This window comes from Pelophylax lessonae (genome assembly GCF_965119305.1).
Source record: "Pelophylax lessonae genome assembly, chromosome: 1".
Lineage (NCBI taxonomy): Eukaryota > Metazoa > Chordata > Amphibia > Anura > Ranidae > Pelophylax > Pelophylax lessonae.
In genome coordinates, this window is record NC_138768.1 from 222,373,111 (window position 1) to 222,661,468 (window position 288,358).

Below are 288,358 nucleotides of genomic sequence, written 5' to 3' on the forward strand. Positions count from 1 at the left end.
ACATATATACTTATGTAACTTGATCTCTCACTGGGTCTGTATATATTCTCTGTATATATTCACTGGATGGAAGCAGAGGAGAGTCGCCTGGCAACCTAGTAGTGTACGCCCTATAGGGGTGGGCCAAGGGCCGACTACTCCCCTGCCTCTTGCTGGTGTGATGGTATAAGTTGAAGAGCAAAATACAGTTTAGTTGTCTCTCAAGAAGAGGCAGGACCTCGAAATGCGTCAGATGGTTTCTGTGGACTTTTTTTATCCATGATGTGATACTGTGGGCACTACAGCCATTCCAATGTGATATGCCTTTATCAAGCACTTGTTTGTGAGTACCTTTCCTATACAATAAAGGCTTTTTTTATACTAAGGATAATGCATTAGGCTGGTACGCCCTCTGTTAATTTCTCAATTTCAGTTACCCAGACATCCCTAGTCTTGTGAGGGCAGCAAGGCAGCATTTATCTGATTTAGCCTGCACAGAGATCCTAGAGTAGAACCAGTTGGAGGCCAACCTTCAAGCACAGGATAATTGTGTGGTGTCTTTTCTGGGAAGTGAATGGTCCCAGAAGCTGCAGTGGGGTCCCTGAACTGCAATGGTTAAATTTAGTCTAGGGGTACAGGGATTAATACAGTTGTACTTACCTTATTCCTGGCTCCGGCAGGCTCCAGTGCTGTTCCTAAGCTCTGGACTGTGGACATCCCCTCTGTGTCAACACACAGTGCAGAGCTATTAACCCTGCATGGTGCATGAGAATGCAAGCCTACAACTGTGACCTGGAGCTGCTTAGAAAGGGGGTGCCATTCCCATGCATTGAGGGACCCTGCTATAGCCAAGAATGAGTTATGCAACACTCCTTATGCCTGCACCCTAAGAGCCCTACTGCAAAGGTAGATTTTGTCTCATTGCTGGAGTTGAGATTTAAGTACCAAAAAAAGGAAGTTACAATCCAGCTTTATATTTCATATCACAGAAACGAAGAAGAAAATACTTTGAGCTATTTAATATAAAATACAATACAAGCAACATATGGACAAAGAACATGAACCAACGTTCATGACTCTCAGTACATTTGATGACTTGACAAATGTTCTTCAAATTTGATGGTTTTTCACATTCAATTTTGCCATGAATGTCATTTGCTGAACAAAAACCATGTACGCTGTTAGAAATTTATTCATCTAGGGAAAATGTTCCATCCTTCCTTCCAAACGTTTCTAAAACAAAAATATTTGAATGAAGTGAATGAGCACCTTATGTCTTCAAACTCATGCATATTCACTATTTGATGAAACTATCATGTTAAACATCTTCTGGATCATTTTAAATATTTATAAACATAGCTAAGAATAGGAAGACTCCATAGCCTGATAGGTGGAGGGTCACAGGGCTACTGAGTATATCATAAATCTTTCAGCATGTTAGCAGGGTTCCATGCTTAGATAACTCTGTATATTGAAGAGTATAAGATATGTTGTGTTCATATTAGGTTGGTCACCGCAAGCAAAGGCCTTTCGACCTGTTTCTGCTTAAATATTCGACAAGTGCTGCCGGCTATGGTCCTCTGCACTAATACTACTTAAATATTAAGTCAACAGGCATTTTGTAAGCCAACAGCTGGCAGGGGAAAGACATTTTCTTTCTGCTGTCTACAGCAGTTTAGACGTAGTTTAATATTTTAGCTTTAGCATAAGCAGAAAGTAATTATTTGTCACTACTATAGAATAAGAACTCTTGCGTGACTTTGAGTATTCTGAAATAAGCTCCAGTCTTTGAGAAGGTTGTAAGTTGGAGATACTCAGACAAGACAGTTTGACATAATAACCACTCCCTGAACTGCAGCTGATGAAAATAACATAATTGCCAATACAGTGGGGAAAATAATTTATTGATCACCTGCAGATTTTGTAGGTTTGCCCACTTGCAAAGAAATGAAGGTCTATGATTTTTATCATAGGTGTATTTTAAATGATAGAGACAGAACATCAACCAAAAATCCAGAAAAAACACATGATACAAATGTTATAAATTAGGTTGCAGTTCAGTGAGTAAAATATTTGATCCCCAAGAAAAACACGACTTAGTACTTGGTGGAGAAACCCTTGTTGGCAAGCACAGAGGTAAGACGTTTCTTGTAGTTGGTTACCAGCTTTGCACACATCTCAGGAAGGATTTTGGTCCACTCTTCTTTACAGATCTTCTCTAAATCCTTAGGGTTTCTTGGCTGTCTATTGGCAACTCAAATTTTCATCTCTCTCCATACATTTTCTATAGAATTAAGGCCTTCACAATCTCCTGACCTCAACATAATTGAAAATCTATGGATAGACCTTAAAACAGCAGTGCGTGACAGACAGCCCAGAAATCTCAAAGAACTGGAAGACTTTTGTAAGGAAGAATGGGCAAAGATACCTCAAACAAGAATTGAAAGACTCTTAGCTTGCTACAAATAGCGTTTACAAGCTGTGATACTTGCCAAAGGGGGCAGCACAAGATATTAACTCTGCAGGGTGCCCAAACTTTTGCAGATGCCATTTTTTTTGTTTTCTGTAATTTTGAAAGTGTCAGTGATGGAAATAAAATCTAACTTTTGTTGACATATTATAAGAATGTCTAATCTGTAATTTGATGCATTTTGGAGATTTTTCCATCTTTCCTTGGCTTCTTTATGCACATTAATACAAATTTTTACCTGGGGTGCCCAAACTTTCGATCCCCACTGTAGGGACAAAGGGGGTGCCAGGAAGGGCCCTGAAGTTGTTCAGCAGTACAGTCTACCTCACAGTGTAACTTTCCTCAGGATACAGTTTACCTCAAGAAGCTCTATTACTTCATTTACAGCCAAGGGCAAAGTGAAAGCAGCAACCTAGCCGTGACTAGCTCTATTCAGCGTTACACAGCGTTAATCAGCGCTATTCAGCTTTATTCAAGTTGTCCCAGCCTATTGTGCATAGTTCTTTAAGTTGGAGTATCCCACTCATTCTCTTCTCCTATCCAAGTTCCAAATAAAACCTAAAAAACAAAGATATTGGACTGCTTCTTGTCTGAAGTAAAACACTTGGAAAACTGCCAGACTGTTCTGTTGTTGCTAATGGTAACCCAGGGGAACCCACACACAGCAGCTCCCATGGGAGTAGTGCTCCATATATAGCCCTTTTTTTTCCGGTACACTCCTTTTCTGGCTGCAGCTGCTGACAGACAAAAGTTTTCATCTAACGATCGACTTATGACAAACAGGGACAGCCATATGGATTGAAATTCCGCCAGTCCCTGCTGGACAAATGCAGTAAAGCACTATGAATCTTGCCTGAATAAGCTCAACTTTTTATGTCTTTAGTTGTGTTGCCTATATAAATTAGTAGGAAGTGGGATATAATAGTGATCTTGATGTGTAGTATAGTGTTGCTTTAAGTTTTTATGTTACACTAAAACACAATAAAATACAACAAAACTTGAATTGGCAACCTACGGGCGCAGCCATGAGTCGGCACTCTCTGTCCATCATGAATGATCCTTGAGAGCTGAGGGGAGGGGGCCGCAGTGGGGGGGAAGAATGGACAGAGGAAGATGCCAGGTGTCTGGGGCAGTGGCTGAACTACCAGGCCCTGGCTTTCCCCCACTGTTGGGGGGGGGGCAGGAAGAGAGCCCACAGGAGTGCTGCCTGCATGATGATCCTCTTCGGCTGGAGCTGAGGGGTGTTAACCCTGGGCAGGAAGTGACTCTCTGCACTGAGCTGGTGGGCAGCCGTTCATTTCCCTGGGTCAGTATTAAGCAGGGAGCAGAGGAGAGCTGAACCTGACCTCAAGCTTGGCACTGGAGGGCGGCACCTTTGCTGGAGCAGAAATGACGAGGCACCGGAATGGTCTGAGGAGGTTGGGGATTAGGGACGTGCGAAGCTATCTGACTGCTGCTTCTACCTTCACCAGGAGCCGGTTGGAGCTGTGGTGAGCACTGTGGTCCTGGAGAGGAGCATCCTAGGAGAAGGAATCAGCAGGATCACGGTGAAGGAGGGCAGAGTGTGGGCCACTCTCTTCATACCGCCCAGTGAGTGTCCCCAGAACAGGGGATCAGGGTCCCTGGGTGTGACATGGAGGTTCCCTGGTGTGAAATGGAATCAGGGTCACCAGGTGTGCTATGGGGGATTGAGGTCCCCAGGTGTGCTATGGGGGATTGAGGTCCCCAGGTGTGACATGGAGGAACATCAGGGTCCCCAGGTGTGACATGGAAAAACATCAGGGTCTCTGGGTATGACATGGAGGAAAATCAGGTGCCCCTGGTGTGACATGGAGGATCATCGGGGTCCCTTGGTGTGGCATAGAGGGACATTAAGGTCCCAAGGTGTGACATGGAGGAGTATGGGGGTCACTGGGTATGACAGCATAACATAGAGGAACCATCAGATCAGGGTCACTGGGTATGACATAGAGGAGTTTTTAACCCCTTCCCTTTTTTTTTTTTTTTTTGGGGGGGCGGGGGGGCGCGAGTAGCTGGTCTTGCCTTGGGCGTAAAATAGTCTAGCACCGGCCCTGTTGACATGCAATGCAAACTGCATTGAAATGTGTGTTGAATGGGTGTAAATTCAGTATAAAAGAGCTTCCACAACACTCGCACCTTCTCGGTTTTTCTTTTTATTATCTGTTAATTTAAATTTAAATTTGATTGGAATTAAATTTCCAGGTTCTGGCAAAGTTTCAGTGAAGGGGAAGCAGTCAGTTTCAGTCATCCCTACTTAGTGCCAACCAAATATAACTTGAATGCCACAGCATAGCATTCCTATCATACTTTTATAGGTACTTGATAAGTGTACCTTATAAACAGGTATCTTCTTTTTCTGATAAATGCAATTGGCAGTTTTTCCAACTGCTCTGACAAATATCATAATACATAAACTAGTATTGGGTAGGTTGGATGTATGGATAGCACGAAAAAGGTCAGGCAGATTTCAGATAGGTGTCAATATGCTAAGGAGAATTTACAAAACTGCTTCCAGCATCAGTGCATTTGATCATAAAGGCTAACCCCACCTTTTGGACCATGGACCATGTTACAGTCTGGTGCAAATGAGACCATGTTACAATCTGGTGCAAATGAGACCATGTTACAATCTGGTGCAAATGCCCCCCCCCCCCCTCCACACACACACACACACACACACACGCATGCACGCACTGCACATGTAATTCTTCTCCTGTGCAGCATCTGACAATTTTGAAACTTGGATGAATAAACTACAAGTCCAATCTTCCACCATAGGAGACAGACTTTCAGTTCTTCAACCCTTACATTTTCACCGTGAAGTGACTGGCCATCAGGTGATACACAGAGATAAACAAATTCTCCTACATAAGTTGTACCTGTCTATCTGCAGTCTTCTCTTCTCTACATCTGTCCAAAGTGCTGAATTATAAAGCTTTAGAGTTCAGAAAAAGGGGGTGGGGATCTGAAGTTACCAGGGCCGGCCTTTGGGATGTGCGAGCTGTGCGGCCGCACAGGGCGCCATGAGCAACAGGAGCGCCGTCAGGACCGGCACTACATATAGGCAAGATAGGCGCTCTAGTGGCGCTCGCCCTCCCTCTCTGCATCCCTCTCTCCCCTCCAGCATCCATCACTTGTGGAGTAGCATACCTTGAGTTCCAACAGTCCCAAGCCAGCGGGATGTACAGCCACAATGAGAGCATGTGTGAGTCCATGAGTGGAGCTGTCAAATTGAAACTCTGATGTCGGGAAAGGTGGGGCTGATATGCGGGGCTCCGCCTCTTTGTTCCGTGCATAGAGAAAACAGCCAGCGTTTACACATTGGTGAGCAGGGAAGAAGGTGGCGGGGGCTGGACCTACAGAGCAGCTAATCCTCCTAGGTACCACCCCCCTACTCTGGCTCCAGCTTCCTGTCTCCATGCGACTTCTACACTCCAAGGTAGGAAGGACCCTTGATTGTCAGCAGAGTCTGAAACTGTCAGTGTCAGGAGGAGAGACACAGTCTGCCGCTGGTGCTGAGGAGAGGAACACAGAGCCAGTCCCCCCTAGGCACCACCCCCCCCCCTCTCCCAGCATTATATGTATGTCTTATTATACAGGAACTACAAGCCCCAGCATTCTAGTGTATCTGTCTTGTATACATAAAAGTACAGGGCTCAGCATTCTATGTAATACCTTCTATACACGGAAAGTCCCAGCATTCTATGCAAATCTAGGAATGCAGCCTCTGCATCTCTTGCACCATGCCCGTAGCCCCTGCATCTCCTGTACCATGCCCGCAGCCCCTGCATCTCTCTCTCTCTTATTTATTACAAATATTTTTTTTCTCTTTGTGTTTGTTTAGGTGACCAGGGGGTGAGGATGGTGGGGGGTGCCACAAGATTAGCTTGCACTGGAAGTTACACTCGGCAGAGCCCAGTGAATGTTTTAGCTCAGTGTGTTGTGTACACCATTGTAGTAATGTGTAGTTATTCAGGCACAGGGACGTTGCTAGAATTGTAAAGTACGCTCGTAGTCCATTGACACTTCCTCCAACTCTCTAACTGAAAGTCCATACCTCGATACAGATAGGGAGCTGGAGGAAGAGTCTGCATGACCTTGGCATTGCACCCACAATCTACTAATCACAATTGTAATGTTTTGCAGGCTGATTGCAAAAAATTAAAAATATTTTTTTTCCCTGCAAATGTACTCTATGTACATGTTTCTTTTAAAAGGTGGACTTAACCTTTGATTCATGATGCAGTATTATCTGCTTGATGTTTGTATTTTTTAATCCAATGGTTTATTAAAGAGGAACTCCTGTCTATCTGCTTTTATGCAGTTATATTGTCTAATGTCTATTGAGAATATCTTGATATGCTAATGCAAACAGTCTTGTACAATAGTTGTTTCTTATGCTATACAGCAGTTTTACCATAATGTTTAAGAGGATGAAGCTTGCCAGCAGAGAGAGAGTTAAACACCCTGGAAATTCCTTGGTAATGATATGTTGTGGTGGAATTCTATTGCTCATTTTCATGGCACTAAAGATATTTAAATGCTCCCAGTGGGGAATGACCATGGTGGTCCTGATAATTATAAGCTCAGTGGTGAAAATGACAGCCTCAGGTCTGTAGCTCTGTCTGCCCTCTGTTTTATGCCGCAGTGTGTGCGTGGGTTTGAGGGCGCCCAGGCAGCAGGGGGTTGGCAAATGCCAAGAGCATGAATAAAGAGATCAAAGCACCTGATGATGCGACTGCCCGCAAACGAGTAAAGGGCACAGCGTTTGCTGCTTTGTGTAGGAGGACAGTTGTTTTCTCAGACTGCACTTCTGGCCCTTGTTAGTTTATGGATCAACAAGTTTTCAAACAAGAAGTGGTGATAAAATGTGCTTCAAATGGTTTGAGTCACTTGTTGTGTATGCAACTTTTTTAACTCATGCAGTTCCATTGTAAAGGGCCTGTAAAAGTATTAAATTGCCATTTACTCCTCTATTTACATTTTTGGCTGCATGTTGACATACGTACATATACCTGCCAGTGTGCATTGCACAGCAGCTGAGACTCGCTTAGTGTCCAGCCAGCACAGTCCCCCTATCTTACCTGCCCGCTCACCCACCCACCAGATCGCTCACCCGCTCGCTCTACAGAATGGAAGAGAAGGGAGGCTAGATGCTGGTGATCCTTCCTTCCTGCCTTCCATGTGCCTTAGCGGTCCTTCCTGCCTTTCATGTGCCATAATGATCCTTCCTTCCATGTGTCAGTGATCCTTAGTGCCATCCATCTGCCATAATAGTCCTCCCTTCCTGCCTTCCATGTGACATAATGATCCTTCCTTCCTGCCTTCCATGTGCCATAATTATAGTTCCTGCCTATATGTGCCTTAGTGATCCTTCCTTCCTGCCTTCCATGTGCCAAAATGATCCTTCCTCCCTGCCTTCCATGTGCCGTAGTGATCATTCCTGCCTTCCATGTGCCGTAGTGATCATTCCTGCCTTCCATGTGCCGTAGTAATCCTTCCTTCCCACCTTCCATGTGCCATAATGATCCTTCTTACCTTACATGTGCCACAGTGATCTTTCCTTCCTTTCATGTGCCAAAGTGATCCTTCCTGCCTTCCATGTGCCAAAATGATCCTTCCTCCCTGCCTTCCATGTGCCGTAGTGATCATTCCTGCCTTCCATGTGCCGTAGTAATCCTTCCTTCCTACCTTCCATGTGCCATAAGGATCCTTCTTACCTTACATGTGCCACGGTGATCTTTCCTTCCTTTCATGTGCCAAAGTGATCCTTCCTGCCTTTCATGTGCCTTAGTGATCCTACCGTCCTACCTTCCATGTGCCATAATGATCCTTCTTTCCCTCCATTTGCCATAATGATCCTTCCTGCCTACTATGTGCTATAGTAATCCTTTCTGCCTTCCATGTGTCACAGTGATCTGTCCTGTCTTCCATGTGTCACAGTGATCTGTCCTGTCTTCCATGTGCCATAGTGATCCTTCCTGTCTTCCATATGCCATAGTGATCCTTCCTTCCTGCCTTCCATGAACCATAATGATCCCTCCTTCCTTCCTTCCTCACATATACCATAGTGATCCTTCCCACTCTCCAAACTCTCTCCCTAAAGGTTGTTTTACTCTGGAGACTCCAGCTTGTGGCACAGCAATTAAACCATATTTTATAGGTACAAGTAAGCCCAGGCTTTGTTTAACCATGGTCCTTAAGCCCCTCCTGCTATCATGTTTGGTCTCACCCACTTTTTGCCACAGCGCTCATAGCGTGCCGCAAGTCACTATCTCCCTGAAATGTCCCTCCTTCTCAAGTTCAAAAGTTGGGAGATATGTATATGTAGTGTTTTACATTATATAGTCCTGACAGCTGCACTCTGTAAACTGTGCTGTATATTACTTATTCCTGACAAAATTGTTTATTGTTTTAACACTTGCTGATTACTAAGTAATTTTTAAAAAGTTCATGCTAGGTTTACACTTGTGTGAGTGATTGGTGCTGCGGGTCCACCTGCTGCAACTACCTGCACAGAAAAATGTGCTGCCGCTCAGGAGATGTGGGAGGGTTCCATTATTTCTAATGGCAACCCCACACACTGGAAACCACAGCGCATTTTCCTGCACTGGGAACCACGCTGCACCTGCAGTTTCCATGCAGGCTGCATTTTCAAAAATGGAGCGGGAACTTTTTCCCTGCTTTTTCAGGAGGCACAAATGAATAGGATTGTTGTGCCCACATGAAATGCAGCTCACAGAGCCGCACAAGTGTGAACTTAGCCTAAAAATAAACAACAGCCTTACCTTCAGTCTTTCACAATTTTATAGGCTACTCTCCTGTAATAAGATTACTTACTCTAATTTAATTGCACACTTTGAGCTTCCTAAAGTGTGCATTAGAAAGCTGCAACAAGGCAGATAGAGCCTCTCTCATTTTCTGGATAGGGAATTTCCAGCATCATCTAGCTCCTTTCTCCTCTGCCTGGCTGTCTCTAGAACTTCAATTCTTTCTATTATGGAGAATAAGTATCACATGTAGGCCAGTGGTGTATTTAGGTTTTGTGCTGCCCTAGGCCTAACTAAACTCGTGCACCCCCTAAATTAAATATGATCCACCCCTTCCTTTCAAGGCCACGGCCCTTCCCGTTCAAGACCCACTCTGCCATCTGTAAACCACACCCCTTCATCTTTACGTCCCACCTTTTGTAACATACATAATGACCCATAAGTTGGCCATATTTTTTACAATCTGATTGTATAATCTCCTTTTGAGCTACCATCAAATGTGTAGTACAAGGGCCTACCTGATTGGATACAGAGTTAATGTATGTTTAGCTTTGTCCTTACTGTATATTACATTGTTTTGGTAAATATAAAGGAGAATGTCCAATCTGATTTTTTTTTTTGTGTTCGGTCAGCTTTATGGAGATTGTTGGAGAAAGGGAAGAAGGTATGGATGGATAGAGAGATTAATGGATGGAAGTATAGTAGAGGTGAATGAATGGAAGGATGGACAGATTTATGGATGGAGGAATGAATGGAAGGGTGGATGGGGGGACAGATGTATGGAGGGATGTAATGAGTGTAAGTAGCTGTCACGCACTGACCTGATTTTCTCTGGACCGGATTCTTCCGCCCACTGCAGAAGTGGACTTTAGTGAACACCCCCTGACATATCTTTCGCACAGGGACTGGTTGTCCTTGCTGGGGGCTGCTGTGTCTCTTTGAGGTACATACCCAATCACTATTGGACCCTGTCTCTTCTGTCAGAAGAGAGAGCTGCCTATAGCCGCGGCCATAGTCGGTGTGGGGGAAGGCTGCAGGAGTCCTCCCTATACTCTTCTCCAGGAGGGGAGAGCGATCAGGACTTTCCCATCATTCCCAGTCCTGGAAGATCCCAACAGGTCACCACAGGGAGGAAGACATCCTGGAAGATTCAGGAGAGAGGGGTTGGTCACAGGGTATTATTCCTGGTAGACAGAGGAGAGCCCATGTAAAATGGCAGCACATCCCTGAGCCAGGCATCCTGGATCAACTAGATAGGAACCCCCTGAGATCCATGTCAGTGGTGTCAATGTCAGATGAGGACGACTGATAAAGCAGGTCCACTGTGTACACAGCACAGCCCTCCCTGCCTCTGCCGTCCTCGGATCTCAGCATGACATTAAAGCGTAAGTTCACTGGACACCCTCCCCTTTCCCCCCAGTCCCCTGTTCCAATGTCCTGTGATCCCCCGCTGTCAGGACGCAGCTTCACAAGTCCGAGGATTTAAAAACCCTGGGGCATCACCTACATCTGACACTCTCAGCAGAAGATGCATTCTGATTGGCCAACGCCGTTCTTGAGATGGTGCTGACCAATCAGATTCCATCTAGCCCATCCTGTCCACATGCAGGCAGCCCCGTGACACACACCACAACCAGTGGTTAGGACATGTGGCCCGGCAGACCAGAGGGGTGACACCCAGGTGCGATCCGCACCCCCCACACCCCCATAGTAACACTACTGCTGGCGCAACACTAAACTTTGTTTGTTTCAGTTTTTTTAATTATTAATTTTACTTTTTTTTTTCATTTTAATCATTTTGTTCATTATCTTTTTATTTTTATTTTTTTTTTAGCATTGCAATAAAATAGCTAAAAAACACTGTACTTCATGTCAACTTGGACCATAAAGTCAGCTAGTATAATACTGGGCACCACCATCCTAGAACCATATAGAATATGCTGCCTAGTTTTCCTTTCCTTGGCATTGCCCTGGTACTCGCCTCTAAATCACATGGTAGTATTGTTCTAGTTTATGTTATAATAAAGAAATAATATAATTTAATTTATACTCCTGAGAGGGTGGAATCTCTTTCTGGGAAATATATTGAGTCAAGAGCTAGTTCCACCCTCAGTTTGATGCTTTAATAATTATTGTGGTTATTACAGTGATTGATTGCAACATTTCCACCGACTACAAGATTATTTAGGTTTACATTTTTTAGAGATTGTGAATGGAATTAAACTCTCTTGAATGAGGCATTAAACTATAGTGGTGAATATATGTTTGACATATCTCTTGGATGTTTTATCAGTGGATGTAAACAAAAATTGTTGTTGGAAAGGATACCAAAAGTTTGTTTTTCTATTCTCCTTTTATATTTTTGTACTTCATGTCACATATAAACTTACCGACCACTTTATTAGGGACACCTGTTCAGTTACTTGGTAACACAAATTTCCAATCAGCCAATCACATGGCAGCAACTCAATGCATTTAGGCATCTCGACGTGGTGAAGAGAACTTGCTGAAGTTCAAACCGAGCATCAGAATGGGGAAGAAAATGGAATTCCTTCTGTTCACAGAGGCCCTGTCCTGGGTGGAAGCCCTGCTAACTTTATTTTCACACCCACTCTCGAAATGTAGAATTACCCCCGTAAGGGCTGCAGGATTTTTGGGTCCTCCTTTACGCACACAGCAAGGCAACAGGAATTTTTGCCACTTTCATGTAGACTCAAAAATCGGTCCAGGGAAAGTTTGCTTTGTTTTTGGATTATTTAGGGCATTAAAACTTGGATAGGGAGTGGAAACATGGGACGCCCAAAACTGTAGAACGTGAATGCGAACTTGAGGACTTGCTAACTTTCTGGCTGCTGAAAAGTAAAGTTACAAAGCTGTCCTCCTTTAGGATTGATGGTACAGCAAAAACAAATAGCAACCGTTCCAACTGTTGTATACAGGTGCTACTGCATAGAAAAATGCTAACGCACCTAGCTGCTCTTGAATCCCCAGCTAAAGGTGTAGGATGACTTTCTTGATGGCAAACTGTCTTTAAGCTGTCCCTTTCAGTTATTGACAAGCAAAGTATTGCAACTTGCTGTCCCTCCTCTGTCCAAGCTTTGGTGTGAAGAAGGCTACTCACTCAGTCCCTCTTGAGTTAATACTGAAGTCCAGATGGCTGCTGCACAGGCCCAACCCTTGAATGTCAGGGTGCTTTAGCTAAGCCTGGCTGAGGCTGGAAAAGGATGTAGGAATGTGGGTCTTGAGCTCTCTTTCTCTCTGGTTTCTTCCCTCTGACCAGGGGCAAAGCCCGCACCCCCCCCCCACCCTGCCAGCACAGGGGTCCCCTTCAAGCAACTTAATCCTGGACTCACATGACCAGGCTCCAAAATATTTTTTGCTGGTCTCCTCGCCCTCTGGGCCTTACCTCCCCAGGGATTGGAGGAGACTCCATAAATATTCAGGCTTAGTCCCTGTTCCTCCACCCCCTAAGTTCTAGAACCATCTCCAGAAACCAGGGGAAGGTAACAGAGACTGAGCCCTTGGAGCTCTGCCAGCCTACACTAAACAAATGAACCCCCAGCTCCTTTAACTGCAGAGGAGCCCAACTAAATGTTTCTTCTCTGTACACTAAGGGTGCTACATTTATTTGCTTACAGGTTTAGTGCAATATCCTGTAAGGGCAGAGCCATTTCTTACAACCTCCCAAAAGAGGGCTACATATGTTTTGCCAGATTATTTGGCTTCATGTTAATAGAGCCATAGCCAGTCATTTCTGGGTCTTATTTATAAAATAAAGGCAACATAAGGGGTGTCTGGCTGTGCCCATAGATATTATGTGGCATATCCAAACTCCATTAACTGTTATTAGCTAGCTTTAAAACGAGTCAGACCTCAGTAGCAGTCAAGATTATCTTTCAATATTCTACAATCATTTTATTACTTAATCATCAATGTGTTATGTACTATAGATCATCATTCTTTTTTATTATGTTATTAAACGTGCTTTTTATCATTATTGATTTTCTTGGAAAATACATGTATGCATGTATCTTTGTATGTAGGTAAGCGCAGACCGTAGCAAAGTTCAAAGAATGTGATACTCTGCCACCTGGCTCACACAAAGGCAAACGTAATTAATGATGTGACAAGCATTTCACATATGCTGCTGCTGATGTACTAATGACAGTAATGAGGCATATTTATTTCCTCTCTCTGGCAAAGAGTTCTTCAAATTTCTATTTACCTGTCAAATTGAGAGTGATACTTCATTGGACAAGCATCCATTTAAAGTGGGCATATCATTAAAGTTCACGCATCCCATCAATCAATACAGCAAATGTCTGCATTACCACCACATTATTTTGAGGAAAATTTTCTTGTTTGCATGCCATGAATAAATAAATAAATGCTGCTTCTGAGCACCTCCATGCAAGTTAATACCTCATGGAGGGAGCAGATATTTTGTAATGCCCTATAGACCTAGGAGGCCTTTTTGGCATTTGAAGCTATGAAAGGAATTAGCAGTCACAGAGAAGAAGAAATTATAGTAAAACCTGGGGACATCTTTTTTTTCTTAACTCTGGAGTTCTAGGCAAGGAAAGAGTGGGAGCTGGAGTTGGCTGTCTTGTGATATAAAGACTCCAAAGAAAAATATTCTAGTTAAAATCTAAATAAAGTGGGGTACACACTATAACAAAAAACGGGCGAACAATTATCCGATTTTCCTTGTTGTTTCACAGAAAGTTGGAACATAGGAAGGAAATAATGTACGATAATTCTCGTACGACAAAGGCGTTGTTTATTGTTTCTGATCATGGGCGGTCTTTTGTTTCTGATTTTCCTCATAGGAAAATTGTACAAAAATGGTACACATTAAAGCAAATTGTTAGTTCTGGTCCCGTACAAGAAACATTTTGGAGTTTGCTCCTTCTAAATTTTTCGTTCGGAAGGTTGGAATCGGTTGTCGAAAATTGTGTACACACTATCATTAAATCATATTATTCCTCAGACAAAAATGTTCGACCGATTTTCCTATAGTGTGTACAAGCCTTAAAGCGTAAGTAAATCTATTGAGCCTTATATTTTTATCAATTAATACAAGGCTTCCCCTGATTTGTGAGGTTGAAATCCTGACATCATCTGCCCATCTCTCCACCTTGGCCAATCAGAGGAAGACTTGTATTCATTGATAAAAATGACAAGGCTTCTCCTGAATGGCTGAGAAGCATTCAAACCGTCTCGATTTACTTCCAGCAGATGGAAAGTTGTTTGTACTGCTGTCAGAACACAGCGCCACATACTGTATGCCCCTACACAGCACACAGTGGCCACATCTCGTAGTAATGGGAATAGTTTATTTGGACCAAGCTGAACTATTTAACATGACAGGAAACCTGGAATCCAGTTTTAAATTACAGGATGAGCTAATTTTCCCCAGTTTTCAATATAAAAGAATCGGCAGTAGTGCGCAGGCTGATGTCCGATGTGTAGAGGTGGTGGGGGTGTTGCCTTGTGTTGTTACAATGCAAGGCGCTGTTTACTTTTTTTCTTTTTTTCAACTCTATTGAAATGTCAGTTGACACTTTTCATTTTGACACTATTCATTTTAAACAGTGCCTGTTTAGGAGATATTTTCACTACCTATAGGTAAGCCTTATTATAGGCTTACCTATAGATAAAATCAAAAAAAGGAAGTTTACATCCTCCTTAAAGCGGAACTAATCCCTCCTATCCTTTACAGCTAAGGAAGTTACCATCTTAACCTCTGTTTGACCTGCAGTTGCCATGGTACTGCACATATAATTAGTTAGGACAAAAGCCATTTGATGGCTTAACAGTTTGGTTAAGAGAACAAGTTAAGCTTATGTAGCCAGTGCCTCGCATCTCCCCCGCACCATGCCAAGCTGACCAAGACTCTCACTGGGATAGAGAATACCTGTCAGCTCCTGTGGGTTATTTCTCCCCCCTCCTTCTCCTCACTGACTCTGTTCGTTCTGTTCCCTCCCCTGCATCCTCATTGGCAGAGGGGAGAGAGCCAATCAGCACAACATTCTGGGGCATGTACTCCCCACCAAAAATGGCTCCATACTTAAATGAGGACAGAACTACACACCCCAGGTTTCTCTGGCAAGGGGAGGAGAAGGGGCATCCATTTTATCTGCTAAGCAGTCCAGTTGACCACAAGGCAGGGGAAGAGACTGGATGCAAGAGAGAGGTGCTATCTTTCCAGTCAGCCCACCGTGTTGTTCCAGACATCCAGCCTGAGAGAGGGGGATCCAAGGTGCATATCCAGGTGCACCTACATCGGCTGTGTGAAGCGCTCCAGGGTGAGGTGATCAGTCGGGTTACCTAAAGAGCCTGCCTGTTCCCGGATGTTCGCTTGGGCCTTGACTGCAAGATTGGTGAGAGGGCATCTGCTCAATCGTCCCTAAGCCAGAGCATTGAACTGCTGTTGTTGCTTTGCCTCACTTGATTAGGAGAATCTGTGATGCTGTTACACTCTGTTCGGCAGTGATAGAACCTGCCGGATTTAACTGAAGATTACCCACACCATTCAAGTCCTTTCTATCTACCAAGTCCTCTTTGGATGAACTCTGTTCTCTCCACACAAGAAAATCAGAAAGTGCACCACCATAAAGTCATTTAAAGTCTGAAGGGCCCTGTCTACACTTGGGACTCTTGTCATTATATGATCTTGTTAAAGTTGCGGGTTAATTCAGTGTACTGAATCCGGTACTGTGTTCAAGCTGTTCATCTGGGACTGTAATGCTAGGGTGAAGAAGGGAGAGAACAAGGTCATTCCTCTGCCCTCCTCCTGCCTAGACTCATATAACACAATCCAAGTAGAATTGGCAGTTAATTCACTGAATTGAAATCCACCATATTATGTGTTGCTTTTGTGTGTTTACCTCTCCTCTCGGGGGTTATTTCACTTAAAGGAGTCCCCTGAATGCAGACAGAGTTGATCTTTGAGGTTTCTTTGATAGCCTTTATTCCTTTTGCTTCACCCATACATATCTGTGTACTATTCAATATTCTTGTTACTATTGTTCTTTTCCTCCCTAAGCAAGTTCACAGCAAAGATAACTTTTGTGTTCACCACAACCTGTGTCCAATTTCTTCTGTAATTACACTAACATTTTGCCAGGTGTGCCAGTGGGCTTTGAGTCTGTTCTTGAGGTTGAAAAGGCAGAGTAAGGAACCAATAACATTCAAGCAACTCCTGCGCTACACTGATCTAAAGGTAAATAATAAAATAACTTTGAGCAGGCATCTCTTTATTGCAGAAGAGACATGCAATGCAATACCAAACACTTATCTGCCTGCTCACAGTCTTCTTCTGAATGCACACTGAGATGTGCATGCGCAGCTCAGTGTACATTCTCGGGACATTCCAGAAGAAAACCCAGCACCTGGAAATAGCTGGGCAGAAGATAAAAGCGGCCAGCGAGAAATTTACCGTATTTTCGCGACCATAAGGCGCACCGGATTATAAGGCGCAGTATCAGTTAACGGTAAATTTTCAAACTATTTTCATATATAAGGCGCACTGGATTATAAGGCAAACTTTTTTTTTTTGTAATGTTGATCCGCGTGGGGTTTACTGGCAGGTGTTCAATTTGCAAACATTTTTCACGGATCGGCATAGCCTTTAAATGCAGCCTAAAAAGAATCAAAACACTAAAAAAATACAGAGAAAAATCACTCACTTTTATTAAACTTTTAACCACTTGCCGTCTGAGTACGGTAGTACTACTGCGGCAAAGTGGTTCGTTATCGTCTGACGACGTAGTATTAACGTCGTCAGACACTCCCCCTTCTGGGCGGCGCTTGCGCGCCGCCGGAGGCTCACTCCCGCTGTTTTCATTCACAGCGGGAGTCGGGCCAGGGGAGGAGCAGCGGCGATCGCCGCTGCTCTGCCCCGATCGCCGGGGATCTAGTGTGGAGATCCGCCCGCCTGTGTAAACACAAGCGGGCGGATCTCCATAGTGACAGGGAGTGACAGATCGGACTGTTCAGCATAGCTGGACATCCGATCTGTCCATGACTCACTCAGTCACCTCCCCCCCCTACACGTCAGTAAGCACCAGGCATACATTAACCCCTCCCTCTCCAATAAAATTAACCCCTTCCCTGCCAGTGTCATTTTTACAGTAACAGTGCATATATATAGCACTGATTACTGCAGTAATGTCACTGGTACCCCCAAAAGTGTCAAAAATGTCAGTCAAGGGTCCGATCTGTCCGCCGCAATGTCGCAGTCCCACAAAAAAAATCGCAGATCGCCGCCATTACGCGTTAAAAAAAAAACACCAAAAATGACAGAAATCTTTCCCTTTGTTAGTAAACGCAATAACTTTTGCGCAAACCAATCAAAATACGCTTATTGCGATTTTTTTTTTACCAAACATAGGTAGCAGAAAACAAATTGGCCAAAAATTTTTTAAAAAATTGTTTTTTACATCTTTTTTGGGGGGAATTTCATATAAAAAAATGTTAAAAATATTGTTATTTTTTCAAAATAAACGCTCTTTTTTTGTTTATAGCGCAAAAAGTAAAAATCACACAGGTGATCAAATACCACCAAAAGAAAGCTCTGTTTGTGGGAAAAAAAGGACGTAAATTTCGTTTGGGTACGGTGTCGCACGACCGCGCAATTGTCAGTTGAAGTCGCACAGCGCCGAATCGCAAAAAGTGGCCTGGACGGAAGACAGCAAAATCCTCCGGTGGTAAAGTGGTTAAACAGCTTTATTTTACAGTCGGCTCTATTTATCTTCCATGAAACCTTCAAACTCTTTGTCCTCCGTATCGGAGTTCATCAATTGCCCGGCGTTGCCTCCCGGTCTTCGTGAAGGAGTGCTCTCCTTCCATCATCCAGTTTTGCCACGTGATTCGCACCTTCAATAGTCAAGGTTCATATATAAGGCGCACCGGATTATAAGGCGCACTGCCGGTTTTTGATCAAATTTTAGGATTTTCAGTGCGTCTTATAGTCCGAAAAATACAGTAACTGCCACATTGCTTAAATGAGGAGGTGAGTATTTCTTTCAATTTAGTTATGCTTTTATGATAATTGTGACAGTTATCATTCATGACATGCCTTGAATATAACAGTTTTGGTAAACAGTTAAACCAAAGGGTTTAGTTGTGCTTTTTTGACTGATTATTCTCTTTTATTACATTTTAAAAACATTTTTATGCATTCCTATACATTTATTGTAGTAAAAACTTTATTTTTTCCTGTTCGTGATGGCAGAATTTATGGGCCCTGGTCTCACTAAGGTTGAGAACCACTTGAATAAGGAATGTATAGCACAGTGTACAGAATAAGTCATGTATATACAGAAGGACCGTGTTTCTTATTGGTATCTATCACTTATAATACAAATTGTATTTTACTCTTCGTAACTCAAAATTGCAAAAGCAAGTCCACGGCTCCGTGCTTCATTGGTTACATTAGAAGCTGTCATGGTTTTTATATTGTTTACAGACTGTAGCTCCTCCTATCCATGTTTCATGATATCATTGCCTTTTACATTCTTCCATGTCAATTTTGCGTAATAACCAATGTGTCAGTTCTCTACAATGCTGCCATAGCAACAAAGGATTTCAGGGTCCAGTATCCATGGAGATTTTAAAGTCTTAAAATCCTAGAGATTCAAATAAAGAATTGCTACATAACTATGCAGCTTTCTCATACAACCTCATAAAACCTAATAAAGATTGTTGGCAATGTAAGTAAAGCTACGTATCTTGATTAAATTATTATACGTCTCTTTTATAGAAGAACATGTGACAAGTCTCCACCATTCAACGCAAGGAGTCATTTACAAACTGATCTTTGACATCTTCATTGTTGTCATTTGGGATCTGAGTTTTTCTCTATTCTTCTGTTCATTTGTACAAGTTTGCAAATAATTATTCTTCTGACTATAGCAGCACATTAAGTAAGCAAAGACCGGGGACAGAACAAAGATGGGGACGGATTTAAATGAGGCACATTATCATTTCTAAATACATAATGCATTTGCTATATATTTAAATAAAAGTCTACAGAGCACTTAAGAGAAAAAAAGTATTTGCATGATTTCTGCATCTCAGCTAAAAGTACATACTTTGTTACAGAACACAAAAGTTGAGTTTTCCTTCCTGTGCATTTTCAGAATACTTACAGAGTATGGATTGCAGGAAAGAGAAGGGTCGTTTTGGATAATTACCGTAGGTGGATTGCAAGCAGCCATTGGCAGACATAGGAATCTGATTGTTAGTCACAATAAAGTGTATTCAAATTATAGCACATTAATAAATATCTGAAAACAGTGTAAAAATCATCTATGTATAATAAACGAATTAACGTGAGTCCATCTTTTTTTAAAAATATATATACAATCCATCAATAAATAATTCAATGTCCATGAAAAAAAGGGTTGCAGTCCCACACACCAGAAACTCTTCAGTAATTGCCTCTGATCACCACAGTGCCCTTCACCCACCTATGGGTGTCTTCTCATTTGATTGAATGGCCCTCACTAATTAAAGGAGACCTGTATGCCCTTTGCAGTGTTATAAGTGGCACCGCTCCCATTGGCAGTACACTCCAAATCCATGGCTCTCAGCAACTCTCAGCGTTATGTCAGTCATATAGGAGGCAAGAGGAAAGAAACATTGTGAAAATCACTAACAAAAAGCATTTATTTCCATATAAAAATCCACTCACATTTCAGAAGTAAAAAACAAGCATTTAACAATACAATCCTCTGCATACACAGCTCCACCTAGACCCAGCGTGATTACATCACCGCCCACCTGAGACGTAGCGCCCAATGGACTTTCTCAAAGGTTCAGGCTAGTGGACTGCATCACGCTTCCTGTTTTTATGAAGCCCAGTTCCCATGGTAACTGCCAAACGGGCATCGCCATGATACCAGAGCCGCACAAATCTTAATAAACTTGATAAAAGCTATCCAGGCAGATCATATACTTATACTTATTATCCTACAAGCTGAAAACCTTACTGCTAATATCTAAAATGCAGTGTTTGTATAGATATGTGAGCTATCTGTACACATGGAGCTGCCTCTATCACATGCTATATATGTGTGTGTACCGGCCCCATCTAGTGGTTATATATAATAGCATATAGCCCCATGTACTCCATATATAACTCACATAACTTCTAAATAAAGCATAAAAAATATTATAAAAAGAAATAAAATAAATCTAGATCACCCTTTACTATATGTAACCCCATCATTGGGTCCTTCTACTACTAAACTGTGACTATACAAAATATTATACCAATACTGGCATATTAAAAATATTTAAAAGGAACAAATGCTGGTTACTCCAGACTGGTCTACGAATTGCTAATAAAACAGTTCAAATCAAATTCTATCTTAAGCCCTCCATGATTCTCTCTGGCTAATTTTTCACACAAAATTCCCTCCTCTCCAATGTCTGCTCACTTTTTCTAGGCGCCAATTATGCACCATCTTAAAGTGCTTTGAGACACTATGTTTTTCAAAACCTACTCTGATGTTTTGCACATGTTTACGAATTCTGGTGGTTAGGCTTCTTGATGTGCGTCCTACATATTGTAGTCCACAACTACACTCTATCATGTAGACCACTCCTTCAGACGCACAGCAAATTAAATCCTTGATCTGATTGTTGCTACATGTTGTGTACAGTTTTGACTTTTTTCCGTGGTATGATCTTAGGAGCCATTTAGCCTGTCTGTAGAGTGGTTCTGTGCATTAAGAGAGTTGTGGTGGTGAGTGAAGTACCTGTGGAAACCTGTTTTTAAATATGAAAGTTTTAAGGGGCTTTGCTGCAATGGGCAGCAATACCACATGCACTGTTCCGCCTCATCCCTGTATCTTTGGTAGCCCCATCTGAGATATGCCCCTCTTCATACACACATCTTTTTTTTTATCTGGAAAAATGTTTTGCCTAAAGTGAGAACAGAAAACAGCTTGATAAAGCCCAACTTTCCCTGTGTGAAGAAAAAAATGGCTTAAAGATCTCCACCCTTCAAAAGCATGGGGGCTAACTCTATCAGTCAGAAAAAAATGAAGGATCCCACACTCTTGGGAACTGGCAGGTGCTTAGACCCCATTTATTGGAACTACACTCTTCACGGTCTTCCTATTGCATTGACTGAATCCAAAGGATGACTTGCTGTCATAGACTAAACCAGGGATTCCCAAACTATGGCCCTGCAGCTGTTGCAGAACTACACCCCATGAGGCATTGTAAAACTCTGAAATTCACATACATGACTAGGCATGATGGGAATTGTAGTTCCTGAACAACTGCAGGGCCGTAGTTTAGGAATCCCTGGACTAAACTATACTAACAAAGTATGAGGTTCCCAATGTGCCCTACATTTAAATGTTAGAGTACAGCCAAGGGCAGGTACCCTACATCCTTTTGGAAAGAGTTCTTTCTCTACCACACACACTTATAAACCTTTCATCTGCACAGTGAAACTACATGTTCAGGTGAAGTTAAAGAGTATACAAATCCTTACAATGAACTTCTCTTACTTGCTCACATTTGGTCTGTTAAATATACAATTTAAAGCATTTTGTTGTATCTGTTTGTATCTGTGGGTCCTGCCAGGGCAAAGAGTCCAGCCTGGAAACATCTGAAAATATTTATGTTTAAAAAAAGAAAGGAAGCATAGTGGTGGCAAGGGGGGGTTACTGGGGCCTGAGCTTGAAGCTGGGTGTTAAGTCTGACATTTCTATAGGCAACTAAAAGGTGAATAAAGCAGAGGGTACCACATCACCTATTCTTGCATTTTCCTGACAACTCTGATTTTCACTATACTGAAAATGATAGAATTGGTAGGTGATATGTTGAATGCAACACCAAAATGGATTTTTATACTCACTGCAAAATCCTATTCTTGGAGTCCTGTGAGGGACACGAGAAGTCTTTAACCTTTGGGTTATACAAGCACCTGGAAGAGGATTGGACAAATGCAAACAAAAAGCAATAGGCCAGCTCAAGATAACGTTTCCCACTAAAAACATGCCTCAGTTTCAGCAAAGCAATACTGAGAGCATGATCATAAACAACATTAATTTTACAGTGAGTGCAAAAATCCCATTATTTTTTACATCCATTGAGGGATACAGAAAACCTTTAACCTTGAAGATGTCGTAAAGCAGTCCAACTGAGGGATGGGCAACACAGCAAACAAGTGCTAACAGACTCAAGCATAACAACAAGAAACTAGGGACTGTCTGCAGCTCAAAGAATTGCCTGAAGAACCTTACACCCAAAGCTGGTATTAGATAAGGTCAAAGCATCCACCTGGTAGAACTTCCAGAGCAGACCAGGTGGTAGCCTTACAAATATTGGAAACAGTTATTTAATCCTGAAAAGTCCCAGAAGCACTCATATCTAGTAGAGTGCACCTTGAAAGACAAGGGTGATAAATAGAACCTTAAGACCATAAGCTTGGATGATGATCTGCCGGAGCTACCTATGGATGGTGGAATGAGAAGCCTGTTCACCCTTACTGACTCAATCTGGAATTACAAAAACAGAATCACTATTTAAAAAAGAAGCAGTGGCTGGAAGATATACAGACTCTCGCAGCAATAAACACATCCAGACAATGGAGGGTAAAGAGGAATTTTACTTACCTGTAAATTCCATATCTTGGAGTACAATACAGCAGTGGTCCTCAACCCTGGCCTACAGGTCCCACTAACAGGCCAGGTTTGCAAGATAACTGAAATACATCCCAGGTGATATTGTTTGCTGCTCAGTGATTGCAGTACTCTAGTCTGCACCTCCCCAAGGTAATACCTAAAATCTGGCCTGTTAGTTGGCCCTGAGGACCGGAGTTGAGGACCACTGCAATACAGGACACAGGCTGGATATTTATATACCCTGGTTATATGCTGCTACCTTCAGATGATTGTAGACTGAAAAAAATTCCACTTATTTTAATTGTACAGAACAGGACACAAGCTGGATATTTGTAGACCATGCTACATCCCCAAGCAATGAATAAGAAGGGTGGACAACAACAAGGGAGACAGAACTGTGCCAACAGGCCCAACAACAACAAGAGTCAACAAACCAAATTCAGAGTTCTGCTGCAAAAACCTTGTTGCCAAAAGTTGCATCTGCCGAAGCTTGAATGTCCACCTGGAAGAACTTGAAGAAGATATGAACTGAAGGCAAGGTGGCAACCTTGCAAAGCTGGGCAACAGAGGTTTCCTGTCGGAATGTCCAGGAAACACCCATTGATTTGGTAGAGAGAGCATGTAAGAGTGCCGGAGATATCCATCGCTGTCAAGACTTCAAACACCATGCCTTACCGAGAAGCAGGATGGAAAAAGAGACCCTGTGACGAGACCAGTCTCGCCACATTGCATTGGAGGAGCCTGGTTGCCCGCCTGCTGCCTTTGGACTATGGACCAGACTTTAAAAGACTTTGACTCCCTGGCAATTAAACTGTATTCGTGGGGTCTGAGTGCCATTCACCTAATAATGTGCACTCAGACCTGAGCTATCTGGGGATATGTGACATGTCTATGTTTAGTGTATAAAAAGTAACTTTATATATTTTAAAGCAGAATACTGTATTTGGGTCCCCATGCGTGTAATGGAGTCTCGCTGTGAAAACTAGTTCTAGCTGCAGAGAGAGAGAGGGGGGATTGTTTCCAGCAGCCCCCTCCTGAGGAATGTCTACTGATTAACTGAGACTATTGATAAACATGTTAATGAGCTCACCTGGCTGTCTACTAAGGGAGGAAGCCAGGATGCATTGTGGGGATGTTTTGCTTCTGGGAGTCTGTAATGTGATACATGTCTGTTTGTGTTACAGTCTTCCATCTGGTCCCCTACGGGAGTGTCCACCAGGTGGGAGACCTGTATAAATACGGGGGCAGGTAGCCCTCAATAAATATACCACTGCTTGACCTTCCACACGGAGCTTTGTCTCGTTCTTGGGGGGATTCACTGTATGCTGTTGGAGACCGATTGCTAGGAATGTAAGCTGATGTATGCTTCTCCTGTTCGTCTGCTAGCAGCTATTCGTGAGGTTCCAGGTTGGAGTGCTATATTGTATCCAGTTCGGGAGTGTGATCTCCTGCAAGTAGCTGTGCCTGCTCTCTCAGAAAGGGGCATATCGCCTAAACGGATTTTAACCCCTTGTCTGCTGAAACGGTCCGTTACATTTGGTGGCAAGCGGCGTGATCGTTCCTACAGCCAGAAGGACAGCTACAGGAGACACCATTGCTCTGGATTTTACAATTGAGGGCAACGCATGTCCCAGTACAGCGACCCTGACAGCACCAGCATGGAACCAGCAGTGGAGTTCGATGAGGGTGCCATGGATGACCGAGATGCAGTCCGTAAAGGCATCTGGTACCAGGCACTGGGCATTGTGGAGTACCAGCGGGGTGAGAGACTCCCCAAGGAAGACCAGCGGTTGCAGAAGCGTGTAGCCCTGCGGATGCCCTTCCTGGGGGAGCAGCCCCGGGAGGAATGGGTAAAAGAATTGGAGCTCCGGGTATGGCAGGAGATGTGGCTGGAGGATGCCTACCAGGCGCTGTGGTGGTGTGTTGCACAGTACCTGCCCTGGACAGCCGAGCATGACAAGCCAGAGGGAGAGGAGTTTGATGGTCCTGGCTTGTTATGGGAGTCTTTTTCAGAGCTGGAATTTGGGAGCCCTACACAAGCCCGGTTCAATGATCTCTTGGAGTGGAGGGAGAGCAGGTATGACTGGGACGACGCTCACGAAATTGAGCAAGACCTGGTCCACCTGGTGACCCGGGAGATGGAGCTAGAACAGGGCTACCAGCAGCTGTTCCAATACTATGAGAAGGCTCAGCAGGAGAGCAGCAGGACAGACCCAGAGCCAGACCCATTCAGAGGGGACGAGATGGTAAAGTTTTACTGGGAAGAACCCCAGGTGGCCGGTAGAGATGGGACAGAGGTCTATCCACCGGTCCTGCAGGGAATTGGGAGCCCAGTCTCCATTCCCCAGCGGCAGTGTAAAGTGCAGGGAGAGGAGAGCAGCGTCCTCCCTCCCCAGCGGCTGGCTGAGTTACAGGGGGCAGAGGTAGTTGTTCCTGCCCCCTAGCAGCAGAGTGATATGCCAGGAAGGCAGTGTGAAGTGCAGGGAGAGGAGAGCAGTGTCCTCACTCCCCAGCGGCAGCGTGATTTGTTGGGAATTGGGAGCCCAGTCTCCATCCCACAGCAGCAGAGTGTCCTGCAGGAAACAGAGAGCCTAGTCTCCTTTCCCCAGCAACAGGACACTGTATTGGGAGCAGAGACAGACGGTCTCCCTTCCCAGGGGCTGGAAGTATATTTGGGAGAGGAGCTTGTTACCCCCTCTCCCCATGGACAGCTTGATTTGTTGGGAATTGGGAGCCCAGTCTCCATCCCACAGCAGCAGCTTAACGTACCAGGGGGAGACAGTAAGCCCCCCAACAGTGCAGATGGGACTGTGTTCTCTGCACTCACAGCACAGGGGGTAGGGACAGTTGGTCCTGACCCCCAGCAACAGGGCTGTTTAGCCAAAGGGAAGACAGTCGGTCTTCCCCCACAGCAGCATGGTGGTGTATCTAAAGGGGAGACAGGCGGTCTCCCCCTCCAACAACCCGTCTCCAACCAGGCTACTTCTGTGGTAGCGCTGGCACCAGGGCAGAGTACCGCTGGTCTCTGCCCACTCAGCAACCCACCAAGGTAGTCTACCAGTCCCCCACACAGCCAAGGTGAGGCACCTGGACATGGACAAATTTCTCTTCTACCCAGGTGTAGTAGCCAGTTCTTTTGGGTGGGCTGTACTGCTGTTTCTGTTTTGTGGGTGGACTGCTGGACTAAAGAGGGCACTGACCGGCAGGAGGTCAGGTACCCTGTTAGTCTTTTTGGAAAGGGGGAGAGATGTGACGAGACCAGTCTCGCCACATTGCAATGGAGGAGCCTGGTTGCCCGCCTGCTGCCTTTGGACTATGGACCAGACTTTAAAAGACTTTGACTCCCTGGCAATTAAACTGTATTCGTGGGGTCTGAGTGCCATTCACCTAATAATGTGCACTCAGACCTGAGCTATCTGGGGAAATGTGACATGTCTATGTTTAGTGTATAAAAAGTAACTTTATATATTTTAAAGCAGAATACTGTATTTGGGTCCCCATGCGTGTAATGGAGTCTCGCTGTGAAAACTAGTTCTAGCTGCAGAGAGAGAGAGGGGGGGATTGTTTCCAGCAGCCCCCTCCTGAGGAATGTCTACTGATTAACTGAGACTATTGATAAACATGTTAATGAGCTCACCTGGCTGTCTACTAAGGGAGGAAGCCAGGATGCATTGTGGGGATGTTTTGCTTCTGGGAGTCTGTAATGTGATACATGTCTGTTTGTGTTACAGTCTTCCATCTGGTCCCCTACGGGAGTGTCCACCAGGTGGGAGACCTGTATAAATACGGGGGCAGGTAGCCCTCAATAAATATACCACTGCTTGACCTTCCACACAGGGCTTTGTCTCGTTCTTGGGGGGATTCACTGTATGCTGTTGGAGACCGATTGCTAGGAATGTAAGCTGATGTATGCTTCTCCTGTTCGTCTGCTAGCAGCTATTCGTGAGGTTCCAGGTTGGAGTGCTATATTGTATCCAGTTCGGGAGTGTGATCTCCTGCAAGTAGCTGTGCCTGCTCTCTCAGAAAGGGGCATATCGCCTAAACGGATTTTAACCCCTTGTCTGCTGAAACGGTCCGTTACAGACCCTAAGACAGAAGGTCTGACCTGTGTGGAAGAGGCCATGGATTGTCTACTAGAAGTTTGAAAATGTCTGTCTACAAGATTCTTCAGGGCCAGTTTGGTGCAATGAAAATCACTGTTTGCTTTTATTGCTGTAATTTGATGAGCAGTCAAGTCAGAATTTGCACTGGAAGAATGGCATATATGAACCGGAATGGAGTCCAGGGCATCCTATGCCAGTGCTAAAGGATCCTTGGCTACAAACAGGGATAACCTGTTGTTGAACCTGGAGGCCAGAATGTCCACATCTTGAGTTCCCCACTACTACAATAAGAGATTTAGGATGTTAGGATGAAGAACCCTTGGTTTAGGCAGTGACAGCTGAGGTAATCTGCATTCCAATTGTTCACTCTTGGAATGTGTACAACAGAGAACACTAGACAGTGTTTCTCAGGCCATGAGATGATCTAAGGCTGCTTGACTTCTCATTCTGCCCCCCCAGAGGTTAATATGGGCCACAGCCATGGTGTTGTCTGATTTTGCCCGGATTGGGTGACCTTGAAGGAAGAAGGGCCTTTGATTTAGAGCTAGTTTTTGTGCTATAAGCTCCAGGATGATAATCAGCAGCTTGGCTTCCCTGGGTGGCCATATTGCCTAAAATATTAGGGATTGGAACACTCCTTTCTAGCCTGTGAGGCTGGCATTTTTTGTTTTCAACTTTTATGGGTGCGGTCAAAACAGCTTCCACATTGTCAAGGCTGGATAAAAAAAAACTCACTGAGATAGGGAGATCCTTGCATGGCTGAAGAGCAGCAAAGAAAGATAGAGAGAAGGGGTGTGCTTGTTCCAGGCCAAAAGATGTTGTGTTGGAGGTGCCTTGAATGGAACAGAGCCAAGGGAAAGCCTCGAATGATACTACCATAAGGCCAAGAACTCTCAGAGAATCTGAATGATGGATGTGTCTTCTCTTTGAAAACCACCACACTGTGTGGTTATGAGTAAGCGACTGGGAATGTCGTGAAACGCGTCAACCTTTTTGTCTGATTTTACACTGTCATTTGATTTTATTGGAAGAATAAAGGAAACACTTTTGATTTCAAGAAAAACTTCTACCAGAGTGCGGTCATATTTCCCCCGACCTTTAAGAGAACCCAAGCTGATAACTGTAGGTATAGCTGATGCAGGTAGCTCTAAGTTTTGGCATATGGGGAATGCATCAATAATGACCAATATGGATACTTAAAGTGATAATAAAAGTTTGGATTGAAAAAAAAAAAATAACAAACATGTCATACTTACCTGCTCTGTGCAATGGTTTTTGCACAGAGCAGCCCGATCCTCCTCTTCTTGGGTCCCCTGCCGGCGCTCCTGGCTCCTCCCCCTTGACCAGTGACCCCAAAAGCAAAATGCTTGCTATGGGGCACTGGTGTGTGCTCACTCCCGAGCTCATCTCTATGCATTCATAAGACACACACAGTCGTGGCTCCACCCCACCCCGTCCTATGCCCTCTCCTTTCTATCATTGGCTGTGATTGACAGCAATGGGAACCAATTGCGCTCGCTGCTGTCTCGGCTAATGAAGACACAGCCCGGGACAACTGAGTCTCTCATGCACATCACTGAACCAAGAGGGGGCTCAGGTGAATATTAGGGGGGCTGTGGGGGGAGCAGTACACAGAAGGTCTTTTACCTTCATGCAGAGAATGCATGAAGGTAAACAACCTTCAGCCTTTGCAAACACTTTAGGTTTTAGAGTTATATCTGCTGATAGAAACTCCTCCTGTACCAACTCCTCAAATTCAGATATGGGACAATCCTCTTTATCCTTAGCTGACTGTGCAGGAGCAGCTACAGCCCCAAGGAAATCAGAGATGTACTCCAGAGAAGAGGGTGTGAAAGCACGCTTGCAGCCCCTGTGTTTTGAGTCAGCTAACATGGAGGTAATTTTCCCATAAACTTAAACATAGTAGCAGTTAATCCCTAGATATGGACAGAGGAGGGATTTATCATCTCTGAAACACTCTGAGGAGTGTTGGGAATCAGGCAGGGGACAGGTTGAGCCATCGATGTCAGTAAACTGCCAGACTATCCTTTATTGTTGAAGGATCATTAGCTGGCCCCTAGGACTGCGGACATTGCATGCATGATCCACTATCCTTGGTATACAAATAAGGGATCGCCCACAAGGGGTACTCACAAACTGATGCTCAAGCATCAGGAAGGAGTTAAGGTCTCCACACACATGTGCAGTGAGGGCCCTGGGTGCACCCCCACACAGGAGTAATAGGACCAAAGAATTCACACAGCAACAGTAGAGAGTGGTTTAAGTGCAGGGACATTTGCAGAGAATGTTTTTGGAGGTTCTGCGCTGGTGCTAGGAGTATAGGTGGGGGAGCTAATATGGCACACATGGCACACTGCCTGCCACCCTCTGTGGGTGTGGTCAAAAATGGTTGTGGCACTAAGTGGGTGCATGTTTCTTCACAGTCTACAGCTTGTAGGGTGTCACCTTTTCCTTTTTATAGACAAAACAATTGACCCATCTTCACATCAGAAGACCCCCCCCCCCCAACACATGAGAGGTAACCCCAATCACATTGGGGTGCATTCTTTTGCACACCCTCACATCAAAGGTCTCCTGTCACATCAGAAACCCCCCATCACATCAGAGGTCCCCCATTACATCAATAGACCTCCTTTCACATCAGTGGTCCCCATCATTTTAGAAGTGCCCTATTTCATTAGTGCCCTCCTCCATCTCATTAGAGGTTACCCAATCACTTAAGGGTGCTTTCATTTGCACATGAGACCCAACTTCACATCAGAGGTGACCTGAGACATCAGAAGTGGCCCATAACATCAGAAGCCCCCTCTCACGTCAGAGGTTCCCATTTCGTCAGTGTCCTCCCCATCACTTCAGGGTGGTTTCTTTTGCACACCTTCATGTGAGTGGTCAGCTGCCACATCAGAAGTGCCAATCACAAAGGTCTCCTATCTCATTCGAATTTCCCCCCCATTACATCAGTGTCCTACCACCACATCAGTGTCCCCCTATCACATCAGGGTGATTTATTTTGCCCCACTTTCACATCAGAGATCTCCCATCACATCAGAGATCCCAAATCACATCATAAGTGCCCCATCACATAAGAGGTCTTCTTCTGATTGGCTGAGGCAAAGATTTTTCGATCATATGAATACCTCTCCGCCCCAGCCAATCACAGGAAGCTTTGTATTTATTCTCGAAATACAAAGCACCATATGAATGGCTGAACAGAATTCATAGTGATTCAATTTTGTTCCAGGTGTGAAACACCAAGTTCCCGTCCCACTGCTGGAACACAGCACTGGATACTGTATGTAGCTGGGGCTCTATACAGTGCTCTCTGGGCAAATTTATTACTGAAGTAAATAGTTTGGGTCAGCATGGACCAAATGAATTATTTATAGTTCACTAAAAGATAAGCTTTAAAATAGAAAGTGTTTTTAGGTCTGAATTGCAAGCATATTAGTCCACCCTCTCTTGCAGTAATAGTTCAGTGCTTCCAGTCCTCCTCAGAACTAATCAGCTGTGCAGCATTCAAACACAGCAGACATAGCCACAGAATATCAAAATAACTCAAAATAGCAGCCCTGGAGCCTACTGGTGCCTGTGCCTCCATTAACTATTTACAGATACATAAGGACTGGACAGTGACAGAGCAAAACAATTTTAGGTTTGTCTGTAAACCAGTGAAATAAAATACAAGATTTCTGCTGCGGTGGTGGCTTTAGAATGATCACTGACCTCCATTGCTGAACCAATACTCTGCTGCTTCCACCTTTCTCTTTCCTTTTGCTGACCAAATGCACAGCGCCACTGTTCCTAATATAAGCTGTGCAGTACACTGCTGCAAAACACAGGGGCATATCAATCTGCCAAAGCCAGAGACAAGGCGCATAATCCCCTGTTGGCACTAAACATTATATTATGGAAGGTGTGGCCTGAGCTGCTGTATCCTTCCACACTGCAAAAAATAGTCCCTGCCTGCCATCTACTCCAGATGTTGCAGGTAAATCGAGATTTAAAACAAATTTTCTGCAATGGATACTGATGAACATGAGGGTAAAATGGAGGTGCTGATAAAGTTTTTGGGGGTGCTTGAGCACACCCAAGCACTCCCCTGGTGCCGTCCCTGCTAAAGTGTGAAATTTAATTCAAGCTCTCTTTCCTGCCTCCAGCCATGCGACCAATAGCATCGTATTCGAAGCCCTACAAATGAATCAGAGCAATGCAAGCATCAGGCTCCCTGCATCCAAGCCCAAACCCACCGCAATTGAGGTGCTGAGAGTCCCTGCGGTTCCCTTACATGCACAATGAGGATAGAGAGGCAGGATTTTGGCATCATGCTGTTTCTACTTGTCTTTGCCCATCCAGTGGGTACACTCTGGGGTTTTTAGGGACGGGACTGCACTAGACGTGGTGCATCACAGAAAAAAAAAAAAAAAGAGTTGACTATGGCATATACATCACACCTTTAGTAGCAACCATATTTAGAGATAGCACGTGGCATTTACACAAAGATAATATGCAGAAATGAATCTAAATATTTTATGGATACAAAGGTCACAATAGCAGCACATCACAATCACAAGATTAAATATAAGAGTTATTACCATTCACCACATACCACATTGAAACAAGATAATCAAACAAGATCCTGTTAGGTTTGATACTTAATATGGAGCCCAGTGGAGAGATATTAGAAAAATAATGACAAAACATGGCATGTGCTTACCAGATGTCCTGTTTTAGCTGGAATAGTGGGCCCATACCCCCAGATGGTAGAATGAAGAGTACAAAGTTTGGGGGACATATTGATACAATTGGAAATTCTAAGGAAATCGAGGGGGACATGATTATCTACTTATCCAAAGAGTAGAGGCATGTTTCCTCATGGTCATTGCCTGATATGTCCACTTATGGAATGCACAGAGGTGTTCATAGATGTGGGTAAAAATTGTATCTATCACATTAATAGTTTCAGAAATTGCTCTACAATGAGAGTAATGTATTATTTGTAATGCCCATATGGGAAACTATATTGTGCGTTGGCAAAATCAAGCTGCAAATAAGGATCTGCAATGGTGAACATTAGGGATGATCGAACGGTTCGGGACGACCATCGGTTCAACCCGAACATTGACTGTTCGAGGTTCGGCCGAATTCCGAACTTTTTGCTGAAAAAGTTCGGAATTCGGCAACCAGAACCAACCAAAATGCAATGGTACAGGAAATGGGCTTTAAAAGCCCGTGATTGGACCAGAACCATCAGTAAAAGCCAATTGAGGGGGCAGGAGAATGCAAGGAATGTGATTGGAGTGACTAGGGGGTCCAGAGGCCAATCATTAGTGAATACGCCCCCCAGTATAGAAGATAGCCCCGTCAAATTCCTAGCATTGTAATACAGGGACGTGGAAGAGAGTGGAAGCAGTTCTGTTACTTCTGCTTCAAAGTGTCATTTAGCAATTATTAGTGTGAGGAAAGGGATATCTAGTGTAGTTAGGGTACTATTTTCCACTATAGTTAGATTTAATAATCTAGTTTCTGTAGGGAAAGTGTTAAGTGTAAGGGACTGTAGTGTAGTGTAGGGTTAACTGACTGACTGCTATGGCAGGGTGACAAAACCCTTCCATGTCAGGGTGAACGCTATAGAGAAAAGATCGTTTCTCTTAGAACACTTATAGAACAGGGATATGGCTTCGCCCCTGTCACCCTGCTTTTTGCTGCAGGCGTTTATAGGGCTTTTTTGAGGACATGTTTGGAGTCAGGCATGACATCTGAACTTCTGTGTAGGGGTATATACACACACACACATGTACGTATATATACACATACACATATATAGGTGTGAAAGTAGCAGAAACCTATGCTTGCGCTAATGAAATAATTAACACCCATATGGCTTCTCTGCTATAACACCTATATATGTGTATAAATACATACAAGTGTGTGTGTATATATACCCCTATATAGAAGTTCAGATGTTATGCCTGCCTCCAAAGACGCCCAAAAAAAACCCCAGCTACAAAAACGCCCAGGTGTGTTTTTGCAGCAGGCGTTTCTTTTGGGCATTTTTTTGGGGTCTTTGGAGGCAGGCAAAACATCTAAACTTCTGTATAGGGGTATATATACACACACGCCTATATGTATTTATACACATATACACAAATAGACTTGTACATTATACACAGGGGTCTAGGGGAGCACCTTCAGCGGAGCCCAATGCTCAAGGAAACATTACAAGACAACTTCTTTCTCCCAGTGGGGTCGGGGTATGGCTTGGATGTTAAGGATCAGAAGATCTGGAAAATGTGCCCCCTCTATCTCTGAAACAACTGAAAAACTTGGTAGAAGAAAAAGAATCCTTATGAAAAGAAAACAGTTTTGCTTCTATCAGGAGGAAAAATGTCCTTTTCTTCTAGGACATGAGCAAAACATGGAAGCATGATAGAAGTTGGCTTTAGTAGGCTGTCTTTACAGCTTTGTTTATCAGTGTCCAATCCCCTAAAGGCAGCGGCAGTGTACCTCAATTACTTCATCCTGTGCCCCAGAATCAGAAACTGGATGTGAACTTGTATGTTATTTCACAGGATACAAGAAATGAAAAGTCTCCTGAAAACTACCATAATTTTACAGAATTTATTATTACAGTCTGCTTTGTGCTATGGTGAATCACAGACTCAGAAAGGTCGGTGGATGGGCATGTTGCCTTAAGCTGTCCTTGAAGAGTTTGCTTTAAAATTTAATGCTCTATTTCACCTCATTACTCTACAGAGTATTTAAGAGGTTTTAGCAGAAGGGATACTCTACTTTCAAAGAATATAACACATGCTACGTGAGTAGATACTAAAAACAAAATGTACAAAGGTTCTAACCACAAGGAGAAGTGAAGCTGTTCCTGTAGGTTTAGTAATCATCATTGCAATAGGCACACATGCATTTTAAGGATTTCTTGAATTTCAGAAATGTTTAGGTTTCTTATAGCTGCAAGGAAAATGTTATGGAAAACACAATATTGGCTAAGCTGCTACCAAGCCAAATTGTGATTATACACTATTTTACCAAAAGTATTGGGACACCTGCCTTTACACACACACACATGAAGTTTAATGGCATCCTAGTCTTCGTCCGTAGGGTTCAATATTGAGTTGGCCAACCCTTTGTAGCTATAACAGCTTCAACTCTCCTGGGAAGGATGTCCACAAGGTTTAGGAGTGTGTCTATGGGAATGTTTGAACATTGTTCTAGAAGCGCATTTGTGAGGTTAGGTGCTGATGTTGGATGAGAAGGCCTGGCTCACAGTCTCCGCTCCAGTTCATCCCAAAGGTGTTCTATCAGGTTGAGGTCAGAATTCTATTCTGGGTTAGTACCTCAACCCAAGTTAAATGGGTGGGGACTTTAAAGGCAAGTGATAATAATAGTATCAATACAAAGTAGTAAAATAAGACAGGTATTTAATGTCTTGTATCGAATGGTGTATATACAAAGTACATAATAAATTGTGAAAGGTTATAGACCCGGGTGAAGAGGTGTAGATAGTTTAGAGATTTGTGACAAGTGTATATATTGTGATGGTTTAGGATAGATCTCTGTCTTGTCAGAGAGTTTCTCCTGCGTTTTTTCCAACGCGTTTCGGCTCTCAGTTGAGCCTTTGTCAAGGGTAGTAGTCACCAATTATCTATTTTTTCTCTCCATGTGTGATTATGTTTATCCCTTTAGATGCACCAGATGATCACTTGCATATGTGGCAGATGATGTGCGCCAGATGATCACGGACAGAAGTGGCAAATAATCATGGACATCGGTCCATGATAATGTGCCACATCTGTCCGTGATAATGTGCCACATCTGTCTGTGATAATCTGGCACACATTTGTCACACATCATCTGCCACATCTGCCAGTGATTATCTGGCTCATCTGTCCATGATAATCTGCCATATCTGTCCATGATCTGCCACATCTCAGTGATTAACATCTGCCACAGGGCCTTCAAAAATGTGATAGGTACTCAGGAAATTAAATGTGTAATTTATGGTCCTAGAATGCCTGAAGGTGCTACTTGGATGTTGGGCCTCTGTATGTAGCCAGGCTATGGAAAAGTCTCACACATGCGGTATCGCCATACTCAGGAATAGCAGAATGTATTTTGGGGTGTAATTTTTGCTATGTACATGCTATGTGTTAGAAACATCTTAGAAATTGACAACTTTGTGTAAAAAAAAAAATACGTTTTATTTTCTTTCCACATTTTCCAAAAACTTGTGGGAAAAAAATGACAAGTTCAAAAGACTCATTATGCCCCATAGAATATACAATACATTGGGGTGTTTGCTTTCCAAAATTGGGTCATTTTGTGGGTAATTCCATTGTCCTGGTGCTCCATGGCCTTCAAAATTGTGATAGGTACTGAAATGAAATGTGTAATTTATGCTTTTAGAAAGCCTGACGTTGCTACTTGGATGTTGGGCCTCTGTATGTGGCCAGGCTGTGAAAACGTCTCACACATGTCGTATCGCCATACTCAGGAGTAGCAGAATATATTTTGGGGTGTAATTGTAAGTTTATCTATGCCATGTGTAAGAAATAACTTGCTAATAGGACAATTGTGTGAAAAAAAAAATCTTCATTACCATAACTATTGTGGGCAAAAAATTGCAACTCCAAAAAACTCACTATGCTGCTTACTAAATACCTTGGACTGTTCTCTTTACAAAAAGGGGTCATTTGGGGGGTATTTGTACTGTCCTGACATTTTAGGGCCTCAAGAAATAAGATAGGTAGTTAGTACATCAGGATTGATTCATTTTCAATGATACGTAGCCTAGCTTGTAGGCTCTATAACTTTCTCACAAACCTATTATCATACACTTATCAGGATTTTTTTTTTTACCAAAGACATGTAGCAGAATACATTCTGGCTTGATGAAATTTGATTTTATTGGATTTCTTTTGAAACAGAAAGTAGAAAATATTGTTTAAAAATTGTTGCTCTTTTTTAGCTTGTATCGCAAAAATATATGATAAAATATGATAAAAATGTCATTTGGATACAGTGTAGCATGACTGAGTAATTGTCATTCAAAGTGCGAGAGCACTGAAAACTGAAAATTGGTCTGGGAAGGAAGAGGGTGAAAGTGCCCAGTATTGAGGTGGTTAGAAGCTCTAAAGTCAAAAGTTTATTTTGACCTGAAAAACCTTTTACCTTATTAGCGGAGATCCTTGGCATGCAAGTACTATTCTACTCGTTAAGATTATTGGCGCATACTTATTCGTAAAAGTGGTCCTTTCCACTACTTTAATCTTTTGATCATTCTGCACACACTAAACCTGTATTAATTCAGTGCTGTGCCTGACTGCAAGCCATCTCTCCCCTCTTCCTTCTCTCACAGTCGTTACTGACAGCAGCGGGAACCATAGACTTCTGTTGCTGTCAGTCAAATTCTGTAAGGAGGGAGTGGAGGATGGGGGCAAGCCGCACTGTGTGTGTGTATATGGACGCACACAGCCTGGCTCGAGAGTGCACACACACATATGCCCACATAGTACACGGTTTGCTATAGGGGCACACACAATAGGAGAAGCAGGAAGCGCCAGGGGGGAACCCCAGAAGAGGAGGTAACAGGCTGCTCTGTGCAATACAATTGCACAGAGCAGGTAAATATCAACCTCTGTTATTTTAATTTTTAAAACCTGGATTTTTGTAGGATCTTAGCGTAAAATCCTTTTCTCAGAAGTTCATCGACAGATGCAGCTCCATCTAGTCAGACTATAGGGTTATGCTCCTCCTATCAGGAATAGGAACTTGGCAGGAAAAAAGCCTAACCACACCTATGGGGCTATCCCTGCAGGCATAACCCCACACACCCTGCTATCAACAAACAGTTTAGTTGCACACAGTTTTTATTATAGAAGAAACCCCATTCACTCAGAAGTAGAGGGGCGGCTGCTGCGTCTGTCAATGAACTTCAGAGAAAAATATTTTACGGTAAGTACTTAAAAAAATCCAGTTTTCTCTATTGTTCCTCAACAGATGCATCTGAAGATGCCAACACGTCTACTTAGTAGAATTTTGTAAACGTATGCTCAGACGACCAAGTGGCCGCCTTGCAAACTTGCAGCACCAATGGCTGATGGTGAAAAGCCGAAAAGGCACTCAGCGCTCTCGTAGAATGTGCCTTCACCGGGAAAGGAGGAACCTGACCCTTCTGTGAATAAGCCTGAACTACGTCTGCCTGATCCGTCTGGATATGGTTGCAGTAGACCTAGCCAATCCCTTACAAGATCCTTCGGTAAGGATAAAAAGAGTGTCTGATTCTGAAGACTCAGTGGTCTCCAGATAGACCTGAATCGCCCGAACCACATTCGAAGAGTGCAACACAAATTAATTATGTAGTACTGCCCCTATGAGGGCTGCTGGTTAACGGGTGTTCCTCTGCACTCACCTGACCCTAAGAACCTTCCAACCCACTTGACACTTTAGGTTCTGACATGGCAAATATATTCTCCAAAGACACACTGACACAATAAGAGTACAGTTTTGTTATTTTACTTGTGTAGATAAACAAATATAACTTACTGGTTAAGAAATATAACTTTGTATTAAAATAATATATCAATATCAGTCAGCCAGACCACACCAAACTCAGTGAGGTTCAACAAACTGACACAATATGGATATAAATAATCAGTAAGAAATAGCAAACAGTGTTCATAATGCAACCAAATAGAATATCAGCAATACCTGTCAATACTATTGCAATGTGAAATAAGTATAGTCTAAACGAAAAAGGCCTCTGAGATCAACACCAGCTTTAAATGGTTCTAACTGGTAATGATTCGAATTACTGTAACTGGTCCCCTTTAAGGCAAACAAGTGCTGAATCCCCTCTCCTAGCAAGGCCTTGCTACGTCTTCACCGGTAGTTGGAGCTCTTATTACTGTTCAATGTGATATTTGTAATCCAAGGGTAGTAATGTGTGTAATCCTGTCTGCAGTCAGTGTGTTATTGAAGGAGAATTATACTCGTGATTAGGATTTCACCAGGCACTCTTCCACTTATTGGTGTCCACATGTGACGATCCTGTAACACAGGTGATGCCCCCTCCCACGCTCCTGCATCTGGGAGCAATTACTACTCGGCTGTCCCGATCAGTCAGCTCAGCGTCCATCCGCTCTCTGTTCAGCTCCACTGGATCTGCTACCACTGTGTAGTTACCAGCGTCCGCACCACTGAGGATGGGCTCCGGTCTTGCTAGGCCGCATGTAAAGATAGATTTATAGGCTTTCCCATAATCCTTCACTCTCCCAAGGCTCCCTGGGAGTATAATTCTTTCGGCCACCTAAACAACTGTCTGCATCCAGTCTTGAACTATATCTCCCACAATCCAGTTCTTCTATTTCCCGTGAAAGCCGATCATCTTTTGCAAGCAGTCTTAAAAATGGCGCTCTAACAACATCAACAATAACGGTAAACCTGAACATATGTAAATATTTGCAATTTATATTTGAGTCCTCTTCCACTCCTCCATGATGAAATCACGAAGCTGGTGGATGTTAGAAACCTTACGCTCCTCCACCTTCTGTTTGAGGATGCCCCACAGATGATCAATAGGGATAAGATCTGGAGACATGCTTGGCCCATCCATAACCTTTACCCTCAGCTTCTTTAGCAAGGCAGTGGTCGTCTTGGAGGGGTGTTTGGGGTCTTTATAATATTGGAATACTGCTCTGCGGCACAGTCTCCGAAGGGAGGGGATCATGCTCTGCTTTAGTATGTCACAGTACACGTTGGCATTCATCGTTCCCTCAATAAACTGTAGCTCCCCAGTGCCGGCAGCACTCATGCAGCCCCAGACCATGACACACCCTCCACCATGCTTGACTGTAGGCAAGACACACTTGTCTTTGTACTCCTCACTTGATTGTCGCCACACACACACTTGACACCATCTGATCCAAATAAGTTTATCTTGGTCTCATTTTGCTGTCCCCTCAAAATAACTCAACACACAGCCATTAACGTCTAAAGCGCTGACAACAAAAGGGAGTACACCCCTAAGTGAAAATGACCAGATTGGGCCCAATTAGCAATTTTCCCTTCCCGGTGTCATGTGACTCAGTGTTACAAGGTCTCAGGTGTGAATGGGGAGCAGGTGTGGTAAATTTGGTGTTATCGCTCTCACTCTCTCATCTGTCTAGATCATTGCGGAACAGACCGATGTCCATGGCAAGGAAATCTATTTTCGCAGTAAACGTTTCTATGCTGGCAGTGATGGCAGCTAGGATATCTGCTCCTGACGGAGAGGTTGATGCCTCTATTCCCGGGGAGGTCTGCATGCTACCGACATGTTGTTGTATGGGGATCTCGAGGGCAAAATAGCAGTGGCGGAAGAAGGGTGGGAGGAAAAGGGCCTAGAGCGGGTATTATGCTGCTTGATTTGAGCCATGCCGAGGGGCCACAATGTGGTAGTATGTCCGAGTGTTTAGGAAAGAAGTGGTGTCACTTATTTTGCAGGATATGCCCAATGATAAGATGTAGGATCGGATCTCCAGTATCATACATCTATCTGACCACGCTCACATCCCTGCTACGCCCCATTCAAAACTCACTTTGCCTCTTAAAACTACTTTAGGGTGTTTGGTTTCCAAAATGTAGTCATTTTGCAAAGTTTTTACTGGCCTGTTGCTCCAGAGCCTTCAAAAAGAAAGTGTCAGGAAATTAGATGGCTAATTTATGCCCCTTGAAAGCCTGAAGGTGCTCCTTAGAATCTGGGCCCCTCTATGCACACAGAGAGCAAAATAACCCACGCGTATGGTATCTTTATAGTCGGGGAGGAGAAGAAGAAGGTGTTTTGCGGTGTAATTGTAAGTATGCATATGCCATGTGAAACAACTTGTTAAAATGACAACTTTGTGAAAAAAAAAATATAATAATACATTTTATTTACTTTTCTTAACTTTCCAAAATAAATTCTGGCAAAACTACAACTTCAAACATCTCACCATGCTCCTTTTATTAAATACCTTGAAGTGTCTTTTTTCCAAAAATGGTCATTTTGGGGGGTGATTGTACTGTCCTGGCATTTTAGGGCCTCAAGAAATGATATGAGCAGTGAGAATATCAGGGTTAATAAATTTCAAATACAGCTGGTAAAGTAAGTATTAAAAACTTCACCATTTTTCTAGGTAATCTATTTCTAAAGGTGCTATTGACATGAAATTTACACCACATGTTGGAAACATCCCATGCAATCCATAAAGACAAAGAAACCAAAACAAATTAGTTCAGAATTTAAGTTATGTGTAATAAAATGGAATGACACAGGGAAAAAGTATTGAACCTATTAAGAAAGGGAGGTGCAAAAAAGCATGGAAAGCCAAGACACCACCTGAAATCTATCAGTAATTAAAAAGCAATCCTGCCCCTTGTTAGTGCCTATAAAAAGGTGTCTCATTACTAAGGTGTCACACAAGAAACATCTGATGATGTGTAAAAGCAAAGAGCTCTCTCAAGACTCATTGTTGCAAAATATCCTGATGGCATTGTTTACAGAAGGATTTCTAAACTTCTGAATGTTCCAGTGAGCACTGTTGGGGCCATAATCTGGAAGCGGAAAGAACATAATTTCACCATAAACAGACCAGGACCAGGTGCTCCTCAGAAGATTTGACACAGGAGTGAAAAAAAGTATCAGAAGAGTTGTCAAAGAGCTAAGGATCACTTGGGGAGAGCTTCAAAAAGACCTGGAATTAGCAGGTACAATTGTTTCAAAGAAAACAATAAGTAATGCACTCAACTGTCATGGTCTGTATGCACACAGATCACACAAGACTCCGTTGCTGAAGAAAAAGCATGTTGAAGCTTGTTTAAAAAGTTTGCTGCACAACATTTAGACAAAACTGTAAAATATTGGGAGAATATTAATCTGGTCAAAGAAAGAAAATAAAGTTGCTAGAATGGCCCAGCCAATCCCCTAACTTGAATCCAGTAGAAAAACTGTGGAAAGAACGATTAGAATCCAGAACAAATTAGAAAGATTAGAGCTCATAGAAGAGGCCCATAGAACCTTCAAGATTTGAAGACTGGAAGAATGGGCCAAAATCACACATGAGCAATGCACGTGACTAATTTCTCCATACATTTGAAGCTGTCATTACCAACAAAAGGATTTTGTAGGAAGTATTAAATACATTTCAGTTAGCGTGTTAAATACGTTTTCCCTGTCTCAAACAGAACACAACTTATTTTCTGAGTGTGTTTTTTTTTACCGACATCTGGATAAAATTTCATGTCGAAAGAGCCTTTAGAAATAGAGTTACCTAGAAAAATGGTGATGTGTTCAATACCTATTTTACCTGCTATATATATATATATATATATATATATATATATATATATATATATATATAGAGCACAGTTTGTAGACTCTATACCCTTCACACGGAATATACAATACACACTTTTTTTACACAGCTTTTTTGCTATTTTGGCAGAGGATCCCCCCTTTTTTCAGTTATCTATTTAAGTAGCAGCATACTATTAGGTTCGCTATCTCCTAAAAGCGCTTGGGCTATTCAGAATTCCTCTCTTTTAGAGCAGTTGTGGATATTTGCTTTACACTTTTTTTTGTTTAACCAAAGAAATGTAGCAAAATACATTTTGGCCTAAAATTATGAAAGATGGTATTGACACAATGGATCCAAATTGTTATGGTCCAGAAATATTTAGACAGAATAAAAGGTGAACCAGATGGTATGCACCCACGTATGCTAAAAGAATTGAGCTCTGTCATTCCAAAGCCATTGTTTCTCATTTCAGGGACACTTTAATGACTGGACTAGTAGCACTTGATTGGCGTAAGGCCAATGTGTTGCCTATATTTAAAAAGGGATCAAAGTGTTTACCAAGTAACTGTAGACCTGTTCGTTTAACTTCCATAGTTGGGAAGATACTAGAGAGAGTTTAATAAAAGACCACATGGATGAGTTCATGCAGAAAAAAAATGGATTTTTGACTCACCGTAAAATCCATTTCTCTGATGTTCATTGATGGACACAGCTCCTGATCTTCTTATCCATTGGGTTATACTGCCACCTACAGGAGTAGGACACTAGGCAGAAAAAAAGTCTAGCTATGCCTATGGGCAGTCCCAGGGGGTATACCCCCTCTTTCTGGTATAGGTACTCCATTTTGTTACAGTGTCAGAAGAATTACAACTCCACAGAGGGGTGGGTGCTGTGTCCGTCAATGAACATCAGAGAAATGGATTTTACGGTAAGTCAAAAATACAATTTTCTCTATCGTTCATTGATGGCCACAGCTCCTGATCTTCTTAACCATTGGGACATCCCAAAGCAGTGTTAAACATGAGGGGTGGGAACAGCGAAAAAGAAATTCATAAAGGCCAAACTATAGTCAACCAGGTAAACGGGAGCAAAACCAAAACAACTTGAGCACACCTGAAAAGAACAATACACCCTCAAAGAGGACCAGGTCCTCTAAACAGCAGCTGCCTTGCAAACCTGCGTCACTGACGCCTGATAACGGAAGGCACAGGAGGCACTGAGTGCCCGAGTAGAGTGCGCCTTGACAGGGAAAGGAGGAATCTGACCCTTGATGGAATAGGCCTCGATCACCATCTTTCTAATTCATCTGGAAATGGTCGCAGAGGAAGCGGACAACCATATAGGATGCCCATTCGTGAGCACAAATAGCGAGTCTGACTTCCTAAAAGACTCTGTAGCTGCCAGGTACACCCTAATTGCCCAGACCACATCCAAGGCAATTTCCTTTGGATGTTTAGCCTGGGACACAGGGAAGGCAACACAATGTCTTCATTCAAATGAAAATTAGAGACAACCTTTAGAAAGACGGACAGGGGCGAAGAACCACCTGATATCTGTGAACCACCTATTAAGGTGGACAGGATAACACCGCCATTTCCGACACCCTGAGTGCAGAGGTGATAGCCACCAAAAAGGCCACCTTCTGAAAAAACGTAAGCACGGGAATCTCCTGAAGATTCTCAAAGGGAGGCTTCTGGAGGACTGAGAGCACCAAATTGAGGTCCCAAGGTGGCAACAGGGACCGCACTGGAGGGATCAAGTGCCTAACTCCCTGAGGAAAAGTACGCACCAGGGAGTGTGTGGCCAAGGGCCATTGAAAGAAGACTGCCATGGCCGATACCTGACCCTTAATAGTACCCAAGGTCAGTTTCTGCTCAACCCTCCATTGAAGGAAGGTCAAGATCCGAGCCACCGAAAAAGAGCGAGGATGAACACCAAGGGACTCACATCACGCGATGCACGTCTTCCACGTACGATGGTAGATCTTTCTAAAAGTAGATTTCATAGCTTTCAACAGTGTTGGAATCACCAACCCTGACAAACCTCTATTCATCAGCACCTGGCGTTCAACAGCCAAGCCGTCAAAGCCAGCGACTGTAAAGCAGGATGGAAGATTGGTCCTTGGGACAGCAGATCCTCCCTTAGAGGAAGCTTCCCAGGAACGTCGGCAACCAGCCGCACCAGATCGGCGTACCATGCATGGAGAGGCCAGTCCGGGGCCACTAAGATGACCAGAATCCCTTTGGCCTCAATACTGCGTAGAAGTCTTGGCAGAAGCTTGAGAGGAGGGAAGGCGAAAAATTAGTCTATACTGACACCACGGGGCCAGCGTGTCTGTGGCATCTGCCAGAGGATCCTGTGACTGAGCCACAAACCTCTGCACCTTTCTGTTTTGCCGAGAAGTCAACAGGTCCACCTTTGGGATGCCCCACCAGAGACACAACTGATGAAACACCTGCCGATGAAGGGACCACTCCCCTTGGTCCAACGCCTGCCAGTTTTTCACCCCGGAAAGGTGTACGGTGGAGAGGACTGGAATGAAACGTTCTGCCCACCTTAGAATCCTGGCTACCTCCAGAGCCGCCAGGACACATCACGTGCCCCCTAGTGACTGACATAAGCCACAACTGTGGCATTGTCCAATTGAATACCACCAGAGCAGTAGGAGATTGTCCAAGTAACCCAGTACCGCGATCCCCCGTTGGCGTAACAATGCTAGCTCCCGGGCTAACACTTTTGTAAAGACCCGAGGAGCAGAGGCGAGACCCAAAAGGGAAACGCCACAAGCTGATAATGCTCCTCTCCCACGGCAAAGTGGAGGAAGTACTGGTGACCGACACATATTGGAATGTGAAGGTAGGCATCCTTGATGTCGATAGAGGCAAGAAACAACCCGATGCAGGGATGCCACCACCGTGTGAATGAACTCCATTCTGAACTTCTGCACCCCCACAAAGCAGTTTAGTGCCTTGAGGTCCAGGATTGGATGTGCCTTGCCTTCCTTCCTGGGAACTATAAACAGGCTTGAGTAAAAACCTTGAAAACAGTCCGATGTCGGAACTGGGACAAACACCCCTTGACGTGAGAGGTCTTGCACCGCCCCAAACAGACCCTGTAAGCAGTCTAGGGACAGGCACATGTTGGAAGGAAAGAACCATTCCGGGGGGTAAAAGTGAAACTCGATCTTGTAGCCAGACCGTATGACTATATGGACCCACTTATCTTGTACCAGGGAAGTCCACGGGTCCGGAAACCAGCGAAGATATCCCCCCACCCCCAATACGGGTAAGGGCGCACCTTGATGCTAAAGGAGCCTTTGTTCACAGGTCTGGTGAAGCCCGCTCTCGACTTGCCAGACCAAGTTCACTTGAAACCACCAGAGGAGGCCTCTGGAATGGAATAACTTCTTATGAGTCGAGAAGGATGGCCCACATCTGCGACGAGGGTCCTTGCCCTTTCTAGCCTGTGGAAGAAAGGTATTCTTCCCCCCTGTGAGACCTGTAATGTCATCCAGGGTAGCTCCAAACAGGCGATCTCCTTGGAAAGGAAGATCAGTCAAATGGACCACTGCTGAAACAAAGAGCCTAGTGACTAGGGGAGCCGCATCCAAAGAGGCATCACAGATATACTGCATCCCCTGGACCAAAAGGCAGTGGGGAGCTACTCCCCCCTTCAGGTCACGGAGTAAAAGCTTAGCCCACTCGACCAGCGTTTTCAACACCAGTGCAATACCAGCCACAGTGCCGAACCAGCCAGTGTGCATACTGCGGCCACAGTCTCCACCTTCCTGTCACCTGGGTCCTTAAAAGCTGGGATTCATGGTTGCCTTGTTCAATCTGGAGACCGGAGGGTCCACCACTGGTGGAACAGTGCACTTTTTAAGAGGGGACTCCTCATAAGGGTACCGCATAGCAAATTGCTTAAGGACCCCAAGGGGACGTTTTGGCCGTTCCCACTCTTTAGCAACAATTAAAGCTGCACAACTCTGGATAAAATGAGAATCATAAATTTTTTTGCTTAGAATAAAGATCACGATTCTGTCACAATTCTCGGCATAACATCATCTTTTACATTCTACAAAAAAAATTGGGCTGACTTTACGGTTTTGTTTTTTTTCCCAAAAAAATTGCATCTGAAAGACTTCTGCGCAAATAGTGTGACATAAAAGATTGCAACAATTGCCATTTTATTCTCTAGGGTCTCTGCTTAAAAAAAAAAAAGAATATATATATATATATATATATATATATATATATATATAATGTTTGGGGGTTCTAAGTAATTTTCTAGCAAAAAAATACTGATTTTAACTTGTAAGTAACAAGTGTCAGAAAAAGGCTTAGTCTTTAAGAAGTTTAACTGCCCTCACTTACAGACAGAAGTTCATGCCTTTGATCTAAAAGAATGAAATGATACATTGTAAAACATTATGTTTATAGTTATCTCGCAGCCTTAACAATGTTAATAAACATTTGCCAGAGGCTCTTTTTTTTTTTTTTTTTCACTGAGTGAGCAGAGAACAGCTCTGTATGAATCGAGAACATACCGTTCATGAGGTGGGGGGGGAGGGTTTATCGAGATCACGATTTTTAAAAGATTAATTGTGCAGCTCTAGTGACATTTCTGTCAAAATAGGCGGGGAAAGGAAACACTTTAGCCGCTCTGGATGGCTTTTGAGTGCCAAAGGGAACCAACGCTTCGGTCGCAGATTCAGCTGGTCTCGCGCACAGATACAATCAGTGCATCCACCAGCGCCTTTTCGTGTGTGGCTACAGGAGGGGAGGAATCATCTTCACTATCTCAGAATGCAGGGCGCATGGTCGCAGACCCAGCAGAGTGACCCATGTCCACGGCGGCTGAATCAGGTTCAGGATCTGAGACAGATGAGGCAGGGGGAGGCAGGGGCTTTTTGCTTGCCCGTCGCCCAAAAAACACTTCCACCCAGGACACAAAGGACTCCAGGACCGCCTTCAGTGCATCAATGGATGGTTGGGACCCGCAGCCTCTGAGAGGGGATCAGGTGGGGAAACATGCTCCAAAGATTCCATGAGTCACCAGGGGGACCCTACAAAAAAAAAAGATGTAAAAACACTACTAAAGGGACACCCCCACTGCTCCAGCAGCACCCCTCAGTTGCCAGTAACTAAGCACCTAATTGATTTTCAGCAGAGAGGGAGAGGACCCCACCAGACTCACCACCCAGCAGAAACTGGCACCTGCAGCCATCAGGATAATCTACACTCCACGTGCCTCGATCAGGGAGTGAAAAAGATCCAGGAGTTAGCACCAGGAGATGAGGAGGGGCTCCCACCACCCATAGGGCTCAACTGTCATGGCCACCGCTATATGCAATGGCAAACCACCGCAAAATGGCCGCCGAACTACACAAACATGGCAACCGTGCATTGAGCACACAGGTTACAGCAAAATGGCGGCCCGGCGCAGCCCCACTAGGCTCCCAGGGATCCCTAGGCCTCAGAAAATAGCACAGGCAAAAAGAGGGGCCCCTGGCAGGAGCTCCCACCAGGCACAGCCCACAGCCGATCACCCAGGTGCCAGCGGCGCACCCCCCGCCCCCATCGCCAGCACAGCACCCTTCCCCCACCCCAGGAGGTGGACCAGGCCACCCCACAGCCCCAGTGAAGGGAGGGGGGATGGTGGGGTGAGATGTCCCACAGGGACCACCATGGGGGGGGTGCCTAACGGGAAGGAGGGGAACCCTGGGGTCCGACTGTCCCAAGGAGGGGCCCACATTCACCCCCAAAACCCTCCAGGGGGGACAGTTACCATACCAGGAACCAGGCAGGTGACCACTGGATCTAGATTATCCAGCCCTTCGCCCAGTCTAGCAGTTGATTGTAGATCTCACAGGAAAAAAAAAAATCTATCTAAAAAGAAAAAATTGCTAGGACCAGGGATCCCAGCAAGGAACTAGTCCCTTATTTCCGACTAGGCAGATGAAGGGCGGTGCCTGACAAGAAGTAGGGGAACCCGGGGGGGGGGGCCCAACCATCCCATGGAGGGGCCCAGGTCCACCCCAAAACCCCCCAGGGGGAGAGGGGGGGACAGCTACTCACCATACCAGGAACCAGGCGGGCACCACTCCAGACAGATCCCCTCGTCATTGAAATGGGAGGGGCTGTCAGCCAGGAGGGACGCTGCAAATTGGGCCAAGACCCCCCTCTCGTAGGCCAGCCCCCCTCTGGTGGGGCTATGTCGTGGCCGACCTAGCGCTGAGCTGAGGTCTGTGCGCGCTCGCTGGCCAGACTGGTTTGAACACTGGATCTAGATTATCAAGCTTGTCACCCAGTCCAGCAGTTATTTGTAGATCTCACAGGAAATAACCAGGAGAAAAGAAAATCTATCTCAAGAAAAAATTTGCCAGGACCAGAGATCCTAGCAAGGAACTAAGTCCTTACTCCTGATTAGGCAGAAATAGTACCTATAGCAGAGAGAGGGAGTATACCCCCTGGGACTGCCCATAGGCGTAGCCAGACTTTTTTTCTGCCTAGTGTCCTACTCCTGAAGGGGGCAGTATAACCCAATGGTTAAGAAGATTAGTGTGTCCGTCAATGAACAAAAGAGAAAAAAGATTTTAAACAACAGGCAGCTAGATTAATGAAATACAGAAGTTGTCAAACAGATTTCCTTTTTTGAGGAAGTAAAGCCTTGGACAGAGGGGTGGCTGTGGACGTGGATTTTGCAAAAAGGTTTGACACAGTTCCCCTCACACGTCTAATGTGTAAGGTAAAGTCAACAAGCTTGGAAGGTCAGTTTAAAAATGGATAGAAAACTAGTTAAAAGACAGAATTCAGAGTGTAGTGGTCAATGATTTTTTACTGTGAATGGTCTAAGGTTATCAGTGTACCCAAGGTTCAAAGTTCAGACCCTTCTTAATTTATTTATAAATTATATAGGGTCTGGGAATTAAAGTGCCATTTCAATCTTTGCAAATGACACCAAGCTATGCTGTGGAATAATGTCCTTATAAGATGTCTCCAACTTACAAGCCAATCTCAGTGCACTGTTTAATTGGTCAACTATGTGGCAGATGAGGTTTAAGGTTAAAAAATGCAAAGTTATGCACTTGGGGGCCAAAAATATGAATGCATCATACATATTATGGGGAGTACAACTGTTGGAATCAATGATCTGGGTGTTCTGGTAGATCATAAGCTTAACAGCATGCAATGCCAAGCTGCAGTTTCCAAAGCGAACAAAATCCTTTGTATTAAGAGAGGAATGGACTCCATAGAGAGATATAATTTTGCCCCTGTACAAATTAGTAAGACCTCATCTGGATTATGCAGTTCAGTTTTGGGCACTAGTTCACTAAAAGGATATCAGGGAACTGGAGAAAGTGCAGAGAAGGGCAGCCAAACTGATAAGAAGCATGGAGGAGCTCATCTATGAGGAAAGATTAGAGGAACTAAATGTAGTTACATAGTTTGTGAGGTTGAAAAAAAGACATCAGTCCATCCAGTTCAACCTGTGGGTGTGTGTGTGTTTGCTGTTAACAGTACATTGTATACCCCTCTATGTTGTGGTCTTTAAGGTGCCCATCTAATAGTTTTTTGAAACTATCGATGCTCCCTGCTGATACGACTGCTTGTGGAAGAGAATTCCACATCCTTACTGCTCTGACAGTAAAGAACCCCTTACGTATTTTAAGGTTAAAATGTTTTTCCTCTAGTTTTAGTGAGTGGCCACGTGTCTTATTGTATTCCCTTTCTCTGAAAAAAGTTTGCTCCTTATTCTAGGGTGGCCAGTACAGTATTTGTACATTGATATCATATCCCCTCTCAAGCGTCTCTTCTCCAGAGAAAATAAGTTCAGTGCTTGTAATCTTTCCTCATAGCTGATGTCCTCCATTCCCCTAATTATTTTTGTTGCCCTTCTCTGGACTCTCTCCAGTACCAGCACATCCTTCCTGAGGACCGGTGCCCAGAACTGGACAGCATACTCCAGATGTGGCCGGACCAGAGTCTTGTAGAGTGGGAGAATAATCTATTTCTGGAGTGAATCCCCTTTTTTTATACATGCCAGTATTCTGTTGGCTTTGCTTGCAGCGGCTTGGCATTGCATGCCATTGTCAAGCCTGTTGTCCACTAGTACCCCCAGGTCCTTTTCCATCTTAGATTCACCCAGAGGTTTCCCCCCTAGTGAGTAGCTTGCTTTCGTGTTTCTGACGCCCAAGTGCATTACCTTACATTTTTCAACATTAAACCTCATCTGGCATGTAGTTGCCCACCCCATTATTTTGTTCAGGTCCACTTGTAAGGTTTCCACATCCTGCATAGAAGATATTGGCATGCTTAGTTTAGTATCATCCGCAAATAACGGAATTTTTGTAAAATCTTACCTGTAAAATTCCTTTCTCTGAGTCCTCCGACAGTCGCCGCCTCTTCATATTCGTCACATATGGGGTATTAGACTTTGCTCCGAAGGAGTAGCTAGGCAACAGAATATGTTAACAATAAAGCTTTAACATATCCCACCCTCAAGGGGTGGTCCCCTCAGTCAATACCCTCCTACTTCCTGCAACCATATCTCAGTTTTAGTGGAATAGCAGTAGAGTATACAATCAAACCCCAAAAGAGGGGCGGGGGCGGCGACTGTCGGAGGACTCAGAGAAAGGAATTTTACAGGTAAGATTTTACAAAAATTCCGTTTTCTCTTACGTCCTCCGACAGTCGCCGCCTCTTCATATTCGTCACATATGGGGACGTCCCAAAGCAGTGCAAACATGAGGGGTGGGAAACGCATCCGCGCCGAAAGGCAACGCAGTCTCCACATCAAAGAAAGGAACCTTACCAAAGGAAGGAAACCAGCTGGGCAACAGCAAAAATAAGTGCTCAACAGGAGCAACAACCCAGGAAAAGACAAAAAAACCAGGGGATACAAAAGATATCCCAACAGCCAGGAGTCCCCAACAAGGGACCCTAGGGAACAGCCGCACTAAGAACCTTGCGGCCAAAGGAAGCATCCGCCGATGCCTGAACATCTACTTTGTAGAATTTTGTGAAAGTGTGCACGGTCGACCAAGTCGCCGCCTTACACACCTGGGCCACAGAAGCCCCATGACGACAGGCCCAAGACGTACTCAGAGATCTAGTAGAGTGCGCCTTCACAGGCACAGGGGGAACCTTCCCTTGCAAAGCATAGGCCCGTTCAATGGTCTGCCTGATCCATTTGGCGATGGTAGAGGCCGAAGCCGCCAAGCCCATCCGAGGACCCTCTGGAAGAACAAACAAGGAGTCCGTCTTACGAAAAGACTCAGTCGATTTAAGGTAAACCCTTATCGCCCGAACAACATCCAGAGAGTGCAATCTCACCTCCCTTGAATGTTTAGGCTTCGTGCACAACGAAGGCAAGACAATATCCTCATTAAGATGGAATTCCGAAACTCGTTTCGGCAGAAAAGAAGGATTAGGTCGCAAGACCACCTTATCCAAATGAACAACCAGGTACGGAGACTTGCAGGACAAAGCCGCCAGCTCCGACACTCTGCGAGCCGAAGTGATCGCCACCAAAAAGGCGACCTTTTTGGACAACATAGACAACGAGATCTCCCTGATCTGTTCAAAAGGAGCACGTTGTAACACAGATAGAACGAGATTCAAGTCCCAAGGGGGCAAAGGATCCCTCCTAGGAGGAACCAGATGCCGCACACCCTGAATAAAAGTGCCAACCAAGGAGTTGGAAGCCACGGGACGTTGAAACAGAACGGCCAGCGCAGACACCTGACCCTTTATCGTAGCCAGCGCCAAACGCTGATCGACACCCGTCTGAAGGAAAGACAGCACACGGGAAACCGAGTACGTGCTGGGTGAAAACCCCCTGGACTCACACCAGGCAAAATAGGCCTTCCAAGTACGGTAATAAACCTTCCCCGAGGAAGACTTCCTCGCGTTGATCAAAGTATGAACGACCTCTGGAGAGAGACCCTTCTCCTTCAGGACCTCGGTCTCAACAGCCAGGCCGTCAAAGCCAGCGACTGTAAAGCAGGATGGTAAATCGGTCCTTGAGACAGTAGATCGTCTCGAAGAGGCAGACGCCAAGGGGCGTCGACCGCCAGATTCACGAGGTCTGCGTACCAGGACCGGCGAGGCCAGTCCGGTGCCACAAGAATCACCGTGCTGCGTTCCGAGTGTAACCTGCGAAGGAACCTGGACAGCAACTGAATCGGTGGAAATGCGTACATCAGCCTGTACTGATGCCACGGGGCCACTAACGCGTCCGACGCGTCTGCCCGAGGGTCGCGCGTCCTTGCCACGAACCTCTTCACCTTGTTGTTGAGGCGAGACGCGAACAGGTCCACATCTGGAAGACCCCACCTCGCGCACAACGTCTGGAAGACAGCCGGATGGAGAGACCATTCCCCCTGATCCAGGGTCTGGCGACTCAGATAGTCCGCCTGCCAGTTCTCCACTCCCGGAATGTGAACCGCCGTTATTGCCGGGACATGAGTCTCGGCCCAGGACAGAATGTCGGCCACTTCTCGAGCCGCTCGGGCACTCCTGGTGCCCCCTTGGTGGTTGATGTAGGCCACCGCCGTGGCATTGTCCGTCTGCACCCGAACCGGGCAACCCTGCAGCCGGTCCGTCCAGCGATGAAGACAGAGCCTTATCGCACGCAATTCCAGAATGTTGATCGGAAGGGAAGACTCCCCCTCCGACCAAGTCCCCTGGGCGGACAGAACGCCCAGAACTCCACCCCAGCCCGACAGGCTGGCATCCGTGGTGATTACCGTCCACGAGATCGGACGAAACGACTTGCCCCCGGACACCAACGGGGACTGGAGCCACCACAGAAGGTTTACCCTGGTGCGATGACTCAACGAGATCTGAAGATCCAGAGATTGAGGTCGCCCGTCCCACCTGGACAGGATCTCCGCTTGGAGACCCCGCGTGTGAAACTGTGCGAAAGGAATCGCCTCGAAGGCCGAGACCATCAATCCCAGACATCTCATACACGTCCGCAGAGACGAGTTCGGAACGTCCCTGAGGAACCTGACTTCCTCCTGAAGAGTCCTGAGTTTGTCTTCCGGCAGGAAGACCTTCGCCTGCACCGAGTCCAGTATCATTCCCAGATAGGGGAGACGAACCGACGGACTCAGTGTCGACTTTGGAACATTTATCGTCCAACCAAACTCCTGCAGAGTTTGCATTGTGACAGACAGGTCCTCCTCCAGACCCTGTCTGGTCGCAGACCGAACCAGAATGTCGTCCAGATACCCCAGGACAGAAATGCCCTGGGCCCTCAATAAAGCCAGAACCGGTGCAAGCACCTTGGTGAAGACCCGCGGAGCCGAGGCGAGACCAAAGGGCAACGCCACGAACTGGTAGTGATCCTCCGCAATGGCAAATCGAAGGTACCTCCGATGACCCTCGAATATGGGGATGTGAAGGTACGCATCCTTCAAATCGATGGAGGCCATGAATTCCCCCGGAACCAGGGCAGCCACCACCAACCGCAGGGATTCCATGCGGAACTTGCGAACCCGCACAGAGCGGTTCAGAGCCTTCAAGTCCAGAATCGGACGAACCTTGCCCTCCTTTCTGGGCACGGTGAACAGATTGGAATAAAACCCCCGAAACCTGTCCCGATGAGGCACCGGAACCACCACTCCCTGAGCCCTCAGGTCCCGCACCGCCAGGTGCAGATCCCGCAGGCGCTCTGGAGACAGTTGAAGATTTGAGGGAAAAAATCTGCTCTCTGGCCGAGAGAGAAACTCGATCTTGTAACCAGATCGAACGATTTCCAGAACCCATCTGTCCCGCACACGGGCCAACCAGGGCTGAAGAAAACCGAGCAAGCGTCCCCCCACCCCAAAACTGGGTGAGGGCGCCCCTTCAGGCCGAACTGTTATGGGCTGCAGGTCCGGATTGGCCGGACTTCTGTTTCCCAGACCAGGGCTTCTTCTGAGAGCCATGGCCTTTGAACGGCTTGCCCTTGTAGTGCGGCCGAAAGGCACGAAAGGACCCCTGAGGGGGCCGAAAATTTGCATGCTTCTTCCCAGAAGCCCCCTTAGCCTTGGGGAAATGGGGCAAGAGAGTGCTCTTACCCCCGGTGATCCCCTTAATCAACACATCCAGGGACTCCCCAAAAAGGCGAGACCCATCATAAGGCAGATTGGCCCACCGACCAACATTTTAACCAAACCAGGCGGCGAGACAACACCGCCACGCTGTGCACACGTGCAGCCAAAGGAATCAGGTCCAGGTCCGCATCACACAGATACATGACACCCTGGTGGATCTGATCCACCATATCCAGGGTCGCCGCCGAGGCCGAATCGGCCACTAGGACGCGCCTAAGCATCTGCGTCCAACTTGCGATCGCCTGGGCCGCCATGAGAGAAGCAAACAGAGCCTTAAGCATAGAACCCGTAACAGAATAAGTATGACGGGCAAGAGACTCCAGTCTCCTATCCGTGGCATCACGGAAAACAGGGGAACCCTCTGCAGGAATCGCAGTGGCTTTGTTCAAAACCGCAATTGCATGATCCACTGGCGGAGGCACACACCACCGTTCATTAGTGGCAGGCGAGAAAGGATAACGCAGCTTGAATTTACTTGGTACCGCAAAAGGCTTGCGCAGATCGCGCCATTGATCCTTAACAGCGCGCTGAAAATCAGCATTGCAGGGAAAAACCTGCGGCGTTCTGCGTTTTCTCTGCGTCCCATAAGCCGCCAAGGCAGCGGGGGGACACACTTCGTCCTGCAAACGCAGCGTTTGCTTAATGGAAGCAATCAACTCATCCATGATTGCAAGCTCTTCAGGCGAGCCAGGGGGAGAATTATCGACCCCCTCAACTTCAGCCTCCACCTCAGACCCCACTAGATCAAGAGAGGAGCGGGACCCCGATAAGGAGGTCCCTGCCAGAAGAGCCCCATCACCTTCACCCTCAGAATCAGAGGACAGAGCAACTCTGGGCCGTTTAGTAGATTGAGCAGCCACCAGCATTTGCACCTGGGCAGCAAGGCCAGCCACAATAGTGGCTAAATCCCCCCCTGGGGGGGAAACAGCGGTCCCCTGGCTTTCCACCAATACTGTAGGAAATTTGCCCTCCTGAGAATCCATTGCCCCTGTAATGCCAGACAACCAAGGGTTAACTGCCCCTTTTTAGCAAGCGCGGCAAGCGCAGCCCACCGCACCACGCTCAAGCACAATGAGACCCCCACAGGGAATATGCAAACTGAACACAGGCAATGGATAGCCAGAACAGAAGGATAAAACCTGAGGAGACCCTCGCTGCTGCTGCTGCCTCGATCGGTGTTCCTGGAAAGAGGAAGTGATGCTGCCAGGGCGCTCTATGTAAGCCTATGGAGGCTACAAGAAAATGGCCGCCATGCATGTAAACCATGCGGCCGGAGCGGGCGCCGGCAAAATGGCGTCGTTTGGCGCCGAAAACGCCGCTCCACAGTGCATTAAAACACACACATTACATCCCAATATAAGGATACATGTCAGATCGCCGCAGCGATCGCTGTATATGCCCAAACATGCCAAGAAAAAACATGCCCCACAGCACACAGCTTCTCACACTGCCCAGCCTGACACACACAGTGTCATACAGCTCCCCCCCCCCCTTGCAGCCCACAGCATGCAGCCGAGAGATAGGGAGTAGGGATGATCGAACTTTTGAAAAGTTCGGTTCGGCCAGAACATCCGAACTACCCGAAAGTTCGGCCCGGATTTCAGAACCCCATTGAAATCAATGGACCCGAACTTCGGTAATCAAAAAACACCATTTTAAAGCCCTAAAACCCAATAAATGCCCCTAAAAAGTGCCTAGGGTTCTGGGTCATGCCCCAGGGACTATTAATCACACAAAAAAAGTTCTTAAAAATTGTCATTTTTGATAAAAAAGCCAATTATTGAAAAAAAAAAGAAAAGATTTTTTGATTATGACTTTGGATGTAGTATCTGGGGGGTCTAAAAGGTGTACCTGTAAAGTTTCAGCTCTGTAGCATTTACAGAACCAGAAAAAAAGATAATTTTTCATTAGAGCAGGGAACTTGGGACCCAACTTTTACACCTATATGATCTTTTTTTGGGGGTTCTGGACATGCTACAGAGCTGAAACTTCACAGGTACACCTTTTAGACCCCCCAGACACAAAATCACACAAAAAAGTTCTTAAAAATTGTCATTTTTGATAGAGAGACAATTATTTAAAAATTAATAATGTTCAGATGTTTTTCCTGCCTCAAAAGAACCCAAAAAAATGCCCCAAAAAAAAAGCCTGCTATTAAACCGGCAAGGTGTGAAAAGCGAGAAGCCATATTCCAGATCTATAATTGCACAAATACAAACGATCTTCTTTTTTATGGTTCTGGACATGCTACAGAGCTGAAACTTCACAGGTACACCCTTTAGACCCCTTTTTTATTTATTTTTTTTTTTTTCAATAATTGGCTCTCTATCAAAAATCTATCACAAATGACAATTTTTAAGAACTTTTTTTGTGTGATTCAGTGTCTGGGGGGTCTAAAAGGTGTACCTGTGAAGTTTCAGCTCTGTAGCATGTCCAGAACCCCCCAAAAAAATAATATAAGTGTAAAAGTGGGGTCCCAAGTTCCCTGCTCTAATGAAAAATTATATTTGTTTCTGGTTCTGGACATGCTACAGAGCTGAAACTTCACAGGTACAATATACACAAGTTCAGATGTTTTGCCTGCCTCCAAAAACCCCCAAAAAATGCCTGCAACAACACACCTGGGCGTTTTTTTTTTACGCTAGCGTTTGTTGGGCATTTTTTGGGTTCTTTGGAGGCAGGCAAAACATCTGAACTTGTGTATAGTGGTGTATATACACACATACTTATATGTATATACACACCTAGACATATATAGGTGTGATAGGAGCAGAAATATATTGGTGTTAATTATTTCATTAGCGCAAGTCGTTTTTTTCTGCTACTTTCACACCTATATATGTGCAGGTGTATATATACAGACATGGGTGTGTATATATACCCCCTATACACATGTTCAGATGTCATGTCTGACTCCAAACATGTGCTCAAAAAAGCACTAGCAACGCCTGCAGCCAAAAATGCTGGCGGCGGCGAAGCCATATTACAGAAACGAAAGTCAGCTAAGAGAAAATAGCTTTTCTCTATTGGGGTCACCCTGCCATAGCAGTCACTGTCAGTTCACCCTACACTACATTACGGTCACCCTGGTATGGAAGGGTTCGGTCACCCTGCCATAGCAGTCAGTTAACCCTACACTACATTACGGTCACCCTGACACTTCATACTTTCCCTACAGAAACTAAATTTTTGAAGCTAACTAAAGTGTAAAGGAGCACTCTAACTACACTAGATATCCCTTTCCTCACACTAATAAATGCTAAATGACACTTTTAAAGTAAAATTAACAGAACTGCTTCCACTCTCTTCCATGCCCAGTATAACAATGCTAGGAATTTGGCGGGGGCTATCTTATATACTGGGGGCGTATTCACTAATGATTGGTCTAGGGACCCCCTAGTCACTCCAATCACATTCCTAGCATTCTTCTGCCCCCTCAATTGGCTTTTGCTAATGGTTCTGGTCCAATCACAGGCTTTTAAAGCCCATTTCCTGAACCATTGCATTATGGTCGGTTCTGGTTGCCGAATTCTGAACTTTTTGGGCAAAAAGTTCTAAATTCGGCCGAACCTCGAACACCCAATGTTCGGGCCGAACTGATGGTGGACCCGAACCGTTTGATCATCCCTAATAGGGAGACAAGCAGCGTGAATAGAGGCAGGTTACACAGTCCCAGACTGATACCCCCCCAGACAGACAGGTCCCCACATAAATACACTTACCTCACATGGCGTGGGGAACCCGCACAGGCGAACAAGCCGCTGCACATTAGGCAGGGAGAGTCGCAATTCAAGACGCACACAATGGAGGTTAAGAAACCGCACAGCGTCCGGTGAGGTAGCCACCTCACCAATCATCCCTGCACCGAACAGGGATGGGTCGTTCACTATGCCAGGAGCGTTACCTGGCTGAACGCTCGATGGCAGACTGGGAAGCCACTGACCCACGACCTGCGACCAGGGGGATCAGCCCGAGACCCAGTCCGCATGATCCTCTTCGTCCGAAGAACTAACTAACGCTGACAAAATAACAGCTAATGAAAGGTAGAGAGAAAAACTCAAACAAAATATTAAAAAGAAGAAAGAGTCTGGGACAGAAAGTCCCAGCACAGAGAGAGCCAGCCACTCCTGACAAGCTAGACATTAAAACTGAGATATGGTTGCAGGAAGTAGGAGGGTATTGACTGAGGGGACCACCCCTTGAGGGTGGGATATGTTAAAGCTTTATTGTTAACATATTCTGTTGCCTAGCTACTCCTTCGGAGCAAAGTCTAATACCCCATATGTGACGAATATGAAGAGGCGGCGACTGTCGGAGGACGTAAGAGAAACTGAGATTGTGCTAGATATCCCCTCCTCTAGATCATTTATGAATAAATTAAACAGGATTGGTCCCAGGACAGAACTTTGGGGGACCCCACTTTCCACACCCGCCCAAATGTATTCTCTCTTGAGAAGAGGAGATTAAGGTGGAAATGATCAACACATTAAATACATAAGTGGTCCATATAGTGAACTTGGTGTCGACTTATTCACTTTAAGGTCATCACAGAAGACATGGGGCACTATGTATGGAGGAAAAGAGATTTAATCTCTAAATACGGAAAGGTTTTTTCACAGTAAGAGCTGTGAAAATGTGGCATAGACTCCCTCAAGAGCTTGCTCTGGCTAGCTCAGTAGATTGCTTTAAAAAAGGCCTGGATTTTTTCTGAAATATACATAACTGGATACTAACATTGAGGCCTCATGCACATAGGATGTTTGAAAAAAATGAGCTGCAAAGCCAGGTCTGAAGCCAGGAAAAAGCATCTGTAAAAACGTGCTTTTAGAAGCGTTTTGTATTGGCTTTCAAGCGCGTTTTAGCCACGTTTAGCAGTCTCTCTGCCCTCTTCTATTTAACAACCTCAAATCCAACTACTACAGCTTAAAAACGTCTGACATGGCCTAACGCTGTATGGCGTTTTTACAGCCTAACGCTGCTGCTCCAGAACGCGCTGGCCCTGGGTTTTTTTCTTACAGCTTGAAAACGTCTATGCCACTTACAGCTCCTAAAAGCCTGTGTGTGCATGAGGCCATAGAATAACATAGAGGGGTGTTTTTAAGCTGCAAAAAAAAGTCTGAAGCTCCTAAAAGCAGCTGTAAAAACGCCCTGTGTGCATGAGGCCTTAGAGGTAAAGTTGATCCAGGGAATGTCTGCCTCAGAGGATCAAGAAGGGATTTTTTCCCCTGCTGGAGCAAATTGGGTCATGCTTTGTTTTTTTTGCCTTCATTCATTAGAAAACCTATGACATCATGGATGGGACGGGGCCGGGGTGTGACGGGATGGGGCAAGCTGGGCAGGGCTGTGCTCTGAGCACAGGCACGAACAACGTTACCAAGAAGTGCCTGTGAGCAGCCACATTCGCCTGCACAGGTGAATTGCTGAATGTATACATTAGACTGTTGTTTCCAATCAGACATTGAGATACAATAATGCATAATATAACAGTTTTATATATTCTACATACTAATGAAGTGTAGAGCTACATACTAATGAAGTTTAGATCTACAAACTAATGAAGTGTAGATCTACAAACTAATGAAGTGTAGATTTTCATTTTTGACTGGAATTCTTCTTTACCATGCTGGTTACCAAATGGTTAAGATGATTCCCAAATAAATGACAAAAGACCAGTTATTTCTATACATAAACTATTCTTTAATGTCACATTTTCTGACAATTGTACATGGATTACATAATCTGCAATAGATGTGGTCAAAAAAGGCAATGATAATGTATGCTTCAGTCTTATTTTTTCCTGTTTTAACAGTAAATGTAATAAACACAGAGGCTTTCATTAACATTTACACAATTCACATCAGATTGATGACATCTCAAAGTACTCCTTTTAAAGGATAGCAATCATCAATAAAATATTACATTTCAACTAATACTCTGGTACAATACTTCATATGTCTTTAATAATAATAAAAAAACAAAAAAACAAAAGTAGGTATATGTCATTTAGCTCTCAATCACTGTGACAGAGCAGTTCCTTTTCCCATCTGTGACGGGATAAATAAATGTGGTATTGGTATATGATAATTTTGCAGGACTGAATGTACCAACTGAGTGTGTAATCAGTGTGCAGGATTTCCGTCAACCACTTAAAAAAAAAAAAAGATATATCAATACAAATAAAACAAAATCATTCACTAGAGACATATCCCCACACCAAATGGCAGCTGTATGATTCTGGACTTAAAAGAAAATCTACGGTCAAGTAAATCATGGGCGCTGAATATTCAATGCTTATGCTGCTGCTAGCCTACAGCCTCTATATCAGTTGGCAGAGCAATTAAGATACTGAACAGCCAGAGCAACTTCAGCAATAAACAGAAATTTTCCTCACCAGTTGATGGATTATTGGTCTCAGTTACTAGAGGGTGTCTCTTGTGAGGGTTTCAAGTATACCAAACGTCTGCAGTGATTCCTTCCTTTTAATGTACTTTCTGATTCTTGCCAGACAGTGGGGAAGAGATCAAGCAGAGTTTGGAAAATTGAGCTACTATAGCCAGGAATGCTAAACACTTTAAAATGTGCCCAATAAACAATTGAAAAGGTTGCCCTTTTTTCTCATACCCAGTCAGTAAATTGTGTCTAACTGAAATGTGGTCTCAGAAGCATCTTCTGCATGCCTTTCACAGAGCATTGTATTGTGCTGGGTGACGTCAGCAACTTTGACACACCTGCCTACTACAACACTTGAAAATCAATCATCTGGGGGACTTTAAGGCCTGTTTCACACAGGCTTCCACTTGAATAAGAGCAGTGTGAACAGCAAGCTTTTATGAAACTTTCAGCAAAGCTTCAAACAGCATTCTATAAGCCTCTATAAAGCACCCTTGAGCTCCTTTTTGGAAATGTTATATAAAGATATTAATGGGAATGTCCGATTGTCACGTTAGACAAGCTGCTAGCAAGCTTTCAACAAACTAAGTCGTGTTGAAGCCTGCTAAAAGCTGGTTTAAAGTGGCAATCAGCACTCTCATTAGGGATCTGTGTGAATGGTACTTTAAAAGCTTGATAAAAGCTATGAAAATAATTAGTAAAAGCTTACTGTGTACATTGCTCTTCTGCAAGCAGAAGCCTGTGTGAAACAGGCCTAACATGCTTTGAAGTGGGGCAATAAAGTAAGTACTGTCTTTCATCTACAAAAAGACAGCTTTCATTACCTGACAAATGTTAGTCCCTTTACATTTCCCAATTTGCAAATTGCTAGTCTTGCCTAATGCTCACACATAATACAATTGCTTTTTATTTCAATCACAATTTTATGTTATGGATAAATACATTATTTCCCTGCAAACAATCATCAGATGGAAAAAACTCTACTATTGATTTATCTGTGGGCACCTTAAGAACTTCCCAATATGTTTGCACATGTAGCATGTGTCTAACATGCATTAACAAATGTTTTCACAGGTTAATGCACATTTTCTGTGATTTTGAGGTTGCAATAACATAAAAATAAATAACAAAACAAAGATAAAAAAAAATGATGATAAACGCTAGTTATCATGCACTACAAGCCCCTGAAATGCACTTATATGTAGAAAAAAAAAAAAACTGCTTATGTTTTCACTGCTATGCAGCACATTAATCTAAATACCCTACAAATACATTCATTTTTTACTATCCTGGTGATAACCTATGGTTAAAAAAAAAAAAGAAAAAAACATGCATTTAGAACAAGAAAATGTAGTTTGTGTTCATCCAACCCAATATCAAACCTCTCCAGAAAGGACCATATATATTGTTTTTATCAGATGCAGAAGGTGGGTTTGGTACTTGGCAATACAATTGGCCAAAAGAAAAAGATGCTGTAGGCAACAAACCAGTGTATTATAGGGACTTTTTAATGTGTAATATTGTCTATATGAATTCCAGGCTACTTGTGTGTGAACCGTCTAACTACATATGAAACCCCAAATAGATTAGTCAGTAGTAAAGAAACTGGAATTTATTTAATAATTTGGTAAAACTGTAGAGCTCGGTAACCCATAGCAAAGAAATTACAGCTTTCATTAGTCTCACTACATCAATTGTTAAGTCTACCTCTGAAAACAATTCATTAATACATGTACTGAAAACATTACAAGGTAATGTCTAATCAAACCATGTGACCACATGATCTTCCACTGCAATGAAGCTTGTTTCTTTGCCGGAGCCTGCATACACCTGACAATGTATGCAGCAAACTCCCACTTGGCACTAAATTGAAAATGTCTAACAGAGTAGGAGAAGCATGTGTTATAATGCACTATATGACAAAGGGAAGAAAGATCTCATTGAATAGCTGGATTCTTACAATATTATAATTCTTAGGGTTATAGAAGGGAAAATTATAGGTAGGGGTTTGCATTAAGCATTTAAAAAGCTACTATAGAAACCAGCATACTTTTGCTCTTTGCACAATTATTTTAGAGACCAAAACTTGATTATCTTGTGTGTCGATATTTCTAATACACATGCCTTCCATTTGGCAGGAATTCACAGTTTGGAATGATCATATTTTTATACGGCTTAATTCATCACACAGATACAATTATCAAGACCTTTCTCTGAATGTTCTTGAAATATTGCAAGCTTCTTTGCTTTGATGTAAAAGGCAATTCACATAACAGGAGACAGATAGGAGAGTAACCACATCACATACTGTATATGTATCCCTCCTGAAACATAGATGTGAACTGTGTACCAGTAATTACATCTGTAAGCGGCGCATTCTATTAATGTCACATCAACTGCAATAATCAATTTGAAGAAATCAAAACAATTAGGCATATCCTGAATAAAACAGTTTTCAACTGCTTTCACCATAGAGTGGGTGCTGCCAATAGTCAGATTAATATTTTAGCTTCAGGCTCCTTTCACATGGGGTGGATTCTGTTCCAATCAGCAGGGGATCGGCTCACAGATCTCCTGATGATCAGAGCAGAGTGGGCGGATGACACATCTGTGGACACAGACACACTTGCGGACAAAGACAGAGCCCACTTTGCTTTACGGGTGGGCGGTAGTAAATGAACTTTGCTGTCTGTTTACACTGTTACCCTCTGATCCACTCTGCCTAAACAGAAGAGGACAAATCCCCATCCATTTTTTTTTAGCGGACTGGATCGGACCCAGAGGTAGGCAGGTGCAAACAGACACAAGTCAGTTTACACCCAGCTGTCCATAGCAATGCATGGACCCTTCCAGCAAGGCCCGCATGAAAAACTGACAGATGGACTTGATGAGATCGCCTGTGTGAAAGGGGCCTAAACTGCAGTGTTGTCACTTAGTTGTGACTCAGATGAGTGAGTATTGGTTTGATCTACAAAATAAATACTTTAGCTATGTATAGGATGTCGGGTATATATAATTTTGCGGCACACAAAGAGCTGGGGTAGTTAGAGATAAAGCAATGGTTGTTTTTTTTTTCATGGTTACAGTTTAATGAGTTTGAATTTGTGATATTAAATCTTTCCCTTCTTTTGTTAGTGGTCACATGCAATGATATCCTGTGACACTTAGATGAGGCAAACAAGATACAGAGAGGGAACTGGAGCAAGAAAATGCTACAAGATATGAGAATCATCACTTGATCTCTCCTGCTTTCTTTATACACCATCATCCCTAAAATCCTCTTTAAAGCAGTGTTCCAGCTGGGGGGAAAAAAAAAATGAAAACTCAGCAGCTACAAATACTTTAGCTGCTGACTTTCAATATATAGACACGTACCTGTCCAGGGAGCCAAAAATGTCAGCACCCCAGCCCATTTTTGTATCGGCTGCCAGGTGCCGCCGCCATTCATTCTAAGGTAAAACTGGCAATGAAGCCTTTCAACTTCACAACCGGGACCCTGCAGTGCATGCGCGAAGCACGCTGCACATTTTCATTGGCTTGGCAGTGGGGAAGGAGAAGGGGGGCGGAACTTCCAGGGGAAAGTGCCAAGGCGCTGTCTCCCGAAAGTGGGGACGGGTACCTGTCAAAAACATACGGCATCTTTCAGGGGGGAGGGGGAAGCACATGATATCCACTTTTGGGTGGAATTCCATTTTAAGTGCAAATATAATCCAAACAAACTATATGAAGTAACCAATAATCTGTAAACATTTCCCCTTTAGCCTGGGTTCACACTGGGGTGGTTTCAAAGTCGCCCGATTCTGAAGCCGCCCCGTGCAGTGCGACTTCAGCGGGGCTTGCATACGACTTCTCTAATAGAAGTCAATGCAAGTCGCCCCCAAAGTAGTGCAGGAACCTTTTTCTAAATCGGAGCGACTTGAGTTGCTCCGATTAGAACGGTTCCATTGCACGGAATGGAGCGCGACTTGTCAGGCGGCTAAGTCGTTTGACAAGTTGTCCCAGTGTGAACTAGGGCTTACAGTGCAGTTTCCACACAGATCACTACAGAATACAGCTATCAAAAAACATTTTTATAAGTGCCTCATTTAAAGACCAAGTTATTGCATGCATTTAAAGCCTAACCACAGGCTTCTTGTAATCAAAGTGGAAGTAAACTCCCAAAAGGGAGTTAATTCCGCAATAACATGTGGGAAAAATGGGAATTTTAACTTGCAGTCAAATCCATTTCTCTGAGGTTCCTTGACAGACACAGCTCCTGATCTTCTTAACCATTGTGTTATGCGGCCCCCTACAGGAGTAGGACACTAAGCAAAAGAAAAGTCTGGTTATGCCTATGGGCAGTCCCAGGGGTATATACTCCCTACTCAGTTTTGTTACAAGCAGTGTCAGAAGAATTACAACTCCACAGAGGGGAGGGTGCTGTGTCAATGATCAGAGAAATGGATTTTACGGTAAGTCAAAAATCCCATTTTCTCTTTTGTTCATTGACTGACAAAGTTCCTGATCTTCAACTATTGAGACGTCCCAAAGCAGTGTTAAACAAGAGGGGTGGGAACAGCGAAAAAAAAATTCACGAGTCTAACTATAGCCAACTAGGTAAACAGGAGCTCAACCAAAACAACTGGAGCTCACCTGAAAAATAACAATACACCCTCAAAGAGGACCAGGTTCTCTAAAAAGCAGCCTGAAAAAACCTTGCGGCCAAAGGAAGCATCCGCAGATGCCAACACATTCACTTTTTTATAACTTAGTGAAAGTGTGCACCGACGACCAGGTGGCCGCCTTGCACTGATGCCTGATGACAGAAAACTCAGGAGGCACTGAGCGCCCGAGTAGAATGTGCCTGGACAGGGAAAGGAAAAACATGACCCTTGATGGAATAGACCTGAACCACTGTCTGTCTGATCCATCTGGAAATGGTCACAAAGGAAGCAGACAAACCCTTTCCGAGGCCCATTTTGTGAAGACCCGAGGAGCGGAGGCGAGACCAAAGGGAAACGCCACAAACGGATAATGCTCCTCTCCCACAGCAAAGCAGAGGAAGCGCTGGTGACCGGCATATATTGGAATGTGAAGGTAAGCCTCCTTCATGTCAATGAAGGCAAGAAAGACCCCGATGCAGGGAAGCTTCCACTGTGCAAAAGGACTCCATTGTGAACTTCTGCACCCACACAAAGCAGTTGAGTGCCTTGAGGTCAAGAATTCAATGCACTTTGCCTTCCTTCCTAGGGACTGTAAACAGGTTTGAGTAAACACCCCCGAAAATGTTCCAAAGTCGGAATAGGAAAATCACCCTTTGAAGTAAAAGGTCTTGCCCGCCCCAAAAAGAACCTGTAAGCGGATTAGGGACAGTCACACATTGGAAGGCAGAACCTTACCGGAGGGTAAGAACGAAACTCGATCTTGTAGCCGGACAGTATGACCTCGTGGACCCACTTGTCTTGTACCAGAGAAGTCCACGGGTCCGGGAGACCCCAAAGGGCTTCGATCCCTTGTCAGTTGACCCTGAAGGACAAAAATTCTTATGAACCGAGGAGGGCCCACCTCTACGACAAGGTTCCTTGTCTTTAGTAGTCTGTGGAAAAAAGGTACTCTTCCCCCATGAGACCTTTAATGATGTCACCCAGGGTAGCATCAAACAGGTGATCTATTGAAAGGGAAGATCAGCCAGGTCTTTTTAGAAGGTCTGGTTAGCAGACCAGTATTTGAGCCAAAAGACAAGCTGAAGGACCACTGCCAAAACAGAGAGCCGAGCCAGATAAACTGCAGCCCCTGGACCAGCTGGTCTGCCAGCTCAGCAAAGGTAGGGGGAGCTGCTCCCCCTCCAGGTCATGGCGCAAAAGCTTAGTCCATTCGGTCAGAGTCTGCGACACCAGGGTAATGGTAAATATCGGCCTGAGTGCTGAACCAGCCAGGGTGTACATATTGCGGGCCACAGCCTGTCAGCTGGGTTCTTAAAGGCCAGGGACTCTTTAACCAGAATCATGGTTGCCTTGTTTAATCTGGGAACCAGATGGTTCACCACCACCACCACCCGTGAAACAGTCCACTTCTTAAGAAGGGACTTCTCATAGGGGTATCGTCTAGCAACTCGCTTAGGTACCCCCAGGGGACGCTTTGGTCGTCCCCACTCTTTATTGACAATTCTGTCAAAATAGGAGGGTAAAGGGAACACCTTTGCCTCTGTGGATGCTTGTGAGTGCCAGAGGCAACCTGTGCCACCAACGCAGCCACAGCTGTGTCCTCCAACTTTAAGGTTGCAGAAGTGAAGGAATCCTCCTCACTATCTGAGGATTCAGGATGAGTGGTCGCAGACCGAGCAGAGTGACCCACGTCCGCAGTGACCGAATCAGATTCAGGATCTGATGAGACCGATGAGGCAGGGGAAGGCGGGGGGCGCTTTATGCCAGCCCGTCGCCCAAAAGCCACCTTCACCCGGGACACAAAGGACTCGACGACCGCCGTTAGTGCATTGATGGATGGATGGAACCCGGAGGGTCCCGCAGCCCCAGGGAGGGGACTAGGTGGGGAGATGAGCTCCAGAGACTCCATGACTCACCAGGGGGACCCCACAAAAAAGTGTAAAACACTGCTAAGGGACAACCCCCACCGCTCTGGCAGCACCACTTGGTTGCCAGTCAGAGAACACCATTCAATCCTCAGCAGAGAGGGAGAGGACCCCACAAGACTCACCACCCCTGCACTGCACGAGGGGCTCCCACCACCGGAAATGCCATCCAGTAGGCTCAACAGACATGGCAGCCGCTGTTTTCTATGGCAGACCACTGCAAAATGGCCGGCGGACTACACAAACATGGCCGCTGTGCATTGCAGCACAAGGCAACAACAAAATGACAGCACCACAAGGCTCCCAGGGACATAGGAGGGATCCTAAGGCCTCAAGGACAGGCCTCAAGAGGACAGGAGCCCTGGCATGGGCAATCGTCCATTTTCCAGCTGAGCGGGGGGGGGGGGACAGCTACTCACCATACCAGGAACCAGGCGAACATCGCTCCAGATAGAACACCTCGCTATCGAAATGGGGGGCTGTCAGCCGGGGGACCACTGTGACTCAGGCTGAGATCCGGTCATATGTGACCTCGCGTGGTGTTTAACTCGCAGGCCAGCCCCCGTCTGGTGGTGCTATGTCGCAGCCAACCTAGCGTGGAGCTGAGGTCGCTGGCCAGTCTAGGGTGACCACTGGATCTAGATTATCCAGCTCGTCGCCCAGTCTGGTAGTTAATTGTAGATCTCACAGGGAAAAAAAACAGGAGAAAAAAAAAAAATCTATCTAAAAAGAAAAACATTTTTTTACCAGGACCAGAGATCCCAGCAAGGAACTAGGTCCTTATTCCTGACCAGAACATACCTATAGCAGTGAGCGGGAGTATACCCCCTGGGACTGCCCATAGGCGTAGCCAGACTTTTTTCTGTCTAGCGTCTTACTCCTGTACGGGCAGTATAACCCAATGGTTAAGAAGATCAGGAGCTGTGCCAATCAATGAACAAAGGAGTTTTTTTTTCCCTAATTTTGTGCCCTGCTCCCTGGCTGCAGATCAGTACACAGAGAGGCCAAATAAGGAAGGATGGGAGGGGCAGGGGGGTTCAGCGCATCATCAGAGCTGGCTGCTTACACTTTGAAGAGAACCAATATGGCAGCCTGGGACCCCACGTGTGGCACCCAAACAGAGGATCCCAGGAGGACAACTCTGGATTCCCTGTGCAGACAAGTATGTTTTTTGAAGTGTTCTACAGCACTACAGACAAGCAGGAAAAAATGGGGGAGTGAAGAACCACTTTAAATACTTCTTTTGAACCAAGCTAGTCCAAACAAACTATTTGCTTCACTAACAGATACGCCCGATGGGGGACGCTGTTTAAATTGTATGTAGCATGAATACAGGGCTTCCTCTGATTGACTGTGCGGATGGATGATGTCACAATATCCGCCAATCAAAGAAACCCTTATAATAATTGATGAAATACAATGAACCCTGGGAAACTCAATGTTGTTCCAAGAATAGGAAGTCCCCCATCTCACTTCTGGAACACAGTACTGTAAACTGTATGTAGCTGATGTATTTGGTTTTGTAGTGTTCCCAATAGGCACATCTGTTAGCAAAGCAAATAGATTGTTTGGACCAGCTTGAAGCCACAAAAAAAACTGGAGTTAGGCTTCAAACAGATTCAACGTCCTTTAGATTTGTCAGAACTTTGTAGTACAATGCTACAAAAAGAACGCATTCAATTTATATCCAGTCTGGTACTTCATTATCCAGTCACACTACATGATTGTTCAATCCCTTTAGATTTATCAACAGAGAGCATGACGTGTGGCCACTTCACTTCCATCATAAACTGCTAGAAAATATAACACATGCAAATAATTTAAAGAGATTCCACCTTAGTACAGTTTTGTCCACTACTTGGATGTCTTGTAGTCAGTTTAAAAGGAGAACCTAGGGACTTGCGACCAAGAGCCTTCATTGCAAGGACAAAACCAGTTCAGCCACATGGCAAGACTAATCCACTAACTAGTATTAATCTGAAAAAACTGAAATTTCCTTTGAAATTTAAAGCCTGAGTTTAAGTTGGTCACTGTGTGTAGGGAATGTAAATACACCTGAATATTTATCCCTATGCAGAATGCGGCCTTCTTCTGCGCCAAAAATATTGGAAACTGATTTTGGCATAATTTCAGTTTAAATAAAACTATTACTCTCATGAACATGTGCAGGTGCTGTATGTGCTGTGTAAACAGCATGTAGCTGAGGAATAACCTGAAGCTGTAGCTGTGTCTCGAGTGTGAGAAGACCTTTCTGTCTCACATCCACAAAAAAGTACTGTTGGTCTGAGCAGCGATCAACCATTCATAGGCAGCTTTTTATTCCATCAATTAATTCATTGATAGAATACAAAGTTTTCGATGAATAGTTGAGCGCCACTCAGACCGACGCAATTTTGTTCCAGGTGTGAGACAGGAAGGTCTCCTCTTGCACCTGGAACATAGTGCTGTGTGTTGTATATAGCCTCAGCTACATACAGTTTTATAGAACACATCCAGCAGGTACACGTTAGCCAGGGAAATAGTTTATTCTGGCCAGGCTGACCCAAACAAACTATTTAAACTGAAACTAAAGCTGGAGATCCTATTTAAATAATGAATACTGGAACTTATTGCAGTCCCTGTACAGAATGAAGGGAGAATCAGCACAAGATATCATTTAGGCATGTTGCAATTCAAGTAGTATGCGGACAGGAATAGAGAGCAGAGTAAAAGTGATGAGCTTAGGAGTGTGCTGCTCCTCCTTTCACTGTCCAATCACAGAGAAGGAGTAAAGGAAAGTACAGTAAAGAAGGATTAGGGTGCCTTCCCTGCCAAATAAGGCTGTTCTGTGTGGCAGAGCTGTGTAAATTGCAGGACTGGATGGTGAGAAATGCAAATTCTTTGGCAGATAAATTAGCTCTCAGATATGTAATTCATCTGTGTATTTAGCCATTTGACTGGAGTTCAGCTCTAAGCACCATATCATGCAAAATAAGTCAAGGCCTTCTTTGATTAAATTTAAGGAGTTTGCCTTAATATTAATAAAAAAACGTTTAACAGACATCCTTTTGGCTGGGCATAAATCATGTTTGTGTAATCAACAAGGCATTTTAAACAAAAGGGAAAGACAGAAAATTATCTGCCACGTTGCTACATAAAAATGAAGCTCAATTCCAGCTAAATTTAATTAAAAAAAAATATAAATAATAATAATAATTGGATCAATTGGATAGAACCCTATCATGCCTTTTATTGTGTTCACTGGATAAATTTGCTTTCACTTTCTGAGCAGACAAGGAGTGATGGGAATCCTCTCCATCAGGGACGGGAATCCTCTCCCCACAGGGACACACACTGTTTAAAAACTTTTTTCCAGTAACATGGGGAAGGGTTAGAAACTCTGGGGGTTTTATGGGCACTACTCTCCTCATTACTTTTCCTGTTGTCGCAGGGACAGAATTCCCTAATAGGGTCACAGACCGCATAAAAAGAAAAAAAGTATTTACTCTTCCAAAGTCTATCCAAAACTAAAATAAAAAGTTTTGACTGGAGTCATGCTTTAAAAATTATGTGCCTCATTTCATAAAGTATACCCTTTGAATCTAGCAACAAAATAATGGTGGCATGTCACATTCTGACTACTAAATGGTTTATTGTACATAAACACCCATTATCTGGAATTCCAGTATTAGCTTGGTAAGCAATGTCTAATGGTCGGGTAAATTGGCATGAGCCAACAGAATTGACCACAAAGTTCCATTGTTCGGGAGTAAGAGGGGCTCGAGGTCAAAGTTATGAAAGACATTACACAGGCTTTGTCCAATGCAAAAATAAGAACAAATAGATTCCAATCTACATTGTAAAAGGTTAAAAAGTTAAAGTCTTTGAGGGTCTACTACTCTCCAAATTTCAAGGCGTTACCATATTCCTCTGGAAGGGCTCGATTTACTTGACCTTGGGGTTAAGCCCTATGCAATGAGGGTACCCTTATTAGCCACAAAGTTCTGGTCAATAATAAAGAGAGGTGGCCTTAAATTTGGAGGAATAGAGTCCTCAGTAAATAAGCGAAGCTGGGATTATAAGTATGCACAGAAGAGACTTTGACTAAGGAACACACTCATTGTGGTATCCAGAGAGGGCGTTAAATGGCTGACAGATTCACATTACTTTGATCACGTTTATTGGCAGGGGTGCGTTTGTGTGTTTATACCAAGTCATTATTGAGCTTTATAGAAGATGCCTTTGCTGGAAACTGCATATAAAACGCTGCACAAAAGCGTGCACATCACACACTAAGGGCCCGTTCACATATGTGCATTACTGTAACGTGTTATAAAATACCAAGTTTACTGTATCACATCCTGGGGTTCATTTACTACATCATGGGGTTTATTTATTAAAGCTGGAGAATGCAAAAATAAGATTTTTGCAAGATCTTACCGTAAAATCTTTCTCTGATCCATCGACAGACACCAACACATATATGGGGATTTATTTATTAAAGCTGATCACTCACTTCTGCATAGAAACCAAAGCTTAATTGAACAAGCTAAGGTTAGAAGCTGATTGGTTTCCCTGCAGAAGTAAAACTGATTTCTCTATCGTCCATCGACAGACGCAGCCTCATCTCCATGAGCGGAGTGGGACGTCCCAAAGCAGTATAGGCATGAGGGCTGGTAAAACGCAACCAGACAGTAACGTCAACTCCAAAAGGCTAAAACGTAGCCAACCGGGCAACATGGAGCTCAACCAAACAGGAGCTCACCCAGATAAAAGATCCCAAAACATTCTCTTATGAAGCAGCAGCCTGCAAAACCTTGCGGCCAAAAGAGGCATCCGAAGAAGCAAACAAATCCACCTTGTAGCTTGAAAAATTTGGTAAAGGTGTGCACAGATGACCAAGTCGCTGCCTTACAAACTTGTACAACAGAGGCTTGATGGCAAAAAACCCAAGCGACGCTCAGCGCTCTAGTCGAATGCGACTTCACCAGGAAAGGAGGAACCTGATCCTTGATGGAATAAGCCTGAACAACCGTCTGCCTGATCCATCTCGAAATGGTCGCAGCTGATGCAGCCAAACCTTTGCGAGGACCGTTCAGAAGGACAAAGAGAGAGAGCCTGACTTCCTGAAGGACTCCGTAACCGTCAAATAAACCCTGATCTCCCGAACCACATCCAGAGAGTGCAAAGCAACTTCCTTGTGATGTTTAGGCTTAGGACATAAGGCAACACAATGTCTTCATTCAGTTGAAAATCTGACACCACCTTAGGAAGAAAGGACGAATTAGGTCGGAGGACCACTTTATCCCTGTGGACCACCAAATAATACGAATGACAGGACAATGCCGCCAACTCTGCGGGCAGAAGTGATAGCCACTAGGAAGGCAACCTTCTGCAATAAAGAAAGCAGAGAAATCTCCCTAATGTTCTCAAAAGGAGGGTTTTGAAGAACAGACAAAACCAGATTAAGATCCCGGGGATCTCCTCGGAGGGGCCAGATGATGCACCCCCTGAACGAAGGTGCGAATCAAACTATGAGCAGCCAATGGACATTGGAAGTAAATAGCCAAGGCGGAAACCTGACCCTTGATAGTACCCAATGCCAAGCGCTGCTCAACCCCATTTTGTAAAAAGGCCAAAACCCTAGCAAAAGAAAACAAGCGAGGGTGCAGCTGCAGCGATTCACACCAAGAAATGTATGATTTCCACGTATGATGATAGATCTTCCTAGAGGTCGACTTCCTGGCCTTCAAAAGGGTAGGAATCACTGAATCAGAAAGACCTCTATCCCTCAACACCTTGCTTTCAACAGCCAAGCTGTTAAAGCCAGGGATCGTAAAGCGGGATCAAAGATTGGCTCTTGAGATAGTAGATCTTCCTGCAAAGGAAGACGCCATGGAGGATCCACGACCATTTTTACCAGCTCTACGTACCAAGACAGCCGAGGCCAGTCTGGTGCCACCAGAACGCCTTCCATCGCCACCCTGCGAAGAAACCTTGGCAGGAGAACGAGCGGAGAGAAGGCATAGATTAGACAATACTGACTCCAAGGAGCCACACCAGAGCGTCTGTGGCATCGGCCAGAGGATCCGGAGACCTGGCCACAGAGCTCTGAACTTTCCTGCTGAGGTGAGACGCAAACAGATCCACCTCCAGGGTCCCCCACCGGACACACAGGAGATGAAAACTCCGGATGCAGGGACCACTCCCCCTGATCCAAAACCTGACGACTCAGGTAATCAGCCTGCCAATTCTCCACACCCGGGATATGGACTGCGGAAAGAGCCGGAACATTGTGTTCCGCTCATACCAGAATCTCGACCACCTCTTTGGCCGCCAGGGAACTCCTGGTGCCCCCTTGATGATTGATGTAAGCCACGGCCGTGGCATTTCCTGACTGGACCCAAACTGAAGAGCCATGTAGCCGACTCGTCCAGTGAAGCAGGCAGAGCTTGATCGCTTTCAGTTCCAGAATATTGATCGGCAAGGGAGACTCTTCCGACGCCCAAGTCCCCTGAGCACAGAGCTTCCGCAGCACTCCACCTCAGCCTGACAGGCTGGCATCCGTGGTGACCACCATCCAAAACAACGGCAGGAAGAACTTGCCATGGCACAGGACAGGTGACTGGATCCACCAAGAGAGCAGACTTTGTGAGATGGCTCAACCGAATCTTCTGGTCCAATGACCGAGGATCTCTGTTCCATTTTGACAGAATCTCTTTCTGCAGCTGTCTCGTGTGAGACTGAGCAAATGGGACCATCAGACCCAGGGCCCTCATGCAAGCTTGCAAGGAGGACTGATCGGCCTCCATCAGCGATTGGATCGCCCTTTGCAACTTCTGAAGCTTGTCCAAAGGAAGAAAGACTCTTGCCCGAGCAGAGTCAAGGATCAGCCCCATATAGGTGACCCGCACAGAGAGTCAGGGCAGATTTGGTGACATTGATCGTCCACCCGAAGTCCTGAAGGGTATGAATGGTGATGGAGATGTTATCCAGCAGACCGAATGGGAGACTGCTTGCAACAGGAGATCGTCCAGATACCCCACGATGGAGATACCTCATCGACACAACAAGGCACAGGGGCTAGGACCTTAGTAAAAACTCTGGGAGCCCAGGCGAGACCAAAGGGTAATGCCACAAATGGAAAGAGCTCCTCTGCCACCGCAAAGCAGAGGAATCGCTGATGTCCCTCGAATATTGGGACGTGAAGATACACATCTTTGAGATCAATGGAAGCCAGAAAATCCCCCTGATTCAAAGATGCCACCACCGACCGAATGTACTCCATTTGGAATTTCTGCTAGCGAGTAAAGAGAAATAAAAGAAAATATTCTGAAAAGAATAAAAAAACTGAGACCGGAGTCCCAGCAGGAAACCTAGGTCTACTCCTGCTCTAGGAAGAAAACGAACGGATGTGCTGGGTTGTGCAGTGGGGGTTTATGCCTGGAGGGACAGCCCCCTGAGCGTGTGTATTCAAATTTTCCTGCCTAGACTACTCCTGATGGGAGGAGCATAAACCAACTCAGCTCATGGAGATGGGGCTGCGTCTGTCGATGGACGATAGAGAAATCAGTTTTACTTCTGCAGGGAAACGAATTGGCTTCTAACTTTAGCTTGTTCAATTAAGCTTTGGTTTCTATTCAGAAGTGAGCGATCAGCTTTAATAAATAAATCCCCATATATGTGTTGGTACACTGCAGTGTCATTTATTCATTAAAGCATCCCAACACACATCTACTGGTGCAGAAGTACACTGCAGCACACCTCACCTGCAAAAAAATGCAGCCTTCGAGCTGTGAGGAGCACTCCTAAAATGATGTGAACTTGTGACTTTAGGTGTTTTCTCAGCATCTTTTAATTTCTTTCACCCGCTTTAAAAAACAAAGAAACAAACTGTGTTAGTTACAACTATGGAATTTTTTCAAAAGAGGTTAAAAAAACTTTTTGGCAGCTTTTCACTGCCCCGGGGCATTTTTCCTAAAGGTGCAGCTAACCCGCACAAAAAACACTTTCCTATAGACTTCTTTGATGTCCTGTGGTTTTTGTGCGGTTTCAGAAAGCACACACAAGATGCAGCATACAAGAGTTTTGGTGCACCTTCTGAAACCGTACCAAAACTGCAGCTCCTCATAGAAGTCTATGGGAAAGCGCAGCGAACCCTAGCAAAAACACACCACTCAGCTGAGCTTTAGCAGAAGTGCAGTGGGGCACTGAAGTCGCTCTTAGAGAAAACAAGCTAATGTAACCATTTAGGGGTTGTTTGCCCCAGAATCCATGGGTTAATGTGTACTGTGTTAACATACATTGCTTTGCACAGCATTTCTGATAGAATCCTTTTGGAGTGGTATGAGTGGCAAACTTCAGGTCAACACATAAAATGCAGCGCACAGGCACCCTTTACAACGCAACACATTAGTGGGGACAGACTCTATACAAAACAAGGGACTGCCTGATGTCTATGCATTCTGCCCACAATGGAGAAAGCAACAAATTGTGTGACAACACATCTGGAAGGAGCTTATAGACAAAGAAAATAGGCCTATAATGTTTGAAAACAATAAATGATGCAGTACAAGCTGACAAAAAGGTTCCACCTATAAAAGTTCAAGTTTTACTTCACATATAAAAGAAGCACTTTAAACATTAAAAACGTACCTGGATCATAAAGTGGATAGTTGTGGCACCATGATAAGGTAGAGACTTTTAAAAGGAAACATATTCCAACAGAAATTGGGGAGCGGTTCCAAATATCCATCAGAAAATGGTAGGTAGAGGTCTGTTATGCTAATCCTTTTGACTTAAATAATAAGAAAGTATGTAGCAAGAAAAAAAATCAATGTCCGGTCAGGACTCCTTATCTATTTACCTCAAAACCCCAAACAATTATGCAATTCTTAGATCAGCATGACAGTCAGGGAAACTAGGTTTCCGAAGAACAAGTCGGTAATGGTAGCCCCTCTCTTTCTCTAGGCATAGGTTTCCTTTACAATGGTTACAAAAAAGACTAGGTGGTTTAAAGCTGAACTCTGGGTAAATTGTTTTTTCCTCATGCAGTGGGGCTGTGCCTGCACTTCACAGGTTAACAGCTACTTTTTGTCTAGGATATTGGAGAGTAGAAATATACTTACCTAATCCCCTGATCCTCCCAGCACAAGATCGGTCCCTACAGTTCCTGCCCACCCCTGTCGTATAGCGGTTTTGTGGGGTGGAGTGTTCCTGACATCATCATGCCCACCACTGGATCGTTGGGGAAGGGCCGTTTACCACTGGAGTGGTGGATCGGTTGTGTATACAGCTTTATGGTTGCCCCTTGACAAAACGAGCACCTATCCCATGCAGTGTGGGGGAAAATAATTGCCCAGAGTTCAGCTTTAAGGATGAAGTCCAACGATACATAAAAACTCCAATTAATGTACTTCTGTCAATGGAAACATAATGAAATAGTTTTTCATGCTACTGATTTAAGTACCTGAATTAGACTTGGTATCAGACTGTACAGTAAAAGCCAGACTGGGAGGGGAGCAGGGTAGCACTGGGCGCTAATCAGGTATGCTATAGGCAACTATGCACACTAGAATTATGCTGACAGGAAGAAAGAGAACAGTAAGTAAAAGTCTCTTGCTTTTTCTTCATTGTCCAATCACAGGCTGGGGGCAGGAAGTCACAAAGTTAAAGAATAGCTTAACTGCAGTAGTAAATATCCAGATATCCTACCTGGCTGTGCTTTGTTGCTAAGCTGCGTAGATCTGATGACTGGATGGACAAGCGTACAAATCCTTTGGCAGGCAAGATGGTTCCCATATACGTATTTCAACTGTGTATTTAGCAGTTTCCCAGGAGTTCAGCTTTCAGCTTAGTGAGCAAAACCATGTGGTGCTATACTAAACTTTATATGTCAGATAATAAATACATTCACTGAAGTTGCAGTAAGACTATTCACATTCATGTTTTAATTCTTTGCTTTTCCAAACAATGCTTTTCAGCGGGCAAGGTGACAGAAAATTGTGCTCAATTTACAACTAATCTAACATTCATTGTACTTTGCAAAAGATTACTTGTCATAAATGTTCATCAGTTTTTCAAAGGGCTATCTTGGGTAAAGGTAATAACTGAAGCAAAGTAAAAAAAAACTGCTACTGCAACCAATCTAATTTCTGCTCTATTTAACAATATAGGTCAGCAAATTTAATACACTGCTTGACTAGTTACTACAACCCATATGACATAATTTGCAAGTCCAACAACAATCTTGTGTATCATTATAGGCACAGCTTCCAACTTTCTTTATACATTTTTGCAGTGCTAACCACATCCCAATGGTTAAAGAGACTTAAACTGTGCAATGCCTTCAAGCCAAGCTACAGAAAAAAAGAGCAAAACTATTTTAAGCATGGTTGTACCCTTGTTTAAAAGTAAGAAAGCTTACATAAAACGGTTTCAAAATAAGCTTGTGTCACAGTTTTCCTTTCAGTTTAGAAAATTCTTTTAGTATCTTTACAATGGGGATTTCTTGGCTTTGGTCAATAATAATAGAAAAGCAGTACCTCTTAAAAGCTGCTGTACAAACAAAACAAAATACAGCATAACAAATGTTTAAACCTTGCACAGCATCCCTAATATAACTATCCAATATTCATAATCGCCACTTTTGTATCTCAACATTATTCATCAATTCAAATTCATTATACTGATGGTATCTAGAAATTAGTGCACAGGGCACAATACTAGCAAAATGAGAGCATGATCACTTTGATGCAATCATAGTAGTTAAAAAATAATATTAATAATAATAATAATAATATGGCTACATAGCTTCAGATCCACTAAATGTCATTAAAAACTAAAATTAGTAAGAACTATGGCAAAGCATGTTGGATAACCATAGGCTACCCACTCAATAATATAATTAAAAAAAAAAAAAAAAAGCATGATGCAATTGTTAGCTCATTTTTTTTTTCAAATACCTATTCAAAGTTTAAAAACGGACAGAGTAAATCAGAGCACATAGTTTTGTTTTTGACAAATCATTCCACTGCACTTGCAGCAAAGGAAATCATTTCTGGCAATATCGAACAGAAAAACTGAGATCTCTTCTTAAAACATGACAGTTCTAAGAACCAATTAACTAATTATTTTGCAAAGTTGTTAATATTAAAGTGTGATGCTAAAATAAAGCAATTCTCAAAGTGCTACCAACTGTCCAATCAAAATATTTTTGCATTTTGGGGTGAAGATGTTGATTTGGACTTATTGGAAAAACAAAAACTTCAAATCAGATGATTTGATATCCGATATGGGTGAAAAAGCCTAATAAGCTTAACTCTTCATATAATAAAATGACAAAGGCTTGTTATGTGCAAATGTACAGTGGAGCTGATATCCATGAACAATGGCAGTGCTATGCTGGCATGGGCTCAAAGGACCCTTTGTGTTATTATAAGAAGCGATCTTAAATCTTTAAATGGCAGAACTGTGTTACCAGGAGTATTCTTTTATATGGCTGAGGAATTGCCATCACTGTTTTTTTTATCCATGCCTCAGATCCTCATTGGTTTCCAGTTATCTGCTTAGCTAAATATTATTTCTACTCACAGAACAGCTCTCTCTACTATGAGTAATTAACAGATACACCAAGGCCACCTGTAGAATAGAGAGGACAGTAAAAAGTGCTGACATACCCTTGGGGTGAGCCCATTGGAAAGCGCTCAAAATACCTGCAAGCACAGTTAAGCTTACAAATACTGTGAAAAGGAGAGGTCGGAGTGGGGAGCAGGAAGTGGTATTTGCTTGTCAGCAGGAGGTGACTGACCAATGCCTTCTGACCAGACCAGGTGACTGTTGACTCACATCTAAGGGTAGCTTAAAATCCAGCTCAAGTGGTTATGGCTTGCATAGCACATATTACAACCTACACTGCTACATAATAATGAAAATGCTCAAGCCTATACATCAGAATATTTCAGTCAAGTTTGCACATATAAGAAATGAACCGCTAGCACAGTTATCACTGGGAGGTTTGTAGAAGAACTCCAGCGCAACTGAAAATCTTAATACGGTTTTAATACGAGTAGCTGTTGATTTGACACTTTTGCCTGTGTTGCAATGGGTGAGAAGATAATATGCGGTTCAGGATCTAACAGTGTAAACATATCACCTCCATGACAGGAGTAACAAATTAAATCCTTGCATCTATGCAAATTTACAGGCATGGAGGACACCATAAAGGCTATCAAGTGTTCACAGAAAGGATTATAGCTTTCTTTTCGGAAAAAAAAAAAAATGGGGTTAGGTTATGTTGCCATATTTCATTCAAATAGTGCTATGTAGAGTTCTCCTTTAAACAATCGGCAATGAATACTAGAATTAGCAGATTAATTTATTCAAAGTGTCGGGATAATGGAAAAACAACTGTGGAAAAGTGAGTTTAAAGTCCTTATTACTGTGGGCTTATATTCATGGAAACTACAAGCATCAGTCATCTGAAGAGCATAAAGGCAATATGGTAAAAAAAAAAAAAAAGCAGCAATGACTGGAAAGAGTCAGCATTCTGTAAGTTAGTCTCAGGAATTTGTCCTTGCAGGTAGGTGTGTTTTGCCAAAACCAACCCACAAACCACAAATTTTTGATCTAGAAATTGGTTAAGCCAGTCTGGTAGTGTCCTGTATTTGGTGCACACAGCCTGAACAAAAACATGTGCTACAGGCACCCTTTGGCAAAACACACCTAAAAGAAACAAAGAACACAATGAAGCACCTGTAGAAGAATGTAACTGGAAAAAAAATAAAATAAAGAGTGCAATATTTACCATGTGGGGCCCACAGCACAGAGGGCAAAAAGTAGGCCTCACAGTAATAATGTACTTTCTGGCTGAAGGTAGGCTGTGACTATAAAGGCACTTTAAGGAAATGCTTAACTAAGGTCCTGCTATAGTAAAGGTGCACAACTTGAGCCTTTTGAGCAGCAGCCCCCTCCCACTGAGAACACTAAATTTATCCAGTGTTAAAAGGGGGCCACATTTTGCAGAGTTAAGCAACAGGTGACATAAGGCCTTACTCAGCAAGGGTCAGTTTAATGCAAGATAAATGGACCCAACAGCCTTGCCATTCCCAAGAAGCAGAACAAGTTAAACATTAACCATTTGTAAAGTGCATCTCTAAATTTTCACTGTGTATCACTGCATTTTTGTGACTGGCAAAACATTCCATGATCAATAGATAACCCCTAAAATCGGCACCAGTTGCATCTTCATGACTCGTTTCAATTGGCACTAGGCATTAAACATTTTGTCCATTCAATACTCATTTCTGGCTTCCTGCTCTCTAAAGAAAGTCTTATGACAAGAAAGAAAAAGAAAGCACCATTATATTATGTGAGAAAGCTAAGAGTGTAGATATTCAGATTTTAAAAATATCCACATTAGCATGAAAAAGTTAAATGAATACAGAGGTTTTTAATATGGTCTAGTTAAAAACTATTATCACTGTCACAGTCTGCACTGTGAAGAAAGAAATTGTTCCCGTTGTAAGCAATCACCTTATTACTTTGTGTTGCCAGTGAACTAAGGTGCACTCAGTGGACTCATAATACCTTAAACAGGGGGCACTATAAAGAGAAGAATAGGCCAGCGTATTTGTAGTCTGTGTTGTGATCTCTACACAGTCAAACTGTAGAGTTAAAGTTGTGTCATCGTGAAGAATGCGCTGATCCAACATTTGGGAGATTCGGAGAGGACTTGAAGGGTTTCCAAAAGCTTCTGATGTGTAATCTTAAACGGTTTATGGATTTCAGACCAATTATTTAAATGGACACAGCCTTTAAAAGCCAGGTCTTATACGCCCCATCTCGTCTTCACATTTCTTTTGCCTTTTCTCAGTCTTTAGATTCTACAGGGAAAAGAAAAAGTTCATTAATACACTCCAATTACAGATCTCTAAAGTGGATCAAAACTTGAAAAAAAGTGAAGATCTGCTATCATAGGGCCAAATTATACAGGTGGCAATGTGGCAGTAAAAATAGGCAGCTGATCACCATGGTTACCGTCTCAGTCAATGGGACTCTACCACAACTGTGATCACAAAATTTCTCTTAGGGAAAAATGGCATTCAGGAGGTTGAAGGGTTGCCACCTGGATACCAGGTAGCTGCTGCTTTGCAGCAAGCTGGTAGAGACTACATCCAGTGTGAAAGAGATCTTGGAGGTAATGTCTAAAAGTGTTAATATGTCTAAGTAATACTCTAAAAAAAATTTACAACTAGCCCTAAAGAGGAACTTTAGCCATAACAACTTGATAAAAAAGAATGTTCTTTAGAAAGGAACAAACATTCCGTAATAATAATTATTCTACCAAAATGAGTGTGTACTGTAAATTGTCTCCAGCATTGTTCCGGTTTCTCTTTGCCAGAGGCTGCCATTTTGCTTAAGCCTAGAGCCCCTGAACAGCTGTAAATCATAAACCGGAACTAAACCCATCAATTTAACCGTTTCATAAAACAATGCCAACTGTCACATTTGCTTGTGTCCTCAACCAAACTGTAAAATCATCAAATGGTTGGTGTCATAACTAATCACATGTGCAGCACCATGGCAGGTACAGATCAAACAGATCAGCTTCCTAGGCTGTAAAGGATAGGAGGGTTTAATTCAGTTTTATGGCTGTCAGCAGATCGGCCTTCAGCAGTGCCTAAAAAGCCTAAAAATAGAGCAAAATGCGCACAGCTGTTCATTGCAAATGTGGCTTGATTCAGCTCCGCCGTGACCCAAAACCATCCAGCTGCATCCCGCCTATCCAAGGGCCCAGGAACTTTGTAAACCACCCAGAGCCCCCCATCTGTTACCTGGCCACACTTTAATGACCAAAGGGAAGCTAAAATCGTCTCCAGGGCAGCCACAGGACTCCGTGAATCAGCCGGCAGGATCCGGCAAGATGGCGGCACTGCCCGCACACAAGGTCTTCATTCAGGCACACAACCCCGAGGGTGACCTGGCTTCTCAACTATCCACTGACATGGAGGACTGCTCTGCAACCCCAGCTGCCCTTCCTACTCCACAGGACTGCGACTTCTCAGGCAGTGAGTCCCCATTTTCTTCAGGATCCTCCCTAGACAGGGCCATGGGGGACATCACAACCAGCCAGAATAGCCTGCAGGCCTCCCAGGAGCTATTAAGTCCCCAGCCCATAGCCCATCAGCCTGCTTTTTTGGGTGACCCTATTATTCTGGTAAGATTCTCAGCCTTACTGGAACGGGGACTGGAAAAGGCTAGTAGGAGAATTACAGGAGCCATAAAACAGAAATTCCAGGAACTGGGTGCCAGAATTATTACCATTGAGAATAAGCTTGATGTAACTATGGACAGGATGAATCAAAATTCGGACCGTATTGAAAGTGGCACAGGCAAAAATTGATGACTTGGAGAAAAGGTCCCGCAGTTACAATTTGCACTGCACTGCACACACTGCACTGCTAACCTCACCGCTCCCTGACATTCCTGCTCATAATCTGGAGCTGGACCAAGCTCACAGATCTCTCACAGTCCGGCGTCCTGAGGGTCCCCTTAGGGACATCATCGTGAAGCCCCACTTTTATATGGTAAAAGAGTGTCATGCATAAAGCTTGCAAGTTATGCAGATATCCCCCCATCTACTGTGAAAAATCTTAGATCCTTCAAACCCTTGCTTTAGCCTTTACAGCAGAGGGGCATTAGATATCGCTGTTCATTTCCCTTTCGCCTTATGTTTCCATACAAGGGCAAGTCATACTCATTTTCTACCTTCTCAGATGGAGAAGCTTTGCTTAAATGCTTGGGCTTTGTTTCCACCTCACCACCAGCATCCCTGGGCTCCCACGCCTCCTCCACCTCTAGACGGGGGTTGAGGCGACAGGGGTCGCCCAGTCTCATCATTGGGGCAATCTACCAGAAACACCAGGAGCCAAACACGTCGCCAATCCAGACCACCCTGAAAATTCGCCGAGAGGTTATCTTTCATTCCTTCCCCAGAAAAGTTTCTTAGTTACCCTCTTCCTGGGTGCCTCGAACGCACTTGTAGTTTCTATGGACTTTCTGTCCTGGCAACGATTCGAGGATTGATGATTGCCTAAAGTTATAAATTCATAAAGTTGCTGATAATTTGCCCGCCACTAGATGGAGCTAAACTACCACGGATGCCTATTCAGAATACTGTAGGGGTTTTGTTTTGCAATCTATTTTTCCTTTTGGGCACGACCTTGATTTTTACCACATCTTAAGCATTCGTTCAACGTTAAATGCTATAGTTGATGGTCATCTTAGTCGGGTCAGTGAGTAATGCGTCTCACCCCTATTCCAACTCCTCTTCCTCCTATATATTTATTAGGGAGGTAGCGGCTTTGGAGTCTTAGGCCCCAACCCAAGGCCTGCAACCATTAACGAGGGGGTGGGGGTTTTGATCTAGAAAATGGTATAAAGGTAAGTTTTGCCTCCGTCCCTATGTCTGAAAAAGCAATGGGGTTTTTTGGTGTCTCACGCCAAGGTAATGGGACTTTATGGGCAAGTGGCATTAATACAAAAAGGAAGTAAGGAAAGTTGTATATATAAAAATTAAATTTATTTACAATCTTTGTGGAAAACAAAGTACTATTGCATATCAAGATGTGAGCATTAGTGTTGGGTATAGGCCCAATGTGATAAGAGTAGGAAGAGAGGATTCTAGAGGTGAATCCGTGACAGTTGTGATAACTTGTGACAGTCAATATGGATTCTTGTCTCTGTGCGTCCCAAATGTTCAGGAACAATTAAACAGAGTTTTATCCATAATTCTCTGACGCGTTTCGGCTATATCAGCCTTTTTCAAAGGTTTCTGTCACCCAGCTGAAAAGTACAAATAATGGTGTTTAATATTTCCATGGGAAATATATATAATTATATTAAATGTATCAAAGTGCTAAAAAGTACATACTTGTTTTTTTATCCTGTTTCTGCAAACCAAAGAATTCAAAGAAGTTCTCTCTGTATCCACCAAACCTGCAGCAAGGAGTCGTAAGGTACCGCAGTCTGGAAGGATATGTTATGTTGTTTAATGGGAGTAAAAATGTATATATTTATTTATATTTATGTAGGAGTGACTATTATCATTATTGCACTCACCTCCAAAATAAGAGGTGTTCATGAATCTCTAATTAGGAGTCCAGTAATGTCTTGAAAGGATCCTGGAGAGATACATGTATATACATATATATAAAGAAAAGGTCATCTCCCAAATCAATATTTGTATAACTATATATATCCCATCCGAGCACTTACAATTGCAGGGTTTGGGTGAAGGTGAAGAGGACGTGTCTCTCTGCTGTTTCAATCCAGGGATGAGTTGTTACCCCGTTCTGAAATGTATCATTTGTTTGTGTCCATAAAGTAATTTCAAACAGTACTTGCTTGTGAGTAAAAATGGATTTTTGTAAGAACTTACCGTAAAATCCTTTTCTCTTAAGCTCATTGACAGACGTAGTCTTCTTGATTCTCAAGAGCTGGGTTATGTTGTCTCCGCAGGAGTAGGACTAGGCAGAATGACAAAACGTTCTGGCTCCACCCTAGGGGCAGTCCCTGAGGGTATATCCTCCCTCTCTCTGCTACAGGGAATCAGTTCTGTTTAAAGCAGTACAGAGAATTTAACCCAACCCAACTCAATGATAGAGGGGCGGGTACTACGTCTGTCAATGAGCTTAAGAGAAAAGGATTTTACGCTAAGTTCTTACAAAAATCCATTTTTCTCTATCGCTCATTGACAGACGTAGTCTTCTTGATTCTCAAGAGCTGGGACATTCAGAAGCAGTGCCACAAATGAGGGGTGGGATTGACAAAATCAAATCCAATCTAGAAGGCCCAACCGGTGCCAAACTAGAAGTTTTAAAGGCTCATTATAAACAAAGAATGAGGCTAAAGAAAAATTTTTCCAACGGAAAAAAACCCTCGAGGTAGACCACTGGTCTCCTCAAATTGCGGCCTGCAAAATCTTGCGGCCAAATGAGGCATCAGACGATGCCATTACATCAACTTTATAATGTTTAGAGAAGGTATGCACCGACGACCAGGTAGCCGCCTTGCACACCTGGACCACTGACGCCTGATGGCGAAAGGCCCATGACGCACTAAGTGCCCGAGTGGAGTGCGCCTTAACAGGGAACGGGGGCTCCCGACCCTTAATAGAATAAGCCTGCACTACCGTCTGTCTGATCCATCTGGAAATGGTCGCGGCAGATGCAGGCAACCCCTTTTTGGGTCCATCTGGGATCACAAAAAGTGAATCCGTCTTGCGAAACGAGTCTGTCGTTTTCAAGTATACCCTGATCGCCCGGACCACATCCAAGAGGGTGCAAAGCAAATTCCCGAGGATGACTGGGCTTAGGACACAGGGAAGGTAATACAATTTCTTCATTCAGATGAAATTCTGAAACCACTTTTGGTAGGAAGGATGGATTCGGACGAAGAACCACCTTATCTCTATGAACCACCAGATATGGTGAACGACAAGATAATGCGGCCAGTTTTGACACCCTGCGTGCAGAAGTAATAGCCACCAAGAAGGCCACCTTCTGGGACAACGTGGGTAGAGGAATCTCCCTAATATCTTCAAAGGGAGGTTTCTGAAGAACCGACAACACTAGATTAAGATCCCAGGGGGGTAATGGCGCGTGCACTGGCGGAGCCAGATGTCGCACCCCCTGGATGAAATTCCGCACCAAGGAATAAGTAGCCAAAGGCTTCTGAAAGAAGATGGCTAATGCTGAGACCTGACCCTTGATAGTACTCAAGGCCAGTTTCTGCTCAACCCCTTGTTGCAGAAAAGCCAATATTCGACTAATCGAATAAGACCGAGGACGGAACCCCAAAGGTTCACACCATGCAATGTAGGACTTCCATGTGCGATGATAAATCTTTCTGGAAGTCGCTTTCCTTGCTTCAACTAGAGTAGGAATAACTGAAGCTGACAAACCTTTGTCCTTCAGCACCTGGGTCTCAATAGCCAGGCCGTTAAAGCCAGCGATCGTAAAGCAGGATGGAAGATCGGTCCCTGAGACAGTAGATCCTCCCTGAGAGGAAGTCTCCATGGGACGTCCGCCACCAGTCTGACCATGTCGGCGTACCAAGCTCGACGAGGCCAGTCCGGAGCTACCAGGATTACTGGGATTCCTTCCTCCTCTACCCTGCGAAGAAGTCTTGGCAGTAACGCGAGAGGAGGGAAGGCATATATTAGCTGGTATTGCCCCCATGGGGCGATCAGTGCGTCTGCGGTTTCTGCTAGAGGATCGCGGGAGCGAGCCACGAATCTCTGAACTTTCCTGTTGAATCGTGATGCCAACAGATCCACATCCGGGGTGCCCCACCGTAGGCACAACTGGTGGAAAACGTCTGGATGGAGGGACCATTCCCCCTGATCCAGGGTCTGACGGCTGAGATAATCTGCCTGCCAATTCTCCACCCCCGGAATGAACACCGCAGAGATTGTTGGAACAAATCGTTCCGCCCAGCGAAGAATGCAAGCCACTTCTTTGGCCGCTCGGACACTCTTGGTGCCCCCCTGATGATTGACATAAGCCACGGCCGTGGCATTGTCCGACTGGATCCGAACCGGGCTGCCCTGGAGCTGCTCGGTCCAGTGAATCAGACAAAGTCTGATCGCTCTCAGTTCCAATACATTTATCGGTAACCTGGATTCTTCCGGGGACCAAAGTCCCTGGACAGATAACTGACCAAGAATTCCTCCCCATCCGGATAGACTGGCATCCGTGGTCACTATCGTCCAATATATTGGCAGAAATGACTTTCCCTGGCTGAGCATTGGAGACCGAAGCCACAAAACCAGAGACTCTCTGGTCTGTTTGCTCAATCGTATCTGATTGTCCAGGGATTCCGGATTCCGATTCCATCTGAGAAGAATCTCTTGCTGAAGAATTCGGGTATGGGACTGGGCAAATGGGACTGCTTCGAATGAAGCCACCATCAACCCCAGAACCCTCATGCACGTCCGAAGGGAAGACCAGCTGTTGGACAGTAACAACTGGACTGCTGATTGAATCTTTCGAAGTTTCCCTACCGGAAGGAAAACTCTCGTCCTGACTGTGTCTAGAATTAGACCCAGATATTCGAGCCTCTGAGTGGGAACCAGAAATGACTTTTGCTGGTTCACCAGCCACCCGAATTCCTGTAAAGAAATCATAGTAATTTCTATGTTTTGTAGCAAGGTCTGAGGAGACTCTGCATGAAGCAGAAGATCGTCTAGGTAACCTAGAATCGATATACCTCTTTGGCGCAGAAGTGCCAACATTGGGGCCAACACCTTTGTGAAGACCCGCGGAGCCGTGGCGAGACCGAAAGGTAACGCCACAAACTGATAGTGGTTCTCCTCTACGGAAAAGCGTAGAAAACGCTGATGTCCTGCGAAAATGGGAATGTGAAGATAGGCGTCCTTGATGTCTATGGACGCTAGGACATCCCCTGGATGCAGGAAGGCTGCTACCGTGCGAATGGACTCCATTCTGAATCTTCTTATGTTGACGAAAGAATTGAGTGCTCTTAAGTCCAGAATTGGACGCACTTTGCCCTCTTTCCTGGGTATTGTAAACAGGTTTGAATAAAACCCTTGAAACCGTTCTGTCCAAGGAACGTGGACTACCACTCCTTGTTGTAGTAAATCTGTGACTGCTCTCCTCAGATCTTCTAAACGATCTGTGGATAGACGGATATTGGAAGGGAAGAATCGCGCCGGTGGGAGAGATCGAAACTCGATCTTGTACCCTGACCTTATGACTTCGCAAACCCATTTGTCCGGGATTCTGGAAAGCCATGGATCCGGGAACCGGCGAAGACGTCCCCCCACCCCAGTTATGGGTGGGGGCGCACCTTCAGGCTTTGGATGGTCTATCTTCAGGTCTGGAGGGGGTGGGCTTTTGCTTGCCCGACCAACGACCCCTGACGCCTCCTGTAGGAACTTTGGAGGACTTAGTTTTTTCACCCGCTGGACGAAAAAACCTCTTGTGAGCAGAAAAAGAAGGCCCTCGTCTTTGACGAGTTCCTCTACCTTTAAAATTTTGCGGTAAAAAAGGTGCTTTTTCCACCGGTGAGATCCTTAATGATCTCATCTAAGTTGGCTCCAAATAGACGCTCTCCTGAAAAGGGGATATTAGCCAATGCTTTTTTGGAACCTTGGTCGGCTAACCAACCTTTTAGCCACAGTGTACGCCTGAGAACCACTGCTGAGACTGATGCTCGCGCCATTAATGGAGTGGCGTCTAACGCCGCATCACATACAAACTGTAACCCCTGAATCATTTGTTCCAACAAATCTGATACCGCCTGAGGGACTTCTTCTAAGTCCCGGCGTAACCACTTGGTCCATTCAGTTACAGCCTGCGAAACCAGACCAATAGCAATTATTGGTCTGAAAGCTGATCCAATCAAGGAAAACATGGTGCGAGACATAGCTTCTATCTTGCGATCCACTGGATCTTTAAAAGACGGAGCGTCTTCTAAAGGAATAACCGTGGCTTTATTCAATCTAGCAATAGGTGAATCCACCACAGGTGGTTCTGTCCATTTCTTAATAAGGGTTTCCTCAAACGGATAACGCCTGTCAATGCGTTTAGAAATATTAAAAGTGCGTTTTTGGCAGACGCCATTCTTCTTCGATTGGATTGCCAAAACATTTGGGCAATGGAAAAACCTTCGCCACTTTGATGCGCTTTTTAGTCCCAAAAGGGATCTCAGTTTCAGCTATTTCCGATGGAGTACCCTGTAACCTTAAAGTCTCTTGAACAGATACAATGAGTGCGTTTACCAACGCTTCCTCTCGGGCTATGGCGGATGCCGAAACATCCTCCTCACTGTCTGAAGAGACAGGACCCGAGACACCAATACCAGATGAAGTACCTGCAACTGCAGAAATAGGCTCAGAGTCTGAATCCGAAGTTTCAGATAATAAGGGGTTAGGCGGGGGTCGCTTTCTTGCGCCCTGTCCCTGACAAGCCACTTCCACCCGGGACACAAAAGTTTCCATAATCGCTGACAAAGATTCAATTGTCAATGGGGTGCTGGAGGATCCCGCAGACCCCTCGAGGGGATCCGGAGGAGATACATGAGTGGCAGGGTCCATGTTAATACAGGACACCTTTGCCAGCAAAAACAAAAAAACTTTTTCTTTTTTTTTTTTGTGTGTCTCCCCCTAGCGCAATAGCGCCCCTCAGAGTACCTGCTTCTCGATCCCAGAGAGAGAGAGAGGGACCCCCAAGGCTCACCAACCGATGCAGTGCAGTTTCCAACAAACTGCAGTCAGCGTCTGTCTTACACAGACTGGAAGGAGCTGTTTGCTTTTTTCCAGGGCAGAAGGCGTGGCTCCGCCCCCTGTGTACGCCTTCCGGCGTTCCCAGCCCTCCACGAGGTAGCTGGGCTCACAAAACATGGCCGCCCCCATAGAAGAGACATAAGACTCCAAAAACATGGCGGCCGGCGTGACCTGAGGACATACATGCATTCGGTCTACGGCAAAATGGCGGCGGACCGCCGATATCATCTTCCCAGCACATCCACCTGCACTCTGCTAAGAGGTGACATATGGATCTACAGAGATACACTGCACATAAGGTAGGATTATACCTCCTATGTCTGCTGTAATTTACAGTCTGCTGGGTAGAGTGTTAGCTCTTGAACCAAGTCCACTTCCCACAAACACATGCTGTATTACAAGGGGGACTTGTAAGTATCAGATATATACTGACCATATATGGAGGGGCCCATAATATATACTGCCTCATAATGAGGAAAAAAGGGAACGTTTACTCACCATACCGAACCGACAGGCACCCTCTCTTCACAATACCCTCTCCACCGTGGTGGGGGTTTGTGGACGCCTCGACTCTCTGGTACCTGGCGTCCAAGCGAGCTTTTAACTCGCAAAGTCAGTCCCTTTGCTGGGACTCCGTCGCGGCCGACTCAGGGCACTGGTCTGCACGCGCTCTTAGGCAGAAACCGGGGTGACCACTGGATCTCAACATCCAGCCCGTCGCCCGGCCCCGCATACTTACTTGAATATGTCGCGGCCGACCAAGCGCAATGCCATGGTCTGCGCGCGCTCGTAGGCCGGCTGGGGTGACCACAAGTGTCGCCCAGTCCGGCATTTTTGCTTGAAGATCTCACAGGAAAAAAACACTGGAGAAAACTACCTAAAAAAATGTCTTTTTCTTAAAGAAAAAAAGTCTTGCCAGGACCAAAAGATCCCAGCAAGGAACTTAGGTCCTTACTCCTGACTAGACAGAAAAAAACTGATTCCCTGTAGCAGAGAGAGGGAGGATATACCCTCAGGGACTGCCCCTAGGGTGGAGCCAGAACGTTTTGTCATTCTGCCTAGTCCTACTCCTGCGGAGACAACATAACCCAGCTCTTGAGAATCAAGAAGACTACGTCTGTCAATGAGCGATAGAGAAAAGTATCTTTTATTTGTGACTTTGAGGAGTAAAGGGTGAACACTTACATTTGGAAAGGGTCTGAAAGAGAGATCGGGTCCTTCACAGCATGCAGTTCTACGTCCGTCCGGTTCCCTCTGTAAGAGGGAAGTGAGGAGGGACGCCGGCTCCCCGGCCTTATAAAGCCGTTCGCGCATGCGCCGTAGGCGCCGCGCTTGATCGGCTCTTTCCGTCAGTGACTCGGGAGCCTCGTACTGCGCATGCGCCTGGGTGATGCGCGCGCAGTACGAGTCAGTCCTGACAGTTTTGGCCGCTGACACGGAATGATGAGATCTGGGACCGCATCTGCCGTGATCGGCAGGTGCGGGGGGGGGGAAGAAAGATCTTGTGAATCCTCTTCCCGTCTCAATAAGACCCCTGTCACTGGGGGTGGCAGGGGTTTACCGTGCCAGGTGCAGGTTTGGAGAAGATACAGGATGGTTTGCTATTAAAGCAGGATGTACATATCAGTATACAAAACGACATTTCTATTATGTCAATATAAAGAATAAAGGAAAATGAAAATTAGTCATTATTCATATATATAATATTCTTAGGATAATTTTAACAGCAGTAAGAATATATGATGCCCAGAGAGATATTCCCAAAGAGGGGATGTTCGGTAAGCATTCACAGGTCTGGTACATCAAAAGGAGGGGAGGGGGAGGGGAGGGGGGAAGGGGAAGGAAAGGGTGATTTGGGCAGGAAGTTTTGATCACTGGTAATGGTATATTTTATTAATCTGTTTTGCCAGAGGCAAAACCTTCCAAAAACGGTCTGAAACTTTCTGTTTCATTGAGTCCTGGGTATTTTGTAGCATTGAGACGTCTGATCCATCGCATCTCCATTTGCAAAAGTTTCTTATTCCAATCGCCCCCACGTTGAGGTATATGCATTCTCTCAAGGGCGATGAAAGTTACTTTTGGCATTTTATTGTTGTGTATGTTTTTAACATGTCTGCCAAGTGGTAGATGGAAGTTGCATATGGTCATACTTTGGACATGTCTGTTAATCCTCTTGCCCATCTCTTGTTTCGTCTTACCGACGTAAAAAGACCCACATTCGCACCTCATAAGGTAAACGACCCCCCTTGTTCTACAATTGACGTAGTGCCGTGGTCTGAAATGTTCACCATTTGGGAGGATGGTGTCCGTGCATTTTTTTATGACACTACATTGTGCGCAAGTGCCACAAGGATATGTACCCTTGTCCCTACAGGGGTCTTTCCGTTTTTCTTTAAACTCACTATGTATTAGATTTTGTTTAAGGGAGCCGGCCTTTCTATAGGTGACCAGTGGGCTGTCGGAGACAAATGGTTTTATTGTGGGATCTTCACTTAGTATTGTCCAATGCTTTTGAAGTATTTTTTTAATTTTATAGTGTTCATTAGTGAATCGTAGGATAATACGGCTCTTTTCTCCTTGTTCTCTAATTTCATCCACTTTTTTGGTCTTAAATAAGAGTTTGTGTCTTTCTTGTTTTTTAGCTTTGTTAAAAGCTTTCCTTAAAGTACTTCTAGTATACCCTCTTTCAAGGAGTCTGCCTGTCAGGAGGTCGGCTTCTTTTTGGAAGTCTGCCTCCTCTCTGCAGTTTCTCCTTAGTCGTAGGAATTGGCTATAAGGTATAGCTTTTTTAAGGGGGGTTGGGTGGAAACTTGTAGCATGCAGGATTGAATTTCCTGCTGTTTCCTTTCGGTAAAGGGTTGTTTTAATTTCCCCATTCTCCTCCTTTAAAATCCAGGTGTCCAAGAACGCAATCTTCCTCTTGTCGTAGTTAAGAGTAAAATACATATTGTAGGTGTTGTTGTTCATCACTTCCAAGCATTCTCTAATTAGGTTTTCTGGGCCTGTCCAAATGATAAAGATATCATCTAGAAAGCGCTGCCATAGTAGTATATGATCTACAAAGATGTTATTTTTTTCCTCGGCTAGGAATTCTGATTCCCAGGCCCCCAAGTAGATGTTCGCATATGATGGTGCGCAACTCGTTCCCATCGCGACACCGCAGGTCTGTAGGAAATAGGTACCATCAAAGGTGAATACATTATGATTTAAAATATATTCTAACATCATCACAATGAATTCGTTGAATTTTTGGTCTCGTTCACTTTGTTGTTTGAGGGTTTCTCTTATAATCTCAATGCCTTTTTTGTGGGGAATATTATTATAAAGGGCTTCCACATCGATGGTAACCAGGAAAGCCTCTTCTGGTATTATTAGATCCTCGAGTATCTGGAGTAGGTGGACTGTATCTTTAAGATGTGATGGGAGTCTGGTCACATGTGGTCTTAGATGTGCATCTATAATCTTACTTGTTGTCTCTGTAAGATTACCGTTCCCGGATACAATTGGTCGCCCCGGTGGGTTGTCTTTATTTTTGTGTATCTTTGGCAAAGCATATAGGGTAGGGGTTCTGGGATGTTTAGTCCTCATGTATGTCCACAGGGACTCAGTAATAATGCCTTCGTTTAGGGCTCTGTCCAGTTTCTTATAAAAATCTTCTTTGAAGGTTTCCAGCATGACCGGTAGTATCTTCTTATAACATTTTTTATTGTTGAGGATGTTTAAGCACATCTTCTTATACTGGTCGTTGTCCATTAGGACCACATTGCCCCCTTTATCCGAGGGTTTAATTGTGATATCCTCATTGTCTTGGAGTTCCTTTAGGGCCTTTTTTTGAGGTTTAGTTAGATTTTGTGTAACTCCCTGATCTTTTAGTAGATTTATTTCCTTAGTAATTTCTCGTACAAACAGGGCGATTGTCGGGTTGGTGTTCAATGGTGGAAATGCACTCGATTTTTTCTTGAAACCTTTTAGTGATACTTCCTCCGAGGGGTCACTTTCCCCTTCACTGTCTATTGTGGTTTACTCCTCTGTCCAATCCTCGAGTCCACCCTCCTCCAACAATAAATTGAGGTCCCGAATAGCTCTAAATTCAGCTGCGGTAAAGTTGGTCTGCGGTTCTTCTATTGGCTTCTTACCATACATGACTCTTAGAAGTAATTTCCTGGCAAACAGGTTAATGTCTTTTATGGTTTCAAACCTGTCAGTAGTTCTATTTGGACAAAAAGAGAGCCCTAGTTTGAGGACCTCCATTTGTTCAGGAGTGAGTTCATGTTGGGAAAGATTAATAATGGTGTGCTCTTTTGTTTCTCAGATATTATGGCTTTATTCGGTAGCCTAAGGAAACACTTGGAAAGAAAATCGGCCCTCTTTTGGCACATCAAGTCGTTTCAAAGATACATATCAGAAAACATTAATCCAGTAGGCCTCCGCATACAAATTTTTCCTACCATGGATAATATCACTATAAACATGAAAAAAGAATGGGAAGGAATCCTGAACGAATGCTCAAAAAAATTGATGATTTTACTACAAGAGGAATATACCAGGCAGATGAAAAACCTGGATGAGGATATCAAAACCATCTACGATCAGTTAACCCCCCTTAAAAAGATAGAATTATACAGTGAAGAGGAAAAGAAGCTAAAAGAACACTTGGAGGAATATAGTCGAGATATCCTTAAGAAAAAGGAAAGAAAATACTGGAGGGACAAAAACGCATTCTCTCAAAACCGGGCATATAAATGGTCAAATAACAGACAGCCTAGAAGAAATAAAACCACTTGCAACACAGGTCCATATTACTCATCTGACTCATCATCATATGCTTCAGGATCCGAACAACAAAGAAGACGACGGGGCGCTGAACAAACCCAACGGGACCAACCATCCGATTTGGAAGATAGAGAAGAACCTTCTCAAGACCCGGGAGATACAAACTCCAGGGAAACAGATACACCCATTACAGGAGATGGAGCCCCAGTTAAGCATCATCAAATATTCCTAAGACCAAGAGGACCCAAAGACAGTGGCCCCAAATCTCAAAAAGCTTTTTTAGGGAAAACCCAGAAGAAGAAAACCCAACCGACATAATGGAAGAAACAAAAGAGCACACCATTATTAATCTTTCCCAACATGAACTCACTCCTGAACAAATGGAGGTCCTCAAACTAGGGCTCTCTTTTTGTGCAAATAGAACTACTGACAGGTTTGAAACCATAAAAGACATTAACCTGTTTGCCAGGAAATTACTTCTAAGAGTCATGTATGGTAAGAAGCCAATAGAAGAACCACAGACCAACTTTACCGCAGCTGAATTTAGAGCTATTCGGGACCTCAATTTATTGTTGGAGGAGGGTGGACTCGAGGATTGGACAGAGGAGTAAACCACAATAGACAGTGAAGGGGAAAGTGACCCCTCGGAGGAAGTATCACTAAAAGGTTTCAAGAAAAAATCGAGTGCATTTCCACCATTGAACACCAACCCGACAATCGCCCTGTTTGTACGAGAAATTACTAAGGAAATAAATCTACTAAAAGATCAGGGAGTTACACAAAATCTAACTAAACCTCAAAAAAAGGCCCTAAAGGAACTCCAAGACAACGAGGATATCACAATTAAACCCTCGGATAAAGGGGGCAATGTGGTCCTAATGGACAACGACCAGTATAAGAAGATGTGCTTAAACATCCTCAACAATAAAAAATGTTACAAGAAGATACTACCGGTCATGCTGGAAACCTTCAAAGAAGATTTTTATAAGAAACTGGACAGAGCCCTAAACGAAGGCATTATTACTGAGTCCCTGTGGACATACATGAGGACTAAACATCCCAGAACCCCTACCCTATATGCTTTGCCAAAGATACACAAAAATAAAGACAACCCACCGGGGCGACCAATTGTATCTGGGAACGGTAATCTTACAGAGACAACAAGTAAGATTATAGATGCACATCTAAGACCACATGTGACCAGACTCCCATCACATCTTAAAGATACAGTCCACCTACTCCAGATACTCGAGGATCTAATAATACCAGAAGAGGCTTTCCTGGTTACCATCGATGTGGAAGCCCTTTATAATAATATTCCCCACAAAAAAGGCATTGAGATTATAAGAGAAACCCTCAAACAACAAAGTGAACGAGACCAAAAATTCAACGAATTCATTGTGATGATGTTAGAATATATTTTAAATCATAATGTATTCACCTTTGATGGTACCTATTTCCTACAGACCTGCGGTGTCGCGATGGGAACGAGTTGCGCACCATCATATGCGAACATCTACTTGGGGGCCTGGGAATCAGAATTCCTAGCCGAGGAAAAAAATAACATCTTTGTAGATCATATACTACTATGGCAGCGCTTTCTAGATGATATCTTTATCATTTGGACAGGCCCAGAAAACCTAATTAGAGAATGCTTGGAAGTGATGAACAACAACACCTACAATATGTATTTTACTCTTAACTACGACAAGAGGAAGATTGCGTTCTTGGACACCTGGATTTTAAAGGAGGAGAATGGGGAAATTAAAACAACCCTTTACCGAAAGGAAACAGCAGGAAATTCAATCCTGCATGCTACAAGTTTCCACCCAACCCCCCTTAAAAAAGCTATACCTTATAGCCAATTCCTACGACTAAGGAGAAACTGCAGAGAGGAGGCAGACTTCCAAAAAGAAGCCGACCTCCTGACAGGCAGACTCCTTGAAAGAGGGTATACTAGAAGTACTTTAAGGAAAGCTTTTAACAAAGCTAAAAAACAAGAAAGACACAAACTCTTATTTAAGACCAAAAAAGTGGATGAAATTAGAGAACAAGGAGAAAAGAGCCGTATTATCCTACGATTCACTAATGAACACTATAAAATTAAAAAAATACTTCAAAAGCATTGGACAATACTAAGTGAAGATCCCACAATAAAACCATTTGTCTCCGACAGCCCACTGGTCACCTATAGAAAGGCCGGCTCCCTTAAACAAAATCTAATACATAGTGAGTTTAAAGAAAAACGGAAAGACCCCTGTAGGGACAAGGGTACATATCCTTGTGGCACTTGCGCACAATGTAGTGTCATAAAAAAATGCACGGACACCATCCTCCCAAATGGTGAACATTTCAGACCACGGCACTACGTCAATTGTAGAACAAGGGGGGTCGTTTACCTTATGAGGTGCGAATGTGGGTCTTTTTACGTCGGTAAGACGAAACAAGAGATGGGCAAGAGGATTAACAGACATGTCCAAAGTATGACCATATGCAACTTCCATCTACCACTTGGCAGACATGTTAAAAACATACACAACAATAAAATGCCAAAAGTAACTTTCATCGCCCTTGAGAGAATGCATATACCTCAACGTGGGGGCGATTGGAATAAGAAACTTTTGCAAATGGAGATGCGATGGATCAGACGTCTCAATGCTACAAAATACCCAGGACTCAATGAAACAGAAAGTTTCAGACCGTTTTTGGAAGGTTTTGCCTCTGGCAAAACAGATTAATAAAATATACCATTACCAGTGATCAAAACTTCCTGCCCAAATCACCCTTTCCTTCCCCTTCCCCCCTCCCCTCCCCCTCCCCTCCTTTTGATGTACCAGACCTGTGAATGCTTACCGAACATCCCCTCTTTGGGAATATCTCTCTGGGCATCATATATTCTTACTGCTGTTAAAATTATCCTAAGAATATTATATATATGAATAATGACTAATTTTCATTTTCCTTTATTCTTTATATTGACATAATAGAAATGTCGTTTTGTATACTGATATGTACATCCTGCTTTAATAGCAAACCATCCTGTATCTTCTCCAAACCTGCACCTGGCACGGTAAACCCCTGCCACCCCCAGTGACAGGGGTCTTATTGAGACGGGAAGAGGATTCACAAGATCTTTCTTTTCCCCCCCCGCACCTGCCGATCACGGCAGATGCGGTCCCAGATCTCATCATTCCGTGTCAGCGGCCAAAACTGTCAGGACTGACTCGTACTGCGCGCGCATCACCCAGGCGCATGCGCAGTACGAGGCTCCCGAGTCACTGACGGAAAGAGCCGATCAAGCGCGGCGCCTACGGCGCATGCGCGAACGGCTTTATAAGGCCGGGGAGCCGGCGTCCCTCCTCACTTCCCTCTTACAGAGGGAACCGGACGGACGTAGAACTGCATGCTGTGAAGGACCCGATCTCTCTTTCAGACCCTATCCAAATGTAAGTGTTCACCCTTTACTCCTCAAAGTCACAAATAAAAGATACTTTTACTCACAAGCAAGTACTGTTTGAAATTACTTTATGGACACAAACAAATGATACATTTCAGAACGGGGTAACAACTCATCCCTGGATTGAAACAGCAGAGAGACACGTCCTCTTCACCTTCACCCAAACCCTGCAATTGTAAGTGCTCGGATGGGATATATATAGTTATACAAATATTGATTTGGGAGATGACCTTTTCTTTATATATATGTATATACATGTATCTCTCCAGGATCCTTTCAAGACATTACTGGACTCCTAATTAGAGATTCATGAACACCTCTTATTTTGGAGGTGAGTGCAATAATGATAATAGTCACTCCTACATAAATATAAATAAATATATACATTTTTACTCCCATTAAACAACATAACATATCCTTCCAGACTGCGGTACCTTACGACTCCTTGCTGCAGGTTTGGTGGATACAGAGAGAACTTCTTTGAATTCTTTGGTTTGCAGAAACAGGATAAAAAAAACAAGTATGTACTTTTTAGCACTTTGATACATTTAATATAATTATATATATTTCCCATGGAAATATTAAACACCATTATTTGTACTTTTCAGCTGGGTGACAGAAACCTTTGAAAAAGGCTGATATAGCCGAAACGCGTCAGGGAATTATGGATAAAACTCTGTTTAATTGTTCCTGAACATTTGGGACGCACAGAGACAAGAATCCATATTGACTGTCATAAGTTATCACAACTGTCACGGATTCACCTCTAGAATCCTCTCTTCCTACTCTTATCACATTGGGCCTATACCCAACACTAATGCTCACATCTTGATATGCAATAGTACTTTGTTTTCCACAAAGATTGTAAATAAATTTAATTTTTATATATACAACTTTCCTTACTTCCTTTTTGTATTAATGCCGCTTGCCCATAAAGTCCCATTACCTTGGCGTGAGACACCAAAAAACCCCATTGCTAGGCCTGCAACCATTTGTTGCCTATTTGAAACTCTAGTTAACCACTTCACGACCGCCCGCCACAGATTTAGCTCTACGTCGCTCGCTCTCAGAAGGGTGGGGGCGAGCGCGTGCGGACGGAGGAGCCAGTGCATGTGTCAGGCGGCTCCGATTGCCGCCTGACACCGACGATCGTTCCCCGCTGAGGGAGAAAGACGTCTTTCATTCTCCCTGAAGTGATCACAGCTCAAGTGATCCGCCTATATAGGATTGCATGTCTCTGTGATGACTTAACAAGTCCAACCCCCCCCCCCCCGTTAGAATCACTCCCCTAGGGTCACATTTAACCTATTGATCACCTATACTGTTAACCCCTTCCCTGCCAGTGTCATTATTACAGCAACAGTGCATATTTATAGCACTAATTACTGTAGCAATGTCACTGCTCCCCCCCAAAAGTGTCAAAAATGTCAGTCAGGGGTCCGATCTGTCCGCCGCAATGTCGCAGTCCCGCAAAAAAAAAAAAAAAAACATTAAAAATGACATAAATCTTTCCTGTAGTTATTAGACGCAATAACTTTTGTGCAAATCAATCAAAATACACTTATTGCCTTTTTTAGAAACTAAGGTGTCTCAGCCGCGCCCGCACACATATGAGACAGCGGACATATTTCCTTGGGTTTTTTCTGGGTTCACAGACTCCGGCACTGTGCGAGGCCAGAGTCGCAATGACGGCACGACTGCGCATCCACGCGGGACCCGCTTTTTACGGCAAGGGCAATAAAGGTTCGGCACAATAAGCCGGACCATCAGAGTGCATGCGCAGATGACGTCATCGGCTGCATTCACACTGTGCAAGTTTAGGAGATATTCACAGTACCTACAGGTAAGCTTTAAAGGCTTACCTATAGGTACAAGTTTAAAAAAAAAAAAAAGTTTACTTCCTCATTACGGTCTGTGCATGGGAACTTAAAGTGGCTTGCTGGAAGGAAAACACTTGCCTGGGCCATGTCTGGAAAAAGGCCAGAGTTTTCTAGACGGAGGGAAGGCTCGAGAGCAGTTTTTTTGAAGGCCAATTACCCACGCAAAGAACTGAAGAATCTCCTTCCATTATTCTGAAAATACGTGTCATGACTTGTTCTAAGGCGTCAAAACAGAAAAAGTAGGGCAAAAAGTGTTTTTCCAGAACTGTTGATAGTTAAATTCCATAGCACATTAGGTTTTCTTTGGTTAATTGTTGCAATATCTGGCTGTAGGCCTAGGCCTGCAAGAGCAAAGAGAGCCGTCAAGAGCATATAAATTTCTCTTACGTCCTCCGACAGTCGCCGCCTCTTCATATTCGTCACATATGGGGTATTAGACTTTGCTCCGAAGGAGTAGCTAGGCAACAGAATATGTTAACATTAAAGCTTTTAACATATCCTACCCTCAAGGGGTGGTCCCCTCAGTCAATACCCTCCTACTTCCTGCAACCATATCTCAGTTTCAATGTCTAGCTTGTCAGGAGTGGCTGGCTCTCTCTGTGCTGGGGCTTTGTGCCCCAGACTCTTTCTTCTTTTTTGATTTTTTGTTTGAGTTTTCTCTCTACCTTTACTTAGCTGTTCTTTTTGTCAGCGTTAGTTAGTTCTTCGGATGAAGAGGATCATGCGGGCTGGGTCTCGGGCTGATCCCCCTGGTCGCAGGTCGTGGGTCAGTGGCTTCCCAGCCTGCCATCGAGCGTTCAGCCAGGTAACGCTCCTGGCACAGTGAACGACCCATCCCTGTTCAGGGCAGGGATGATTGGTGAGGTGGCTACCTCACTGGACGCTGTGCGGTTTCTTAACCCCCATTCTGTGCGTCTTGTATGCGACTCTCCCTGCCTCATGTGCAGCGGCTTGTTCGCCTGTGCGGGTCCCCCATGCCACTGTGAGGTAAGTGTATCTATGTGGGGACCTGTCTGTCTGGGGGGGTGTCAGTCTGGGACTGTGTAACCTGCCTCTGTTCACACTGTTTGTCTCCCTATCTCTCGGCTGCATGCTGTGGGCTGCAAGGGGGGGGAGCTGTGTGACACTGTGTGTGTCAGCCTTGTCAGTGTGAGAAGCTGTGTGCTGTGGGGCATGTTTTGTGGCATGTTTGGGCACTATACAGCGATCGCTGCGGCGATCTAACATGTTTTTTTATACATGGATGACGTGTGCATTACTGTACTGTGGAGCGGCGGTTTCGGCGCCAAACGGCGCCATTTTGTCTACACTCGCTCCGGCCGCATGTTCTACATGCATGGCGGCCATTTTCTTGTAGCCTCCCATAGGCTTTCATAGAGCGCCCTGGCAGCATCACTTCCTCTTCTCCAGGAACACCGATCGAGGCAGCAGCAGCAGCGGCGAGGGTCTCCTCAGGTTATATCCTTCCTATCCATTGCCTGTGTCAGTTTTATTGTCCCTGTGGGGGTCTCATTGTGCTTGTGTGTGGTGCGGTGGGCTGCGCTCGCCGCGATTGTTAAAGGGGCAGTTAACCCTTTATTATCCGGCATTTGTTATAGGGGCAATGGATTCTCAGGAGGGCAAATTTCCTACCGCCTTGGTGGAAAGCCAGGGGACCGCTGTTTCCCCCCCAGGGGGGGGATTTAGCCACTATTGTGGCTGGCCTTGCTGCTCAGGTGCAGATGCTGGTGAGTCTGAGGGTGATGGGGCTGTTATGGCGGGGGTCTCCTTATCTCCTTATCGGGGTCCCGCTCCTCCCTGGATCTAGTGGGGTCTGAGGTGGAGGCTGAAGTTGAAGGGGTTGATAATTCTCCCCCTGGCTCGCCTGAAGAGCTTGCAATCATGGATGAATTGATTGCTTCCATAAAGCAAACGCTGCGTTTGCAGGATGAAGTGTGTCCCCCCGCTGCCTTGGTGGCTTATGGGACGCAGAGAAAACGCAGGACGCCGCAGGTTTTTCCCTGCAATGATGATTTTCAGCGCGCTGTTAAGGAACAATGGCGCAATCTGCGCAAACCTTTTGCTGTACCAAGTAGGTTCAAGCTGCGTTATCCTTTCTCGCCTTCCACTGATGAAAGGTGGTGTGTGCCACCCCCAGTGGATCACGCAATTGCGATTTTAAACAAATCCACTGCGATTCCTGCAGAGGATTCCCCTGTGTTCCGTGATGCCACGGATAGGAGATTGGAGTCTCTTGCCCGTCATACTTATTCTGTTACGGGTTCTATGCTTAAGGCTCTGTTTGCCTCTCTCATGGCGGCCCAGGCGGTCGCAAGTTGGACGCAGATGCTTAGGCGCGTCCTAGTGGCCGATTCGGCCTCGCCGGCGACCCTGGATATGGTGGATCAAATCCACCAGGGTGTCATGTATCTGTGTGATGCGGACTTGGACCTAGTCCTGTTGGCTGCACGTGTGCACAGCGTGGCGGTGTTGTCTCGCCGCCTGGTTTGGTTGAAATGTTGGTCGGTGGACCAGTCTTCACGTAAGACCTTAGCCAATCTGCCTTATGATGGGTCTCGCCTTTTTGGGGAGTCCTTGGATGTGTTGATTAAGGGGATCACCGGAGGTAAGAGCACTCTCTTGCCCCATTTCCCCAAGGCTAAGGGGGCTTCTGGGAAGAAGCATGCTAATTTTCGGCCCCCTCAGGGGTCCTTTCGTGCCTTTCGGTCGCACTACAAGGGCAAACCGTTCAAAGGTCAAGGCTCTCAGAAGAAGCCCTGGTCTGGAAAACAGAAGTCCGGTCAATCCGGATCCGCAGCCCATAACAGTGCGGCCTGAAGGGGCGCCCTCACCCAGTTTTGGGGTGGGGGGACGCTTGCTCGGTTTTCTTCAGCCCTGGTTGGCCCGCGTGCGGGACAGATGGGTTCAGGAGATCGTTTGATCTGGTTACAAGATCGAGTTTCTCTCTCGGCCGGAGAGCAGATTTTTTCCCTCAAATCTTCAACTGTCTCCGGAGCGTTTACGGGACCTGCACCTGGCGGTGCGGGACCTGAGGGCTCAGGGAGTGGTAGTTCCGGTGCCTCATCGGGACAGATTTCGGGGGTTTTATTCCAATCTGTTCACCGTGCCCAGAAAGGAGGGCAAGGTTCGTCCAATTCTGGACTTGAAGGCTCTGAACCGCTCGGTGCGGGTTCGCAATTTTCGCATGGAATCCCTGCGGTCGGTGGTGGCTGCCCTGGTTCCGGGGGAATTCATGGCCTCCATCGATTTGAAGGATGCGTATCTTCACATCCCCATTTTCGAGGGTCACCAGAGGTACCTTCGATTTGCCATTGCGGAGGATCACTACCAGTTCGTGGCGTTGCCTTTTGGTCTCGCCTCGGCTCCGCGGGTCTTCACCAAGGTGCTTGCACCGGTTCTGGCATTATTGAGGGCCCAGGGCATTTCTGTCCTGGGGTATCTGGACGACATTCTGGTTCGGTCTGCGACCAGCCAGGGTCTGGAGAAGGACCTGTCTGTCACGATGCAAACTCTGCAGGAGTTTGGTTGGACGATAAATTTTCCAAAGTCGACACTGAGTCCGTCGGTTCGTCTTCCCTACCTGGGAATGATTCTGGACTTGGTGCAGGCGAAGGTCTTCCTGCCGGAAGACAAACTCAGAACTCTTCAGGAGGAAGTCAGGTCCCTAAGGGACGTTCCGCACTCGTCTCTGCAGACGTGCATGAGATGTCTGGGATTGATGGTCTCGGCCTTCGAGGCGATTCCCTTCGCCCAGTTTCACACGCGGGGTCTCCAAGCGGAGATCCTGTCCATGTGGGACGGGCGACCTCAATCTCTGGATCTTCAAATCTCGTTGAGTCATCGCACCAGAAGAGACCTTCTGTGGTGGCTCCAGTCCCCGATGGTGTCCGGGGGCAAGTCGTTTCGTCCTATCTCGTGGACGGTAATCACCACGGATGCCAGCCTGTCGGGCTGGGGTGGTGTTCTGGGCGTTCTGTCCGCCCAGGGGACTTGGTCGGAGGGGGAGTCCTCCCTTCCGATCAACATTCTGGAATTGCGTGCGATAAATCTCTGTCTTCATCGCTGGACGGACCGGCTGCAGGGCTGCCCGGTTCGGGTGCAGACGGACAATGCCACGGCGGTGGCCTACATCAACCACCAAGGGGGCACCAGGAGTGCCCGAGCGGCTCGAGAAGTGGCTGACATTCTGTCTTGGGCCGAGACTCATGTCCCGGCGATAACGGCGGTTCACATTCCGGGTGTGGGGAACTGGCAGGCGGACTATCTGAGTCGCCAGACCCTGGATCAGGGGGAATGTTCTCTCCACCCGGCTGTCTTCTAGACGTTGTGCGCGAAGTGGGGTCTTCCAGCTGTGGACCTGTTCGCGTCTCGTCTCAACAACAAGGTGAGAAGGTTCGTGGCAAGGACGCGCGACCCTCGGGCAGACGCGTCGGACGCGTTAGTGGCCCCGTGGCATCAGTACAGGCTGATGTACGCGTTTCCACCGATTCAGTTGCTGTCCAGGTTCCTTCGCAGGTTACACTCGGAACGCAGCACGGTGATTCTTGTGGCACCGGACTGGCCTCGCCGGTCCTGGTACGCAGACCTCGTGAATATGGCGGTCGACGCCTTGTGGCGTCTGCCTCTTCGAGACGATCTCCTGTCTCAAGGACCGATATACCATCCTGCTTTACAGTCGCTGGCTTTGACGGCCTGGCTGTTGAGACCGAGGTCCTGAAGGAGAAGGGTCTCTCCCCAGAGGTCGTTCATACCTTGATCAACGCTAGGAAGTCTTCCTCGGGGAAGGTTTATTACCGTACTTGGAAGGCCTATTTTGCCTGGTGTGAGTCCAGGGGGTTTTCACCCCGCACGTACTCGGTTTCCCGAGTGCTGTCCTTCCTTCAAACGGGTGTCGATCAGCGTTTGGCGCTGGCTACGATAAAGGGTCAGGTGTCTGCGCTGGCCGTTCTGTTTCAACGTTCCGTGGCTTCAAACTCCTTGGTTGGCACTTTTGTTCAGGGAGTGCGGCATCTGGTTCCTCCTAGGAGGGATCCTCTGCCCCCTTGGGACTTGAATCTCGTTCTGTGTTACAACGTGCTCCTTTTGAACAGATCAGGGAGATCTCGTTGTCTATATTGTCCAAAAAGGTCGCCTTTTTGGTTGCAATCACTTCGGCTCGCAGAGTGTCGGAGCTGGCGGCTTTGTCCTGCAAGTCTCCGTATCTGGTTGTTCATTCGGATAAGGTGGTCTTGCGACCTAATTCTTCTTTTCTTCCGAAGCGCTGTGCGCGAAGCCTAAAACATCCAAAGGAGGTGCGATTACATTCTTTGAATGTTGTTCGGGCGATAAGGGTTTACCTTAAATCGACTGAGTCTTTTCGAAAGACTGACTCCTTGTTTGTTCTTCCAGAGGGTCCTCAGAAGGGCATGGCGGCGTCGGCCTCTACCATCGCCAAATGGATCAGGCAGACCATTGAACAGGCCTATGCTTTGCAGGGGAAGGTTCCCCCTGTGCCTGTGAAGGCGCACTCTACTAGATCTCGGAGTACGTCTTGGGCCTGTCGTCATGGGGCTTCTGTAGCCCAGGTGTGTAAGGCGGCGACTTGGTCGACCGTGCACACTTTCACAAAATTCTACGAAGTAGATGTTCAGGCATCGGCGGATGCTTCCTTTGGCCGCAAGGTTCTTAGTGCGGAAATTCCCTAGGGTCCCTTGTTGGGGACCTCTGGCTGTTGGGATAAGTTTTTTATCCCCTGGTTATTTGTCTTTTCCTGGGTTGTTGCTCCTGTTGAGCACTTGTTTTTCCTGTAGCCCAGCTGGTTTCCTTCCTTTGGTAAGGTTCCTTTCTTTGATGCGGAGACTGCGTTGCCTTTCGGCGCGGATGCGTTTCCCACCCCTCATGTTTGCACTGCTTTGGGACGTCCCCATATGTGACGAATATGAAGAGGCGGCGACTGTCGGAGGACGTAAGAGAAAACGGAATTTTTGTAAAATCTTACCTGTAAAATTCCTTTCTCTGAGTCCTCCGACAGTCGCCGCCCCCGCCCCTCTTTTGGGGTTTGGTTGTGTACTCTACTGCTATTCCACTGAAACTGAGATATGGTTGCAGGAAGTAGGAGGGTATTGACTGAGGGGACCACCCCTTGAGGGTGGGATATGTTAAAAGCTTTAATGTTAACATATTCTGTTGCCTAGCTACTCCTTCGGAGCAAAGCCTAATACCCCATATGTGACAAATCTGAAGAGGCGGCGACTGTCGGAGGACTCAGAGAAAGGAATTTTACAGGTAAGATTTTACAAAAATTCAGTTTTTTCTGTCTACAGAATCCTTGAACAACAATAAAAAAGGAATGTCCTCTCTGCAGGTGTTTATTCAAGACTGAGACTGCATTTTTTACCATAACAGCCCACTTCTTAGTGAATCTTCCATGGAAAATCCCCATAAAGTGCCCATTCTTTTTGTTCATGAATGGGAAAGGTCTTTCAGTTTTCACACAAAGTGAATAACATTCAGACTTTTAACCACTTGCGGACCGCCCCACGCAGATTTACTGTGGCAGGGCGGCTGGGCTGCGCATAATCACGTAGTACTACGTGATTATGTACACGCGGCCTCGGCGGCGCGCGCAAGCGGCAGTCAGGCAGCGGGAGGAGCGACGGCGATTGCAACCAGCCTCTCGAGATCGTCACAGAAACTGACAGAAGACCCACCTGCTTATGTAATCAAAGCAGGAGGGTCTTCTGTCACACAACTAAGCTGAAACCCCTGATTTCACTGTGCCAGTCAGTAAGCATACATTAACCCCTTTGACCACCACCAGTAATAACCCCTTCCCTGCCAGTGTCATTTATACAGTAACAGTGCATAATATTTAGCACCGATTACTGTATTAATGTCACTGGTCCCCAAAAAGTGTAAAAAATGTCAATTAGGGGTCCAATCTGTCTGCCGCAATGTCGCAGTCCCACTATAAATCCCTGATCGCCGCCATTACTAATTAAATAAAAAGTCCACAAATCTATCCCGTAGTATGTAAACACTATAACTTTTTCGCAAACCAATCAAAATACGCTTTTTGGGATTTGGTTTACCAAAAATTATGTAGCAGAATACAAATTGGCCTAAACTGATAAAAAAAATTTGATTTTTAAATTTTTTTTATTGGGAATGTTTTCTAGCAGAAAGTAAAAAATATTGTGTTTTTTTTTTTCAAAATACTACCAAAAGAAATCTCTTTTTTGGGTGGAAAAAAGGACATCAATTGTATTTGGGTAAAGCATTGCGCGACTTCGCAACTTTTTGTTAAAGTGACGCAGTGCCGAATCGCAAAAAATGGAATTGTCATTAAGGAGGTAAAAGCTTCCGGAGCTGAAGTGGTTAAATAAGTGCACTGCCAGTAATGGAGCTAATGAGTCTCGTGCCATACCATAAGACTACAGTACCTGTCTGATAACCAGGATAAACCTGTATTACCTTTCCATGTTGCTGGTCCCTATATGGGTCTAGACTTTTTGGTGGGCATACCTTCAGGTGGGTCTTCTGGGAACCATAGAAATGGACCATGGCCCTGGACCTATATAGCATATTACTGCTAACTACACTCATTGCACTCAGTGCCAATGTAAGTGCACAAGCAGGATCCAGTGCCTGAAGAAACATTACAGGCCATCCTCACAGAGCATTGAGGCAAGGTAGGGTTCCCAAGGTATTACCAAGGCTACACCAATCTGGATGCACTGCTTCAAATATTATAGTATAAGGCAGTAAAATGCTGGACTGATGAAAACCAGGGTAGAAGAGTTGATTGAAAAATTCAAAATAAGGAAACGTGAATGGGAAGTGGGGAAGGGTTATAGGGACATGCACAGTGGGTATGTCTAAAAATCTTTGTCAAATGTCCAATCAATTTAAGGTAGCATCCTATAACCCAGGGTCTATGAATATTCAGCCTGTGTCCTGTACTATGCGATTAAGATACAAAGATTTGATTTTTCTCAGTAGTTGGATTATGCCATTCCTTACATACTTACTAGGTCATTTAAAAAGCTTGTAGGTTAAAAGGGAGAAGCTCATGCTTATAAAGGCAGTATCTGATCAGAATCATGAAATTTCCATACAATCTCCTGATGCCATTGAGGTTAGTAGATCTGCCTAAATTATGATCTGGCAGGAGGCCTTATCTGGCATGAGGGAGGGAAATTTAGGCAATAGCTCTGCTTTTCTATTTTTTTTAATCTTCCTATGTGTGACAGGAAGTCAGCTAAATCTGGGAATGTAGTCACAGGAAGGAGATACATTTCCATCTGATTTAGAAAGTCCATTAATTAATTTAGGGTGTTGGCTACAGAGCTAGCCAGCAGGAAGTTGAAAGGCCTTCACCTGTTCAGAATGAGGGAGTTAAGGCTCTATAATTTGTTCAGAGAAAGTCCTATTGTTTGCTGCATACAGCCTGGTGAAGAAAACACCATTTAATAAACCACACTGTTTGTTTGCAAGCACTTGTCGGCTACCTCTCTGGGAAAACGCACCCCCCAAGGGGTCATCCACACCCGCCACCGAGCTAATCCCTTACATATGGTGGAGGTATGCAGTGGGCACAAGCAGAGATCCCTGCAAGGAAGTGCAAATGTTTGATGAACTTTATCTGGTGCATGAGATTGCACAATCTATGTGTGCAGGAGAGAAGATCCTGACAGAAAAAAAAAAGTGTTTTAAAGAGACAGCGGTCTCAAAATTATTTGATGAACTTTGTTGTGTCTGGTGCAAGTGACTGCACAAACTGTGTGTGCAGGAAAAGAGATCTTGCAAGAGAGAGAAAAACTACATGTGTTAAAGAGACAGTGGTCTGAAAATTTTTTGCTGGACTGTGAAAAATTTGTTTGTGGAGTTATTGAAGATGGGGCGTTCAAAACGCCTGAAGAATGCAAAGATAGATGAAATGAGAGACCGGATTCTATGGATGGAGGGGATGTTGCCGTCTGAACCAGCCCCATCCATGCCTAAAGAGAGTCTACTAAAGAGGAAGGTTGTTGTCCCTAGCAACACTGATGAAACCGCTATGGAGACGCAGTGTGCTCAGATGAAAAGTAAACTCAAAATGGAGGAGATGTTGAAACATCTGATTATATCAAATGCAGCTCAACAGCAAGCAAATGCAGCTCAACAGCAGGCAAATGCGGATTTTCAGCAGAGCTTTGCAGCTCAACAAAAGGCTCATCAAGAGAGCATGGCAGGCTGGAAACAGAGACGCCAGCAGCCAATGGAGGCCATCGGTTTGGAGGAAACCGAGTATGTGTGCAGGGCTGAGTTGGATGCCTTGCAACGGAAAATGGAAGAAAAGGAACAAGCCTTGGAATTGCTTAAAATGGAGCATAGAAACTTGCAGGAAATGAATGAACTACTCAAGTCTCATGTGTTACAGTGGGAAGAATCCACTGCTCTTCTTTTGGTCGAGTTGCAAAAACGCAGAGAGACTATAATGGAGAAAGATACCATCCTCATGGAAAAGGAAAGTGAAATTCAGACTTTGCAGAAGCAAAGTATGGCTGATATGTTGGAGTTGCGTAATCAGCTGGAAAAAAGTCTTCAGTCTTTGGGAGCTACAAAAATAGACCTGCAGGAGTCGCAGGAACAGAATGTCGCTCTGAAAACGACATTGTCTCTCAGCGACAAAGAGAAAAGTGAAAGAGAGGCTAAATTACTGAGTACTGTGTATGAGCTCACTACTTTGAGCAATGTGGTAGATGAATGGCGTGCGGACTGTGAAAGTTGGAAAGGGGAAGCCCAACGTGTCCAGCAGCAGTTAAAGGAGAAAGAAGCCTGTGTGGCAGAATTACATTCTTATTCCCAGATGCTAGCCAATGAGGTGAAGGCTCTTATGCAGGGAAAAGGAGATTGTGAACATAAGAGGGAAAAAGTAGAGGCACAGCTTCTGGAATCGCAAGTCAAGGTGTCAGAAGGTGACCGATTGTGTGCTAAGCTGTCAGAGAAGGCAAACCGACTGCAGGTTGAGTTGGACAATGTTACAAATCAGCTTTCTCAAGCAGACAGCAAATCTAGAGAAATTGCGGAAGATTTTTCTATCTTGGAATCGCAGCTGCAAGACACGCAGGAACTCTTACAGGAAGAGAGGTGTCAAAGGCTGAGTTTTAGCACAAAGCTCAAACAAATGGAAGATGAGAAAAATGGCTTCCTGGAACAATTAAAAGAGGAGGCGGAAGCAAAGAAAAACCTATCAGAGCAAGTCGCAACATTGCAAGCTCAGATAGCGGATATGAAAAAACGCATGGAAGAAAGCGTTGGTTCATTACAGTGTGTTGAAGATGTGAAAAAGAAGTTTGATCAGATGCTTGGTGAAGAGAAGACTGTGTCTGCAAAATATGCAGAAGAACGCGCACGTGCAGAAACGGAGGTGCGTGATAACGAGAGCAAAGCCCTGTTCTTGGCTCACTCTTTGGAGGAAGCTCTAGAGTGTAAGGCTGAACTAGAAAGTGTTAAACAGCTGCGTACAGAAATGGAAGAATTGGTCAGCTCCAAGGATGATGTTGTGAAAAGCGTTCAGGAGCTAGAAAAGTCTAAGCGAGCCTTAGAACAGCAAGTAGAAGAGATGAAGATTCCGTTGCAGGAACTGGAAGAGGAATTCCAGGCAACAGAGGATCTGTCCCAAAGAGGGGATAGTGTGCCTGATGCAGTTTTTAAAAGGATCAGTGTTTTGGGGTCTGTCCTGAGTGAGCCTCAGAAATGTGACGACATGTGGCTTGAATCACCCCTTTGGAATAAACCGTTCCTTCAAAAACTTCAAGCATTGGAAAATGTATCATTAGAACTTCAGCAAACAAAGGAGCTGAGTAAGAAATGTGGTGATTTCTCAGTTCAGGCTGAAAACCTAGTGGAGAAAACTAAGGCTGTTGGTGAAAACGTGAAGCAAATGAATAAGTGCCTTTCAGGGAGTGTTTCCAAAATGGAACTGGTGAAAGACGGGTGGCAGAAGTTTGATCGTGATCTTGAGATGCATTCCATGTGGAATTCAGATAGAGAAAAAGAACTAGGTGACCTTGAGCGGTCAAATAGTTCAGCAGAAAGTGCATTGAAGAAACCTGTAAAAGAATGTGTTGCAGTTCCATGCTTCTTCACTGATGCAGAGAGGAGGTCTATAATGGATACCACCCAGATCGCTGGGTTCAACTGTGTTGTTGCCTTTGACCCCTATGTTGGTGGAAGGAAAGTTGATGATGTTCTGGTTGGCTTCTTCTGTGAAGAGTTTGGCAAGAAATATAAACTGAATATCAAATCAAATAGTAGGCCTTTACTGCGACTCGCTCAGGAGGGCGAAAAGTTTAAGAAGTTGATGAGTGCAAATGCTTCAGATCTGCCTATGAATATGAAATGTTTGGTGAATGATATTGATATCTCTGGGAAAAGGAACAGGGGTCACTTTGAAGAAATGTGTGACAGCCTGTTGTCTCAATTGGAAAATCCTCTGCACAGCATCTTAGAGCAAGCAAAGCTCAAGAAGGAAGATCATTCCCTTTTACAACAAAAAGTCAATGATTGTGTACAGATGTATGGAGAGGCAACTCAAGTCACAGAGGGATGTCAAGAGTCCCTACTTGGAACAAAGCTTAGTGAAGCAAAGGTTCTCAAAGTTTTGTGGAAAACATTTATGGATTGCAGAGAGAGGCGTCTTAAGAATGTTGAAGACATTAAGACTAGCCCAATTGAGTTGCCTATGGATCACGGTCCTCCATGGTGGATTGGACAGACGGTTATGAGGGACAAGCTGTCTGACATTTATGAGAAAGCTGTCAATGAAGATGACAGAAACGAGAAGGAGCAAAATGATGCCAAAAATGCAGTTGAAGAATGTGTATATGAGATGAGAGACAAACTGTGTGGCATTTATGAGAAATCCGTCAATGAAGATGACAAAACAGTTTCATCCGGAAGCTTGAGGATAATAGGAGGCTTATCAGTGAGTCAGCAGTGCCTGACACATGCGTGCCTGGAAATATGTGTCCCAACCCTAGGGTTGAAACAAGAGGGGGGGGTATGTGACAGGAAGTCAGCTAAATCTGGGAATGTAGTCACAGGAAGGAGATACATTTCCATCTGATTTAGAAAGTCCATTAATTAATTTAGGGTGTTGGCTACAGAGCTAGCCAGCAGGAAGTTGAAAGGCCTTCACCTGTTCAGAATGAGGGAGTTAAGGCTCTATAATTTGTTCAGAGAAAGTCCTATTGTTTGCTGCCTCCAGAAGCTGCATCCTGAAGCCATGTGGGCTGGGAGCAGGAGGACAGTCAGCGTGTGCCTCCCGACAGGATGTGTGGGCCTGGGAGAAGACCCCCGGAGTGATGTGTGCCCGGGACGGTAACCAAGGGTGAATACGTCTCAAAGGTGAGAAGACGAACTGTTGATGTGAAAGAAACAAAAGGACTGTGTTGCCCTGTGAAGCTATTATAAAAGGACTATTGAGTGTCCGCTGTAGGACAAGGAAGTCTGCCCGACGGTAGGTTGGAGACAGACACTTAGGCAGGTTCCAGTTGTGAGAAGGTAGCCGCCCACAGAGGCAAGGATTTATTTTCTGTTTTATTTTATTTTGGATGTTTTGCTGCATACAGCCTGGTGAAGAAAACACCATTTAATAAACCACACTGTTTGTTTGCAAGCACTTGTCGGCTACCTCTCTGGGAAAACGCACCCCCCAAGGGGTCATCCACACCCGCCACCGAGCTAATCCCTCACATATGATATATTTAGTGTTATTTTGAATTGTGGCATTAAAGCTGTAGATACAAAAAAAGTTAAAATACACAGATCAATAACCATATGAAAAGGCAGGCATTTTACCTGCCAAAGGATCTGTATTTGTGCTCATCCAGTCCAGAGATATAAACAGCTCTGCCACAACGCAACCCCCTTTCTGGAAGGGCAAGAAAGCCGATCGTATATACACACACACACACACACACACACACACACACACACACACACACACCAACTTGGTTCATTCTGCCAAATTCTCGTTCACCTAGTCTAATTTCTGCTGTACAGGGATTGCAAGCAGCCGATACCAAGTCAGATTTGGATACTCATCCTGCTTGTATTAAAAAAAATGCATGTAATGATATACTAATAAATAAAGAGCTGCATTTCTGTGTCTTTATATCTGTCTGGAGTTCAGCTTCAAGCCTTTACATTCATTACTGTAATCCTTTCTTCAGACTAAACTCATTAAACTAACATGTAGATTTAAAAGCAGGTACCTAGAGCTGCATCACGTACCTATTACAGCACCAGAGTGCCCCAGAATACCTGCTTTTGAATTGTGTTACCTTAAAGAGCTGTCAAAAATAAAAATGAGAATATAAGCCATATTACAAAGAAAACCCATTTCCATACTTTGTATCTCACAACAGAAACTTTGCTTTGTCCATTCATGCAAGTCTCTGCTTGCAGCAGAGCCCTCTGAAAGACTACTGCAGTAACAACTGATACAGACACGAGATGCTAAATGAATGCAGATATTACAGAGAGGCTAGCCACCTTCTGCATTCAGCTGAGATTTCCACACTAAGCTAGGCTGTAATGGTGGAGCTATTTTTCTGTCAAGCAATAACAGTGCATTTTAGATTATATTCAAATGAAATTTCTGCAGGGTCAAACATTTCATAAACTTAGCTTTTTCAAACAGATTGTTTTAGCACTACCTAGTGCAGCTTTTTTTTGCTCATGCGTACAAGGAGAAAAGTGCCAAATGCAGAACATACAGGCGCATCTCAAACAATTAGACTATCATTAAAAAATTTATTTACTTCAGTAATTCAATTAAAAAAGTGAAATTATTTAGATTCATTATACACAGAGTGATATATTTCAAGCATTTCTTTCCTATTATTTTGAGAATTATGGCTTATAGCTAGTGAAAACCCATAATTCAGTATCTTAGAAAATGAGATTACTACAAAAAAAAAAAGGATTTTTAATTCAGAAATGTTGGCTTACTGAAAAGTATGTCCACGTACAGTATAGTATGCACTCAATACTTGGTCGGGGCTCCTTTTGCATGAATTACTGCATCAATGTGGCGTGGCATGGAGGCACTCAGCCTGTGGCACTGTTGAGCGGTTATGAAAGCCCAGGTTGCTTTAAAAGAGGCCTTCAGCTCATCTGCATTGTCGGGTCTGGCGTCTCATCTTCCTCTTGACAATACCCCACAGATTCTCTATGGAGTTCAGTTCAGGAGAGTTTGCTGGCCAATCAAGCACAGTCATCCTATGATCATTAAACCAGGTATTGGTAATTTTGGTAGTGTGGGCAAGTGCCAAGTCCTGCTGGAAAATGAAATCAGCTTCTCCATAAAGCTGGTAAGCAGAGGGAAGCATGAAGCGCTCTTGAATTTCCTGGTAGAGGGCTGTTCTGACTTTGGACTTGATAAAAAAACACAGTGGACCAACACCAGCAGATGACATGGATCCCCAAATCATCACTGTGGAAAATTCACACTGAACCTCATGCAAATTGGATTCTATGCCTCTCCACTATCCTCCAAACTCTGAGACCTTGATTTCCAAATGAAATGCAAAATTTACTTTCATCCGAAAAGAGGGCTTTGGACCACAGAGCAACAGTCCCATCCTTTTTCTCCTTGGCCCAGGTAAGACGCTTCTGATGTTGTATCTAGTGGCTTGACACAAGGAATGCGACAGTTGAAGCTCGTGTACTGGATATATCTGTGTGTGGTGGCTCTTGAAGCACTGACAACAACCGTAGTCTAAGCCTTGTGGATCTCCCCCTGATTCTTCAATGGCCTTTGCTTCACAATCCTCTCAAGGTTTCGGCTATCCCTGTCGCTCATGCACCTTTTTCTACCACAATTTTTCCTTCCTTCTAACTTTCCATTAGTATGCTTGAACACAGCACTTTGTGAACAGTCAGCTTCTTTAGCAATTACCTTTGCAAAGACTTACCCTCCTTGTGGAGGGTGTCTATAACTGTCTTCTGGACAACGGTCAAGTCAGCAGTCTTCCCCATGATTGTGTAATCTACTGAACCAAAATGAGAGACCATTTAAAGGCTCGGGAAACCTTTACAGGTGTTTTGAGTTAGCTTCTAAATTTCTGAGATACTGACTTGAGTTTTCACTAGCACTAGCTGTAAGCAATAATCCTCTAAATCAAAAGAAATAATTGCTTGAAATATATCACTATGTGTGTATTGAAACTATACAATATAGGAGTTTTACTTTTTGAATTGAATTACTGAAATAAATTAAACTTTTGATGTTAGTCTAATTTTTTGAAATGCACCTGTATAAAGTCCAGATTCAGTCTTATGCAGACTCGTGTGTCTCATAAAAAAAATCCAATGCTCTTCAGGTTTCAAAGGGCCCCACCTTCATCAGAGCATGGTACTGAGGAACAAAGTGTGTAAGTGGATCCTGAGAAGTAATCAATTTGATTGCTCCAGGTGCTAGTTAGACCCTGTTCACACCTGAGCATTTTTCAGCTTGTAAACGCTCATCTCTAAAGTCTCAAAACACCCAACAAGCAAAATCTTATTCATTTCAATGGTCTCTGCTCACATATGAGCGTTTTGTCACCTGAAGCTCACAAAAGTACATGAGCTTTTTTTTTTTGGCAGATTACAAGCGTTTTTGTTAGATGTCAATGCCTGCCTCTAAACACCTGCAAAAAACGCCTGAAAATGATATGCTCAGGTGTGAATTGAGCCTTAGACATCACCTTCTCCAATTTAGCTTAATTCAGCTAAAGAGATGAAGTCAGAAAGTTTACTTATCAAACTGAATTTTGATGCTTTCATAAAAGCTTTACATGCAGAATTAATTGTAAATTCAATATGGTGAACCATGACTTCCCTGAAATTTTATTCTATGTATCATGGCAGTCACATTTATTGTAAAGTACACTTCATGGGTTTTTAAAAAGATAGGTGTAATTCTGTCACGGCAAGATTAAAAAATAGCCTGGCTACTGCATTTTGGAACTGTAGAATACAAGTCTTCTTCAAATTAAGATGTCAGGATTATTGGGGAGATTAAATAAAAGAAAAATGGAATTATAAAGGCCATACATATCCAGTCCTATATAGAGATTTTGAATAGTACAGCATCCATTTTGTTAGGGGTGATGGAAAGTTCATATGTCCTTTTTAAAACAGAATTTCTCTTACAAAAGGGTCTTATAATTTTAGCAGATATTTCTGTTTTTCTTTCTTGGTCATAAATAAGAGGCCTTTTTACATCTCATCAGATAAGAGTCATTCAGACAGACACCATACTAGTCACTGATGGCCAGTCTCGCTTGTAATCTTATCTGTATTTTACAATGAACAATAGTTCAGTGTATTCAACAGACATTTAAACTATATAAGTTTTAAAGATTCATTAGATCATGTGTAAGAAAATAATAGCAATAATTATGTCATTATATTATGTAAAATATACATATGTAGGAATGTTTTATATACCATATTTTGGTTTTATATTCTTGCTACAGTAATAATCTTACTTAGACGAAGCTAAGTACTAATTCTACTTAAATTACCTAATTTTAGAAACGTTTGTGTTTAAGTTTTTATGGCCACATTAATACTATATCCTAGACACAGAGTCTAACAGCAATGACAGAATTCAAGTAATTAATAGATTTTCACTAGCTAAAAGGAGGTCAAAGGTTATCAGTTAATAGTAGTACTATTGTATTGTTTATACTGAATTTAATAAGCAATACAATACTGCCCCCTTTGGAGACTACTACTAAATGCAGTCTCTGGGTACATTAGTAATTTCCAATATAAATATATATATATTGTATTATAAATATATTCTTTATAAAATGGCATTACCAGATCCAATCCCTGCCAAGATACATGATGGAGATATTAGATGGACACGTGTGTATTATGAGAGTATGGACGGGTTTTTATGTTGTTTTTATGATTATTCTTAAATATAAAAAGATATTATTTAATTTTAATATCCAAAATACTGGGTAATTAATAGAGGCGTTGCCAGTGACCTCATCAGTTAATGGAGAAGTAATCCCAACCAATGGGGATAAAGTTCCTCCTTCTGGGTTTAGCTTATGATAATTTTACTGGTCTTTTGTTCAACACCATATAAAAAGGGAATCCAGATGAAATAGGACACACATTACGACAACATTCATTACACTTACAACACACACGCTACTCGCATCCATCCATATACTCATCTATACATACTCCATCTTGCTCCATCATTTATCTGAAACTTTGAAGGACGCCAAACGAAACCTAACTGGCCACCATTTTGGGAAGGCAGCCATCTTAAGGACTCTGGTAACGACCATTTTAAGCTAGCAGCCGTCTTAAGTGTGGTAAATATACCTTGCTGTTTATTTGATTATTATTTACAATCGTTTATTTCCTTCCTTATATGTTTTATATTTCATATCTAAGGGTAATAAGATTACAATCCCAGCCGTATAAATCATAGTAGATTTTTCTCTAGAAACTGATTTTTGTTTTAATACATTTTTATTAATATCAGATTTAGCGCAATATTAGCGATATTAGTCTCCCATTTTGCATAGCCTATTCTCACTCCAACTGCAGCGGAGTGACTGTTGGCTGCGCAATTCGCAGACAATTGTGGTCTGATTATATAGAACACTTACATATGGTTTCTACTATACCTGGGGAAAACGTAATCTTACTTTATTTTTACTTTCATTATTGAGCTAAATATCACATTGCATTTATCGTTTTAAGTTTGTATTTTATGTAAAGTTATCTTTTTGTGTCATCTCAAGTTTAATCATTTATTGTGAATACATGTCTTGTGAAAAAATATTCTTATATATTCCCTACTGTAGACTGTTTTCACGAAGATTGGTATATGCTGTTAAAAAGAAATTAATCAATTAAAAAGAACTTGTTACATATTGATTTTTGGAAATAAGTTGAGATTCTCCTACCTTACAGATCTTTGCTTATTTACATAAATAGACACTGTTATATTCAGAGCAGTATAAATATTCTGACAAAGAAGTATCTAGATTCAGTTCTGGAGGCTGATTTAGTTCTGAAGTAACAATTATAAGCTATTTCTTTATTAAGTGAGATTTTATCAAAATAAGAAAAACACATTCATGGGCAATGGATTGTGAGCATCATATATTACCAGTCTATGTGGTGGAGACATCATGTTTCAGTTCATCTGAAGCTTTTCTGCTGCTGCATGAGGCCCACATTTTCATATACTCTACCAGAATCTTCTCTCATTCTGTAACACAATAGACAAATATTCAGACACTGGTATTTAAATAACTACAGAGATGCTTCACGAGAACAAAACCCTGTTGCATTTGTCACCTGATAACATATCTACCAGTTTACTGAGCACAATATCTTCTGCGAATTTCCAGAGGTAGATTTTACTCTTAAAATATGCTTTCCATTTATTAGACTTTTATCTAAATGACAACACTTTTTAATCCTTAACTCCAGGAAAAAAGTAAAAAATACACTTGCAGTGGGGCTTCCCCAAAACTGCAAGAGGTAATATAACCATTTTTGTCTAGGGTACTGGTAAAAAAAAAAATTAAAAACTTTTGGACTTACCGTACAATCTGTTTCTCTGATGTTCATTGACAGACACAGCTCCTGATCTTCCTAACCATTGAGTTTTACTGCCCCCTAAAGGAATAGGAAACTATGCAAAAAAAAAAAAAAAAAAAACAGTCTGGCTGTTACGACTATGGGCAGTCCCAGGGGGTATACTCTCTCTCTGCGATTGTTACAAGCAGTGTCCGAAGAATTACAACTCCACAGAGGGGTGGGTGCTGTGTCTGTCAATGAACATCACAGAAATGGATTTTACGGTAAGTCAAAAAATCCCATTTTCTCTTTCATTCATTGACGGACACAGCTCCTGATCCTCCTAACCATTGGGACATCCCAAAGTAGTGTTAAACATGAGGGTGGGGAACAGCGAAAAATACATTCCCAAGACTAAACTATAGCCAATCAGGTAAACGGGAGCTCCAGCAAAACAACTGGAGCCCACCTGAAAAAACAATACACCCTCAAAGAGGATAAAGCCCTCTTAAACAGCAGCCTGCAAAACCTTGCGGCCAAAAGAAGCATCCGCAGATGCCAACACATCCACTTTATAGAACTTTGTGAAAGTGTGCACCAATGACCAGGTGTCCGCCTTGCAAACCCGCATTACTGACGCCTGACGACGGAAACCCCAGGAGGCACCGAGTGCCCGAGTAGAGAGCGCCTTGACAGGGAAAGGAGGAACCTGATCTTTGATGGAATAGGACTGAATCACCATATTTTTTATGTGCGGTTTGTGTGACTGTGTTTATTTGTGTTTACATTGAGTGTCACAGGGGGTCCCCCCTTTTTGCCCGCTGTATTTTTTAGCGACTGGAATTGTTTTGCCAGCCTAAGCTTTCAATAAAGAGTGTTTGCATTAATTCCGGTGTTGAGCTTTATCTGCAACTTTTCTTTAGGGGCTCTACCTTTTGAAACCCCAACTATTTTGTTTTAGTATTTACTCCAGTTGCTAAAGCTCCCGGTCAAATCAGACCGTACGGTAACCATATTTTCAGGAAGCACCATTTTCAACTTGATTGGATTATTATATGGTTGTAGGATCCCAGGAAACAATTTTTATTTTTTGATACTGAATCACCGTATGTCTGATCCATCTGGAAATGGTCGCGAAGAAAGCAGACAACCCTTTCCAAGGCCCATCCGTAAGCACAAATAGTGAGTCTGATTTCCTAAAAGACTTCGTAGCTGCCAGGTACACCCTAATCGCCCAAGCCACATCCAAGGGATGCAAAGCAATTTCTTTTGGATGTTTTGGCCTGGGACACAAGGGAGGCAACACAATGTCTTCATTCAAATGAAAATTAGAGACAACATGAACAACGGAAAGGTGCGAAGAACCACCTTATCACCATGAATCACCAAGTAAGGTGAACGCAAGGTAACGCCGCCAATTCAAACACCCTGCACGTAGAGGTGAAAGCCCCCAAAAAGGCCACCTTCCGGGACAGTGTAAGCAGGGGAATATTCCGAAGATTCTCAAAAGGAGGCTTCTGGAGGACTGAGAGCACCAAATAGAGGTCCCAAGGCGGCAATAGAGACTACACTGAATGGATCAAGTGCCTAAATCCTTGAAGAAATGTACGCACCAAGGGCTGGTGAAAGAAGACCCCTAAGGCTGACACCTGATCCTTGATGCTACTCAAGGCCAGTTTCTGCTCAATCCCCCGTTGAAGGAAGGTCAAGATCCGAGCCACCAAAAAAAGAGCAAGGATGAAACCCAAGAGACTCACACCACGCAATGTACGTCTTCCACGTATGATGGTAGATCTTCCTAGAAGTAGATTTCCTAGCTTTGAACAGTGTTGGAATCATCGACTCAGACAAACCTCTATCCATCAGCATCTGGCATTCAACAGCCAAGCCGTCAAAACAAGCGACTGTAAAGCAGGATGGCATATTGGTCCTTGGGACCACAGATCCTCCCTGGGAGGAAGATTCCAAGGAAGGTCAGCAACCAGCCGCACCAGATCGGAGAGGCCAGTCCAGGGCCACTAAGATGACCGGAATCTCTTCCCTTGATCCTGCGTCTTGACAGAAGCTTGAGGAGGGAAGGCGTAAATCAAATAATACTGACCCCATGGGGCCACCAGCGCATCCGTGGCGTCCGCCAGAGGATCCCATGACCGAGCCACAAACCTCTGCATCTTTGTTGAGCCAGGATGCCAACAGATTCACCTCAGGGATACCCCACTAGAGACACAACTGATGAAACACCTCCAGATGAAGGGACCACTCCCCTTGGTCCAATGCCTGCTGACTGAGGTAATCCGCCTGCCAGTTTTCCACCCTGGGAATGTGTACGGTGGAGGGGGCTGGAACGAACCGTTCTGCCCACCTTAGAATTCCGGCTACCTCCAGAGCCACCAGGACACTTCTTGTGCTCCCCTAGTGATTGACATAATCCACGACCGTGGCATTGTCTGATTGAATGCGCACTGGATAACACCGAAGACGATCCGTCCAATGGTCCCGGCAGAGTCTCATCACTCGGCGTACCAAGACATTGATCAGTAGTCTGGACTCTCCAGTGTTCAGACCCCCCGAGCAGAAATTTTGCAGAGGATGCCACCCGAGCCAGACAGGCTGGCATCCGTGCCACTGTTCAATACAAGGGGAGGAAGGATTTGCCCAGCTGAAGCACTGAAGAACAAGGCCACTGTATCAGGGACTCTTGTTTCCTGGCTCAGCCAGATCTGATTGTCCAGAGACTGCGGATTCTTATCCCATTTGCCCAGAATCTTGCTTGCAGGGACCTCATATGGAACTGTGCAAACAGAACCGCCTCAAAAAAGGTAGACACCATCAGGGCCAGCACCCACATGCAAGTACAGAGGGAATACCATCTGCTGGACAGCAGGAGACGAATTACAGCCTGCAGTTTCTGGAGTTTGTCCAATGGAAGGAGCACTCTAGCTAAGGCAGAGTCCCGAGTCAGACTCAGATAGTCCAGCTTTGTAGATGGAACCAGAGCAGACTTCTGAAGATTCAGAATCCAGCCAAACAACCTCATGCTCGTAAGGCGATTTCCAGGTTTTCCAGCCGAGCAGAAGGAGACTCCACTTGCAGAAGGAGGTCCTCCAAGTAGCCCAGTACCACAATCACCCATTGGTGTAACAATGCTAGCACAGAGCCAACACTTTCGTGAAGACCCGAGAAGCAGAAGCGAGACAAACTGATAGTGCTCCTCTCCCATGGCAAAGTGGAGGAAGTGTTAGAGACCGACATATTGGATGTTAAGGCAAGTGTCCTTGATGTCAATGGAGGCAAGAAAAATCCCCCTGATGCAGGGAAGCCACCACCGTGCCAACAGACTTAGATTTGAACTTCTGCACCCACACAAAGCAGTTCAATGCCTTGAGGTCCAGAATTGGATGCACCTTGCCTTCCTTCCTGGGGACTGTAAACGGCTTTGAGTAAAACCCTCAAAAATGTTCTGAAGTCAGAACCAGGACCATTACCCTTTAAAGGTCTTGCACCGCCCCAAAAAGAGCCTGTAAGCGGACCGGGGACAGTCGCATGTTGGGAGGAAGAACCTTACCGGAGGGTGAGAACGAAACTATCTTGTAGCCGGACTGGATGACCTTGTGGACCCACCTGACTTGTACCAGGTGAGACCACGGGTCCGGGAACCAGCAAAGACTTCCCCCACCCCAGATACAGATGAGAGCGCACATTCATGCTGAAGGGGCCTTGTCTGGGGGTCTGGAGAAGCCCGCTCTCAACTTGCCAGACCAAGTTCGTATGGATCCTCCAGAGGAGGCCCCGAAGAGCTCGGATCCCTTCTCAGTCAAGCCTGAGGGATGAAATAAAAACTTCTTATGAGCCAAGAAGGAGGGCCCACATCTAGGATGAGGGTCCTTGCCCTTGGTAGCCTGCGGAAGAAAGGTACTCTTCTTCCCCCTTGTGAGACCTTTAATGATGTCATCCACGGTACCCCCAAACAGGGGATTTCATTGAAAGGGAAGATCAGTCAAGGCCTTTTTAGAAGTCTGGTACGCAAACCAGCATTTGAGCCAAAAAAGACACACCAAAGGACCACTGCCGAAACAGAGAGCCGAGCCACATCCAAAGAAGCATCACAGATAAACTGCAGCCCCTGGACCAGCTGGTCTGCTGGCTCAGCAAAGGCAGGGGGGAGCTACCCCTCCTCCAGGTGAAGGCAAAAAAGCCTAGCCCATTCGGTCAGAGTCTGCGACACCAGGGCAATGGTGAATATCGTTCTCGGAGCCGAACCAGCCAGGGTGTACATATTGAGGGCCACAGCCTCCGCCTTCCTGTCAGCCGGGTCCTTCAAAGCCAGGGACTCTTCAACCAGAATCATGGTTGCCTTGTTTAATCTGGAAACCAGAGGGTCTACCACCAGTTAAACAGTCAACTTCTTAAGAAGGGACTCCTCACTGGGGTATCGCCTAGCAAAATCACTTAGGGACCCCAAGAGGGGCGCTTTGGTCTTCCTCACTATTTAGTGACAATTCTGTCAAAATAGGAGGGGAAAGAGAACACCTTTTCCACTCTGGATGGCTTGCGAATGCCAAAGGGAACCTGTGCCTCCGTCGTAGCTTCAGCTGCGTCCTCTATTTTTAAGGTCTCACACAGCTACAATCATTGCGTCCACCAGCGCCTTTTTGTACACGGCTGCAGAAGTGGAGGAATCCTCATTACTATGAGGATACCGGGCGCATGGTCACAGACCCAGCAGGGTGACCCACATCCGGCAGGGGCGCTTTTTGCCAGCCCATCGCCCAAAAGCCACCTCCACCCAGGACACCAAGGACTCCAGGACTGCCCTCAGCCTCTGAGAGAGGATCAGGTGGGAAGATGTGCTCCAAACCTCCATGAGTCACCAGGGGGACCCCACAAAAAAGTGTAAAACACTGCTAAAGGGACAACTCCCACTGCTCTGACAGCCCACCTGGTTGCCAGCCACAGAGCACCAATCAAACCTCAGTAGAGAGGGAGAGGACCCCCACCAGACTCACCACCCAGCAGAAACCAGGCACTGCAGCTACCAGGAGAATCTGCACTGCAGGAACGGCATTTAGGAAAATAAAAGTCACAGCACCAGGGGATGAGGAGGGGCTCCCACCACCGAAAATGCCACCCAGAGGGCTCCACTGTCATGGCTGCTGCTATTTTCAATGCAAACCACCGCAAAATGGCCGCTGGACTACACAAACATTGCCACCGTGCATTAAGCACATAGGCTACAAGAAAATAGTGGCACCATGAGGCTACCAGGGGGGATCCCTATTCCTCAGAAAATGGGAGAGGCAAGAAGGGGGCTCCTGGCAGCAGCCCCCACAAGGTAAAGCCTTCCCCCCACAGCTGATTGCCCAGTGGCGCACCCGCTGCCAGCACAGCACACTGCCCCCACCCCAGGCATCAGACAAGGCCACCACAAAGCCCCAGCGTCCGTAAAGGAGGGGGGGCGCGGATGGGGTTGTATATTACCCACAGGGGCCACCAGACCGATGAGGGGGGTGCCTAATGGGAAGGAAGAGAACCCAGGGGTCTGACCGTCCCATGGAGGGGCCCACGTCCACCCCACAACAGGGGGGGGGACAATCACTTACCATACCAGGAACCAGGCAGGCACCGCTCCAGACAGAACCTACTCTCCATCGAAATTGGGAGTTGTTGGCCAGGAGGAACACTGCACCTCGGGCCGAGACTTGTTTGCAACCTCGAGAGGCGTTTAACTCGCAGGCCAGCCCCCAAGCATGGAGCTGAGGTCTGTGCGTGCTCACTGGCCAGACTGGGGTGACCACTGGATCTAGATTTTCAAGCCCGTCGCCCAGTCCGGCAGTTGATTGTAGATCTCACAGGAAAAGAAAAAAAGAGAAAAAATTCTATCTAAAAAGAAAAAAAAATGCCAGCACCAGAGATCCCAGCAAGGAAATACGTTCTTATTCCTGACTAGGCAGAAAGAAAAACTGAGTACTTATAGTAGTGAGAGGGAGTATACCCCCTGGGACTGCCCATAGGCAAAGCCAGACTTTTTTTCTGCCTAGTGTCCTACTTCTGTAGGGGGCAGTATAACCCAATGGTTAGGAAGATGAGGAACTGTGTCCATCAATGAACGAAATAATGTTTTCCTGGATTCTAGGGCTGAGTTCCACCATGCCAGGGAGACTTACCTGGCTGGGCAGTAGTAGTGGGTGAACCAGAGAAGGAATTTGCTTGTCCCACAACGTGAGAATGTTTGTTTATCTGCAAAAGGTCTGGAGTGCAAATGAGCATTAGGGAACACCTCAAAAGAAAGCCACCATGAGGCCGAGAACCACCATACAGAAGTTAGTCTGGAGATGCCTGCTTGACCTGAGAGTCTGACAGCTGGACTTAATAGAAGCAATCTTTCACTGGAGAAGAGAAATATTGGCCCGTACAGTATCCAAGATCAGTTCCAAGCATTCCAGGTTATGGGAAGGCTGAAGGATAGACTTCTTGAAGTTGATCAGCCATCAAAAAGTTTGAAAGATTTGGATTGTCTTCTGGATGTTGGAACATGATCATGGCCGAGGAATCTTTCAGCAGGTCATCCAGGTATCCCATGACCTAAATGCTCTGAGATCTGAGCAGAGCCAGGAGCAGAGGTAAGTACTTTTGTGAAGACTCTTGGTGCAGAGGAAAACTTGAAAGGCAGGGTAACAAACTGAAAGGGTTGATGTCCCACAGCAGAGAGTAAAAAGCATGTACATGGGAAAGATGGGAATGTGAACTTCTTAGATGTCCACTTAAACTTCCCTGGTCTGAATGAGCTGATGACAGAAACCCCTATACAAAATTTGTCAACACACAAATATTAGTTTAGGGATTTTAGGTCCAAAATTAAGTAAATCCCTCCATTCAGTTATGGGACTGTGAATAGGTTTCAGAAACACACTTTAAACCTTTCTTCTGCATAAAGTAGGATTATGACTCTTTGTGCCTTAAAGTCTTTGGAGGTGAAGCTGGCAGATTGGATGAAAGGAATCAAAGAGGGGACATGGAATGAAATGCTATTATGCAGCCCCTGGTAATGACAGATAGGACCCAGCGGTCGGGGACATCTCTGATCTAGATCGGTGTAGAGGCCAAAAGACATCCCGCCACTCTGGAGAGTGAGGGTGCCGTTTCATTGTGAAGAGGGCTTCTGGTTAGGCTTGAAGGACTTTGGAGTCCATGCCTTGTGATGAAAAAAGGATTCACCAAACAGTCTTCACTATCCAAAGGCATGCATAAAAGATACCCACTGCAAGTAGGCTCTGCAGACCAAGCTTTTAACTTCAACATTTTGTGCAAATATACAGAGAGCAGTGTCAATTTAAATACGGGGCAAAGTACATTCTTTAGGGCATCAATGCAAAATTGCAGTGCCAGAGTCATGAACTGCAATTGTTTTAACAGAACAGGTTTCTTAAAGACAGGATTGTGTTTTCTATTAATTTGCTTAGTCTAGATGGCATCAGTCTGACAAAAAGGCATAGCCACTATAGCTGGTTGTTAGGAAGGATCAGCAAAGGAAGATTAGATTTGGCCAGTCCTCATTCAAAGCATAATAACACAGATAATTTGCTTGTGCAAAGGATAAGTGAGCTCACATTAGAAAGCATATGGTGTGAATCATTAGCTTGTGCCTCAAATTGCAGGTGGTGAAAATTGCTCTGTAGGATCCTCTTCTGTGTCAACCTCACCTTCCTCAATATCTTACTTGAAGAATTTAGGAGTTTCATGGTCCATGGTGGATAGGCATATGAGTGCTTTTGAGCACTAGAGACTGAAGGTCCTAAAAGGGCACAGTTTCCCAAAGAAATCAGACATGGTTGCAGTGGAAGTTGTCTTAATTGGATAGGCTCCCTGTTGCACACTTGAAAGATGAAATAGAGGAAGGGAGCTGTGTTAATATAGAGCAAATCACCCTGAGCATTTTGCTGAAACTTGCAGTGTTGCTCTCAGCGTAGACAAAAATCTCCCCACCGGTTGCAGTGAAGGGAGCTGGCTTGAGTGCACCATGTGTGAAAGCATTATTATATGTGCCGCTCGCCAACACATTGCTTTAGTATATGGATAAATATGACCTCAGCCAGTGCCACTCCAGCCATGCCCCTTCCATGAAACATATTAGGGGGCAAGGCTGGAGCAGCGCTTTCTAAGGTCATATTCATCTCCATAATAATACACTGCGTTGGTGATCGGCACCTTTTCTTCACTTTGATCAGATGCATAGAAAGCTTGGGAGAGAGAAATCTAACCTTCCATAACCTCCTCTAACACCACGTTGGAGTCTGGTAAATATCAATATTTGCTGCTTCAATGCCGGGCATATTGGGAACCAACTCAGGTAGAGATTTCAGCTGAAAGAGCAGTCAGAGAAAGGAGCCAGACATTTTTGCCCTAGACATTGATGACTGTATTAAAGCGGTCATTTGCTTGAGGAATTGTGACATAGGAAGACTTTTCTTCAACTTAGTCAGATAGGCCGTGTACTGCATGCCTGAAATAGAGCTGGAATTGGAGATTCTGAGATTGAGTGTTGCTCTGGGATTTGGCAGAGCTAATATTTGTCTGAGCTTGTGCCATGGCTCCCTTTTACCTTGTTTCCACATTGCTATGGGTGAGGACAATTCCTTGTCGGGTACTCACAGAGTAGGGTGCAGAAATAAGGCAAAGGTGTCTGAGAATGAGTATGTGGCAACCATCCCAGACCAGATCATCCTGTAGCGAAGTCCTTGGGGGCAGGGGAGGGAGGAAGTACCTGAGAATCTCATATTGGGCTCTAGGTGGAAGAGACGATAAAGTGTGGGACTAGTGGTGCGATTTAACACCTGATCATACACCTGAGACTCAGCTTTGAATAGTGGGATTTTAGCACAAGGTTTAAACACTTTAAAAAAGTCAATACATTTCAAACATAGCCCATGCTTGCTCATCACAGTGCGCATATCCCCAGAGGGTCTTTAGGATCTAGGCTCTATAGAGATGGACAATAGCCCTGGACTTGTATAGCAACCTGCTGCTAACTACAAGCATTGTTAGAAAGTGCAGAGGCGAATGCCTTGCAGTATATAGTGTCTGAAGCAACATCACAGCCGCCCCTACAGCATGGGGTCTTGGTACAGCTAGCAAAGTTTTATGGAGGTTAGAAGACAGTGAAGAGTTGATTGAAGAAATCAAAGAAACACTAGTAAACTAGTCAAGTGAAGAGTGATTTCTCTCCAAATAGGAGGTCAATTGCCTTAGGACACTAACAAAAAACGGAGGACTAATGGACAAGGTTATAGGAGGATGCCAAGGAGGCTGGTCCGCAGCGGCTTTCCAGTGTCCATTCATTTGAATGTTCAAACCTATATCCTAGGGTCTATAAATACTCAGCGTGTTTCCTGTACTGAATAATTAGGATAAGTGGATGTATTCTTGGTTGCTGTAATTACATATGATACTACAAGTGGGGTTTTGAACAGTCAACAAGACATTAAAAGCATTAGATCATGAAGCCTTAAATGAAAATGGTTATTCTCTAAAAGGCCACCACAGTTGCCAGCATTTTAAATTAAAATGACAGTTGTGCCTGTATATCGACTGCTGAACATAAATGAAAGGTTAACCTGATGAAAAATCAATGCAATCTATTTGTTCAGAAGTCTGAAATTATTATGCTGTAAATTAGACCACAAACAATCTAATCACTTTGTCAAAAAGCTGTTGAAAAAAATGTTGGGGGGGGGGTAAAAGTTAGTTTGAGAACAGATCAACTGCATCAAAAAATCGGCAACACTGATCATTGTATCATTGATATCGAACACAACAGTGCTGTAGGAATGATTCAAGCATCAGCAACGAGTGGGTTGATGGGGGAATCAGCACATTTTTCTTTCCTCGCTCAAACTGTTGGTTAAACAAAAACAAGTCATATAATGTAAGGCCTGCCTTAAAAATCTCCTGCTGATGTGTATGGACAAAAAAAAAAAAAAACTTTTAAAACAGAGTGGGGCAAGGCAGAATACCCCACCACCCCCCCCCCCCCTTCTGGGTTTTACAGGTAGGTACCAAGGAGCTTAGCACAGACTAAAATTTGCAAAAGGAAATGTTCAGAACATTGATCAGCTGGCACCTATGGACTAAATACTATTTTCAGAATTTGTTTACAGCAGTAGAATTCAGAAAATGGTAGCTTCCATCTGATGCTTCTCAGATCATTTGGCGCACAAATGCTGGAAAAAAGTGAAAGCTCGTACATCTTTAATTACTTCTCTGTTACCTGGTTAGATCAGAGCTAAAGACAGAGTAGCGTCACTGCACTTCAAGGCAGATTAAGCCTCTATTTAATTCCAAATGTCAAGGGATCTGCATAAACAGGGTATAAGTGAACACATCTCACACTAAGCCCTGGATGAGTTTATCTCCTAAATTCTCTGTCAATAATCTCCTTTGTAATGTGACCTCCTTCCAAGTCCTGTTATGGCTAAGACAGACCAATAATTACGGTTTGCCATTTAAAACTTCTACATATCAAAAAAGATACTTATTTATCAACATGACTTAAATAACCATGAAATTAAAATGATCCTATGCCAAATACAAATTTTCAGGGGAGGTTTGAATCAGACTGGCTGAGGCCCCTTATTCTTCATCAAAACGCAAATGACGAAAACAGAAATTACACAGGTTTTTTTTAACTTGTTTTTCTAAATAAAAAAAATAAATAAAAACCAACTGTCAATTAAGTCAGAAATTTTAATATTTAAATTGGCAATCCAATGGCTTATAAAGTAACAGATATTAGCAACACACTGTTGAGTAAAATCTAAAGAGGAAAAGAAAATGCAAAATGCCATTTGGGGCAAATTTTACACTCATTACAGAGGTTGAAAAAGACATCAGTCCATCCAGTTCAACCCATAGTGTGTGTGTTAACTGTACATTGTCTACCCCTGTATGCTGTGGTCTTTAACCACTTCCCGCCTGTCATATAGCAAAATGACGGCCGCAAAGTGGTTGCTCTATCCTGGCTGGGCGTCATATGGCGTCCAGCAGAAAAGACCGCTCTGTGCGCCCCCGGGGGGGCACACAGAGCGGCGTTCAGTGGTGCGGTGCATCACTCTGACGCACCGCATCTCTGATCCTGGTAAAGAGCCTATCAGTGCTCAGGGAGCCTGTCAATGCCCTCATCAGTGCTGCCCATTGCCATCTATCAGTGCCACCCACCAGTGCCCATCATTGCCATCTATCATTGCCACCCACCAGTGCTGCCAATTAGTGCCCACCAATGCTGCATATCAGTGCCACATATCAGTGCCACCCCATCAGTGCAGGAAAAAACGTATTTATTTACAACATTTTATAACAAACAAAACACATTTTTTTTTTTTCAAACTTTTCGGTCTTTTTTTATTTGTTTAGCAAAAAAGAAAAAACCTTGCGGTGATCAAATACCACCAAAAGAAAGCTCTATTTGTGGGGAAAAAATTACATAAATTTGGTTTAGGTACAGTGTTGCATGACCGCGCAATTGTCATTCAAAATGCAACAGCGCTAAAAGCTGAAAATTGGCCTGGGCAGGAAGGGGTGAAAGTGCCCTGTATTGAAGTGGTTAAGGTGCCCATCTAATAGTTTTTTGAAACTATCGATGCTTCCTGCTGATACCACTGCTTGTGGAAGAAAATTCCACATCTTTACTTCTCTGACAGTAAAGAACCCCTTATGTAGTTTAAGGTTAAGCCACTTTTCTTCTAGTTTTAGTGAGTGTCTTATTGTATTCCCTTTCTCTGAAAAGTTTGTTCCTTATGCTATGATCACCAGTACAGTATTTGTACATTGATATCATATCCCCTCTCAAGCGTCTCTTCTCCAGAGAGAATAAGTTCAATGCTTGCAGTTTTTCCTCATAGCCGATGTCCTCCATTCCACTAATTATTTTTGTTGCCCTTCTCTGGACTTTCTCCAGTTCCAGTACATCCTTTCTGAGGACCGGTGCCCAGAACTGGAAGGCATATTTAAGATCTGGCCGGACTAGAGTCTTGTAGAGCGGGAGAATAATCTCTATTTCTGGAGTGAATCCCTTTTTTTTTTTTTTTAATACATGCCAGTATTCTGTTGGCTTGGCTTGCAGCTGCTTGGCATTGAATGCCACTGCCAAGCCTGTTGCCGACTAGGACCCCCAGGTCCTTTTTCAATTTAAAAATTAACCCAGAGGTTCCCCCTCCTAGCCAGTAACTTGTGTTCGTGTTTCTGACACCCAAGTGCATTACCTTACATTTTTCAACATGAAACCTCATCTGCCATGTAATTGCCCACCCCATTATTTTGTTCAGGTCTGCTTGTAAGGTTACCACGTCCTGCATAGAAGATATTGCCCTGCTTAGCTTAGTATCGTCCGCAAATACCGAGATCGTGCTGTATATCCCCCATCCTCTAGGTCATTTATGAAAGAGTTAAACAGGATTGATCCCAGGACAGAACCTTGGGGCACTTTCCACGCCCGCCCAATCCGAGTACTCCCCATTTATCACCACCCTCTGGACTCTCCCCTGGAGCCAGTTCTCTATCCAGGTACCCACCATACCCTATAGGACCATACCTACGTACCTTAGTTTGTACAGTATACATTTGTGGGGAACTGTGTAAAATGCCTCTGCAAAGTCCAGATACACCATATCCACAGGCTTACCTTTATCTAGATGGCAACTCACTTCATCGTAGAAGGTTAATAGATTGTTATGGCAAGAACGATTTTTCATGAATCCATGCTGATTACTACTAATAATACCGTTTTCATTACTAAAGTCTTGTATATAGTCCCTTAACATCCCCTCCAAAATCTAGCAGACAACTGATGTTAGGCTGACCGGCTTATAGTTACCCGGGATATATCTTGGCCCTTTTTTAAATATTGGTACCACGTTGGCTTTTTTCCAATCAGCTGGTACCATACCAGTCTGTAGACTATCTATAAAGATCAAGAATAACGGGCTGGCTATCACCTGGCTGAGTTCTTTAAGAACCCTCGAGTGAAAGCCAATCGGACCCGTTGATTTATTTATGTTAAGTTTCTCAAGTTTAGTTCTAAGTCTATCTTCCGTTAACCATGGGGGGTACTTCCGGAGGTGCATTATTTAATTTAACATTACATTAACCACTTGCCTACAGTGCACTTTCACCCCCTTCCTGCCCAGACCGATTTTCAGCTTTCAGCGCTCTCACACTTTGACTGAGAATTACTCAGTCATGCAACACTGTACCCATACAAAAATTGTGTCCTTTTTTTCACACAAATAGAGCTTTCTTTTGATGGTATTTGATCAATACTGGGTTTTTTATTTTTTGTGCTATAAATAAAAAAAGACTGAAAATATTGTGAAAAAACGCATTTTTCTTTGTTTCTGTCATAAAATTTTGCAAATTAGTAATTTTTCTTCACAAATTTTGGCCAAAATTTATACTGCTACTTATCTTTGGTAAAAATAACCCAAGTAAGTGTATATTATTTGGTCTTTGTGAAAGTTATAGAGTCCACAAGCTATGGTGCGAATCATTGAAAATTGATCACACTTGATCACACCTGATGTACTGAAGGCCTATCTCATTTCTTGAGACACTAAAAAGTCAGGAAAGTACAAATACCCCCCAAATGACCCCTTTTTGGAAAGTAGACATTCCAAGGTATTTAATAAGGGGCATGGTGAGTTTTTTGAAGTTGTAATTTTTTCCCACAATGCTTTGCAAAATGAAGATTTTTTTTTTTTTTTTTTTTTTTACAAATTGCCGTATTAACAGGTTATTTCTCTCACACAGCACATGTATATTTGCAACTACACCCCAAAACACATTCTACTACTCCTCCTGAGTATGGAGATACCACATGTGTGAGACTTTTTCACAGCCTGGCCACATACAGAGGCCTAACATCCAAGTAGCCCCGTCCGGCATTCTAGGAGCACAAATTACACATATAATTTCCTGACAACCTATCGCACTTTTGAAGGCCCTGGAGCACCAGGACAATGGAAACCCCCATAAAATTACCCCATTTTGGAAAGCAAACAGCCCAACGTATAATTTTTGAGGCATAATGAGTCTTTTGAATATGTCATTTTTTTCCACAAGTTTTTGGAAAATGTGGAAAGAAAATGAAAACACATTTTTTTTACACAAAGCTGTCCATTTATGCAATATTTCTAACACATAGCATGTACATAGCAAAAATTGCACCCCAAAATACATTCTGCTATTCCTCCTGAGTATGGCGATACCACATGTGTAACACTTTTTCACAGCCTGGCCACATACATAGGCCTAACATCCAAGTAGCGCTTTACACAAAGTTGTCCATTTATCCACTTTAAGACTGGGCCTATTTTTGACACTTGGTGTTTACAAGCTAAAATCATTTTTTTTTGCTAGAAAACTACTTAGAACCCCCAAACATTATATATTTTTTTTTAGCAGAGACCCTAGAGAATAAAATGGAGATCGTTGCAATATTTTTTATCACACCATATTTGCGCAGCAGTCTTCCAAATGCGATTTTTTTGAAAAAAAATTCACTTTTTTGAACTAAAACATAAGAAAACAGTAAATTTAGCACAATTTTTTTCCATAATATGAAAGATAATGTTACGCCGAGTAATTAGATACCCAACATGTCATGCTTCAAAATTGTGCATGCTCACAGAATGGCGCCAAACATTGGTACTTAAAAATCCCCATAGGCAACATTTTAAAAATTTCTGCAGGTTACTAGCTTAGAGTTACAGAGGAGGTCTATGGCTCAAATTATTGCTCTCGCTCTAACGATCGCGACGATACCTCACATGTATGGTTTGAACACCGTTTACATACGTGGGCGGGACTTGCGTATGCGTTTGCTTCTGCGCGCGCGCTAATGGAGGCAGGGCACTTTAATTTTTTTTTTTTTTTTTTTTCCTATTTATTTTATTTATTATTTTTTTATTTTTACACAGTTTAAAAAAAAAAAATGTTTTGATCATTTTTATTCCTATTACAAGGAATGTAAACATCCCTTGTAATAGAAATAGGCATGACAGGTCCTCTTTATTGTGAGATCTGGGGTCAAAAAGACCTCACACCTCACAACTACACTAAAAAAGAAAAAAAAAAAAAAAATTGTTGAAAGAGGAAAAAAAAAAAAGCAAAAAAAAAAAAAGCGGCCCTTTAAACCGGTTGCTAGGCAACGTCTTTTGACGTAGCTCCGGTCCTCCAAGACCATAGAGTTGAGTGAGGGCCATCTTGCCCTCACTCGACTTCCTGTCTCTGAGGATCCGGGATCGGATAGTTTTCCCCGCTGCCGGCGGGTCCGGTAAGCTGGGAAAACGTCTGGGACGCGGCAGGAGGGGGGGGGGCACCTCTTCCCCTGCACCGTAAGGGTAATTCCGCGGCGAATCCGCCACTGGGACCACCCTTATCTGAAAGCCGACCGCCCGCCGTTTCAAAAAATACCGGGATTATGGGGGCTATCTGCTGCCATAACTCCAGTATTTAGCTTTTAATGGCCGACGCATATAGTCGTTAGGCGGTCAGTAAGTGATTGCATGTATATGACAAACAGGTGACGATGACTGATGGGGTGACAGGTGACAATGACTGATGGGGTGACAGGTGACGATGACTGATGGGGTGACAGGTGACGATGACTGATGGGGTGACAGGTGACGATGACTGATGGGGTGACAGGTGACGATGACTGATGGGGTGACAGGTGACGATGACTGATGGGGTGACAGGTGATGATGATTGATGAGGTGACAGGCGACGATGATTGATGAGGTGACAGGTGACGATGATTGATGGGGTGACAGATGACAATCACTGACGGGGTGACATGTGACGATGATTGATGGGGTGACAAGTGACGATCACTGATGGGGTGTCAAGTGACGATGATTGATAGGGTGACAGATGACGGTGACTGATGGGGTGACAGGTGACGATGTTTGATGGGGTGACAGGTGACGGTGATTGATGGGGTGACAGGTGACGGGCGATGGTCACTGATGGGTGACAGGTGACGGGCGATGGTGCACGGCGGTACTGATGGCAGTCTCTGGTGACCGGTGAACTTTAGGCTATGTTCACATGTGAGAGCAGCGATCATGGGCAGAATCACTGCGATTCTGCCCGTGATCCAGAAATCATTGCAAATGGCGGGACGCCTGTGCGTTGCCCGTGATTTGCAATAGCACCCCAAACGCTGTGCGATGTTGCTGCGATTTCCGCCTGCCGAATCGAGGTAACATCACGCAAACAACGCATGACGCCCCAAAGAAACTCTTGTACCTTTTTTGGGCGTCATGCGATGTTTGCGCGATGTTACCGCGATTCGGCAGGCGGAAATGGCGGCAACATCGCACAGCGTTTGGGGTGCTATTGCAAATCACGGGCAACGCACAGGCGTCCCGCCATTTGCAATGATTTCCGGATCGCGGGCAGAATCGCGGTGATTCTGCCTGCGATCGCTACTCTCACATGTGAACGTAGCCTTATGGGTGTCAATTTCTGGGCACTGATGAGGTGACTGTTGGGTGACAGGTGACATTGGGGGGGGCTGAGGACTGTGTGTGGGGGACCTTTATTTGTGTGCTTTTTACTTTTTACAGGGGTACAGAGCAGTAACTCACTATTTCTAGCTCTTCTCCCCTCACACTGGAAACTGTATGAGGAGAGAAGAGCTAGTAACACTGAGTTACTGCTCTTTGTTTACATTTTCTGATCGGCTGTGAATGGATTCACAGCCGATCACATAGTAAACAGTCACTGTCAGTGACTGCTTACTACCGCCGGTGACAGCTGTGTTCCTACGGAACACAGTGCCACCGACATGACCGCGCTGCGCGCTCCTGATCGCGCATGCGCGGTCATCTCCCGGCCGCCTCCATTGTGATCGGCTGTGTCATTGGAACACAGCCGATCACGTGGGAAACAGCCATGCCTATTGGCTGTTTCCCCCCTGCCGGTGACCGGCTGTGTCCCGGGGACACGCCGACACCGGCAGTGCACGGCGGCCCAGGATAATAGCCGCACCGTCCCGCCGTCATATGACGGCGGGCGGGCGGTAAGTGGTTAAAGACATTCATACAATATTACCATGTCATGACTACCCACATTAAAAAGGCATGGTAAAACATTTCTAACTGCGCCTTATATTTTTCACCTGGCATCTAGTACAGAATAAGAAGTGCATCAGACATGACTAAAGGCCCATTCACACCGAAAGTTGAGCTGAGTTTATCTACATTGATCAATACGGACTCAAAGCAACAGCACATAGAAAGCTGAACTTCACTTTGTGTTATGCAAGTTTTTATTTATGGTCTTGTATGTTCTAGAGACAGTATTAATTAGACAGTATTAATATTTTCATTTAAAGGGAACAGCACAACATTTTCTGTTCTTTTAAGTGTAGAATATAGAAAACTGGCATGGCCTGTTTTCCTTCTTCAGTTTACGAAATGGAAATCAAACATTCAATATCTAAAGTCACAATGTGTACGTCTCCGTGAAAAGAAGTCAAAATATTTCACATGCTGCTCCAGTCGAGATAAGGCTCCACATTCCACATCTCAGTTGTTGGCTCGGCTCCTCACCGAAGCAATCAATTGTACAAGCAACCGCAATTCTGCATACCAAGATCAAAATATTATTCTTCCTTTAATAGGGTGGTTTTAATAGGGTCAAGATTTTTTACCTTCATGCATTCTATGCATTAAGGTATGCAGCAGCTCCTAATCCTCACCTGAGCTCCCACTTAAACCAGCAATGTGCATGACAGCTGAGCTTCTCTCATTCCTCATTAGTGGAAACATCAGTGGGAGCCACTGGCTTCTGCTACTATCAATCACAGCTAGTGAGCCAATGAGAAGAGAGCAGGGCCGACCAAGCAGCCTGCCATTGGAGGCACTGACAAAAGCGCTGCACAGAGCAGGTAAGTATAACATGTTTGTTTGTTTTTTTGTTTATTTAAAGCGTTTGTTACCCCAACACTTCATATTTCGGATATGTGGCTGCTGTACCATGCACTTGTATGAGAAAGTCTCCTGTTCTCTTTGTTTTGCTTCCTTTGTGTCCCTGCTAGTCCCCTTGTTTTCCTATTAAAAACTTAACACACTAAGCAGAACACACCATGGTCAGTTATCTAGCTGCGCTAAGAACTCAGCTTGCTCTCCTCACATTGTTCTCACATGGCCCTGCTGCACAGCTATTCACTGGGAAGATTAGTGTACTGCCGCTTCTCTTCCCCCAGCTCTTATGCAGCTGAGAACAGAGGGAATGTGATCACTTAATAAAAGGGAACAAAAGGTATGTATTATGTTTCTTTTTATATCTATACATAAATGTGTGCCTTTTATTTTGATTTTAAAATTAATGGGTTGTTTTACAAGGTGACCGTTTACAATCACTTTAATGAACCTTTAATAACACCCTTAAGACAGCCAACAGGAAAAGGTTCTATTCTGACAGGACTCAGGCTAGGCACAGCTCTTTCTCAAAGAGAAAGTGCTACGCTTAACACAAACCACATCAATGAAAATATGGTGACAAAAAGCTATGAGCTGCATGACAGTGGCAATCCAGAAAAGGATTGTAGAATACAGTCTTTATAGTAATAGCTTATCTAGATAACCCTTTGGATAATTTAGCATAAATCCTCCTTTACGTCTTTTTAATTCTTTACTTGGAATCACACACACAACAGAAATAAAGCAAACATCACACAAACATGTTAACAAAGGATTACATAGTCTGAGTGTTTGATTATTGCACCTGAATTTACAATGGATTACGGTGAGGTGTAGGACACAGCTCAGCTCAGTGGTCTCTAAACTGTGGCCTGGGGGCTGGATATGGCCCTTTGCTTTCCTTTATCCAGGACTTGGGGCACTATTCTTCTCGCTGATACAAGATACTATTCTGACAGCTGACAACAATGGACCATCATTTCTCTCCCTGACACAAACAATGGGGCATTCCTTCTCCTCATGATACCAACAATGACGCATGAATCCTCCCCCTAATAACAAATGTGGCCATGGTAACTCCCGCTGATGCCAGGAAAATGTCCACTCCCGCTGGCCATAATCCGGCCCCCTAAAGTCTGAAGGACAATAAACTGGCCCTTTGTTTAGAAAGTTTGGAGACCCCGGTCACAATTGATGAGGAATCCTCTTCACTTTCACAGTTACTGTTAAAGGAGAACTCCATTCTAATGGGAAAGTAGGATATTTGTGTAGGAGAAGAACAATCTATATTTGCAATAAAGAGGCTAATGCTGGTAGTGCAATTCAACCTTAAACACAATTTGTGCGATCACTTTGCAACAGGAACCCGCTCTACTAATTTAGTAAATAAACCCCAAGCATGTTTTAGGGCTATTTTGGAAGCAAAAAACATATAGCAGAGACATTAGTTAATTTCAACCATAAGGCTGCATTTAGACCTGAGCGTATCCTTTTCAGGCGTTTTTTGGGCGATTTTTCAAGTATTTCTTGGGCGTTTCTCTGGCGTTTTGTGAGCGTTTTTTGCAGACGTTTTGAGGCTAAAGTGGTCCTCCTCTTCCTCTTTATTCGTGGGGGTAACAAGCATTCTAAATGGCACCCCCACACATGTAAAAGTGAAGGTCTGGACCCACAATGACATCACGTGGTCTATTTTACCATGCGATTTTACTGTAGGCTGCAGACACGCCCTGCGATTTCACATTCGTGGGGGTAACACACATTCAGAATGGCATCCCTACGCATGTAAAATTGAAGGTCTGGAGCCAGTGACATCACATGGTCTTTTTGACCATGCGATTATCCTGCAGGCCGCAGACACGCCCTGCGATTTCACGTGTGATTTCACATGCATGTGGGAAACACGCACATGTCTGCAAAAAGTTCAGCTTGTGAACAGTACAATACAGGCTGCAGAACACCAAGAAATACATGACATCTGATAGGACAGCAAAGGCAAAACATGTCTGCAGAAAACACTAGAAAACTTACCTTTATCATCCTTCTGGGATAGTGTCAGATTGCACCACCCGACAACCATTTTTGATGAAATTGCATCCCATACTCTTGCTTTGAAGTTCCTGTTTTTATATTTTGGGTCTTTGGTGTCATAAAACAACAAGGATATTCCTGCACCAAAGTAATAAAATTCTCAGCTTCAAACAGCAGGCTGCTTTCCTCCATCTTGCTGAACCATGTGATTTATGTGAAAAATGGGTGTGTAAAAAGGGGTGGAGACCAACTGTGTGTTTGAAAAACGCCCGTGAAACGCCCATAAAGGCGTTATCATTCATTCCTATGGGACCAGAACAGCTCTTCTTCAGCCCAAAAAGAAGCTACTGTACTTTTTTGAACTTCAGGCATTTTGCTTCAGGGGACAATATGCTCAGATGTGAACAGGGGTCATTGAAATTAATTGGATTTTTATTGTTGGGTGTTTGGATTTTCACAGATGAGCATTTTATGAGCGTTTTATGGGCCTTAGAGTTCAGAAAATATGACAAACTACCAAGCTTACACCTGGCAAAAGAGTTCCATTTCTGCAAGCTATATAAAACTGGAGTGAGGAAATTCAATTGCTGGACTCCCCAGAGGCACAACAGAGAATGCTGCTGGTAGTTAGTGCTGGAGGTTTTAGGCCAGCAGGCTCCCTTGATAAAGCTAGGAAATTATTTTACTGCAAGGCACATCTATAGTATAATAAATACCAAGCAATTCTCCAATAATCGCTCCTATAGCAATTTAAATAGTTTCCCTGTAAAAATATGAAAACGTTTGAGGGGGATGTAATTTTGATATTGATATACTCAATACTCACATTAGAAAAATTACACATGATCTATAACAATCTTTATGGTAAGATGAAAATAATTTTCATTGTAGCATTGTCCGAATCTCCATTTTTGTGATAACTTTTAAGTCTAAAGCCTCGTACACACGCAACGATTATCGGCCGACCGGTCGGCCGTCTTTTGTCCAGTAATGTTGTGTTGGTTGAAATGTGCTCTAGACTGCACACAAATTTTATCGGCCAACAAAAACCAACTTCAGAATTAATTTCATGTGCTGGTTTACTTTCCGTGTGTTTTTTCTTCTCTGAGCATGCCCAGTCTTGCTCATCAGATTTTTGTCTGCCAAAATCTGTACTGACTGACAAACAATCGGCCGTTCTGTTGACGGTCAACAAAAATTTTATAGCATGCACACCAGATTTTGTTCGGCCGAAAAGTCGGAGTCGGTTGTCGGAAGCATCATACTAACAAGCCGAAAATCAGCCAATCGGACGTTGGCCGAAAATTCACGGCCAACTATCGATGCGTGTGTACGAGGCATAAGATTTAAGTTAACCCAAATAATGAAATTAACATTTTGCATTCCTGTTACCTTTCTTATATGTTGTTGTGAGATAGTGCTGTAGAATAAAGCCCAGTTCACACCAGCAGCTCTGTGAGAATACAGTTGCTGGTGTACAGTGAGAAGGCTGTGGTCTTGATGAGCTGGAAACAATGGATCATACCTCAACCTTTTTTTTTTTCTCCAAATAAAATGGCATTTCAGTCACCTCTATTGGCCGCAGCGCTGGGGAACCCAATATGCTGAATCGCACCAGCTGCGCTGGAAAAACGTACTGCATGTCTTTTTTTCAGAGCACAACTACATCACAGTGATGTAAACTGAACGGACTATAAACAGAGCAAATTACTTTTCCTGTGTGAAACTGCACTGGGCAAGGTGTCCCTCTCCTCTTGGCTTAGGATCTACATAATGCTGTGCCAACATATGGCATGCCTATGGTTCTGTTGTCAGCTTGTGACATCACAAAGCAGGGTCCCAGCCTGCATTTGGGCTTTAAATATAACATTTCAAAATTGGAGCAGTCACTGCTGACTTGCCAGGTTTACAATTAAGGGCTGTCATGCTTATCCATGCTCCATTACTTAATGAGACCCAGGGACCTTGAACAAGCATGTGCATAGTGAGTATCCCAACAACTGATCTAAATCTGATTAGTGACTCAAACAGTGAAAGAAGGATGGGGATGACGTCTGTGGAACCTGTCTGCAAAAGAACTTGGCTGCTCCAGTAATCTGATGGCAACAGATTCTTTTTAACCACTTCCCACCCAGCCTATGGTCAAATGAGGGCCAAGCGGGTGCTTTCCTATCCAGACTAGCCGTCATATGATGTCCTGTCAGAAAGCGCCAATCAAGCAGCGGCACGTTCTGTCACCGGCCTTATCCACGGGAGATAGCCAATGACTGATCAGAGTATTGGCTCGCTGCCAGTACCATGTGACTGCCATGACGAATCAAACTAGGTTACCTGACAGTTGTACACAATTAATGGCTTCCTTTCAAGCCATTCATTGTGTACAATTGTGTTGCTAGCTGTGATTGGACCATGTGATCACATGGTCCAGACAGGGTTAATCATGGCCCATGTGTAGCATGTGATTAGCTTTGACCAATCGCAGCTAATAACAAAACAGACTGAATGATTCAGTTTTATTCAGTAAAATGCTTGCTTATAGTAATGTAACTCACTCATATAAGCAAACTATGTGCTTGCTTAAAAAAAAAAAAAAAAAAAAAAACTTCCCTAGAGTAGTACAACGGTATTACTATGGTAACATCAAATTGCTCTAGCCACAGTGTGGTAAAAAAAATAAATAATGTAATAAAAAAAAAAAAAAAAAACTTCTATCATTTTTTTCATACTGTCACCAGTCAGTATCCCTGATCACCGCCACACCAGTTATATGATAACACTGTACTGCACTGGTCACAGCATGTAAAAAAAAAATATTGGGAATTTTTTTTTTTTTTTAATTTTTCAAAAAAATGACAAAAAATTACAGATTCAAAAAATTTGCTATGCCTCTTACTAAATACCTTGGACTGTCCACTTTCCAAAAAGAGGTTATTTGGGGGGTATTTCTACTACCCCAGCATTTTAGGACCTCAAGAAATGAGAATCAGTCAGTACATAAGTGATGATCAATTTTCAGATATATACCATAGTTTGAGGATTCTTTCCTACAGACTAAGTATACACTGAATTGATATATTTTTACCAAAGAAAAGTAGCAGAATACATTTTGGGCTACGATTTATGAAGAATGAGTATTTACTTGCAATTTTTTTTTACCAGAAACAAAGAAAATGTGTTTTTTTTTTTTTTTTTAATTTACAGCCTTTTTTCGTTTTATCAAAAAATTAAAAAAACTCAGTGGTGATTAAATACAACTAAAAAATCTATTTGTGTGAAAAAAAATAAAACATTTCTTATGGGTGCAGTGCTGCAAAGCCTAAAATTGACCTGGGCAGGAAGGGGGGTAAAAGCACCCTGTATTGAAGTGGTTAAAGAATAATCCTTGCCAATACTGAATGTTCCTTCATTTGGTCTTTGCCATTATGCAGAACTCTGGTACATCCATAGTATCCATGTGAATGTAATATAAATGTAAACTTGAGTCTTGAGTCTATATTTTAGGCAGTTTAGCTCAGTCTCATTTTAAATTGTCTGAATCACAACAAAGCATAGACAGATGGGAATAATGGTACAAAAACATTTTACTTACTCTGGAAGTGTGGGTGTTGGCAATGGTGTGGGGGTACAGGGAGGAAGAGGGCTCTGGTCTCCTGTCTGTTCAGAAAGGGAATATTTGATATTTGTGTATTCATGCCCTTTCCTCTTACTTTTCTGAAAACAAAAGAATATATGGACTGATTAACAAAAACACAATACTTTCACTCAAAAGTCTAAACAGATATAACTGTTCATATTTTTAGCTTAAAACAGAACTCCAGGCACATAGGATATAGCATTGAATAGTGTAGCAGCAAGCTTTCCTTTAGACAAACCATTTGCATCACTCCAGCAAGCCTATTCTATTACAAAACTATCTTCAAAATGGCTGCCATTTTCAGCTGTTCAGACTGGTTACTCCAGCCTACTGTGCTCAGTGACTGGTGAGTTTTTTTGCCCTCCAGAATGCTCTCATAAGGCAAATGCCAGTGTCACCATTTTAGGGCTGTCTGCAGCGGCAGGATCATAGCGGAGAAGGCTAAATGGGTTTACTGCGCCTCTCTCCACCCTCCTCCTAAAAGCTCAAGACAACGAAGCATATTGGGGTTACAAAAACTGGTGCAGCTCTGCACAGAAACCAATCAGCTTCCAGATTCTTTTCTTAAAGCTTAATTGAACAAGCTGAAGTTAGAAGCGGATTAGCTACCATGCTCAGCTGCACCAGATTTTGTATTCTCCAGTAGTGATCGACCGATTATCGGCAAAGCCGATATGTCGAGGGCCGATATGCACTTTGCCCGATATATCGGAATCAGCCTTATCGGAATCAGCCTTTTGATTTACCGATATTGCCGATATTTTGGGAAAGTGCTTGTACCGGGGTGATGCCTGCAGTGTCCATAGCCGACGGTCGGCTGTCTTGTAATGACAACCGATGCGGCCGAGAAGCCGCTCGGCTGTCATTACAAAGGAGCGGGAGGGAACGCCCCCCCACCCGGGCATCCTACCTTCACCGCCGCCGTCTGACCGGGGTCTCCATTTGAACTCTGCGCCGCTGAGTACCCGGAAGTGATGGCATGACATGCCATCACTTCTGGGTACTGGCGGCGCCAAATTAAGAAAACTTATAGCATTCAAAACAGCCAAACTTGGCGTTTTGAATGATTTTAAGTGCAAAGGAGGGGTTTGGGGTCTTTTAGACCCCCAGATCCCTCCACCACAGTACCTGTAGACATTTAAAAAAAAAAAAATTTTAATGTCCGAAAATATCTGCAGATATCGGCCGATACCGATATCCGATGACCAAAATATTGGTCAAAAAAAAAAAGATATCGGTCGATCAATACTCTCCAGTTTTAGTATATCAACCTCATTGTGTAGAAAATCAGCAGAAAAGAAAGATTTATTATCTACCCTGCTGTACCTCTCTGCCCCCATGCAACGAACCAATGATCAGCATTAAACAGTGAGCGAGGCAATAGTAGGACAGAATTTTGGGCCGATACACAGAAACTACTGGGCAGACGACAACATAGTCAACCTGCTAGATGTGTTGGTGCTGTATCAGTACTGGTATGATTGAGCTTTCTGCCTGATACACTTGGATACAAGGATGACAGAGTCATCTGTTCTCAATGTCACCACTCACAAACTTTCCCACATTGCTACTCACTGCTGCCATTGCTAAGAAAAATCTTTTTTCACTCATCATTGTCATTGCCAAGTCATAGGTATACACAGGTGAATATCTACAGGAATGAGGCATTTAAAAAGTATGTTGGTTTAAAGAAAATGCAGCGAATTTCATTCTGTATAACACCCATAGTAAATATTTTTGAAGGAAACTAAACTAAGCAGGGCAATAACTTCTATGCAGGACGTGGTAACCTTACAAGCAGACCTGAACAAAATAATGGGGTGAGCAACTACATGGCAGATGAGGTTTAATGTTGAAAAATGTAAGCATGAACACAAGTAACTCGCTAGGGGGAAACCTTTGGGTGAATCCAAGATGGAAAAGGACCCGGGGGTCCTAGTCGACAACCGGATTGGCAGTGGCATGCAATGCCAAGCTGCTGCAAGCAAAGCCAACAGAATACTGGCATGTATAAAAAAGGGGATTCACTCCAGAAATAAATAAAATTATTCTCCCACTTTACAAGACTCTGGTCCGGTCACATCTGGAATATGCCGTCCAGTTCTGGGCACCGGTCCTCAGAAAGGATGTGCTGGAACTGGAGAGAGTCCAGAGAAGGGCAACAAAAATAATTAGGGGAATGGAGGACATTAGCTATGAGGAAAGACTACAAGCATTGAACTTATTCTCTCTGGAGAAGTGACGCTTGAGAGGGGATATGATATCAAAGTACAAATACTGTACTGGTGACCATAGTATAAGAAACAAACTTATTTGAGAAAGGGAATACAATAAGACACGTGGCCAATCACTAAAACTAGAAGATAAGCGGTTTAACCTTAAACTACGTAAGGGGTTCTTTACTGTCAGAGCAGTAAGGATGTGGAATTCTCTTCCACAAGCAGAGGTATCAGCAGGGAGCATCGATAGTTTCAAAAAAACTATTAGATGGGCACCTTAAAAGACCACAACATAAAGGGGTATACAATGTACGGTTAACAGCAAACACGCACATTATGGGTCGAACTGGATGGACTGATGTCTTTTATCGACCTCACTATGTAACTATGTATGTAACTTATGAGCCAACCTCCTTTCTCCCACCATTGAGGATAGAGTGGATTCAAATTAACTGCAGACTAATATATGAAAAGCTCTGCATCTAATAAAATGGCTATAGCCCACTGGTTGCCATAGAGTTTGCCTTTGCAAAAAGAAAGCCCTGTATGCAGAATGGCAGTAGACACCGTAACAAAGCGTGGACAGATGCATTGATCTCCTTCCCAATAGTGCCTGTATAATTCTAGCCATGGCAATGATACAAGGAACGGCATGGGACATTTAGCGTCCTAGTTAAGCACTACTAAACACCAATAATGGGGCACCATTTTTTACTGTCCACTGACAAAATGGTACCATTTCTGCCACTAACACCAGGGCATTTATTACTACCACTGAGGCAAGGGTATTTAAATTTCCCATTGACTACTGACACTGGAATGTCCACTAACAAAGTGGTACCATGTCTCCCACTAACACCGGGGCATTTATTGCTCCCACTGATGCAGAGGTATTTATTATTCCCAATCACTACTGACACCAAGGTATTTATTACTCCCACCAATGCAGGGAAATATATTTTACTCCAACTGACCACTGATGCAAGGGCATTTTTTCCTCTCAGTGACAACTATTGTAGAGGCATGACTTCTGGTTATTGATGCAGGGACATTTATTATTCTCATGTGACTTCAGGAAAAGAATTCCAGGAGCACCATTTGACTTTTTTCCCCATTCAAATACTGGAGGAGGGAGAGCTGTAATGAATTATTTTAACCAAATCATGAAACAGAGTGATTTACAGTAAATTTGGAACTTTCCACTTGGCACTTTTAACACCTTAAATTATTTACAACTGCTATCTTTGAAGCAGAAAACAGAATCGGCGCTAAAATGCAGTCAAATCACTGCACCAGAAGACCAAAAAATGGGATAACTTACAGTAAAATCAATTTCTCAGAGTCCACCGACGGACGTAGCTGCTGCTTTAAATCATAGACGGATGAGTAATAAGCCCCTCCCACTATGCACCATAACACCAAAAAAATGGGATTTTTGACTTACCATAAAATCTATTTCTCTGATGTTCATTGACGAACACAGCTCCTGATATTCTTAACCATTGGGTTACACTGCCCCCTACAGGTGTAGGACACTAGGCAAAAAAAAAAAAAAAGTCTAGCTATGCCCATGGACAGTCCCAGGAGGTATACTCCCTCTCTCTGTTATAGCCACTCAGTTTAGTTACAGTGTCAGGAGAATTACAACTCCACAGAGAGGTGGGTGCTGTGTCCATCAATGAACATGAGAGAAATGGATTTTAAGTTAAGTCAAAAATCACATTTTATCTTTCATTCATTGACGGACATAGCTCCTTATATTCTTAACCATTGGGACGTCCCAAAGCAGTGTAAAACATGAGGGGTGGGAACAGCAAAAAACGAAACAGCCAACCAGGCTACAGGAGCTCAACCAAAACAACTGAAGCCCACCTGGAAAAAAACAATACACCCTCAAAGAGGATAAAGCCCTCTTAAACAGCAGCCTGCAAAACCTTGCGGCCAAAAGAAGCATCCGCAGATGCCAACACATCCACTTTATAGAACCTTGTGAAAGTGTGCACCATTGACCAGGTGGCCGCCTTACAAACCTGAGTCACAGATGCCTGATGACTGCAAGCCCAGGAGGCACTAAGCGCCCTAGTAGAGTGTGCCTTGATAGGGAAAGGAGGAACCTGACCCCTGAAGAAAAAGGCCTCAATCACCGTCTGTCTGATCCATCGGGAAATGGTCCCAGAAGAAGCAGACAACCCTTTATGAGGTCCAAACGTGAGCACAAACAGACTCCGTAGCTGCCAGGTACACCCTAATTAGCCAGACTACATCCAAGGTACGCAAGGCAATTTCCTTTGGCTGTTTAGGCCTGGGACACAGGGAAGGCAACACAAATGTCTTCAGTCAAATGAAAATCAGGGATAACCTTTGGGAGGAATGACGGACAGGGGCGAAGAACCATATTATTCCTGTGAATCACCAGGTAAGGTGAACGACAGGATAACGCCGCCAGTTCCAACACCCAGTTCCAACACCCTGCACTCAGAGGTGATAGCCACCTAAAAGGCCACCTTCTGGGACAGCAAAAGCAGGGTAATCTCCCGAAGGTTCTCAAAGGGAAGCTTCTGGAGAACCAAAAGCACCAAATTGAAATTCCACTGCAGCAACGGAACCTGCACTGGGAGGAACCACATTTTGGACAACCTGAAGAAAGGAGTGTGTGGCCAAAGGTTGTTGGAAGAAGACTGCCAAAGCAGATACCTGGCCCTTGATGGTACTCAAGGCCAATTTCCATTCAACCCCCCCCATTGAAGGAAGGTCAAATGCCACCGAGATGGAGCAAGGATGAATCCCAAGAGACTCACACCACGCAATGTACGTCTTTTACGGACGATAGTAGATCTTCCTAGAAGTAGATTTCTTAGCTTTTAAGAGGGTAGGAAATACCGACTCGGATAAACCCCTATCCTTCAGGACCTGGCGTTCAACAGCCAAGCCGTTAAAGCCAGCGACTGTAAAGCAGGATGGAACATTGGTCCTTGGGACAGCAGATCCTCCATGAGAGGAAGATTCCAAGGAACGTCGGCTACAAGCCGCACCAGATCAGCGAGGCCAGTCCGAGGCCACTAAGATGACCGGAAGCCCTTCTGCCTCGATCCTGTGGAGAAGTCTTGGCAGAAGCTTGAGAGGAGGGAAGGCGTAAAATTAGATGATATAGACCCCAGGGGGCCAACAGCGCATCTGTGGTGTCTGCCAGAGGATCCCTTGACTGAGCCACAAACCTCTGCATCTTTCTATTGAGCCGAAACACCAACAGATCCACCTCGGGGGTGCCCCACCAGAGACACAGTTGATGAAACACCTCCGGATGAAGTGACCACGCCCCTTGGTCCAACGCTTTCCAAATTAGGTAATCCACCTGCCAATTTTCCACACCGGGAATGTGTAAGGCAGAGGGGGCTGGAAAGACCTGTTCTGCCCACCTTACAATGCCGGCTACCTCCAGAGCTGCCAGGACACTTCTTGTGCCCCCTTGGTGATTGACATAAGCCCTCGACTGTGGCATTGTCCAATTAAATGCGCACTGGACAACCTTAAAGATGATCCGTCCAATGGTACAGACACAGTCTGATTGCTTGGAGTTCCAAGAGACATTGATCGGTAGTCTGGACTGTTCTAGCGTCCAGATCCCCTGAGCAGAATGCTTTTGAGGACACCTCCTCAGCCGGACAGGCTGGCATCCATGGTGACCACTGTGCAAAATAAGGGGAGGAAGGATTTACCCAGCCGTAGCGACGGTGAATGAAGCCACCATATCAGGGACTCCTTCGTTTCCAGACTCAGCCTGATCAGATTGTCCAGAGACTGCGGAGTCTTGTCCCATTTTAAAAGAATCTCCCTTTGCAGTGATCTCGTATGGAACTGTGCAAACTGAACTGCCTCGAAGGTAGACACCATCAGGCCAAGCAACTGCGTGCAAGTCCGGAGGGATGACCATCTGCTGGACAGCAGGAGATGAGTTGCAGCCTGCAATTTCTGGAGTTTGTCCAGAACAAGGAGCACTCTAGCAAACATGAGTCCAGAGTCGGGCTCAGATAGTCCAGCTTCGTGGAAGAAACCAGAGCAGACTTCTGAAAAATCTGAATCCAGCCGAACTCCCGCAGAGTTCACATTGTGATCTCTAGATTGTCCACCCAAGCAGAAGAAGACTCCGCTCGCAGAAGGAGATCGTCCAAGTAGCCCAGTACCACGATCCCCCATTGGCGTAAAAAGGCTAGCCCCGGGGCTAACACTTTTGTGAAGAGCAGAGGGGAGACAGAAGGGTAACGCCACAAACTGAAAATGCTCCTCTCCCACAGCAAAGCAGAGAAAACACTGGTGACTGGCACATATTGGAATGTGAAAGGTAGGCATCCTTGATGTCGATAGAGGCAAGCAAATCCCCCTGACGTAGGGACGCAACCACAGTGCAAATGAACTCCATTTTGACCTTCTGCACCCGCACAAAGCAGTTTAGCGCCTTGAGGTCCAGGATTGGGGGCACTTTGCTTTTCTTCCTGGAAACTGAACAGGTTTGAGCAAAAACCCTGATAACGTTCCAAAGTCGGAACCGGTTCAATCACCCCTTGAAGTAACAGGTCTTGTACCGCCCCAAAAAGACCCTGTAAGTGGTCCGGGGACAGGTCCAAGAACCTTGTCAGGGGACAAGAGCGAAACTTGATCTTGTAGCCAGACCGAATGACTTTGTGTGAATGACTTGTGGACCCACTTATCTTGCACCAGGAAAGTCCACGGGTCCGGAAACCAGTGAAGATGTTCACCCACCCCCTTTATGGGTGAGGGCGCACCTTTACCCTGAAGGAGCCTTGTCCACGGGTCTGGAGAAGCCCTCTCTTGGCTTGCCAGACCAGGTTTGTTTGGATTCTCCAGAGGAGGTCCTGAAGGGATTCGAGGGACAAAAAAACTTCTTATGAGCCGAGAAGGTAGGCCTACGTCTACGAAGAGGTTCCTTGCCCTTAGTAGCCTGTGGAAGAAAAGTACTCCCTATGAGACCCTTAATGATGTGATCTAGGGTAGCTCCAAACAGGCAATCTCCTTGAAAAGGAAGATCAGTCAAGGCCTTTTCTGGTCCACAGACCACCACTTGAGCCAAAATACACGCTCAAGGACCACTGCCAAAACAGAGAGCCGAGCAACTAGGGGAGTCACATCCAATAAGGCATCACAGATAAACTGCAGCCCCTGGACCAGGTGTTCCGCCAGCTTGGCAAAGGCAGGATGGGGCTGTTTTCCCTCCAGGTCACGGCGTAAGAGCTTAGCCCACTAGTTCAGAGTTTGCAACACCAGAGCAATGGTGAGTACATTGCCGAACCAGCCAGAGTGTACATAATGCGGGCCACAGCCTCCGTCTTCCTGTCAGTCGGATCCTTAAAAGCCAGAGACACTTCAACCGGAACCATGGTTGCCTTGTTTTATCTGAAAACCGGACGGTCCACCAGCGGTGGAACAGTCCACTTCTTAAGAAGGGACTCCTCAAAGGGGTAACGCCTAAAAGCGCTTAGGGACCCCACAGGGACGCTTCGGTCGATTCCCACTCTTTAGCAACAATTCTGTCAAAACAAGGAGGGAAAGGAAACACCTTTGCAGCTCTGCATAGCTTGTGAGTGCCAAAGGGAATGTGCACCTCCATCGCAGTTGTGTCCTCCATCTTCAGGGTCTCACGCACAGATAAAATCAGTGCATCCACCAGCGCCTTTTTGTGCGTGGTTGCAGACATGGAGAAATCATCCTCGCTATCAGAGGATTCTGAGTGCGAGGTTGCAGACCCAGCAGGGTGACCCACGTCAGCGGCAGCCGAATCAGATTCAGGATCTGATGAGACAGATGAGGCAGGCCTGTCGCCCAAAAGCCACCTCCACCCGGGATACAAAGGACTCCAGGACCACCATCAGTGCATTGATTGATGGATGGTTGGGACCCGGAAGGCCATGCAGCCTCAAAGAGGAGATCAGGTGGGGAGATGAGCTTTAAAAAGACTCCATGAGTTACCAGAGGGACCCCACAAAAAAGTGTAAAACATTGCTAAGGGACAACCCCCACCGTGCTGGCAGCATCACCAGGTCGCCTGGCTCAAGCACTAAAAGATGCTCAGCAGACTCACCTCCTGGCAGAAACAGGCACCTGCAGCCACCAGGATAATCTCCACTACAGGTGCAGCGATCAGGAAGTGAAAGGATCCAGGAGGATGAGGAGGGGCTCCCACCGTCGAAATCGCCGCCAGCAGGGCTCCACTGTCAAGGTATTTTCAATGGCAAACCACAGTAAAATGGCTGCCGGACTACACAAACATGGCCGCCATATGTAGAAACACACAGGCTATAACAAAATGGCAGCACTATGAGGCTTACAGGGAACCAGGAAGGAACCCAGGCCTCAAGGAAAATTCCAGACAGATCAGGGGGCCCTAGAAGGAGCCCCCACCTGGTACAGTCCATTGTCCGGTCGCCGGCTGCGGTTCCTCCCTGGCCCCCATCGCTGGCTAGTGCCCTTCCCCCACCCCAGGAGGTGGACCAGACCACCCAAACAGCCCCAGCATATGTGGAGGGGGGGTAGGATGGGGGACACTGGAAAAGGGGGGTGCCCTATGGGAAGGAAGGGAACCCGGGGGGTCCAACCGTCCCAAGTCCACCCCAAAACCCTCAAGGGGGAACAGCTACTCACCATACCAAGAACCAGGCGGGCACCGCTCCATACAGAACCCCTCTCCATCTAACTGGGGGGCTGTCAGCCAGGAGGAACGCTGCGACTCGGGCCGAGATCTGGTCGTACGCGACCTTGCGAGGCATTTAACTCGCAGGCCAGCTCCGGTCCAGTGAGGCTATGTACCGGCCGATCTAGCACGGAGCTGAGGTCTGAACGCGCTCGCTGGCAGACTGGGGTGACCACTGGATCGAGATTATCCAGCCCGATGCCCAGTCTGGATCTAGATTATACAGAAGGCTGCCCAGTCCGGCAGTTGATTGTAGATCTCACAGAAAAAAAAAAAATCAAGGAGAGAAAACTTCTATCTAAAAAGAAAAAATTTACCAGGACCAAAGATTCCGCAAGGAACTAGGTCCTTACTTCTGACTAGGCAGAATAAAAAAACTGAGTGCCTATAGCAGAGAGAGGGAGTATACCCCCTGCTCATTGGCATTGCTAGACTTTTTTTCTGCCTAGTGTCCTACTCCTGTAGGGGGCAGTATAACCCAATGGTTAAGAATATTAGGAGCTGTGTCCGTCAATGAACGAACGAGAAAAATTACATGGATTCTACGGAACAAACAATTTATAGCTGCAACGCTGATTTATTAGCCTAATTTCAACTTTAAATACACCCTTACATCATTTGAAATATAGATTCTATTTTCTTACATAGATTCACATTTTGATAGGTATAATGGGTTTTGGCCCATTAGAAAGAATTGAATAGGATGCATGGGTTTAAAATGACCATATTTAAATGTTTGGTAAAAATCACATTCGTAGCCTTATAAATATGCCCCTAGAAGGAGCGCAGCTAATTTTTCCAGTGTATGGTATAAAATGAAATGAAACATCTGACTGGTTACAGAATACTAGTATACTTGCCATCAGTGCAAAATCCTAAACATAGTAATAACAAGTGAAACACTTTTTGCAATACAAAATATCTAGATAAAGGAACACCTACTATATTCCCATCCCAACAAATATTTCCCAGGTGCATCCCCTTACACAAAAATGTATAGATCAAACATAAATCACTTATTTTCATTATGCTACACAGTGCAAGCCTTACCTGCTCCTCTTCAATCCTGCGCTGCAAGGTTTCTATATAATGCTGTACAGCCATGTATATAAACCTGTACTGTGCTTCTGTCTGAACCATTCCTGATCTCTGAGATCTTACCATCTGAATAGTCTTGGGTACGTCAATGTCACAGTCAACACCTATATTTTAATAGAAATATGAGTAAAATCATCTGGCAGCATAGCAAATTTTATAATCTGAGTGCATTATTCAAATATTACTCTGCAATTCCTTATCAGCATTTGACTTAGAACTGGAGACTAGGTGTTCTGACTATACACCAGACTTGGCATACTTGGGTACTCTTTAAGTGAGCAACCTTCATTTTCAGAAGGTGTTCATCAACAGTAGCCTACATTGTTTTCTCAGTACACTTAGTTCCTTAACCCCTTAATGATGGAGGGTAAAACAAAACCTGAACATAGTACCTGTAGTAGGGTCCAGAAACTATGGTGCGCATTTTGCCTGTTTTATCTAAAAACACACTGACACTAACTTACACTGATAGTAATTTTTTTTTTTTTTTTAGTCCTTCCTAAAACATACTGACCCTGACCTCTGACCCTAACTTTAGCCCTGACACTGACCTCGATTTTTCTTTATTTTTTATAGGATTATTTTTTTCACAAGGAGAGAAAATGGGATTTTTCACTTACCGTAAAATCAATTTCTCTGATGTTCATTGACGGACATAGCTCCTGATCTGCTTAAAGTGGAGTTCCACCCATTTTTGGAACTTTAGATCTATGTAATCCCCTTTAAAATGGCTTTTACCATTGGAAACTTTTTTTTTTTTTTTTTTGATAGTAAATACCTTAATTTCTGCTTTATTCCTCCTCACTTCCGGGTCCGATCGGCGATGACGTCATTCGGCGAATTCGCATTGTGTGCTGGGATGTATTCTATTCCAGAAATCTCGCAGTAGCTGAGCCGTGCCTGCCCCGCCTCCGCCCCCTCTCATTGAGTTGTATTGTATGCAATGTATTAAGGCCGTTCTCTGCCCCGCCTCCGCCCCGCCTCCTCTCATTGAGTTGTATTGTATGAATGTATTAAGGCCGTTCTCTGCCCCGCCTCCGCCCCGCCTCCTCTCATTGAGTTGTATTGTATGCAATGTATTAAGGCCGTTCTCTGCCCCGCCTCCGCCCCGCCTCCTCTCATTGAGTTGTATTGTATGAATGTATTAAGGCCGTTTTCTGCCCCGCCTCCGCCTCCGCCTCCGCCCCTCCTCCTCTCATTGAGAGGAGGCGGGGTGGAGGCGGGGCAGAGAACGGCCTTAATACATTCATACAATACAACTCAATGAGAGGAGGAGGGGCGGAGGCGGGGCAGAGAACGGCCTTAATACATTCATACAATACAACTCAATGAGAGGAGGCGGGGCGGAGGCGGGGCAGAGAACGGCCTTAATACATTGCATACAATACAACTCAATGAGAGGAGGCGGGGCGGAGGCGGGGCAGAGAACGGCCTTAATACATTGCATACAATACAACTCAATGAGAGGAGGAGGGGCGGAGGCGGGGCAGAGAACGGCCTTAATACATTCATACAATACAACTCAATAAGAGGAGGCGGGGCGGAGGCGGGGCAGAGAACGGCCTTAATACATTGCATACAATACAACTCAATGAGAGGAGGCGGGGCGGAGGCGGGGCAGAGAACGGCCTTAATACATTCATACAATACAACTCAATGAGAGGAGGCGGGGCGGAGGCGGGGCAGAGAACGGCCTTAATACATTGCATACAATACAACTCAATGAGAGAAGGCAGGCGGAGGCGGGGCAGAGAACGGCCTTAATACATTCATACAATACAACTCAATGAGAGGAGGCGGGGCGGAGGCGGGGCAGAGAACGGCCTTAATACATTGCATACAATACAACTCAATGAGAGGAGGAGGGGCGGAGGCGGGGCAGAGAACGGCCTTAATACATTCATACAATACAACTCAATGAGAGGAGGCGGGGCGGAGGCGGGGCAGAGAACGGCCTTAATACATTGCATACAATACAACTCAATGAGAGGAGGCGGGGCGGAGGCGGGGCAGAGAACGGCCTTAATACATTCATACAATACAACTCAATGAGAGGAGGCGGGGCGGAGGCGGGGCAGAGAACGGCCTTAATACATTCATACAATACAACTCAATGAGAGGAGGCGGGGCGGAGGCAGGGCAGGCACGGCTCAGTACAGCTCAGCTACTGCGAGATTTCTGGAATAGAATACATCAGAGCAGACACTGCGAATCGCCGAATGACGTCATCGCCGATCGGACCCGGAAGTGAGGAGAGGAGGAATAAAGCAGAAATTAAGGTATTTACTAGCAAAAAAAAAAAAAAAAGTTTCCATTGGTAAAAGCCGTTTTAAAGGGGATTACATAGATCTATGTATTCCAACCTATTAAAAATGGGTGGAACTCCGCTTTAACCATTGGGAGATCCCAAAGCAGTGTTAAACATCAGGGGTGGGAACAGCGAAAAAGAAATTCCCAAGGCCAACTATAGCCAACCAGGTAAACAGGAGCTCAACCAAAACAACTGGAGCTCACCTGAAAAAAAACAATACACCCTCAAAGAGGACCAAGTCCTCTAAACAGCAGCCTGCAAAACCTTGTGGTCAAAGGAAGCATCCGCAGATGCCTACTCATCCCCATTATAGACCTTTGTGAAAGTGTGCACCGATGACCAGATGGCCGCCTTGCAAACCTGCGTCACTGACACCTGATGACTCAAGGCAAGGAGGCACTAAGCGCCCGAGTAGAGAATGCCTTGACAGGGAAAGGAGGAACCTGACCCTTGATGGAATAGGCCTGAATCACGGTCTGTCGATCCATCTGGAAATGGTCGCAGAGGAAGCGGACAAACCTTTCCGAGGCAGACTCAAATAGTGAGTCTGACGTCCGGAAAGATTCTGTAGCTGCCAGGTACACCCTAATCGCCCGGACCACATCCAAGGCATGGAAAGCTATTTCCTTCGGATGTTTTGGCCTGGGACACAGGGAAGTATAGAGGTTTTCGGTAATTCGATATATCGCAGTATTGCATACCCACAGTATTGTTATTGTGGAATTTTTAAAATACCGTGTTTCTCTGCTCCTCAAGTCCGACTTTTGAATTGATACATTTCAGTGAGCTGGATGACTCATTCACTCACTCAGCAGTTCACTCACTCAATAGAAAAAGCTCTGGTAATATGATCCTAGAGTGAGAGAGCTTAGCTCCTCCCTGTAACCAATCAGACGGCTCCCAGCACACACCCGCATGCTTCTTCCAGGGCTCAGACAGAAACACTCCCTACTACAAGCAAGTTTCTGCAGATAGTATTAGATAGATAGATCTAGATAGATATACACATATACGTGGGCACAGCAGTATATATATATATATATATATATATATATATATATATCATACATATATATATATATATATATATATATATATATATACATACATATATATATATATATATATATATATATATATATACATACACACACACACACACACACACACACAGGCATAGCAGCCCACATTACATCATCATATAGCCATCAAGCAGTGTCTGGCCTATCTGGTGATGACTGGTCCTGGCGCTCGGCTCCGATGGCCTGGTCATTAAGGGGGCAAATCCTTGCGGTCCAGAAGTGGTTAAACCTGCAGGAGGACCGGTGTATTTATCTATAAATTACTTTACTATTGCTTTAGGCCTAGATCACATGTATGCGGGTTGGGGGCCCACATTTGCACAGGCATAGCAGCCCATTGATTTCAATGGGCTTGAGCTGCTATGCCTGCGTTTTCGGCTGAAAAAAGGTGCATGCAGAATTTAAAAAAATGCAGTGGCCATGAAATCCATCCTTCTTTTGCACCATGTGACTTACCTGCAGTTGCTGCACACACAAACTGTGTTTTTAAATGCTGGGCCCACGTATATAAAAAAAACACAGAAAGCTTGCCAGAGCAGAAGCTGCAGGTTAGTCGCATGGTGCAAAAGCAGGATGGATTTCAAGGACACTGAATTTAAAAAAAATGCTGCATGCACCTTTTTTCTGCGGAAAATGAGGGCATAGTAGCCCGTTCAAATCAATGGGCTGCTATGCCTGTGCAAATGTGGGCCGCCAACCCGCATACATGTGAACTGCCAACCCGCATACATGTGAACCAGGCCTAAAGCAATAGTAAAGTCATTTATAAACAACAACACTGGTCCTCCTTCAGGTTTAACCACTTCTGGACCACAAGGATTTGCCCCCTTAATGACCAGGCCATCGGATCGGAGCCGAGCGCCAGGACCAGTCATCACCAGGTAGGCCAGACACTGCTTGATGGCTTATTTTAGGCCTGGTTCACAGAGTCTGTACTGACTGACTATATAATAATGTGCAAAAGTGAACCAAAGTCCCTAAATTCAGCAATGAAATTCAAGTGAGGTAGACATTTAATCATTTAAATTTAATAATTGAATACCGTGATAATACCGTATACCGTGGCAAAACTTTAATCAATAAATCGCAGCATGAAAATCTGATACCATCACAAGCCTACAGGGAAGGCAACACAATGTCTTCATTCAAATGAAAATGAGAGGAAGGAACAAGGGACAGGGGGCAAAGAACCACCTTATCACTGTGAACCACCAAGTAAGGTGAACGACAGGGTAACACCACCAATTCCGACACCCTGCACGCAGAGGTGAAAGCACCCAAAAAGGCCACCTTCTGGGACAGCGCAAGCAGGGGAATCTTCTGGCGAAGCCACCATTCGAACAGACTCCATTCTAAACTTCTGTACTCGCACAAAACAGTTCGGCGCCTTGGGGTCCAGAATTAGACGCACCTTGCATTCCTTCCTGGGGACTTTAAACAGGTTTGAGTAAAACCCCTGAAAACGTTCCGAAGTCAGAACCGGGACCCTCACCCTTAAAATTAAAAGGGTCTTGCACCTCCCCAAAGAGAGCCTGTAAGCAGCCCATAGTGTTAAACCGTTTTGGATTTATTAAAAATTAAAAACAAATGCATTTATGTTCAAATTTATGCATTAAATTGTAAGTGCATTTGTTTTTAAAATGATTTTACACTACGGGTACCTTTCTCTCATTTTATTACCTGATGAGCGCCTTGTGATTGGAGGAATTTTATAGGAATCCCATGATCCGGGAAGTACTTCTATTCTAACCATTTGTGTTTGGAGGAGAAGGAGAGGAATCATAGCTGCATTCATCTTGTGCCTGGGAGCACTATATGCCTACTTGATTCTTATTTCTGGTGAGTGGAGATTACAGGACGGGAGCATGAAGCAGCACCAGAAGAAAATAACAAGCACAGACACTTTATATTGCACTTTATACCGCACTAATGGACTTCATTTTTTTTTGCACTTGCACTTTTATATATTGTTTACTTTATTCATCTTTGTACCTGCACTTTTATACACTATTGATCATATTGTATTGTCATTTTGAAGCAGCGCTTAATTGTACTTTATATGGGATTAGTATTTGAGGTTCTAGCACCTTTCCCAACAGCAGCAGCTTCTTAAATTAGTTTGGACGTATATTTTGAACACTTTATCTACTACCATAGCGTGGGTTTTTTTACAAATTTTTTGCCAAAAGATCTCCTTGAAAAAGAAAGATCAGTCAATGCTTTTTTTTTTTTAAAGAAGTCTGGCCCACAGATCAACGTTTGAGTAAAAAAATATGCCCAAGGATCACTGCTGAAACAGAGAGCATAGCGACTAGGGGAGCCGCATCCAAAGAGGCATCACAGATAAACTGCAGCCCCTGGACCAATTGGTCTGCCGGCTCAACAAAGGCAGCGGGGAGCTGCTCCCCCTCCAGGTCATGGCGTACAAGCTTAGCCCACTCGGTCAGAGTTTGTGACACCAGTGCAATGGTAAATACCGGCCTCGGTGCTGAACCAGCCTCCGCCTTCCTGTCAGCCAGGTACTTCAAAGCCGGGGACTCTTCAACCAGAATTATGGTTGCCTTGTTCAATCTAGAGACCGGAGGGTCCACCACCGGTGGAACAGTCCACTTTTTAAGGAGGGACTCCTCATAGGGGTACCGCATAGCAAATCGCTTAAGGGACCACAAGGGGCCGTTCCCACTCTTTAGTGACAATTCTGTGGGGATAGGTGGGGATAGGAAATACCTTTCCCGCTCTGGATTGCTTGTGAGTACCAAAAGGGAACCAACGCCTCTGTGGCAGCTTCACCTGTGTCCTCCATTTTTAAGGTCTTATGCACAGATACAATCAATGCCTCCACCAGCGCCTCTTGGTGCGTAGCTACAGGAGTGGAGGAATCATCCTTACTATCTGAAAACTCAGGGTGCGTGGTCGCAGACCCAGCAGAGTGACCCGTGTCCGCAGCGGCCAAATCAGATTCAGGATCTGAGAAGACAGATGAGGCAGGGGAAGGCGGGGGGAAGGGGGGCTTTTTTCCTAGCCCGTCACACAAAGGATTCCAGGACGGACCTCAGTGTATCAATGGATGGTTAAGACCCAGAGGGTCCCGCAGCCTCTGAGAAGGGATCAGGTGGGGAAATGTGCTGCAAAGACTCCTTGAGTCAATAGGGGGACCCCACAAAAAAAAAAAAAAAAAAAAAAGTGTAAAAAGACACTGCTAAGGGACACTCCCACCGCTCCAGCAGCACCACATGGTCGCCAGTAACAGAGCACCTAATCAATCCTCAGCAGAGAGGCAGAGGATCGCACCAGACTCACCACCCAGCAGAAACAGGCATCTGCAGTCACCAGGATAATCTGCACTCCATGTGCGGCGATCAGGAAGGGAAAAAATTCAGGAGTCAGCACCAGGGGAGGAGGAGGGGCTTCCACAGCTGAAAGTGTCACCCATAGGGCTCCACTGTCATGGCCGCCACTATTTTCAAAGGAAAACCACAGCAAAATGGCCACCAGACTACATTGAGCACACAGGCTACAGCAAAATGGCGCCATCATGAGGCTCCCAGGGACCCAGTCATATACAGCAACAATCACAACAGTGCCCAATGGAACAGCAGACATGAGTAGAGGAGCCAAGACTGTGCAAGTAATTGCATGTATGTCTTTCCCAGTGTCCTGGGTCCCCCAAAACCTAGGGTACTTTGCTATGCAAACTATTTGTGACTTTTCCCATCACATTTGAAGAGGAGTAATTAGGTGGTGGGTGTTTTACCCATCAACTTTGAAATTTCATGTAAAGAAAGCACACAGCACAAATTAGAAATAAGATGAACATACAGCGTGTCTGAAGGGTTCCAAGTTAATGTACATTCTAGTGGTTTTTGATAAAAGTTTACAGCCATCCCCCCACGTACAATGTATTTTAGAATGTTCGTTCAACTTATTGGACCATGCCTTTTCTATCCTCTTAATTTGCAGTTTCTATATTAATAATACGCCTTTTGTACGTTAATTTGCATTAACCATTAACCAAATCTATGGTTATAACATTTGTATTCTATTTTTGAAAAATATTTTAATACAAATCATTGAAACAAAAGAATAGAATTAACACATTTGTAGCAATTGTATATGATCAAGTGCCTGGTGACAGGAAACAGTGCTGAATTCTATACCCACCTTTTTCTCGAATGACATCAATGAGAATATCAATCACAATAAAAGTGCCTGTACGTCCTATTCCTGCACTGTTAATAAAGAAAACAGCAGTGTGGTGAGCAAGAGACCATCTTGGAGTTCTGAAACAGACTTTATTGTGATGACTGAAAAGCAACACATTCTAGCTGGCAGCACACAAATACCCATTTTATTGAACAGAGCAAAAAAAAAATAGACTGCCGCGTTATCAATAAATTAAATGTCAGCTAGTTTAAAACACATTCAGGCAAAGAGAAAGACCAGTATAATCAACTCTCTGGCTGTAGGGAAAAATTCCCTTTATTTTATTTATTTATACAGTATAAGTAGGCAAACAGTCACAGTAGCCTAATTATGGGAAAAAGCTGGCCCGGCCACCAAAGCAAACAGTCTCTAACCCCCCCCCCCCAGTAAAAGTAAAAAAAATTACAATACTTGCCTTACAACTGGCTTTTAAGGGGAAAGCCTTCTAGCAAGATCCCGGTGATGGCAAGTATCCAAAATCTTTCAAAAACAGTAACACGAGTAACACAGTAACAGAGCAGTAACACGTTACTGTAAGATTTGGAACACTTAGCACTCCTAGGATCTCGCTGTAGGGATCATATAATGTCACCCTGTCCTAAGCACTGCTGTACATCAATTATTCTAACGGCAATCATGAGGCAGTACAAGTTAGGAATGAGGGCATAATGTAATAGAACTAATTAACGAAGAAAGTAAAAGATAAATGTATGGCTTCCCTTGACTCATAGGTGGTCTTTTCCCCAAAGGAAACCACATATCCCCACTATTTGCACTTGAACCATGTGACCATGTTTTCTGCACCAATTGTGCTGACCAACAAGGATCTGAGCAAATCTAGTTTAGATTTTGTAAAAGCTTTAATGTGAACATATTTAACAGTCTAACACCCAATCTGTTCTTAAAGATTTTGTCCACAAGATTCTTCTCTGTGACCTGTCCGAGACTTACTTTTACTTGACTATGGAGACCTTGACTTTTTTGGCTTGGTACTCTGCCTGCTCACCTGTTAGCCCCTGACTACTATACTAAAAATACTTGAGTACAATCAAAGCGACATAAAAAAAATAAACTGCATGAAGTGGAGCCTGCGCTGCCATTACTACTAAAGCCCAATCCAAAAAGACAGAAAGTGTTACTAAACCCAGGACCCTGCAATAACTATTATCTAGTCTCCCACAGTACACAGAACATGGTAATGCAATAGTTTTAGTAAATATTACTGCTAGAGCAGTCTTGTGACTTCTATCAGTGATTAGTTAATGCTTGTAGGAGTTTTCATTCTATTCTGACTGTCCTATAGGGCGGCAGGACCACTGACCCTCTGTCTGGACAGTGCTGATTGGCCCTGTGCTGATCACATGCACTCTCCCAAGAAAAAAAAAACTCTAGCAATACACACCAAACTGAGCATGTGCAGCTTGTCCCCAAGACTCCTCTGTTCTAGCAGGAGATGGTTTGGGGACTGTGGATGAGGAACAGAGAACAGTTAAACAGTCATTTTACAAAATGCAGAGGATTAACCCCTTAGGTTCCACAGTGAATATAACAAGCATGCTTTACTGCATATACAGACTGATTTCACAGTTGTGGGTTTAGTAACACTTGAAGTACTTCGTACAGCCACTAAAAATGCTGGTGAATTCTGGATTGACTAAGCAGTATAAATTAACCAGTGCACTAACTGCTAAGTTGATTTGTAATATGCAGTGATAAAAATTAACCTGGACTTCAACCAAAATTGAATATTCATGTCAGGAGGGAATACATCTTTCCTGTTCTGTGCTGCCATTTTTCTGCAGACGCTGCAATAAATGCACCAGACCACCCTGGTCCCCATTGGTAGTTATATGTGAACACCTTTTGCTTATCAGTTTTGTGATGCAGAGGAGCTATTGCCAATCACACCCATTGCACACACTTTTGTTTCACACAGAAAAAGCATGAGGCAACAAATTGTCAATATTAGGAAGTTCCTCACATGTATCAGCCAAATTAAAACCTGCTGGGGATGTTAGATTCTAACTGGTAATGCAGCAGAGAAAAATAAACAGCAAACTCCTAAGAAATTATACTTCTGTTCAAAAATGTAATGAGCAATGTGTGCTGCGGCTGCAGTGAATTAAAAAAAATATATATATATCTCAGATTCGGAAAAACTTAACAGAATTTCGCACTTTGAAACAGCGATATAATTTGCAAAATTTCATTTCAAAGGGGCTTTAAATTATTTTTTTTAAGCACTAACGCCATAAGCTCCCATCTATTGAAACCCTGGTTTCATATACAGGCAGTTCCCGAGTTACATACAACCAACTTACATCTGACTCATACTTACAAATGGAGGGAGACAACAAGAAGTTAGGAGAAATCTACCCCTAGGAAGGGAAATCACTCCTGTAAGAGTTCTCATGGGAAAAAGGTGTCTCCACTGAAGCTTTATCACCAATCCTTGTTTCCACAACCCGCATTTTTCAAAATACAATTGTCAGAGGGACAGAAAGTGAGGTAAAAATCTTCTGAACAGGGGCACAGACCGCAAATTAAAAAAAAAATGTTACTGGGGTGTTAACCCTTCCCAATGCTATCGCAAAAAAACGGTAAAAAAAATTTTTGGGCTAGAGTTACACTTAAAAATGTACCAACTTGCATACAAATTCAACTCAAGAACAAACCTACAGAAACTATCTTGTTGGTAAGTCGCGGACTGACCATAGTCTGCAAATTCCATTTTACCTGCAGTGAACAACAACAGGTCCAGGTTCTTGTATACTATCCTGCTTATGGTGAACCTCTTCTAAAAAGTCCAGGACACCGCCAGGGTCAGCAGGTACGCCATGATCTGGCCAGGCTTTGAAATGATACTGCCATACAGTCCTTTCGGTGTTAGCCTTAATAAAAATAAAAGAATTATCTCCAGTTATCTGACAATCTCATTGGGGAAAGCTGAATGAAAAAGAATACACTTTATACCTAGCAAACAGCTACCACGGAAACTGCTTAATGCTTAAGGCACACTTCTCAAAAAAAAAAAAAGGAAAAATGCTCTACTTACTTGTCCTACTTTTGAAAGTTTAAGTTCCCTTAATATATAGTCATGAGATGGCGTTTCTTTGACATTTCTCACTCTCATAACTCCATATTCCTTGAGGGCACACTCCTCCGGCCAGTATTTAACACATTTACTCTGGAAAACAAATATACCTTCTGTTTGATTAGGTGCCAAATTCTGTAAATAGGCATTCCAAAAGGAAAACTCCACCCAAAACTCATATTTAACTTTGCGGCGACCGTACACATATATGCGGCCTCACTGGACTGGGCTTTTTGCTGTGGTGGACGCATATATGCGTATCTGTTTTGTGCTGGAAGTGCGGCGCACAGCGCTCTTCTAGCGTTCGGGACCCGGAACTCCCAAGTCTGGGTCACCCGATTGCCATGGTAGCCTCTGATTGACTACCACAGTGATAAGCCACTGTGAAGCCCGCCCCCGTGTTTCTCTCTCCTTGCAGAGAGAAAAAAAAGAAGTCAGGGTAAAAAAAATTAATAAATAATAATAAAAAATTAAAAATAAAGAAAAGCCTTGATCTAGGTCAGTGGCAGGGTTGGGTTTGGGTCAAGTAAGGAACAAGTGTCAAATATCAGGGTCAGTATATTTTGGGCAGGATTTTTTATTTTTTTTTATTTAGTATCAGTGTCCGTGTGTTTTAGCTATCATCGGGAGCAGGAGAAATTATTTTGGGTTATTCTTTGGTGGCAGGTTATGGTATTTATAAGAGATATTCCTTTAAGAAAAAAAAAAAAAAATCAGAAGATATTCATTACGATTTAACATCAAATGAAAGCCCAAATTGTCCTGAAAAAAACAAGGTATAATCCACCTGGATGCACAAAGTAGTTGTGATGATTTGTATGGTTTAACTAACACATGCCAAACTTGCAAAATTGTGCTTAGGCATTAATTTTTGTTTTACAATTAGGTATGAAGGGGTTAAACTTTACAAGGTTAATAGCACATTGTTTCACATTCTGGCTTCTCTAAAGCTGTTAACATGCTTTCCATTAAGTCAGCCCATTCATTTGAGGGTGTATGTGCTATTTTTTGTAATGCAGCAACCACAACATACAGTCAACCCAATCCTCCAAGTAGCTTTACTTTTAAAGACTAATTGCAAACAAACAAACATTGTAACCGAACAGCTGAGGCGCATTAAGGGTTCTTGCACAATCATGTGCTTTTTTATTGCATTTATCTTGAACACATTATAATTAATGGCATTAATATAGCAGAATTCTCGTTATGGTGCTTCAGAGAAAATTATGCATGCAGTAAACAAAAGTTAATCTCTACACTGGGGATTTTGAAAGCCATCTGAAAGCCACACACCTGTCTCAGAGTTAATAGACAAATAAACAAAGTCTTACCACTAAAGTCAGCCATAGATAGAGCGATTTCCTTTCCTGCAACCACGGGTTGCAGGCAAGAAAAAAAAAATTGCTTGATTTCCCCATCAACACAGTCAGTGTTGATGGAGTAATCCATCCTGTAAAGCTATTGTGTTCTCCCGGCAGGGGGGAGCCATCCCCACTGGAAAAACAAAGTGATTATGTTAGTAGCTACAATAGCCGCTGGCAATAATTGCATTAAAATTAAAATCTAAACAGGCTGGTTGATTGATCAACTTGGGTACATTCAGCCTGCCCATACATGGTTCCAATCTTGGTTGGTCCCTGCTGAAGCGGACGAAATTTAAATCATCTATGGCTGGCTTAAGGACCTTATGTCTTCCTTAAGCACCGATAAGCATTGGATTTGCCCTGAAATCTGAGATATTTTTTGCTGTCTGTGCACACAATGTGCCTTATCTATTGCATGTGAGCACTTTTGCATTTTATTTTATTACAGTTAAAATATATGGTGCTGACTTTGAAGCTAAGTAAGAACCCTTGTAGTCTGGACTCTTATCGTCCGATATCTCTACTTACATCAGACACTGTATCTCTATTTACATCAGACACTAAGGTATTGGCAAAAGGGCTGGCCTCTCGGCTTTCCGAATATATTGCTAAATTAGTCCATCCAGACTAAATTGGGCCACAGCAGTTCGACGGTATAGATTGGAACTTCTTGTGGCACTGTCTCCAGTGATTTGGATTTAGACCTTGCTACATTGAATGGGTACATTGTCTTTACTCCTCCCCAAAGGCCAGAGTTCAGGTGAACGGATATCGATCAGATCCCTTTTCATTACACAGAGGAACAAGGCAGGGATGCGCCGTCACCTTTCCACTTCGCTCTTGTGCTAGAGCCATTGGTGGCTGCCATTCGGGAATCCCCAAACATCATAAGGATTTCAAAGACACACAGGGGAAGACAATATAGCGCTATATGCGGTTGACACACTACTCTTCCTGGGAGACACATCATCTCTGGCTATAGCTTTATCCATAATCAATACCAATGGGTCCTTTTCAGGCTGCAATATTAATTGGGGCAAGTCGGTGCTTTTATCACTTGATTCACTGCCTAGGAGATTACTTCTCAGGCAAACCAAATTGCAGTAGTCACATCTTTCAAGTATCTGGGAGTTGTAGTTACACCCAGAACACAAGACTATGTTGACAGAAACTTGATCTCTTTACTTACCAAATTCAAACAAACTGGTAAAACTTGGAGTAAATTGCCTCCGACAGTAATAGAGCGAACCTTGTGAAAATGGTATGGATGCCACAGTTATTATATTACCCTTCCCAATTGCGCTGTGCGGTTACCGCAGCGTCGTTTTGGAAGAGTCGATTCTATTTTTTGAGATGTTATCCGGAAACATATACACCCCAGATTTAGGCTTTCCATACTACAATTAGCTACAGGTAGTGGTAGCCTTGCGGTGTCCAATCCTAGATTGTATTTTATTGCCTCTCAGTTACAGTATTGGTATGGCTGGAATGAAGTACATTTGCAAGACCCCATACAGAGAGTGTTCTTTTATCACAATATAAGGAGTCTCCACTGGTCCAATTAGTAGTAGCTCACCAGTTCCATGATAAAAAGACAATACCCCACTTTCTTCTTGATACATAAGTTGTGAGACGCTGTACAAACTATCACTCAGCATGAGGGCTATACCAAAAATATGCCCATTTGGGACAACCCATATTTATCTGAATTGAATAAATAAACTGAATGTAATTAATGGAAGAAGGCTGGTATTACTCTACTGTACCAATTATATGATAAAGGTGTCCTATTGCCCTTTCAGGTCCTTAGGGAACAATATCAGCTCTAGTAATACCAATTTTTCCAGTACCTTCAACTATGCCATGCTCTACAGAGCCAAGCTAATGCTACCCAGCTGAAATATAACCCCTCTATGACCTGGGCCATGGCTATTTCTACATCCTTTACAAAAAGGAGTTTAATATGAGACATATACTCTTCACTCAAAACTGTTGTCAGTGCCTAACGCAGGTAAATCTTTTTAGCTTCTGGCAAAGAAACTTCAAAACACTGGACGAAGAGGGGAAGACCCAGGCATTGGAGTTTTTGCCAAAGGTCAACCTTTTGTCTTCTCAGCGCCTAACCCAGCTGTTTATTGTTCACAGAGTACACTACACTTCAGAGAAACTACACTCTTAGGGCAAGATATCATCCCCCCTCTGCCCACGATGTACCCCAGCCAATAGGTCCCTTGTCCACATGTTCTGGTGATGTCCCAAGCTCCCACGCTATTGGGAAAAAGTTTTTGCAATCTTAAACTCTATGTTCAACTAAGGTGCCAATTGATCTGAAGTTTGCAGTTCTGGGAATTACCTTAGGTGATTTGCTTCCAGATGAGATGCAAATCATGTGGACAAGGTGTTTATAATTCGCTTGTAAACTTATACTACAAAAATGGACCTCGAAATACACCCCTTAAACATACACAATGATGTAATATTCTGAATCTAACATTAAGGAGAGAAGAATTACCATTTAAACATTGGGAATGTCCTACAAGGTTTCAAAAAATTTGGCACTGGTGGTTGAACTCTAACAATGCTTCCTCTTTTCCCCTTTCTCAGGTCGTGGAGGACTCTATCTAATAGGCATTAACGACCACTACATCAACACAAACTGGCTAGTGGTTGAAATATGACAGATAACATTGGTAGTGGATTGTGGATAACAGAATGGCGTAACCTACTGAGAATACGAAATTCAAATACTTTATTTGTGGCGGTTCTATACAACTCTGGTGTGGTGGGTCTTTTAAACAGTATTGTCTAACGGAAGAGTCAGCTCTTATATACAAATGTTCTATGCCCTTATTGTTAGATGGAAAAAAAAAAATTTTATTCGTATATATGCTTCCCGTTATCGGTTTATGTTCTTGTGTTTTGTTATCAGAAGCTTTATTTTCCAAAACCGTTATTGATTTTTATTTTTTCATACAAAAGAACACAAAGTTACTAAAAATTACCCGCATAAAAAAAAAAAAAACGACCTTACCGTAAAATCTTTTTCTCTATGGTCCATTGACAGACGCAGCCTCATCCTTATTAGCTGAATGGGTTATGCTCCTCCCATCAGGAGAAGTCTAGGCAGGAAAAAAAATTTAAATGTACATGCCCACGGGGCTGTCCCCATAGGCATAACCCATGCACACTCCACTCAGAAAACCAGTTTAGTTGCAAGCAGTGAAGAAAAAAACTATCCCCATATTAGAGGGGCGGGTGCTGCGTCTGTCAATAGATCTTACAAAAATCTTGTTTTCTCTATCATCCATTGACAGACGCAGCCTCATCTTCATTAGCTGAATGGGACGTCCCAAAGCAGTGTAGGCATGAGGGGTGGGAAGAACACAACCAGAAAGTAACGTATACTCCAAAGGCTAAACTTAGCCAACTGGGTAACATGAAGCTCAACCAACCAACAGGAGCTCACCCAGGTAAAAGACACCTAAGAGAAATAAAAAACATTCTCTTACAAAAACAGCAGCCTGCAAAACCTTGCGGCCAAAAGAGGCATCCGAAGATGCCAACAAATCCACCTGGTAGAATTTTGTAAACGTATGCACAGACGACCAAGTTGCTGCCTTACAAACTTGTACAACAGAGGCCTGATGGTGAAAAGCCCAAGAGGCACTCAGCGCTCTAATAGAATGCGCCTTCACAGGGAAAGGAGGAACCTGACCCTTGAGTGAATAAGCCTGAACAACCGTCTGCCTGATCCATCTCAAAATGGTTGCAGCAGATGCAGCCAAACCTTTGCGAGAACCGTCCGTAAGGACAAAGAGAGAGTCCGATTTTCTAAAGGACTTAGTAACCTTCAGATAAACTCTTATCGCCCGAACCAAATCCAAGAAATGCAAGGCAATTTCTCTGTGATGCTTAGGCTTAGGACATAAGGAAGGCAACACAATGTCTTCATTAGGATGAAAATCCGACACCACCTTAGGGAGAAAAAAACAGATTAGATCGGAGGACCACTTTATCCCTGTGGACCACCAAATAAGGCGAACGACAGGACAGCGCCGCCAACTCAGATACTCTGCGAGCAGAAGTAATAGTCACTAAGAAGGCAACCTTTTGCAACAAGGAAAGCAGAGAAATCTTCCTAATATTCTGAAAAGGAGGCTTTTGAAGAACAGACAAAACCAGAATGAGATCCCAAAGAGGTAACGGGGATCTCCTCGGAAGAGCCAGATGACGCATCCCTTGAATAAAAGTATGAATCAAGCTATTAGTAGCCAACAGACTTTGGAAGTAAATGGCCAAGGCAGACACCTGACCCTTGATAGTGCCCAACGCCAAGTGCTACTCAACCCCTTTTTGCAAAAAGGCCAAAACCCTAGCTATAGAAAAACAAGTGAGGGTTCAGCTGCAGCGATTCACACCATGAAATGTACGATTTCCACGTACGAGGATAGATCTTCCTGGATGTCGACTTTGTGGCCTTCAAAAAGGGCAGGAATCACAGAGTCAGAAAGGCCCCTATCCCTGAACACCTTGCTTTCAACAGCAAAGCCTTTAAAGCCAGCGAATTGTAAAGCAGGATTGAAGAACGTTCCTTGAGACAGCAGATCTTTCCATAGAGGAAGTAGCCGTGGAGGATCCATGACCATTTTTACCAGGTCTGCGTACCAAGACCGCCGAGGCCAGTCTGGTGCCACCAGAACAACTTCCACCGTCACCCGGCGAAGAAACCTCAGCAGGAATACAAGCGGAGGGAAGGCATAAATCAGGCGATACTGGCTCCAAGGAGCCACCAGAGCATCTGTGGCGCCGGCCAGAGAATCTCGAGACCTGGCCGCAAACCGCTGAACTTTACTGTTGAGGCGAGGTGCAAACAGATCCACAAATCCACCTCCGGATGAAGGGACCATTCCCCTTGATCCAACACCTGATCCACTTGCCAACTCTCCACAGCCGGAATGTGCATTGTCCTACTGTATCCAAACCAGAGAGCCACGTAGCCAACTGGTACAGTGGAGCAGGCAAAGCTTAATCGCTCTCAGCTCCAAAATATTGATCGGCAAAGAGGGCTCTGTCGCCCAAGTCCCCTGGGCACAGAGCTTCCCCAGCACTCCACCCCAGCCTGACACGTTGGCGTCTGCGGTGACCACTGTCCAGAACAGTGGCAGGAAGGACTCGCTCTGACACAGGACAGGAGACTGGATCCACCAAGATAGAGCAGACTTCGTGAGATGGCTCAAACTAATCTTCTGGTCCAATGACTGCGGATCCCTGTTCCATTTTGCCAGAATCTCTTTCTGCAAAGGCCTCAAGTGAGACCGAGCAAACAGTACTGCTTTGAAGGTTGATACCACCAGGCCCAGGGCCCTCATGCAGTCGAGAATCAGCCCCAGATAAGTGACCCGTACGGATGGCGTCAGAGCAGATTTCTGGAAATTGATCGTCCACGTGAATTCTTGAAGGGTCTGAACTGTAATAAAGATGTTGGTTAACAGATCTGAATGAGAGTCTGCTCGATACCGGAGATCGTCCAGATATCCCAAAATTGAGATTCCTCACTGACGTAACAAGGCCAGCACAGGGGCCAGGACCTTGGTAAAAACTCTGGGAGTGGAGGCAACACCAAAGGGTAACGCCACAAATTGAAAACGCTCCTCTTCCACCGCAAAGCAGAGGAATCGTTGATGTCCCTCGAATATGGGAACGTGGAGATACGCATCTTTGATATCGATGGAGGCCAGAAAAACCCCCTGATGCCACCACCGACCGAATGGACTCCATTTGAAACTTCTGCACCCGCACAAAGGGGTTCAGAGCTTTGAGGTCCAGGATTGGACGCACCTTGCCCTCTTTTCTGGGCATTGTGAACAGGTTTGAATAGATACCTTGAGAACGTTCCTGCGGAGGAACCGACATGATCAGGCTTGAGCCAGGAGATTCTGCACAGCTTCCTGAAGATCTTTCAAATGCTCTGGAGACAGGCGAAGATTCGACTGAAAAAGTCTGTACCCCGGCCGGGACCAAAATTAGATTTTGTACCGGGAAACAAATCAGTTTGCAAACCCATTTGTCTTGAACGAAAGAAGTCCAGGGTTCCTGGAAGAAGTGCAGACGTCCCCCCCACCACAGAAACGGGTGAGGGCGCCCCTTCATGCTGAAGAGGACTTTTCCGCAGCACCAGACTGACTGGCCTTGGACTTGCCCCAGTGCTGCTTAGCCCCTCCAGAAACTCTGAACGGCTTACCTTTTTCTTGCGCCCCGGGGGCACGAAAAAAACATCTATGAGCAGTAAAGGAAGGACCCCGCTTAGCACGGGATGTTTTACCTTTGGAGGATTGAGGAAGAAGAGTACTCTTCCCGCCAGTCAGACCCTTGATTAACTCATCCAGTGAGTCGCCAAACAAACGCTTTCCCAGAAAAGGGAAAATCTGTCAGGGCTTTCTTGGAAGCTTGGTCAGCCGACCAGCTCTTCAGCCAAACAATGCGCCACAGGGCAATCCCCACAGCCAAAACTCTGGCCACCAGGGGAGCAGTATCACACAGGAACACCAGGGCCTGGGCCATCTGGTTCAAAAGTTCCATCAGTTCTGGGGGAACCACGTCAGGGTCCAAGTCCCCTTTCAGAACCCTAATCCATTCCTTAACAGTCTGTGATACTAAAACAGACACAAAGACCGGTTTTAAAATGGAACCCGCCAACACGTGAAGATGGCGGGAAAGGGATTGCCTGTCCACCGGATCCGTGAAAACCGGGGAATCTTCCATGGGCACAAGAGTAGATTTGTTCAACCTGGAAACAGGGCTATCCACCCTAGGTGGCACCATCCAACAGTTGGAAACCGTATCAGCAAAAGGATACCGGCCTTAAAAGGGTTTTGGAAACCACTAGCACGTGCTTAACACGCCGCCACTGGTCATTCACAATATCGTGAAAAGTCTCGGGACAGGGAAAAACCTTGTCAGACTTTTGGGTCTTACGGGAGCCAAAAGCCACTCGCGTCCCTGCCGGAGTGGGCTCTTCAGTTATTTTTAAAAAGTTTCCCTCACTGAAACAGCAGAGCTTCCACTAAAGCGTGTTACCGAACGCAGCTGAAGAAGACAGGTCCTCTTCACCATCTGACTGCGCAAACAGCGATCCTTCAGGCAGGGGGGCGTCTGTGGCAACCACATCAGCCTCTGAACCAGAGGACTCCACCATGATGGAGCAGGCAGCGGCCATTTCCGACTAGTAATCTTTTTCATGACATCAACTTTTGTTGCCAGGCTTTCCAGAACTGCTGAAATCGCGGCCAGCGACTGCGATCTGGACTGTCCTGGAGTCGCACAGAGTGGGTCTGAGGGTGAAATCACAACCTGGGACTCCATAATTAAAGTGCAAAAAAACTGAGAACTGTCACTTTGAGAAGTGCCGATCGCCGCGGTCTGCAGAGTCCCCCTTTAATATACACTAACAGCAGAGTTTGTAGGGATATGCCCGCAAGACCCCAGTACTGTACCACCCTCAGGGAGAACCCTCCTGAACGGCCTCTGCATCATGGAGAAGAGAGAAAGGAAGTGACCTCGGCCTGCAGCAGGAAGAAGCATCACAGGGAGTGACCTCGGCCTGAATGTGAAAGGTCACGCTGCCAGTGCAGTATAGAATACACAAAAATGGTTGCCAATATATTTTAATAGGAAGCTCAAGGAAAATGGCGGCCCCATACAAGTCAATGGGAAAAATCTGCACATTGCCCACAATTAAGATGGCGGCGCCCACGGCGTGCCATGCGGCCAGGGACCCCCATAACGAAGGCCTCTAAGATCTACAACAAGTCCCAGCAAGAAACAAGATATTATTGCTACACCCTCAGGATGCCAGGCACCCCAGTTACTTAGCCCCCCGTGGGGACGGCAGAGGGAAATAGGGCACAAAGGCCGGGTACCTGACAGGCCAGGGGCATCTTTTAGGAAGCACAGTTTCTATTATCCCCAGGAGAGGGCCCACATCCCCCCCAAGGTCACCAGGGGCAAGGGGGGTCACATTTACTCACCATACCATGGACCAGGTGGGCTCTGCTCCGGGCAGATCTCCTACCACCCGAAGTGGGGGTGCTGCCAACCGAGGGGTACACTGCGACTCAGGGCGTTCCAGATAGTTGCGTCCCGGCGAGGCATCTGCTCGCAGGCTCGTAAAAGGGCACTGTCGTTGCGAGGCCTAGTGAGGGACTATAATCTGCCCATGCTTGTAGGCCAGGCTGGGGGGACCATAAGGATCTAGATTATCCAGTGCGAAGCCCCAGCCGGCATTGCTTGTAGATCACCAGGAGAATCCCCCTGAACACAAACTAGCAAGTGAGTAAAACAGAAATAAAATAAAATATTCTGAAAAGAATAAAAAAAAACTGAGACGGGAGGAGTCTCGGCAGGAAACCTAGGTCCTACTCCTTCTCTAGGCAGAAACAAACTGGTTTGCTGAACTGAGGGTGTGTGGGTTATGCTTGTGGGGACAGCACCGTGGGCGTGTACATTTAAACTTTTCCTGCCTAGACTACTCCTGATGAGAGGAGCATAACCCATTCAGCTAATGAAGATGAGGCTTCGTCTGTCAATGGACGATAGAGAAATGGGATTTTTGACCCAACGTAAAATCCATTTCTCTGATGTCCATTGACGGACACAGCTCCTGGTATTCATAACTATTGGGTTATACTGCCCCCTACAGGAGTAGGACACTAGGCAGAAAATAATTTTGGCTACACCCACGGGCAGTCCCAGGGGGTAAATTCCCCCTCTCTGCTACAGCCACTCAGTTTTCTAACAAGCAGTGTCAGGAGAATAATAACTCTACAGAAGGGAGGGTGCTGGGTCTGTCAATGATCATCAGAGAAATGCATTTTATGGTAAGTCAAAAATCCCATTTCCTCTTTCTTTCATTGACGGACACAGCTCCTGGTATTCATAACCATTGGGACGTCCCGAAGCAGTGTTAAACATGAGGGGTGGGAACAACCAAGAAATACCCAAGGTTCCACAATAGCCGACCAGGCAACAGGAGCTCAACCAAACTGGAGCCCACCTGAAAAAAAAAAATTCACTCTCAAAAGAGGATCAGGTCCTCTTATACAGCAGCCTGCAAAACCTTGCGTCCAAAGGAAGCATCTGCAGATGCCAACACATCCACTTTATAAAATTTTGTAAAAGTGTGCACCGACGACCAGGTGCAAACCTGTGTCACTGACGCCTGATGACAGAAGGCCCAGGAGGCACTAAGCGCCCTAGTAGAGTGCACCTTGACAGGGAAAGAAGGAACCTGACCCCTGATGGAATAGGCCTGAACCACCATCTGTCTGATCCATCTGGAAATGGTCACAGAGGAAGCGGACAGCCCTTTTCGAGGTCCATCCATGAGCACAAATAGAGAGTCTGACTTCCTGAAAAACTATGTACCTGCCAGGTACACCCTAATTGCCCAGACCACATCAAAGGCACGCAAGGCCTGGGAAGGCAACACAATGTCTTAATTTAAACGAAAATCAGAGACAACCTTTGGAAAGAACCACAGACAGGGGCGAAGAACTACCTTATCCCTGTGAATCACGAGATAAGGTGAACGACAGGATAACGTCGCCAGTTCTGACACCCTGCGCGCAGAGGAGATAGCCACTAAAAAGGCCAACTTCTGGGACAGCGTAAGCAAGCAGAATATCCTGAAGATTTTCCAAGGGAGGCCCCAGTAGGGCTGAAAGCACCAATTTAAGACCCCAAGGCGGCAACGGAGCCCGCACTGGAGGGACCAAATGTCGGACACTCTGAAGAAAGGTAGGCACCAGGAAGAAAACCCTGCCAAGGCCGACACCTGGTCCTTGATGGTACTCAAGGCCAACTTCTGTTCAACCCCCCCTTTGAAGGAAGGTTAAGCTCAGAGCCACTGAGAATCAGCGAGGATGAACCCCAAGCGACTTGCACCACACAACGTACGTCTTCCATGTACGATGGTAGATCTTCCTAGAAGTAGATTTCCTAGCTTTCAACACTGTAAGAATCACTGATTCAGATAAATCCCTATCCTTTAAACCTGGCCTTCAACAGCCAAGCCGTCAAAGCCAGTCAGTGTAAAGCAGGATGAAAGATCGGTCCATGGGACAGAAGATCCTCCCTGAGAGGAAGCTTCCAAAGATCGTCGGTGACCAGCAGCACCAAGCCTAACGAGGACAGTCCGGAGCCATTAAGATGACTGGAATCCCTTTTGCCTCGATCCTGCGTAGAAGTCTTGGTAGAAGCTCAAGAGGAGGGAAGGCGTAAATTAGACGATATTGACCCCACGGGTCCACCAGTCGTCTGTGGCGTCATCCAGAGGATCCCTTGACTGAGCCACAAACCTCCTTACCTTTCTGTTGAGCTGAGACACCAACAGATCCACCTGGGGGGTGCCGCACCAGAGACACAGCTAATGAAACACCTCCGGATGAAGGGACCTCTCCCCTTGGTCAAACGCCTTCCGAATGAGGTAATCCGCCTGCCAATTTTCCACCCTGGAAATGTGTATGGAGGAGAGGGCTGGAACAAACCTTTCTGCCCACCTTAGAATGCCAGCTACCTTCAGAGTCACCAGGACACTTCTTGTGTCCCCTTGGTAACTGACATAAGCCCCGGCCGTGGCGTTGTCATATTGAATGCGCACTGGACAACCCTGAAGACGATCCGTCCAATAATTCAGACACAATCTGATCGCTTGGAAGTTCAAAGACATTGATCAGGAGACTGGCGAGCCATCGGGGGAGCCGCATCCAAAGAGGCATCACAGATAAACTGCAGTCCCTGGACCAGCTGGTCCGCCAGCTCAGCAAAGGCAGAGGGGAGCAATTCCCACTTCAGGTCATGGCGTAAGAGCTTAGCCCACTCGGTCAGAGTTTGCGACACTAAGGAAATGGTGAATACTGGCCTCATTGCCGAACCAGCCGGAGTGTACATAATGCGGGCCACAGCCTCCGTCTTCAGGTCAGCCGGATCCTTAAAGGCCGCGGACTCTTCAACTGGAATCATGATTGCCTTATTTAATCTGGATACCAGAGGGTCCACCAACCGGTGGCACAGTCCACTTCTTAAAGCGGTAGTATACAAATTTTTTGCTACTTTTAACAATATAAATCATATGTGTCCGTATTACTGGACTAACCTTTTCTCCTGCCTGTCACTTCAGTTGTTCTCTTTCTATTTAGTTCCTTCCAGTCAATGACATCACCCGCGCATGCTCTGTGTACCCTGATTTTCCGGCAAGCTAATGATGCTGCCAGAATAATGCAGGGTCTATGCCGGGGCTGCATCATTTCCTCTGCTGGACGTCAGCCCCGTGCTCACGGAGACTCCGAGGGAGGTGACCAATTGTGCAGAAGGGCGATAGTGGAAAGCCTTCTATTGGCGGTCCAAATGGTAATGAACCCAAAACGAGGCTTGGTTTCGGCGTCTACTGCGCATGCGCGGGATTTCCGAATACTAGACATACAGTGGGCGGAAATACCGCACTGCTCAGCAGACGGAAATGGATGGCTGGATGGCTTGTGAGTGCCAAAGGGGACCTGCACCTCCGTCGCAGCTTCAGCTGCATTCTCCATCTGTAGGGTCTCAGGCACAGATACAATCAGTGCATCCACCAGCACCTTTTCGTGCACGGTCGCAGACGTGGAGGAAACTCCTCACTATCAGAGGATTCCAGGTGTGTGGTTGCAGACCCAGCAGGGTGACCCTCGTCCACGGCGGCCTAATCAGATTCAGGATCTGATGAGACAGATGAGGCAGGGGAAGGCGCTTTTTGCCAGCCCGTCGCCCAAAAGCCACCTCCACCCGGGACTCCAGACCGTCAGTGCATGGATGGTTGGGACCCAGAGGGACCCGCAGCCTCAGAGGGGATCAGGTGGGGAAATGTACTCCAAAGACTCCATATGAGTCACCAGGGAAAGCCCAGAAAACGTGTAAAACACTGCTAAGGGACAACCCCACCACGCTGGCAGCACCACCCAGTCACCAGGCACAAAGCACCAAGAGATCCTCAGTAGAGAAGGAGAGGACCTCACCAGACTCACCGCCCAGCAAAAACAAGCGCCTACAGCCACCAGGCTAATGCACTAACACATGCGGTGATCAGAAGTAAAACAATCCAGGAGTCAGCACCAGGGGATGAGGAGGGGCTCCCACCACTGAAATAGCCGCCCACAGGGCTCCACTGTCAAGGCTGCCGCCATCTTCAATGACAAACCACAGCAAAATGGCCGCTGGACTACACAAGATTGCGGCACCATGAGGCATACAGGGACCCAGGAGGGAGACCAGGCCTCAGGGACAGATCCAGGGAGAATGGGGGGCCCCACTGTGTATAACCCTCCCTCCCCCCCTCCCGCACATGCGACCGTCCGGCATTTAACTAGCAGGCCAGACCCCCCCCCCCCCCCCCGCGCACAGTCGACCGTCCGGCATTTAACTAGCAGGCCAGCCCCCCCACCCCGTTCAGTGGGGCTATGTTGCAGCCGACCTAGCGTGGAGCTGAGGTCTGCGTGCGCGCTGGCCAGACTGGGTTGACCACTGGATCCAGATTATCCAGCCCATCGCCCAGTCCGGCAGTTGATTATTGATCTCACAGGAAACACACAGGAGAAAATTTTCTATCTAAAAGAAAAAAAAATTGCCAGGACCAATGATCCCAGCAAGGAAGTAGGTACTTACTCCAGACTGGCTATAGCAGACAGAGGGAGTAGACCCCCTGTGACTGCCAATGGGTGTAGCCAGAATTATTTTCTGCCTAGTGTCCTACTCCTGTAGGGGACAGTATAACCCAATAGTTATGAATGCCAGGAGCTGTGTCCGTCAATGAACGAAAGAGAAAAATATATGGTGTCGACTATTTTACACAGCACATTACATATCGTGTATCCACATCAGTGGTTGCTGGAGCTTACGACCTAGGACTGGTAGTGTGTGTGCTAGGTGCAATCCCAACCCATACAGTACATATAAATCTGCTGAGGTTATGATCAATTTAAATAAAACAAACAAACAATCAGGTTCCATCCAGTATGGCCAGTTTTAGCAATCCCCTAAATAAATTTCAGCTCCTTTGTTCACATCAGAAGGAAATATACCACAATTACAGTTTTAAAATATATATATATCTATAAAAGGGGAAAAAAACATCATAAATGGACATGTTAATGATCTTTTTTAAAAGGGTAAATTTAAAAAAAATTGACATAGATACATGTGCACACAACTCAAGGTGTTTATTACAGTGTTCAAAAAATTTTGGAACAGAAGGGTTCTACCAAGATAGAGAGAAGAGTGGCAGTTTTCTTACACTGTCAAAATAATTCAGAGCAAGATTCAATGTGCAGCAGTCACAGCAACTAGCCACGATATATCTTTTCCCAAGTTCTGACTGGTTTCCATTTAGTTACTTTCATTTTCAATAAAACCCTCACATTTCTACTGCTAAGAAAAAAGCAGAACCTTTAACTAATCAGCAACTGAATGTCGAGTATTTCACAAACTATTAGGACGCAACAAATAAGACAGCTACGTATGAAACACACCTTGCCTCGTTCAACTTCCTTTGTCGTCATTACGATAACCCTGGAGTTTTCCTGGAAAACCATTCTCCAGAAATCATTCACTGTATTCTGCAAGCAGCCCTGAGTAGCAATATAACGTTTCTTGGGTTTTAAATTGTTGCATTTTGTTTCAAATTCAGGCTGTAAATATAAATATAGTAAAAGCATTATTGAAAACCACAATCAAATATTGTGTTAATAAAAGAAATGGGCCCTCATGTACTTGAGAGATGATCTTACCATTATAGTATTGGCATTAATGTAATCAGAGACTTGCTCATTAGGATCTCCATCATGAAGAACTACCCTTGTGTGATCAACTGTATAGAAAGAAAATAAGAAATAAGTTCTAGTAAACAACATTTTTGATCACTGCTGACAAAGTGGATTTAGATATATATTTTAGAAAGCGGTGCGAAGGTGGCCGGGTGATTTTAGGCTTCAGGATTATTTTTACGCTGCCTGTACTTTAAAGGAAACCAACATAAAAATTAGTAAGCAGCTACTGTTTATTTCCTACTGAAAATGCCAACTGCTTGGGTTGTTCATGGCTTCAGTCACTGACCCAGAAAAAAGTATGCAACAAGTGAAATCAGAACTTATGGGATAAGCATGACAGCCAGGCAACTAGAATTTACAGAAGGCAATCAGCAACGGCAATCTTTGTCATTCAAGTACATATTTTCTTTATAACTGGGAGAGGTAAAGAGCTATCTCCAGTGCTTGAAATGTCGGGCTTCACTAGGGGGCGCATAGTAAACAAATACCCATAACCTACAACAAACAAGTATTTGATCAAAAACTATTTAAACTAGCAGTACACACATAGTACATACTCACTGGGTCTCTGCATGTACATTAACCCTCCCACACTAACCAATGAACGCACCATGGAGACAAAATTAGAGGGTTTTTTTGTTTTTCATATACATTACACTTGTCAGGATCGCAGTCGTGTCTAAATCGCAAAAAGTAACTTAAAGCAGAGCTCCACCTAAAAGTGGAGTTCTCTATTAAGGTCTCCTCACCAGCTCCTGTTTGTGAAATGGAGCTTTTGGGGAGAGGGAGGGGGGGAGCGGGTACCGGATTTGGACAGGTACCCGCTCCCACTTCTGCTTCTATTGCCTTAGACGATCAGAAGCAGAAGTTCTGCTCTTGAAATCTTCTGAGACACATGGCAGGTCAAAGAAGACTTGGGGACCAGTCACAGAGCACAGTGCCACTCGCACATGCACCACAGTGGGCACCTGGCTGTGCCGCAAGCAGTCACAGCCAGGTGCCCATAGTGAAGATGCTGGAGAGGGAGGACACGACTGGGGTGAGCAACTCGTTGGATCGTGGAACATGCGAGTGGCTGTTCATTTTTTGTAGCTGCTGACTTTTATTTTCACTTTAGAGACTGGAGCACAGCTTTAACAATATCGCTTGCAATATCATTCTGAACTTGCCCTTCTGTAACCAAAGTATTGACGTCACTGAATTTGTGTTCTGCTATTCCTCCCACAATTCCATTTTGTAGTACAGGGATTCTCAACTAAGGTTCCTTCAGGGCATGTTAAAGGCTCCTTGAGTGTTAAGCAATTTCTGCCAATCGTTTGAGTAACCACTGAAACCAATGATCATTTTAGCTATCTGTAAGGGGAGATTCTTCCCAAAGACGACAAACGTAAAGAGCTTTCTTAAAAGGTAGGTGTGTACCGCGCTCAGGAAAAACAACTATACTATTGTGAACTTGAATGCTGCTGTTCAAATTGGTGGTGACCAAATAAACTAAAATGCAGTGCAAATACAGCGCAAAGATCAGTGATGAACTAAAATAGCATGATGTCAATGATAAAAACCCGAAATGCAGCTGTTCATAAATTATGGTGAACCCAAAATTCTCAAGTGCAAGAAAATATATATACACAGCGCAAAACAGTATTGAATGTGAATCATACACATAAAAAATTATATATAATATTCTACAATATAAAACTCTTAAAGTGCACCGTGCAGTGTTGCAAAAATGTGCAAAAAGGCTGAAGTGTAGAAAGCATGTAGATATAAACAATAATAAAATAAGGTGCCAGTCCAGATAAAATAGTTCATTAAGATCTCAATAGATGATTAGATATAAACAGTCCCAAAAATGGGTCCCACGAAAGTGCTGGAGTGCCAGGAAGAAAGTGCACAATCATGCAATCTTTTCGGTGCAGTGAGCAAGTGCCGGTCCTCCCCCTTTGGGTATTCACTTACCGGACACCAATGACCCCTATGCTATATAGCTATAAAGGTCGACAGAGCTTATGTCCTAATAAGGAACCGACTGCCAAACTCCTCCAAGCCAGGTGTATCTCCAAAGATGTGAATATCCCGATACATATATTGGAGAAAAGGATGCTCACATAGTGTAAATCCGATTAAAAAGTGTTTATTGTGCAAATGCTAAATACAAACTCACATTTCGTAGCTGTTAATAAGGCATGTAATACAAGAGTCTCGTCCTTCCTAGTGTCTGGTGCCGCTTGGACCACGGAGCGTCCAAGCGGCACCAGACACTAGGAAGGACGAGACTCTTGTATTACATGCCTTATTAACAGCTACGAAATGTGAGTTTGTATTTAGCATTTGCACAATAAACACTTTTTAATCGCATTTACACTATGTGAGCATCCTTTTCTCCAATATATGTATCGGGGTATTCACATCTTTGGAGATACACCTGGCTTGGAGGAGTTTGGCAGTCGGTTCCTTATTAGGACATAAGCTCTGTCGACCTTTATAGCTATATAGCATAGGGGTCATCGGTGTCCGGTAAGTGAATACCCAAAGGGGGAGGACCGGCACTTGCTCACTGCACCGAAAAGATTGCATGATTGTGCACTTTCTTCCTGGCACTCCAGCACTTTCGTGGGACCCATTTTTGGGACTGTTTATATCTAATCATCTATTGAGATCTTAATGAACTATTTTATCTGGACTGGCACCTTATTTTATTATTGTTTATATCTACATGCTTTCTACACTTCAGCCTTTTTGCACATTTTTGCAACACTGCACGGTGCACTTTAAGAGTTTTATATTGTAGAATATTATATATAATTTTTTATGTGTATGATTCACATTCAATACTGTTTTGCGCTGTGTATATATATTTTCTTGTAAAGAGCTTTCTTCCCACTGACAAAACACACAAATGTGCTGTGAGCTATAAATGTAATAATTATTATGCGTTGCCCACGGGGCAAGGTTCTGGTAGGACGGCTTTGGACACCCTCCCAGAACTATAGTATCTTGCTGTAGCCGTCTTTTGGCTATAGCGTGGTACTAAACTGGCTAGACACACAGCGTCCTTGACTTTTGAGTCCTGCTCTTCCTCCTACAGTTCCAGTATACAATTAAAGCACTTTTTATCTTGTGCTGATAATGTTCAGTATGGGGCCAAAGGCAGAGTGCCCAATATAAAAAAAAAAAAAAAAACAGCAATTAATCAGAAAGCTGAAAATTTCTCCTTAATACGGAAGCCAGCCTGTGAATGTAAAATCTCTTATGAGTACTAAGGCCCACTTATTCAGAGAGATGTGCTGTACTCACAAGGTAAAATATTCTTATATCTGTTTTTGTTCTTGTTTTCTGCTCTCTGCCCCTCTTTGCGGCTGTACAGTAGTTTGCATTCTTGCTGCTGCAACGTCTGAAAGAAAGGAAGAAAGAGAAAAATTGTAACAGAGCCTATTTCACAAGAAACCTTTATCTTTGTCATTTAAAGCAGATGTGTTGTGCTTTTTCTTCACCTACTGCAGAACCATCTTCCAGACTGAGCAATTACCTGTCAGTCAGAACCACAATGAGGTCTGCTGTCAACACGTTCCTAAAATATACATCCCTTGTGTGGATGACACTGCACCGCTTCACACAAGGACATGCAGAGGTGGAAATAACCTCCGTACTTCATTACCAGTAAAACTTGAATTCCGAGCCATTCATATACCCAAAACAGAAGCATTTCGGTATTCATAAATGACTGTAAATATTTTCTGTGCAGTGTGCAGCAGTGTGCCACACTTAGACATTGAAATAAAATATTTAGGAAGTCTGAGAGAACTGATTAATAGAAGAAATAGAAGACAAGCCATATAGCTTACACGAAAAAAAGTACAGGGAAATTAAAAAAAAAAAAGCTTTCCAAAACAAACTTTCTGCAGTTGATGGATGAACAGGAATCCTGACAGTATGAGGTCTCCTGAAACTAATAGATAAGTACCTGTTTGCATGCAGGGTATTTTTAGTGTTTTCTAGGCTCTATATGCTAGCGAATTGCATAAAGCATTATAATAACTTTCACATTGTATTTGTCAAAGCCCCAGACAATCAGAGCATGGAAGCCGAACATTGTGTGCTCATAGCAATATATTAAATTCTATTCTAATGGACCCATTAGAACAGAATTATTGCTCCTCCAGCTTTAGACACAACAGTGGTCAATTTTTACACCAGAAGGAAACTGTATCTAAAGATGGAACACAGAGATTTATACAGGTTTCCATTGAGTTTGGTTTTTACAATATTAAAAGATAGATTTTTTTAGCTCTGCTGCAAGGTATATTGAATCTAGTCAATTATCTCTTAGTAGCACTTACAAAAGCTTTCTCAAGCCCAGACTTGATTACAGAAAGAGAAGGCTCAACTGTACATCAGCAAGGGCAATCATAAAATAGCAAAGAGAATTTCTGTACACCGAGTGCCGGGTCACACTTATGTGATGCGGGAAGGCTGCGAATTCGCAGCCTGTTCCCGCATCGCAAACGCACCCTTGGCAGTTCACACTGCCATATGCGATACGCTGGGGGTGTCAATGAAATGTTAACGACACCCCCAGTTTGATCGCATATCGCAGTGCGATCTTTACAGTTCGCACAGGATCGGATCGCACAAGTGTGAACCACTGTGCGATCCGATCCTAATGCGGCTGAAAAAAAGGGTCATGTGCAGTGCGAATTTAGCCATACAAAGTGTATGGCTGAATTCGCACCGCACAGTCGATCGCATGTAATGAAGGAGCAGTGCGCTCCGATATTACACGCGATCGCCGCAGCCGCAAGAGTGTGAACCGGCACTAAATTATGTTAATGGGGTTAAAAAACAAAAAAACAAACAATGTATTTAAAGTTTTCTCTTTTAAAATGGAAGAAAACACCCTAGATATAAATGTGGTTCCCCTTTACTATTTTATGATTGGCTCCTCTTGCGGATGTTGTCTTGTTCTTATTGTACATATATGACAGGCTAACCATTACTAACGATGTAGAATAAAATATATACACACACATACTATATATATATATATATATATATATATATATATATATATATATATATATATATATATAAAAATCAAAACATAGAATAAATGCCGTCAAGCAATTGCTGTTCTAAGCTGAAAGAAATACACCAAGACCCCCCCACCTCAAAAAAGAAAAAAGAAAAGAAAACACAATGCCCCTGGTATACAAAAGTATTACAATAAACATTATGTAGGAAAGCACTAACTATTTTCAAGAACAAGGATCATCAGATGTATTACATTTATTTTCTGTATAGTTTATGAATTTAAATACAGAAAAAATGTCAAGTCTAAAACGATCTGATTATGTAACCGCAGAGAACAGGTCATATGCTTGCAGTTTTTAACTGGGTGGGAAATACTGCCATTTCCACAAAGGTCTGGTCTTTTTACATCCCATAGATCTTATTATGCAGCAGTATACTCTGTCTTAGACACTGCAGTGTTAGAAACCACCATACCAGCAGTGCAGAGACAGAATACTGCAATGCCACAAAGCAAGAAAACGGCTCGTAACAAACAGAAGTCAAAGAGCTCACAACCCTAGTCTTACATTACCTTACAAAATATTTGCAAACATGGTCCCTTCCCATCCTCTTATGCTAATTACAGAGCACATAATGCTAGCTTTAAAGTTAAAACAATTGCTTTCATTGCACTACACAGTATTTTACTGCCCACAGCTTAGATAGTCTGTATTTAAAAACGGATTACAGATGTTCCCTACTGTAAATAATAGCTGGTGTTCACTGCACTATAAAAAAAATATCTCTAAGACCATCTCTATAGAAAATAAAATACTTAAATGACAGCAGCAGTTTTGCTATACACATGTCTTATCTACACATTTTAGGGCAGCCTCCCTGAATAACTCTAAAATAATGCGTTAGTTTTATGGCAAACAACTTTAGCTTACAATTCTCTCCTCTGCAAAATGCTTGTAACCATCACCAGGGGGCACTGTTCAGGGGCAGGAGACTGGCACTATAATGATGTATGCAAAAGCACAGGCTTCTAGCTGGTCTCTCTAACCGCATGGGTGCTCAACCTGTGGCCCTTCAGCTTTTGCAGAACGACAAGTCTCATCGTGCCTCTGCCTTTGGGAGTCATGCTTGTAACGGTCAGCCTGGCAATGCCTCATAGGACTTGTAGATTTGCAACAGCTGGAGGGCAACAGATTGAAAACTCATGTGTCTAATGCAATCTGGAGACAGCCTGCAATTTTTCCACCATTAGGCCCATCGCATGGGCTGGGTTTTCCTGGCCATTTTTTGCCATTGTATACTTCCAAAACAAACTGGCTCTGGAGTCATCTGGTACGTTCGCCTACCACTACCATAAGCATTCATACTTGGATGATCCAAGGCAAGTATGAATAAATATTTAAAAGAAAATTCCTCTAAGCAACTTGATCACATCTGTCATCATCTGAGGTTAATAGTTCGCTTAAATTTACATACCTCAAACTCTTCCCAAAAGCCCTGCTTAAATTTATCAGCGGTTTCTGCAGGTTTACTCAGTTCCTTTACCCGACTTTCAATTTCTGCTGCATTAATACGGGTTGTATTGAGAGGCTGTTAAGAAAAAAAAAAAAGAAGATTAAAGCAAACGCTTTTTTTTGCAGGTAAGTTTGATGTGTATTGATAGGATTATATATATGACCCTCTACCTGTTTGAGTTGTAGTACCGTGCCAAGTGTTTCCACCATGGGATTTTTCTTATAATGCTCCACAAGGTCTGTTAGAGAGTCAAACTTCTCTCCTCCTCCAACATCATATTTCATATCCTAAACAAGACAATCAAATAATGGATTAGGGATTCACACAGATCAGTCATATCTGGTTATATTTTGTGAAAGGCAGCTAATTACATTACAGTACTTAGAGAAAATGCCATAAAGACACATTTTTGGCCTATAGTACAAAGTACTAGGTTGGATTCTAATAGCTGTGAAAAGTGTTGAGACTACATTACCCCTGTGATCTACATCAAGCAGATGGCCATTCTGGTATTAAGTTAATGTTCTGTTCCATTTTATACATTACATCTATGGCCATAGATGGATCAAAAATCATCCGGTTCAGCGAGAACTGGCTGAATTTCGATCAATCAGTAGCCATTCCCGCTGGAGAAAAGTTGATTGAACAACCGGTTTTGCTAGAATGGGAGTGTTGGAAAATGTTTATTTGATCAGTATATAAAATTTAATTTGTATCTCTTTCTTAATACAAATTTTCTCTGAAAGCAGACACCATCCAAAATGTTCTACTTAGCTGTATGCGGTTATATTTAAAAGCAACATATTTATCATCATATATACGTATTCATCTGAAGAATTCTAGCGTGGACTATTTGGGGATGATTTATGATTTTAACAGATACTGGGCAGTCACATTTTTATGGCCCATGCTCTCCGTTTTAAAAAAATATATGAAAATGTGTCCTTAAATTTTTCCATAGCTTTCTTTGTTAAACATATTTTAAATACATCTCATTATAATATTCTCATGAACTTTGCATTTCCATCAAATCAGCAAATGTATTACATTCATTCTCAAAGATTTTTGCAGTTTCTAATAACCAGTTTTAGATCTTTAAAATGTTGTACTGGACGCCATGAAGGAAGATTCATACAGAAAGTCAGTTATAGCCACACAATGTCTGTGCCCACTACTGCCATATCATAGGAACTAAGACCACTAATGTGAGTAAGATTTCTTTTTTTCCTGATTCAGGCCTAATCAGCTAATATATCTGACAAAAAGCAGTAGCTATAAATATGTGTTACAGCCCCACAAAAAAAAATTTTTCTTTTTTTATACTGTTTAATCTTTCTGTATAAGTGTTACTAAACCCACAACAGTAAATTCTGTATATGCAGTAAAGCATGCTTATTACTCACTTTGGAACCTAAAGGGTTAATCCTTTGCATTGTGTATAAGGCTGTTTGATCCTGTCTCTGTCTCCTCTTCTTTCACGGTCTCCAAAAAAATAACCCAATATTTACAGAGCAAGTGTACGGGCTGCACATGCACAGTTTGGGGTGTATTGCTAGAGTTTTGTTTTTTTTCTTGGGAGAGTGCATGTGATCAGCACAGGGCCAATCAGCATTGTCCAAACAGAGGATCAGGGGAGAATGAAAACTCCTCCTACAAGTTTTAATAGGAACTGATACAAGTCACACGACTGCTATATACTGATGATGATAAAATGGGATTTTTTACTTACCGTAAAATCCATTTCTCTGATGTTCATTCACGGACAAAGCTCCTGATATCCATAACCATCGGGTTATACCCCCCTACAGGAGTAGGACACTAGGCAGAAAATAATTTTGGCTACACCCAAAGACAGATCCAGGGAGTATACTCCCTCTCTTTGCTATAGCCGATCAGTTTAGTTACAAGCAGTGTCAGGAGAATTAGAACTCCACATAGGGGTGGGTGCTCTATCCGTCAATGAAAATCTGAGAAATGGATTTTAGGGTAAGTCAAAACTCCAATTTTCTCTTTCATTCATTGATGGACACATCTCCTGATAACCATAACCATTGGGACATCCCAAAGCAGTGTTAATCATGAGGGGTGGGAACAATAAAAATTCCCAAGGCTAAACATTAGCCAACCAGGCAACAGGACCTCAACCAAATAACTGAAGCCCCCTGAAAAAAAACAACACACCTTCAAAGAGGATCAGGTCCTCTTAAACAGCAGCCTGCAAACCTTGCGGCAAAAAGAAGCATTCGCAGATGCCAACACATTCACTTTATAAAACTTGACGGAAAGTCCAGGAGGCACTAAGCGCCCTAGTAGAGTGCGCCTTGACAGGGAAAGAAGGAACCTGACCCCTCTGGAAATGGTCGCAGAGGAAGCGGACAACCCTTTTCAAGGTTCATCCGTGAGCACAAAGAGAAAGTCTGATTTCCTGAAAGACTCCGTAGCTGCCAGGTGCACCCCAATTGCCCAAACCACATCCAAGGCATGCAAGGCAATTTCCTTCGGATGTTTAGGCATGGGACATAGGGAAGGCAACACAAGGTCTTCATTCAAATAAATCAAAATCAAAGACAACCTTTGGAAGGAACGACGGACAGGGGCAAAGAACCACCTTATTCCTGTGAATCACCAGGTAAGGTGAACGGCAGGATAATGCAGCCAGTTCCGACACCCTGCATGCAGAGGTGATAGCCACTAAAAAGGCCACCTTCTGGGACAGCGTAAGCAGGGGAATCTCCCGAATATTTTCAAAGGGAGGCTTCTGTAGAGCTGAAAGCACCAAATTAAAGGTCCCAAGGCGGCAACGGTGCCTGCACCAGAGGAGCCAAATGTCGGACACACTGAAGAAAGGTACGCACCAGGGAGTGTGTGGCCAAAGGTCATTGGAAGAAGACACCTGTCCCTTGATGGTACTCAAGGCCAATTTCTGTTCAACCCCCCCATTGAAGCAAGGTCAAGATCTGAGCCACCGGGAAGGAGCGAGGAAGAACCCCAAGAGACTTACACCACGCAATGTACATCTTTCACGTACGATGGTAGATCTTCCTAGAGGTAGATTTCCTAGCTTTTAACAGTATAGGAATCACCGACTCAGATAAACCCTTATCCTCCAGCACCTGGCATTCTACAGCCAAGCCATCAAACCCTGCGACTGTAAATTAGGATGGAAGATAGGTTCTTAGGACAGCATATCCCACCCGGGAGGAAGCTGCCAAGGAACGTTGACGACCAGCGGTACCAGATCGGCATACCAAGTCCGGCGAGGCAAGTCCGGAGACACTAAGATGACCGAAATCCCTTCTGCCTCGATCCTGCGTACAAGTCTAGGCAGAAACTTGAGAGGAGGGAAGGCGTAAATTAGATGATACTGACCCCCACGGGGCCGCCAGTACGTCTGTGGCGTCCGCCAGAGGTTCCCTTGACCGAGCCACAAACCTCTGCTCCTTTCTGTTGAGCCGAGATGCCAACAGATCCACCTCAGGGATACCCCACCACCTCGGGGGTGCCCCACCGGAGACACAGTTGAATAAACAACTCCGGGTTGAAAGGACCACTCCCCGTGGCCAACACCTGCTGACTAAGGTAATCCGCCTGGCAATTTTCCACCCCATGAATGTGAATGGCAGAGAGGGTTGGAAGGAACCATTCTGCCCACCTTAGAATGCCAGCTACCGCTAAGACACTTCTTGTACCCCTTTGGTGATTGACATAAACCACAGCCATGGGATTGTCCAATTGAATGCGCACTGGACAACCCTGAAGATGATGCGTCCAATGATCCAGACACAGTCTGATCGCTTAAAGTTCCAAGACATTGATCGGGAGTCTGGACTCTTCCAGCGTCCAGATCCCCTGAGCAGAATGCTTGCCGAGGACGCCTTCCCAGCCGGACAGGCTGGCATCCATGGTGACCACTGTCCAATACAAGGGGAGAAAGAGAACAATGCCACCATATCAGGGACTCCCTCCTTCCCCAACTCAGCCAGATCTGATTGTCCTAAGACTGCGGAGTCTTGTCCCATTTTGTTCAAAATTTCCCTTTGCAGGGACCTCGTATAGAACTGTGCAAACGAAACTGCCTTGAAGGTCATCAGGCCCAGCACCCGCATGCAAGTCCGGAGGGATGGCCATTTGTTGGACAGTAGGAGGCGAATTGAAGCCTGCAATTTTTGGAATTTTTCCAAGGAAGGAGCACTCTGGCTAAGGCCGAGTCCAGAGTCAGGCCCAGATAGTCACTCTTTGCGGACGGAACCAGAGCAGACTTCTGAAAATTCAGAATCCAGCTGAACTCCCACAGAGTTAGTATTGTGATGTCCAGATTCTTCCCCAGAGCAGAGGGAAGACTCTGCTCGCAGAAGGAAATCGTCCAAGTAGCCCAGTACCACAATCCCCCCTTGGCGTAGCAAAGCTAGTACCAGGGGCTAACACTTTTGTTAAGACCCGAGGAGCAGATGCAAGACCAAAGGTTAATGCCACAAACTGAGAATGCTCCTCTCCCTGGAGGTCCCTGCAGCCTCCGAGAGGGGATCAGGTGGAGAATTGTGATCCAAAGACTCCATGAGTCACCAGGGGGGACCCCACAAAGTGTAAACCGCAGCTAAGGGACAACCCCCACCATGCTGGCAGCACCACCCGGTCGCCAGGCACAAAGCACCAATCGATCCTCGGCAGAGAGGGAGAGGACCCCACCAGACTCTGCACTACATGTGCAGTGATCAGGAAGTAAAATGATCCAGTAGTCAGCACCAGGAGATTAGGAAAGGGCTCCCACCACCAAAATCGACGCCCACAGGGCTTGACTGTCATTGCCGCCGCTATTTCCAATGGCAAAACCCCAACAAAATGGCCGCCAGACCACACTAACATTGCCGCTGTGTATAGTAACACACAGGCTACAACAAAATGGCGGCCCCGCGAGGCACTACGAGGCTTACGGGGACCCAGGAGGGAGACCAGGCCTCAAGGACAGATCCAAGTAGGATGTGGGGCGCTGGCAGGAGACCCCAACAGGTACAACCCCCACCCCCTGCACAGTCGATCCTCTGGTCCCTGGAGGCGCATCCCCCCCCCCCCATCGCCAGTTAGCGCCCTGCCCTCATCCCAGGAAAGTGGCCAGACCACCCCAACAGCCCCAGCGTGGAGGGGGGGGTGGGCAGGATGAGGGACTTGGCAGGGGAGGGGTGCCTGTGGAAAGGAGGGGAACCCAGGGGTCCGGCCGTCCCAAGGAGGGGCCTATGTCCACCGCAAAACCCTCCAGGGGAAGAAGGGGGGACAGCTACTCACCCTACTAGGAACCAGACGGGCACCGCTCCAGACATAACCCCTCTCCATCGAAATGTGGGAGCTGTCGGCCAGGAGGAATGCTGCAACTCAGGCCAAGACCCGGTCGTATGCGACCTCGCAAGGTGTTTAACTCGCAGGCCAGCCTCCATCCGGTGGGGCCATGTCGCGGCCGACCTAGCATGGAGCCGAGGTCTGCGTGCGCTCGCTGGCTAGACTGGGGTGACCACTGGATCTAGATTATCCAGCCTGTCGCCCAGTCCGGCAGTTGATTGTAGATCTCAAAAGGAATAAAATAATAAAAAACGATAGGAAAAAAGCAATTTAAGAAGGAAAAAAATTGCCAGGACCAGAGATCCCAGCAAGGAACTAGGCCTTACTCCTGACTAGGCAGAAAAAAAAAAAAACTTCGTGCCTTTAGCTGAGTGTGGGTGTATACCCCCTGGGACTGCCCATGGGTGTAGCCAGACTTTTTTTCAGCCTAGTGTCCTACTCCTGTAGGGAGCAGTATAACTCAATGGTTATGGATTTTAGAAGCTGTGTCCATCAATGAACAAAAGAGAAAGGGTATTTATCAGTTTATATTTACTAAAATAATTGCATTTCTATGTTCTGTGTACTGTGGGAGATCAGATACAGTGAACGCAGGTTATGGGTTTAGTACAGTTTAATACGTTTTCTGGAATTAAAATGGGGCTATGTGAAGTGTCTAGTAACATTCACATGGTTCTTACTAGGGATAGACTGATAAGGTTTTTTCAGGGCCGATACCGATATTTTGGACACAACGTATCGGTATAGGCCGATACTTTATACATTTAAAGTTTTGAAAAATAAAAGAACATTTTTGACACAAATCTGGTACTGAACATGTTAATTTTTGTTTAATCCTTAATGGCTGGCTTGCTGGCACCCTGTGGTAGGTGGCTGGCTTGCTGGCACCCTGTGGTAGGTGGCTGGCACCTTGTGGTGGGTGGCTGTCTCCCTGTGGTGGATGGCTGGCTGTCTGGCAACCTATGGTGGATGGCTGGCTGTCTGGCAACCTATGGTGGATGGCTGGCTGTCTGGCAACCTATGGTGGATGGCTGGCTGTCTGGCAACCTATGGTGGATGGCTGGCTGTCTGGCAACCTATGGTGGATGGCTGGCTGTCTGGCAACCTATGGTGGATGGCTGGCTGTCTGGCAACCTATGGTGGATGGCTGGCTGTCTGGCAACCTATGGTGGATGGCTGGCTGTCTGGCAACCTATGGTGGATGGCTGGCTGTCTGGCAACCTATGGTGGATGGCTGGCTGTCTGGCAACCTATGGTGGATGGCTGGCTGTCTGGCAACCTATGGTGGATGGCTGGCTGTCTGGCACCCTATGGTGGATGGCTGGCTGTCTGGCACCCTATGGTGGATGGCTGGTACCTTGTGGTGGGTGGGTGGGCGGCTGGCACAGGGCCTGTGGGCGGCTGGCTGGCACAGGGCCTGTGGGCGGCTGGCTGGCACAGGGCCTGTGGGCGGCTGGCTGGCACAGGGCCTGTGGGCGGCTGGCACAGGGCTGCTGTGGGTGGGTGTATGGCTGTGATACACTCCCGCGAGACTAGTCCCGACTCCAGACGAGGCTGTCCAAGGCGAGGGAGGTGGCCTAAGAAAGCAGAATGATGTCACAAAAATATCTGCAATATCGGCCAGTTCTGGGGCCGATACCAATAGAACAGGGAAAGTGCAGGCCCTCGATATAGATCCGCCTTGCCGATAATCGGTCTATCCCTAGTTCTTACCAGTTATTCTCATTACAACCAGTTGTTTTAAACACTCCAAGTATAAAATGCACTGTACTAAATAAGCATTTACAAAAATAAAGTTTTTATTCTTAAAAATGTATATCTTAACAATTAATACTTGGTCTGTCAAACACTTTATTGAAAGTATTTTGTTATATCTGTTCAATAGGTGCCCACAACTACCTGTTGACCCTATCAGAAATCCAGTCAGCTTGGAACGTCCTATGTTCTTCACTTGTGATGCAGTAAAATCTCAAGCAGTGATATCAGTAGCGTTAAGTTGCCTTGTACTACAGAAGAGCCTCCCCCTAGGTTTTGAAAAAGAGGAAAAGGAGGAAGTGTTCTTTATCCCTATAAAACTTTCCGCACAATAGTGAAAAAGGTGCCCATCCACTGATACAGTACAGTGTGCCCCAGGACAGAAAGTGTATAACTAGAAGGATCACTAGATGAATGGAAATGAAAAAAGCCTTTAAAAAAACAAAAAAAACACAAATGCAGCTACCACATCTAAAGACTAGTAACATGCAATAAATTGCATTTATATTCTTGGATTTAAATACACCAAGTGCAGCAAACCAATTCAGCCAAACTCAAATTGTCATCTAGCGTGACTTCTAACTGGTTTCCATCTAAAAAATAAGAATTACTACTTGAACCAAGCCAATTGTGTTTACGCAAGTTAAAGCAGACCTTCACCCCCAAGATCAACCAAAGCTCTGTGCATTGCCACTACCTTCTGAAATTTAAATCTGTACTTTTTTTTTTTGTCTCCCTCCCCCACAAACTTTAGGTCTTGCCCTGCCCACCACTATTCTAGCCTAGATGAGAATGACATCTCCCTGCTGCCTCAGCCTCCAGGAATTCCACATCACATGTTCCAGGAGGCTGAAGGAGATGAGACTCACAGCGGGTGGTGGGCGGAGCTGCAGTCCTCATAAGAGGCCAGCCGACTTCGGATGAGCGAGGGAACCAAGATGGTGATGCAGGGACCCGGGCTTCTGCACCTTATCAACCCATCCTCGCAGAACAATGCTAGATCTGATGGCCAGGTGTGTATCTGATTCCAAAACAATGCTGCATAATAGGTAAGTAGGGCATAGAAAAAAAAAAAAATATATATATAATTTTTCTTTTTTTATATATTTATATAGGGTGCCGCCTCAGCAGCACAGATCCGTGAATGAGAAAAATTACATATTTGCAAAATTTAATAAAAGAAATTAAAAGAGGTTTTTTGTTTTTTCTAAATTTTCTTTTTTCGTTTGTTTACCAATAAATAAAAAAAACCCAGTGGTAAATAAATACCACCAAAAGAAAGCTTGATTTGTGTGAAAAAAAATTAATATTAATGTATTTGTCGTTAAAAGTGCGACAGCATTAACCACTTGCCGACCGCCGCACGACTATCTACGTCGGCGGTCAGCCCCTCACAGGCAAAGTGACGTAGGGCTACGTCACTAGCTTGTGAGGGTCTAGGGAGCGAGCGCGCGCCGCCGGAGGCGCGCTCCCGCTCCCGCGTGGTCACGGACCCCCCCGCGCGTGTGACCGGCGGACCCGATGTCCGCCGGTCACTCTGCGATCGGCGGGGGAGAGGGAGAAAGCCAGGCGGCTTGTGTAAACAAGCTGCCTGTCATTCTCCCCTGTGTATGAAGGATGATCATACGGTTCTACTATGTAGAACCGTTGATCACTCTTCATACATCTGAAGCCACAGCCAATCACAGTAGAAAGCACGCCCCTAGGGACACACATAGCCATTCCCTTTCAAAAAAAAGTTAACCCCTTCACTGCCAGTGTATTTTTACAGTAACAGTGCATATATATAGCACTGATTACTGTAGAAATGTCACTGGTAACCCCAAAAGTGGCAAAAATGTCAGTCAAGGGTCCGATCTGTCCGCCGCAATGTCGCAGTACCGCAAAAAAAAAAAAAAAACCGCAGATCGCCGCCATTACGCGTTAAAAAAAAACAACAAAAATGACAAAAATCTTTCCCTTTGTTAGTAAACGCAATAACTTTTGCGCAAACCAATCAAAATACGCTTTTTGCGATTTTTTTTACCAAACATATGTAGCATAAAACAAATTGGCCGAAAATGTTAAAAAATTTTGATTTTTACATTTTTTGGGGGGGAATTTCATATAAAAAAATTTGAAAAATATTGCTATTTTTGCAAAATTTACGCTCTTTTTTTGTTTATAGCGCGTGATCAAAAAAAAAATCGCACAGGTGATCAAATACCACCAAAAGAAAGCTCTGTTTGTGGGAAAAAAAGGACGCCAAATTCGTTTAGATACAGCGTCGCACGACCGCGCAATTGTCCGTTAAAGTCACGCAGTGCCGAATCGCAAAATACCCCCTGGTCAGGAAGGGGGTAAAATCTTCCGGGGCTTAAGTGGTTAAAAGCTGAAAAGTGCCCAGGTAGGCAAGTGGTTAATGTACACATCACAAAATTTTCTGAAAGAAAAGCTTTTTTTTTTATTATAAATCAATGCAGCAGAGTTTCTAAAGGACAAAAAAGATCAATGAAAATGTGAAGTGGTTATTAAGACAAATTACCTGGCACCGTATCATGACATGTGTCACTTTAGACTTGCCATCATTGCTCTCGCCTTTGTCATCACCAGTGCGAACAGACAACACAAAATCTCCAGGGTGGCTCTGGCTTTCACGAACCAGGAAGCTTCCATGTTTACCTTTTTCAGTTAACAATTTCTCTGCTTCCTTCCCAGAGAGATGACCATGGAACCACCTAATCTCCAAGCAAACACAGAACACTAGTTAAAAAATAATAGTTATCAATGTAAAGGGGTCAATACACAACATTATAGAAAGTCATATACTGTATGAAACATCATGTGAAAGCATTAAGTTCTAATTGTCTTAAAAAGTGTAAGTGTACTTTAAAACTGCTAAAAAGCCTTGCTTGCTCTCCTCATTTTATTTATATATATTTAGATCAAATCTAGGAGTTGCGACCAATGCCAGGCAGCAATCTGGTCATTATCTAAGCCAACTAGGCCACATGGCACTGCACAGGAGCAGCCTACACTACATAGGTACTACTGGAAAAGCCATCAACCTGCAGGTTCACCTGCATCCATCGAGAAATAGTGGCAGAGGAGGCTACTAGCCATTTTCGTGGACCATTCACAATCACAAAAAAGGAATTCCACCTCTGAAAGGAGGGCAAAGCAGACAGGTACTGACAAACCGACTGAACAACATCCAAGGAAGGCAATGCAACCTCCTTAGGATGTGAACACAGACATGGTGCAGACACAGGGAAGACAAGACAATGTCCTAATTCAGGTGAAAGTTAGACACCACCTTTGGAAAAACAAAGGGACACAGATGGAGAACCACCTAACCCTGTGTAGAACCAAATAGGGAGACTTACAGGACAAGGCCACCAGCTCCAACTCAAGACTTGCAGAAAAGATAGTAAATAAAAAGGCTGGGAGAGAGTGAGTAAGGGAAGAAACCGAAAATTCTGAAGAACAGAAAGAACCAGGTTCAGGTCCTAACTGAGATCGCAACAAAGGAGCCACATACCGAACCCCTCAGATGAAGGTACAAATCACAGAGTGCATGGCCAAAGGACATTGAAAGAAAATTGCAAGTCCGGAAACCTGGCCCTTAATGGTACTTAAAGAGGTTGTAAACCCATGAACGTTTTGTTTTTTTTTTTCTGTAACCTGAAAGAGAAACACATAATGAGCTAGTATGCATCGCATACTAGCTCATTATGAAATACTTACCTAAGAACGAGCCCCCGCCGTGCCACTCACTCACCTGTATGACATGTCGCCCGTCTTCCGGGATCGCGGCATCCGGCCATCTGATTGGCCGGAGCCACGGTGACGTCACTCCCGCGCACACGCGTGGGAGCCGACGGTCACGGCACGGGGCTCTGAAGAAACGGCACCAGCGGCCATTCCTTCAGAGCGCATGCGCCAGTGACGTCACTGGCTGCATGTAAGGTAAATATCTCCAAAACGGTACATGTTTAGGAGATATTTACACTACCTATAGGTAAGCCTTATCATAGGCTTACCTAGAGGTAAAAGTGTCAGAGGAGGGTTTACTTCCTCTTTAAGGCAAGCTTCTGATCAATGCCCCGTTAAAGGATAAGTTCCCCTTTGCGAACATGTTCCCAATGCTGCAGCCGCTGCCTGATCCCCGCACTCCCTGTGACAGCAATAACGGGAGAAGTTCCCTGTACTAGCTATCACTTTTTTAAAACAGCGCTGCTGTGTGGGGCTCTGCCCACATAGCCACGTCATTCATTCACACAGTTTTGCGTGTCCATGAACTACAAGTGCCAACATCCTTTGGGGCTGTCTGCTTGTAGTTCTCAATGAACTACCACAGTGTTGTACGGATACACAGATACACTGGCAGATCTGCTGGAGACCTGCATGACACCAGCGATCTGCTGGTGCAATGCTTTACAGGCTCCAATTAAATAAACAAATAAAGAAATATAATAATGTGCATTTTATTTTATTTTTTTGGGGAAAAAGTGAACTTTTAAAGCGTTACTAAACTCACAACAGTAAAATCAGTCTGTATATGCAGTAAAGCATTCTTGTTATGCTCACTGTGGAACCTAAGGGGTAAGTCATTTGCATTGTGTATAAAGGCTGTTTGATCCTGTCTTCTCTGATCCTCCCCTTCTTTTACTGCCCCCAATCCATCTGCTAATACAACAGAGCCATAGAAGTCACCCTGCACATTTTTTTTTTTTTCTTCGATAGAGGGTGCATATTATCAGCACAGGGCCAATAAGCACTGTCCAGACAGAGTCAGGGGTCATGCAACCTCTTAGGACGGTCCGAGGAGGATGGAAATTCCTCCTACAAGCTCGACCGGACACTGATAGAAGTCACAAGACTGCTATATACCGCTTGTGAGAAAAAGTATTTAGCAGTTTATATTTACTAAAATAATTGCATTTCCATGACCTGTGTACTGTGAAAGACCAGATATAGTGAATGCAGGGTCCTGGGTTTAGTAACACTTCTAAGATAAGGCAGAAGCAAATCCGCAGCCTCACACCACGAGATGCAAGTCTTCCTAAGTACAACGATAAATCTTCCCAGAGGTAGATTTACATGGCTTCAACATCACCAAGCAAACAACCCTGTCTCTTAGAACCTGGCTTCAATAGTCAAGCCAGTAAGGCCAGCCATGGTAAAGCAGGGCAGAAGATTAGTCCTTGGGACAGAAGATCTTCCTGCAGAGGCAGTTGCCAGTGCACTAGCAGTATCATGTCACGTACCAGGGTCAGTGAGGCCAATCAGGAGCCACCAGAATGACTGGAACCCCCTCCACCTCTATCCTGCACAGCAGATGAGGGAGAAGCTTGAGAGGAGGAAAGGCCAGAATGAGGCAATACTTGTTCCACAGCGCAACCAGAGGATCCGTCAGGGGATCCCTCACTCTCAGCTCATACCCACGCCTTCCTGTTGAGACGGGATGCCAAAAGATCCAAGTCGAGGGTGCTTCACCGTAAACAAATTTAATAAAATGCATCCAGGAGCAGAGACTAACATCCACAGATGCAGAGTCGGACGACTGAGACGACCACCTGCGGGACAACAGGTCCCGGACCGCAGTCAAAGGAGACACCGCCACCATACACCCAAGTCCTGCACAAGAGGTCCACAAGATGGCCTCCAGTACGTGGCTACTAAAACATGGCTGCTGCATGATCCCTGTCAAAGTCCGGCTCAAACTCCACCAAAATGGCCACCTGTGCACCAACCCAGGCCAGAGAACAGGGAAGCCACACAAAACATCTAAGGGAAAATGGCCACCGCAGTCAGCAGGTCCCACTAAAACTGGCTGCTGCAGCTAAATAAAATGCCCACCCCACACCCACACTGCATATGGCAGGCACTGCTGCAGAAACAGGGGGACCCTGCACCTCCCAAACAAGCCCCCATAAAGGACAAAGCCTTGAGCCCCTCACAGACCAAAAAGAGCCCCTGAGGTTAGAGCAACACTACACAGGCTAAAGGGGGGGGGGGACTAGCATAGGAAGCCCGGGCCTCGAGGGGAGGATGAAAGAACCTATAGGAAAGGACTATTTAGGAAGTCAACTTGCCTGAATGAAGATAAAAGGGACAGGTCATCAGTGTGTGGTTCCGTATGCATGTTTACTGGGATTTTCTTGCTGTTGAAGAAGCTAGGGGCTGTGTTCATCAGCCTCTACCTAAAATATTTATTTTGGTTAGACGCCTGGCCCTTTAGGGACAATTACAGATGAAGAGGTGAACATATATGAAAGTGGAGCAATAGTGTAATGGCTCCTTACTGTAACAAAGCAATGCTTGTGCCTGCATTGCACTGTTGGAATAATGCTCAGTTTCCTCAGCATACTGAGATTTTAGACACAAAATATAATTGAGGGGCATTGACAATTGGTTTGGCTTTGTAAAATAAAAAAGTTTACTTGCTTTCCAAAACAAAAAATTAACTCAGAGGTTTAACCTTTAGACATCTCTGTCCTGCTGTACACAGGACAGTGAAATTCTAGGCAATAAAATACAATGCAATTTGACTATCTCTATTTTGAGAAATCAAGAGACTGCTCACCTCTCAGATGTAGGATCGGCACAGTTTAATGGGTACTTTAACTCAATAACATCCCCATTTTTTTCCTTTAGCTGTCCATGGTGTTCCATGTAATACTGAACCAATTCAGCCAGTGTAGCAAACTTTTCACCACCATACAAGTCATAGTAATCACCTGTATTCTGGATTTTAATATGTGTAACCGCTCCATTCCTCCTGAAATGATAAAACATTAACAGTTAGATAGTTTATGAGGATATATATATATAACTGGAGAGGAGAATAAAAATCCTCAAGTGAAGGGCTTTCTCATAGAAATCAATCAGTTTCTTGGGAAGCAAACAAACTGAATGGTGACCACCACAGCAATTTATTCACTTTCATAAGAGTAATTTTTTCTGACATATTAAAAATAGGACCATATAGTTTTCAATATGAAGTTTTAACTAGATCATATAAAAGATGAGCTTGTATTGAGTACACAGATACCCAACATGTCGAGCCTTAAAATTGCACTTGCCAATAAAACGTCAAAAACCGTACCCAATATTGTTCAAAGGCAGTGCTTTAAAAGCCTGAACAGGTCATCAGTTTAGAGTTAAGGAATGATGCCTTAGAACAGGGATCTTCAAACTACGGCCCTCCAGCTGTTGCGGAAGTACACAACCCATGAGGCATTGAAAACAATCTGAAATTCACAGACATGACTAGGTATGATGGAAATTGTAGTTCCTGAACAACTGGAGGGCCATAGTTTGAAGACCCGTGCCTTAGAATTACCGCTCTCACTCTGGGGTGCAACTTGCGTAGTGGAATTGTCGTTTTTGTACATAGCGTGCGTGTTTATGCAGTTTATTTTTTACTTTATCCAAATAAAGCATATGAAGCAAAAATCGTGCTTGATCAGCTCCAACCCCAGCCAGCGCTGCTAGGGAATGACATCACTAAACACGGAAAGTATTGAAGTGGTTGTAAAGCCACTTGGTTATATAGCTACAATCGCCTCGGTTAGATAATGTTATAGAATGTGCCCCAGTGTATGTGCAAAATAGGTTGATTTTTACCTTATTTCAGAGCGCCCTCCGGCACTCACGTGACTGCTCGCCTCGCTCCTCTCCCTGTCAGGAGGTGCCAAGAACTCCCGCTGACCTCAGCCGGGAGGAGGAGAGGAGAGGAGAGAGAGGAGTCACGTGAGCGCCAGGAGACGCTCTGAAATAGGGAGCAAATTGGCATATTTTTTATACAGTACATGAACAACTTGAGGGCCGTAGTTTGGAGACCCCTGCTTTAAGGGAACAGGATATTTTTTTTTTTAGGGTTACAAACACTTTAATTTACAACGCTTCGGAGCTTATTCACCAAAGAGAGGATCAGCAATCAGCTGTTCATCGAACTCCCTCTGCTCTGCCCATCAACATTTTTTCATAAGGGAATAGAGAGAGATATGGGTTCTTTGTAATCAATCAGAAATTAAGTAGGCAGGGTTAACAACACATGCTTCGGAATGCAGAGCTGTGTGGACATATCAAAGAGGAAGGTAGGAAAGTGCCCTGCTATAGAGGTATACTGGCCCCACATTCTTAAAGAGGTTGTACACCGAGAAAAAATTTTTTTCTCTTCTTTACATCCTGAAAGAGAAACCCATAATGAGCTAGTATGCATCGCATACTAGCTCATTATGAAATACTTACCTTAGAACGAGCCCCCGCCGTGCCGTCCGCTTACCTGTATGACGGGCGACATGTATAGTCGCCCGTCTTCCGGGATCGCGGCATCCGGCCATCTGATTGGCCGGAGCCGCGGTGACGTCACTCCCGCGCACGCGCGCGGGAGCCGACGGTCACGGCACGGGGCTCTGAAGGAACGGCACGATCTGCCGTTCCTTCAGAGCGCATGCGCCAGTGACGTCACTGGCTGCATTAAAGGTAAATATCTCCTAAATGGTGAATGTTTAGGAGATATTTACAGTACCTATAGGTAAGCCTTAATATATGCTTACCTATAGGTACAACTTCCTGAGGAGGGTTTACTTCCTCTTTAAGTATGTGTTTCAAGTGACTGCAGTGCTATCAGTCCCACAGGATATTACATTTTGCCTGTGAGGTCTAGTGGAACCTTTGGTTACGAAGACGGCAACTAGGATGTTACTTGGTATTTTACTTTTTTGTGCTGGAAAAAGGATTGTTCTGCACAGCATCATCCACCTTGGCTGTTCGGAAGTCTTTGATTAACTCTGTTCTTCTCTCCTTGTACAAAGCTACTAAGAGGAGAGGATGCCTAAGGAAATTGACTAATTTTAGGTCAGCTTGGGTGGAGAGTCTTGATACAGCAGCTTAATTCACCTACTGCTCTCTCTGTAATACCTTGGTAGGAAAGTAGGCCTTTATGTGTGGGGTTTGGTTCCACTGATATGCACGTACTGCTAGTAGGCAAAATGCATACTGTCAATGTGAGGCTATATATCTAGAGACATTGCATCTATTCATTCAGAATTAGACCTGAGCTTTGTATGGCAAGCAAAGTTTGTGACATTGCTTGGTGTTATCTTGCCCTCCATGGTTATAGTGTTTGTTGGCTGGAGTGGAGCACAACTTTTATTTCCTCGATCAGCAGCAAGAGTCCCTGCTGTCAAATAACAATGTATCAGTGGTAAAAACTCCTCTATCCTCCTCGATTGAAGATGTGTGGATGAAGGAATCTATTTTTTTTACATTCAGCCTACCAGCAGAATGAAAATAAAAGGGATCAATCTATGGCTAATTTATATTGCTTTTTAAAGCCAAAATTTAGTGTCACTTTAAGTTGTATTTTTAAAGAAAAAAAGCAGAAAAAAATGAAAAAGAGAAAGGGTAAAAAGTGTAGTAATGAAGGGAATATACACCATTTTTATTTTCAGAGAAAAAAACAAACAAAAAAACAAAAAAAACAAAACTTTTCTCAAACCAAGAGTAAACAAGTATTATAAAACATCTATTTATTCCAAACAGCCAGAAAAAGAGCCCCTTACCTTACTGAGAGTGTGAAATCACCAGGATTGCTCTTACTGGGACGTGCCAAGAAACTGCCGTCCACTCCACGGGTCAAAAGAAGATTTTCTGCTTCAACACCTGTGATATTCGGATGAAACCATCTGTAACCAAAAGAAATTCAACAGCATGAACCAAATAATTATTTTCAGACATTAGTCAGCAAGAAAGCAGTGTGTTATCACCAGCAAGACATGCTGCCTAATTAAAAATAAATAATTGTAATTCTGTTCAGCATTATAGCTATACATGCAACCCTATTTTTGAGTTAAAGCTACACTCCCAGTATGCATTCTTTGCATAGTTGCAGCCACTAGCAATGGGATCCAGAGAAGTGAAGATCTCTCTAGTAGGGGCAGCAAGCACAGTGGATTCTCTGCTTCCACAGAGATCAGCCGGATAAAGTACATAAACATACTTATGGTATTTTACAAAAGTGAGTACACCCCTCACATTTTCATGTGACAACACTGAAGATATGACACTTTGCTACAATGTAAAGTAGTGAGTGTACAGCTTGTATAACAGTGTACATTTGCTGTCCCCTCAAAATAACTCAACACACAGCCATTAATGTCGAAACGGCTGGCAACAAAAGTGAGTACACCCCTAAGTGAAAATGTCCACATTGGGCCCAATTAGCCATTTGCCCTCCCCGATGTCATGTAACTCGTAAGTGTTACAAGGTCTCAGGTGTGAATGGGGAGCAGGTGTGTTAAATTTGGTGTTATCGCTCTCACTCTCTCATACTGGTCACTGGAAGTTCAACATGGCACCTCATAGAACTTTGAGGATCTGAAAAAAAGAATTGTTGCTCTACATAAAGATGGCCTAGGCTATAAGAAGATTGCCAAGACCCTGAAACTGAGCTGCAGCACAGTGGCCAAGACCATACAGTGTTTTAACAGGACAGGTTCTACTCAAAACAGGCCTCGCCATGGCCGACCAAAGAAGTTGAGTGCACATTCTCAGCGTCATATCAAGAGGTTGTCTTTGGGAAATAGACATATGAGTGCTGCCAGCATTGCTGCAGAGGTTGAAGGGGGGGGGGGGGGGTCAGCCTGTCAGTGCTCAGACCACCACACCGCACACTGCATTAAGTTGGTCTGCATGGCTGTCATCCCAGAACGAAGCCTCCCATAAAGATGATGCTCAAGAAAGCCCGCAAACAGTTTGCTGAAGACAAGAGCAGACTAAGGACATAGATTACTGGAACCATGTCCTGTGGTCTGGTGAGACCAAGATAAACTTATTTGGTTCAGATGGTGTCAAGTGTGTGTGGCAGCAACCAGGTGAGGAGTACCAAGACAAGTGTGTCTTGCCTACAGTCAAGCATGGTGATGGGAGAGTTCATTGAGGGAACCATGAATGCCAAAATGTACTGTGACATACTGAAGCAGAGCATGATCCCCTCCCTTCAGAGACTGGGCCGCAGGGCAGTAATCCAACATGACAACAAATCCAAACACACCTACAAGACAACCCCATTGCCTTGTTAAAGAAGCTGAGGGTAAAGATGATGGACTGGCAAAGCATGTCTCCAGACCAAAATCCTATTGGGCATCTGTGGGGCATCCTCAAATGGAAGGTGGAGGAGTGCAAGGTCTCTAACATCCACCAGCTCCGTGATGTCGTCATGGAGAGTGGAAGAGGACTCCAGTGGCAACTTGTGAGGCTCTGGTGAACTCCATGCCCAAGAGGGTTAAGGCAGTGCTGGAAAATAATGATGGCCACACAGAATATTGACACTTTTGGCACTATTTGGACATTTCCACTTAAAGGTGTAATCACTTTTATTGCCAGCGGTTTAGACATTAATGGCTGTGTGTAGAGTTATTTTGAGGGGACAGCAAATTTACAATGTTGTACAAGCTATACACTCACTACTTTATTACATTGTAGCAAAGTAATTTCTTCAGTGGTGTCACATGAAAATATATAATAAAATATTTATAAAAAATGTGAGGGGTGTACTCACTTCTGTGAGATAATGTATGTTGGTCAAAGCTGGACCAATTTAGCTTAAGGCCCCTTTCACACAGGCGGACCGTTCAGATCCGCCTGTTCGTTTTTTTGGCGGATCTGAACGGTCCCCCCATGCATTCCTATGGGGCATCGGATGGCAGCGGAGACATGTCCGCTGACATCCGACCCGATCCGTCAAATCTGGATGGAAACCCTATTTTCCATCCGTGCAGCGGATCGGATCGGATGAGAACGGACCGACGGTCCGTTCCCATCCGATTTTCCCCATAGAGATGCATGGGGAACTGACAGCTGTGTCCCTGCACACAGCACGGAGACACAGCTGTCATCTGCCTGCTCAGCAGGGGATCGGCGGCTCGATCCCCCGCTGAGAAAAGCGGAGTCCGTTTGACGGACATAGTGTGTGAAAGGAGCCTTAAGCATTGTGGCTTCCCTTGGATCCTCTCTGCCTCCAGCTTCATATTGAAGTGGTTAATTAAAAAGTTAAAAACAAATTAATTATAAAAAATATAAAATCGATTTAAAAAAAAGAAAAAAAAAAAACTGTCCATTTCTGTCCAGAATTTTGATTTGGCTGCATCACTAGCAGCTTGGACCAGGTAGGGCATGGTATAGTGTTAGTTCACCTTCATTTTCTGTTAAAAGGGTGAACTTACACTTAAAATGAAGTTTAAAATACTGGTGACGCATTGCAACTCCAGATCACGTTGGCAAGAAAGACTGGCATCGTGTGTTCATAAAGAAGCATAGCAGTAGGCAGTTTAGGACTGAAGATAAGTACAACAGCCCAAGCTGCCTTTTTTTTTTTTTTTTTTGTTTTTTATTGTAACACTTGCATTGAAGCTTATAAATTAATTAGAGGTCTGCAGGCAAGTTTCTAATCAGGGCAATTTATAAAATGAACAGGCACTCCGCTGATGGATTATCATCTGAAAACTGGCTAACCATTGTTCAGACCCCACAAAAAAAAAAAAAAAAAAATTACTGGAAACAGTCTGCAACTAAATGTTTTAAAAAACTTTATTGCTTCTACAAAACAGCTAATCCAAAGACAAAAAGCAGACACAAGTAAATTGATTTTTGGTAAAGATTTGCCTGGAGTTCTCTTTTAAAGGCAGAGCCTTCTGAAAAGCCAGGCATATAATCAGATGACCTAAATATTAAACAAAAACAATCATAAATAATGTGCCTGTCCTACATACAATCAGTATATATATATATATATATATATATATATATATATATATATATATATATATATATATATATATATATATATATAACTAAATGTCACTCTAAATCATATTTCCATATCATATGACTGCTAAAGCCAGTAAAACATGCTATGCTTTTGAGTGACTAAACCTTAGTACCCAACCACACCCATTCTTTTCACTGAATCCTTCCAACACCCCATGCTCTGTAAATATTTGTAGAACTCTCCTATTAACATATAGTTAATCAGGAAAACAATTAATAAAAATGTATACTGGCTGCAATGTAGCTCGATTCTCTGAAACGGACTTGAGGCAGGACCGCTCTTTGCGCCATGGTCCACAATAAAAGAAAGCCTGTATGTTGAATTGTCTGCGTGGCCTTCATCCAGTAGCTTTTGCTTATTTTTTTAATAAGTCGAGTAACTTGCCTTGTACACTAGTAGCGGGCACCAAACATGCATTCCTTGGTACAAGACCTGGGAAATCCCAAGCTACTCTTCCTGCCAGCTTAGAAAATGATGTGCCTTCTTCTGAAGAATTAGAAAAACACACACACCAAAATATAGACTTTGGTGAATTCATAAAAGGGGGGGGGGGGGTCATAGACACACAAAGTGACTGTGCTTGTGCCACAGAGAGTCACAGACAGGTACATTAATCTGCTGATGCCAGTACTGAGGAAAGAGTGTCCATACTAGATACTCCTTCCTTATACAATCCCTCCTGCCACAGCCTCTGCGCTGTCACATTGATAGGCACATGACCAAGAAGTTTCAAACTAGAGGTGGAGGGAGCCTGGTGGGAAACCGAGACTAGTGCACTTTTGATTGAAAGCATGGCAGTAGGTGGATCCAAAGCTGATATTCAGTTCAATACCTGCTTTGGAAGCCTCCACTGTGCACTGTCAAAGGTAAAACAGCTGCTACACCTTTGTGGTGGGCGAAGCCTGATAAAAAAAATCTGAGACTAGTTCCCCACCAGGTCTGCTTTGCCTTTGATTGACAATGCACACAAGGGGGGAAATTTTAAAACCGCTATTGGAATGAATAGCAGCTTTAGATCTGCCCACTGCCATGCAACTGTCAATCAAAAGAAAATCAGACCTGATAGGGATTGTAGTCTCTCAGTTCCCCATTAGGCTCCACCCACCTCTTGCTTCCAAATCCACTATTGGACAGAACCCATACACTGCCATTCGCTGCAAAGCAAACATGATGGAGAACTAGTCTCTCAGAGATCCTCATGAAGCTCCATCCACTGTTAGTGCAGTGTGACTTGACTCATTGGTTGCTAGGACGCAGGCAGCCTTCCTTCTAGCAACCAATGCTGTAAATGTAAAACACAAACATTTTAATAAAGCAATGAAAAGACAGCACCCTTCTCCCCTGTACACCAACTCTGAGTGGGTCTTAATTAACACCAGTTTTCTTATTTGTGAACTGGTTGTAACTCTTATAGAATCTGTCACAGCCATAGTAACAGACTCTAAAAATTTTGTGGTAAAAAGACGACATATCTAATACATGTGTGGGTTCTTGTACCGAAAACTGGTGCAAGGCTTTCATGAATTAAGCACGTCATAGTAAAAAGGACCAAACCACCAGAAAAGAGACCTTACTGCTTTATTAAATTTGCCTAACAGTCTTTTCAATAGACATGGCCCATTTGTATTTTAATTTTCCGCAGTAAGAAAATCAGTTTCTATTTCACCAACCCACTTTTCAGGTCTATTTCCCAAAACAAGCCCATACACTATTTTTTTGTTTTTAGGTATGTAGCTCCATCTTGTGGCTAAAATGTGGAGGTGTCTTTTTACACAAAATAAAAGTGAACTAAGTCAAGGGCTGCACCATCCGCTCCCAAGACCTAGTTATTTTGTAATAATCCAACTCATCAGGACTGATGGTTAAATTCAGGAGGGGAAGGACAAGTGGTCTAGATTTTATGAAGATAAATCAACATTTGTGTAGGAGTGTGTCAGTGAGCAGCACAATCATATAACCCCCAGCACAGTGCCATTTCAAGCCCCATTAACCCTCATCCATACAATAATGGCAGTGCAGTGAACACCCTTAACTCTATTCATTATTGGCCAGTGGCAATGCTGTATTCTTTCTTATCCCTGCATGGCTGATCAAAAGCAGTGCTGTAAATTCCCTCTCCCTGCATTAGTGATCAATGGTGGTGCTGTTAACTGTCACCCAACTGTCACCCGACATTGTGATTAGATGCAGGGTTTTTTTAACCCCACTCAATGTTTACTTACCAGATCACGCACTTCTGCATCGCTCCCTCTCCCTGAGACTTCAGGCTAAGACTATACAACTCTGCCTGACAGCACTGGCTTTAGTTCAGTGCTGGGGGCAAGAATGCACAGAGCTGTCACTGCAAAGTGTCCAACAGGTGGCAAACCCTGCCCAGGACACAAAGGGCTGCCGCACAGAGTAAGCAGGCTATGTGTTGGGTACAAGGGCTCTGCATGGATCTGTGGACAAGAGGTGGGGGCAGACCAGTTGATGTACTATTCCAACTCCAACGGGTTTAAATGGCAAAAAACCTTATGCTGCTGCCTTGCATGGGCTGTCAACAAGGAAAACCAGAAAGGATATCAAAGGTCTAGAAGTCACAGGTAATAAAGTCACACCATAACTGAACATCAGGAATAGCATTTTAAGGGTTGAATACAGATCAGTTTCAGTGTTATTTAAAGCTGGTCAAAAACCAGGGTGGATTGGAGTTATATCAACTAGATTTAAATCATATTTTTTAAAGAGCAACATCTATGTCCAGCAGCGACTCGTCCTCTGACCCACTGTTGACTCACCGACAGTCCCATTTACTTTAATGGGACAGCTGGTGATGCCGCAGTAACACTGCAAGGTGAGGGACATGGCTGTAGCGGGTGGGGTGAGTGGATGCCTGCTAACAGGCGCTGCTATGATGGATCTGAAATAACAGGACTCATTCTTGCTGATAGTTAGTGTGAAATTGTGTGAATGTATCAATGCAGTGCATGTTATCTCAGCTTGCAGAACTTGGATTCATTGAATGAGTTTACCAAAAATTTAAAAATTGCAGTACACACAGCCTCATAACTAAGCTCCATTTCATTCTGAATAAACTAAAATCATTAATGTATCTATATTTAGATTAATTTTTACTCTAAAAGTATTTTATTAAAATAATTTTGGAAAAAAAAAAAAAAATCAGATTTAACCACTTAAGCCCCGGAAGATTTTACCCCCTTCCTGACCAGGGCCTATTTTGCGATTCGGCACTGCGTGACTAACGGACAATTGCGTGGTCGTGCGACAATGTACCCAAATGAAATTGACGTCCTTTTTTTCCCACAAACAGAGCTTTCTTTTGGTGCCATTTGATCACCTGTGCGATTTTTACTTTTTGCGCTATAAACAAAAAAAAGACCGAAAATTTTGAAAAAATAATATTTTTCACATTATTTTTTTATATGAAAAAACCCCAAAAATATGTAAAAAAAAATCAAAATTTAACATTTTAGGCCAATTTGTTTTCTGCTACATATTTTTGGTAAAAAAAAAAAAAAAATCGCAATAAGCGTATTTTGATTGGTTTGCGCAAAAGTTATTGCATTTACTAAGGGAAAGATTTATGTAATTTTTATTTATTTTTTTAAACGAGTAATGGCGGCGATCTGCGATTTTTTTTGCGGGACTGCGACATTGCGGCGGACAGATCGGACCCCTGACAGACATTTTTGACACTTTTGGGGGTACCAGTGACATTACTACAGTAATCAGTGCTATACATATGCACTGTTACTGTAAAAACGACACTGGCAAGGAAGGGGTTAATTTTATAAGTGATCAAGGAGTTAAGTGTGTTCCTAGGGGCGTGTTTCTAACTGTAAAGGGGTGTGGCTTTTGATGTAACCACAGACATACGATCCTACATAGCAGGATCGTATGATCTCTGCAGTTACACCAGGGAGAATGACAGGCGGCTTTGTTTACATCAGCCGCCTGCCTTTCTCCCTCTCTACCGGGAGATCGCGAGTGACATCGGGTCCGCCGGTCACACGCGCGGGAATGCAGGGGAACGAGCGGTGGCGCGCACTCGCATCCTGCAGGCTACTGGGCGAGCAATGTAGTACTACATCACTTTGCCCAGGAGGGGCTGACTGCCACAGTAAATGTACTGTGGGCGGTCGGCAAGTGGTTAAATAAAAAAAAAAAAATCCTTTTTTTTTTTTTTTTTTTTTTTTAAATAGTCGATTTCTATCCACTCTGTCATATACTATACAATCTGACTGTGTAATCTCCTTTATAGTCACCAAAACGAATAGGAGTACAAACTTAAAACAATGTAATTCAAAAAGTATCAAATGAGGGCAGCCTTTTCACTACATATTTGATTATATATCTAAAAGCAGACTGTTTACAGTGGATATAAAAAGTCTACACACCCCTGTTAAAATGTCAGGTTTCTGTGATGTAAAAAAAAAAAAAAAAAAAATGGGACAAAGATAAATCATTTCAGAAGTTTTTCCACCTTTAATGGGACCTATAAACTGTACAAACTAAAATAATATAATGTTGAAGCACCTTTAGATTTTATTACAGTACTCAGTCTATTTGGGTATGTCTATCAGCATGGCACATCTTGACTTGGCAATATTTGCCCACTCTGCCAAAAAAACTCCAAATCTGTCAGATTGTGAGGGCATCTCCTGTGGACAGCCTCTTCAGATCACCCATAGATTTTAAATCAGATTCAGGTCTGGACTCTGGATGGGCCATTCCTAAACTTTAATCTTCTTCTGGTGAAGCTATTCCTTTGTTGATTTGGATTTATGCTTTGGGTCATTGTAATGCTGAAAGATGAAGTTCCTCGTCATGTTCAGCTTTCTAGCAGAAGCGTGACGATTTTGTGCCAATATTAACTGATATTTGGAATGGTTCATAATTCCCTCTACCTTGACTTTTCATTAATTTTGAAGGGATGTCCAGTTTGTGGTAATGTCACTGTTGTGCCATATTTTCACTTGATGACTGTCTTCACTGTGTTCCATGATATGATATATCTAATGCCTTGGGAAAGTCTTTTGTTCTTTTCTCCTGACTGATACCTTTTAACAATGAGATCCCTCTGATGCTTTGGAAGCTCTCTGCAGACCATGGCTTTTGCTGTAGCATGTGACTAAGAAAATGTCAGGAAAGACCTACTAGAACAGCTGAACTTTATTTGGGGTTAATCAGAGGCACTTTAAATAATGGCAGGAGTGTACTGACTCCTATTTAACATGAGTTTGAATGTGATTGCTTAATTCTGAACACAGCTATATCCCAAGGTGTAAGAGAGTGTGCAAAAGATTGCAGTTTGATTTTCAATTGAGTTGTACAGTTTAGGTCACAATAAAAGGTGGAAAAAGTTCTGAAATGATTTAGCTTGGTCTCATTTTTTTACATCACAGAAACCTGACATTTTTATAGGGGAGTGTAGGAACCGGGACAATCACCCCATGAAGTAACAAGTCTTGCACTGCTCCAAAGTGACCCTGTACACGAACTGGGGACAAGTGCAGGTTGGAAGGAAAGAACCTTTCCAGAGGAAAAGAGTGAAACTCGATATTGTAGCCGGACCGAATGACTTTGTGGACCCATTTGACCTGTACCAGAGATGTCCACGGATCCGGAAATCAGCGAAGACGCCCCCCCCCCCCCCCATTCCATGCAGAGGAAGCCTTGTCCGAAGGTGTGGAAGAGCCCCTCGTTGCTTTCCAGACCAGGTCCTCCTGTAACCTTTGGGGGAGGACCTGAAGGACTATTATCCCTTGCTTGAAGGAGGAAAAAAAAAAAGCCTCTTATGAGCCGAGAAGAATGGCCCACGTCTACGACAGGGCTCCTTGCCCTTGGTAGCCTGCGGAAGAAGAGTAGTCTTCCTCCCTGTGAGACCCTAAAGATGTCATCCAAGGAAGTTCCAAACAGGCGATTGCCCACAAAAGGAGAGATCAGATAAGGCCTTCTTAGACGTCTGGTCTGCAGACCAGCATTGTCAGCCAGATAAGACGCCTAAGGACCACTGCTGATACAGACAGCGTAAAATTAAAAGGAGCCGCATCCAAAGAGGCATCACAGATAAATCGTAGCCCCTGGATCAACTGACCTGCCAGCTCCGCAAAGGCAGGGGGAAGCTGTATGGGATTAGCCCACTCGTCAGACACCAGGGCAATAGTAAATACCGGCCTAAACCGAACCAGCCATAGTGAGAGATATGGTGGGCCAGAGTCTCCTCTTGCCTATTAACCAGATCTTTAAAGGCCAAGGACTCAACTAGAATTAAGGTAGCTTTATTTAACCTGGAAACCGGCGAGCCCTCCACAGGTGGGACCGTCCACTTTTTAAGTAGGGAATCCCTATAAGGATACTGCATAGCAAAAACGCTTAGGGACCTCAAGAGTGCATTTTGGACAACTCCACAATTATGTGACAATGTTGTCAAAATAAGTGGGAAAAGGGAACACCCCTGCCGCAGTGGAGGACCTGTGGTGCCAAAAGGGACCAGCGCCTCCGACGCAGCATCTCCGCCGTGTTTAAAATGTCACGCTCTGACACAATCAGTGCATCCACCAGCGCCTTTTCATGCACAGCTAGAGGAGCAGAAGAACCATCCTCACTGTCTGAGCACTTAGGGTGCATGGACGCAGACCGTGTAGGGTGACTCGCATCCGCAGCGGCCGAAACACATTCAGGATCTGATGGACAGATGAGGCAGGGGAGGGCGGTGGACGCTACATACTAGGGTCACCCGGAAAAACATAATCAGGGGAAGGCCGTCCACTGCGATCCCGCAAGGGGGACGCCAACCCAGGGTCCACGAATGGACCACCAGCTGGACCCCAAAAAAAAAAAAGGGGGGGGTCGTCCTCCGAGCCCCTCCATAGAGGCCCGCACAATAGGAAATAGCCCACTTAAAAGGGGAACACCCTCTGTGACGCAGACGCGCAGGCAGGGTATCCTGATGGCCCCGCAGTGCTAAAAGGGGTAGGTGCCCTCCACAATAATGGTGGTAAGGTTGCCATCAAAAATGAATCTGCCCCCACAGCGCCACACCTTCCAAGGGAGGTGCCCAGCTGGCCGCATGGCCTAGTAGACCACAAGTCCTGGCCTCAATTAGTATGGAGGCCCAGCACGCAAGTGCACTCATCCCAGCCAGACTCACTGGCCCAAAAAAAAAAAAAAAAATGTTGTGGATGCCCAGCCGCCTGGGCACGAGCCTCAGCGGAGCCGACCCCCTGTAAAAAGCAGAGGAAAGGGCGGATGCCCAAAAAGGGGCTGGTGGCTTCAGTCACCCTCACTGGGGCAGCACCCCTTAGCTCCCGACCAGTAGGCCACAAAGCTGTGGCCTAAATCTTGGCCTGGATGCGGCCGTGTGAGGCACAGAGCAGCGGATGCCAAACCATTCGCCCCCTCCCCCAGCCCAACAACTCCAGCAGGGAGCCCAGTTTAGCAGGGGAACCATGCTCAACCCCCCCACCCCCGACCCCCCCCTGTTGTGCACCAGGAAAAACCCAGTCAGCAGAAACTCCAAGTAGCCCCCCTTCGGATTTTGTTGGACAAACTGTCGTGATCGGCTGCTGAACGCTGTGTACTAACAATCAGATTATCGTGCGATCAAGTCGAAAGCAATTTTTTTCATAGGATTATCTGAACGTGTGTACGTGGCATTAGAGTGTATGGCAAAAGCCAGCTCATAACCTAACCAGGGGGGCCTGAAGACCCACACAGTGACCACCAAATTTTTAGAGGGCTGGAGGGGGGGGGTCCCCACCATCCCCGGGAGGGGTTCCAGGTCCACCACAAAAACCCTCCAGGGGTAGAGGGGGAGACAGCTACTTACCATACCAGGAACAGGGTGAGCACCGCTCCCGACAGACCACCCCTCTATCGGGATGTGGGTAGCTGTGGGCCAGGAGGAATGCTGCGACTCGTGAGACGTTTAACTCGCAGGCTAGCCCCATCCACCTAGCGCGAAGCCTGCATGCACTTGCTGGCCAGACTGGGGGGACCCTCTGGATCTAGATTATCCAGTCCATCGCCCAGTCCAGCATTTGATAGTAGATTCTCACAGGAACAAAATAATAAAGATAGGAAAAATTAATTTAAAAAGGACCAGAGATTACAGCAAGGAACTAGGTCCTTACTCCTGACTAGGCAGTAAAAAAAAAAAAAAAAAAAAACTTAGTGTCTATAGCTGAGTGTGGGTGTATACCCCCTGGGACTGCCTATAGGTGTAGTCAAACTTTTTTCTGCCTGGTGTCCTACTCCTGTAGGGGGCAGTATAACAGGGCTTGACAAAATTTGCTTGAAATCTAGGAGCCAGCTAAAAAAGTTAGGAGCCAGTTTTTTTTTTTCGCACATGCCACAGGCTTTTGTCGGACCGGCTGCCGTACACACGGGCCCAATGGCGGACAGTTTTTAATGAACTGGCTGATGTTGCCCGGCATTTGACCCATGTGTAATTTGTTTACTTCTTCTGAGAGATATTAACCGCTTCCGGACTGCCCGCCATCGATTTACTGTGGCAGGGCGGCCCTCCTGTGCAAAACGACGGCCCTCCTGCGCCTGCAGCTAGGGGGACTCCGATGCACGGGGCAGGGGGCTGACACAGATGTGGGGCGGACACAGATGACCGTTCTCTCTGAAATGATCACAGAGCTCCTGTGATCCTTCTGTATAGGAACACAGGTCTCTGTGATCATTTCACAAGCCCACCCACATACAGTTAGAAACACGCCCCTAGGTACACATTTAACACCTTGATCACCCACAGTGTTAACCCCTTCCCTGCCAGTGACATTAATACAGTAACAGTGCATATTTTTAACACCGATTACTGTAGTAATGTCACTGGTGTCAAAAATGTCAGTTAGGGGTCCGATCTGTCCGCCGCCATTTCACAGTCCCGCTAAAAAACGCAGATCACCGCCATTACTAGTAAAAAAAAAAAAAAAATAAATTACATAAATCTTTCCCTTAGTAGTAGACGCGATAACTTTTGCGCAACCAATCAAAATGCGCTTATTGCAATTTTTTTACCAAAAATATGTAGCAAAAAAACAAATTGGCCTAAAATGTTAAAAAAAAAATATTTTTACAGTTTTTTTTTGGGGGGGGGGGGGAAATGTTATATAGCAGAAAGTGAAAAATATTGTTTTTTTTTTTTTTTCAGAAGTGTTGCTCTTTTTTTGTGCAAAAAATAAAAAATGCAGGGGTGATCAAATACCACCAAAAGAAAGCTCTATTTGTGGGGAAAAAGGACATCAATTTTATTTGGGTACAGCATCGCATGACAGTAGCAATTGTCCGTTAAATATATAACAAAAAGTGCAGCGCTATCAAATATGGATTATGAAGATGATATCGAGGAGAGCAGTCCACAGGTGCAAATTATGGTGAAGCATGCACAAGATATAAACATTCAGTGCTCTTCAATGTGCTTGTAATCCTCCACCCAGTCTCATTAGCCTCTTACCTCACACTTAGCCCGTGTCACCAGACGGGCTAGTAAGACAAACTTTCTCCAAAGATATCACCAATATAGATCAGATCAGTATTCCTCGTCATCAGAAAATAAGGCTCACAGGTAACAGATCACAGGTCCATCGAAAAACAAAGGTCCGGACATAGTGCATTACCGCAATAAATTACTTTATTGAACATAGCATAAAATCATAAAATTACCTTGTAAAGCACTATACAAGTGCATGTGATGAGCAGATCGAATTACACACAGCGGTCTGATGAAGTCCCGCCTAGTGGGATGTAATGTGTGCGAAGGAGGAGGGGCCAGTGACGTCACCCACCATCCATTGCGGTCGAGACCGCTGTGTGTAATTCGATCTGCTCATCACATGCACTTGTATAGTGCTTTACAAGGTAATTTTATGATTTTATGCTATGTTCAATAAAGTAATTTATTGCGGTAATGTACTATGTCCGGACCTTTGTTTTCCTATGGACCTGTGACCCGCTTTATGGACCTGTGATCTGTTACCTGTGAGCCTTATTTTCTGATGAAGAGGAATACTGATCTGATCTATATTGGTGATATTCTTGGAGAAAGTTTTTATGTCTTACTAGCCCGTCTGGTGACATAGGGGCTAAGTGTGAGGTGAGAGGCTAATGAGACTGGGTGGAGGATTACCAGCACATTGAAGAGCACTGAATGTTTATATCTTGTGCATGCTTCACCATAATTTGCACCTGTGGACTGCTCTCCTCGATATCATCTTCATAATCCATATTTGATAGCGTTGCACTTTTTGTTATATATTTGTTATTGGGACTTTTGGTTTATTGATCCTTTAGTCACAGCTGACAGTCACCGTTCTGTCTCCAGACATCCCAAGTCTCCTGCGAGGTGTGGGATTGCATTTGCTGGTGTCAGGGAGCCGCAGCCCGCATGTGGGAGACTCCAGAACCTCGCAGGAGACTTGGGATGTCTGGCAACAAGACACCTGCCGCAGTGTAACCCAGGCGCCAGACTGCTAATTCTAGTCGCCAATGCCACCTGGGGTTTGTCGAGCGCTGGTATAACCCAATGGTTAGGAAGAATCAGGAGCTGTGTCGGTCATACAAAAGAGAAACAAGCATTTAAAAAAAAAAAAAAAAAAAAACACAACATTTAACATGCCATGATGACATCAGCACCATGTAATCACTATGAGGGAAGGCATGCTGATACAATACTTAGGGGCTTGTGGAGATGTCTGAAGCTGTAGAAGGCTCTGCCAACCATTTAGCCCAAACTAGAGCTGCACGATTCTGGCCAAAATGAGAATCACGATTATTTTGCTTGGAATAAAGATCACGATTCTCTGTGCAACATCTTTTACATTATAAAAAAATTGGGATAACTTTACGGTTTTGTTTTATTTTTTTTATTCATTAAAGTGTATTGCGTTTGAAAGACTGCTGCGCAAATACAGTGTGACATAAAAATTTACAACAATCACCAATTTATTCTGCAGGGTCTCTGCTAAAAAATATATATATAAATGTTTGGGGGTTCAAACTACTTTTCTAGGAAAAATAAACTGATTTAACTTGCAAGCAACAAGTGTAGGAAAAAGGTTTAGTCTTTAAGAGGTTAAACTTTCTTCCTCCGGCAGAGGGAAAGAAAAGATACAATGTAATCATTTGTGTTTACAGTTCAGTGGGAGACTAATGCTGATAGGCTTTTGTGGGAAGGCTTTTTTTTTTTTTTTTGACAGCTGCTCCCTCACAGCTATGTAAAGAATTGAGCAAGTGTCATGTTAAGATCTTCAGGGGGAGTGAATCGCGATCTCGATTCTGTTACGATTAATCGTGCAGCTCTAGCCCAAACCTTACCATATTTGCGGGGGCATCTCCTGTTAGTAGAAGTGTCTTTATAAAATGGTAAGCGGTTAATCAGTTGTTTCCAAAATGGAAGCGTAGGAGGTGTGGATTTTTTCCAATACAGGGCAATGGCTTTTCGGACATAAAATAGTATGAGATTGACTAGCGTCTGCTCTGCCACTGTGGGCAGAAGATCCTCCAAAAGTCCCAGCAGACAAATGGACATTGAGGATTGCAAGGGGTGGAAACCTCTTCCCAGAATCTGGTAATGAGTGGACAGGTCCAAAATGTGTGTGAAAAGTCACCGCAACCACACCACCCCGCCGGCACTCAGGGGGATATGTGGAATTCATTTTGTGAAGCCTGTACGGGGTGAATAGGCTTGGTGCCCCAATTTAAATTGAATTAGGCGGCCCCTCAAGGAAACCAAAGATCGGAAGGGAAGTCCCACACATCGTCCCAGTCATCATTGTCCAGATCAGGTATATCCCTCAGCCATCTCGCTGTGAGGCCCTCCAATGCTGGGAAAGAAACAAATGAAATGGGAGTACAATCTAGGTGGGTTTTTCTGAACAATCAGACCGTAGTACCTTCTCCAGGATTGATTGTTCAATCAATGGGGTCGCTTGTGGGAACTGAGCACGGAAGGCATGGGAAAGCTGGTAATAGCGATAATGGTATGAACTAGGTAGGTTGAAAGAGCTACCCTTTTAAAAGTATACTAAACCCCCCCCTGCCATTGCTACATGGTTTGTCACAACTCCAGTCAGTGTTGCTGGTCAGCTTGGTCTGCAACTAAATGGGTAGAAAATATAAATGCATGTAAAATGGGACTTAATATAATGAATACAATCCATACATCCAGTAAAATATTCCCCTGCAGTATAATCATAAAATCATTCTTCACAAAAACAATATATGACTTCAGAAGTTAAATCTGACAGTTCCCTGAGCGGCCTCGTCATGGAGTCATACCAAAAAAACCTGGCTCTTAAAGAGGTTGTAAACTCGTTTGAAAAATTTTTTTTTTTTTTTTACAACCTGCAAGAGAAAACGCATAATGAGCTAGTATGCATCGCATACTAGCTCATTATGAAATATTTACCTTACAACGAGCCCCCGCCGTGCCGCTCAGTCACCTGTATGAAGGGCGACATGATTGGCCGGAGCCGCGGTGACGTCACTCCCGCGCGCGGGAGCCGATGGTCACGGCACGGGACTCTGAAGGAACGGCACGAGCGGCCGGTCCTTCAGAGCGAATGCGCCAGTGACGTCACTGGCTGCATGAAAGGTAAATATCTCCTAAACGGTGCATGTTTAGGAGATATTTACAGTACCTATAGGTAAGCCTTAATATAGGCTTACCTATAGGTACAACTTGCCGAGGAGGGTTTACTTCCTCTTTAACTTTTTTGGATGGCTCCTAGATTCAAAGCAAATTTGTCAAGCCCTGGTGATAGACACAGATATCATTTTGTCACGCAACGGCACCACAATTACCAATGCTTACAACATGGATTCATGTAACATTAGTGTTACCCAGCTCCTCATTCGGCCAGATAGCATGTCGCAAAGGCAGACATGTTGGCCCAGGAGCTTTGTTGGAGGTGGAAGAAGCTTGATGAGAATCTCAGAGAGTAGTTCACAGCCTAATAGCAGTTAAGGAATCCACCCACTGCCAATCACAAAGGTGGTGGACCCGATTGTTAAAGTGTTACTAAACCCACAAATGGTAAAATCAGCCTGTAAATGCAGTAAAGCATGCCCTTTATGCTCACTGTAGAACCTAAGGGGTTTATCCTCTGCACTGTGTAAAAAAGCGGTTTGATCCTTTCTTTTCTAATTCTCCCCTTCTTCCACTGTCCCTAATCCATCTCCTGATAAGACTGAACCTTTGGAGACACTCTGCACATGCTCAGTTTGGTGTGTATTGCTAGTTTTTTTTTTCTTCTTGGGAGGGTGCATATGATTAGCACAGGGCTAATCAGCATTGTCCAGACAGAGGGTCAGGGGTCCTTCAGCCTCATAGAACAGCCAGAGTAGAATGAAAACTCCTCCTACAAGCTTTAACAAGACAATGATAGAAATCACAAGACTGCTATATACCGCTGATAATAAAAAGGTATTTAGCAGTTTATATTTACTAAAACAATTGCATTTCCATGTTGTTTGTACTGTGGGAGACCAGTTATAATGAATTCACGTTCCTGGGTTTAGTAATACTTTAACTAGTCTCTAAGCATCCCCATCAGGTTCCACCTATTGTCAATGTTCAGCCCCTCACTCAAGATGGTCAGTGATTTCGCAACAAAACAAACAAAATAATGGAGACATGGATTGGTGTGTGATTTTAGTTCATTAAAAAATAATTTAAATAGTGCTTTTAGTTTAGTACCACTTTAAAAACTACCTAAACCCCTTGCATCTGTCAGAAAACATAAAAGCGTACGAAAAGCCAAACTTTAATTTTATTTTATTTTTTTTTTACGCTTTGGCTAGAGTAGGGGAGGGTTAAAACACCTACTGGTTTATTTTTACTATCTGTGTGCTCTTGGCGAGATTTACTTTCACATCCTGTCCCAAAGATTCAACAGGAAGTTAGAGGAAATCTCCCCAAAGTGATTGGAACTGCCCTCGCTGATGTCCCTGAAACAGGTGTTGGCATTGCAAGGTGTCCCCTTACCTATTGATCTGGGGACAACTCTAAAACTTTGGATTTCCCCTTACTTTCGCTCTTGGTGACAATGATCACCAGGGAAATAGGGGGACAAATGTTCCCAATCACAGACTGAAATAAATGCTTAGCAGGTCTACCCCTTCCCTGCTGTATCAAAAAATTAAGACTTTTTTTTTAATCTATAGATAAAATTTAACTACACTATCACAAGGTTTTCAGGAATAAGGGTAAGGGTGTTAGAATAGAGCCGTACTGCCAGAAAAATGTTGCAACTGTTTCACTGAATCACCCCAAGTATGTTGCAATATTTTAAATTAATAGTTAATCATATTAATTACATCACCACAGGGTGGTACTGTGGATGTACAGTACAGACCAAAAGTTTGGACACACCTTCTCATTCAAAGAGTTTCTTTATTTTCATGACCATGAAAATTGTAGAGTCACACTTCAAGAGGTAGTCACCTGAAATGGTTTTCACTTCACAGGTGTGCCGTGTCAGGTTTAATAAGTTCTTGCCTTATAAATGGGGTTGGGACCATCAGTTGTGTTGTGCAGAAGTCAGGCGGATACACAGCTGATAGTCCTACTGAATAGACTGTTAGAATTTGTATTATGGCAAGAAAAAAGCAGCTAAGTACAGGAAAATGAGTGGCCATCACTACTTTAAGAACTGAAGGTCAGTCAGTCCGAAAAATTGGGAAAACTTTGAAAGTGTCCCCAAGTGCAGTCACAAAAACCATCAAGCGCTACAAAGAAACTGGCTCACATGCGGACCGCCCCAGGAAAGGAAGACCAAGAGTCACCTCTGCTGCGGAGGATAAGTTCATCCGAGTCACCAGCCTCAGAAATCGCAGGTTAACAGCAGCTCAGATTAGAGACCAGGTCAATGGCACACGGAGTTCTAGCAGCAGACACATCTCTAGAACAACTGTTAAGAGGAGACTGTGTGAATAAGGCCTTCATGGTAGAATATCTGCTAGGAAACCACTGCTAAAGAAAGGCAACAAGCAGAAGAGACTTGTTTGGGCTAAAGAACACAAGGAATGGACATTAGACCAGTGGAAATCTGTGCTTTGGTCTGATGAGTCCAAATTTAAGATCTTTGGTTCCAACCACCGTGTCTTTGTGCGACGCAGAAAAGGTGAACGGAAGGACTCTACATGCCTGGTTCCCACCGTGAAGCATGGAGGAGGAGGTGTGATGGTGCGGGGGTGCTTTGCTGGTGACACTGTTGGGGATTTATTCAAAATTGAAGGCATACTGAACCAACATGGCTACCACAGCATCTTGCAGTGGCATGCTTTTCCATCCGGTTTGCATTTAGTTGGACCATCATTTATTTTTCAACAGGACAATGACCCCAAACATACCTCAAGGCTGTGTAAGGGCTATTTGACCAAGAAGGAGAGTGATGGGGTGCTGCGCCAGATGACCTGGCCTCCACAGTCACCGGACCTGAACCCAATCGAAATGGTTTGGGGTGAGCTGGACCGCAGAATGAAGGCAAAAGGGCCAACAAGTGCTAAGCATCTCTGGGAACTCCTTCAAGACTGTTGGAAGACCATTTCAGGTGACTACCTCTTGAAGTGTGACTCTACAATTTTCATAGTCATGAAAATAAAGAAAACTCTTTGAATGAGAAGGTGTGTCCAAACTTTTGGTCTGTACTGTATATGAAAGTAGCAAAAGTGCCACATTCTAATTAGTCTGGAAATCAACTCAGAGAATGTGGACTTTTTAGGCACCAAAACAACAAAAAAGTGTTTTATAAAAATACATTTCTCTCTCTCTCCTTTCCAAACTCCTTTCTTTAAACCCCCTCTGCTCCTTCCTTTGTCTACCCCCCCCCCCCCCACCTCTCCTTTCTTCTCCTTCCTGTGTCTTTCCCTGGATATCTCTAACTTTTCTAAGGCTCCTTTCACACGGCCGCTCCGTGTGAAAGGTCCGCTGCGGGACTTTTTTTTTTTTTTTACCACGGAGCGGATGACATTTCTGTCATCCGCTCCGTGTGCCCGCATATCATCCCATCCGTTTGCGGATGATATGCGGACATAATGTATGTCTATGGCACTGCGGGTGTCAGCGGATGACACCGCTGACACCCGATTTTCCTTCCTTTCCGTGTTTTACACGGAAGAAAAAATGGGTTCTGTTCCATTTGTAAAAACGGAACAGAACTGAATGGAGGAAAATCGGGTGTCAGCGGGTGGTATTCCGCTGACACCCGCAGTGCCATTCACTTACATTATGTCCGCAAATCATCCGCAAACGGATTGGATGATTTGCGGACACACGGAGCGGCCGTGTGAAAGGAGCCTTATTCTCCCTTGTGATTTGTAGAGTAAAGCTATTTGGTTGTATTTGCCCACCAGTGTCATTTCTCTTTGTTGGCTCATACTATTATCACTGTATATTACAGTTATCTGCTAGTCTGCAAAGGTGCATCCGATTGTTGGGATTCTGTATGTATATTAGGTGTCCCCGCATCCACTTGACTGCCGAATGTGCACTTTGAGCAGTTTGAACTTCTGTTCATGGCCGGAAAATGGGATTAAACACTGCTCTATCCACATGAGGAAATGATGTATGTACAAACTATATATTACTTCTAGATTGTAAACTCTACGAGCAGGTCCCTCCGATTCCTCCTGTATTGAATTGTAACTGTACTGTCTGCCCTCAGGTTGTAATGTGCTGCCTGAACTGTTGGCACTATATAAAATCTTATAGAATACTAATAATAATAATAATAAACAATATTAATGTGTAAAAGATTTCCATTGGATACTTCTGTCTATTTAGAATATGTACTCAAGCTCCTGAAACATAGAAACATAGAAACATAGAATGTGTCGGCAGATAAGAACCATTTGGCCCATCTAGTCTGCCCAATATATCTGAATCCTATGAATAGTCCCTGGCCCTATCTTATATGAAGGATAGCCTTATGCCTATCCCATGCATGCTTAAACTCCTTCACTGTATTTGCAGCTACCACTTCTGCAGGAAGGTTATTCCATGCATCCACTACTCTCTCAGTAAAGTAATACTTCCTCATATTACTTTTAAACCTTTGCCCCTCTAATTTAAAACTGTGTCCTCTTGTGGTAGTTTTTCTTCTTTTAAATATGCTCTCCTCCTTTACCGAGTTGATTCCCTTTATGTATTTAAAAGTTTCTATCATATCCCCTCTGTCTCTTCTTTCTTCCAAGCTATACATGTTAAGGTCCTTTAACCTTTCCTGGTAAGTTTTTTCCTGCAATCCATGTACTAGTTTAGTAGCTCTTCTCTGAACTCTCTCTAGAGTATCTATATCCTTCTGGAGATATGGCCTCCAGTACTGCGCACAATACTCCAAGTGAGGTCTCACCAGTGTTCTGTACAGCGGCATAAGCACTTCTCTCTTTCTACTGCTTATACCTCTCCCTATACATCCAAGCATTCTGCTGGCATTTCGTGCTGCTCTATTACATTGTCTTCCCGCCTTTAAGTCTTCTGAAATAATTACTCCTAAATCCCTTTCCTCAGATACTGAGGTCAGGACTGTGTCAAATATTCTATATTCTGCCCTTGGGTTTTTACGTCCCAGGTGCATTATCTTGCACTTATCCACATTAAATTTCAGTTGCCAGAGTTCTGACCATTTTTCTAGTTTTCCTAAATCCTTTTCCATTTGGCGTTTCCCTCCAGGAACATCAACCCTGTTACATATCTTTGTGTCATCAGCAAAAAGACAAACCTTACCATCGAGGCCTTTTGCAATATCACTTATGAAGATATTAAACAAAATTGGTCCCAGTACAGATCCCTGAGGTACCCCACTGGTAACTGAAGAAGTGATATGCCGCAAAACATGTAGAGCTCCAAGCTACTTGAACCCACGCCAATACTTTTGGAACCTTGACAGCCCATGGGATGAGTCTGGGCTTCGAGATTATGTAGTAGCTTGTTTTTTGAAGAGTATAAACTTTATCCATTATACGATTTTTTTAATTTCTCCTATGTGATATTTGTATGTAAAAAAAATGTATTATTTTTATAAAACACTTTTCTGTTGAATGGTGCCTAAAAAGTCTATGTTCTCTACTAGTTATATTCCAATTTAAATTAATAAATTAAACACAAGTGGAATGAATTTAGCCTTTTTATTTGTCACATAATCAAATTTACATGCATAACTTTTGTGATATTCTTTTGTGATATTCTTTTATTTGCAAAATTTTAGATCCCAACACCCTGAATAAGGGGGGGGGGGGGGGGGGGGTCTCTGTTTCCCCGAAACGCGTTAGTAACAGAACATGTTAAAGCTATCAATAAAAAGACGATCTTTTGATCCAAGTTGGATTCTTATTTTTGACATCGGGCGCTCCTTTAACCTACTGCCACTAGAAACTTTGTAAACGACCACTAGGCCATACCTCAAGGTAGCAGCCCAGACCCTCTAAAGGGTCCACCGCTACATTTCCATTCAGTCGGGCCAGATCGATTGGGAGCAAATTTCCCCAAGCGGCCCGCGCTTATCACACACTTACAGCAGATACACATTGGTAAGGGATTGTCATGGTGCCAAGAAACCCGACCACACGGGAGTGCAGGTAAAATGAAGCAGTTTATTGGAGGAAACAACAACAATAGTAATCGCACAGCAACAGTGAGGAAATGAGAGCAGGAACAAGCCAGGGTCAAGTCCAGAAGCGGGTAGTAATCCAAGTCAGGGCCAGATCCAGAAGTGGGTAGTGTGCCAGAGTCGGGTCGTCTGCCGATGTCCGGTCAAGAGCCAGGAGAGGCGCCAGCCAAGCCAGGTCATGCACCGAGGAACACAGAGAACAAAAGACTGCGAGCAGAGATGTACCTTGGAGCACAAACACAAGGGCAATGATAGCAACCCAGCAGGTAATAGATATAGTCAGGTGTGTGACATCATCAATGTGCGATGCCCAGGCAGCAGGAAGTGATGATGCAATCAGAGTCTATAAGAGGCAGCAGTCTGGCACATGTCCAAGATGGCTGCCAACAGGAGGGAAAGATCATACCTCGACAGTACCCTCCCTCAACAGCCCCTCCTACACTGAGCAAAAATCGGTTTCTGGAGGAATCAGCGGGAGCGCTCCTCAGGACCATAACCCTTCCAGTGCACCAGGTATTGAATCTGACCTCGGAACAGACGAGAATCCAAGGTGCTGCTAACCTCATACTCCTCATCATTGCCCATAGGAATGAAACGAGTGAAGAAGTGAATAAGTATATAAGTATAGCGATTGCAAAGCAGTGGCTTCAAAAGTGACACATGAGACATTGGAGATACGCATTCCGGGGGGGGGGGGGGAAATCAAGGGCATAGGCCACCGGGTTCACCTTACGGAGAATGCCAAAAGGCCCAAAACGGGGTGAAAGGTTTGGAGTAGGCACCCTGAGGCTGAGATTACCAGTCTACAACTACACTATCTCCCCAATCTGGTACAAAGGAGCAGAGACCCGTAAAGACTCTTGAATTTGCACCCAAGAGGAACAGAGAGCTCGAAGAAGATTCTCCATAGCTAGGATGCCCTGTGCCGAGAATGACTCGGACAACACAACGGGTTGGAACCCATAATTGGCCATGAACGGAGACATTCCGGAAAGCGAGTTGATGGCAAACTCCACCCAGGATAGAAGATCAACCCAACTGTCATGATGGTCAGAGATATAGCAGAGGAGAAATTGCTCCAGAGCTTGGTTGGAGCGCTCAGCGGCACCATTGGACTGCGGATGGTAGGATGGTAGGCCGAGGAGAAGAAGAGTCGAATACCCAACTGGGAGCAAAAGGCGCGCCAGAACCTGGAGACAAACTGGCTCCCACAGTCTGAGACAATCTGCTAGGCAAACGATGTAAAACAGAAGACCTCCTTGGTAAACACTGAGGCAAGCTCCTAACGCATCTGGAACGCATCCACACCCGGACATCCGGCGTGGACGCTATACCACCAACGCTTGACTGGAAACCTGAATGTGAGTGGATGTATAAATTTTTTGCAATAAACGCTTAAACATACTACACTATGGAATGTCTACCTTCTGTGTTTGGGGCCATTTGATGACCATCCCGAGGTTTTGAGGGCACGCATCTCCTAACATCTGGCAGGCATTACGGACCCAGAGGGAACCTACAGGACCATCCGTTTTGCTGTGCAGGCTTGACACCCCTTTTGGGGAGAGCATTGCGGTGAGTGCGTTTCTTTAGGGGCGCGGTACACCGCACTGAGCACAGCAAAAGGCCAAGTATTAATACTTCAACAGATACACCCTGCATTTTGCATGGAATTTCACGGATTGCACAGATTGGCACTTGCACAGTAGCACCTTTAAGTGCTTTGTATAAAGACTGGTTTCAACACACTGACATACTGTATTATATTTACAACCAGCATATGTTCCGGACTTTTAATTTTACAATCACTTAATTGATTCAATTCAGTTACTTTTTTTGCACAATGTGGTACGTTTTTTAAAAAATAGCAACATTTATGCACTTTGCACCTATATTGCACTATTATATATGGTTTTAAAACGGCTCTTAGTTCATTGATGCACATGTCACTTTATTGGCTCATATGATTTTATATCACGAGTGGACACTAGCACTTGGTTTTATATTTGATAATTTTTTTACATATTGTATAATTTTGCATATGTAATCATTTATATCTGGGTTGAATATATATTATACACTACATTTGCATACATCTTATAGAGAAGCGCCACTTACCCATACCATCATGCTATATTTATTCTGGCTTCTCACTTTGGTGAAAAGTTTCTGGGTAGGCAGCAAACTCTCTTTGGGTTACACAGTATACCCCCCTCTCTCTTGTTTTCCATTGCGCGAGATCACCCTAAAAACCTATAGCAAGAGAGGATTTCGACGACTGCCAATTGGTTTCTGAAGCAACAGGTAACCCAAAAGGACGGGGTAGTGTGGGGACAATATAACCTAGTAACAGGTCCACTCCCTGTGAATAGCCCCTATCGCCATATCAACCGGACCAGTCTTGTGGGAAACCTGTGTCAGTTGCAGGGTTCTGCCATCAATGGCAGAGAAACATGAGGCTGCAAGGGTATGGAATTAGCAGCAGCAAACGTACTGTCAATAAAGTAACCGCCAGCACTGGAGTCAACCTACACCTAAGTAACCACTGAGCCGGCTGCCCAGGAGAGGACAACTGATTAGCGGTTGATCTTTACAGGAAACTGGGGACGAAGAAATTCCACCTAAAATCTGCCCCCGATAGGACCTTAGGTGCAAGTGTTTCCCAAAAGGGTAGGAGAAGATTTCAGGAAATGCCCATCAAAGCCGCAATACAGGCACCAGCCCTCCCTCCTTCTAAAGGCCCACTCAGCCTTGGAAAGTTGAGTAAACCCCAGCTGCATTGGTTCACAGCCAGACGCACTATCCCAAGGAGGTGTGGAAGGTGAGGGAGGAATGAATGGGAAAGAAAACGTAGGAGCCAATCTGGTAGGAGGCCTCCACAGGCGCTCCTTAAAAAATGGTTTCTCCCTGAGCCTGGTATCGAACAAAACCAGGAAGGAAATGAGAGCTTCAAGCTTGTCAGGGAGATCCTTGGCCGCAATCTCATCCTTCAATGCATCGGCGAGACCATGAGAGAAGACAGCCACCAGAGCCTCATTATTCCAGTCTACCTCTGCTGCCAGGGTACGAAATTCGTTGGCACATTTGGCAATGGTTCATATACCCTGTTGAATGGACAGGAGCAGCTTAGTAGCAGAGGAAGAGAGAGCAGGCACATTGAATACCCTACGAAAAGAGGCAACAAAACTTGGGTAATCGAGAATCGAGGGATTATCGTTCTCCCATAAGGGGATTTAACCAGGCCAAGGCCTTGTCCGAGAGAAACAAGATTAGGAAGCCCACCTTGGACATGTCAGAGGGAAATGGCATGGAACCATGTCAAAATAAAGGTGCACTTGGTTTAGGAAGCCACGACACTGACTTGGTTCACCCCCCACAGCGCTGCGGGAGAGGGGCTGAACCAGTCATCCCTCTGGTAACAGCGAGAAACAGGAGCAGCAGCGGGTGCAACAACAGGAGGAACCACCAGCCTAGCAGCACCAGGCGCAAGGTGTGCTGTGCGTGCAAGCAACGTCTGCAACGCCTGAGCTAACTGATGCAAGAGCATGTTAACCAGCATGGGAAGCGTAGGAGCACCTGCATCATCAGGATTCATGGCCCTTGTGTACAGTCAGGGTCCCAGGAAACCAGACCACATGGGAGTGCAGGTAAAATGAAGCAGTTTATTGGAGGAAAAATAAAATAATCATAATCCCACAGCAACAGTGAGGAAATGAGAGCAGGAACAAGCCGGGGTCAAGTCCAGGAGCGGGTTGTAATCCAAGCTGGGGGGTCAGATCCAGAAGTGCGTAGTTTGCCAAAGCCGGATGAGCAGCCGATGCCGGGTCGAGAGCCAGGAGAGTCGTCAGCCAATGCCGGGTCATACACAGAGGAACACACTTCTAGCAGAAATGCACCTTGAAGCACAAACACCAGCAGGTGATAGATATAGTCAGGTGTGTGGCATCTTCAATGTCCTACGCCCAGGCAGCAGGAAGTGATGATGCAATCAGAGTCTATAAGAGGCAGCAGTCTGCAAATGTCCAAGATGGCTGCCAACAGGAGGGCAAGGTAAGACCTTGACAGGTATATAAGAATTGGTCACATCTCTGACAAAACAGTCACAAGCTCCTCTTCTGTGAAGTTAGGAGAGTAATGAAAATTTATGAAAAATCCATTTCAGAGGATTGTTAGGTCAAATTTTGTTAGGGTCAACTCCTGCCCTCAGATGTGCATTTAGAAGTGTTGTCTAAATGTATAGAGCAATTCATTGCTGCTTAGCCTTCCTCTGTGCAGGATATGGAAACCCTAGTTCAGTGAAGCAGAGCATTTGGAGCAGGAGACTTGGAGCTGTGACCAGGGAATGACAGGGACATTTTGGCCTGGGAGACCTACAAGACCAACTGGCTCTTTTGACCTTGGTGATAATGGTCAAGACAGATGATGTACAAGAGAACATTGTTTCTTTATGTAAAGCCAAGAGATTTGTTTTAGTTTGGGCTAGAGTCTGGAAGGGTTAGAATCTCTGTCAGAAGGTTTTTATGTGTTGGGATAGTCACCCTCAGTATAGATCCTGGTGACCATATTCACCAAGACAGACAATAATGGGAAATCCAAACATTTGAAATGTCAGAGGAACAGAAAGTGAGGAAAAATTTCCAACTGAGGAATTCTGTTCTGATTACAGCTGTCAAAAATAGGGTTTCCTATTGCTTTGAAGAGATTGCCTCTTATTTCTTGTTGGGTCTCTGAGACAGGAAGTGAACTGGCAAAATAACTTAAAAAAAAAAAAAAAGGTCTCATCTGTTCCCAAAACTTAGACCCCTTTAACATGACCATTCCAATCAGGTCCACCTGTTAGTTTTTCAGGCAGACCTGATCGGACAGTCCATTCACCCCTATGCATCGATAGGTGAAAATGGACTTGTGTCTGTTTACACCCGCCTACCTCTAATCTGATATGATTTGCTAAAAACAAATTGAAGGGGATCCGTCCTCCTCCATGTAGGCCGATCGGAGGTAGTCGGGTATAAATGGCTGGCAGAGTCTGTTTACACCTAGCTGCCCATACAGCCGAGCGTCCTCCATGCTCTCATCAGTAGGTGATCAGCGGATCACCCCATGGCTTTACAGAGTCTCTAAAAGGACTCCGACCTCTAAATAGATCAAAACACTAGTTTCCTGCAATAAAAGAAAAAAGTATAATCATCTATCCGGCAGCCTTCTGACCGTGCGCTGTAGATTCATCCTCCACCCTCTATGCTTCAGATGTGTTCTGATGATGCTGGGGGAACAGGAACAACAGTGTGAGGCAGGGGACACAGGATTCCATCACTTCTGGAAGTGAACACCCAAAGCTAGCCAGACAGTTGTTGAAACTCAACCAGTCTACCAGTAACTGTCCAAATTGTATTCAGCATGTGGTCTCCCCTGCTCCAGCAGTGGCCGGCTAAATATCAGCCAGTGTGTGTAAACACTGTGTTCCACTAATCACAGGCAGTGAGACATTTCCTGATCTGTGCAGCTGCGGATCAGGAAAGGTCTCACTGCCTGTGATTAGTGGAGCACAGTGTTGGCTTCCTGGTGGGATCGGGTACGTACGAACTCCAACACACCCGAGCCCATCTTTGATTATCTGTACCGAGTTCCACCCTGACCAAGGTCTGAATGCTGGAATATGTCCACTCAGGACCAGCAGCTTAACAAATATTATCTGCACTAGGTTCCAGGTTTGACTGAAGTATGAATGGAGCAGTATCACCAATCAGGACCACCAGCTCATCCTACATTATCTGTACTGAGTCCTACTCTGATGGAGGACTAAATGGGGGAGTACCTCCACTTAGTGCCATCATGATCCTTCCCTCGTCGAAAAAGTAAAGTAATAAATTCCAGCTGTGTTCACTCCAAATACCCAATCATATGCAGATGACATAAAAAGGAGTTTGCTCTTCACAATCACAGTAAATCAATTTTTTTATCGAGCAAAGATTTTTATGGTATAAAGAAAGCATACAGAAAAACCAGGCAGGACTGAGCAGCACAGTATTGCAGCCCCCAGTACAGTGGACTTAGTACAGGACCTCTCCCGGTGGGAGACTCCAGTACAGTGGACTTAGTACAGGACCTGTCCCGTGGGAGCCCCCAGTACAGTGGACTTAGTACAGGACCTGTCCCGTGGGAGCCCGCAGTACAGTGGACTTAGTACAGGACCTGTCCCGTGGGAGCCCCCAGTACAGTAGTCCCAGTACAGGACCTGTCCCGTGGGAGCCCCCAGTACAGTGGTCCCAATACAGGGCTTGTCCCCGGGGCAGACCCCAGTACAGGGCTTGTCCCCACGGCAGACCCCCCAGTACAGGGCTTGTCCCCGCGGCAGACCCCCCAGTACAGGGCTTGTCCCCGCGGCAGACCCCCAGTACAGGGCTTGTCCCCGCGGCAGACCCCCAGTACAGGGCTTGTCCCCGCGGCAGACCCCCAGTACAGGGCTTGTCCCCACGGCAGACCCCCAGTACAGGGCTTGTCCCCGCGGCAGACCCCCAGTACAGGACCTGTCCCCCTGGCAGACCCCCAGTACAGGACTTGTCCCCCTGGCAGACCCCCAGTACAGGACTTGTCCCCCTGGCAAACCCCCAGTACAGGACTTGTGCCAGTACAGGACTTGTCCCTGTGGCAGACCCCAGTACAGGACTTGTCCCTGTGGCAGACCCCAGTACAGGACTTGTCCCTGTGGCAGACCCCAGTACAGGACTTGTGCCAGTACAGGACTTGTCCCTGTGGCAGACCCCCAGTACAGGACTTGTCCCTGTGGCAGACCCCCAGTACAGGACTTGTCCCTGTGGCAGACCCCCAGTACAGGACTTGTCCCTGTGGCAGACCCCCAGTAAAGGACTTGTCCCTGTGGCAGACCCCCAGTAAAGGACTTGTCCCTGTGGCAGACCCCCAGTAAAGGACTTGTCCCTGTGGCAGACCCCCAGTACAGGACTTGTCCCTGTGGCAGACCCCCAGTACAGGACTTGTCCCTGTGGCAGACCCCCAGTACAGGACTTGTCCCTGTGGCAGACCCCCAATACAGGACTTGTCCCCGTGGCAGACCCCCAGTACAGGACTTGTCCCCGTGGCAGACCCCCAGTACAGGACTTGTCCCTGTGGCAGACCCCCAGTACAGGACTTGTCCCTGTGGCAGACCCCCAGTACAGGACTTGTCCCCCTGGCAGACCCCCAGTACAGGACTTGTCCCCCTGGCAGACCCCCAGTACAGGACTTGTCCCCGTGGCAGACCCCCAGTACAGGACTTGTCCCCGTGGCAGACCCCCAGTACAGGACTTGTCCCTGTGGCAGACCCCCAGTACAGGACTTGTCCCTGTGGCAGACCCCCAGTACAGGACTTGTCCCTGTGGCAGACCCCCAGTACAGGACTTGTCCCTGTGGCAGACCCCCAGTACAGGACTTGTCCCCGTGGCAGACCCCCAGTACAGGACTTGTCCCCCTGGCAGACCCCCAGTACAGGACTTGTCCCCCTGGCAGACCCCCAGTACAGGACTTGTCCCCCTGGCAGACCCCCAGTACAGGACTTGTCCCCGTGGCAGACCCCCAGTACAGGACTTGTCCCCGTGGCAGACCCCCAGTACAGGACTTGTCCCTGTGGCAGACCCCCAGTACAGGACTTGTCCCCGTGGCAGACCCCCAGTACAGGACTTGTCCCTGTGGCAGACCCCCAGTACAGGACTTGTCCCTGTGGCAGACCCCCAATACAGGACTTGTCCCTGTGGCAGACCCCCAATACAGGACTTGTCCCTGTGGCAGACCCCCAATACAGGACTTGTCCCTGTGGCAGACCCCCAATACAGGACTTGTCCCTGTGGCAGACCCCCAATACAGGACTTGTCCCTGTGGCAGACCCCCAATACAGGACTTGTCCCTGTGGCAGACCCCCAATACAGGACTTGTCCCTGTGGCAGACCCCCAGTACAGGACTTGTCCCTGTGGCAGACCCCCAGTACAGGACTTGTCCCTGTGGCAGACCCCCAGTACAGGACTTGTCCCTGTGGCAGACCCCCAGTACAGGACTTGTCCCTGTGGCAGACCCCCAGTACAGGACTTGTCCCTGTGGCAGACCCCCAGTACAGGACTTGTGCCAGTACAGGACTTGTCCCCCTGGCAGACGCCAGTACAGTATGAAGTAGTGCCCTGCCTCCTTATAATGACAGACCAGAGGGCACCCTGCTCCCCTCCCCCATGTCTCACCTCCTGGATGTCATTGTATGGCTCTCCTTGCCCCTTCCCCAATGGCGATCAGCAGTCTCCGCTCAGCGCTGCTCCCTGGCCGTCTCCCGCTGGGCTTTCCTGTACGATCCGGGTGTAATCCAGTTGAAGGCCTGCAGTAGTATCAGCACCAGCAGCACCACCCGAGCGGCCACTGATGACGTCATTAGACGGCGCCACGACAGTCACAGCTTCCCCATCTCTTCATCCTGAACACAGTTCTGTAACATGAATAGGAAAGGCCGGTGCTTCCCCGGAACTTAGTCACTATTAGTCCATATTTAATTACACCGAACAGCAAACGTATGTATTCCAGTCCAGAAAGCAGCCGAACAATCCTACATCAATGTAGCACAGCCAGTCAAACCTACAAATCTGCACTGCTCCGGGACAAGAACTCCACTTATCGCAGAATTTCGGGTCCCGTACAGAAACCGTCGCTCAGGTATGACGTCAAAAACGGGCGGCTGACTGCCTGGCCCGAAGCCGAGTGCCCAGGACTGCATTTCCCAGAAAGCCGTGCGGCGGAAGTGACGTTACGCGGCAGGTTCATATGCTTGCTTTGGCCGGATGTTAATTCTTTTTCCTTTCAGCCAAGGTAGGAATGGCGGATGTTGTTTGGCAGGCGGAGGTTATGTGTTCTAGAATCCGAAGTAATCCTGTGTTTGTCGGTCTCCGGCCCGCTTACTGTCTGCCGGGGGTTTTAGCTGGGGTGGTGTGCTGTGTACCGGAGCCGATATGGGGGAGATTACTTCCCGGCCGGCTGACTTGTCACGTCTGGGCCCGTTCATCCACTTCCCATCATAGGATGAGGGCTCCCCTTACTGCACTCTGAGGTCCTGTGCCGGCACGTGTACAGTAATAGGGCCCAGCCGTGCTCGGGACTGTCAGTGCGGAGTCATCTCTCACAGGCTGACTTTGTGTAGTGAGTGCTACTCTTCTGCTGCTAGCCTCCTTCTCCCCCAATACGGGTCTGCTAGTCTCCTTCTCCCCCAATACGGGTCTGCTAGTCTCCTTCTCCCCAATACGGGTCTGCTAGTCTCCTTCTCCCCAATACGGGGCTGCTAGTCTCCTTCTCCCCAATACGGGGCTGCTAGTCTCCTTCTCCCCAATACGGGGCTGCTAGTCTCCTTCTCCCCAATACGGGTCTGCTAGCCTCCTTCTCTCCCAATACGGGTCTGCTAGTCTCCTTCTCCTCCCCCAATACAGGTCTGCTAGTCTCCTTCTCCCCCCCCCCAATACGGGTCTGCTAGTCTCCTTTCCCCCCCCCCAATACGGGTCTGCTAGTCTCCTTTTCCCCCCCCAATACGGGTCTGCTAGTCTCCTTTTCCCCCCCCAATACGGGTCTGCTAGTCTCCTTTTCCCCCCCCAATACGGGTCTGCTAGTCTCCTTCTCCCCCCCCCAATACGGGTCTGCTAGTCTCCTTCTCTCCCCCCCCAATACGGGTCTGCTAGTCTCCTTCTCCCCCCCCCCAATACGGGTCTGCTAGTCTCCTTCTCCCCCCCCCCCCCCCCCCCAATACGGGTCTGCTAGTCTCCTTCTCCCCCCCCCCCCTATACGGGTCTGCTAGTCTCCTTCTCCCCCCCCCCCCCCCCAATACGGGTCTGCTAGTCTCCTTCTCCCCCCCCAATACGGGTCTGCTAGCCTCCTTCTCCCCCAATACGAGTCTGCTAGCCTCCTTCTCCCCCAATACGGGGCTGCTAGTCTCCTTCTCTCCCAATACGGGTCTGCTAGCCTCCTTCTCTCCCAGTACCGGTCTGCTAGCCTCCTTCTCTCCCCGATACCGGCCCGCTTGCCTCCTTCTCCCCCGATACCGGCCCGCTCGCCTCCTTCTCCCCCCGATACCGGCCCGCTCGCCTCCTTCTCCCCCCGATACCGGCCCGCTCGCCTCCTTCTCCCCCCGATACCGGCCCGCTCGCCTCCTTCTCCCCCCGATACCGGCCCGCTCGCCTCCTTCTCCCCTGATGCGGACCAGTGTTTTTTTTTTTTTTTTTTTTTTTCCTCTTTCCGCATCGAAAAACATGGATAGTAGATTATATAGTTCACGCCAGTGCTGTCAGTTTCAGGGCATTCCAGTCCTAGGAGAAAAAAAAAATGTAACATTCTGCATTTTTTTTTTTTCTGCACTGGACTGTACTGGAACACTGTAAAACATGTCAAAAACACACTAGAATGCACTGGAACACACGTCTTTATTTAAGGTTAAGAAAAAGGGGGGGGGGGGAGGGCGGCAACTAAAAATGCACTGGAACGCATCAAAGCGCAAGCAGGAAAGCCTCGAACGCATCCAGACTGCATTTCTATGGTGTGAACTGGCCCTCAGTGTGATTCCTAGGCCTTATTCTGGAAAACATAACTAACTTTTATTCCCCCAGATCGCTCTCCCCTGTGGTTAGTTGCTCCTGTTTTAAGTCCATTTTGCACGTTTGGAAAAAAAAACAGCATTTTGTTCAAGATCTGACTTGACACTCTAAACACAGCTAAGCTGATGGCAACTAAACACAGCTTCACATTGCTCTGCTGCCATTTTGCTAACCCACAGGTTTGCTGCACTGCCTTTATAGACTTCTATGACCTCCTGTTTGGTGTGGGTTCAGAAAGCGTAGCAGAACTCCTGCATGCTGCACCGTTGGTGTGCTTTCTGAAACTGCACCAAAACTGCGGCACCTCATAGAAGTCTATAGGAAAGCGCATCTTACCCACACAAAAGCTGTGGTTTAGCTTCTCTTTGTCAAAGTGCAGCAGGACTGCATCGGGGATATGTGTATCTGCCCTAAATGCACAGTGTGAATGGCACCATAAGAAAATCATTAAATGCATTTCATATGCTGTTAGACGTGTCCTATAAATGCAGGTTTGATAATGCCAGTGTGAATTCCCACTTATCGTCCGAAACCATTTATTTCTTTGTTGCTGCCCATAGCTACCAATCAGCTTTTATCATTTTTTTTTTTTTTTTTTTCTTGGCTTGGAATATGAAAATGCTCCATTTCCCTGCATGTAGCATTTTCTTTAGATGAGGCCTCTAGGAGCCGCTGAGCTAAAAGTTGGGTGAGAACTTAACATCTTCCTTGGATGAGCATAGTAAGCCCTACCTAAAAGTGCCATGCCCTTTTTTGTGTAGTGAAGAAAAAAAAAAAAAGCTTTCCCTTGACTTGATACTAATCCTTATTGTCCATAATATTACATGCGCTATGGTCACATTTTCCTTCAATATTATACTGGTTTAAATGTTTACCTAATATAGTGACCCATATTGCCTGTCATTCTTACCAAGGTTGTTATTGCGTTTTGTATGTATCGGTATGGTGCATGCATTTTTGGTGCACTGCATCGTTTGTGAAGAAATTACAGCTGGTATGATATATGTATATCTCAAGCATGTTTTTTTTTATTTTTTCTACAGATGGCAGGAGAGCAGGCTGAGAAGAAGGTCAGGAGGCATCATGCCAGCCGCAATCCAGTTCTGGCCCGTGGAATTGGGAAATATTCCCGATCTGCCATGTATGCAAGGAAAGCCTTGTACAAGCGCAAGTATAAGGCTCCAGAGACTAAGGTAACAACATCACTTTTGTATTGATAAATTTGATTTCTATAATTCTTGTTAGCTTACACTGTTGTTTTCAACAGATTGAAAAGAAGAAAGAGAAGGCTCGGGCTACGGTAACAAAGACAGTTGGTGGTGACAAGAATGGTGGCAGCCGCGTGGTCAAGTTGCGCAAAATGGTAAGTGCCTTTTTTTTTTTTTTTTTTTTTTTTTAAACCTCAGAAATTGTAAATATTAAGCATATCCCTAGACTATGTACTTCTCAATAAAGAGCACTAAGTGTCTTTACTCTGTCTGCTGCATCCTTCCTCTATTAGCATCATTCACTTCTGACCATTTGTTTCCTGACACCAAGAAAAAAATGGTGACAGCTCTGCTCCTGTCTGCTGTGTAAGGGGGGGTTCTCTTCTTTAAATCAGCTCTGGGCTCTCCTAACTGAGCTGCAGAGTGTAAATTCAGCTCTTTGCCCCCCTCTTTTCTGAACTTTCACAGAAGCTTTAAAGAAACAGAACTTTAAATAGATGTAGACAAGACTTCAGATAAACCAGTACAACTTATGTAAGAGGATTTGTTTCAGATCTGTGTATTGCCTGAGGCCAGTCCTTTGTCTGGGTATACTTAAGGGTTTGCAAACACACTTTCTATAGTGGAACAAAATCGCTTTGGAATGTTGGGGCTCTGAAAAGTGTTTGCCAGAATATGCAAGTATTTAAGTGTATTTGCATATTACAGTACTCTTAATATAGTGAATGACCTTCTCCATCAATTCAGTGGCTACAGTCCCCTGCTTCACTGGTGCTTTCAAATTCACTTGATCTGGGTTTTGGAGTCTGTCTTACATTTTCTGGATTGATGTAACGGCTTGTACATGCTTGCTTGTCCTAGCACAGAATTGTTCTGGGCATGTGTGGCTGTGAACACTTGGAATTAACAAAACATTGACGGGCAGAGAGGCCATCTTTATGATAGACATGACATGCAGAGTCTGCTCTGTTATTAAAGCTTATCTGACATCCCTAAGTTTAGTTCTGCTTTAAAATTTTAGCCAAACCTTGGCTATCATGGCCATAGGCTGCCTAATAATTGTAAGCATTTCTAGGTAGTGGCTAATTCATGTGGCACTTAGGGATATTCAGACTCTGTTGTAAATTGCTCTCAGCACTCTTAATACTTGTTAAGTTATGCACACTGCAACCCACATTTTACAGTCCCTTCATATAATGGGGGGGGGGGGGGCACAGGATGAAGCCTACAGTCTTTTTGCTTAACGCAACAGAGTACTCAATGGCTGTATGGCTATATTTTCAAGTGGAAATCTAGGTATTTGCTGTTCTTATGGGAGTTGTCAGTCCTTTTGACAGTGTGTTTTTGTTTTCCTATCTAGCCACGTTATTATCCCACTGAAGATGTTCCACGCAAACTGTTGAGCCACGGAAAGAAACCATTTAGCCAGCACAAGCGCCATCTGCGTTCCAGCATCACTCCCGGGACTGTGCTGATTCTTCTTAATGGACGTCACAGGGGAAAGGTAGTGTTTGTTTTTTATTTTTAAGCTTGAAGAAAGCATTTTCTTAGTGATTTGAGTGGTCTTCATGTTGGGAATTTGCTAGTTCCTAAACCAGGCCTCGACAAATCCCGGGCGCCAGGTCGCATTTGCGACTAGAATTAGCGACCTGGCGCCTGGGGTGCCCTGCTTGAGCTGTCCTGTCCCTTTTGCGCCCCCCACCTCCTCTTCGAGTTCACGGACTTCCACGCCGTCCAGAAATTTAGTCCCCGGCTTTTCGGCCTTCTTCTGTGAGATGAGAAGCTAGGGGAACTGGCGCCCTCTTGTGGTGGCCGGGAGTAATGCATGTTCTCAATGCCTTTTCTTCTCCTTCCAAAGAGGAGAAGAGAGGGAAGTTTTTTAAGGCTTCATCTCTCTGTCCAGTTACCTTTGCTTAAAGGTAAGTGGACAGGGAGTGTGGTTATTATTAATTTATTTTTTAAATGTAAAAAAAATAATTTTTTCTTTTTTTTTTTAATTATTAAAAAAAAAAATAAAAAAATGTTTTCTTTTTTTTTCTTCAATTCTTATTAAAAAAAAAAAATATATATATATAAATATATATATATATATATATATCTTTTTTTTTTTTTTTCCTCATCGCCGTGCCACAGCCAAAGGCCCCTTTCACACGGGCTGTCTGATCAGGTCCGCCTGTCAGTTTTTCAGGCAGACCTGATCGGACCGTTCAGTCTCCTCTATGGAGCGGTAATCTGCCGCCATCTGACCCTGCCCGCCAAAAACAGACGGATGGTGGTTCTATTTTCTATCCATCCCGTGGATCCGATCAGATGGCATCGGATGGAAAGAGACAGACAGTCTGTTTCCATCCAATTGCGCTATATAGGAGAGTGGGGTTCTAGTCGTATTTATGTGTAAATTTAGTATCAGTTTTATTAAATAAAGCTTGGTTGTTAGTTTAAAAAAAAAAAAAACTGGCTCCTAACTTTTTTAGCTGGCTCCTAGATTTCAGGCAAATTTGTCAAGCCCTGTCCTAAACTACCGTAGTATACTTTTACCACATGATCAGACATCAAGGATATCTGTGGGGTGGGATCTTCTATCTATCTGTAGTGCAGGCAGTGGCATTCCAAATATCCTACAAGACTTATTCATCTACATAAAATAGTGAACAATAAGAATCTATATACACGTGAATCTATAAAATGGATCACTGTGTTATCAAAAAACATAACCATCCGTGGAGGGCTTAGAGATCACAGGCATTTTCCACATGTTTTTTGGTATGAGCACAGCATGAATGTTTTTTTTAAGGTGGATCTGAGGCTTTAAAAAAAAAAAACTGCTAGGGAGGTAGCTTGGTTGAACAGACTGTTTCTCTTTGGTACAGTATCTCAGTCTTTTGCAAAGCACGAGCCGTAAGTCATTAAACACTGCCTCCCCAAGATTATACACAGGTATGCTGAAATTCCAAGTCAGGTCTGTTTTGTTGTTGAAAAGGAAATATGACTAGGCAATGAATGGCTATATAGAATGGGAAAGAAAAATTGCCTTTAGCGAACATTATCCATCAAGGCTTGTGCTATTTCCTTCCTGGCTGGTGATCCAAGGATTCGTGTGATCTGGTGTCCACAGATATATCTGTAATTCATGTTTGTAATTGGTGTTGTGTAGTTTTAATTTGTTCATACTTTGTGGGTCTAGTAAGGTTCTGTAAATGCACCCTGGAACATAAATAGTAAGGTCCTTTTTTCACACTGTTCTGCGGTTTCCCCCGACATGTAATATTGGTTTTCTTACAGGTTACCCAAGCTTTGTCATAGACTTCCATTAGATCGCGTGTGTTTTCTGAAAGCGCTCCAAGAAGTCCTGCATGTAAATCTTTCCCACTTCCTTATACATATTATGTACTTTGAGGTGGGATCCTCACCAGGGAAAAGTTCTTTCCTGTCCTGCCATACAGACATAGCAGGAAGTGAAAATAAATATTCTGCCTACCCCCTAAATACATGTGCTACATTTAGTGTTACTAAATGTCAACTTATCCTTTTAAAAGGAATTGGTGTAGGCGGCTCGGTTTTCATAAGGTTTCAAAATCTGGTTTTGCAATTCTGCATAAGCTCTGATAACTGAAATAAAAATAAGTTTTAAAGTCTTCACATGTATATTGCTGATAGGTGAAATATGCTATTGGCAATGTTTCTTGCTTCAACCAGTCTTTCCATCAAAGTCCCCTTTCACACATGCGGAACGTTTATGTCATCAGTTTTTTATTTTTATTTTTTTTTTTTTCTTCATCCACTACCAATGCAAAAATGGATGAACAATTTACTAATTGTGGGAAGGTTTTAGGACCTGCTACAGTATATGTACTGCTGGCGGTCAGCAAGTGGTTAATAGAAGCATAGACTACAACATGGCTTTTTTTACTGCCCGGTGCAGATGGAAACAGGGCAGGGTGGAGCAGTCTGCTTAATAGGCTAGTTTAGTACAGGTAATACTAGCTAGTGTGTGGGGTTTTTCTTTAGAAAAACATCCAGTTTAATGCTATTACTGGAGCTGCGTTATGTTGGCATCCACGCTTTTTGGGGAGTGTGATCCTTCTGCAATATGTCACATCTTTGGTTATTTTTTTAGCCCACCCAAATGTGATTAAGAGGAATTTATTCCATTGATCTTGTACCCATTTTTGACTCTGGTGAGGTCACCTATCCTATTTTTCTGGGTTTGCTCCCTGAAGTTATAGATTTCCTAATTCCGTGCATTTTCCAAATTTATAGCTGCAAAATTCACCAGGGAGAGTGGGATCCCTTCAAAATTCCAGTGGCAATTAAGCAGACCTGGGAATGCAAAAAATCTTCCCGCTGGAGGGAAATGGGTAGCATTTAGCTTGGTTTAACACTTCAGTGTGTGTGTGTATATGTATGTATGCATTTGAGGGTTTTTGTTTTTTTCTTTTTGTGGAGATGTTTGGCCTTGGGTTGGGGACATGTGAGCAGTGCAGCAATACTTATAATGGACTGTTGCTTTGAACAAGTTCTTCCTTTTCTTTTCTTTTTTTTTTTTCTCAAGTTTGTGCTTTTTATTTTTCCGTAGCGTGTTGTCTTCCTGAAACAGCTTCAGACTGGTCTCCTCTTGGTCACAGGTAATCTTATTAAATTGTTTGTCTGCATTTCAGGAATCCTCTGTCAAAGTACCAATTGTTGACATTGCCCCGCTTAGGCTGAACACAGGTTCATATTAGAGGCCCTAAAAAAAGTGTTCATGTCACTTGTAGGCTTTAAGAACATAGCAATTGGTCTTCCCACTGAAATCCTGGAGGTTTGAAATAACCTCTTAATTACATTACAGCCATATCTATTTGAAATGACTAGCACAGGCCTGGGTAAGTGTCAGGCTTCAAGTAGTCAGTGTTTAGGGTGTTACTTTGCAATCCAGAGACTAATGCAGCTAAAATCCTATTGTGTTGTGGAAAGTCAGTGCCCTATTCATTTTTTGTTTTTCATTGTATTTTTAGGTCCTCTTGCCATCAACAGAATTCCCCTGAGGAGAGCACATCAAAGATTTGTCATTGCCACCTCTACTAAAGTCGATATTTCCAGTTTGAAAGTTCCAAAACACTTAACTGACTCTTACTTCAAGAAGAAGAAGCTGCGTAAGCCCAAGCACCAGGAGGGAGAGATTTTTGACACTGAGAAGGAAGTAAGTAACCTGGATTTCAAATATACGAGGCTTACTTGTGCTTCATACAGTGATGTTAGTAACTCATGAATAGCTACACCTAAATGTCATTTTGATGAATTCATGGAACTCTAGCTAAATAGATATTTGTTTGGCTTTCTGAATGCTACCATTAAAAACTGAGTTTTTAAATTAGTATAAATTAAATACATTAGTGTAAATGCGAAACCTAACCTTTTTACAGTATATGTGAGGAATTCATAGTAAATACTACTTTTGTAGCGCACACCACGGGTATTTGTTCTGTGTAGCAGTTTACCACTGCTCTAAGGGTTTATTCAGACCTTGGTGCCCTGGTTATGTTAATGCAGGTGTGGGTTTTTCCATGTGTTAAGGCAGACCTTTTAAAATCAACTGGCTGGCAACACCATATAACATCCAAAAATGAATTGGCAATGTGGCACACCACGGGGCACGTTGGTATGTTGGTGTGCGTTTTGGAGCCGCTTTGTCTTGGTGTACATTTTTGAATACACCTCTTCTGCTGCAGTGTATTTAAGCAAGGTTAAGTGCGTTTTCCACCTCAATTAATTGCCTGTTTAGGATGATTGAATCAGTACAAATCATTCAGTTGGTGTTTAAAAAAAAATAAAACGCAGTACTGTACTTGGACATTCTATTAATTTGGTAGTAATGAATGCGAACCAATTCTTTTTTTCCAGAAATATGCAGTGACACAGCAGCGCAAAGCAGATCAGAAGTTTGTGGACTCGCAGCTCCTGCCTCTTATCAAGAAAGAGCCCCAGCTTCGTGGATACCTGCGCTCCCAATTTTCACTGTCAAATGGAATGTACCCACACAAGCTGGTCTTCTAAGAAGTTTCAAAGCTTATTAAAAAATAATGTAAATCCATTACTGTGTTTTTGTATTGTTTAAACCTTTAACAGCAGCATCGTACCTTGGTATATTAAAGTGGGAGTAAACTCCCTTTTGTACTTCCAGTAGATAAAGTAAATATCTCCTAAACTTGCACCATTTAGTAGATTTTTAAGTTGTAGCAGGTAATGTCACCAGCGCACTGCACTCTCAATGGAACGCATGTTTTCCATTGAAAGCGTTGCACTGCAGCTGTAACTCTGCATGCGCAGGAGTGGTTTAATTGCTGCTCAGACATTTAAACACCTGAAGCCTGCGAACCCGGAAGAAAGACCTGGTGAAGATGGATTCCCCGTTAGCGTGCGCAGCTGGAGCAATCCCTCTTTTTGGCAATTCCTGTCATGAGTGTGCATTCTAGCACATTATCACATTACCCTGCGGGTGGGTGGGGGGGGGGGGGGTACTTTTTTTTTTTTTTTTTTCCTGCCGCTTTTATGTTTTTTTTTTTTTTTTTTTGCGGCATCTTTTCTCTTGCTGCCCTCTTACTTTTTGCTACAGTTACAAGTTGATGTGAACATTTGACAGCAAAAAAGAACCAAATCTGTGTAGGCACCACCCTGAACGGATTTGTACTGCAGAACTCTTTTAGTTGTGCAGCCAACTTCCTTGCATGTTCCTACAGGGCGCTGCTGTTTTGTTGATCATTGCAACTATTTGTTTCCATTCACACCATACCAAATTCAGGATGAGCCTTTCCCAGTAGAAGGGTGTAGGGCAGACTGCACTTCTTTCATACGAGTGCAGTCTGCCCATACAGTGTTTAAATCTAGTTTACAACCAATGATATCTGCTAGCACACTGCAGACTAGTGATCGACCGATATCGGTTTTTTGTTGCCAAAACCGATATTTTGGCCAATGCATATCCGTATCGGACGATATTTTGAACATTTTAAAGTTTTGCAAAATAAACACAAATCTGTTACTGAACATGTTTAATGTTTGTTTAATAACCTTTTTACACTGCAGTCAGTGCAAATTAAACTGCTAGGAAAAAAGCTAGACAGTGGATTGGTGCATTCAGCAATGATTTTTAAATCACCACTGCAGTGAAGTCAGTGCAAATTAAACTGCTAGGAAAAAAAGCTAAACAACAAACCATTAGACAGTGGATTGGAGGAGTCAGTGGACTACTACTGCTGCAGTAGTGCACTCACTGCAATGATTTTAAATCCGTGACTGCAGTCAGTGCAAAACTGCTAGAAAAAAAGCTAGACAGTGGGGAGTCGGTGAACTGCTGCAGTAGTACACTCACTACAATCATTTTAAATCAGTACTGCAGTAGTGATTTAAAATTATTGCAGCAGTGAGTGGCGCGCTACTGCAACAGTAGTCCACTGTCCGGCTTTTTTTTCTAGCAGTTTTCCACTGACTCCGCTACTTCTAGGAAAAAAGCTTGACAGTGGATTGGAGTGGACACTAGTACATTTCAGCATGTTCCCCAGTTAAACGGCTTTTTTTCTTTTCATAAATTGCTGCCACTTCACTAAAAACACGCTCACTTGGTACTGAGGAAGGAGGAGCAGAAAGATATCTTCTAGCCTGAGAAGCAAGTATTTTGTAGTATGCCTCATTTTCTTTCCACCACTGAAGAGGATCACCTCTGTCAATTACTGGTTCCTTCAAATAGAGATGAAGTTCATCATCCAGGCTCATTATAGCAGATTCAGAAGAATCCTCCGCATGAGGCCCCAATAAAACTGAACATGGCATCTATTTGACCACGATTAATTTTCTCTTCTGTCCATTGTTTTGTTGGACATATTTCTCCTGCATCCTGCTCTTCCACATTAGAAACTTTCTCTTCTTGACTTTTCTTTTCGTCAGGAACCTCTTGTTGAATATTTTCTGTCAGCCATTGTTTGCCTTGGCCAATACATCATCAGAAGAGAAAGGATGGTTCTTGTGTCGAGGATCCAAAAGACATGCAAGCACAACATTTTTATTCTCTTGCATCTCAAAATGTTTGGCGAGGCTGTCCTTCATGGCCTGCCTACATGTTTTAATGCCACGTGTGTTGGGTCTGTCATTCTGTTTAAGAAGCATCTTCAGAACTCACACGTGAGATTACACAGATTAGTCGTAATGACTCACCTCTAGTGTTACTTCTATGGGGAGGCGGGTCTCAAATACATTGGCTACAATGTCCCACTGATCAGCAGTAGGACAAGAATGTCCTCAAAGTCCATATTCACCTGATTATATGGGAAGAGCTCGCTTCTGCTCCAGCATTCTTTGCAGCATGTGAAGTGTTAAGTTCCATCGTGCTAGAACAGCCTGAATCAAGTTGTTTTTGGGTAGGCCAAGGTCTTCCTGAATGCACCTCAGTCGCTGCTTGGCAAGGATTGAATGGTGGAAATTGCCTGCGCACTTCGACTAATTATGTCAAGCAAAGCTTTCTGGTTTGACAGACAACCACAAGTTGGAGGGTGTGTGCTATGCAACTGCGGTCTGACACTTCAGCAAGTCTCATTCCTTTCACCTCACCATGTTTGCTCCGCTGTCTCGAAGCAGAAGCATCACACTCGGTCATTGGTGATTCCCCATTCTTCTAGCATGCCTAGAAACATTTCTCTACTGTACTCCCCAGTGTGAGATTCTTGCATCACTTTTGTATTCAACACCAAATGCCTTCTTGTCCTCCCGCTGTCAATGAAGTGGCATGTAAAACACATTAGTGATTCTGTTTGTCCTGACCGGCAGTTAGTCGTGAATGAGAGTGAATTGCCAGCATTCTCTAGTTGCAGCATAGCCTTTATTTTCTCAACGACCTTTTGGTGAATCTTTTCCAGCATTTCAGTTCAATAAAACTTGTCACTCTTCAGTGTGTACCTTGGCTCAAGTATGGACATCAACCGCTTAAATTCAGAGTCAGACACTATTGTAAATGGCTGGTTATCAGTGACCATCATCTCTGTGATGTCCAGCAGTTGGGATCTTCCATCCCATTTTAGCCACTTTTTTTTTTTTTTCTGAAACATCTGTTATTGTTGCCTGGTATAAGCGATGTTTCACCTTGTGATTCTTTTTTTTTTTTTTTTTCTGTGCTGCATGATACAATTCAACATGATGAACTCTAATGGCTCTTTCACACGGTCCTCCTCCATAGGCGGATCCGTGCTGCTCAGCGGGGATCGATCCGCGATCCCCGCTGAGCCGGCGGATGACAGCTCCATCTCCGCTTGCAGTGCGGAGAGGGAGGTGTCACAGCCCCTGCTGCTCTCTATGGGGAATCTGATGAGAACGGACCGCCTGTCCGCTCCCATCCGATCCCCAGGACGAATGGAAAATAGGGTTTCCATCCGTCCGGATTTCATGGACAGGATCGGATGCGGATGGCAGCGGGTGTCAGTGGACATGTCACCGCTGACATCCGCTGCTGAATGGGGCATCCAATCAGATCCGCCTAAAAAACTGACAGGCGGATCTGATCGGACCGCCCGTGTGAAAGAGCCCTTCGAGTCGGTTCACACTAAGGCGACACGACTCCTTACTACTTCGGGGGCGACTTGTGCATTACCATGCACCACGACTTCTAAGTCGGAGCGACTTATGTCGCTCCTATTAGAACAGGTCCTGTAGCGGTCAATGGACCGCGAGGGAGCGTGACTTGTCAGGCTGACAAGTCGCGCTAGTGTGGACCGGCTCAATGGGCCCAAAAATTTGATGTATTTTTGGTTTTTTGCAATTATTGATCCCATGCTTACATTGTTTTTGCACATGTTGCACAGTGCTGCTGCTTTTCCAGGAGATGGAGATGAGACATAGAAAAATTAAAAGAGTGGTCTGGGATTATCTGCATCCATCTCTATTGAAATTTGAAAGACACTAATGAAATTGAATATAGGCTTAAAAAAAAAAAAAAACTGGCTGCTTGGCTGGCACCCTGTGTGGTGGTTGGCTGGTACAGGGTCTGTGGGTGTGTGCAGGTGGCTGGCACCCGGCAGCTGTGGATGGGTGGCTGCAGCAGCTGTGTTAAACACACTGCACTGTACGATTGAGAAAGAATCACTCACTGTCCCGACTGTGCAGAGACTCCAGTATCTGGCCGCGGCGGCTGTAAAACACTATGCGCACTGTGAGACTCCAAAACGAGGCGGCCTAAGAAGGCCGCAGAAGCTGTCCCAGCCTCCCAGTGCGCGGAGGCGCGTGGCTCAACATGCATGATGACGTCATGGCAATATCAGTAACCGCCGGAACCGATTTCTGATATATCAAGCAAAGTGCATATCGGCTCTCAAAATATCGGTGTTGCCGATAATCGACCGAGCCCTACTACAGACGGGGATCATTTTGGCAACACAACCTCCCCAGCCCCGACATAAGAAAATGATTTAAAATTAGATAGAGATGCACTGAAATTTCGGCTGCCGAAAATGGTGTTATCGGCATTCAGCCGATAATAGAGGTACCGAAAACGCACGCATTTTTGCTGTGAAATCGTGCCCATTTTACCATGATTTTTATCCTGCCGAATACATTTCAGGAAAAAGCTGTTAAAGGCCGAAAAGAAATATCAGGGTAAAGAAATAAAAAAAAAAAAAAACACTCAAGGCCACACATTCATCTTCAATATGCTGATTCAGCCCATCCAGGAAAATGTTGCACAGACCCATTTCTGAAGGTCAGCTCTTATGGCAGGGATGCAAAATTACTAGAGTAGTTGTGAAACTTGTGTTGGGAAGTTAATGCCCAAATATGTATATACCTGTAATTGAGTACTGAGCCCAGCTGGAATATTAAGGGGGAGAATCTCCAACTTAACGTAATTTATTTTAAAATTTGACTGATTGAAATCCCCTCAACTCACCCATGATATTAGGAAGGGAGCCCTTTGGGTCCGCATCATAAAAACGGCATTTCATCCACATAGGGCATAGGCAGACAGCTTGTGCTCAGTTGATCGGACCCTAAAACTTTTTTTTTTTTTTTGTCAAGATTTAGGCGAATTCTATTCCAACAGGGGTTCAAGAGTCAGGGTGAAGATGAGAGGGGACATCCCTGTCTCGTCCCATTCCATATAGGGAAGGGATCAGAAAGAGTTCCATTTACCCTTACCCCGGCCGATGGGGAACTATACAGGGCCTCTATCCATATCCTCTATATATGCCCAGTCTACCCTGTTGAACGCCTTCTTGGCATCCGTAGACAATAGAAGACAGGCGGGACAATCAGGGTGTGACTTCACTCAGTGGATCAGTTAAATCGCCCTATAGGGAGTTGGCTCTGGCCTCCCTTACAGCAATAAACCCCCTCTTGTCAATGTGTATCACAGTCGGTAAAATGGGTTTGTCGATTTGCTAAAACCTTTGCTTGAATCTTAACCACTTGCCGTCGCTGCACTGCCTATTTACGTCGGCTGTCCACTAGGGTGTGAGTGCGCGCCGGCGTGCTCCTACCCCCCCCCCCCCCCCCTCCGATCGGCTCCGATTGCCGCCTGACACCCCCGATCTCCCCCCGCTGACAGAGAAGGATGAACGGCTGATGTAAACACAGCCGTCCATCCTTCTCCCTGCAATGATCACAGAGACCATGCGATCCTGCTATATAGGATCGGATCGTATGTCTCTATGATCATTTCAAAAGCCCAACCCCCCCCCCCCACAGTTAGAATCGCTCCCCTAAGCTTACATTTAACCCCTTGATCACCAATAGTATTAACCCCTTCCTTGCCAATGGCATTATTACAGTAACAGTACATATTTTTAGCACGGAGTACTGTAGTAATGTCACTGGTACCCCCAAAAGTATCAAAAATGTCAGTTAGGGGTCCGATCTGTCCGCCGCAATGTCGCAGTCCCGCAAAAAAAAAAAATCGCAGATCGCCACCATTACTAGTAAAAAAAAAAAAAACAATAAAAATGACATAAATCTTTCCCGTAATTAGTAAACGCTATAACTTTTGCACAAACCAATCAAAACACGCTTATTGCGATTTTTTTTTTTTTTTACCACAAATATGTAGCAGAAAACGAATTGGCCTAAAATGTTAATAAATTTTGATTTTTACATTTTTTTTGGGGAATGTTATGTAGCAGAATGTGAAAAATATTGTTTTGTTTTTTTTTCAGACTTGTCGCTACTTTTTTGTTTATAGAACAAAAAAACGGAAAATTGATATCAAATACTTACCGTAATTTTCCTTTCCTGATGGACTCCATGGCAGCATACGTTCGGGTAGGCTCCGCCTCCTCTCCTACCTCATAGGACCCCACTCCCATAAATCTTTGCTCCCTTTCAGCATCAGTGTTCTGTAACTAGCCTACTCAGGAATTGGGAGGGGACTCCTGCTGCCATGGAGTCCATCAGGAAAGGAAAATTACGGTAAGTATTTGATATCAATTTTCCGTTTTCCTGACAGACTCCATGGCAGCATACGTTCGGGAAATAACTCGCTATACACTCCCGGGTGGGAAGATGCTGAACAAAGAAAACTTTAATTGGCACTGTCAACTGACAAAACTTGAACGCCAAAGTTAACTGAAGATAAAGCAGCAGGTTCAACACAGTAATGTGTAAGGAAGGTATTCACAGATGACCAAGCAGCTGCTTTGCAGATCACATCAGGCGCGACGTGTTTAGAAACTGCCCAGGATGTAGCAATGCTTCTAGTAGAATGAGCCGTAATCGCCTCTGGAGGAGCCAAGCCATTTGCTCTATATGCCCATTGTATAGCCTGGACAATCCATGCAGCCACCGCTCTTGAAGAAGCACGTGTACCTCTCTTATTCCCATGGAGAAGAACAAACAGGAAATCCAATTGCCGGAAGGAGGATGTGGCCTCTAAGTATTGACTCAGAGTGTCTCCCACATCTAAAGGATGGACTAAGGATTCTTCATTTGTTCTGAAGGTGGGCAGAACTATCTCAGAATTTTCGTGGAAGACAGATGTAACTTTAGGGTTTGACCCCAACATAGGGATTAGGACCACCCTGTCCTGAAAAAAGGTCAGAAAAGGCTCTTTGCAGCCCAAATTGTGTATCTCTGAGACCCTCTTGGCAGAGGTGATAGCCACCAGAAATACCGTCTTCAACGTAAGCTCCCTGATGGACATGGAAGCAACCTCTTTCGAAGCAAAGAAGTCCAGGACCAATGGAAGATCCCATTTCGGGAATCTAGGTTTTCTCTGAGGCCTGAGCCTGACTGCGCCCTTAAAAAACTGTTGGATCAGTTGATGTCTTGCCCACTGAATTCCGGTGAAAGCTGAGATGGCAGAAACTTGCACCCGGAGAGAAGAGACCGAGAGGGACAGATCTAAACCAGACTGTAGGAAACTCAATACTTGCTGAATGGTAGGTGCCCCTGCTGGACCCAAATCCTGGGCTTGATGACTCAGAAACCTTGCCCAGATTCTCTCATACACTCTGTTGGTGCTAGCCCTCCTCGAGCTCATAAGAGTGGGAATCACCTCTTCTGGACATCCGAGGGCCTCCAGCCTCTCCCTCTCAAGAACCAGACCTTGAGGTGTAGACGCACAGGGCACGGATGTAGAGTAGGCCCCTGCGATAGAAGGTCTGGCCTGAGAGGCAGAGGGATCGGATCCCTGAAGCTGAGAAGGGACAGCAGAGGAAACCAAGGCCTGTTGGGCCAGAAGGGAACTATCGCTATGACCTCTACTACCTCCATCTTCAGTCTCCGAAGGAATTGGAGTACTATTGGCACCGGTGGAAAGGCATAGGCAACTTGGAAGTTCCATCTGTCCGTGAGGGCATCCACCCCGAAGGCTCGAGGATCCCTGAACCTCGTGTAATACTTCTGAAGTTTTTTGTTGTGTGGACTCGCAAAAAGATCCACCTCCGGTGAGACTCCTAGAGACAGAACCCAATTGAACACCTCCTGATGGAGGGACCATTCGTTGTTGTCCAACAGGAATCTGGACAGGAAGTCTGCTTGCGTATTCAATATCCCCGGGACAAAGACCGCAGAGAGGTTGGCCAGGTGTTGCTGGGCCCAAGACATAATTGGATCTGTCTCCTGGAGTAGAGACATTGCTGCGGGTTCCACCTTGCCTCTTGACGTATGCCACTGCCGTGGTGTTGTCCATCCTGAGTAACACTGAGGCCCCTTGAGTCAGATGGTGAAAAGCCTGGAGGGCTTTGAAGGCGGCTCGTAGCTCTAGGATGTTGGACACCACTCCGTGACTGGCGAAATTCCACCTGCCCTGTGCCACTTCTGACCGGCAGTGAGCTCCCCAGCCGGTACTGCTGGCGTCGGAGGTTATCGTCACCCACGAAACTGGAGCAATTGAGTGACAGTTGGTTAGATTTGCACGGCGTAGCCACCAAGGAAGACACCCCTTCATGAATGGTGTTAGATAAATAATCTGCGACAGGTTCTCCGTCGTCCACTGGTGGAGAAACCCCTTCTGAAAGGGTCTCAGCCTCCACATAGCCCACTTCACCATGGGTGAGGTAGCCACTAGAGTCCCTACCACCTTTAGACACTGACGAGCAGTGAGCTGGGAGGCAGCGAGGGCGAGAGCCACCCTGCTCTGAACCACTGGAATTTTCTCTTCTGGTAGAGATATGGTGCAATTCACCGTATTGAACAGTGCTCCGAGAAAGACCAGGGACTGCGTGGGCACCAGATGGCTCTTCTCCAGATTGAGAATCCACCCGAACTCTTGAAGAGTATGAATCACCTGCTCCAGATGTAGCAGTAGCTGGGACCTGTCCTGGGACAGAAGAAGGAGATCGTCCAGGTAATGATGTAATCTGATACCTCTGGTTCTGATGAGAGCCACGATTGCCAATAGCGTCTTGGAGAAGGTGCGAGGCGAAGTCGAGAGCCCAAAGGGAAGACATGTAAATTGCATGTGGACATGATTGACAGCAAATCGGAGAAACCGATGATATTCTTTTGCCACAGGAACGTGGAAGTACGCATCTTTTAGGTCTATTGATGCCAACCAATCTCCTGGGAGAACCGAGTGCTGTATTGTAATTAGGGACTCCATCTTGAATCTCTCTCGACGTATCGATCTGTTGAGATAAGTTAGATCTATTACCGGTCGCCAAGTGCCGTTCTTTTTCTGGACAAGAAAAAGAAGCGAATATACTCCTTGACCCCTTTCCTCTTCGGGAACTAGTACGACAGCTCGTTGATCCAGTAGGGTATCTACATAACTGAGAAGAACCTTCTTCTTTTCTGCTGCAGGAGGAAGGGAAGTTGCGACGAACCTGGGTTTGGGAACGTTGTTGAACGTCCAAGAGTGCCCTTGCGACACAACATTCAGAACCCAGGGATCCTGGATCGAGGCCGCCCAGACGTTCCGAAATTGGAGCAACCTGGCCCTTACCGGAACAGACTGGACAGGACCAACCTCAAAAGGATTTGGTGGCCTCCCGGTCACCGGACGAAGAGCCCTTGGGGCCTTTCTGGAAGGAGGACTGTCTTGACTTCCAGCTTCTCCCATAGGATTTACCTGGTTTGTAGCTGCGCGCTTCCCTAGAACGATTAGCATTTTGCCTCCTTGGAAAAGAGCGTTTCTGATTGTTTGGGCGTTTGTCCTGGGGAAGGAACCCAGATTTTCCACCCGTGGCCCGGGTTATTGCTGCATCTAGTTTATTCCCAAAGAGGGAAGACCCCTCAAAGGGAATCCTACACCAAGCCTGTTTAGAGGCAGCATCGGCAACCCAGGGCCGAAGCCAAAGGGCACGTTTTGCCGTAACAGAGGCCAGCATAACCCGGGCCAAAAGGCGAATAGTATCTAAGGAAGCCTCCCCCAAGAAGCCCGCGACCATCTTCAGCTCCTGTATAGGAGAACTTTGGAGCACTTCCTCCGAAACTCCTCCAAGGGTATCTTCAAGGGCATTAACCCAAACCTCCATAGCCTTGGAAATTGTAGCCAAAGCCATTGCTGGTTTACAGGCCATGCCGGCCGATAGGTATGCTCGCTTAAGATCACCGTCAATCCTCCGATCCAAAGGATCTCTAAATGATGCTGTATCCTCCATTGGGAGAGTGACGTGTTTCGCCAGACGCATCACTGCTGCGTCCACACTAGGGGATGACTCCAAGTATTTCACCTTATCCTGTTTAAAAGGATAGAGCTTCGCTACTTTAGTGGTCATGGAATTTTTCCTTTCCACTTTGCTCCATTCTTCCGACATTATGTCTCCCAGTTCCTCTAGAAATGGGAAATTTAAACGCTCTTTGCATAACTGCTTGAAATATTTCTTCTGCTTAGGAGAAGAGACAGCAGGATCCTCCCAGTCAAGGGCCTCTCTCACCGCTTTAACTAACGGAGACACGAGGGCAAATTCAAATCCAGTACCGGAGTCATCCGAAACGGAATCGGACTCAGACGGGAGGATAGATGTATGGCTGGGTTGGGAGGACTCAAACGGATCCTGAACTGACAAATCTCTGTCAGGAGAGCGTGACGGACCTGCAGAAGTGCTTGGCTTATGTAATTCAGCAAGAGAGTCCTTTAAAACTCTGCGTACCACCTCCTCAATATGTTTGTCCGTTTTTTCCCTTTCACCCGTAGCTTGGGTATAACAGGGTTTGCACAAAGAGGAACCGTCTGGTATCAGGGTACGGCAACCCCAGCATTTTATCCCCTGCGGGCGTTCTGAGCTGCCATGGTGCGAGGAGGAATGGTGCTCACGTCCCCTGCTGTGGGAGGAGCTGCGCTTAGACTTAGATGAGGAGCGCTGGTGTTGCGTACTTGCATGACTGTCTACGCTGCGTGTGCGGGGCTGTTGATCAGACCTAAGAGAGCTGAGACAGACATATACAACAAGCCATAAGAAAGATGAAAGAGAAACAGACATTAAAACTGTTAAAACCAGCACATACCTAGAAAGAGCAGGCTGGCCACTAGGGGGCGGCGATGAGTCCATTGCTCCAGTAAACTCAATGGTGCACTAGTTAGGGATAGGAATCCTGATAGGAAGAGGACATAACATCAGACCCATCTACCCAGAAGCAAGACCCCCAGAGGATGGAACCTTCTTACCTTGACTACAGGACCGGAGTCTGGGGGAGGCTACCGATATGCCGACCTTCCCGCCAGCTCCGGTCTAATCCTAAGTTTAAATAGACCGCCAGGCCGTGACCCGCCGTATTGCGCAACCGTGCGTGACGTCAGACCGCACCACTGAGCGTACTGCGCATGCCCAGAAGTGCCGAACAACCCGGAAGTAGCGGCAAAGACCATGGCGGCGGCCAAGAAGCACCATAAGTAAGTACTAAGCCATAGAACTAACGAAACCTGAGCGATAACTGACAAAGAAACACCCTAGACACGAGCATAGCAAAAGAAAAAGTACTAAAAACGAAAGATAAGCATAACAATGAGGAAAAAGAAATGGTCCCATATAAGGGCTTACCACCCTCCGATAGCATAACCGAGTCCAGGAGACGCAACACCGGCTTGTGCCTTCAGGCAATAAAGGGCCACCCGCAGCAGCAGGGCTCTCTCGGCCAAACCACATAGCTCCAGCTAAGGGTCTCTTCCATTGCCCCCTCCATACCCCGCTAAGAGCCAGGGCTTATCGGAGACTCCAAAACTCAGTCTGCCACCGATATACAGGACCAGATATGTAGGAACATCAGACATATGTATGAGGAGGACGAAAAAAGAACACTGATGCTGAAAGGGAGCAAAGATTTATGGGAGTGGGGTCCTATGAGGTAGGAGAGGAGGCGGAGCCTACCCGAACGTATGCTGCCATGGAGTCTGTCAGGAAATAAAAATCGCACAGGTGATCAAATACCACCAAAAGAAAGCTCTATTTGTAGGAAAAAAGGTACATCAATTTCGTTTGGGTACAGTGTCGCACGCTCACGCAATAGTCCGTTAAAATAACGCAGTGCCGAATCGCAAAATAGGGCCTGGACGTTAAGCAGGAAAATCTTCCGGTCTTAAAGTGGTTAATATCATTGCAACAAAATTGGTCTATAATTCCTGGGCATAGTAGGGTCTTTCCCCTCTTTCAGGAGGACCATGATGTGAGCCATAAGGGCTTCTGTAGGGATGTCTGTACCTGAGGCCAGAGCATTAAAATAGGTGCTCCTATGACTAGAAAGGAGGTGGGGGGGGGAGGGTTGGGGACTTGTGATATTAGGCATTTGTGAAACCGTCAGGGCCTGGGCTTTTGCCTTTCGGCAAATCATTACTAACTGATTCAATCTCAGTCTGGGAAATAGATCAGTAAGAAGCTGGGTGAGCCTGAGTCACAAGCTGGGGGGGGGGGGGGTCCGTGCCTCCTCCATGTATTGTGTGATGAGCTCCGCTTTCTGGGTTGTTGAAGACCCTGTGAGTGTGTCAGGTAGCTGATAGTCGGGTGTTGTATTCCCTAAAAGGTCTCTATCTTAGAGGGCAACACCGTCGGGGAGCCAGGGATGATGTGAAGTTTATGGTCGTGTCCCGATGTTCACTGTCGACGAAGGGCTCTGGCCAGAAGTCTCCCACATTTCTTCCCAAACTCATAGAACTTATGGGAAACGTGTCTCAATCTAGAAAGAAAGAGTAAAGGTATACCACACCTCACGGACTCTAATTGAGCCCCAAAGAGACCGTCTAGTGGGGGTGGTGGACCAAGGGGTGGGATTTTGAAGGTGGAGCTTGCTAGGTGTATGATAGATAAATAATAATCAAACAAGAAGTAGTAAAATATGAAAGTTTTATTACAATATCTTCATAAAAACAAATCACAATAAGTGATGGTAATTCAGTGCATAAAGATACATGATATACAAGGAACCATAGTTGTGTGAGTGGGGCCACTTATGGACATTTGTGCTTTCTTCAACCTAGCCCCCTGGAAAATCAGCTGCCCCCGTACAACGGCTTTGTATCCCTCCCAAACCGAAAGCCATCCCCGTCTCCCCCAGCAGATTCGACCATGTCATCCAACAAATTTTCATTTCAATTGTCAAGTCCACTGTCTTGCTTCTTGCCATAGTGGGACAAAAGAGACAGAGACAGGGGTGTTATTGGACAAGGGGAGCGATCCGATTGACACACCAGAGAGAGCGACTCCAAAAGATGATGATCTGCCAGCAGGAGATCTATTCGTGTATAAACATTATGAAGCTTAATAATAGCTGAAGTCTTTAACCGTGGGATGGAGCGCTCTGCAGCAGTCAACCAGATGGTGGGTTTGTAGAGATTTGCGAAAGTGTTTAAGGATTGCAAAGAGTGCGCAGACTGGCAGAGGAGGTATCTACGAGTGGGTCGGGGCATATGTTAAAATCTCGCCCTACAACTAGGTGTCCATCCCTAAAATTGGAAAGAGAATCCAAGACCCGGTCAAGGAATGTGATCTGGCGGGTGTTAGGTGCGTATAACACTACCAGGGTAAGCTTTAAGCGTAAATAAGGTCCCCTTTAGGAAGGCAAATCTGCCCTCCGGGTCTGAGTAGTGGTCTAGGGGGACAAAGGGACAATTTTTGTGTATTGCAATCGCCACTCCTCCCAACTTAAGGCTGGGTGAATTGCTAAGGAACCATTGACCGTACAGGTGAGTTGACAGGCGAGGGCCCGAGTCAGCACAGAAATGAGTCTCCTGCAAAAAGATAATGTGTGACCCCAGTCTTTTCGTCTCGAGCCACTACTTACTGCGTTTCGATGGGGAACCCAGGCCATGGACGTTATATGATACTATCTGCAGGGATGCTATTTTGTGCGGTTGATAGAAGGACCCCCGGGGCCGCCAAGGAAGGAGGAGAGAGACCCGCAGCAATCCGACCCAGGAGACAAAGTGCTAAAAAAATAAATATAGGTAAAGATCGAGATAACAAACATTTCAAAGGAATATTAGAGTGCCAAATAAGCACTCCAAAAACACCAGTTAGATATGTACTAGCGGTACAGAAGCCCCCAACCGAGAGGGCCCAGCAGCCCCTGCACCGCCAGCTTCCCAAAACGGGAAACATAACTCAGAAGAGTTGACCTATTGGAGGTAGGTAGCACAGCAGTCTGCAAGCAACGGCCATTAGGCCCGCTCCTGTGATTGAGCACCTCTAATAATAGAAGAGCTTGTTGTAAGTCCACAGCAGCAGTCATAGGAAAAAAAATAAAAACAGTAACACTCCCAGGAGAGAAAAACCCCCAAAAAGAGGGAAAGGAAAGAACATGGCAGAGTCTCAGGTCGTTGATCTTGAGCTTTACTGCGCTGCTGTAATGCCTGCAATGTAGGGGTTAAATCTTCCACCGAGGTTTTCCGGGCCCTCAGTCTACCTCCTAAATGTACTGTGTCAGCTTGTAGGGCCTTCTCCATTCTAGTGACCAAGTTCTCCAAGTCTGCTTTAGTAGGGAGTGACATAATATGGGACAGCAAAATCCAGTACCCGTATCGAGCTATTAGGGGAGCCAGGGGAGGTGGATGGCAGCTGCGGTGAGAAAATCGGGGATGCAGCACGTATGGCTGCAAAGCACTCACCAGGCGCTATCTTGGATCCATCCCCTCGTTGCCGGCCACCGCTAGTAAAATATATGTCTAGGGAGCTGGAGCGGAGCCTCGGTGTTCTGAGGCTGCGGTAATTGCCTCTTCTTCGGGGGCATCTGTGCTTGCAGATTCTTCCCCTCTACTGCTGCCGCGGAAGCGATGAGGAAAAAGCAGGCCGGACGGAACTCAGCTCATGCACGTCGGCTCGCCTTCATGCCATGGTCACGCCCCCCAGCTGCTACCTTAATGGCTTGCACCCCAGCCACATTACATTTACTGCGACAGGACATAGCAGATTGTGGCCCCCAGTACCCAGCTGCTTTAAGCAGCCAGGGGATCATGTGATTTCTATGCGATCACAATGCCAACAAAGCTGTTCTGAATGAACTTCATAACAGCTGTGATTGGCCCACAGCTATCACATGGTACCTGAGCTGCAACGGCACCCTGTACCATGTGATGGCTGTGGGGCAATCAGCATACAATGGTAAATCAGCTGTTAATTTGAAAGTGTGTTAAAAAAATTGGGTTTAATTTTTTTTTTTTCCCCAGACTTTCACCAGTCAGTATCCCTGACACACCAGTTATTTGATGATGCTGTACTGCACAGTATGTAAAAAAACATTTTGTGACAAAATTACAGCTTGGTCTTTGAAATTGAGCATTCTGGCAAGTAGAGGCCTTGGAGCAGCATCAGGAACAGGGGGTTGTGCTGCCATTCCACAGCAAAAGCAGCAGAAAAGTTTGCATCAGGGAAGGTGTGCTTAAGCCACTTTTAAACAAAGTCCCCAAGATTCTGACTCTGCCTTCTCAGGGAGACCCACAATTCTGAGATTATTCTGCCATAGGCGGTTTTCAAGGTCATCAGCTTTCTGACACCAGAAAGAGATCTGTTTTTCTGCTGCTGACACGCTACTGGGGAAAGGTGAAAAATCATCCTCAGTGCCGGTTCACACTATTGCGATGCGGGAACACTGCGAATATACTGCGTGTTCCTGCATCGCATCCGCAGCACAGGCAGTTCACACTGCCATATGCAATACGCTGGGGGTGTCAATTCAAAGTTAACGACACCCCCAGATCAGATCCCATATCGCAGTGCGATCTGACAGTTCGCACAGAATCGGATCACACTGGCGTGAACCACCATGCGATCTGATTCTGCTGCGGACCAAAAAAAGGGTCCTGTGCGAGTTCACTGCGATTGCGGTGCGAATTCAGCTATACAAACTGTATGGCTGAATTTGCACTGGCACAGACATCACATGTGATTTTAGGAGCAGTGCGCTCCGAATCATATGCGATGTCTGTGATCGCATATGTGTGAACCACCACTGAAGAGAAGAGATTCTTCATTCAGTCTCAGTCACTCTGCATATTCTGCCTCAGCAGGCTGATATCCACCTTGATTTCATTCATCTTACCTGTGAGAGAGGGGATATAGCATTCAGCAATTGTATGTTGACCTGTTCCAGGGTGAGTACCCTCTCTCTCTGTGGGGATGCATGTGTAGATGTCTCAATAGCAGCTGTCCCGCTGATCCTCATGTGAAGAGGGCTTCGGCCTCCATCTTGTTTCTCGGCCCGAGCAAATTCTTTCAGTCGTTCCGCAGCCATAGAGGAGTGATCTTTACTCTTAGAGGCAGGTGGGCATTTCGGCAATCCGTGCAGCTATGTGATGTTGCAGGAGCAGCTAGGAATAAGCAGGATGGTAATGGATTCTAAAAGGTAGCAGACGGAGCTCTTTCTATACACGTCCAGCCATCTTGGCTGTAGCCACGCGTGCCCCCAACACAAAATTACAACTCACCCTGCCTTTTACTAAATACCTCAGACTGTACTTTCTAAAAAATAAAGTTACTTACTGGTAACGTCTTTTCCAGTAATCTTTTAGGACAGGCACATTTGAGAGAACCTGGCTCCTCCCATCTCAGGAAACACCGCCCCAATAATCAGAATTTAAGCCTCCTTCCAGCTGGCTGCCTCAGTTCTTCAAGAGTACCTCTGGCCACTGGGGAGACACAAAGATAAATCATACTAACCTCCATCCTCTGACCGTCTTACGTTCAGACCTTCTTAGGGTGGGTAACGGTGCTGTCCTAAAAGACTACTGGAAAAGACGTTACCAGTAAGTAACTTTATTTTTCCTTATAGTCTTTCAAGACAGGCACCTTCGAGAGGATAAGCGAGTACTTATCCTTAGGGTGGAACAACCACTTGAAGGACCTTTTCTTTAGCGGACAGTAAGTCCAGTCTGTAGTGCTTGGTAAAGGTTGTATAACTGAACCAGGTTGCTGCCCGACAGATCTGCTTCGGTGGTAGCACCAGCTCTTTCCGCCTGGGAGGCTGCCATAGCTCTAGTGGAATGTGCCTTGATACCTATAGGAACTTCCTTCCCAGAAGAAGTATAGGCCTGACTAATGGCTAGACTAAGCCATTTCGCTAACGAACGTCTAGATGCTTTAGCACCTCTGTTAGTGCCAGCAAACAAAACAAAAAAGGAATTTGATTTCCTGAATTCCTTCGTACTGGCTATGTATTGAAGAACACATCTTCTAACACCCAACTTATGGAAGTTTACTTCCTGTTCCTTCACAGGATTTGAACAAAAAGTAGGTAAAACGATTTCCTGGTCTCTACGAAACTTTGAGACCATCTTAGGAAGAAAAGCCAGATCTGTCTTAAAACGAATGCGATCCAAAAATATCTGCAGAAAAGGAGCTCTAACAGAAAGGGCCTCGAGTTCACTAACCCTTCTGGCGTTAGTGATTGCTTGAGGGTTAAAAACTTCACCGTACAAGACGATATAGGTTCAAATGGCTTTCTCAGGAGAGCCAGCAAGACCACGGATAAATCCCACATAGGAAAGGGGAGATTGTATGCTGGTCTTTGTCTGTTTAAGGCCTTAAAGAACCGAATCACCCAGGAATCTTTTGCTAAAGAGGTCTCTAAGAAGACAGTAATAGCCGAAACTTGGCTCTTCAGGGTGCTGACGGCTAGTCCTTTGTTTGCCCCGTCTTGTAGAAATTCCAGTACTTTCACTGGGCTACCAACATGTAAGGAGCTTCTTGTGCACCAAGGCTTTCCTTTTTCCTGCTTTTTAGCAGAGTTGTCACCAGTTGGTCTGAAAATCCTTTACTTCTCAACAATTCTTCCTCAGAAGCCAGGCTGCAAGGTTCCAAATTTGCATCTGTAGACAGAGTACTGGGCCCTGATAGAGAAGGTCCCCCCAAACTGGTAGAATCCAGGGGGGTTCCACTGCTAGACTTTTTAGGATTGAGAACCACGGTCTCCTTGGCCAGTGTGGCGCTATGAGGATCAGGGTAGTATTTTCTTCCTGAAATTTTCTCAGGACTGCTGGTATCAGTACCGTCGGAGGGAACACATAACATTTGGGAAAGAGCCATGTTTGTGCGAGGGCATCTACTCCGAGAGCTCCGTCCCATCTGCTCAGGGAAAAGAATAGATGCGACTTTGTGTTTTGCCGAGAGGCAAACAGGTCCACACTTGGTATTCTCCATTTTTGGGTAATCCAACCGAAGACCTCTTGATTTAGAGTCCAGTCGCCCTCCCTTACGGTTCTTCTGCTGAGGAAGTCAGCTAATTGGTTCAACTCTCCTTTGAATTTCATCCTGAATATTCTGTAAACCATTGAAAGATTCAGGGGCTTTAGGTTTAGGGCTTTAGGTTTAGCTTTAGGTTCAAGATCAGTCTGTAACTGCCTGAGGGTTTCTGTACCACGAAGATGTGGGAGTAAAACCCCCCGCCTACCTCCTTTGGTGGTACCTTCCGAACGGCCTTTTGTTCCTCCAGTTCTCTCAGGGAGGAGAGTATGGCCGAGGCCTTTTTCCCGCATTTTGGCAGATTGTTAATAAACCTTCTGCAATGAGGAGGGCTTGAAAACTCCAACTGATAGCCTTTTCTTATGATCCCCAAAATAAATTTACTGGAGGTGATCTCTTCCCACTGTGGGAGGAAGGCTCCTGCATGTAGATTAGGGGGCTGGACGCATGGATAGGGGGGGGCGGCGTCCCTGCGCCCCAATGGACGGGCCGCCCCTGAGGGCTACCATATTTTCTCTGACCATTAACCTGTACAAGATTATTATTACACCTTCCTATCCACTCCCAAAGGGAAGCTTTATTGCTTTTATTCAGAGAGTTAATCCAAGCCTTACTCTCAGCGTTAATCACGTTGTCCATCATTAGAAAATTATCTGCTCTCTTTATGGGATCAGAGGCAGAACTGAGCTCTCCTTCATGCTCTGACTGGGAGAAGCAGACAAAATCCCCAGCCTCCTCCAAGGGCCATAATCAGTGGATAGAAGGTTTGCTCCTAGTCCCCTCTAAAAACCTCGGTCCCAAATATGTTAACAGAGAAACTTTTTTTTTCCCTTCAAAATGTATGTTTATATAGCAAAAAATAAAAAAACCCAGTGGTGAACCAAGACCACCAAAAGAAAGCTCTAGCTGTGTGAAAAAAATGTATTGCATTTGTGTACAGCTTTGCAGGACTGCCCAATTGCCAGTTAAAGTAGTGCTGAATAGCAAAAAATGGCCAGGTCATGAAAGGGGTAAAACCTTCAGGAGCTCAAATGGTTAAAAGTGCATTGCAGATAACTAAAACAAACATTTATATTTGCTTAGATTGCTGCAGCAGTGATCCCCTGCAGTTCCTACACCAAGAACTGAGCAATCACATGACTGCTGATTACTCAGTTCTTGGGTCCATGTGGTCAGTAGAGGATCAAGCTGTGGAGGGGGGCGGGAGTGACTGGCACAGGCACTCAGTGGTCTGCTGAGAGGTTGAGCCAGCTGCCAGTCAGGCCCTGCAGAGCCTGGACCGGGTCAGTGATGTTAGCCGACAGCAAGCTTTAGCCTGCTGTCAGTTGAATCTGGGTCACAGGCATGCAGAACTAAAGTGCCCTGTGACCCACAGTAGAAGTATGGCCAAAAGAGCTTTCACCATACTTCTTTAATCTGTTAAACCTGTGCTGACTGGTCCTAAAGGATAATAAAAAGATACCTGATCACCATGGCAGGTGATTCCTGGTTCATTTAGGGTTTGGAAACTATGCCTGCGGCCTTGAACTGCAGCATAGATGAGTTTGGGGGGGGGCGCACTGTGCTGTGTGACCTTTGCGCCCTGTGGTGAATGTTGTGTATGGCAAAAAGTGCTGCTTGTTGGATGTGGTTCAATAGAGTTAGAGCTTCCTTACAATATACTTAGCACGTTTGACACTGTCATTATGCCCTCAAAATACTCTAATTACTTTGTCATAAGAAATATAAATTCCACCATAATGCTTCAGTTGTAAGCAAGTGTCCATGCTTACAGGCTTCTTCAGCACATGGTGCAAGGGCTTTTACTGATGTCAGGGAGGTGGTGGGCCAGAATTGTAATTTATTGGCCTTGGAAGCTCTGATAAAGCCAAGCCATTTCTTGTCAGCCTGGGCCCTTTCAACAGTATCATACAGTTGGGAAGGTTCTAGTACAAAAAAATCAACAAATCTGAGGAGTGGGGTCTGTTATCCTCTCACACTCAGTTTTAAATAAATGTTTGCCATACATTCTGGGGGCCCACTGGTGCAGCTCCTGGTATGCAGGTGTGCCAGTCTTATCATGGTCGCACAGTATCCCGCCTCATTGCCCATATTGGTTTTCTGTCTGAGAACGTGATGAAGACTTTGGCTAAAGTGTTTGGCTGCGGAACCCACATGCACAAAACCCTTGCTCTACAGTACTTTAAAGGTACAGCCAGGGGTGCTACTAGGTGGGAAAAAGACCAGGTAAATTTAATAACCCCTCCCATATTTTAAAGTAAGTCCAGCCCAAGCTCCACCCAATGCCCCCTTACCCTTGCCCAATGTGGGCTTGGCTGCAGCCTGTTCCAGTGCTGTCTGGCAGGCCTCAGTGAGAGTACACTTAGTCTGGGCTGAGGGTTCACTTGAGTTGGCTGTGGAGCGTGTGCTGCTGCTGCGGCCCATTTTGCTGTGCTGTCCTGCAGCACAGCAGATCATAAGGGGAGGGCTTTAAAACAGACCCAGAAGCCAGAACTGGAATGGGGCCACACTAAAGCTGGTGTAACCGGCCCCCCTCCCCCCCAAAACATTTTTCATTTGACTTTGCTATTCTTGTGTGGGGAACTGCCTGGTGGGTGAGTGAGTGGTGATGTGTGCAGGGCCAAACTGGAAATAAAAGCCTGCCCTAGAAATAATTTCATACCAGCCCCATAGCATTATTATACCAGCCCAACAGCATAACATGTTTTTATTGTTCATAAAAGGGAAAACCATGCATTTTAAAAGCACATATGAAGAGTGGATTTTCCTGACAGACTTCCATGGCAGCATACGTTTGGGTAGCTCACCCTCGCTCCTACCCCATAGGACCCTACTCCCATAAATTTTCAGGCCAGAGGCTGCGTTCCTTTTTTGTCCTCACTCATAAGGACCATTTTGTATGAAGTTTCCTACCTTTTGGAAGATTTGGTGACTTCGGTCTCACACAGGACAGCTGTGTGGATATTGGGAGCGTCCTGTGGTGTCCACTGTCCAGAAGTTCCAGGATGGCTCCATTAGTCACCAAATGTCCAGTTAACGGCAGGGTAATGAATAGCACACATGCGAGGAAGATGGACACCTGTAATAACGGAAGCTCTGCCAATGGCGAGCAGTTGCTCTAGGTCGAATGCCCTGCTAAAAGTGGGTGACCTTTAAAGCAGGGTGGTGTGCTCTGCTGTTCCTGGGATTCGGTCGCCCTGCGGATGCATTGATTGCTCTGTGGACGAGGTCCAGGATACGTGAGTAGGCTTGGCTTGAGGTCAGCAGAAGGGATCAGGCGCCATGCGGGCTGCTAGGGAGTAACTCCACCTGTGTTCGAAAAGGAAAAAATAAAAATAAATAACCAAAATGAAAACTTATGGAAAGGTTTATGCTCTAATGTGCATTATGGCATTTTTATCAAAGTTTGGTGCAGCTGCTCTCTGTCCTGAACAGATATCTGTTTGTTTTAACCAATTTTTTTTATTTCTGTGTTGATTGCTCTGTCTAATGAAATTACCTGTGTAGAGAAGCTGTGGTAGTATTCCTTTAACAGTGGTTAACCCCTTGGGGGGGGGGGGGGTTCTCTCACCTAGCAAACAACTGTTACTTTGGCTCTCTGAACAGCTTAACTCCATCAGCTGCAGTTTGTATTGGGAAGGGTATTTAATTACTGCATGGCTAGTACAGTAGCAATTGTACATGTTTAGAATATTTTTTTTTTTTTTTTTTAACAAAGTGGAGTTCCCCCTTAAACCTACTGAGATTTGTTCATTTCTGCAACACGTCCTCTGCAGACTTATACCTCTATGCTGTGTCTGCTCTATGCAGGTTATAGCTGGAAGGGGACAGTATCTTCCTTACTGATACTCTTCCTGAATTGTCAGCCCTTCTGCGGGTCTCCTAAAGCTAGTGTATGAAAAGCTGACTAATGGACACTTGATATCAAGCGTCTCCAGATCTACATGTATTATGCACTGCATAAACTGGGCCTTTGCTGCTCATGTCTTGACTGGTAAAACCCAGCTTGCAAGATGACAGCGACCATCAGGTTGCCACGGGTAGTCAAGACACTCTAAAAGGAGTCTGTTACAACTTTTCCTTGTGCAAGGATTCCCCACTCATATGACAATGTCAAGCTTTTCCTGTTAGGACCAGTCAGTTGGCCAATTTAACTCTCTTCAAACAATTCCTAAAAAGGAATATGCTGCCGAGGAAGATCTTTGAGCAGATTATTTGTGCCTCTTTTTGTAGGCTGCTTAAAATGGCAGAGGTACCTGCAATGCAAGTATTTAACACTCCCCAAAGGAGTGCATTGCCTTTTTTCCTAGGATGTTTAAGCTAGAAGATCATTCTTCAGGAGGGGTGCAAATTGAACAGAAGGACAGAGCAGCAGAATGTCTTAGTGGTCAGCACCTTGCAGTGCTGGGTTGCTCAAGTTCAAACCCCAACTAGGACTTCTATCTGCACTGCAGGATGTCAGATTAGGGCACTTTTGGGGAAGAGGTTTTCCAGCATGAGTCACCTGTTGGTTGATGTGGCCTTCATCAGCTTAAGTGTATACTTGGAGTTCTCATTGGAGGATGCTGTACCCTTTAGGGCTATACTCAATCAATCAAGATGATTGGGTGTGTCCTTGGGGGGGGGGGGGTGTAGGGTCTTCTGGTAATAGCTTTGTGTTGGACTTTTCCCTGAGGGGGTATATCTGTCTGCAGTTGTAGCCTGGGAGCCTGCCTTAACCCTTGCCCCTCTTCTGATGCAATGGAAGTTGGGATAAAGAATATTATATCCCAAATAATAATTCTGGACAGGTTGGACAATCTGGTCTGCATTGCAAGAGTTTATTCTGCCCTTTCATGGGCTAGCTTTATCTTGCCCTTTCATGGGCTAGCTTTATCTTGATGGCAAATAGCTGGAGATGGAGATGATTCTACAAGAAGAACATTCTTGTCTGCATTGCCAGAGTCTATACTAGGGATCCTCAAACTATGGCCCTCCAGCTGTTGCGGAACTAGACATTCCATGAGGCATTGTAAAACTGACATTCGCAGACATGACTAGGCATGATGGGAATTGTAGTTCCTGAACAGCTGGAGGGCCATAGTTTGAAGACCCTTGGCCTATACAATCCCCTTAAAGGGCTATCTTCATTTGATAGCAAATAAGTGGGAATAATTCAACAAGTGGGACAATCTTGTCTGCATTACGAGAGTCTAGCAGTCCCCTAAAGAGCTATCTTAATTTGATAGCAAATAGCTGGAAATAATTCTACAAGTAGGACAATCTTGTCCTCATTGGGAGAGTCTAAACAGTCCCCTTCAAGGGCTGGCCTCATTTGACAGCTACGAGCTGTGTTTAGTCTGGCCTCCTTCCCTCAGAGTAGATGTCTGCTGAATGAAAGATGACTGCAATTCAAGAGTCAGTGTCTAACTCTAAAATGGTTGCTCCTGCAGTTCTGGCCTGGAGTCCAGAAAGAATTGAAGAGAAAAAATCCTCAACCAAGTAGTCAGCAAAGAGCTCCACTTCTGGGGGAGAGGTTGCTTACTGGCCTTTTTCATATTTGTGCCACCCATACGTATCCTATAGATACCTGGTTGCTCCTCTTCTGCTAGGAAATACAGTTTTTGTCTCGGACGGTTGGACCTTCAGGGCCGCCACTTCAGGCCATGTTGGTCAATCAGCCACCTTCAAGCCTCTGACTGTGCCAGAAGGAATCCTTTGCTCCAGCAACAATAAGCAAGTTCGGCTAGCCAACGTGGTTCTTACCTTCTCTAGGGATGTCAATTCTAGCAGCTGTGATTTTAAGGGAGTACTATTGTTGCTCGGAGGGGGATGCTTATTTCCAATTCCCAGAGCTGTCTTCTGACATACCCTAGTTTCTACATGGATTGAGACGTCATGCAGCATCTACAGTATGTCGGTTGGATGGGTTCATGACACACTCCTTCTCTGGACAGGAATTCCTGTCAAGTATACAGAGGGAGTTCTCAGAACCCTACAAGAGATTGGCTGGCTAGTCTTTCAAAAAGGGTCTTGAGGCTGATACGCAAATTGTTGTGTATCTGAGAGCTAAATCCATCACGGTTCAGGATACATAGTTTTTGCCACTAGAGCATACTGGTGGTAGGATGCTGGCTATTCCTGACTTTCCTCTCTTCACCTGTTAGTGTCTCAATACCTGATGATCAGGACCATTGTCTCTCCCATACCTATATTAAGGTGTGCTCAATGGAAAAGGCCTCCTATCCTCAAAGGGTTTTTTTCTACAATGTTTATCATGCACCCAGCGATTCATGTCTTGCAAACAGGCAGATGAAGCCGTGGAAGCGGTCACAGTAATAATCTTCTGTGCTGCTGAGTTATTGCTAGTGGAACTCCCATCAGGAAGTAGTTTTGCCAGTAGAACTCCCCGGTTGGTAAGTTAGTTTGAACACTCTGGTTTTGTGGCCAGCTCTTTCATGCTCCCTTCGCCTTTGTCACCTGACTGCAGGCTTTTTAGTCTCCAGTGAGGCTAAGCAACTTCACAGTGGTGTCCTACATCAGGGCGCAGGTCAGAACCTGTGGGGTCAGTCCACTGAGAAGAGGTAGAGATGACTGATCTGGGTAGAGTAGAGTCTTCCTTATCCCTTTTAAATCTATATAAAATTTCTGGGAAGAATCCATATTCTGTGGCCCAGTTGGGCAAGAAGGGGTTCCTACATACAGGTCCCTCCAAGTGGATTTTATCTCTGGACAAGATTTCAGAGTTAGATTTGGTACCATCTTTTTACTGTTACAAGCTGGAAAGCTTTTCCCTAGGGCCTGGGCCAAGCCCTGGGTGCGGATGCTGTGTCAGATCAGGAAAGGTCTAACAAGCCATATGCTTTCCAGTTTGATCCATATACAGATTTTTTTTTTTTTGGGGGGGGGGTCTGTTTCTATGACCGTGGCAATGTTTGCAGTAATTCCCTATTGGCCAAACAGGTCTTGGTTCCTGCCTTTGATACCGGGGTATTGGATTGAAGTCCTGTCTCTTGGATGAGATCTTCTGTCATAAAGAGCAATATTCCACCTTTGTTCATCTCTTCCACTTTCTCATCCTGGCAAAAAGACTAATCAGGTTTGACTGTTTCTCTAAGCTAATATCTATAAATCCTACAAAAAGATTTGAATAAAGCTTGTTCAATTTGGACTGCTTTGTTTTCTTTGCTTCAGTCCACAATATGTACACTCTGGCTTGTTTGGCACTGACGCCGGTATTCACCATTGCCCTGGTGTCGTGAAATCTGACTGAGTGAGCTAAGCTTTTACACCGTGACCTAGAAGAAGTCTCAGGAATCTGTGGTAGTGAGCCCTTGTAGATCGCCAGCTCACGATTCCCCAGGGCGTGGAGTCTAAGCCCCAGCCTGCTTCTTCATCAGAGCCCCTGATGGTGGGGATGGACTTGCAGCAAGCTGGAACCAGGTCGCAGCCCCCAGCTAGGCCCAGCTGAGGATGTGGAGACCACTGGCGTGTGCAGAGTATAAGCAGCAGACGAAAGGATATCCAGGAGACAAGCTGAGGTCAGGGCAGATAGCGAACAAACACAAACGGTAAACGGTTAATCAGACACAGTAGCCAAGGCGTATGCAAATGGGAGCTCAGAGAACTGAAGATGCTCAGGCAATGAGGGTTACACTGAGAATGCCTTATATCGACAAGCCAACTAGGAGGTGGGCCAGGAAGTGATGGAAGGGACAGGAAATAAAACCCTACAGAATAGCAGACGCCCATAGGTGAGCACAGCCAAACCACACATGTGAAAGGAAGCAAGGTTGAAAAACACTGCAGCAAGGAGGTAAGAGTATACAAGAAAAAACTGCAGGCTAACTTGTGACCGGGAGAACAGCTCCCCCCTGCCTTTGCTGAGCTGGCAGACCAGCTGGTGCAGGGGCTGCATGTTCTCTGTGATGCCTCTTCGGATGCGGCTCGGCTCTGTTTTGGCAGTGGTCCTTTAGTGTGTCTTTTGGCTTAAATGCTGGTCTGTGGATAAGACTTCTAAAATGGCCTTGACTGATCTCCCCTTTCAAGGGGATCGCCTGTTTGGGACTACCCTGGATGACATAATTAAAGGTGTCACAGGGGGAAAGAATACTTTTCTTCAGCAGGCTTCTAAGAGCAAGGAACCTTGTCATAGACGTGGGCCCTCCTTCTCGGCTCATAAGAAGTTTTTTAATCCCTCAGGATCGACTGGCAAGGGTTCGAAGCCTTTCAGGGCACCTTCTGGAAGATCCAAACGAACCCGGTCTGGCAAGCCGAAAGCGGGCTTATCCAGACCCATGGACAAAGCTCCTTAAGCATGAAGGTGCACCCTCACCTGTATCGGGGTTTCCAGAACCCGTGGACTTCCCTGATACAAGACCTGTTGCTTCAAGGGATGATTGTCCAGGTTCTGACTTTGAAATGTTTTCAGGGTTTTTACTTAAACCTGTTTACAGTTCCCAGGAAGGAAGGCAAGGTGCGTCCAATTCTGGACCTCAAAAGGCACTGAATTGCTTTGTGCAGGTGCAGAAGTTCAGTTCTGAATCTTCAGAAGTCTGCCCTGGTTCCATCCACAAAGCTGTATTATCTGGATCTGACTCTGGACTCTGCCTTAGCCAGTGCTCCTTCCTCTGGACAAACTCCAGAAACTGCAGGCTGCAATTAGTCTCCTGCTGTCCAGCAGATGGTCATCCCTCCGGACTTACATGCAGTTGCTGGGCTTCATGGTGTCTACCTTCAAGGCGGTTCCGTTTGCGCAGCTCCATGCAGAAGTCCCTTCAAAGAGAATCTGGCCAAATGGGACAATACTATGCAGTCTCCGGACAATCAGATCCGGTGGAGCTGCGGAATAAAGGAGTCACTGATATGGTGGTTTCATTCTCCTGTGCTTCGGCTGGGCTAATCTTCCCCTTGTATTAGACAGGGGTCACCATGGATTCCAGCCTGTCAGGCTGGGTAGGCACCCTTGGCAAAAATTGTGCTCAGGGGATCTGGACAATGGAAGATTCCAGACTACTGATCAATGTCTTGGAACTCCGAGCGCTCAGACTGTGCCTGGACCATTGGATGGATCATCTTCAGGGATGTCCAGTGCTCATTCAGTTGGACAATGCCCAGGCCGTAACTTAGGTCAATCACCAAGGAGGCACAAAAAGTGTCCTGGCGGCTCGGGAGGTAGCCGGCATTCTAAGGTAGACAGAATGGTTCATTCCAGCCCTCTCCGCCATATACATTCCCAGTGTGGAAAACTGGCAGGTGGATTACCTCAGTTGGCAGGCGTTGGACCAAGGGCAGTGGTCCCTTCATCCGGAGGTGTTTTATCAGTTGTGTCTCCGGTGGGGCATCCCAGAGGTGGATCTGTTGGAGTCTTGGCTCAACAGAAAGGTGCAGAGGTTTGTGGCTCGGTCACAGGATCCTCTGGCAGACGCCACAGACATGTTGGTGGCCCTGTGGGGTCAGTATCGTCTGACTGACGCCTTCCCTCCTCTCAAGCTTCTGCCAAGACTACACAGGATCGAGGCAGAAGGAATTTCGATCATCTTAGTGGCTCCAGACTGGCCTCGCCGGGCTTTGTACACCGATCTGGTGCGGCTGGTTGCCGACATTGCTTGGAAGCTCCTCTCAGGGAGGATCTGCTGTCCCAAGGACCAATCTACCATTCTGCTTTACAGTCGCTGGCTTTGATGGCTTGGCTGTTGAATGCCAGGTGCTGATGGATAGGGGGGGGGGGGGTTCTTGGGGGTTCATCCTCGCTCCTTCTAGGTGGCTCAGATTTTGACCTTCCTTCAATGGGTGGGTTGAACAGAAATTGGCCTTGAGTAACATCAAGGGCCAGGTGTAGGCTTTGGCTGCCTTCTTCCAATGACCCTTGGCCACACACTCCCTGGTGCATACCTTTTTTCAGGGTGTCCGACATTTGGTTCCCCCAGTCCGGTGCCCGTTGTCGCTTGGGACCTCAATTTGGTGATTTCGATCCTCCAGAAGGTGGCATTTTTGGTGGCTATCCCCTCTGCATGCAGAGTGTTGAAATTGGCAGCGTTAACCTGTCCTTCACCTTACTTGGTGATTCACATAGATAAGGTGGTTCTTCGCCCCTGTCCATCCCTCCCAAAGGTTGTTTCTGATTTTCATTTGAATCAAGACATAGTGTTGCCTTCCCTGTGTCCCAGGCCGAAATTGCCTTGCATGCCTTGGATGTGGTCCAGACAATTAGGGTGTACCTTGCAGCTACAGGGTCTTTTAGGAAGTCAGTTTTACTATTTGTGCTCACGGATGGGCCTCAGAAAGGGTTGTCCGCTTCCTCTGCAACTATTTCCAGATGGATCCGACAGGCGGTGATTCCGGCCTATTCCATCAAGGGTCAGGTTCCTCCTTTCCTTGTCAAGGCGCACTCTACTCAGGCGCTCAGTGCCTCCTTGGCCTTCCGTCATCATTGACGCAGGTTTGCAAGGCGGCCACCAGGTCATCAGTGCACACTTTCACAAAGTTCTATAGAGTGGATATGTTGGCATCTGCGGATGCTTCTTTTGGCTGCAAGGTTTTGCAGGCTGCTGTTTAGAGGACCTGATCCTCTTGGAGGATGGTTTCTTTTTTTGTTTTTTTTTGTTAGGTGGGCTCCAGTTGTTTTGGTTGAGATCCTGTTGCCTGGTTGGCTACTCTTTAGCCAGGGGAATTTTTTTCTGTTCCCACCCCTCATGTTTAACACTGCTTTGGTATGTCCCAATGGTTAAGAAAAATCAGGAGGTGTGCCCGTCAATGAACGAAAGAGAAAATGGGATTTTTGACTTGCTGTAAAATCCAAATGTTTATTGACAGAAACAGCCTCCCTCTGTGGAGTTGTAATTCTTCTGATACTGCTTGCAACAAAACTGAGTACCTATAGCAGGGAGAGGGAGTATACCCCCTGGGACTGCCCATAGGCGTAGCAAGATTATTTTTCTGCCTAGTGTCCTACTCCTGTAGGGGGCAGTATAACCCAATTGTTATGAAGATCAGGAGCTGTGTCCATCAATGAACATCAGAGAAATGGATTTTACGGTAAGCCAAAAATCCAATTTTTCCGACATCCCACCCTTGTTTTTTGGGCTAGTTTAGTTCCCAAACGTATGCTGCCATGGAAGTCAGGTCTGTATTTAATATCAAATACTTACCGCAATTTTCCTTTCCAGATGGACTCCATGGCAGAAGGAGTCATGAGTAGGCTAGTTACGGAACTCGGCCTCTGGCTCAGCCTGAATATTCATGGGAGTGGGGGGTCCTATGGGGCAGGAGCGAGGGCAGGCTACCCAAACATATTCTGCCATGGATGGAGTCCATCAGAACTATATATATATATATATATATATATATATATATATATATAGTATCTCAGTGAGTGAGTACACCCCTGACATTTTTGTAAATATTTTATCGTTTTCATGTGACAACACTGTACATAAGAAAATGTTTAAGTGCCAGTTCACACATATGCAATGCGGGAACCCTGTGAATCCATGCGAACTCTGTACGTAACGCACTCCTGAACCTTGCACTCTGTACATAACACACTCCTGAATCCTGCACTCTGTATGTAGCGCACTCCTGAACCCTGCACTCTGTACGTAATGCACTTCTGAAGCCTTCACTCTGTACATATCTCATTCCTAAACCCTTCACTCTGTACGTAGCGCATTCCTGAAGCCTTCACTCTGTACGTAGCGCATTCCTGAACCCTTCACTCTGTACGTAGCGCACTTATGACATCTGCTGTATGGAGTGTGGGGTGTTTTGGATCTCTGCTTATAATTATGAGAATAAAACAGTTCCGTGCCAGTTGAAAAGGAAGGTTGCACACAGCTGGTATCATCCACAAGAAAACTTTATTAAGACTGCACCATGGAGTTCAGTCTGAGCAGTCTCCAAAAACGTTTTTTGTGGATGATACCAGTGATGTGTGACCCTCCTTTTCAGACTTGCATTAACTGCAAGAGTGTGAGTGGACTCGGTGCTGGTCTGCACCTGCCCTTCACAGCACTGAAATGGTTACATACAATGGCAGGTGGAGCAGGAAACTTTGGATATACTGACCAATTCCATGTCACCTTACAGAGGTATAGGAACAATAAACTACCATCAAATAACCAAAAAAATGTCCAAGAAAAGAAAAGTTGATGCAGAGAGAAGGCAATTTAATGAGAGATGGGAAAGTGAATACATGTTTGTACTTAATGGAGACAAGCCAGTATGTCTTATTTGCTACGAGGCAGTGGCAGTAATGAAGAAATACAATTTACGCCAGTACTTTTGGACCAAACACGGAGCCAAATATGCTAACCTTAGCCTCCACCTCTTCAGACACTGCTTTCCTATATGCTTCTGGGATGCGATAGGGCTTTAAGTGGATATTTACATTGGAGTCTAACAATGTCATTATTATGTTGGATAGACCCGGCAATCCTGAAAACATTTCTTTGTTTCTCTGCAGAAATTCTTTCACTTGTTGGCTTTGGAACTTGGTCAGGGTAGCAGCAACGTGCACTAGCTCAACTCCTGCAAGGTCCTCTACAGTGACCCCTACAACAGCAGATACCTGATCTCGGTTTCTCCACGGTTTTAGCAAATTCATGTCGTAAATTTGGTAGGGTTTCCTCTTCCCAGGTTGATGTATCCTGTAATTGACATCTTTTTCCACCAATCGCCAACTTTTTCCACCACCTCAAATGGACCCTGCCACCTGGCCAAGAATTTGCTTTCTACCGTGGGTATTAAAACAGCTACCCAGTCTCCTACCTGGAACTGTCTTACCCTGGCAGACCGGTTACATACCCTTCTCTGGGCATCCTGTGCCTTTTGGGGGTGTTCCCTTCCTAACGGCATCACTTTTGCCACCCTCTCTCTCATTTGGGAAATATACTCCACCACAGTTTTGTGTGGTGAGGACTCACTTTCCCACGTTTCCTTCACCAGATTCAGAGATCCATGGGGGTCTTCGCCCATACCTTAGTTCAAATGGCGAAAAATCAGTGGAGGCCTGCGGAACCTCCTGGATGGCAAATAACAATTCCGGGAGCAACATGTCCCAATCTTTGCCATCCCTCTTTACCACTCTTTTTAGCATTGACTTTAAGGTCTTATTAAACCTCTCAACAAGGCCATCTGTCTGGGGGTGATAGACAGACATTCGCAACTGCTTGATCTGAAAGCGTTTCCAGAGGTCCACCATCACCTTTGACATAAATGGGTGCCCTGATCCATCAGGATCGCTTTGGGCAGCCCAGTGCGTGAAAACATATGAACCAACTCTCGGCAATGGCCTTAGAGATAGTTTTCCTTAATGGGACTGCCTCCGGATACCTGGTTGCGTAGCCTAATACTACCAATATATATTGGTGTCCCTTAAAAGATTTTACTAAAGGCCCCACTAGGTCCATAGCAATCCGCTCAAATGGCACCTTGATTATAGGCAAGGGAACTAAGGTGTTCCTATAGTGTGACACTGGGGGCGTTAACTGATAAGTGGGGCAGGAAGTACAGTACCTTTTTTTTCTCCACCTTCACGCCTGGCCAGTAAAACCGGTCAGTTATTCTGGCCTCTGTTTTCTCCGCCCCCAGGTGTCCGCCTAATGCGAGGAGCCTTCGCCGATACGACTGGGGAACCAGCAACTGTTCGATAATTTCCCCTCGGCTTTCAGTCACTCAATAGAGCAAATCCCCAGTTAATGCAAAATGCGGAAACCTTTGTTCTGCCCTCGGAATTTGTGGCACTCCATTCTCCACTGAAATCTGTTCTCGGGCATTGACTAAAGTGGGATCCTGTAATTGGGCGGAGCTAAATGCCCTCTTGGATACGTCCAGGTCTGTAACAGAGAGTCTCCCACCCCCCCTCAGGGGTCAACTAGGTCTTGGGACCTGAAATATGAACGTCATCAATAACATCAACATTTTCCAGCATAACACTACCAACCCTAGGTATTTCAACGCTAAGGGGGTGTGTTGTGGGCGGTTCTGGACCGGACCCCTGAGACTTTGCCCTTCGGGCCCCACTGTCTCTAGTTCTCTTGGCTGTCCAGGGAGTCCACTCTGCACCTGGTTTCATAGTTCAAGGAATAGTGGACAATCCCGCCCCACTATGGTATCGTGGATTAAGTTGTTTACCACCCCTACTTCCTGTGTCACTGAGGTACAGCCATAAGAAACAGTCACAGGAACCAAGGGGTACTCCCTGGTATCCCCATGGATACATACTACCCGAAGAGTCTTACTCACAGGACTGAGTCTCGTGATCACTCTGGCATGGACCAGTGTCACCATAGTCTCGGAGTCCAGTAACGCCTTGGCAGGAAGGTGGTTCACCCAAATCTCACATTCAAACTGTCCTGCTGTCAGATCGAAATAGGTGGTATATGCTAGTTGGGCATAGAAGGAGACTCTCCTGCCCACCCCACATTCCATGGGCTCCTCCTGAAGTGGGCACAGGATCGACAACGCAAACACTATATGTCTCCCATTTGGTTGCCAGGGGCTGACCTCCGTGGATCTGGCGAAACTGAGGCAGGGATGCAGGTTCCAGGGTCTGGTGGGCTCCCCTCCTGGATGCTGCAGCTGGCAGTACTACCCTTGATGTGGGTTCCCGACACTTGGCAGGTCCAAGCAGATCCTCCACCACGGTATACCTTTCAACCAATTCCACCAACCGGTCCACCGTTGCAGGGTCTCCATGGCTTACCCAGCATTGAAGGTCATCCAGCAGGGACCGCAGGTCCCTGTCCATCACCACCCGTTCCAGCATTTCTGGGCCAGACAACTTTTCTGGCTGCTGCCATTTTTTGACCAGCTGCACCAGTTCATGCATCTGAGGCTTCGGTGGGCAGTCAACTTGGTACCTCCAGCGGTGCACCCTTTGGGCCCTAATGGCTGTAGTCACCCCCAGGCAGGCCAGGATCTCAGCCTTCAGTTGCTCATAGTCTTTGATGTGCTCGGTCGGAAGATCAAAGTGAGCCTTTTTCGGGTCACTGGTAAGAAAGGGGGCGATTATGCCAGCCCATTGGTCATGGGGCCACCCCTCTCGCTTTGCTATCCTTTCAAAAGTAAACAGAAAGGCCTCTACTTTATCATTAGGGGTCAGTTTCTGTAAAACATGGCTTGCTCTCACAGCTTTTTGGTTGCCAGGGCCAACAGCTAAGTCACGGTTCTCACCATGGCTTACAGACAGCCAGGCGTGGTCGCCGTTAAGTACCTGACATGGGATTTGAACCTGTGTACTTTGACATTATGTCCTGTTATCCTACCTCTGAGCCACACTTCAGCTCATATGGATCCTGTCTTGTTAATCTGGTATATTGCCTGCAGCACTAGGGGGCTGTACTTCACCTGAGTATACTCCTGTGTCTCATTGTCCACCTGAAGCTAATTGCTCAATTAAGCAAGCTATAAAACACTGCCTCTCGCTTAGAGCAGTGTCAGTTCATTGCTGATCTTTGTTCCTGTTTGACAGACTTTGTTCCTGTGTTCCTGATCTTTGTTCCAAATTGTTCCTGTTTTGTCAGACTTTGTTCCTGTGTTCCTATTTCCTGAGTGTGTGTTCCAGACTGACTCCGGATTCCATCCCTACCTTGCTCCATGTTGTTCCTGCGACCTTATCTTCCTCTCCTCTCCTGATCCTTATCCGGACTCGTGTCATCCAGTGACTACAGTTATTCCTGGACTTCCCTTCCCATTGTATTCCTGCCGGACCTGCTTTTTGGAGCACCGTCCCTGCCAAGCCCCCATGCACAGATTCACAGCTCAGGTGGCTTCTTACCTGGTCACCTTGGACTGTGAATATCTGCAAGGCTGAGCTTACATCTCTGCGTTACAGACTCCAACAAAGCTAAGCCCCGTGACATAATGAACTGACCATATGGAGTCCGCAGAGATGTGCAAGATGCTCACCCATCAGGTGTCCAGCCTGGCCCAGACTGTGGCTGAATTGCAGCAAGAAGTGCTGATACTTAAAGGCACAGTACGCCCAGCCCTGGAACCTGCACATCCAGAACCCTATGTCTTGTTACCTGACAGATTTGATGGTTCCCGTTCCTCATTTACAACCTTCCGGATGGATTGTGAGCTCCTGTTTGTCCTTCAGCTCAGGACCTATTACAGTGACTTTATCAAGGTTCATTCTGCTATTAATCTGCTTTCCGGAAGGATGAAGACATGGGCATACCAAATGCTGCAGGAGAAAAGTCCTATCTTGGACAATTGGGAGTAATTTAGAACTGCTATGGACTTTCAGTGTCTTACCTCCCAGAAAGCTACTTCCAAGCCTGCTCCCGATTCCCGCAGACCTTGGGTACCTAGAGAAAAAGCCAACCCCAATACGAATATGACTCTGCCTGGTCACGTTACAAGCCTGCCTGCACCAGCCGGCCTTGTCACCCTGACACTACTCCAATATGCCTTGATCCTCCAGAGGTTAAAGAGGAGCCCATGGAGATCGGCGCCGTGCGCACCAGGCTGTCTTCCTAAGAAAGAGACCGTAGGAGAAACAGTGGCTTTTGTTTCTATTGTGGAGAGAGAGGACATTTTATCACATTTTGCCCAACTCGTCCATCCAGGTCTAAGGATCTCCCAGTGGATGCCATGCAGATCCATCCTGTCTTCCCAGAAAAACAGCCTGGAAACTGCCAAGGTTGCTGCCAGCCCTGTCCCCATTCTGTGTCTGAAAATGGCACCCAGACTATGGCAATCATTGAAACCAATACCCCTGTGGAAGTCCCTCCTCCAGCTCCAGTAACGTCTGTACCTCTTTCCAAAGAAACTCCTGTTCTAGCAAGCACCTTGATTACTTCCTGCCCTGACAACGAAGTTCTTTCACAAGACTGCACATATGCTTCTAATGGCACTGTGGTACGTAAGGAGGACCTGAAGTTGTTTGAGGAAGTATTAAAAGCTGCGAATGCCTATCCTGTAAAAGACCTCTGCAAATAACCTGTTCCTGTCCGGAGGGTGTCTTTAAAGGGAGTGTACTGTCACGGTTCTCGCCATGGCTTACAGACAGCCAGGGGTGGTCGCCGTTGAGTACCTGACATGGGATTTGAACCTGTGTACTTTGACATTCTGTCCTGTTATCCTATCTCTGAGCCACACTTCAGCTCATATGGATCCTGTCTTGTTAATCTGGTATTGCCTGCAGCACTAGGGGGCTGGACTTCACCTGAGTATACTCCTGTGTCTCATTGTCCACCTGAAGCTAATTGCTCAATTAAGCAAGCTATAGAACACTGCCTCTCGCTTAGAGTAGTGTCAGTTCATTGCTGATCTTTGTTCCTGTTTGACAGACTTTGTTCCTGTGTTCCTGATCTTTGTTCCAGATTGTTCCTGTTTGTCAGACTTTGTTCCTGTGTTCCTATTTCCTGAGCGTGTGTTCCAGACTGACTCTGGATTCCATCCTTACCTTGCTCCATGTTGTTCCTGCGACCTTATCTTCCTCTCATCTCCTGATCCTTATCCGGACTTGTGTCATCCAGTGACTACAGTTATTCCTGGACTTCCCTTCCCATTGTATTCCTGCTGGTCCTGCTTATTGGAGCACCGTCCCTGCCAAGCCCCCGTGCACAGATTCACAGCTCAGGTGGCTTCTTACCTGGTCACCTTGGACTGTGGATATCTGCAAGGGTGAGCTTACATCTCTGCGTTACAGACTCCAAAAAAGGTAAGCCCTGTGACAAGCTACTTGCTCTCGTCCCTGAGCAAGATGCTGCACTGCCTCTTTAAAGGCAGCCACTTGTGTATGTGTAAATTTTTGTTTATTAAAAATCTCACAAGCATAATAAAAACCTATTTACATATATACTAAATAAATATATAAACTAAAATATATAAACTAGAATAGCTTACATCAGCATAGAAACAGAACATTTTTACTATCATGACTAAATTCAACAAAGCCCTAATCTCCACCTAAACACCCCCGCAGGCTAAGAAACGATTACACATTGATCCCATGCATGCAGCCTTTTTTCAAAAATCCAATCTTACAAAAATCTAGGGGACGTGAAAGGACAGAAAGAAAAGCCGCACACCCAGAGACTGACAGACAGCAGCTACGGGGACCTGACATTCCTCCACGCCTTTGTCCAGGCTCCCGGCCGCCCCCTGTCCTTCTCAAGACCCTGAATCTTCCCAACCTCACCCAGAATGTTGTGCACCACCACCTCGACAGGAAGGACTTTTTTGCAAGTGGAAACCTGACACTGTACATTCCACGTGAAGTAACGGACTACTAAGCTAACTAGAAAAAGTGTCTCAAAATCGAAATCCCGATGTGTCTCAAAACACCCGTATGACCACTCCGCATAACTTAAGCGGGAAAGGAAAGGGATACCTTGAGCCGCACCCACCCGCTTGTAGACTTCTACATTGAAAGGGCACTGAAGCAAGAAATGGTCCATCGTCTCCTCCACACCGCCACACTCCACTCTTGGACAACCACGGTTCTCCGCAGAACGATGCTTCAAGTTGCCCTTCACATAGAGTCTGCCATGGAACGAGAGCCAAGCCAAATCCCAAAACTTCAAAGGGATTCTCTCCAGATCAATCAAACGCAGACCCTCCCTCATAACAGGGACTGGGCATTCCCTCAAGGCCAGTAGCTCGTTAAAAGCAGATTCAACAACCCTCTTCTCCAGGGCCTTCCCAGGAAGAGACTTAATTTTCTCCGCCATCACCTGCCACTGCCGAAGCATTTGCAGGCACGGGGCAACGTAAGGCGGGAGCTCATCATGTCGGACCCTCAGGCTTTTCACTGGCCCACCATTCTCCCAACTTCGCAGAAAAGGCCTAAACCAGGACTAAAAATACCAACCAACCCAGGCGGTTCCTCTGCCAGCATGTTATCAAAATTATGTTTCAAAAACATCAGAGAAAAAAATACCACCGGGTTGACCATACCTAAGCTACCCAGATTCAGTTTGTTCCCCCCATAACATCTGGAAAAAACAGCTGTAGATCCTTGCATAGAGAGACACTGGCAAAACACAAAGCTGACATACAGAAATACTGGGATCAGATAAGTTTTTATCAGGTCAATCCTTTCCCTGTAAGAGAGTTTCCATTCCTTCCAGCTGGCAACCTTGGCATCGGCATCTTGTAGCATGCTTTCTCAATTTGCAAGGCCATAATAGCCGGGACCAAATTTGATGCCTAAAATTTTAATTTCCTGCCGGGGCTCTGGGAAGGTGTCCGGAAGCTCAAAGCTATCGTCTTCCTCTCCCATCCAAAAAACTTCACTCTTATCCTGATTGATCTTTGAGCCAGATGCCTCAGCATACTGCTCCATCACTGAGGCCACCTCCTTTGCCTCTTCTGTCCCAGAGATGAAAACAGACACGTCATCAGCATAGGCCACAACCCTCAAAGGGGGCTCACCAGGAATGCCCAAAGGCACCCCCCACAACGGTTCACACTCTAATCTCCTGATGAAGGGATCGATTGTGAACGCGTATAGCAGAGGACTCAAAGGACACCCCTGACACACACCCAAGCCAACCTCAAAGGGCTGTCCAGTCCAACCATTCACAAGATTGAAGCTTTTAGCTCCTCTGTACAAAGTCTTTAGCCAATCAATAAATCCCCCCTCCAGGCCATACTTGCCAAGAAGCAACCATAGGTACTCATGATAGACCCGATTTTGCCTGATCCAATGCCAGCAGGTACTTTCCCCAGCCTGCAGCCCTGCACCGTTCCAGGGCCTCCCGGACAGCTAACACTGCTGAATAAGTGCTTCTACCCTGAACCGAACAGTGCTGGTGGTGAGAAAGTAGATTGCCTGCTACAGACGATAAACGCCAGAAAATGATTTTTGCCAGTATCTTCCTATCAACATTGAGAAGGCTAATGGGCTGCCAATTCTCAATTCTCGAAGAATCTTTATCCTTTTGATAGAAGAATCACTGCTGATTGTCACATGGAGGGAGAGAGTGAACCCTCTCTCAGACAGCCATTAAAAATCTCCACCAAATACGGGGCCAGAGTAACCCTAAAATGCTTGTAAAACTCAGCTGTCAATCCATCTGGCCCAGACGACTTCTTAATGGCAAGCTTATCAATAGCCTTAACCACCTCATCTGCAGTGATGTCCTCTGACAAACTCACCAGAGCCATTTCCAGTCCTGGAATAGAATCCAAAAAACCTGACATGCCTGCCCGATCAAGGTCCCTCCTGCCCATGAGGTGAGCATAATATGACCTGGCGGTTTCCAGGATCCTTGACTTGGACTTGGTCAAGGAACCCATACTGTCAACCAGGCCTACAACTGACTTAACTGCTCTACCTTGTTTGCAATTCTGGTAAGGGTCGGGCGAGTGATATTCTTATCCGTTATTCGAGACAACTCTATCAAGCTTCCTCCGCAAACGCTGGTAGGTAACATACTTATCAACCTGCTTATTTCTTCCTATGGTCTTGAAAAACCCAACGATCCTCCGTTTTGTAAGCTCCCACCACTCTGACTTACTGCTACAAAAGTCCATGATCGATACCTGTGCCTGAAAAAAATCCTCAAAGGATTGACTCACCTTCTCATCGTCCAGGAGTGCTGAATTCAGCTTCCAGGTACCCCTCCCTCTAGGTGGTGTATCGGGGCTATTAAGAGTCACAGACAGAATACAGTGATCGGAAAACTCCACCGCCTGACACACTGGTGTCGAAGGCAGAGTTCCCCTTTAAAAAAAAAAAAAACCTATCTATTCTACTCTGACTACTCCCTGAAAAGTGAATCACGTGTCATCTGGGCAGCAGTGAATGTGCACCTCAACCAGACCTGCCTCCCTAGCTATTTTGTTTAAAAAAAAAGCCATCACAGTCCAGCCCATCTTCGGTACCTCTCCTGTCCTTAGTCCTAGTGACGGTGTTGAAATCACCACCGAAGACAACTTGCTGGGCTGTAAAAAGAAAAGGCTTGATTTTCATGAAGAGGCATTTCCTGTCCCACTTTGTCTGGGGCCCATAGATGTTAATCAGGCGCAGGTCCTGCCCCCCCATGGAGACGCCTAAGACCATTCATCTACCCATTTCTACCTCAATAATCCGCCAGCAGGTTACCATGCCGGAAAAAAGTACCGCAACTCCAGTGTAAGGCTCGGCCGCAAGAGACCAGAAGGAGGGCCCACGCCTCCACTCCCTCTTTGCCAGATGAATATCGGCCAAACTAGACAACCGGGTCTCCTGCAAAAAGAAAATATCAGCATCAAACCTGCTGAGCAAAAAATAAGGCCATGTTACGAGCACTTACCGATTTAATACTGGCGACATTAATGGTCGCCACTTTTAAAGGAGTGGGTACCACCATCAGGATGATTGGGGTACACGTTTCTTAGCCTGCTTACCCCCTTGCCTACTTGAAAACCCTGCACGCTTTAGTGTCCTCTGTGATTCCTCCTCCATTGAAATAACAGACTCATCACCGAAGAACCTTCATCCTCCACCTCAGAAAACACCTCAAACTTATTGGACACCTCCACCCTCCCAAGTTCAGGTATAGGCACATCCTTCTTCTTTTTCTTCCTATTCCCAGACTTTCTTTTTGCCTCCAACCACACCATATCTTCACGAGACAACTCTGACTGTAAAGCCCCCTCCCCTTCCATTTCACCATCACCCACAACATCATCCAATCCACTCACCACAACAGTCCCCCCACCCTCACCCCAGCACCCCCACCATCATTCACTCCATCCCCCGGCGCCTCATGCCCTCCAGTCCTCAGACGACGAGGAGGGGGGTCGGTGCAGCCTTGCACACTGGTCCAGTTCCCTCCACAGCCTCTACTACTACTGGGGAGACTGACACAGGAGGATCAGACACAACATCCACTGACACTGACTCAGGGGGGCACGACACAAGGGGATGACACAACATTGGATGGACCATCAGACACTGATTGCACTGAGACAACAGGGACAGAGACATTGGGGACCCCTGACACAGCCCCCCTCTCCTCTGCCTCCTCCATGTCCAGGCGAAAAATCTCTTCCACTATAGCAGACTGATTATGCAAGGCCTCAGGGCACTGGCTGTACGCATGCCCAAACTCATCACAAAGATTGCATTTGATCTTATTGCAATCCTTAGCCAGATGCCCCAGGCCCTGACACAGAGAGCACTTCATCTCTGGACATGAGTAGGCAAAATGACCCTGAGAATTGCACTTATTACAGAGCTTGGGATGGCCAGGGTAAAACACAACAATTCTATCCTTCCCAATGAAGGCTGAGGAGGGAAGATGCTGGACCACATTCCCACACACATGCAACCTCATCTGCACCGACCACCCACCTGTCCATATGCCCCTCTCATCCACAATCTTCTTCAGAGGGGTCAGAAGCTCCCCAAATCTCCTTAGCCAGACAGACAAGTCAGCAGAGGGAATGGATTCATTCCTGACCAGGATGGTGACATTCTTCACAAGAGGTTGGGGTGAGACAAGTTTTGGGACGAGTCCCTCCCACTCTGGCAGACCCCTATACACACTCTCATACTTCTCCCAAAAAACATCAAGCAAATGGGGGCGAACAAAGGAGAGATCAGACTCATTGGAGCCTACCGGACTAATCAGAGCAAAGATGTCATCTGCCTTGAAACCCATCGCCAAAATCTTGTCCACAACCAACCTCCTGATGGGGGGGCACCCCCACCTTCCCACCTAAGCAGCACTACATTCCTGTGCTTGAAAGACAGGGGTGCAGCTGGCAGACCATCAGCAGACCTCCCTCCTGAGCCGCCTGCCTGATGTGACCCCCACACCCCAGCCAGAGCCCCAGCATACGTTTTGTTAGCAGGATTAGACACCCCAGATCTTAAAGCTGCACCATTGGCTGCAGGAGCATCAGAACCCCCGCTCTGCAAATCACCACCAGAGGCAACAGCAGGTGTCACTCCATCCACCAACACACATACATTCCCCTTTCCAGCATTACAAACAGCTTTATCATTTACATTCATTTTCCCATCCATAGCACTACTACTCCCAGCAGACCCACTCACACCAGATGCTGCTGTCTTCACCTCCTCCTCCCCTATTCTCCTCCTTTTGGTTAAAAGCCTTCCACTCCTTGTAACTATTCCCTGGGTTTCAGAAACACATTTCACAGTGCAGCTGCCATTTCCTTTCCCAACATTATCTGCTATACCAGCAGCAACCAGCGGGGACTGTGCAGAAACAATGGCAGATCCCTTTCCCTTCCCCCCAGCAGAGTTCACAGTCAAAGTTTTCTGACTATCAAAGTTCAGAGTCAAAGACTTCTTAGAATCAGCAGAGCCCAGTCCTGCAGGCAGAGCAGCCATCTTGTCTGCAGGGCTTTGTACAAACACAGCAGGGATTCCCTCCATAACACTGCTCTCCATGCTGCTCTGCATGCTAGAGTTCATGCTGTCAGTTTTAGCAAAGTATGCCTTATCAATAAGTTTTACCTTTACAGGTCCAGGTACAGTCATTGCCGTTGTCCTCATCAGCAGAATCCTCTGAAAAGCGAAAAGTTCTTCCACTTAAGGGAGACTCAATCTCCTGAACAAAGTTTAGCAGGCCTCCACCATTTTCCTCTACCTCCTGTGTTCCTCCAGCTTGCTGGGGAGGGAGGGAGGCTGAGGCCGCTGTTTCCTCCGGTGAAACAGATCCTGAGGTGGATGGGGTATCAGGGGCAGCATCCGGGACTCCCTCCTCACTCTCCACCCGTACTGCCACCGCCGATGCTAAAACTTTTCCACGACGTGCGTCATTCCTCATTTTCCGGGAAACACTCCTCATTCTGGAACTTTTCTTTAAAAGCTCCACTCTTTTCCTTTAAAGCCTTTACCAGACTCTGCTGCTTTTTGATGGCATCCTCAAAAACTTTCAACTATGGTTTCAAACTTTGCCGCTTGTTGCTCCATGCTTTATCATGCACGGCCTTCTTCTTTCTATAATCAGCTTTCAGGGTCATCAGCTTTTCCTCTTCCTTTGCAATTCTCAGCAGACGATCAGCAACCTGCTCTCTGAAAGAGGGGGTCAATTCCCCTTTTTTAGGGCCATAGCCGAGGTCTTCAGGTGAGGATGAAGCATGAGAATGCAAGTTGGATCCCTCAGGGGGACCATTGCCCGGGTCATCCCCAGAATCTCCCATCCACACTGGGGCCAGGTAACTCACCTGGCCCCCTAGTGTCTGGAGAGGGAGAGCTGCAGCACACACAACCACTCTGGTGCAGAGACTGATGTGACTGGCTCAGTGTTTTTGACCAGCTACACTAGTTCATGCATCTGAGGCTTCGGTGGGCGGTCAAGTTGGTACCTCCAGCGGTGCACCCTTTGGGCCCTTATGGCTGTAGTCACCCCCAGGCAGGCCAGGATCTCAGCCTTCAGTTGCTCATAGTCTTTGATGTACTCGGTCGGAAGATCAAAGTAAGCCTTTTGCGGGTCACCGGTAAGGAAGGGGGCGATGATGCCAGCCCATTGGTCACGGGGCAACCCCTCTCGCTTTGATATCCTTTCAAAAGTAAATAGAAAGGCCTCTACATCATCATTAGGGGTCAGTTTCTGTAAAACATGGCTTGCTCTCACAGCTTTTTGGTTGCCAGGGCCAACAGCTACTTGCTCTTGTCCCTGAGCAAGATGCTGCACTGCCTCTTTTAAGGCAGTCACTTGTGTATGTGTAGCCTCCTGCTGGGCTGTAAGATGGGTGCCCAGCAATCAGGTAGTCTCCTGCTGAGCTGCTATAGCCTCCTTATGGCGCCAGTTTGCTTCTATGTAGGCTTGCTGCTGGGTCACCGTGGCTTGCATTAGTGCCTTGATAACCTCCTCCATGTCTTTTCCTACTGTATGCAAAGACTTCACCCAACTCATGCAAATGGGTACATTGTCTCTTTAAATGTCACTTTTCAAAACGGCTTTTTCGATTTTAATGCACTGCCCGCATCCGAAACACCAATTTTATATTTGGGATGATAGCTCCAAGGGATCACGTGCACAAGCCGAGTAAACTTAAAGCAAAAGGGGTTTATTTTCTTCCACAACAGAAATAAGGCTTCCAGCAGCAGATGACCAGGCCAGATGCAAGGAGGCACACCAGAAGAGAGTCTGATTTCCTGATGGTGGCTGAATTGGAGTTTACTTTCATCTGAGCATTTCCTTATGACCAGGAGGACAAGGAAAGGAGAAAAAGGGGCTTCATCATCTGGGACTCTCTTTCCACAGACTGCCAAGGACATTGCTAACCCTGCTCAAAGGAATGTTGAGGTCTTCCAGGGAGAAAAAATAGTCTGACCGCCCAGAAGATACGGGGGGTCAAAAGGGAATTTTTTCCTCCCATTTACAATACGGGGGGTTTATTTTGTCCTTTCCTGGACAAAGGCTTTAAGAGCTGTTGAAGTTTTGACATTTTTCAAATATCAATCCTACCAAAATGTGATGCGCCAGAAATATAATAAAAAGTGATGACTTTAAATACAATAAATCATATCCAGTTCATAAGGCACATAGCAATGTGTGTGCTTCCAATAAAGTGATATGAAGAGTGTCCCCGTATCCAATTGAAGAAAATCCAGTGATGAAAACAAATTGTAAACACCAATTAGTGAATCCCTCCACCAGGTGAATTAGCCTCTCACCTTCCTAAAGGACCCAAACGGGCCAGCAATCACATGTATCATGGATCAGACTTCCAGGAAAGAGCCACACTGTATTGCACCTCGAGGGATCCCGGGACATATAAAAAACAGATGAAGAAATCTAGTGCTCTCTGCTTCCTAATAAGGGTGTGCTTTATTAGAGAAAGGCAGATCAACTCACATTTGTTGGGCACTCAGCCATGCCTGCTGTATAAGCGATGTCAGCGATCTGTTACCAGAGAGAGACTCTGCGTCGGCCATGCACGCTCCGTCCCCCTATACGCGTTACGTCGAGCGTAATGCTCCTTTGACTTCCTCGGTTGACCTACCGAGGAAGTCAAAGGAGCATTACGCTTATACAGCAGGCATGGCTGAGTGCCCAACAAATGTGAGTTGATCTGCCTTTCTCTAATAAAGCACACCCTTATTAGTAAGCAGAGAGCACTAGATTTCTTCATCTGTTTTTTATATGTCCCGGGATCCCTCGAGGTGCAATACAGTGTGGCTCTTTCCTGGAAGTCTGATCCATGATACATGTGATTGCTGGCCCGTTTGGGTCCTTTAGGAAGGTGAGAGGCTAATTCACCTGGTGGAGGGATTCACTAATTGGTGTTTACAACTTGTTTTCATCACTGGATTTTCTTCAATTGGATACGGGGACACTCTTCATATCACTTTATTGGAAGCACACACATTGCTATGTGCCTTATGAACTGGATATGATTTATTGTATTTAAAGTCATCACTTTTTATTATATTTCTGGCGCATCACATTTTGGTAGGATTTATAGTTTATTGTGATTTGTGAAACACGATTGGTGTATGCTGCCGGATACCACTTATATACTTTCACACACCTGATTTATGCACAGTGAATTGAGGTTGAGTTATTTTATCACATATATTGGGTTTGCGCTGATGGTTTTTTTGTATTTCATTTTTCAAATATCATTCTATAAAAATCAAGAGGTGGAATGTGTTGCTATGGATTTAGGTGATTTTATAGCATATGTATTTGTTAGTATAGCATAGTTAGATTTTTGAGGCAATGTGTTTTAAAAATCTAAGGCTCCCCTATTGATATGCAAAATAAACCAATCAGACCACTTCATGGGCTAAGCAGAGGAAGCTCTTTCCAGGATATGATATAATAGGAAGTAGGGGGAGGAGATTAGGTTTTTAAATAAGCACGTGGTCAGACAAAAGAGTTAGTTTTTGGAAGACAAAGAGGCAAGAAATGGCTGTTAGAAGCTGTGAGAGCTTTGGAGAGGGTTTTTAGATTGAGCCATCTCTAAGTTGAGTAACTGTTTAGTTTACTTAGTGCATACATATTGTACATACTTATGTTATTAGAAAGGCTAATTGCTTGTGCATGTTGTAGGCATATTTTGTAAGTTGTTCTGTTGTATGTGCCGCTTAGACATGTGCAGTTCATTTAGTTCCAAATCAAAAATTCTTTCAGCAAATTCGGATGTATTGGATGTATCTGAATTTTCAAATTACTATAGTACCAAATTTAAATGAAGCCAAAAAATAACATAAAAAAAATTATATTTGCTATAATTAGTGCAGATTGTTAGTTTGTTTTAGCGTCTACCGGAGTGTATAGGCTGCCGGTGTTGTGTGAAAACTCCAGTGGTCAAAATCTCCAATTATTCCTTATGTACACTCACCAGAAATAACGTGGTTGGAGATCTCGGCAAGTTGGAGCTTTCGGCAGAACACCGGTACACTGATCAGTCATCGACTATGTCCGGTGGATGCAGCTGGTGACAGATCACGCTGCTAAGCGGCCCTGTGGCCACGCATGAGGTGTGCATTATATTGTACTTTTGTGGGCTACAATTCAATAAATTTATTTTTTAAAAGCCCAATTAGGGCCCTCAAGGATGCAAATGGGGTATACAGTGGGTACGGAAAGTATTCAGACCCCCTTAAATTTTTCACTCTTTGTTATATTGCAGCCATTTGCTAAAATCATTTAAGTTCATTCTTCTTCCTCATGAATGTACACATAGCACCCCATACTGACAGAAAAACACAGAATTGTTGACATTGTTGCAGATTTATTAAAAAAGAAAAACTGAAATATCACATGGTCCTAAGTATTCAGACCCTTTGCTCAGTATTTAGTAGAAGCCCCCTTTTGATCTAATACAGCCAGGAGTCTTTTTGGGAAAGATGCAACAAGTCTTTCACACCTGGATTTGGGGATCCTCTGCCATTCCTCCTTGCAGATCCTCTCCAGTTCTGTCAGGTTGGATGGTAAACATTGGTGGACAGCCATTTTTAGGTCTCTCCAGAGATGCTCAATTGGGTTTAAGTCAGGGCTCTGGCTGGGCCATTCAAGAACAGTCACGGAGTTGTTGTGAAGCCACTCCTTCGTTATTTTAGCTGTGTGCTTAGGGTCATTGTCTTGTTGGAAGGTAAACCTTCGGCCCAGTCTGAGGTCCAGAGCACTCTGGAGAAGGTTTTTGTCCAGGATATCCCTGTACTTGGCCGCATTCATCTTTCCCTTGATTGCGACCAGTCGTCCTGTCCCTGCAGCTGAAAAACACCCCCCACAGCATGATGCTGCCACCACCATGCTTCACTGTTGGGACTGTATTGGACAGGTGATGAGCAGTTCCTGGTTTTCTCCACACATTCCGCTTAGAATTAAGGCCAAAAAGTTCTATTTTGGTCTCATCAGACCAGAGAATCTTATTTCTCACCATCTTGGAGTCCTTCAGGTGTTTTTTAGCAAACTCCATGCGAGCTTTCATGTGTCTTACACTGAGGAGAGGCTTCCGTCGGGCCACTCTGCCATAAAGCCCCGACTGGTGGAGGGCTGCAGTGATGGTTGACTTTCTACAACTTTCTCCCATCTCCTGACTGCATCTCTGGAGCTCAGCCACAGTGATCTTTGGGTTCTTCTTTACCTCTCTCACCAAGGCTCTTCTCCCCCGATAGCTCAGTTTGGCCGGACGGCCAGCTCTAGGAAGGGTTCTGGTCGTCCCAAACGTCTTCCATTTGAGGATTATGGAGGCCACTGTGCTCTTAGGAACCTTAAGTGCAGCAGAAATCTTTTTGTAACCTTGGCCAGATCTGTGCCTTGCCACAATTCTGTCTCTGAGCTCTTCAGGCAGTTCCTTTGACCTCCATGATTCTCATTTGCTCTGACATGCATTGTGATCTGGAAGGTCTTAAATAGACAGGTGTGTGGCTTTCCTAATCAAGTCCAATCAGTATAATCAAACACAGCTGGACTCAAATGAAGGTGTAGAACCATCACAAGGATGATCAGAAGAAATGGAAAGCACCTGAGTTAAATATATGAGTGTCACAACAAAGGGTCTGAATACTTAGGACCATGTGATATTTCAGTTTTTCTTTTTTAATAAATCTGCAACAATGTCAACAATTCTGTGTTTTTCTGTCAGTATGGGGTGCTATGTGTACATTCATGAGGAAGAAGAATGAACTTAAATGATTTTAGCAAATGGCTGCAATATAACAAAGAGTGAAAAATTTAAGGGGGTCTGAATACTTTCCGTACCCACTGTAAATACAGTAAGCATATTGATGTGATAAATTCCTTTCCAAATTAAAATTCCACATGCATTATGCTTTTTGTGAATTAACTCTATTAACTGCAATAATAAGTAGACTAAAGAAAGACAAGAGTACTCTGCAAACCAATTCCTGATAAGAATGAACACTGCAATGGAAAGAGGGGCGCACATCAGATTCCAAAGCAGGCTAAGCTAAACAGGCGTGTTGCTGAGACCCAAATGGGAGGGGGGCAAATAGGATTTTAATGGTGCCATATAATTCAATAAACCGAGGGTATAGACACATGTAATAATAGTTTAAAAACAAAATTTTATTACAAAACACATACAGTTTAAAAAAGACACAAACACAATATGTCCTTGTACATTATAACTCCACAGTTTAACTATACATCATCCATCAATGCTATTAGATTTTTTTACCACATGGGCAATGGACTGGTAAGTAGGTAAAGATAATTCACTTCAAACTGGCTTGTAACTATATAAGCGCATGGTCCGCGCCCATCCATTTACTTGACATGTTTCGTGGACTTGTGCCGCTTGTTCAGAAGTTTCAGTATTAGCACTATGATGGATAAAAAATATATAGCATCATTATACAACATACATTTTGAAACCTCCTTTTTCTCCTTGTCTGTATACTTCATGGGAATTGGCGTTTGCTTTGGCGCTGCCACACCCGCCTGGGGGAATTTGATGGTATCCGAATTTCTAGTCCTCTTTCCATCTGGTGTTGGGCACTGCATGGGGAGACTTCAGTTGGGGGCTGTATTGGCGCACCACTATAGAAAAAATATTATATAATGATGCTATATATTTTTTATCTATCATAGTGCTAATACTGAAACTTCTGAAGAAGCGGCACAAGTCCACGAAACATGTCAAGTAAATATGGATGGGCACGACCATGCGCTTATATAGTTACAAGCCAGTTTGAAGTGAATTACCTTTACCTACTTACCAATCCATTGCCCATGTAGTAAAAAAACCTAATAGCATTGATGGATGATATAGTTAAACTGTGGAGTTGGGGGGCCGGATTTAAAGAAACTGCAGCTTCAAACATCTATGACGTGTTTCAGTTTCGCCGCGTTCAAATCAATTAACTGGCGCTGCGGCGAATTTGCGAGTAAAACAGCAATAATGAATTCCGCCGTCAGCGGGATTCACTTACGATCGCGGCTTCGCCAATTCGCAAACTTATGTCTTCGTGCTTATAGCAGTTTCACATAGCGATGTGGGGTAGTGGATTAGTGCACACATCACATGTCTGTAATTCATCTCCCTCTGCTGTAGGTTCGAGGCTTACCATCTCCACCTACTTTTTTTATTTTCTTTTTTT

At 44.9% G+C, this 288,358-nt stretch overlaps 2 protein-coding genes across 2 annotated transcripts; one reads left to right on the forward strand and one right to left on the reverse strand.

The window, feature by feature from the left end:
* Positions 1-116,959: 116,959 nt before the first annotated feature.
* On the reverse strand, positions 116,960-230,604 carry PTPN11 (protein tyrosine phosphatase non-receptor type 11). The gene is made up of 15 exons (XM_082243776.1): positions 230,238-230,604; positions 200,126-200,248; positions 197,140-197,334; positions 193,096-193,288; positions 183,656-183,772; positions 183,447-183,560; positions 180,240-180,336; positions 176,904-176,983; positions 176,646-176,804; positions 161,687-161,818; positions 161,368-161,522; positions 158,590-158,657; positions 150,988-151,139; positions 140,971-141,092; positions 116,960-117,061 (listed from the first exon to the last, which is right to left on the reverse strand). Exons 1-15 carry the CDS (start codon positions 230,249-230,251, stop codon positions 116,992-116,994), a joined length of 1,791 nt encoding a protein of 596 aa, XP_082099902.1. The 5' UTR covers positions 230,252-230,604; the 3' UTR covers positions 116,960-116,991.
* A 3,037-nt stretch (positions 230,605-233,641) lies between these two features.
* On the forward strand, positions 233,642-239,898 carry RPL6 (ribosomal protein L6). The gene is made up of 6 exons (XM_082244203.1): positions 233,642-233,812; positions 233,887-233,982; positions 235,188-235,331; positions 238,404-238,452; positions 238,825-239,009; positions 239,711-239,898. Exons 1-6 carry the CDS (start codon positions 233,663-233,665, stop codon positions 239,861-239,863), a joined length of 777 nt encoding a protein of 258 aa, XP_082100329.1. The 5' UTR covers positions 233,642-233,662; the 3' UTR covers positions 239,864-239,898.
* The last annotated feature ends 48,460 nt before the right edge of the window (positions 239,899-288,358 follow it).

Coding starts and splice junctions, on each gene's coding strand:
- RPL6 (XM_082244203.1), top strand. CDS start 233,663: ATGGCAGGAGAGCAGGCTGAGAAGAAGGTCAGGAGGCATCATGCCAGC. Junction 235,332..238,403: donor ATGGACGTCACAGGGGAAAG/GTAGTGTTTGTT, acceptor ATTTTTCCGTAG/CGTGTTGTCTTCCTGAAACA. Junction 239,010..239,710: donor TTTTTGACACTGAGAAGGAA/GTAAGTAACCTG, acceptor CTTTTTTTCCAG/AAATATGCAGTGACACAGCA.
- PTPN11 (XM_082243776.1), bottom strand. Junction 176,805..176,903: donor TTAATGCCAATACTATAATG/GTAAGATCATCT, acceptor TTATATTTACAG/CCTGAATTTGAAACAAAATG. Junction 158,658..161,367: donor CCTGTTGTTGTTCACTGCAG/GTAAAATGGAAT, acceptor CTTTATTAACAG/TGCAGGAATAGGACGTACAG.